Below are 288358 nucleotides of genomic sequence, written 5' to 3' on the forward strand. Positions count from 1 at the left end.
GGTAGAAGGACTCAGGGAAGGAGTGATTCCTCAAAAGATAGAGCTCTTGGGCACCCATCCTTCTCAGACAACAAACATACATCCTACCTAGGCTGTATCTGAGCAAATACACTTCATAGATTAATAAGACTCTTACAAAGCTCAGGCAGGAGTGATTTTTAGCACATGAAACCTGTCACAGCAAGTTCTATTAATATTCACCAAAGGAAACCTGTTTGTTGACCTAAAGTGTGACTGCTTCTTATTCTCTTCTTGTGAAATTATGTAGGTCCTGTGGGACAACTGTACTGAGCTTTTGACGTAAATATTAAAATTCTATTTAGATGTACAATGTTTTAATGCAAATTTTTACCATAAAACCAAATGCTCCATTCAGTTAAATTAATAGAATTACAAAAAGATGTAATGATAGCAATTAAGTCTTGAAAATGCAAATTTTATAGTCAAGGACAATTACTTCATTTATAGTATACTGGAATGATGCCAGATGAAGGTAATTTAGATCCCCCGAGCTCACAGTTATATCATGAAGGATATCTTAATTTCATTAGTACAACAAAGATGGGTGAGAAGTTAGAGAACACAGAAAAAAAAAAAAAGAGAAGAGAGAAAAATTTGACCTTTCTCATTTCATTGCAGGTAGAATACATAGATCTTACTAAAGTATTAGTAATATTTCTTTCTACTCCCATCTCTAAAAAAAAAAAAAAATGCCTTTTTTTTTTATTAGCAGCAATGGAACATTAGTATGTAAAAGGTCAGCTTCATTCAGATACTTAGAGCAAATGTGCCTATGTCACAACAGTTATGGACCTCCTATTATTTCAATTTTCAGGATGCATAGAGTGTTAGCTCATGGCTTACAAGGTCTCAAGCCATGGCCTCAGGGACACATGGTTTTCACTCCAGTAGGACTTAAAATGTTGTAAAATTCCACTCACTCTTACAAAAGTACTCCTGTCTCCCCCAAAGAGGCAAGTCAAATATCATTAGGTTTTCCTCAGCACAGCAAAAAGTGATTAACTAGAAGCAGAATAGAGAATGATGTACTACTGATTTCCTAGCCTGCTGTGATGGGGCAGGAGGAAGGAGTGTTTAAAAATAAAGAAATAATCTAAAAATATTGTTTCATACAGATTCTTTAGCGCATTGCCAAGTTCAAATAGGAATCTGAAAGCCTCCAGAGGTGTGTCTTTCTTCTTTTTTCTTTTCTTCCTTCCTTTCTTCCCTCACTGTACTTACAGCTACTCCTAACCCAAGCAAGTATCCAGGGAAGGGCACACTACATATGGTGTACTATGAAGCTTAAATAAAAAGTCTTTCCATCTACAAGTTTTTCTTCATGATCTGCTGTAGCCACTGCAGAGAAACCCAAGCCCAAAAGGGATGGACACTCTGAAGAGCTGTATCATCCTAAAAGATCCTCATTATACCAAATTTCCTTCTCAAAACCTAATGTGAGCTCTGAAGAGAGTTGAAAATCTCCAGAGCCAGAACAGTAAACTTTTCCACCTTCTTCCTCAGCCTGAGCACAGGTAGCAAGGGTAACACAAAACACGCTTACCAAGAGAAGAAAGAGCACCTCACCCACACAAGGAGTGCCTTGCTCTAAACATCGCACGCCGGAGCCGCCCCCAAGCCTCCCGCCGGGGAACCGCCCCGACTGCCCGTTGGACGGGTTATCCCCCTGCGCAGCACCGGGCTGTGACCAGGTTGCGGCACTGCGGGACTCCCGCTCGGATCAGCTTCGTAGGCCCGGCTCGCTGCGAAACGCCATGTATGGGAGGGGTTTAACGTTTTTATCCTTCATCCCACTGTCGCCATGCTGGCTGGTGTAATATTTTTAAGCGGCAAAATGCATACGGGCAGGTCTTACTGGGAGAACAAGCGAATCTGTTTTGTTGTTCTGACCTACAAATTCACTAAATTTGTTCTTCAGTGGCTTAGTTAAAGGCCCTGTTTATCATAGAAGTGGGCATCTTAAAAATAAAAGGACAACTATAACCTGAGTTTAGGTCATTATTGATTTTAGTAACAGGGCTGTTGGCTATCTCATTTTAAGAAAACAAGCCTATTCTGAATGAAAAGTTTCCCTAAGTAGGGTTTGTGCTTTTCCCTCCTTATTCCTGAATTAAAGCACAGCATAATGCATGTGGAGTCATGCTGGCTTTGCTGCCTTAGAGATGGTCTTGTGAAAATGGGAACAGGCCCAGTGCTTTTTTCCGCCCTCTACTTGTCAAAATGTGTGCTCAGGCACACCTGCGCTGCTGTCCATATTTTGCACAGGTCTCACAAGTGAAAGTCTAACCGCGCTGAAGTGAGCTGGAGAGATGCGATTGATTCAATGGCAGGATTTCACCCCGTATTTCTTCAAGTCAAGGACGCTATCAGTCCCCCCTGCTGCTTTAAGCCGGTGAATGAGATCCTGCCTCATAGAAAGTCCTTGGCTCCCTGTGAGGTTCAGATTTCCTTCAGTGAATTCTGTCTTCTGTCATCCAAGAGAAAAATTAGACTTTGTACCAATATTGACTTTATCCCATACTTCTGATTGTTATACGCCTATTATACCTGGTGAGTTAACTTGAGCTTGTTACTTCTATTTATTTATTTACTTGTTTGTTTATATGGACTGATACAACATCACAAACTCAGAAAGTCTTCATGGATGTTATTTGGAGATTTGGCTTTATAAGGAGTGCTTGAGTGAATTAAGATTGGGTATGTATGTTTGTATCATATTGTACACTACAGCTTAAACTTCCATGTCATTTTACTGAAAAGCGTAGATTTAACAAGCCAATAGTTTGTGAATCTGCTGCATCTCAGCCATTGCAGGGAGAAATGCTTTGTCCAGTCTATTCCCAATATGTCTTAGTTGTAAAAAAACAGGCTGTGATTGTAATAGGATATTGATTAGTCTGGATCCCATACAGAGCAGAACTTGATTCTTTGGTGGACCACTAAAGGTCATATTGCTTGATTGCTCCATAGCTTCTAAAATACAAGAAATATTGAACCAAAACTGCTTTCAATTATACTCATGTTATCTGAAGCCTGGGAATGTAACTAAGGGCAGCATTTGGCCTGTTCTGTTAAAGAAATGGGCTGATTCTCACCATTTCATTTTGTCACTTTGCCTGCTCTAATTGATGTCCTCAGATAAACTTCATCCCGTGGTAAGTACGTGCACACCTATTCAATTAGTGGACTTACTTTTGGATGGATATGGCATACAGTGATTTGTGCGTAGTATTATCTGAAAATCACATTGGGTTTAGGCCTAGTTTTGGTTTACATCTTCATATGCATTTCTGCAGAACAGTATTTACAACTGTTTAGGTACCTCAGATTTCCAAATTCCTCACTTGACCTGACTGTCAGAATGATCTTAGGTCAGCAATGAGCTAACAACTTGCTGTTAAATAAGATTTAATCAAAACATAATTCGCTGTGGTCAGTGAAATGAATTAGCTTTTTGTGCTAACAAAGATCCAGGCCAAAAATTATATAATGATGTCAAAATATATCGTGGAAAATAGTATAAGTCTAACTCTTCCTTTTATTAGACTGACACCACCGAGACTGTAAGCACAGAAATAGGCTTCTAGGAAATGTTATAATATAAGTGAAGGAAAAAATTGTCCTATTCTGTCTTCTCTCAAGAAATTAATTTTTCTAGTGAGAACTGCATTAGAGTAAATTCCATTTGTGGTCACCCAGACAATTCAAGACAACTGCGCAGAAAAATTCCAGCAATAAGTCAATTATTTTCTTGTTCTTATCAGAAATGTGAGTTAGATTTAGGTTGATACTAAATTCCACTAAACCCTAAAATGCAATAGAGAAATAGAGGAGTCATGCATTAAATTTAGTTGTTCTGTCACTTGATAAGTTAGAAAGCAACTTCTCTAGTGCATAGTTATTCCAAATTAATGGATAAATTCTGGGGAAAAAAAAAATCCTATTTCCAATCCATATTGCAATGTTTCTTGTGGAATGCAATCCCCTTTTTACTCTTGACCTGCATTGAAAGCTGTGTGCATGGGATAATTTCTTTTCTGTTTTCTAATGTTGTTCTTCTCACTTTATGAATGCTCAAAAATGTGACCAATTGTTCCTGATCATTTTCCATTTTCCTAACTTTCTGAATACTGAAGTGGGCTTCTTTTGAGACATTATTTAACGAGGATTTAAGGATTTGTGTTTAAAACTTCATATTCTCAGAAGTTGCCTGTAATTTTTGGAGACTTGGCAGTTTTGGGGTCCAGTTTAGACAACTGCTTGATTTTCAAATATTCAGAGTGCTCAGAAAGCCTGTTGAAGCACAAACAAGGCTTTCAGTGTCCTTTAGGTCCTTTAGGCTTATTCTCTTCATTAACCCCAAACTGAGGTATTTTGGAAAGCTCTGATTTTAAAAATCCCATTCCTTCAATGAATTCCACAGTCCTATGCAGAAGGTCAGTGGGAAGACTAGGTTGAGCCCAGGCTTTAAGTTTTCCTGATTCTTGCAAGATGTCTTACCTATTGGACAGTTCTCAGCAACTATAGCCATCTAAGAAATTCAACCAACAGAGGAAATTGTTAGCAATATTCTGTCCACATAACGAAAAACCATCTAGAAAAACTTTTTTGAAGATGAAGAATGGCTTGCTTAAATAATATGTACATATATTTGCATATTTGCCCTTTTTTACCTTGTGAAAAGGATGTATTATAAAGTTGCAAGACAGAAAAACCAGGTATCAAATTTTAGAAGAGTATAGAGCAATCTTAGCAAAAGCAGACTGCAGATCCACTGACACTATCTTGTTCACAGTAATACATCAAGTAATTTTGTAGAAGAGAGCTTTCAGCTTGTTCATTTAAAATGTTCTAATAAAACATTTAGCTTTTAACATTACAGTACCCTGTAAGGGTTTTCATATGCTTTCCAATATAGCTTCTGACTGAAAGTATTAGCTGATGCAGCAGGATAAATAAAGAAATGTCTAGATTGCTATGGTTCCCAAAGGTCATTTTTATGAAAAGATCAGGAAATACATTTCATTGAAATTAAAAATAAAACCATATCAAGTTTAATAATGTTGTTACTATAATGACATAAAATTCAGTGAGGTGGTGTACTGTTTAATATTTGACTGTCAAGTTTCCCACAGTGAAGCTGAGATGTGTGGAAGCATTTAAACTTTTTAAACTGAATTTGCTTTCAATGTTATTGCTGTTTCATTACCTGTTTCCCTTTTCCCTGTCTTGCTATAACACTGCTTGTTTCTTAGTTGAATCTGATGTTTTCAGGAAAGTACAATAAAAATTCACAGAGAGCCGCATCTCTGTTCCAGAAGATTTAGTGTGAATAGGTATCCCGAGATGGCCAAAAGCTTTCTACTCTGATTCTTTTTCTCCATCAAGAGAGGACCGCAGCAGTGGTTTAGGGCATGGCAAGGGGGCACTGCCAGGACACAGCTGCCTTCCATGTGGTCTCAGTGATGGCATCAGCTGAGATAGTTTAGTATCAGAAACTGTGTCAATCCTTGGCCATTCTGGGAAAAGGAGAGGGTCCAGCTGGCAAAATGTCACTGCTCCCAGGTCTGCATTTATGTAAACAAACGTAAAGACAACCAAAGCCAGTAACTGCAAAATCACAGTGGTCTCTGACTACATACAACCTTTGTTGGACATGGTGCTGAGTGCTAGGATCAGAGAACTGAAAAGTTTATAGTTTGGCACAGCTCCGCAAAATTTTGATTTTCAGATAAACAAACTTCTGTCTCCATCCCTGGCACAGAAATAAGCCAATACACATAAATAACATGTAACATTTTCGTATCAAATGCTTTCTTTTATATTCAGTCTTCGTTTAGCACATTTCCCCAGGGTGGGTTTTACCAGGTTAGTTTAAGAGTTGTTTGGATTCATCAGTGTAGGAAACAGATAGCTGTAAATTTTCTTGAAACATTTAACATTCCTGATCAAGCAAAAGTCTGGGTGTTCTAGCAAGAGTTACTCTAAATGTTTCAGTAAGTGTAAAATCCTGCAAAGTAGTTAGTGGTACATCTTTGGAGGCCTGTGTGTAAATGACTATATGAATTATATACTAACCACTGTTCCCCACCCTCCTGTTCCCACTGTTTTCCCACCCTCCCACTTAGCCACCTTTTGGCATTAATCATAAGAACACTTATAAACATGTGTGTGAAAAGGTAAGAAGTGGAGACAATGGTTACCAAATCTCCATTTATATGTCCCTGCTTGTTTACTTATGGTGCCATCTAAAAGGCAGGTGACAGCAGTCAGCAGAGGCTGTGCATTGAAGGTCCCTTCCAACCCATACTATTCAATGATTCTATGATTGTACCTTCCAAAGGCTATCCAGGTGGGTTTCAGTGCAACACAGAGGAATCGGGCATCCCTTTGACCACTCAGTGCTGGCATCTCTCCTTTCTCCTCACCCCCCTGCAGTGCTCCTTCAGGAGTCACTTCACGTGGGCCAGGCAGCCCTCCATACCTTGAAAGGATACGGAGATGCTGTTGTAATTACTGTAATGCTGAGCTTTCATGAAAAGGAAAGCTAAAGGACTCAAAGCTTTAGCTGAAGGCCTCAGCTAAAGGACTCAAAGAGTTTCTACAAAGCAGCTTTCAGAGATGAGGAAACAGAAGCAGAAAAGTTACTGTCTCAGGATAACTTTCCAGAGCCTTGGTCGTGGGTAGCATAGAGCTGCAAATTCTGGTGGTTTTGCCTCAGGCTTTCTCCATAAGCTTTAGTCACCAACAGATAATGCAGACTGAGGATTTAATCTAGCTTTATTTATTGTCTTTGTTCATCTTTTGGCCAGAATGGCTGGGATGAGTGGGTACTGAATGGGCACAGTTTGGTTAATTATACCTATTCTGTTACATAGTCTGATTAAAAAAAAAAAGGAGGATTTGGTGATTCCTGTTACAAATACAGATACCATGGAATCTATAACTACTAAAAATGTGCTACTGCCATCTTGGATGGTGGTCATGAAGCTGGTAATATGATGTGCTATAATTTGTGGGTAGAAAGCTCTGAATGTACAGGTCCAAGATCTACCAGTCTTCATGAACAAGTTTAACTTTCTGCCATTTGTGCCTGAGGATAGTATTTAAGCTGTGTGGATCATTCATTATGAAAGCTGGAACTCTGAGCTATTTAGCTGGACTGAGGTTTGTTCATGAATGTGAAACTAAAGAGATCTGACACAAAAAAACAAGGGAAGAAGGACTGTGATTCTCCTCGTAGCTGGTTTTGCACAGAGAGTATCTAAATTTGGATGTTTGTTAATTCGTTTCTCTAAAAGACCTCATAGAATGCAGAAAAAATGTGATGCATCTACATGAACTGGACTAGACTCTAAGCTGATCTGGGCTTTTGGCAATACCAAACCTGCCAAAACTGTCCTAAATCCCTAGCTGTGGGTCATAACGACACCCATGAATTTCTATACATCTGACTCAAGACACCTGTACCCTGAAATCTTCTCTCCATTGAAACAAATGACAAAGCTTGTGGTTGCCTGAATGGAATTTCAGATGTAGAACTTACTGAAGAATGATACCCTTTTAATAGGGTCACCTAGCAAATGTGCAAACTTCTCTAATAGAAATGGAAATAAGAGTTTACTTCTTCGTTTTAGGTTTTCTTTGGTTTTGGTTTTGTTTGTGGTTTTTTGTTTGTTTGTTTTTATTTGTTTTTGGGGTTTTTTTAAGTAAGTCAACATTATTCAAATGCAGTGTTTGAAAGGAACTGTGAAATCGTGAATTAAAGACTCCAGTATTATTGCATGGAAAAACCATTAACATAAAGGATCAACAATTATACTTTTCTTCTACAGTTTGTTTGGGTTTTTTTGAAGCATCCTGTAAGTTTTAATAGCAAATTACAAGCCTGGTAGGGAAGTGTATGGGAAGAGTTAAGAACCCTGTATAATGGATGGTATTCTTCTTTCAACACTGTAAACAGAAATACTGCCTGCATTATGTTTTGCCACAAATTTCAGCCAAGTCAGAAGTTCACTCTACCATGTGTTACAGGCAACTATCTATCACCCTGTTAAATCCTACTCTTTATTTCCCATAGATATATCTTATCCTATTAGTCAGGTAGTTGTCCACAACTGGTGTGAGGCCAAAATTAACTGATTTGTGGAAAGGCAGATGCCTAGGGGTAAGAGAAAGGCATAATTTTTTTGGTGAGGTCAGATGGAAGGGGTTATGCAAAGGGAGCATAACTTAATGAAAGTTTGGGGGTTGGTGTAGATACAGCGGTTCAAGCCAAATGCAGGGATTAGAGGGGCACATAATTAATTTGATCTTCAGGGAGAAAAATGGATATACTAAGTAGTTATACAAATGTGGTATTTAATTGTTACAAGATTTTGTTACAGAACAGGGAGGGGCTACACAGCAATGTAATGGTTTCCTTAGCCTTGTCTAGTATTCTCTGTTATAACATCCTGAAAGCTACTGTGTCATGGGAAAGGAGCATAGAAAGGTAAAGAGTGGACAAAAAACTAATAAGGTGTCCTGATTATCCCCCCCGCCCCCCTCTTCTGTAGACCATCAGACTGCAGTGGGCTGAGCCAGAAGGTTAAAAAAAGGCCAAATCTCATATTAGCAATGAGTCCTCTAGCTGTTAAAGGTACAAGTCATCCTGGGTGAGGTCAGTTTTTCACGGTGACTCAAAAGGATGATGTTGCTTGTGTCAGCAAAAGCTTAGCTATGGTCACAGCCATGCAGGTGTGGGCACTGCTTCTGTTAGTGAACCACCTGGAGACTAGGCAGGTTGCTGCATGTAGGGAAGGAGTTCGAGAAATCTGGGAAGGGAGATGCAGGTTGGGTGTCAGCATAAGCACTGTGATAGCTTCCAGCCCAAGGTTGCAAGTGAAGAGGAAGACACACTCTGCACTTGGCAGGGCCAGACATGTTGTGGAAAAGCCTGGGCAGCATCAGGTCTTTTTTTAACTAGTTCAAAGGCCTAACCAAAGCATTCTGGGCACCACGAGCATGAGCAGGGAGAGCCCAACAAGTTGCTGCCAGCGCTCTGCTGCTCTGAACCACAGCTGCTTTTCGCTTACAGGCACTCTGTTGTTTCATGTTTTTATGACACCGGGGTACCCAGTCTGTGGCAAGTGCTCCTGGGAACTATTATAAAGCAAATAAAAATGTTCCAGCTTTCAAAACATCCATGAGAACTCTTGGGGAAAACATACTGAAGTTTTGGGTTTCAGTGGGCTCTCATGCAAGGCCTGAAAATTCAAAATGCTGAAAGAACATTAGGTTTTTGGGTCCCTCAAAATGAGTAATTTTAGAGTGGTCCTAGTGATTAAACCACTGGCAGCTATTTTCTCACAGGAAGAGATGTGCCAGGTACCATGCCAAAGGCTCATTTATGGAGCTGCACCACCATGGGCAAAAGCTCAATGTTGCTGTGTTGCTGCAATGATCCTTAAGGTAAAACAATTCCCTCAAAAAAAAAAAAAAAAAAGAAAAGATTACTGAGAGTTATATCACATAAAATGCACCTGGTGTTTTCTGGGTCTGCTCTAATGAGGAAACAAATGTATAAGAAAGCGTAAAGCGATAGATGTTAAGACACTGCTGAATGGTGGCTCCCACGGATGAGGCATGAGGTAACGCGGACTCCCAATACTGAATGAACTTCATAGCTCTGTAGTGGCACTCGCCATGATTTGTTTCCATAATGAAATGGAGCTGTTTATCCCAAGAGGAAACTACAGTCAGGTGACAGCTTAGCTGCCCTTCTGTGCATACTGCTCATCAAATACTATGGTCAAAATGCTTGCCAAATCTGAGTTGCCAGGTGAAATTGTTGAATTCACTTGCTTCTGAGTGCTGCAAAATAAAAAGGCTGCAATAGCAACTTAAAGGCAGTATCAATAGCACTTCACAATATGCAACACAGTGATTTTGAAATAATTTGTGCTGCATTTTTATTACACAGGCAGGATCTAAAAGCAGGCAAGACTGCCAATGTGCCTGATTTACCTGTGTTTCTATTCAGCCAAGACCTGTAGATAATTTACCAGGAAAAACTGAGGGCTTGAACAAGATGTAAACAACACACTAAAATATGTGAACACTATTGTTACTTACCATGCCACACCCTCAGGGAGTGGTGTGTAGGAAATAGCGTTCTTTGCCACATGGTAAAGGAGCTGTATAACTTCAGGATGCAGGCTGGGAAGAGGAGTCCCATTCTGTGACCACTTGAGCTATTTCCCTTTTCAAGTGTTAACAATTGTTGGTGGCATCTGTTAGACTAAACCTGTACCAGTAATACACAGGTGGATGATGCCACAGCAGATTCTGGAGCTAAAATAAAAGCGAGCCTCACCTATCTATGAAGTGTGACTTGAGCTGCTGATGTCATTATAAGGTGAAAAATAATAGAAACTGTATCTGTCAGAGGGGCATTATAAAGTGTGTCAGGTCATGGTAATGTAAAACCAGAGTGCTCCCCTTTTCCTCTCACTTTAGTCCTTCCTTCTTTAATGGGCACTGAGTTACAGTCAATTAAAGGTGACTGATAGGAACTGCGGGGAATCAGTCATAAGCAAATATGAAAAATAGCCGTATACCTTGTGATCAGGGTATACAAATTACATCATAAACAGAAAGCAGTTATGGTTGATTGGAGCAATTAAATGTTTTCTTTAAGAAAAGAAAAAACCCTCCAGTGAGAATATTTTAGAAAATGACTTTTTAATCATCTGTAGAACTGCTAAAATTACTCTCTTTTAATAGTTTTAAAGTGTTCTTTAGTTAGAATTAGCTGTAATCCCTTTGCAGAGCAGCCGAATACTTCCCAGGAACCTGTTTACAGGAAGCTTTATTTTTAATCACAAGATCACATCCATATGCTTTTAAATAGTCCAAAGGAGACCACGGCAGCTTTCAGAATATTTCCCTGCTGTGCAAACAGCCACAAAATTGGGAACCATTGCATGGGAAAGAACAAGTTCTAGAACCAGTCAAGAGGACATGGGATAGAGCAAAATGCACCACTCAAGTAAGAAACATCAATACTGATTGAAAAATCAGGTGTTTCCAGTGCTATATGATGCATATAACCAGAATCCTGCTGCATTAATAAACCGGCTAATGCCTTCAGTCTTGTCTGTTCCCTCATTTACCGTATTATCCCTGCAGATACTACTAGTTCTGCATGGGTAAGGACAGATTTTGGGAGGGGAAGGACTGTAGCCACATTGCTGTGGAAGAGCAGTCTCTGCCCAGCAGCAAGATGAGAAAGACATACCCTATGGGTAAATGGCGGGAAACTGCTTGGAGCCAAACAGAGGAGCTCCTGGGCATGGCATGCCCCAGTGCTCCACTTCTGCCTGACTACCTTTGCTGCCTGTCTGCACATCATGGACACAGGCATGGGGCAGCAAGGGGCCAGCCCCTGCTAGCAGTGCCAGCACAGTATGAAAAAGCACATAAGATGGGAGCAAGGAGATCAGAATCGGACTCTTAGAAGTGGTAGACCTTAAAATGGTCCTATCTGAACAGAGAGAACACATGCTTAGTAGATATTCCCTACCAGTTGTCCAATTTAACTTCAAGAATGCTGCTCAGGGTGCCATGAGAGTTCAAACTTTGTTTCAAGGAGATTTGAGAGGCTGGGAAAAATAAAGGAAAGGGTAAAAATGCTGAACATAGCGTGCTTTGGTCAAACAAACCAAGAACTGTTTTCATATAATTGTGATTTTTTTTAATCTCAGTGGAAAATTCACAATATTCTTCCTTTTTCTGCCAACTTTAACCATACCTTCCCTCTGTGTCTGCAAAACAAAGATAATTATTTTTTACTCACCTGCATAAAATGCTTGAAGAACTCCAGATGATTGAAGATATAAAAATGGAAAGGAAATGTGTGTATGTGCATGTTTGTATATAATTGTTATTATTGTTACAGTCTGCCAAGGAAACAAAGATTATTTCTAGCAAAGCTTTGGGGTTTTTTTATAACTTCAGAAGCTGTTTAATAACTAGTGATCAGATGAAACCCAACTGCTTTTGAAATCAATGAGAACTGGATTATGTGCTGGAGAGCAGGAAGCTTTAGCAGAAAATGTTTATATTACTGGGTATTTGTTATCTTTGGTAATTGCTATTTCTGCTTATATCTTCCAAGAAACTCATTCTGTTGCTCTGAAAAATACATAATGATTTGAAGATAATTTCAGAGGCCAAACACCCTGAAAATCTAAGCCCATGATCAAAATACTTGCAACAGTATTTCAGATCAGTAAAAGCAGACTGAAGAGGGCAAGAGGAGAAGCCATTTAATCATCTGACCTCAGTGGCTGCAATGCATTCATTCTATTTTCTTCTCCCAATTTTAGTCTTCTTTAGGTTGTCAAATTACTTCTTTTTTTAATGTATATAAATCAGTCAATGTTAATAGAATGTCTTCTAAACATAGCTTAACTCTCTGTCTCTCAGCTTCCTCCACTATAAAAGATAATAGCAACTAAAGCAATTTCCTCCATGCACTAAATCCTGACTTCTATCTGCCATTTCCAGGAAAGTTGGAACAGTGTGTGCAATTTTGTGTAGAAACTGTAAAATGGACATACCATTAAAGTGGACATTGGTATATTTATGTAGTCATACAGTTTTGCTCTGAGCTTATTCATGAAGTGCACCTTATTGCTTCAGCTAAATTATTTTGTGATTCAGATTCAGTCCTTCTGTGATAGCTCTATGATGCCCATCAGTGCTACATTGAAGATGTTAACAGCTGAGCTGGTCCTTACCACTCCGTGGCTTCATGAACTGCCTTTACTTCACTACAGGTATATCTACAACAAGTAGAAAGGCAGATGTTACCTCACATTGCCATCTCTAACTAACCTATCTACCTTCTGAATCAAACGGAATCGCTGAGCATTTCTCAAGTGATAGTTGAAGTATTAGACTTTCCATCCACATAGCATAAACCCATCTGCAGTGTGGGTGGACTAGACTCATGGTTCAGGCTCTCAGCTGTTGTTCTTCATACCTTTTAGGTCTTGGTGATGTAAATGACATTTTTATGTAAGGCATGTTAGCCCACCAGTTTGAGTGCGAGGCCTTGACGGACTGTATGGACATAGTCACTACCACCATGGGAAAGATTTGCATTCAGAAGACTGCAGTAATGCCCTCAGAAGGAAAGCATTGAGCTAATACTGAGGAATAAGAGTCTGGAAGAGTGCCTGGGTTCACAAGAAAAAAATATAGTTTCCACTACAGCTTGTCAATGAATATTGAAAAAAGATGAGTGATAATTAAGAGTTTAAAATAATCTCCTTTCCACCCTTTCACCTGCCTCCAGTCAAACTATAAAGCCAACCATGCCCCTGGCTTACATTATAATGAAATTATTGTTCATGGAGGTTTGGCCAGTCAGCAGTCAATAGTGAAGAAATGACAAACGTGTGCACAAGAGAGAGCCTTTAGAAAGAAAAGAGAAAGGAAAGAAGAAAATTTATTATTGCCAGTCTACTGATGAATGCAGGCATTAGAATAGCAGATGTAGAGTGTATAAGGGGCTGGAGAGTGAAAAGCTAAGTGTTGCCTTAGAGCACCAGGAAATGGAGCCAGGGTTGTGAAAGCCATCAAGCTGCCTGCGCTCTGCATTCCTTAATGTACAATGAAATGCTTTGATAACCGAAACCAAAAACCCTAAAATGGCAAGAGCTTCCTGCAAGAACCCTTGAAATAAGATTTGCCGCTAATGTGGGGTAGTTGTCAGCGTAAGGGAGAAAGATGGGGAACTGGAAATCCGTGTGCTGGAATGGGGATGTTTGCTTCGGCACGTGGGACTGTTGCTTGGGATACACCAAACAGCAAGAAAAGGACTAGGAAGGATGCAGTCTTAGCTCCAAGGTAATGGATAATCCAGAAATAGCTGTTTCTCTTCCTCAACCTTTTTTAAACTGCCACAGGAGACCTCTTTCCACTCAGAGCTCAGTTATTCTTCAGCATCGACTTCTCAACACACCACTTTGGCTTTCACAAGTAATCTGTTGGACAGGCTAGGAAACCTGTGCTGAATTCCCTCGTCTCCAATGTTTGGCTTCGGTTAGGAGAAGATTTGCCCCAAGACTAAACATGTGTAATATTAAGCATAACCTTTTCTTAGCTTTATTGTACTTGCTCCTAAATCTAAATTATGTAAACCTTGTGTGTGTTTATGTGTATGCGAGTGAGGGAGAAAAACTCAAACAGGCATGGAAAATGTGGACTCCATTCACCCTGTAATATGAACAGACTCACGGAGGTGTGTGGGCATATATAGACTTAACCACATCTACTGTAAAGAGAAAAAAAGATGCTGAGAAGCATTTTGTCATGTTTTCCATTTGAAATGTGTGAGCTATGGAAATTCAAAGCTGTAACATTATGTTGCTTCTGGTAGGTTCTTTCCGGTGCTATTTATTTTTCCTGTGTTATTTATTTGCTATCATGTTTTTTGGGAACTCTGCAAGTTTGTGAGGTGTTTTTTTTTTTTCCCCTTTCCCCATATCTAGAAAATATGCACACATTTGAATTATGACTTTCCTACAGGAACTAACAGCTGTATGTGCAAATCATGCATATAAATCAATTACCAAGGCCTATGTACTATAAATGCACCCATTAATTAAGCAATGTCAGATGCTATGAACCATGAAGTTCATTACATCTTTAGCATTCAAACCAAGGATTATTTGAAGAAGCAATACTACGTTTACCTAATAGTTAATGAAATTAAGCCGGGTTGTTGCCAACATTCTTATTTTATGCCTAATTCAGTGTTTAAATGTTTATGAATAAAACACTAACTGCTGAAAGCAGAAATGTTGAAATGTAATTACTGGTAAGTTATAATGCACTTGAGGACTCATTATACCAGACTTGGGAGTTTTAAGATCACCAGTGTAACACACTCTCCAAAAACACAGATTTTTTATGGGCTAAAAGCTGGAAAGACATAAATGCTGTTGAATTTGTCCTGGCTGAGTGGAAATTTTGATGATCGTGGTAGTATGATTTATGGGTATAACATTTTCCAGTCATTACGTGGTTGCATTTCAGCATTGTGACATGATTTGCATATGTGAATATCCCTGCAAATTAACTTCTGATGAGAGCTACATCTGCCTGGATTAAGAAGCTTCTATCTTAAAACCAATCCAGCTGCTACCCTGAAGGACCTATTTGAAAAAACAGCAATCTGCAATGTCATCATATATAGTTTTTCCATATGTATGTCCTGATTTAGATTTAAACGTAAATATTGCATGGGAGTATTGGTTACTTTGTTAGGGTTTATTCTTCCAGCTAAGAGGCATTCAGTGATGTCAACATTAGGATTATCTCTGCTGTGTAGCACTCTACTTTCCTCTGTTTCATTAACCCATCTGCAGACACCTAAGTATCAAGAGCTAGAGCAGGATCTATCACTGCTGTTCAAAGCCATTCTCAGCCACATGAGTAAATGAAAACAATACAAAGGAAAGAAACAAAACCATAAGACTCTCCAGAAATGACAGAACAGCAAAGACCTTTAAACCAAACCAAATACCTTCTGCTGCTGACTCAGCATTTCCCAGGATCAGGCTTTTCTGCTGGAGGATATGTATTCACAGAAAAGTGGTACAACCTTACAGCCTCTGCCTCAGAAAACTTGCATGTGCACTCTGATTGTAACCAGTAGACACAAGAGATAAAGTCAGACAGTCAGACTGGGGAGAACAGATATATATATTTTTTTTTTTCTTTAGCAGAATAACAGTAAATTCATGTCAGACTCTTGCTGAGCACTTTGTAGACCCCAGCAGATTTTTTTTTCAGCACAGTAAAAAAGGAGCTGGAAGGAGGAATTGAAGGAGAGTCAGGAGGCAGAGCTGTGAAGGAATTGTGAGAAAAGCATCAGGGCTTTCAAGCAGTGCAAAAAAAGGAATTGTGGTATGTGGAAGCCAACACAACTGCTTGCTGCAGAAGACTGAGGGGAGTCAAAGCAACAGACAAACAGACTTCTCTTTGGGGTGGCCTTCCAGCAGTTTACCAAGGCGGTTGGGTCATTCTGGAGGGGCTCTGAGAAACTGGCTCACTCTCAAAGAGATGGAGAGTTGCAAAGGCAGGGATGTGACTTAGCTGCAAGGCTCAGGCGGGAGAGACACACTGCCCTGGAGGCCGGGCAGTGGTAGTGTGAGGCAGAGGAGGGAGAGGTTGCACGGGGAAAATGGGGAGAATGCAAGCTGTGTGGTCTTCAGAGCAGATCTGAGACACTTCAGAGACAGCAGAGAGTGAGAGGAACTGGTATTTTAGGGTAGGAGGAAACAGGTCTAAAGAGGCAAGGAAGTGATAGTCTAAAATCAATGCACGGAAGTCAGCAGCAGAGCAAAAGGAGCTGAGCTTGTGCTTGTGCCAGCAGTACTCAGAAATAAGCATAGAAGGGATCTAGGACAGGAGCCTGTATAAAGGCAGAGAAATACTGAGAGGGTAAAAAGAAAGTTAAGAGAAGAACCAGAGAAAGAAAGAAGCACTAATCTGAGAGAAAAAATACTTAGCATGGGATTTGCCTTGTTTTTTTAGGAATGGAAGAAATCAGATATTGTTATCTTATTAAAAGCATTTCAGTTTTTACTGATCTATAGTAGTTATTGCACTGAATGTATGAGCTTATCCTTTCTTGTCTCTCAGAAATTCATTGATATTGCTGCTGCTTGAATACACTGCTTTTGCTAAAAGCCATTGCAATTCAATAGAAATTTTAAAATTGTGACAGTATTGATAAATTTGTAATGAATTTCACTTTGCACGAGTTGAAAACTTGACATACAGAAGTCAATGGCCAAACCCCAAGGAGTGATTGGAAACTGTTTCAGCAGCTCATATGTACAGTCTTAACTGAGGCTTAAATATGTAGAAACCAAAGCCACACAGTAATATCCGTAGCACATTTTTAAGTGCTTTTCATCCCAGTGTTGCAAACTAAAATGTTAGTGGAAATACAGTTCAAAAACCCCCATCAATACAATAAGGGCAGGAAATACCTGTGTGCTAAACGGCACAAAGTCTAGAAGGTAGAATAACTTCACCAAAAGAAAAAAGTTAACAAAATATCTGTAGGCAAAGGCATAAATAAGCCATGTTCCTGGAGCTAAACCTGTGCAAGTATATGATCCCACCCATCCTTAGACTGAGCAGTGACTTAACTGCGAGATCAGTCTTCATGCAAATATAGTACTGAATGGAGAAAGAATGGCAGTGTCAACACCACGATGTATATGCCAAGCAGGACACCTCAGCATGGACCTAAGCACTGTGCTCTGCTGCTTCCAGACTGGAAATGTATTGCTCCTGCAGGCCGGTGTGGAGGCAAGAAAGTTTGCTCTGCCTGCATCCCCCTGTATAAATCTAACGTCTGTTGCTTGAAGTCAGAATCTGCAGCTGGTCATTGCCTAATATAACAAGTTACTTTATTGATGGGTTACATCTAATGATGTTCAGTGCTGCTGAATATAGTCACATTTGAAAAGGTTAATAAGTGAAAAACATACACAATCTTACCAGCATTTGTGAACAGCGAGATTCATTCCAATGCTGGTAATTCTTAAAGTAAGACCTCTATTGTCAAATATGAATGCAGACTTAAGGAAGGCAGGAAGGATTCTCTTGCTAAAGCACAGCCGATCCCACAAGTTAAGGAGGGGTAAAATGCAGCCTGCGGAAGAAGACCTTACAATCTTTATCTGCTGCAGGCTTTACTTCCTCACAAAGGAGCTGTTTTCAGATCCCATGTGTTAGAAATACAGTAAGTAGTGCTAAGTGAACTCATTGCCTAAATGTAAGTTCCTTCTTATCATAAAGTGTTGGTTTTATTACATTTTGAGATGACTAGAGGTAAAATCCCTTATATTGCATGTTCCCAAGGAATTTTCATTTCCTGGTTGTGTGCAATAAGAAGTATAAGAATTTCTTCCAGTAAATAAAGTTCACAGTGGCCATATTCATATATCCATCCTACTGTAATTCCCAATGGCTTTGTGAAGGTCTGAGGAAGCAAAGGAGTAAATAAACTCATTCTCTGTCAGATTTACAGTTGCTTTTTCAGGAAGGACTGCCTTGATTGCTGTCTGTCTCTGTCATTCCCAGGTGGGTTCACACAGAACTCCTAAAACAATGTCAAGAGCAGAGGGAGTTAGAGCAGTGACATATATTGGCTGTCAAGTTATTGGGGGATATCTTGATTTTATTTCTTCTGGCACCACTAGTCAGTCTTTGTCTTCTATTTAGCATGAAGAAACACAACATAATATGCCCTCACAAGGGAAGGGTGAAAAGAGGTCATGTTGTCTTAGAGCATCAGGTGCTCATTATAGCCAGCAATTAGCAAATCTCAGATGTTAGAATGCTTATTCAACCCTTCTGATTCTACACCGTTAGATAGGAAATCCTGTGAAAATGAAATGTGAGAATGCCAAGACTACTGTCTCACAACTGAGCTCAAATATAAAAAATGAAAAAAGAAAAAAGCCAAAAAGCCTCTTTTCCCCTATACTTGGCACTTCCAAGATTGTAAAGAACAAAGTACTGACTCAAGTATACATATTTGCTTTTAGAAAGGTTAATTCAGAGGATTTAATTCTAGGTATTCCTAAGTTTTTTTGCAGTCCTTAATCTAACTAGCTGGCAAGAAGTCATTCCACTATTTTGAATAGGCTTTGAACTAAGAATAATGAAAACAACAAGACCTAACTTTTCCACAGGGCTGGGCAGCTTTGATTCACTCCTAACTATGGCTATGTGGAAGTGTTTTCTAACAAGTCTTGCATTTTCAAAAGGTGTATATGAGTCTGATTATCTCAGATTTTCAGCACCTTTTAGCACTCTAAACAGAGCACCCCAGAAGCCACTTGCCGTGTTTGCAAATATGGACCACTATTTTGCATACTGTATATCTTAGATCGGCTTTGAACACAGCAAATACTATCACTGTAACATAAGGATTCAGTTATAGTTTTCTCACTCAAATATTTATGTAACAGTTGATTTTAGGTAGTTGCTTCAGTAGGTAGCTATTGCAGCACAGATACCTCTCTTGTGGTTTTCAGTTGATAAAATCTAGCCCAAGAGCACAAAGGACCCAGCTGAACCTAATTGAAATATTTCCTTTGTCTTCTATGGATACTGAGTCAGGTTCTAGGTGCTTTTACTGATGGATGATTACCCAGTGGACAATGCAAAATACTGGTATTTTTGTCTCATCCCTCAGAAATAGGACATACAGTTCTCCCCCCACTTAATATCATGGTCTAGAGTGCTCTACGGCAGAGAGAATTAATGATCATCTCACCTTTAGGGGAACATAGATTAATATGACATGACAGAAAAGCCTGTACTAGCAACACTTCAGCTGTACTTGCATGATGAATAAAGAGCCCTTTAATTTCTGGATATGTTCATGAAAGACCAGAAAGAACAATGAAATCATCAGCATTATAACGTAAATCCTTCAATGAGTGTTTTAGATATGTCCAGGTGGGATGTGGATTTACTTTGAAACTAGATACTCTGATTTTTTTCATAATTCCATTTAAGTTCAGAATAAATTTCTTTTTTTATTGTTGTTAAACAATTGAACGTTTTCATTTATCTCTTCACTGCACTGACTTCCTCTGAGACCATGATTGAATAAATGAAAATTTACTTCTTATTCCTCCAGTTCCTGCTCAGTAAGCTCAAGAAGTTTAAATAATACAAACAAGATCTCATTTTTCATCCAGGAACTCAGAAATCCAGAGAATCATTATTCTCTGTCTCTCTTTTTTGCATGGCAGCTATTAGTGCAAGTTGCTTTTCTCAGAGCATTACAACAGCAACCCTATCTTGTTTGTCTTAATTACATACGAAATTTAACTCTGCCTTCACTGCCTGAGTAATTGCTGATTATTTGCCTGAGTGAGGTGAAGAGGATCATGTCCTACAATATTGTCATACCCCTTTTGTTTGGTCGCTGTGTAGAGCTTTGAGTGCAGCATTAGTGCCAGCTCCCTGGCATAGGTGGACAATGTTCCAGCTGGCTTAGGAGGGAGCAGGGTTTCTCTGTAGATTAAAATAACTGTTTCTATATTTTGCACTCTGCAAACTTGAGCCAGACCAAAGTCAACTTTGGCCTTACGGCCTACTGCCCACCTGCTCGTGTTTCTCTAGGTCTCACCTAACTTTGCCTTATTCCTCTTCTAGTTACATTCCTGGTGCTGTAGTCTGGATTGAATAGCATCTTTTCTGTAAGGTCCAGCGTCTGGACAGAAAACTGACGCGGTACTGGTGAAGGAAGGATTTGACTCATCTTTCTGTGAAGCACTGGGGTACTCAGAGGCTTTTTTTTTGGTGGAAAATGGAATTTTGTTCAATGGCATTCTGGGGTAGCAGATAAAACACAATTTGTTCCACAGATACCTACGATATTGAATAAAAATGCAAAAAATTTGTATTTCATCAAAAATGTATAATACCATAACAGAAATACTTCTTGCACTATGTCATGAACAGCCTCATTAGTTTTTCTTTGATAATTATCTGTAACTGTGTGAAAATTACTAGCTGTTTTGAAACAAACGGACTTTTGAAAAAGAACCAGCATGAACACTTATTGTTAGTGAATTAATGCAGAAAAGCCTTGATTAAGCAATATACACCTAATTTCACATAAAAATGCTGATTTTTTTCCCTGAAGATTAACTGTGAATTCCATTAATATGAAGAAAGTTCTGTCTGCATATCAATTAGAGCTTTGAGAAAGTATGCTCGTACACTGTATTAGGGAGAGTTTGAGTCACATACACAGAGGACTTGAAAAGTGTGGAGTTAATGGCTTCAGCTTGTCCTGGTTTGTCTATGTGTGATGTGTAAAGGCTAAGGAGTGTCTATGATCCTTTCTTAGGTCTGGCTTTTCCTCTGGCCTTGGCATGTTACTTTGTCCTCAGCTGCTGAAGCACAGAAGGAGCAGCAACAGAAAATCTCCTGCCTAAGTCAGCCACACCAGTAGCTGGATTTTACTCAGGTCTTGCCAGTTGTGGTTACTTATACCCTAGATGCTACAGAATAAGAATGCTCCCTTTGTGGGACAAGCACACATTCCTTCAACACCTTGGTGAGCATGACAGTGTGAAAAGATGAGGTTTGGCTCACTCCAGAAGCAGCTGCTCTCCAGGCTCCTGGGCACCTCCCATATGGTGCCACCATTGCTGGCTGTCCCTCGCTCTCCTAGCACCCTGACATTGATTTGGCTGTCTCTCTGGGTGCCCTTTGCGAGACTGCCTCACAACCAGTATGTGCATGAGAAATGCAACTAAGTAAGGATGCTCAGCTCAGGGTTAGTTGCTTAGCTGTCTGTATTACACAGTGAAGGCTGGGTTTATTGTCTCTGGGTTTCTTACCCAGGTAAAATAACATGTACGCATTGCTTCCAATGCAATACTTGGCTGCCTAATGAGTGGGGGTATTCAAAAGGCAAACATAAGTTCATCTTTACTACCAAAAAAAAAAAGGTGGAAAAGGATACAATACAAAAGCATGTAAGACAGATTTGCACTTAATTCTTCTTTTTCTTCCCTGGAATTCAAACATACCTCTTAGAACTAATAGGCTGAGACTTGGGACAGTAATAAGTCTTTGATTTGAATATAATTTTGAAAGAATCACACATCTCTGAAAGATTAGGGAAATATAACTTTTATTTTAATGCAAGTAGTATTTTACTGGACCCTGGCAGGGTATTAGAGAAATTATCATTTTCTCATTAGTCTAACTGCCAACTAGGTCTTACTTTCCTTTTCTTCACAATGGAGGGTGTCTCAGACAAAACGCTACTTAATCAAATTAATTAAGGGGGAGTAGATTTCTAAAGCATGAGATTCAGAAGGAATCAGGCCAGAAACTTAGCATGTTCAAGACTTCAAATACTTGCTCAAGTTCCACAGGCTTCAGTGATATTTGATTGCTTTCTTGAGATAGATCCTAAGAGTATGGCTTTGGAATTAAAGCAGGGAAAATTTTTGTTAGACAAAAATGTGCCATCAAATGGATATATAAAATATGGAAGTGTTGCTGAACTTCTTGTCAATTTCCTTCAATAACATTCAGGTCTGTCAGTGCCTTAATTTTTTAATTAAACATTTTGACAAATCAGGTTGAAACAACCATTTGTTTCAAAATTCCTTTTTGCTGTGCAGTTGTGAAGTCTGAAATCAAAACTACATCTGACTTGATCTTTTTCTAATCAGTTGTTCAAAAACTGAGTTTTGTGCCAAACTGAAATAATTATTTTTTAAACTGTCAGAACTGTCGATGAATGCAAAAATGAAGCAACTGGAACAAAAGCAGTCCGTGTACAGGACTCAAAATTTGTGGCTACCAAAAGAAAATCATTCACGGATATTTTATTATAACTTAGCTTATTCAATTGTCATATGCAGTTATGCTAACTGCTCTGAACACAGAGTACTTATGCAGTTTATTTTAGCATATATATTGAAAACAATACCTATATCTTCAACTATGACATATTCATCTGCATCCTATTCTAGGAAGACGTATCTTGTCGCTAGTCGCTTGTGATTAGTACTTCATTATTATATAATGCTCGCTGTAAAAAATTATGGAGGAACCACCTGTTGTGTCAGGCTCTGTACAAATCAGGATTGTGAAATATCACAGCCTAGACCAGGTCTGCTGGCTGCTGGACCTCAGTTTGTTGTGATGGGATCCCATTGCGGCATCCAGCATGATGTCAAGGACTGGGCTAGAAACTAGGTCCGGGCCACTCAGGAACCCTCTCCAGAAATAGACCCTTCTTTCCCTCCTTTTCCTTAACAAAAATCTTTCTCAGCAGTAGGCTCCTGCTAATGATCTAACTAAAATCTTTCAGCCCAAAGCTTTTAGAGGCACAAAAGCATTTGTGTCTCATGACAGACAGTGACTGACCACAAGCTCTAGGGTAGAAGAGATGCCTTCTTATAAGGCACCTCAGATGTGAGGCTTTGCTTTGTGCCATGGTGTCAATCTCCAAAGATGGGTAACCATCCTGGTTTGGTGACAGCACACCATGGAAGAGATATCACAGAGCTGCTCAGAATTTATGCTGCTGCAGAAAAACTTCAGGCTGGACTCAGCTGCACAGCTCCCAGACTGCCTGTATCAGATCTGATGGATCTGCCATAGCAGAATCCTACCCGTCTCCCTGTTTGTTTGAACAACTGCCCCCATTTGTCTCCTGGATATGTTTTTCAGGGATGACGTGATAGTAAAGCACAGAGACAAAGCTATAGCATGCATCCTCCCATTTCCTTGAGGGTAGAACAACTGTGTAAAGCTCTGGTAAACATCATGCAGCTCAGTGCAGTTCCCCTTAGACTGGTGTCGCCTCCCATGTTCAACTCCTTCATGGAGACCCAAGTCCTCACCTCTCACATTCAAGTCCTTTAAGGAGAGCTGGTTTCGTTTGAACTTACTCAGAGTGACTTGATGCTGGCAATGAAGACAATTTTCTCACATGAACAAGCACATCTGTTTGAATTTCTAACCCTTTTTTGGCAAAAAGGTTGCCTGGGGAAAACCAGGTTGGCAGGGCAAAGCTCTTTGCCATGTGTGTTCTCAGGTACAACATCAAGGCAAGGGGACGGGAGATGAGGCATGAAGGAGAGAAGGAATAACCACAGCTGATAGTCCTTTCCTCAAGTGGAGTTCTTGAAGAGGAAGCCATCAAAACTAATGAGAATAGAGCTGTGATTTAAGGGTGTAATGTGAAAATGTGTTATTCTCTTCTGAAAGGATAGCTACAGTGTATGTGATATTCATAAAATCCACTGGAATCTGTGATTTGCAACAACCTCTGAAAGCTCATCTCTCTATCTCCATTTATGAATTCTCTGCCTTCTTCTCCCCTATAGCACCATCTTATTGCAAAGTCTCTAAGGGGAGTTGCCAAATAGGGTGAAATAACTTAAATATTTCCACAGAGCAAGATGAGGTACCTCATTCAGAAGTCATTTTTAAAGCCTTACAAGAGATTGCTTTTTTTGTTTGGGTTTTTTTTTTTTTTTTTTTTTTTTTTTTTTTGAGTAAAATGGAAGCAATAATGAAGATCAAGTGGAATTAGCTGAGATGGAAAAACAGCCCAGCTAAGATGTCATGTAAAGCAAGAAAAAAAGAAAAATTGGACAGAAGTGTTTCTGAAACTAGTTATATAGAAATGAAGAAAGTCATGTACCAAGTAAAGAGCAACATACTGCAGATTTTTGTTCTAATTGTTAAAAAATGTTCTCTCCCACTCTCAGAACTTCTAATCCAAGTTTGAGCCCGAAGCAAATTTTTACAGTAGAGTTATAAACCCATGAAAACAGAGGTTTATAATGGAAACACTGGCACGATCCTAACTAATGGTGTTGTGCCATGGAGTGTCTCTGTAATAAAAAAAAAGTCTCTGAGCCTGTGTGCCAGCCAGAATAGCTAGCAACACCCAAAAAACTAGACAGAAGTAGATGAAACATCAGCAGCACTAGCTTTCTGAGATAAAACAAGAACATGAACTCCTACACTGTAAAGGATTACAAACAAATAATTTGTCGCAGCTTTGAATAAATACAGAATAGGAACTGTGCTTTGAGAAAATGATGGGTTATTAAGGTATGGAATTTAATATCATTGTCAATCTATAAAACTTTTACAACCTAGACTTATTTGCACAGAGATTACATCCCCAAAGCTCAGTGCCAAAGACACATGTTAATAAGCTCACAACTTTTAATTAAGCAATATGTATAAGTAGATTCCCATTAAGCTGTGATTTGTGGGCTAGTTCATTACAGTGGGTTCCAGCCACCAGACACATATTCAATACAAATCAAGCAGCCTGCATATTATCCAGCTTAATGTGAGCCTACTTGGGATATTTTATCACCAGATCAGATTGGCGGTTCAGAGGACTATATTTTTTTCTAAGATTGGGGGCAGCGACCAGAACCTTATAATGACCCCATGTTGTTTTGTTAATGAAACTATCAATCTGAATTGTTTAGTTGCAAGTGGTAATTATTCATACTGTTAATCATAGTTCTATTATATACAATATATATATATGACATTCAGCCAGAACACATTTGCTCTTATTTGAATTAAATGTGTAAAATAAGGCATAAGAGAAGGAAATATGGATATTAAAGACGTGGAATGATAAAAATAATTCACACTTTCTCCTCTAAAGAGATTGATGGCAACATTTTCCAGATCTTGGAATAACTTTCCTTTGAGTTCCTGAATTAGGCCAAAATTCCTGTCCCCAGTTTGTGATAGAGGGTGTCAAGTAGAATTTTTTCAATCAGCTTTTACTCATGAGACAAGTGGGCATGCCAATTCACATCTTTCTTATTGAGGTGGATTTCCCATTGATTACATCAGCAGTGAGGATTCTGGGGCTATGTGACACAGCAGTCTTAAAAATAAGATGGATATTCTGCAATATTTATCACTTTTTTTTTTTTTTTCCCCAGGAGTTAGAAGTTCATAATCTAGGAGAAATTACTACAGTCAGATCTTTGGAAAATAATACTTCATGGTAGCATTTTCTTCTGATATTCCTTCCATAATAGTAAGTTAATGAATTAACTTTGCTACATATTTACAGTTATCAAAAGTGACAACTGTTGTTTTTAACAGCCCTTTCAGTAAGGATTCTATTGTACTTAACTGTAAGGAAATATGCATTTTATTTACTGACTGAATTTTTAGCTGACCTTAGCCCCCATAAAACTACAGAAAATACTTAAGTACATTTTTTTTTTTGTTATTTATATTTTCTATTTCACTGCTGAAATACTCTCTAAACATCCAATCTTATCTAACATAATGATTCCATCAAGAGCTGCCCAGTATAATTGGAAAACAGAATTTGCCATCCAGCCCCTGGTCTGTTTTTTTCAGTATCTTGCTAACAGCAGCAGCTTAAACGTGAGGTTTTATGAGACTCGGGTAGGAATAAATTCTGGTAGAGAAGACTCTGGGTTGAAAGAGAAAGGAGGGAGCTCCTGAGAAGATGTGAACTACAAATCAAGAAGACAAGGAGGGAAGAAAGATCATAATTAGCTATAGCTCTAAATGTAACAAGAAGAATTTTTCAATCAATATGGTAAGCTGCTTGTAGCCAATTAAAAGATTGTAAAGTAAGGACAATGCCATATGTAGATTAGGCTAGTCTCATAAAAAGAGCCTTTAAGCAGTGTTGCATAGTTCATGAATTGATTTTGCTTGAAGGCTGAAGAAAAAGGAGCTGCAATAAGCCAGTACTATAGTTACAAAAGTGGTACCTCAGAGAACTCCATCAGCAGCAAATGGTGCAGTCAGAGGAGCTTTACACATCCTTTTTCATCTAAGTTTTGCCCCACCTCACTGACTTTCATAGGACCACACTGGCACAAAGCTATAATGAAGATTTTTTTAAGATTACACTATTTCTGAACTAAATAGAGCAGTGCAGGCGTGGGAAAAACTCCACCTCTACCTTCATCTTTAATTCACCACTGAATCTCAGCACTTTGCCTTTGACAGCTCCATGGGATACAGCAGCATTTGGAGGAGTAAGGAAACTACCCCAGATGCCAGAAGCTAAAGAGTTAAAAACAGTCTACTGCAGCCTGCAGAGAAAGCCTAGAGTCAAGGAAAACACCCAGACATATAGCTGTTGAGACAGGAGCAACATTACAGCCATTAAAATCAAATGTCAAAGAACGAACAATGCCTATTAGCTTTTAGAATCCAAAAATGAACAGTTCAGTTTTATCAAACAAATGGGTTGCACTATCCAATTACTAACTTCTGATAAGCACCGTGTCAATTTTGAAATTGTACTGCTGACTCTGTGGAGAAGAAAAAATAAATCTGAGTTATCCATATAACAAAGATAAAAGGAAGCCAAACTATTACAATCCTGACCTAATTACCCAGGCAAATCACTACCCTTTTCAGGAACATTGTAAAGCCAGTAAAAACACTGTAGCCTTTGCTGACAAAGCTCTGACTTTGTATGAGACCCTTTTCCTCTCTCATTCAGGTCCCATCTGATCAGAAGCTTTGAGAAGTCCTCCGATTGGGTCCTTCTCTCAAAGCAGCATCATTCACAGCATCTTTTTGTTTTGTCTTACCGAGGAATACAACAGCTAGGACTGCTTATGCCCCATCTGAGCAGGCTGCAGAGGGTTGCATACTGCAGAGGGTTGCATACTGCAGAGTGAATGGGACTCCCCATCCACAGCACATAATTAGGCACAGCCACATAGAGCGGCTGGCAAGGGTACTAGAGAAAGCCAAGGACGTAAGCGATAGCCTATTTGCTTTTTTAGAGTAATATCCATTGTGTTCAAGGGGGATGCAAATGATTCCATTCTTTCTTCAGTGTTGTTAAGTCTGAAGTTAATTGGCAACTCCCATGTTAGTGCTATTCTCTATCCCAAAGTACATGAGCTGCAGATTAATCATGTATTGAATTTCTCCCTCAGAGCAGACAAAAGGAATTATGAAAATGGCAGCAGCAGAGTATATCATTGAAAGAATAACAATAAGAAAAATCATAAAATAGAGCTGATTATTTTTGAAAATATGTTTATGTGGTTAAAAATAACACATATTTTTCACACATTCTTACTGACATATGGTTGTCACATACCTGGATGGACGAAGTCTTGAACTAAATAGAGTTAATGCTCCATTTGTCTTCCCCGTATATCACTGAAAGAAGGCACATATCACCAGGGATATGACAATGTTAGAGAGAAATCCAATACCTGAATAGGATTATTTATGAATTTTAAAATATATAACTACTTAATGACTTTGCTGACAACCCTAGCAGTGCTGGGAGTATAAGCCACTATAGAGCTGAGAAGATAACCTTAGTGGACAGCCATCATCTTTGATCTACTAGACAGACATTTTGTGTCTTGCCTGCTTCCAACGCAGGTAGCATGGTAACTGGACGTTTCTCCATTAGTGTCTTAGATGACCTTTCCAGGCAAATCTTCCCAGTGCCCCCACTTACTGTGCTGCTCACTGTGGCAGTCTTGGGGCACATTTACTGTGTTCCTTAGTTGAAACTAGGCTGGAAGATTATTCCAATTTATTCCTGAAAGTTTCTTACAGAAATCAACCTATTTTACTCCAGCGCCTAATGGGCATTAAGTCTACAGGACCAGATTACAACTAGTCTGAAGTAGAACCCCACAACCATAGATGCCAGACCTTCAGCACCAGCTGTATTCCTGTACAGATGTATTCCTACTGTCCTGTACTAGTGCTGATGTGTATATAGTCTCCTAGTGTTGCTTTCTCATGTATTCTCACAGCATACTTGCCCACATTCTTGCAGGTTTTCTTTCCATCTCAGTCTAAAATGAGCATTAAAGTCCATGTTTCATCCGCAGCCACTTAGCTGTCTTTATGGACTCTCACCCCAAAGCTGTGCCTTACCACTCATAACATTTGTAGTCAAATAAGAAATACAGGACTTCCAATTAAACTTTTAAACCAGACAGACCCACACAGAGCAGAAATTCACTTCAGTTGCAGCTGTGCTGGAAGAAGGAATAACAGCATCACCCTCACCTGTCCTCGCCAGCTTTCTCTCAAAGATGACTGTGCTCAGAGCTGCTAGCAGAGTTGTTCATGCAAATGCTCTGTCACCTGGTTTGGGTAAAATGCCTGGAACAGAAGGCAGTTGCTGCTTATCCCAAAATGGGTGAGGGAGAGCTCCCATGAGAGCTCCTCTTGCACGAAAAGTCAGCTGCAGATGATGTTTTCAGGTGCACAGCTGTGCTCAAAGGAGAGCTTGAGTCCACACAATAACAAGGGTACAAGAAGAAAGCTAAAAATTAGAAACCTGAATGAAACAGCTCTCAATCTGGTCTCACTTTTTTCTTTTTGGACCTGCACCAGCTCTTTCAAAATTCCTTGTAAAATCCCTTTGGCTGTCAGAGAAGCACAGAGAAGACCTTGGCTTATAAGTACAGATCCAGCCTTGAATGAAACATTACGTTCCTGATAAGCTGGATTCATGTGCATATGGCCATTGCTTCATACGGAAAAGCCAGCACTTAAAGAGTTGTTAGTAGGTCAATGTAATGTGGTCAGCTTTCCAGTGCCAATGCAACTTTTGAAGCCAAAATGCAAGTGATTCTAAATGCTGGATGGGGGGAGCAGGAGAAGGGAAAAGAGGAGGCTGTAACTAATTTGTATTAGTTACTGTAACTAATTTCTATTCACCACTTGTTAAAGAAAATTATCATGTGATGAGACCATTAAAAATTTTAGACTTTTCCATCTCTAATTTGAAAGATTCTATGAAAAAGTAACATACATTCTCCAACAGTTTAGAGCTTCTCTAGTATATTCACAGATAATATTTGTGGGGAAAAAAAAAGTCCTTCAAACACTGATTTTTAATTCAAAAATAGGTAATAATTACTTAAACAGAATGGACAGCAGATAAACCTCTGAAGAGGTTTGCCTTGCCACTGAAATCTGTCCTTCTATCATTCTATACACTTGAGCACAAACATACATACACATTCATGCACTGGTTTTAGATGTATCATTAGTTCTCTGTTGCTACAAATTATGTTTTCCTTTGCATGGTAGAATTCTAAAATTTATCTGAAACAATGTTGTGTGGAGTTCTTTCTTCTTTATTTTTATTATTTTATTATGTAAGGACTCTGCACATTTGGAGTAGGAGGCTGTTGTAAATATGTGTTGTAGTGCAGATGAGGAACTTCTCCAATTTCATTAACAAGTAGCAAGATCTGTGCATATACCTCACATACAGAATGTTTTAGAAATATGCCCTATTATATCTAGTTAAGTCAACCTTGTGTCATTATTTCATATTAGTGTATATGACAGGATTGGCATACCCAGAAAAGATGCATCAAAACCATTATATGTCAGCTAAGAAATTGAAAAAAGGAATTCTGTATTTTGAAAACTAGGTTAAATATCATGTCCTTAAATTTTTTTAGAAGAAAAGATTCTATTGGTACCAAAAACAATGTGTGTTGTTTTAAGATTTAAGGAAGTACTTAGAATAAAGATCTTATAAAACAAGATTAAAAAAAAAAAGATCTTCTGAGTGCATATCTAAGTAGAAGATGATAGGGAAATGAGAATGAAAATCTGCTGTACCAAAAGAAGGAAGCATTGCTTAAACATTTGTTTTAGGACATATATTATAAAAGATTGACAATTTTTTTCACAAGAAAACATTTTGAAATAAGTCAGGATTTTACAAAATATTTATTTCAGGTCCAGCATCATTAGCGTACCCTATTAGTGGAAAGACTTCTCCTATATAGGGCTACATTGGTTTCACTGAATTATGAAGCACAAGTTAAACACAAGTGAAACATAACTTAAGCACAAATGGAAGACACTTGTTTTGGGCAGATCTCATAATTTTCACAGAACCCCAGAAATGTAGAGCCAGAAGAAAACTCAAAACATCTTCAGCCAACCTTTGCACTAAGAATAGAATAACTATATATAGCTTATCCCTTGGGTATGGTGGTTTGCCCTGTCTCCAAAAAACAGAAAGAAATAGTATTTTCAAGAAATTTAAGTTGACTGCCTTTATCCTTCCTCCCCTGACCACAGGAAACAACCGATTGTCATTTTTACAATGAATCTCAGAAGAGGTGGTATTTTATTCCATGTATATGAGCTCCTGCAATTATGTACTAGAAGATTCTTGGTTTTCATCTTTTCAGTTTGTCCCTCATTTCCTACCTTTTTCTCTTTATGTGGTAGGTTGACCCTGACTGGACACCAGGTGCCCACCAAGCTGCTCTATCACTCCCCTCCTCAGCAGGACAGGGGAAAGAAAATACGATGGAAGAAAACCTCATGGGTCAAGATAGAGACAATTTAATGAAGCAGAAGTACAAGTCACATGTAGAAAGAAGGGAAAACAAAATATTTTATTCTCTACTTTCCATCAGCAGGTGATGTCCAGCCACTTCCTGGGAAGTAGGGCTACACATAGCAATTGTTCCAGAAGACAAATGTTGTAAATAATGAATGTCCCCTCTTCCTCCTTCTTTCTCTTAGCTTTTATTGCGGGGCAGATACCATATGGTACGGAATAGCTCTTTGGTCAGCTTGGGTCAGCTGACCGGGCTGTGTTCCTTCCCAAGACCTTGCCCATCCCCAGTCTACTGGTATGCTATCAACGCTTTTCTAGCTACCAGTATGAAGCACAGCACTATGAGGGCTGCTATGGGGAAAATTAATTCCATCTCAGCCAGACCCAATACACTTTATAAAGAAAATAGCTTTCAAACCTAGTCACAAAAGAAAACTCAAAATAGGATTCCCCAAGGTATGACACTAGGGGAAAAATGAAGGACTCAAGATAGCTTCGTGCACAGTGTTCCTAATCTTGTAATTTTGATACCTGAACTGTAATTTTTTATCTTTCTAATGTTTTATCTTGCTGGTGAAGATGCACCTGTGGCTCATACTTTGGGCCATTTCCTCTGTGTGTCATTCCCAGTACTTCTGCTGTGTGGCTCCTGCCAGATGACTCCTGCTTAGGAGGAGGAGAAGGCTTAGAAATGGTCTGAGACTCAGAAAGGTTTATGACTTCTCACAGTTTCTGTGTGTCCAAACAGCAGATTTGAGTGTCTCCCAATGCCTATTGCTGTGGAGGAAATAATATTGCGACGTGATATAAAGGTAGCACACAATGTCAAAACCTCTTCTGGTGTGAATTCTCACATCTCCATCATCTTTCACTGAGCAGCTAAAAAGTATCTGTGCTAAGGATCAGGCTCCCCATCTCTAGATTAGTGCATAATAATATCCTATCAAGGAGATGTAAGAGGGAATCAGAAAAGCTCATCAAAATGTTCAATGACATGGCAGCAGATTTATGAGGAAAAAAGATGTCATTATAAAGAAGAAGAAGGAAAAAAAAAGGAAAGGTCATATTCATTAGTAAGAAAAGAAGACTTGAAGAAGGTATAGAAGTTACAAATATTACAGATCTACCAGCACTTTGGAGTTTTGTTGTTAAGAGAGAGGGAGGTTTTCTTAGAGCATTTAATTAAAATGAGGTACTGCTTCTCTTTATTTTTACATTTTCAATCTTTTTATTATCATAGCAATAAGTCTTCAACTGCTTCCTTAAGAATTAACAGCTGATTTATTTAATAAAACTGAAAACTGAGCATCACTGGAAATACTGTTTCCAATGGAATGCTCTCATGCTGTGATTGGTGAAGTGCTAAGTAATTTACTTTTAATGCTAGCACATACCACTTAGCACTATATTTAACTGAATGATGAAAATCACTCATTTTTCATCCCCTTGCTTAACTGGTGCTCAGTATAATCTATCTACTGTACTATGAGCCTAGCACCAGATATATTCTAATAGACCTTGCTCTCCAATCTACAACAAGCATTTTAATTTTTAATTCATACTTATGTCTTTATCCTTTAATAGAACAGAACTACAGATGGGGAGTATGTTTTAGATAATAAGAGCACAGTAGGTACCCAGGGAAACTACACCACTAAAAGGATTCTTTATTTACACTTTTCAGTAATGACTACATATATATAGCTACATGGGAGAAAATTGTTGCAAAGGAATACTGCATAGAGAGGCAATTACTATCCAACTATAACTGAGCATTATGGATGATGTTGCTGAGAAGAGAACTTCAGAAAACAATTTCAAAGCCAACACCACCCAGTGTATGTTGACCAACAACCAGGGGAACTCATAGGATGTAAGTAAACAAAATTAATAGGTAGGATGCTACATTTTCAGCAAAAACGTAAGGTAAATTTACTTAATATTTAAGCATACTTTAAATTCAGCTTTTTCAAGAATATGTGGTGGTGTAGAATTGTACATCCCAGGTCAGATGGAAGTCAGTGGAGATATGCCAACGTAACTGGGGGAGTAAAAGTGTTAAGTCCTTCATCCTGAACAAAGAATCAGGACCAGATTCACCTTTGTTAAAAAAATCAGCATAGTTCTATCAGAGCTGAAGGTGTGGTGGCTCTGCACTGTCGGACTAAATAACAGCATATTACCAACACCAGAGTTGAAATCTCACAGAACCAGACTGGGATATCTTAACTCAGTGGTGGCGAAATTTAGGGTATAATATTGCCCAAAGGGATTCTTACCATTACATTCAGTCATGTTCAAAGACAAAACTAAGGCCAAGAGGATGCTGCCTACAGCATCCTGTCTTCTTGGTACTGTCACCCAGAAACTGCAGCAGGTTACAGATCACCTTAACTCATAGCAGAGGATTGTCAGGTACACAATCAATCCTAGTGGACTCCATGGCATTGTTTGTGTCATTCACTCTTTGTGGGGTAATTGACATTACCCCAGCATCTGAGGTGATTCATGAGAAGCACAACTCTGCTCAGGTGGAAAAACTCCACAGAAAATACTGGGACTGGACAGTTTCTTTTCAGTTGGTTTGTTTTTCAAAATTATGTACAATAGTTTAAAGTGTCAACAGGCAAGGCAAAACATTAAAAAGGCAAATTTATTCCTGTTACGACAGAGAGAAGTCATCCAAGTAATATCTGAGGCAACAGAACCCACAAAAATCACATTTTGCAGATATTCAGAAGATTTTTAACACCATTTCTGTCTGGGTGTAACTCATGAAAACACACATATGTACATGCACATAAATCTATTGAAAAAAGAAAAAAAAGGCAGAAACAAAATTGTTATCTTTCAAACCCAAAGAAAGACTGTTTTCAGGAGCGACATTTAAACCTCCAGGTTATGTCATTTAGTGCTTATTCAGATGGATGAGAAACATAGATTTAAGTATCAAAATTTATCAACATTGTTCAAGACATTGGGAAAGATCTTGCAAAGGTAAATGCATTTAAAAAAGTTTTGCCACACCAGTGTGAACAAAGGTGACACTAGAAAGCATATGTCGTAGAAAAATGTCACTGATTACTATGTTAATTGATTACAGTGTTCTACTTGAATGATTCAAAATAGCAGGACAGTAAGACTCTTCCCTTTTCCATCTGTATTTTTAGGACAAAAAGGATCCTACTACAGGGAAGACCAAGAGTCAGGGCACTGGCAGTCTGCCCTTCATTTCTGCATTTGCTTCTGACTTCGGTGGCCTCCGACAAATGACTTCACCTTTCTTGCCTTTGTTCCCCTTCCCAATTTATCCTTCTGTTATCTCTTGTAGTCCTTGCTTTTGGGGCATGGATTTAATGTCTGATGTATTTGTATGAAGCCAAATAGAATAGGCACTACCTTGTTCAAACTAATGAACAATAATTTAACACTACTAAGAAAGCATGAGGATAACCTCCAGGATGCTTTAAGCTGCTGTAGCTCCTAGGGAAGCAGGTCTGATCAATGTTAAGACCCCAGCAAAATGATCTTTTCTGGGATCTTGTAAATTTTGCAGCCTGTTGGGACTTGGCTACAGAACTGGTGGCATGAAGCCATCATTGTTCCTCTGCTGGGCATCTTTGCAGCCTTGCAATTACAATAGTGTTGTGCTTTGAAAAATTACTGAAAACACTGTCAACATTTTAGTCATGAAATTTGAAAGACAAATCTGCAACATTTTCACCGCCACCACCACCATTAGTGGGTACAAGCAAGTCTGGAAAAGCAGGAACAAGCAAACCTGAGAAATCTAGGAATGTCCCACTATTTGGAAGGGAAAAAAAAAAATCATTAGAAATAATTATATTTGCATGATCCAATCTATGACCTGATCCAGCAAGCTCACCATACTGAAAAGCTTGTTGAAGCCACAGAAGAGTTATGAATGGAGCATTTGCAGGACAACACTGTACACACAGAGGTGTGGACTTCAGAACCATAAATCCTGTCAGACAGTAACCATACCATGGATGTGGATCAGGATGTAAACAACTCTGTGGACTATGCATTACTGCAGGAATTAGCTCTTCTTGGAGACAATGGGATTTCCTGAAGATTAGAAAAAACAATGTAGAGAAAGACATGATATAAATAAATACACAGGTGACAGTGTACCGATGACCTCCCTCCCCTAAAAAGAGCAATACAGAAGCAAGAGCCCATACAATAAATTTATCAGTTTTCCTTTGGAAAACTGTCTTGTGTGCTCATGTGAACTTTCCAGCGTTTCTCTGTCAGCAGACAAGATTCCTGTGGATTTAGAAGTAACACAAGGTGCTTTTAACTCAACTTTATTCCTCAGAGAGCATCAGAAAACTGAAAATTATAGGACTCAGCTAAGTGCAGGGGTTCAGTGGGGCCAGATTTGGCACTGAGTCCCTGGGTAAGGATCGAGAGGAAATGGGTATCTTGCAATAACAGTGATGTCTACGGACACTCAGTGTGTTCCATAATTCTCTGTCATTGAACACCCTGATACTACCTTTGATCAGCAGCAACTTCATTACCAACTTGATGCATATGGCACTCTGCATGCACTTCTCTAGGTGCTGGGGTGGGTCGAGTGGCTCTCAGTACATGGTGAAAAACACAGTGCAAGTCTGAGATTAGGACTTTCACACTCAGACCAATATGTGTGGACACATACCTATTTATATATAAAGTAGCTGAGGTAAGCCTGCCCTCAACATACTTTAAATGCTGGCCCTTTCTCCAAATAGATCACTCTGGATTGCATTACTGTACTGAATGTTTGAACAGAAAGTGTGACAGCATTTGGGTGAATGACAGCTCTTCAGTCTTCAGGACCCTTGCAACAGACCTGTGAAACTAACCAAGGATGGCAACCCACTGGAAAACACAACTGTGAAATTTCAGCCCTAACCAATCGCACCTTAGTCTTTCCAAAATAAACTATTTTCAAATTATCTCTTTTCTTCTATCCCCCCCACCCGCCATGTATCAGCATTGTTTTTTAGCTAGGTACAGAAGCTGAAAATAATACCTTTCCACCTTGTGGTACTTTTTTTCCTCTCCCTCAGCTTGATATATGAAGATGTATGCAGCATGCTGCCCATTTTGCTTACACCCTCCTGGGCCGTGCTCATTTCATTACACAGAAGACTTTCTCCAGTAATATCACCAAATGCCTGAAAAACAGAACAGACAAACCCCAGATATTATTATAGCAGCGTTCAGTGAAGTATCAGAGGGAACATAGATGACTTTGACTACACTTCCCCACCCCTCTCTTCTTGCTTTCAAAATATTGCCACTTAGAAGCTTTTGTGTGTGTGAAATTTTGTTCTGTCATACTAATAACCCAGCTTTACAGCAGCTTACAGTTTAGCTTTCATGGTTCAGTTCCACTTCTAGGCTTATAACAATTTTTCTAACAGTTCTGCCAAAATATTATAAAGTAAAAGTTACTGTAAATGTATTCACTAATACAGATAGAGCAGTGAGATTAACAATTTAAACACATGTGAAATGTGAATTCACCTAATTTTTCTCACTCTAAACGCTTTAGTAAAGCAGTGGAATGGGGATTTTTACGCCTGTTGCTTTTAATAATTTCTTCTTATGATGTTCTTGACACATGGAGAAGATTTGAGTGAATAAAGAATAGACCTTCAAAAAAGAAAATCATGGCCATGAGGAGGAAATGATATTACAGAACTGGAAACTAGTTACAAAGCCAAGACATTGCACCAGGTCCAGCTCAGTTCATTAGCAGTTACCACATCTCAAGTCAGATCCTCAGCTTGTGTCATGTGGGTGGCATTTTGCACAAGAGTGTCCTGGCTCTGACTGTTTTCACTTTCTGGAGTGCCCAATGTAAGAGAAATTTTGCTTAGATGACTGCAAGCAGAAATCAAATTTCAGATGCTGAGAAGTAACAGAGCCTCAGCTCTGTCTAGCTGCTGTTATGCAAATGCTAGCATGAAAAAAGCAGATTGCTCCAGTAATACCATAATGTTTTAATGAATTTCACTATTCTCAACCTGGTTTAGCTCAGCTATAATCAATTTTACGAACAGTTACTTATGTATGTGAATATTCTCTAATTTCTATTGTATTTTTGTGTACTTTTATAGTCTGTCTGATGAAATATCTTAAAATCTTTGTTGTACTTCTGGGTTTGATAACCCTGTGAAGCTGGGAAGTGTTGTTACCTCTGGAACAGGGGATACAGGCAATGAAGGGGGTATTCCCTACCTCATGTAAAAAACTGTGACTGAACACTGGACTAGTCTTGTGCATCCTACATCCTTGTCAAGGTTCTTCATATTGGGCTACTCTTTCTTCTTAGCTAGGTACCACTTACACAGAACACCTACTACTTTTCAGTTTTATTCTTTTACACTAAGAGATAGTTCAGTCTTAGATTGTCCTAAACTGTTTCTCTCATGGCATAAACGATCTTCAGGGCAGGTCAAAGAAAGATACATCATGGCAGGGCTTCATAGCAATGCTTTTGCAATATACAAAGTCAAGAAAACAGAAGACAAAAAGGGGGCCTATAGTGAGCTATCAGAAGCAGCATCATTTTTCTTGTTGCAATAATCTGGGAAAAAATGTGGAAATATTGTCAGACTATACCTGGATATTTAATCCTAAATCCCCAGATGTTGGAACACCAATTTCATAGAATCATATAATCATTTAGGTTGGAAAAGACCTTGAAGATCATTGAGTCCTACTCTTAACCTAGTACTGCCAAGTCCACCACTAAACCATGTCCTTAAGTGCCACATCTACACATCTTTTAAATACCTACAGGAATGGTGACTCCACCGCTTCCCTGGGCAGCCTGTTCCAATGCTTGACAATCCTTTTGGTGAAGACCTTTGTCCTAATATGCAATATAAACTTTCCCTGGCACAATTTGAGGCTATTTCCTCTTGTCATATCACTTGTTACCTGGGAGAAGAGACCGACACCCCCCTCACTACAACTTCCTTTCAAGTAGTTGTAAAGAGTGATAACGTCTTCCCTGGACCTCCTTTTCTCCAGGCTAAACAACCCCAATTCCCTCAGCTGCTCCTTATAAGACTTGCTTCTATGCGAAAAAAAGGATACGTGTTGAAGATCTTTTCCAACCTAGTTGATTCTATGAGTTTATGATATGGAAAAACCTTTCCATTGGTGTTGGATAACACATACCAAAAGCTCATTCAAATCCAGTAGTTCACACACCCAGCATACCTGACCAAAACAACAGAAACCCTTTGCTACACTTAAGGTGCTATTGTTTACTTGTATACTTTAAATTGAACCTTGTATAGATATGTCAGATTTTTAGACTTCATCAGATGTTACGCAGAGTTCTGTTCTTAACATAAAGTCCAAGTTGTTGTTTCTGGGAATGACTTCATAGCAGTAACCTTATGATTAATCAACCATGTAGTAAAGTTCATTGTTCAGTTACTGCAGTGTAATTATAAAGTGAGAAAAAATATAATTGATGCATTTTGTCAATCTGTGTAGCTGCAAGGTACTTTTTCAAAGGTTATTTTTTTATTCAGATAAAATAATTTAATGCTGTTTTGGCAATTATCCTTTGACTTCAGAGATTTTACTGCTGATTCAGGTAAAACTATGTGATAGATGAATAAAGATTGTAAGAGTACAAAATACCTTCTGCAGCAATCAGTGACTCTACCCTTGCAGCTTAAAGTCATTCAGAAATCACTGAAAATACAGCAAATCTGTGTGCTTAAAGTGGGTTTGAACTGAAAGGGAAGTGTTTCAATACAAAATAGCACTTTAACATACCCCTTAAATATCAGCACTGATGTTCATTATACAGCACAACTATGTGACAACACTTTTCCCATGAGCATTGGCTCAGACTGAAATGGGTATTTCCAAAGGAAACTGCCCTAACTCCATGGAACAATAAATGTAAATATCCATGTCCATAAAATATTTGTGTTATCTGTTGGCTAGGTATGTAACCCTTGCTCCTCACTGCATGCTCTCTGCCAGTAATAAAGAAGTCAGCATGATTTTAAATTGCATATTCATATACAGAACAGTGCTGCAGCGTAGGTGTTTCAGTCATTTTGTGGTTATCAGAAAGCCGATGTGTCCTGCTGAAAGCCATTGGTGGATCTGCCTCATCACTTTCCTGATCCTTCTATCAGACCACAGCCTCCACCACATATAAGCAGGACATAGCGTCTTGTTGGAAATACATTTTCTTCCCCATGGCTCTGTGAGCTTCTGGGGCAGAGAGTATCTCAAACCTGGGATTTGGAGAAAACTAGAGGGGAGAAATAGCTACATGCTGCAAGGCTGCCTTCTATATTTCCATTGTGTTTCATGCAGCAGCATAGCCTTGACTGTAGTTGATAGTCTTAATAGATTAATAATTAATAGACAGTTTGCATTTAAGACTATACTTCAACTTACTGAAAAAAGTAAGGACTTAATCTTATATTTGAAAGGGTCAACAACCAAAACCAGAAGGTAGAGAGACATAACTTCTCCTTGGCTGAGACACAGTGTGAATGTCCTCTTCATCTGCAGCAAATCGGTTGGCTTAGCCATCAGAAGGGCAAGGAGCAACAGACTGTGTCCATTTCAGGACAGGATTCACATGTCACATCTGAGATGAGCTGGATCAGTTTAGGAGAAAAGCATGCAAATGCAAGATTTCTCCAGGAAAACTCTTTTTCTTGTCATCTTTTCAGTGGGGTAGAAAGAGCCGCCTGGACAACTATTTTATTTCTTACACAGATTATCTTTAATTGAATTATAGCACTAAAGGAGAAATGTATACTGGTAAAGATAACTTAAAACAATCTGGTTTACTTCTTGTTTGCAGACCCTCACAAAAGGGCTTTAAGTTCACGGGCTTTACTGATTTGATTGCCTATGTCCATGCGATTATCTCTTAGCTGACTTATCGTTTATGATTCCCAACTGAATCTCAATGCATGTTGAGAAGGATGCAGTTGCAAAATATTACTTGTATTCAGTGGTACAAGCTTGGATCCCAGAATTAGGTGGGCAGGATGTGGCAAAGCCCATTCAGCCCAGAAGTATGTACACGCATGCATGCATTACTTGTGGGTGGAATCACTCTTGTGTGGGATAAACCTATGCAGTTAATCCCTACTTTTGGATCTCCAGTAAACAGCCATGTTTGTGGATGACCTGCCATAATGCTGCTGAAGCCAGCTAATGTGGGTTAATTTACACCAAATAATTACCTTTTCCCAGCCTCAGCCCAGCCAAGAAGTCCTCACCTACTCACCTCGGCTGATCCAGTTTATGGCTTGGAAAGGATAGAGCTTTTCTGCTCCCTCTGCACAGCCTGGTGAGATGATGAAGCCATACAATGATGAAGCCATTAGGTAGCGTACCAACCTCAGTTACTGAGTCAGAGCAATCTGACTTTTTTCTCTTCTCTATAAATCTTCAGTGACCACTGCAGTGAGACTCTTTATGAAAACAGCATGTAGGGCTTTTGCAGTAAACTTGGCCAATTTATTCCCTTAATGAAGTTAAAGCCAGGAAAAGCTTCACTCAGATACATGCATAAACTGCACTGGAGTCAACTGTTTATGCACATACAGGAAAAAAATAGGGCCCAAAATTCATACTAACATTGCTTATATAAAAAGAATTTGTGGAATTAAGAATAAAACATGAGGCAATTTGTTGATTTGCCCAGGGAATATAAGGAAACAACAAATGTGTAGATTATTCTAAGGTTGTTTTTTAGTGTCATTATCAGATCCAAGAACTGTATATAAAAGCACACAGTCCTTCACATGCTAAAAGTATAGTTTGCTCAAACAATTGTAAAATATTCAGTATTCTTGAGATTAAATATCTGAATATTGCTTCTGAAGGAACAGCTGTCAGCTTAAATCTAAAGTCTAGTTTGTTTACTGGCTGTATTTTATATCTGTTAGAAAATGACACCAAATGGCAATAAAATTGTTGTAAGTATTCTACTGGGGAATATAAATGCCCTTTGGTTACAGTGTACATATCTTTATACATAATTCCAGTATATTTTCCCTAGAATTATGTTAAATATGTAAAAAGCCTTTTCTCATAAAGGTAAAAATGCTAGATGTTTCCAAGCTGTAATTTAGCATTAGTGTCAAGATTGCTTCAGAAAATAAGCTACGGTTACTGTTTCATTCTTTTTAAGTGTCACTCAGCATACCATATCTGATTTTGTATTCAAAATAAACTTATGTGATTTTATTCACTTTTCCAGAAGTGCAAGAGAGTTTAGACATAATTTATAGCATATGGATTGATGTAAATACCTTAAACTAAGTAATTGGCTAGTCACCTACGCTGTCTTATCCTATTACTACTAGGTACTTTTCAAGTAATTAGGGAAAACAGATCTCTTTTATCCAGTAAGTTTAAATTGGATGAATCCTTGACATTTGTGTAGGTTTATTGGATAGATAAAATCATACTATATAAAAACTTTCTCTACAACACTGAGGTTTACTAGGCCTATAATAAGAAACTGATTTTTTGCTGAGTTAAAGTGACTTATCTTTGCCCTTTTAATAAGAAATCAACTCCAGTCAGCAAAAGTCAAGATAAAAATCGCTGAGTTAGTCTTATCACCACGTAGACAGCAAACACGTACCACTATCATTAACTTTTCTGTGCATGGATTTCAAATACATTTAAAATGCTAAAACTCAATAATTTCCTGTATATTACAATAACAAAAGATTAATGAGTAAGGAAAAGCATGAAAAATGATTTATTTTGGGAAGGTCATTCCTTGGTTAGCCAACACTTAAACTGAATACTATAAAGGAGAAATATATTATAGGCAAAAAGGGAAATGGGTTTTACTGCATGTGAATTCTTTGAGTTTTACAATGCTTATGATAAAAGGACTGCACTTACAAGTTTAACCTCCATAATTTTTATGCCGTACATTTAAAAAGAAATCTTTTTATTCAACATTTCTAGGGCAATTTATACATCACCTTTTACTTAATGTTCCTTTTAAAACAGTTACTTTTGCCTCATGCTTATGAAACCTATAAAACTACCTTTCATACCAGACATGAAATTTCTAGTTGGACCTTTAATAGCAAAAGCAAAGTTGGACCTTTAATAGGAATACCATACTTAAAGAAATAAGTATTTTAAAGAAGTTATTGCCTAGAGAGACACCTATTCCTTGCTAGTGTGCTTCTGCAGACTGTATTTACAAAGTGGCCTTACATACTGTTAAAAAAAAAAAAAAGAGAAAGTATTATTAAAGTAGGCATTTTGGTTCTTTGGCTTAAATGAAGTTCACACTGAAGTGCTTTGCTGAATTAGGGCTACAAGAAAATCTTGCTTTCACTGAAGTAAAAAAGAGCAGGAAGAGGTTGTGAATATAATGTAAATTCTTTATGAGCATCCAAGGACTTTAAATCAAGATTATGCAAAATTCTTATCTTCTTATCCTTGTCAAAGAACGTCTGCATCTACAGAAACATGTCTGAGGTTCAAGTCACTAGAAAGTGAACACGTGAATTTGAGGAAGAATTTGGCCTGGTGATTTAAATACTGTTTTCATATCAGCATGTTTGACAAGAGATACATTGCCACCCCAATAACTTGCTAGTCTGCACACACACCTCAGTTGAATGCTAAGACCCTACTGTTCATCTGGTGGTACTCTTTGAACAATGTCTATGTTTGCACATGCAAAGTTATTATTATTTCTGTGCTGTTTTCTATTAAATTGCTCCTTTACTCCTATTATACATATTGCTTCTGAAGAACATCTGCCAATACCAGCAACCATCATGCTATAATGGCACAAAACATTCCACATCCAATGGAGAGACCTTGGTCCCCAAATGCTTAACTTAATGAGGTCCCACTGCAGTAATTAGGAATAGGTGTTATGGCACTTTCAGGTAGGATTCCTGAAAGTCACAGAAATCAGAAAAATCAAAGCCTTTTCATTTTGCTGTCTTCAGAGTTATATGCCTTCAAAATTTCTTAATAAAAGTGAACAAAGAAACAAAAAGTTACACTGAAATAATTACATTTTCACCCTTCATAGGTTACTGTAATAAAAAGCATGAAAGTTTTGCAGGAAGAAGGTGCATGCAGCCCCCAGTTCCTAGATGCTGTTGAATTACTCCTTGTATTCTGCAGTTGTACAATAGCAATAACCCACCCAGAAGAGAAGAAAAATAAGTGAAGATTGGTTGTTTTCTTGCTCTGTGGACTCTGCAGACAAAGTAGATGTATATACAAAGGTAGGACACATCACAGTTGCCACAGACCTCCCCAGTTCCTGCAGGTGAAGTTCCTACCGTCCAAAGACAGCATTTCATACAGATATCTTATCTCTGGTGGGAAGAAAGAGAAAAGGCAGCTGAATATGTGACAATCTCTGCCCTCGCCACTGTGACTCTTTAAACCACTGCTGGTAGGGTGAGGATGGGAATGAAAACCGAAAGGGGAGCCCATTTTGATTCTTCTAGTGAAGTGTTGTACCCATTCTGCAGAAAATGTATGTTTATGAAATTAGATTATGTAGGTACACTCCTGAAGAGAGAAGTCTTATTTACACCAAAGGATGATCTAAACAAATACATTGAAACTGACAATGAATAAATTGAGGCTGGAGAATAAGAGGAGAGTTCTGACCAAACAGACTGTAAGAATCAAGAGGATCTTTCCACTGAATCACTGGGAATAAAATACCCAAACTAGACCAGGTTTAGGTAAACTAAATTACCTGAATCTTTAGGACTAGGCTTAAATATTCAGACTGAAAATGCTTATACACAGGGTTGTCCACAGGAATAGCAGACTGGACATTTTATCCCAAGAAGTCCTTGTAGTCTTCATTTCCTACACCCTTAAAAGCTGTACTAAAGGTTGCAATGCAACCTTTTAGCTCTGAAAAGGTTTTCTAACCCCACTCAAGTACCACTGCTTATCTAGCTGCAACAGAGGCAAAAAAATCTGTTCCTAAGGGGCAGCCAGAACACCAAGTGGTGAAGCTTAGATGCATTAGCTCCATGGCAGCAAAGTTATCACAAGTCAATGTATAGTTTTAAAATTCATTAACTTATACAATATTCCTTATTTGGAACTGAAGTAGAAAGCCTTGACCTACAAAATAGACAAATGTATAATTACATCTATTATCAGCTAAATAAAGATCTGTATATAAGTTTTGTTGCAGTTATTAGTTAAGCACATTTTTTATATGTAATTGTATTTAGATCTACAAGCACAAACTCTGTAAAGCATGCATTGATCCCCTACATTAGACATGCAGCTGTCAAGATGATGACAAAAGACTCAGCCATGTAGATTTTAGGGATAGACTATGTTGTGACCTGGTGCAGGAAACTGTACGGAAGTGGCTTGAGCCACATTTTGCAGTGCTCACCTTGTGGATGCTGATCAGCACCAGTTCAGAAGCTGGAAGCTTCTGAGAAGCTCATCTGGGAAGACAAAACTACACTGTATGGGAATGTGTTTCTCCTCTCTCAGAAAGACAGAAGGGATTAATGAACTGAACCAACACACTGGGTTAAGAGTGCCTCAGGTGTTTGAAGCCCCTCCTTCCACAGTCTTGTGAAAGCTGAACGAAACCTCATGACTAAAAAAGCTGAGAACTTTCTGCAAAGAACCATTCTGCAAAGATCTACTGTTTGTAACAGACAGAAAGTAGGAATGGGACTGCATTTTTTACCTCAAACAGGGAAGAAGTGTTCTAGCAAAAATCTAGCCAATGATTTGTATGAAGAGTTTCTTTAACAGACTTAGGCATGGACCTGGATTTGCCAGTTTCTTTGTTTCAATAATTAAGTTCTACTTCATGTAGGCCACATGCCTTCTCTTGTTTTCTTTGGCCAGCTCTAAAACTCTGGTGTCTTCACTCTGGTGAATCACAAGTTCCCGGGGCAGAAAATTATGTTTGGATTCCTTGAGGACAGTTTCCTTTAAATTAAATTTTCTTTAAAAAGCCAAGTAGGGCAAAGACATTAAGAATAAATTTTTTTGTTAATGAAGAAAACAGCCTTGAAACATTAACCAAAGGAGCAGAAGCAACATTTGCCTCATGCTGGAAAGATGTACTTAAACGTTAACCTTAGAAGTGAGCAGCTGAAAACTTTGTATTTCAGCATCATTTGTGACAGTTTTCTATGGCAAATAGACCTCCGTGATGATGCTCCCATTTTGTATCTGAGTAGGTAAAGTAATATTCTTTCGCTCTACCTCCTCTTAGATGTAATTTTTTTTTAAAGGTCTCTCAGTACAAGACCAAAGGCAACAAGGAAATGCACTTCTTCTAAGCACTTAGAACAAAAATGACAATGCAATGAACAAAATTCAGCCTATGAAACAAGTAATGGGTCATACTTCTTTTTAATACCATCCTGTATTGTATTTTAATGCACAAGCTGCTAAAAGTCTGACAACATTCAGGATTCAATCTAAAACTTGCAAGATGCCAGTAAGTAATCTAACTGTGCCTTAGCTCTGTGTATCTGATGAAAAACTAAGTGAATAACCATACCTGTAATACTAGCTGTATAATAAATGTGCACAATACTTACATTGTATATTTATATGTAATTCCTGTACAGAAAGACCTTATGTGGTTCTAAGCAATATATATTTATAAATTATCTCTATGTGTGTAGTTTCAATGTATATCTTAGACAATTGCCTTTAAATGGCTCTACAAACAATGCTAAATTGCTACTTTGCACTGCAAATGCATTAACTCATTGATTTTACACTACTATTTAGGAGTGAGGTCTTCCTATGGAAGATTTCAGTGTATGTACTGTGCAGGGTCAAGCAGGCCTATTTTTTTATTTGGACACTGACCTACTTCTGAAGTGCACCTCTTTGCCTTCAAAATCTGCATGTGAGGAGTCTGCTTGCACCTACCTCAACGATAGCCCCATCAGGTAGCCTGAGGAAGTGTCTGTAGAGCACTTGGAAGCCGCTGAGGTGAACAGTGTAGACAGAGATGTGAACAGTGGTGCTACCCTTTGAGGTAGCTGCAGAGTCAGGAATTTCATCCTTGTGCTGGGGGTCACAGCTGGAGACACCCGGCTTGCTGGCATGGTCCTTCCAGATGTAATCAGACACTGCCACCTAGTGAGACAGAAGCCCCCCCCATACACACACACATGGATGCACACACAGAGAGTCCCCCCACCCCCCACCAAAGGAACATATTTAATTAACTTCTGGCAAGAGCTTAACCGATTTAAAATGATTTTACAATAAATCTGCAAAGCCTGTACCATATGCAGTGCTTGCACACAGTTCTCTACTACATATTTTTTTATGACATAGCTCTAAATAGAGGAGATAGATAGACAAATCCCTAGTGTATATTCTATAAAGTTAATTCTGCACAGATGAAGCTGTAATTGACTCCTGTATTAACCAAAAGTAGGGAGATCAGGCAGGGTAGGTTAAACAATAAAATGGCAATGCTGATTAAAAAAAGAAAGCTTCCTGAGAATTTTGTGAACCAGTATTTGTATTTCTGTCTCTTTGAGAAGCTTTTGCTCCTGTACCCACAAGCACTATTTCATCTCTGATCTCTGTATTGTATTAAAATAACCTTGTGCTGCTTACTGAATTGTAGATGAGGCAGAGTAAATAGGGTGTATTTTAGTGTCTTGTATAAAGCTAGTTTGTTGACACAGTTACCTAGTTTCCTAGTTAGCTCTAAACCCATTTGCTTGGGCAGGTTTTGTACCTCTCAGTGTCAGCCAGAATTTCCATTCAACCTTTTTTTGTGTTGATTCTTTATGCAGGCTGAGCAGAATTCAAGACTTCAGATGGATCACAGCACACAGTTTAAGCACGCTTTATCCTTAACTAGAACTGATGATGAGATGCATTATTTTTATACTCCCACTGAAGTGCAGGCTTTTTAATCCCTTCACTTTTGCAAGACCTTTGTGTCACTCATTTTCTCCCATGAGAAACTGTAAACTCCTGTTTACAGTAGGAAGGGATTGGTGATACAGATAAATCCTTACAATACACCTGCATGCTCTTCCCAAACACTTCTACTTAATGCAGAGGAAATAACTCTTTTGCTGGTCTAGCACATGCCTTTTCTTTCAAGAAAATGTATTATACTGGCTGAAATGATTGGAACTCACCCATGAAGCTACCAAAGAAAGGCTCTAAGATAGGTACATCAAAATCTCCTTTTACATAGTTTTGCTTTTTCTATTTGCTGAAACAAAGAGCTCAGATTCTTACAAGAGATGCCAATATTGTCAGATACAGATTTTTCCCCCCACTTGGGAAAAGTTAGATTTAGCTCAGTTTGCTTGTGTTCCAGTTCAAGTTTCCTTAGCTGTTCTTACACATTACAAGGAATCCCGTAACTAGCACAGTGTGCCAATGCCAGGATCCTGACATGCATGCTGCTATTCTGAGCAACCGCCTTAGGAGAGGATTGGTTTTAGGTAAGTTAAGAAAGCAAGAACACGCACTGGAAATTATCTCCAACTCTTTTCCAGGAACAACAGAACTATAGGAAACTTCATTTTAGTGCCAGCTTTCATTTGCATTGGTCCTAAACATTTTTATACATTTCAAAACAAGGAAAGGTAGTCTGAAATTTAAGGTAAAATATGCACAGTCTGAGTTTCCCCCACCAAAGTCTCTGGGGTTAAAAGGCTTTCATTCAGAAGAACTTATCAGGAACGCATAGCAGTCACAAGGACAGGACAAGCCCCACATTTTCTTTTGCCTACAAATCAAATGTGTCTTACATGCCTGCCATACACAGTTGATGCCTAAGAACTGAGGTGGCCAATGCTCTCATGAAAGCAGAAAGGCAGCTTCTGTTGGGACAGTGTTGGCCAGAGCAGGGACAAGCAGCTGCAAGAGCTGCTACACCACACCTTGTGAAACAGGAACAAAGACCCTGTCATGGTTACCCTCCTCTCTCATCCCAGTGTCTCAAACTGAGAGCTCTAACCTGTTCAATCAAGATCACCAAGCCCTTCTTGGCCTTCTGTCTTCTCCCTGATCTCTTGAGTTCAGGGAAGAGAAACGGGTGGGAGAGCCAGCTCAGAAATTCAGTTTGCAGGGGATCCACAGCACAAAAGGGGTGATCTCTGTCATGATCCTACTATGCTAGATGCACTTTCCCCTCTACTGCTTGCTTCTTTTCTTCAGTTTTCCTCCCTCCTGAATCAATCCTGCACATTCCCCTGCTGCTTCTCTGACCTTCATCATAGCCCACTTTCACTAATTCTGCTTGTCCTTCTTTTGTTTTTGTCCCTACCAACAAGTAGAGGGGTTTATTTACCATGTGTTTTGCAAGCCATGGATCATTCACTGTGAACACCACACCCTTCTCTGCAGCTCTGTTTTGCCTATTCAAGCTGTGAGCTCTGGGGCAAAGACATGCATGCTGTGCTTCTCCAGCACAGAGAATAGAATGGACCTTAGATTACCTTCACACAAGTAAACTACCACACATATTTTCAGTTAGTGCCACAGCTGAGTGTTAATTTACCATGTTAGAAGCCAAAGCCACGTCATTTAAACCTTTGTGCTTGAGCAAACTTTTGCCTTGCCAGGGCAAAAACCTTCAGGAGTTCCTGGCTCTGAGTGCCATCCCTGTGGCACCATATCCATACAGGACCAGGTAGTGCATCAGGATCCTCTGCCTTGCCACCCACCCTGAGAGCACAGATCTGCAGGGTGGTGGAAGTAAACAAACCCACCTGACCTGTTTTCGCATTTCAAGATTTGATGAACTCCTTCTAAGGACATTTATATGACTAGCCAAGAGAACGTGACAGTACTGATTGGCACGTCCTTCCCTTCCTAAAAGCAAGTCTGATCATCAGACGACTGAGAGTGAAAAGGTACCATCTTGCATTGCCGTGGTCCAGTGTAGGCAAAAAGTATAAAGGAGGGAAACTGGACATTTGGCTGGAGTATCACTCATTGACCTTTCCTCAAAGTCCCCTGGTAGCACGAATTTGCCCAAAGGCAGAATCTGCAGTATGCAGTGGAATAAAATAGCTGGAAACCAACCACGGGAAAGGAAAGAGCAGTATTGGGGATGGCTGTGAATTTAGAGACCCTAGCTCTGGAGAACTGGTCAGTTCTGCCCTTACTAGCATCACCTTAAAGTATTTGGCAGACAGATGTCTACTACTTTGAAACTTTCAAAACGCATTTCAGTGACGTGATAGGTCACTAGAGAGCTGCTGTGGCCTACATAACCTGAAATAAGCTCCAAAAGTAAACTCTACTGTCATCTGAAATTTCTATCATTAAGTTAATCAAAAATGTCCATTCATTTCTACAGGAATACAATATGAGTTAATAAATCCACCGAGACAGGCTAGTCAAGAGACTGTGCATATAGGACATGTCAGAGGAACTGAAGTTGGCTGTGATCTAGATTCACAAGGGCTGACAAGAAACCACAAACTGCCAGAGCAGTGCACAGTAATCCTTAAATGAAATTCATCTTTCAGCAGAAAAACACATTAAGGATGGTAATTCAATGATAAAAGAGGCAGGCCAGAACAGGTTCAAATGCTGAATATTTCACAACATAACTTAATTAAAGCAGGAGTGTGAGGCTGTTAATCGCTTTATAATAGTTCAGTTTGAAATGAGGTCTGATGTGAATGCCCATATAGTTTATTTGTTTATGTTATTATAATCACAACATGTTACATCAACAACGTAAATATGCAGTTTTCACTCATCTTTATTGTGGCAGGTTTTCTTCTCCTTTCTATCCTCCTGTCTTTGTGCAAGTATGCATAGGAAAGAACTGAGAGGAAGGGTCATAAATTTAGGTCAGATCAGATGATTCAGTAAGTCTCATGTGGGTTTAAGTCTTATTAATAATTTTAATACATTCTTCCTTGACAACAATGATTTCAATCACTGCTCCTTTAACGTATAATGTGACGTAAAAATACACGGACTTTTAAAGGAATGGAACATGCTTCTTGTACAAAGAAGGTAAATTATGTCACCCTTTGGAAATTACAGTTCATAACCTCGAACAAAAGACACAAATACATTTCAAAGTACATATACAAATGTACTTTGTTGCATAACTGTATCATGCTATACTAAGTGTATAGAAATACATTACTGAAGTAGAACTCAGTCACATTTTTAATACAAATACATTAATAAATATGTATGTATAAATATATTATACTCATGATGCTATTAATATTTCCAAGGTCAGGGTACAGAAGATGTCATGCTAGTGCCTAAAGATACTATGAGGCTTTCTATTGTTTGACAGCTTTTATAAAGAAGAAAAGAAAAAATAATTCCTCAAATTTTCTGAGCAACAGTGGGAATGAAGACTGACTTTTAATGTCTTAAAAAAAAAACCCAGCAGCATTAAAAAATTCTTTTAAAAAAGTTGAAAAATATACATGTCCATGCTTATTATGAGTAGTACCGATTTTTAACTGCTTGAAGCATTATTATTAGCAATGTCATGTGAACCAATTCCAACTTCATGTATTGCACAATATAGAAATATGTTTGAAAGCAGCATTCAAATAAAGTGCATAAAATGAGCAATAGAGACCAAACACGCCATCTGAGAATGGGTGGAACTGTGAGCTGGTCATGACAAATAATTAGCAAAAGTTAGAAGTTGTTAACTTTAGGCAAAAGGGCAAAAGTGTTGAAATTACACAAAAAAAGATATCAAAAGTCGAGAGTGCTGTATTTACTTCAAGTAACTTTCATAAACATGGTGAGCGCATTTTCTGTGGTAAGAGTTGTAAATATGGGAATTACTGTCCTGGAGGCAATCTTTGTTAAACCAGTGTAGCTTCACAATTAAAAAAACCCAAAAGCTGGCTAGTATTAACCTCTGAGGGAAGCTCAGCACCCCTCAAGTATTGCAAACCCTATCTCTGACATGCTGTTGCTGAAAACCTTGCCAGGAACTCTGGGAAAAGAAGAATTTACATGCGCATGCCTAAAACCACCCTTGCTGGCTGTGTCAAAGGCACCTTGGTGACATCCATGTCCGGGTAAGGCTAGCACTGAGCCTCACACAGAACTAGCTGTGACAGTGGGGAAGATTTTCAGGGCAACATAGGAAGGATATGGTACTTTACAGGAAGTGAAAATGAACTCAGTTTGAATAAATCATTAAATTGGAGAAATGAAGAGCAAAAGCATGAACAAGAGAAGCTATTAAGACTGCCAAAAGTCATACCATCATGAGAATGTCATGGCTAGTTACACCAATGCCCCTCATATTTAATACTTAAATGTATAAATATAAGTACATACACATGCTTATACATACACATTGTAACGTGGTAGGGTGATAGCATGTGCTCTCGCTCCTGGGGCAATAATGAAGTGTGTAAATGTCTCAGGTTAGCAAAGGCCGTTGGTCTGCTGTTGGCAGAGGACTTCTGCCAGGCACACTAACGTAACAGTTGTACCCTGACCTACAAAGCCGGACCAGCAGCAAATTCCTTCAAACCAGTGCAATATCCCCACCAATGACTGCCTGCAGTAACTCTGCAGATAGATAACTTGTTTCTAAATTGTCCTATTTAGGAACATAATAGACCAACATAATGGACCAGTAGTATCTGAGAATTTTTTATTTCAGTCAAATTATGAATGCCTAAAGCATTGTTGTTACAGTCTTCCCTGATTTATTTAATAAACTGACATGGCCAGACTGAATGATGAAAATAACCATATACTGAGAATAACCTCTTTGTAAACGACTAAGGAGAAATCCCAGAATAGATTTATGGCAAGCTGCTCAGCATTGTAACACTAGGAAACAGTCTTTTTGTTTTTGCCTTCAGATATTACAAAGTGCAGTCACATATTTCTTAGCCACCATGCAACCGTTGCTACTGTAGTCTGCTGCTTACCATCCCATCATTTCAGATCTAACATGGTTTCAAGTCTCCAAATTTGAGTCGTCCATAACTAACACATGAATGTAGAAATAGACTTTTCCAAACAGTAACAAATTGGGAAAAAAAAGTCATCTCAAGTATTAAGTCAAGGAAAACTGATATTCAATTCAGCAAAAATCTTAGTGAGTGAAAATTAAAGGCCACAGCTTTCTTGCATTTCCTTGTGCATAGCAGTGCCTTTGTTCATTGACTTGCCCTAAGGAAAGGAGATAAAATACATTCCCTTCCTATTCCAGAGAATCCTGCTGTATTTCAAGCCCAGAACGGGTTTGGTTCATATGACTAAGAGAAGTCACTCTCTATGCCTCATTTCCCAAATTTTATAAGGGATGCTGGAATCAGTTACTTAAGAAAGCATCTTCAGTAACTTCATACAGACAGGATTTTATATACAAAAGTGTTTAGGAAAAGCTATTTTCCCCATGCAAGTCAGGATTTTAATGCATACAAACGCATATCTGTGTAAATAAGAATGTCTGCTATTCATTATCTGCTTATCAACATTTGCTATTCATTACTCATCTGTTTATAAATGTAATGCATTCAGAAAGCAAAAACACTACTATATGACTTTGGTGACCAAACATACACCAGGAAAAACAAATAGTAAATAGATTAACGGAGCAGTTCATCTTATGGGTTAAAATTTGCCCACAGATTTTGCAAAAGATTTGTGAAAATAGCCCCAACAGATCTGTAGAAAAACAATGTGGCCATAAAAACCTGTAAACAGAAAACAAAGGAGCTAAGTTTGTCAATTAACCTATTTGCAGTGAATATTTTATCTTAGCCATTTAGTGTTTGGAACAGACTAAATGTAAAGAAAACATAGTTAAAAGAAGTAAGTCTCTGCTCACAGATTTCATTCACTGTGTTCAGGACCACGTGCATACGAGATGCATGTCTTGGTATGAGACATGCTTTTACTTACCTGTGAATTATGTCAGATAGACAGATCTCTTCCTGGCAGGTAAAAATCTTTTTTGAATCTAGGTCACTACATGGGCAGTAAATCAGCTAAGAATTTAAATACGTTGAACTGGTGGCTTCTATTTGCATCTTCCCCAGCTTCAGGAATTGCCTCCTGTGAAGGTGGAGGAATTGGATATCTTTGTGCCAAATGGAGCAGAACGTAGTGTGAAGTATGCTCTTGTGGGTAGTGTCTTTTGTTGGATACCTGACCAAGTCTGGATTTTAAACTGTTGTTGTTGTTAAATAGTCTCCAAACAATAGCAAAATCGCTATAAGTTTTTTCTAAGAATCCAAATTTTCCTAATTTGCCTGCTTAAAGCCATCATTCTTTTCAAGTAGATGAAAGGGACTAGGAAAAATAAGGTGAAAGAGAAAAGCAATAGTTTTGGTAAAACATATATGAAAATCCATGAAGGGTGGTTGCTCCTCTTCAGAAATATTGTCCTTTTTCTCTTGTCTTTCAGTGGCCTTAATGAGTACACTGACTATTCCATCATGGATACTAATTATTAGCAAACAGACTTACCACAAAGGCATCTAGAAACATTCATGCACACTGCAGACCCATTGCTCCCGCTGATGTACACACAGGTAAAAATGGGCTGCCCACAGAACAAAGAGTTAGCAACTCATAGTGAGATAAAATAATAGCTGTATTAGCACATATGTGTGGCTATTTGCTTCAACTGTCCCTAAATTATAATATAATTTTTTCCAAATAATCACCATTACTTAGCTGCTTTCTCGCAGATATCACCGTAGAGGTAGGCCATCGAGGGAGAAATGAAGAAAAAAGGTTTCACAGCCATTTTCCTGGTGGCATCAACACAGAATGGTGTGGGTTGGAAGGGGCCTTAAGGATCATCTAGTTCCAAGCCCCCTGCCACAGGCAGGGACATCTTCCACTAGACCAGGTTGCTCCAAGTCCCGTCCAACCTGGTCTTGAACACTTCCAGGGATGGGGCAGCCACTGCTTCTCCAGGCAACCTCTTCCAGTGCCTTATCACCCTCACAGTGAAGAACTTCTTCCTAATTTCTGATCTAAATTTCCCCTCTGTCAGTTTAAAGACAATCTCCCTTGTCCTATCACTACATGCACTTGCAAAAAGTCCCTCTCCAGGTTTCTTGTAGGCCCCCTTTAGGTACTGGAAGGCTGCTATAAGGTCTCTCCTGAGCCGCCTTCTCTTCAGGCTGAACCACCCTAACTCTCTCAGCCTGTCTTCAAAGGAGAGGTAGTCCAGCTCTCTGATCATCTGCATGGCCCTCCTCAAAGTATGGACAGTAGTGAAAGAGCCTGGCATGTTTGTGTAAGAATTTGATGTTCCATGTCAGTAAAACAAATGCTGGTTTCATTGTAGCAAAGAAAGAAAGAATGAAATTGAAGACTATAAGAGGTTCAGGTCTTTGTGGTCAAGATTAGTGTTCCCCATTCCCATCCCATCCTGCCTGCTGTCTTCAGCCCAAGGATCTTTCTTCTGCCTCCACAGGGCCAGAACCCCAACTGCAAGCTCAACAGAACCTAATCCAAAAGTGCCTCAATTCCTAAGGTATTTCCTCGTTGTCGTTTTACTCCTTCCTTTTTCTGCACGAAGGTTGTTGGGTTGGTTGGTTTTTTTCTTTTTTTGCTTTTGCAAACGTTTTAACCATGCCTGGCATTGATGCTTCTCTAGAAATCTAGAGGTGGAAATCTACTGTAGCAAGTAGACAAAAGGTCAAATGGTCAGGGCAGTTTGCATAAGTTTTCAACAGTGCATGCAAACCAGTTGGGTCTGCAAAACTTTTCAAAAGAACTTGTAAGATTAAATTCTCTCAGAGAACCCTCCTGGGGGTTCTCTCAGAGAACTCTCCTGGGGGTTCATCTAAGCAATGCCTTCTTCCCTGCTTGAGTTAAGAAAACAGATAGCAAAAATTCTTCTGACAGTAATATTTCCCACTTGTAGCACAGTATTGCAAAAACAGCCCCCTTTGTGGTATTTCAGCAGTTCTGCCTTCAGTTCAAGCAGGAACCATTAAATACACCCAAAAAAAAAATTTACAAAGAAAGTAACACTGACTGCTAAGAACCTTAACAAATGGTTTATATTTCAGCTTCAAGTTTTGGTCAAAGGTGTGGTGTGATGTTATGCATGGAAGAAAGATTGTGTTCCTATTTGATTTCACCTTAACTAGTTTGCCCTTCCTGAATTAAAATTTACTAAGATATCCAGAAACAATTGCATTGTATTATTGAATTTGATGTGCTTCATTTGTAGGAAAATAGTTTAGTGTACTGTAACCAATCGTCTATTATAATGAAGCTTATTATTAATGAAGTGTACTTTTATATCCTTATTTTTTCCTTCTCGGAAGATAGCAGAGTTCAGCATCCAATAAACATGTAAATTGCATTTTCCTTTTCACACAGGACAGATTTCAACTTCTGAACTAGCAGTCAACAAAGATTCCCCCAGCTGCTGGGAAAAAAGAAGTAAGTATTTATGAAGAAAGGCATAATAAGATCAGAGGGAAGCCTGTCATAAAAATGCACATTGCATAATACATGATGGATCAGTTCTATTATTTAACTTTTGCATAGATATAACAATACAAAGATATGCTAACCATCATAGTCAGCATTAATTTACAGTGGGAAAAATAATTAGAATCTCACTTTTTCTGAAGAATGGAGTGAAAATGTAAACAATGCTTCCCTCCAGGCAAGTGCTTTATCAAGTTGACAGGTGCATTTGAATTTCCATGGGTGGGGGACATAATAGGTTATTTATGTGTCATTTTAATAGAAAGGCCCAACCATCAAGATGGACAGGAGACTTTATCAGTACTGCTGTTTGCAACTAATCCACCAATTTAATACCCCATGAAAATACCTGTAACAAAACCTGGACATTTTTCTTTTCCACTCCATTATAGGCAAATCAATATGGGTGCTATTCATCTCAAATCTTTGTCTCAGCAGGTGCCCACTACACAGAGCTCCTCTCAACATTTGTGCATCGGCACAGCTGAATAACCATAGAGACTTTGACTTGTGGTGCAACCAGTGTCTCCAAGACAGATCACAGAAGTGCTCTTGGATTACTAGTCCATCCTGTTTTTCTGAGAAGAAGGGGATGACAACCCATGAAGTTGTGACATGGGCCCTTGAAGGGTGTCTCTGCCACTCAAGACTTCTATGACGTCTGCTTTACTTTCCTCTCAGAGTATAAAGCTTCCTACAATAGTAGCTGCTGCATGGGCCAAAGCAGTGAGCCTCCTGCACTGAATACTGCGGAAGTGTTTCCATGTCATGTCATTATATCATGTGGGCTGGAATCTGTGTTGTGTGAAGTGCCATGAGAACTCACATAAGAACAAAAAGACAGCTCTGCCCCACAATTCAGGTACAAACAAGACCTGATCCTGCCAGACACTTCAATATTCCATCAATTTAGTGACAGATTTACCTTGGAAACTTTGACTTTTGATCAAGGTTACCAATTAACTCGTCTCTTTAGAATTTACTTTTTATGGTATGAGGGTAGTACTCACATCTACACGAACATGCACATACCTTATTGCTAATATAAAAAAAATCTAGCTTAATTATTTTACTACTAATTAAGTATACCAGAAAGCAGCAGGTTTTATTTTTAACACTGAAAAAATCCAGCACAACTTTTAAGAATTTTTGATTACCATAATTATATTTAAAGTAGATACTCTCTAATTTTCACAGAGTAGCATATCCTCAGATATGGAATAGTCATAAACCAGAAAAACATTATGGATCTCTTAGATGTAACAGGCTTATTTACATAGATCTGCCATGAAAAAGAAACATGCTAAGATGTGTATTCCAGTCACACCCTATTGACATTCGTTCTGCTAAATGCTGCCCTTTCTTGTCCTCTGTCAGACTGTGAGGTTAGTTGACACATAGCCTTGGGCTGACCCAGACTAAATTTCATAGGGAGGCTCCAATTTCTTCTTCTTCTTCTCTCCTTGATATTTTCATCTGCACTAGCACACAGCTTTGCCCTGTACTTGCCTACACAGGTATTCCTGCCACATTCCTAACATGGAGCATATGCTGACAGCTCCCCAGTAATTCGCTGGTGGGTGTGTGTATGTACACAGTCAAGGTCTGGCCTGATCCACACAAGGAAAAAGTATTTTCCATTAGGGAATATTAAAACCAAAAAAAACCCAGAAAAACAAAAAAACCTAAAAAAACACTCAACTTTTTCAAAAGCTGAAGGTTTTCATTATTACAAATCCATCACTGTCTGTGTGCAAAAGTTCAGTTTCCAGATTCATGACCCACCAGGGTGTACACGGACTGGAAAGATAGTCCCTGGTGAGCTTGAAAAGTCCTAGAACAGATCTAAGGAGAATAGAGGTAATGAGATCATCCGCCATTCCCATGTCTACTCAGAAGCATGCTCTAATTCTGTAGAAAAAATTATTTCCTAAGAAAAACAGGTACAGCTCCAGAAATGTTACAAGGGTGTAATTGGGTGTACCTTCATGCCCCCTAGGTAATTCCTAAGACTAGCTACCCCTGCAACTTTTTGCAAAAGCAAGCAATTCACAACAACATAAATTTGATTAAAAACAGACCTGGGACATTTCCTATGCTCAGCCTTTCAGTCTGCAAAGCTCATGCATCCCTGTGGTTAATTAGGAAATAATATTACTCATACTAAGATCCAGTTATAATAAAATGTATGTTCCCTGAACATAGCATCTTAATCAGCTTCAGAAACTATCACTGCCCCATTTTTCTCCCATTACTTCTAACTTGGTGGCCATGTTTTCTGGTAGGAGGACAATGCCACTTGTCTCACCTGAGGAGAAAGGCTATATACTGTCTTTCTTCCCAGGGCATGCAGTTGAACCTCTGACACAACAGAAAAGAGGAGGTCCAGCTCCAGGAAGCAGAGGGTTTGCTGCACACATCTGCCCTGCTAGCCTGAGAGCAAGCAACACAAGGTCTGCAACATGATGCATTGCACAGTTATTCCCCGCACCACCAGCTTGCATGAATAACTTTGAGCAACTCAGAACTGCAGTTAGAAAGAGGGCAGCTGAGACAAGGCTGCTGCCTAGATAATTTATCCATGACAGCCCTCTCTCATGGGAGTCATTCAGGAGCCTGCAGGAGTCAGGTTGTGGGCCATATGAAATTCCCTGGGAGCACTGCTGAGCAGTCACAAGTGGGCCAAGGGAAGAGAGCCCAGGAAAGGCACAGACTGGAAGAACACAACTTGAGCCCTCAGTCCGCGACAGGGGGAGGTAGTATCTCTTCCCTGTGTGAAAGCACCTCATATTTCACTCTTGTATTATAAGAAGTACATATACTCATGTATGTATAAGAAGTATGGATGGTAAGAAGCTATAAATGGTAAAGTGTGGGAAAGAAACCCAAATAAATTACATTGCTTCATCTTAATCATCTGTTAAAAGGCAGCTCAGTCTGCATAGAAGACTACAATAGCAGACACACAACTGCAGGATGTTGGGTTGGCAAAACAAACAAAACTGTAAGTCAAAATTTTAACAAAGTTTTATACAAGTGTCTATTTTTTGCTTTGCTTGGATAGCGACTCCTTCCACAATTCATGTAAGGAATGTAAGCAGCATGTCAGTCCACCATCCTTATTACATCAGACGGCGGATACTGGAAAGGAAGATGACTGTTTACTCCCTAATGATTTTGCTTCAGTTTTGATAGCTTAATAGATGACAGGTCTCTTCTCCACTCACAGAACTAATGACAGATGTTGCTATTTTATACTAGATTTTTGTTACGTAATGAAGATACAGAAAAAGTGAACACTGAAAACTATTTTGGCCTGAGTAAAAGCAAGTTGATTCAGCTTATGCTACATGGAGGAATACAAAAAAAGCACCTGTAACTGAGATGTTTCCTTCCAAAAGGGCAACCTTTGAGAAAATTATTAATAAAATCAACAAGAGAGCTTTAAAAAAATATTTTCGCTATTTGTTCTAAGTAAATTTTATGCCTCTTACAGTTGGATTTGTATCAAATTATATCAATCTTTAATTTCAGTTAAAAATGTACACCTTACATTTGGCAGTTTAAATAATAAACAAAAGTAATTTAATATCTCATTAAAAACTTTTTTTTTTTCTGCTTTACACATGTGCTCGATTCACTGCAACTTTGTCACTTTTATGCTGGTGTAGCTTCTCTGATCAAGTAAAATTACAGTAAGTGATAGTAGCACAGGAATGAATCATGTCTATACATTTATGTTATTTGACTGTAACCAGAACATTTTCCCCACTTAATAGAAAAACATATCAATCAAAAGAATGCTAAGCTTAGAAAAACATGAGAAAAAGTGTTTAGTATTTAAGGAAAAAAGGGGCAGCTATACCCAAGAACAGTGTAATGCCTTCTTAAGCCAGCAGTTACCAAACACTGAGCTGATACTTTTCAAGGATTGAAAGCATCAAGAAAAGAGCTATTTTCTTTATACTGATTGCCTAAAACTGATTCAACTGACTGTCACAGTTTTTTGGTACATGTAAAAGTGTGAGTTTCCAACCAGAACACTCTGTAACATTACTTGGCTCTTTGCTAGTTCCTTTTCTCATTATGTGTCTTACGAGATGGATAACTACCATTCAAAGATCAGAAAACACTCAGCACATCTCCAATTTCAAGCACATTTTTATGGCTTGGGTTTATGGAAATATTACCAAAAGTCTGTTGACTTTAAAAGTGTTAACACAGAGAAAATGGGGATGCTCCAGTTTTCTTCAAGTTAAAACATACTTTGGGAAAAAATATTGAGAAAAATTACTTTGGGATCCTTGCTGGGTGTTAAGATAGGGAAGTGATCTTTATGAATGATTCTGCTCAGACCATTTGCCTTCTTGAAGCAGGACCAGATAGGGGCATAAGCAAAGGAGGCAGGTGCCTGGGAGATGAATTCTGCTTCTCTGTCTACTTCACCTGCAGCAGTGCCCAAGCAAGCCAGACTGGTGTCTGCTACTGCAGCCAGGGAGGATCCCTGCACTGGGACTGGCATGCTGTGGATGTGGACTGATGACAACAAGGTTTGTTATTCTGGATGTAGTTTAAAGCAGTCCAGTGCTATAGTGTCCTGTCTGTCAGAAGCCTTTTCAACAGAACACTAATCTGACTCCCAGAGTTAGACTGTGTTTTGTCCCTTGGAACTGGAGCTATCTTAAAACCTAAAGCATGGTGTTTAATAATGATTTTCATGGTCCCATTTCCTGGGATAACACTAGGATTTGTGAAATGAATGGCCTCTCCAACTTCCAGCGCAAACGAATTTATATATACAAGGGTTCATTGAAATAGAATGCCTGGAAGTACTACTTTAATCTTCTGTGCTTTAAGATGTTGCAGTTCTCTTTTCGAAAAACAATCAACTTTTCTATACTTGTATTTTCCTCACAGCTTGTTCGTAACTCACAAATATATTCGACATGTAATACATGACTGTTTACTGATCCATTTATCTACCCATAACTTTCAGAGATAATTCTATTTACATTCAAAGCTTTCATCTGCACATCAAGATCTTCTGCTTCTAGGTCTCAGACAGGTGACATAAGAAAAATGGCCTGAACAGATAGTATCCTAGGGAGAAAGAACCTGATTAGGTTCAGGTGCACCATGCTGCTTCAGGTCCTCGCATTCTTGTTGGTGATTTGGGAATTTAGAGGGTGGCTGCTTCTAGAGTCAGTCACTATGTCAGAAAAAAAAAAGAAAATGAAAAAGGAACTCAGTATCCTTAGAGTGCAACACAGTCAGTCTCAGACAGGAGGGAAGACTTGCAATGGGCTGAAACCTCAAAGATGTCATACCAGAGACTACATCTAAACTAAGACCTACATTATGTAGGAGGATGGTATCAGCTGAACTGCAAAACTACAACTGTACAGCAGAAAAAAAAAAATACATAAACTCAAATGTTTTGAGATTATTATCTTAGATGTTTTAAGTCTATTATTGCCAATACCTGTTGGAAAAAAGATTGTTTCTTTCATCACTAACGTGCAAGCTGTTTTAAGTTCCACTTCTATACTGGTTACATATGAAAAAAGAAAAAGAGCATACCATAAATTTACTACAGATTTTATAGAGAGTTTGGGCAGCATTAGATGCTCAGCTACCTAACAAATTGTTTGATCTTTGTTTCTTGTTCAGATAAAGGATTTAGAAGTGGCAAAGAATAAGGTAAAAACAATTGAACTGGTATGAACATACTATGCTGATTTAGAAACCGAGTCAAATAAAAAACCATTATAGTAGAGTTTCCAAAAAGTTATGTTTGCAATTTAAAATACCCATAGGGCAGATCTGACTTACACGACCAACGCTTAATGTATAGTACGTGATAAGATGACACATGCAGTTTTGAAACTTGGCAGTAATTCAGAAAAAGAATATTTTGCTGGCCATTAGCAATTTCTGAGCAACGTATTCATATTTATTATGTATACCTCTAGTTAAGTTCCTAAGTGATTATAGTTATAACAATGTCTTTTCATGTAATCTTAGGACACCAAAAGCTGCATTGCAAAATGAAACTAAGGATTAATAAATGAGCTATCCTTTTGGTCATGCTAACAGTACACCAAATTCACATGTTGAGCTTACTCTCTGTTACCAAATGCAAATGAAGAGGAACTGCCACAGGTCTACAGGAGTGCAAATGATACAGGAATTGCACTTGCACTTTTGTAAAGGCCCTTGAGATTTCGGGGGGTGGGGTGGAGAGGTGGGAGCAGGGGGAAAAGCAGCATGAGCATTGTACTGAAATATCCTAGCATACTTTAATGCGCCTAAATAATCTCATACAGGGAACTCAAGCTAAAATAGCAGGCAACAATGAGCAATTATACTTTTAAGCTGGCAACGTTTAAATAATATATTAAGATTTGGGATTGTTGGGGTTTATGTTTTTGTTTAAGGAGGGTTTTTTAGAAATGTGTTCATATTCTCCAATGGAGTTGGTACTGTCTTGCAGCTGTTTGATATTAGATGCAAGACCTACCAACCCTCAAACCTCACATTAGAAACAGACCTTTGGCCGAGTTGTGTCTTCATTTAGACCTTGGCAACCCTGCTTACATCAGTGGGGGTAATTTGACCTCTCATTTGAATAACGCAGTACGGTGATATGGTTCTGGTTTGTATTTTCTATGATTGTTTCAGTCAAAATGCAACAACTCCCTGGATTGTGTGCGAGATGAAAATGCCTTCCAGAGGTAACAGCGCAGATATGGGAATTGTGCCTGATCTGACAAACCATGTGGCAGGGACACGTTACAGCACTGTGCCAGTCCAGCCACAAAAATATCTGCCTAAGTCCTCTCCTGGTAACCTTGTACTGAAAGGATCAGAAAAGGTACTTCGGGTGATGGCAAGACAGCAGGAACTCTTGGAGCTTCCTGACACTAGCAACTTACGTGTGTGTACATGATCTTTAGAAACAAGAATTGTCCCTTCTCTCTCTTCCCCAGCTACAGTGAAGTTTTAAAGTGAGAAAATTCAGCCTAGACTAGAGAAGAAAACTTCCAGTTGAAAGAACTGAATTAGAACAGGATTAATATGGTGGTAAGCATGCTTTAGCAATCCATTTAGAACATATCCTAGGTGACTGAATCATTATTACTCTGAATTTAGGGGGTTTATGAAAACGGTTTTTTGTGCACTGTCTGAAACAACTTTTACTTCCTCTTGAAAAAGAAACAAATGCAGTATTAGAGTCCTTCAGGAAATAAGCAAAAGCTTATGACCTATGGCAACTTTCAACTCCACATGCTTAATATAGATATGAAAAACAAAATGTCATGGGGTTGAAAATGTGAAAAAATACTGTGACATCTCTGTTTATTTTTGTTGGTTTGTTTGTTCCATAAAGCGTCTCCTTGCCCAATTGCAATGATAATGATTCTCAAAAAAGCCTGGGCTGGGAGTCTGAATCCTGAGCTTTTAAGTCAGAATCTTTTCCTGGCTACACATCAACCAGAAAAAGAAACAACAAACTTTAGTCATGATGATGCCACATCACCACGAAAACAGAATGAGTGTATTTGAACTGCAGCATCTTTGCCTCATTCAAGAATTTCCATTAGGTTTTGTTTAAACTGTACAACCTTCTTTGTGCAAGCAGAAAAGAGGCTTGTTCCATGAAAATAAAGAAAAACAAAACAACAACAACAAAAAAAACCTTTTAAAGCCAAAATATTTAGCTTAATCCATCTCTAAATCCTATTACACAATCAACAAGTTACAATAGTAACCCTTAGTGGCCAGAGATGAAGCAATACATGGCAGAACAAGCAGTTCCTCCATACTTAGCTTAAAAGCCACTGTCAGGTTTAAAATCATAAATTCCTTTCCCTTTGTACACTCAGGCCTTTTCACACAGCTCTGGCACATCATTATACCCATGTACAGCTTTTTCAATATGCCAGAAAAGCATAAATGAGAGTCAGACCCCAGACATTTAAAACAGACAGAATTACTTGCACCATCACCAGTGCAAAAGCAAAGGGATTTTTTTTTTTTGCTGGTAAATCTGACCTACTTATTTTCATGGTGTTTTGCATTCAGCTTGGACAATGAACTAAAAAGTAACAAGCATTTAAAGTAAATAATTGTGAAGGAAGTTTTGCCTCACTTCCGATTGCTTACCCTCTCCAGTGCCCCAGCATTTTGACTGTAAACACTGCAGAAGAATGTTATATTTACACATAGATGCCGTTATTGTGATTTGGTTTCAAGGTTTTTTGTTTCTTGTTTGCCACTGTTGCTGATTTTTCCCCTCCCTCTTCATTCCGTTTGCCTTTAGTTTTCATCACAAAACATGCATTTGGAAGCTACCCGAAGGGTTGATTTCAAGTATTTAACATCACATACAAATAAATTAGCACCAATGAGACACTGCAAGCAATGTAAAAACTGCTCCTGTAATATTTGAATGCTGATTATAGCTCCTCAGGCTGGATGTATACATGAGTGACAAGAATCCTGGTCCACATGCATGCATTTCAGAGTGTAAATGCGGCAAGAGGAAATTGAGGGTAAAGACTCCAAAACGGTCATAATCTACTGTCACATCATTCTTGCTCACACACACGTGTTTATACTTTTTCTTGTAAAAACTGAACAAGAAAATATTTTTAATATTTTGCTATTGCTGGGCCGCCTTTTCTTTTAGTCGCTCTGTGCAATATCCAACTGTGTGCCTCAAGCTGCTTTGCAGAGTCCTCCACAATATGGGGCTCCCTGAACACAAATCATGCCATACGGGGAGCCATGACACTTTGGTCTCTGACTCAGCACATTTAAGGACTGCTATGAGGAGAAGTGGCCATTTCAACCTGATAGGAAGCTTTGCAATAGATTTCTGCTCTCCCCATTAAGGCTAAAGCACACTCTCAGTTACTGGCAGGACATCTGATTAGTTTAAAGGCTTCACAGATACTAACAGTGCTTTTCTGTGGTATGCCTGTGCCACAGCGGGGGTTCATCCTCCTTCAGATATTTAATTGCACGTCTATTTTCTTTGAAGGATGTTTCTAAGATCCTAAAGTCACCCTCCTCCGCACATGCGCACTGAGCCAGCACTACCATGGGTATCAAGACACACGTGTTCAGGTACCAAACAAAAAGGTTACCCTGGTCCCTAGCTACTTGTCACATAGACAGAGGTCAAGAGACAGCAGAAACAGCCAAGCAAGCTCAAGGAAGCCATGGTACTGAGAAAGGAGACCCAAACCCAGAGAATATACAAATTCTTCAGGAACCTGTATGAAATTTGATTTGGAAGAAAACAAGAATATAAGAGGCTATGGCAGAAAGAGCAAGACACTTTAAGAAGACTCTTTTAAAAAGTCAGGTGCCCTGAACCGTTTCCCATCTCAAAAGATCTTTTTCTGTGACACTAGACCAAGAAACTGGGTGTTTCAAACACCACAGATTCAGATATTCAGAAACAGGGGACACTGCCAATATCGAGCAGCATCAGATTACCCCATAGAGGAAGTCATTGAGGCAGTGTGTGAATATGCTACTCCAATGATGGCACTGCTCTTCGAAAGAGAGATCCACAAGGTCTGCTGCATGCTTTGGGCTGCAGCTGGAGGAGCTGGGGGAGGTTCTGGCTCTCTCATCCTCTAGAAAGACCTGATGAACCATGTATGGCTCTCCATAAGTTATATCAGCGTCACAACTACATACAGAGCCAAAGGCACTCACTGCATACCTGTAGCCCTGAAGGTCAGCATACATACGATGGACGTAGACCAGACTTGAGTGTGAGGTGGGATAACATTAGTTGACAAAAGTTTTCCCATCTGTCTCAAATACTTACAATTACCTGAAACCCCCCTCCCAAAAGCTGCTTGAAAAGACACTAGTTCTCAAACAGCAAATTAACTAACATCCTCCAAGTTGTTATTCAAGCTGCACTACACACTGCTTCAAACAATGCCATTTATAAAGCGATAATGAAAGGAACTAGTCTATAAACCTTTCCTTAGCAGCAGGAGGGCTTAGGCTCCCAGGTTCACAAGCCTTCAGTTTATTTGAAGCCCATCAGACTTCAGCAAAGAGGAACTAATCAAGGGAAAGAGTAGAGTAATCCTAAAAATGCTTAACAAGACACTATTGAGTATGTCTTTTTCTCCACTTATATTGACTTTGAAAGAGACAGAAAACAGCTTTCTACCTTTACTACATGATTTCCCACTTGTTAAATAAAAATGCAGAGCCCAAATGTGTTCAATAAAGCTAAAATAAGCATCCTTCTTTGTGAACTAGTGAAGTAAGGATCCAGTTGGCAGGCTTGTTCTCTCAGGCAAGACCCAGTAATACAAAAGGGGGTTTATCTGAGAAAAGTCTAAACTATGAGTCCTAAATGGGTAATCTCAGCTGCAAAGGAAAACAAGGCTGGGGAGGTTTTACGCTGTGACTGAGCTTAAGCCTGCAAGCTAGGGCTTCGCAGAGTGTTTCTGATGGGATAATTTTCTATGCAAAAAGACTGATTTATTAAAGAATTACTCATGTCATGGCCAACATGTTGATTTTGATGGCCATCCATATGGCAGGCACAACAAACCCTTCTGTTTTAAATGACCAGGTACAATTTTCCTATTTTTAAATGACCAGGTACGATTTTCCTATTTTAAAATAACCCTTTATGTTTATTCTGGCCAGACAAATGCCCTGCAAAACCAGACAGGCTGCTTCTACTGCTGCAGCCTGGAGAGGGCTTGGGGGGAGCCCAGATCCCCAGGGCACTGCCTACCTTTGCCCTTTCCCTCTCTTATATTGAGAACACTGGAATTCAGCCCTAATACCTGACGGTAGCAGTAAAAGTTTTACATCAACATGCTGATGCTAGTGTCAAGGGATAAATGACACACATTTAGGGCCGTAATCTGGGAGACTGCACCCAGTCAGTGGAAGGAGATAAACACCTCAGAAGATCTGTCAAGGTCACCCCAATACCTTTGGTTAGGCACAATGAGCGGTGCTCAAAGCCAGCAGGAGAGGAACTGCAGGAGAGAGGTGCCAGCAGGAGAGGACCCTAGGATTTATGTGGAAAGGAGACTGTCTGAGCAGCACCCAGTAGGATCATGGTGTTGTGAGGCTCAAAGTTTGGCTCCATCTTCATCAGAGCATGCCAAAATTAGCAGCTTCCCACCTTTTCTCTTGATCATTTCTTTACACCCTCTCCAAAATTGCAGGATTTTATTTCAGAAATGTTAATTTTTAAAAGTCCATTCTGTTTTGGACATAATCGAGTAAATTTTGAAACAATAAATCCATATAACCTGTATTTACACGTCAACTGAATGGCATGATTACCTCTCTCTGACCACCTGTCAGATTTTCCGTTAATACTAATACACAAATCCCTGCAAATGCAACTCCCATTTAACTGTTTAGGGTGATATTTTAGAGGATGAAAAGAACAGCTTTCAAAATAGAGGAAAAATCCAGAGGACGTGACCACATTTCACAGGTCAGTAGCTGGGATAGCAGGAGCTGCTGAAGGAGAGCTGAAGGAACATAATCGCTCAGGGGCATTTTAGCACTCTTGCGATACGATACGCATATTCATCAGCATGCAACAGTCCCCCCTCCAGACGAAAACCACTACAGATCATGTTCCTAATAAAACAGCCAATTTGCCTCCTTCTCTTTTTTGTTGTTGGCAGGAATTCCTTACAACCTCACCTCCCTGGGGCATGGCTTCCTCTTCCCCTTTGTCGATCGGGAGAAAACAAGGTTCTGTGCAACAACAAAGTCTCACAGGCTGACCTCAGAGACACTATGCCAGGTTTCAGACAGACCCAGGAAATTACTGTTGGTTTAGATGCCCTGGATATCACCAAGATAAAAAAAATAGGAAGAATAGGAAGCATAGAGAGAGCATATCTGTCCTGGCAAACACGTCAGGGTGAAAATCATGACCCCTTCAGAAAACTTAGCTGGACAGAGCTGACAGGCTTCAGCAGAGGAAGTCTAACTTGGCCCCCGTGCAGCTTCAAAGGGTAACTACTTCAAATCTTGTGCCAGAGCTGGGGTTTGTAGACCACTTTCGAGACTACAGTCTTTGGCATATCTACACCAGGAAAGACGAGTGTCTTTGCTGAGTCCAATGAACTACATGCATTCTGCCCACGCTTGGCTTTAGCTTAGCCAAAGTTCACTTGTAGGCTCACGCACAAAGTTTGCTTCTTGTTTTGAGCTCAGGTTAAGACAGAAAAGAGGATGGACCTGTTTGGGCTTGAGAAGAAGTGTGCATCTTTGTTAGTATCACCACACAGATGGATGCAGAGTGGCAAGACCTCAGCCTCCCCATTGGGCCTCCTAGAGTAGTCTTCATATACAACCAGACCTTGTTCAAGGCTTGTTATGTCCTTTCAGCCCCATTCAGTGGGCAAGGAGATTTTGCTCTCCTTTGTGCAAGTGTCTTCAGTAGTCTCTGCTATCGGTGTGGGGAATTTTACATTTAAAGAAAAAAAATATCGATTGACCCTAGAATATTTAAAGGTCATTACTAGAAAGCAAACTATCTGAGGCTTCAGTTTTGTAACACTGCTCAAGTATTATCTAACACACTTTTATCTAAAACAATTCATTCTTTGTTAGCAGCCTTTTGTGAGACAATCACATAATGGTAGTAAAGCCATTTCCTCTAAACGAAGAAATTAAGAGCCTGATCTGCAAAAACATGCGTGCAATTACATACATAATTGGCACATGAACTTCATGCAATTGCATATGCAAGCTCATAACCACATGACGATTTAGATGTTACATGGGTAGAAGAATTTGAATCTCCCTTTACCTGGCTAGATCAATAGGCATCAACAGTACCCTGACCAAGCTCAGAGGATGACTGATGCCAAAGATGTAAGAAGATGAGATGAACTCAGTAATTAGAGAAGGCTGAGATTTTTAAAAATCATATAATTGGAAAAAAGAAATTTGTACAGCACCAAGGATGATAAATCACAAAGAATTAAGCAAATATTAGCTTTTAAAAAGCTACACCCACCCATAACGGACAACACCACAATAACTTTTCCATAATGTCAGTTTCTTCTTCAGCCCCATCTGTTAGCAATTACATTATGACTTTAAATCATTAGGGCTGATAGTTCATGTAACATTTTTACTCACTATTTTAACTTTGAGTGTTCTCATTATTCAGATAAATTGCAAATTATTTTCAGAATCCTACTAAGTTATTGGACTTAGAGATGTTGTATGTGCCAATAAGTTGCCTGTATTATACACTCCAACAGAACAAACAAGTGCAGGAAGCCAAAGGTGGTAATGTAACCATGTTTACAGCACTACCTGGCAACCATACGAGAGACCTATTGGTTAATTCTGTTTTGTGCAAAAATGAAGAGTCAGCTGATTTTTGTTACAAAGAATAGGAATCACCGTTGTTAAAAAAGTGACTGTCCTGGGGGTTTTCAGAACTGCTCACATCATACTTCAACCTACCAAGGCGAGGAGGCAGTCATTGTATGAATTACTTCTGTAATATTTCATGAGCTAGTAAATTTTCTATGGAAATTATCCAGCTTGATGAAAATGTCTGTATTTCAAACCTCACAAGAGTCTGATTTAGAAGAGAAATAGTGCTCGTTTACTGCAGCTTCACTAAGACAAAGATGGAGAGAACCTGAAGTGCTGAAATGTTAACATTCCAAGAAAACTAATTATCATATTTTCACTTGCAAACTTCAAACCTGCTGCTAATTAATCTCTGTGGAAAGGCTGTGTATGAATCAAATTATAATGTAAGTCAGATTATATGGGATGAGATGTATAACATGCCCTGCCACTGAGGAGAAATGAAATGGATTGCTTGCACAGAAATGACAAAAAACCCGAAGAGCTTGCTCTTCATTAGTGCACCGATCAGTACCAGCCGGCTGTTGACAGATTCACCCTAACGGAGCGTTGCAAACCACCTTGGATTTTCAAAAGTTTGCCTGTGGTCACAAATTATCTAGATGCAAGGAGAAGAAACTATTTGACTGAGCAAACCTTGATGCGGCACTTGCAGAGTTCTGTTGTGAAAACATCTTGAGGGCAATCAAGTGCCATTAGCACATGTCAATGAATCTTCCCATGAATTACTACAAAAATTACAGTTAAGTGTACTCCTCCTCCATCACTGTCCAAGCTCTCTGACAAAACAGTTTGGATCTCTGTTGAAGTATTACAGAAATTAACACCTTTCTGCCAGTATAGTAATCAGAAGGATGTCAGCAGACAATTAATTTGGTCCATCTGTACTAACGCCTTTATATAATTCATGTATTGATTATAGGATTAAAATGATTTCTTACCATTCACTCTGGAAATACTACATTGAACATATAATGGGGATAGCAAAGGAGACTTGAATAAGTTAGTTCTCATTGAAAAAGGAAACAAAATACATGTTTTCAAAAAACAAGATTGTGTTTACAATCTCCTTAAGTAAATTCCATGGAGTTTGACTAAATCATTTTCTTTTCAATTTGTAGTCTTATCATATAAGATATCACATGGCAACCAGTAAAGAAAAGCTATAACTCATAATACTTGCCTCTGCATAGTTTGCCTTTCTTTTTACCTTTTTTTATTAATTTATTGTCATGCCACTTTCAGATTCAGAGAAGCTTGCATAGCTGTTTGGGGGTTATATCCATTTTTCATCCCTTTTCTTTTTTTTTTTTTCCTCTAAGATGGGATACAACGTGGAATGAAGAAAGTCCTGTGCAGTGTTACTCTACTGGCTCAACTTCTACTGCTGTTTTCATTAGTTTACTTGTTGATTGTACCCATTTTACCATTGTTACAATTTATTACAATGCTTCTTTTTTTGTGCACATCTGTTTAAGCAGTTCCACTTGTTAGACCTATCCACACAGGCAAAAGAAGCTTTTCCTTTACCTAGGCTGCATTATTTTGTTTTCCACAGCCTGCACATGCACACTTGACAAGTTACTAATCAACTGTTGTGAGGTTCAACAGCATGCCTGAGTATGGTCAGCATATGCCTGGCTGTTCCAGATGCTTCTGACTATCCACATTTCCCCCCTTCCTTCTTTTCACCCACCAATCCCTGTGGACTAAATACTCCAAAAGAATAGTAAGCAAAGTGTTTCAGAACCATCTGGCCAATTTGATACTACACAGATCAAGGCCTCGTTTCATACAGAAATCATTTTATTTTAAATCTTTGAGGCGACAGAGTGCTACACTTTTTTCTGACCTTACATTTGCTCTGTTTTCTCTAACATCCCATTACTGGGCTGAGCCTTCCCTCTGCTCATCTCATGACTTTCAATCTCTATTTAATCTTCAAAAAAAAAAATACAGACTCTGCCTTCAGTAATTTATCCCAGATGAGAATCTGACCTTATATACACAGATCACGTAGAAGTTCAGTGAGACATGGCCCTATTTCCTCCTTTCTCCTTTACTTACACAGACAGATGGAAAACCTGGCCCTAATGAAGTCAGTGCAAGTTTTGCTGTAGACTGCAAAGGGGTCAAGGTTTCCCTCCTACAATTTCTGTAGCAGATAGGCGATTATTTCTTATTGCTTAGTCTTGTCATCTCAACATGCTGAGTTGAATTGTCCTGGATAGTGGGGTGGTTTACTTGTACTGGTTAAAACAATTGTGCATTACTCCAGATCAACAGTGATTTATTCATACTGGCACTTAAGGAATTAAATTCCATATAACTACCAATTTTTCTGGATATGCTCAAAGTTAGTTTTGCTACTGCTTTCTAATCTCCCATGCTACTCTTATAGAAAACTTCATTTTGATTCCTGGTAGGATCTAAATTGCTGGAGACACTGTACTGAGAGCTCCACTGAGCAGCTTCAAATTTTTTTACAACATGGGTTAAGGTTAGCAAAAAGAAACCTGATAGTGAACTCACAAAATGTTAGGCTTCTAAAAAATCACTGAAACAAGTTTAGGGAAAAGAAACCACATATCAAAATTATAAGACCGTATCTTCTACTGCTGCTTGAGTGATCTCATCCATTTGTTATTTTTTTACAGATATAATAGCTGAGGCAAAACTTACATATATAAGGTATAACTCATACTCAGAAACAGTTTGCGAACAGAAGACTGGACAAATAAAAAGAAATTTACACTTTCTATTTTTTTGCTTTCTCAACGCATTTTCATTTCTTCATTTGCAGACCTGTAATATCTAAATCAGCAATTTGAGAAGGCGAGTATTCTTTTAGGAGAACCAAAAGTAACATGATTTTATACCTATTTTTTCCCATCAACTTCTCTTACCTGGCATTTCATTCAATTTCTTTCTATTTTTCTTGGCATGGTTGTTTCTTCTGCACAAATTCCTGAACCACTTTCTATTCTTTTCTGCTAACTTTTCCTTCAGGATCCCACAATTTTGTACCATGATATTACCCCTTCCAGATAATTTGGTTTATTTTATTTTATTTTATTTTATTTTATTTTATTTTATTTTATGCCAAAATATGCTTGCAACTTTTCACACATCTTTTGGAAATTGAGCTTCCTGAAAGGCAACGGCAAAATGTCTGTTTGTGTTCATGTAAAAAATTCACTCTGCAACTTCAGAGGGAGATCAGATTTAAGATGATCAGATCTATTAGATTCAGAGACAGGCTGACGTTTGTGTTCAAAATTTGGCCTGGTCTTGCCATCCGTTTCTAGATGTCATCTTTCTTCAAAAATAGAAAAGAAATCACACTCAGAGTAGTGCTAAACCTTCAAACAAATAATACAGGAGTTATGTCATATTTTCTTCAGCCCTTTTTGATCTACTCTATGGTCTACTTATACAAGGGGAACCAAAGAGCCTGCATCTAGATTTTGGATTGGGGGAAGAGGAGGGGGGATAAGGGATCTTCCTTTTTCTGGTTCCAGCATCTTACTACAAGGAAGCGATGTGCATATTCCCATTTCTCACTACACGCTATGTGCCATGCTTTCCTAGATGTGGTGCTGGCACTTAGAGGACTTCAGTCTTTACCCTTGGTTTCTCCCTATCCATCATCAACCTGTCTTTCCAAGCAGGGTCCAAACTCCAGCATGGAGCAATCCCAGGACTGTAAGAAGAGACAAATTACAGTGATCTCAGGTGTGGCACTGCTTGCCTTTAGCAGCTTGTGGCCGAGCAGCTTTGCAGACTACCTGCAGGCTCATGAAGCTTCCCCTACAACAAGAAGAAAAGTTAACCTCCTCATGTTAAATGAGTTAAATGACTTGCTCTCTGCCAGCTTTCATAATGCCAACATGTTCGATGTCAGTTTTGTCGCTCACCACTGCTGATACCACTAGCAAGGGCAGGATTTTGCCCTCAACTATTCACAGGTAATTAATGCATTATTGAACAGGAATAAATAGATGGCAATTAAATAACAAGTATTAATGACTTATTTATTAACATATTAATAGTTGGCCTGAGAGTAATAAATGCAAATTAGTGTAAAGTGGTACCAAAAATTGTGTCGATAATAGGCCCTGAAGTAATCTTGGGTGTTCGAGATAATTACAAATATATTTTCCTTTCAAAAAACTACTGCTGGGTAATTTTTTATGGTTTGCTATAATATCATTTTAGAATTAGAAAATTAGCCCTAGTCTCATTAAAATAATTTTGCAGTGCATCAGGCTTTATTTTAACTGTAAGTTTCACATTATCTTCTTGCCTGTACAGCTTGCATTTTTTTCCAAAACCCTCTCTATGTGCAAACCTTTTGGGCCTATGCTTGGTATAGCAATGGTGGTGTTTCAGTTTACTGATTGTACAGCTTTTCTCATCATTAGCAGTATTATGTAAAAAAGTCCAACTGCAAGCAGCGGTGGTACCTTGAGGGCTAAATCCAGTAAAAATCACTGAGGGCTAGGTTTTTTTCCTTTTACCCCTGTTGATAGCAATTCACTTAATAAATAGTTCAGAGGCTTTAAACATGAGCAAAGTGATGCACTGTGCTCTGCACACCTCACAACCAATCCAGCCACAACAGAAGATCATCCCTAGTCAGAACCTGTTTAACTAGAAATACTTTCCTCCTGTTTTAAAAAGCAAACAAAACAAAAGACCTCTTATTTGGGAGGAGAAAACAGCACTTCATACCTTGGTTCTGAACTGTTGCTTAACTTTGGGAAACTGATTCCTTGGTGAGGACAGCAAGACATTGTCACTTTAGTCACATCTACCAAAACCAAAAAAGGCTTGGCTAAAACCGAGAGTCCTAACCTCATTATTGATCTGCTGTTATCAATGTCAAGTTGAGGTATTCCTGTCTGCCACTGGTCCTGGTACTCCTGATGCTAGAATTTGGCATACATTTAACATACGCTCACCTCCAGCAAAAGAGCAATAAATATTCATCTCTGCCTCCATATTTATAACAGGTTGAGGAATGGGGGTCCAGACTTCCTCCTAGCAGAGGGTGCCCAGAACAATGTTTCTGCAAATGTTTGTTTCTACAGATGTTTCTGTCTGCCTCTGTAGGCAGCATTTTTACTTTTTTGCAGCTTTTATCATTAAAGATATTGTAAATGACTTCTGAAATAATCAAGTGTGTCTCTGTATGGTACAGGGCTTTGATGGCTTTCTCCCCACAGTGCCTTCCAAACTGCTACGTAAATGTGATTGTGGCCGTGTCATCTGTGTACCTGGAAAAATAATTCATTTTGTTGTTAATGAAGGTCCTACGGCACAAATTTATTAAAGGTATACTTTTCCATGGGATATAATTGGGTCGATAATATTAAACTCATAGGCTCATTATTTAATTGCAAGGGCAGATTATGAATACAGCTTCTAAAATGTATTTTAATGAAAAACACTACATCCTGCCCTAATCATATCAACCTTATGCTATCTAATTAAGGATGCAAAAAATCATTAGAGTTGCAAAATATTAGTTCCAGCTCCATCAGGCTGCTAGCTGCCCCTTCATGAATATATATATTTTTTTACTCTATGATAAATAGTTAATGAGGTAAAAATGACAAAATTTGCATGTAGGCATATTAGTTTAACAGAGTGATGTCTTCCTGGTCTACCGAAAGTGACCTTTTTCCTATCAAAAGAATGACTAAAAATACTTTGAAATGATGGCATGGATGTCATTCCACAAATGACAAATCGCTTCTCTGAACAATATAGAAATTATAAAACGCAATAACCTTAAATTCTCATCATACTGTAAATGTGTCCTCTGCTGCTGCATTTATCAATTTAATAAAAGGAAATTAAGCATATTATAAAATACCCATTTATCGGGCAATTTTTAATCCAGGGAATAAAAATGAGAAGCACATGGTTAATAGCAAGAAAATATTGCAAAAACGTAGACCTATTTTTTCCAGAAGGTTTGACTGACTATTTACTTGAATGACCTCCATTTAAAATATATTTTTTATATGGAGTGATGTACGATATGACAGTCTTATGCTTGCCTTTATAAAAATTGCTCACAGTTAATTTGGTATCTTATTTAAAAATTAACACATTAATAATGCACGCAATAAGGCCTAGTGATGTGTCTTCCATACTGATTACTTTGTACAATTAGACATACAAAAAGAGAGGGACAAGATAAATACCTTATGCAAATTCATGGCAGGAAAAAAAGGTCTTTCAAGTATCTGCAATGCCTAGGAGCATAAAAGACCTGAAAATATAGTCTCGCAGGGAGATGTTCCATGTGGAGAACATATTTCTGGAATGGAGCAAGTTTTTATTATACAGCTAGATTTGCAAAATTGCTAATGAAACTTGATTTGATGGTTATCTTTTCCATCAAAGTAAGATAAACAAAAAATTGGAGCAGAAGGGGAAGATTTCAAATTTCTGAAGAACATCGATTCTTTTTTCACAGTATTTATGTTTCCTACAGATAGCTCGGGAGTTTTGGACAGTACCCTCCACTCAAAAATTTCCTTCATTGTGAAGTGGATCCTGTGCCCACTGAAGTGAATGACAGAGATCCCACTGATGCCAGTGATGCAAACTGTCACTCTTCCCGCATTGCTCCTATCTGCTTATATCGTATAGTCTGCACAGTGTCCCCCATAGAGAACAGGAATGTTTAACACTCACATCATTTGGTCAGGGCTGATATAAAGGCAAAGGCTTGAAATTATTGTGGATGTAGACAGAACAGGAATCAGAAACTTGAGGACTTAAAAACAAAATTGTGCATGACTCCACTTCCTCGAATGAGATGCATGCTGCTCCCTGTGCAGCACAGGGAGTCTTCCATCTATTATGACTGCACCCTCTGTGCTGCTGGATCTGGCTGAGGCTGGGTTCATTTTAAAGGATCTTGGACTAAGGTCGGGTACCCACATTTCAATGTAGCATTTCATACATGCCATTCTGCATACTGAGAGCAAAACTAGGCACTTACATATGTTGATAGCTACAGGTCATATTTTTCAGTGTTCTGTCCTCTGAAGTATGTCTCATTATATTGCCATATATCTTATTATATCTGGACAATCCCAATTTCATCCATTCAGAGACAGACTATTTGTGTACAGAGAAGTACTCACTTGGAGTACTGTGTACAGTTCTGGTGTCCTCAACATAAAAAGGACATGGAGCTGTTGGAGCAAGTCCAAAGGAGGGCCACGAGGATGATAAGAGGGCTGGAGCACCTCCCGTATGAAGGCAGGCTGAGAGAGTTGGGGCTGTTCAGCCTGGAGAAGAGAAGGCTGCGTGGAGACCTCATAGCAGCCTTCCAGTATCTGAAGGGGGTCTATAAGGATGCTGGGGAGGGACTCTTCATTAGGGACTGTAGTGGTAGGACAAAGGGTAATGGCTTCAAACTTAAACAGAGGAAGTTTGGATTGGATATAAGGAAGAAGTTCTTTATTGTGAGGGTGGTGAAGCACTGTAATGGGTTGCCCAGGGAGGTTGTGGATGCTCCATCCCTGGCGGTGTTCAAGGCCAGGTTGGACAGAGCCTTGGGCGACATGGTTTAGTGTGAGGTATCCCTGCCCATGGCAGGGGGGTTGGAACTAGATGATCTTAAGGTCCTTTCCAACCCTTACTATTCTATGATTCTATGATTCTATGATTCGAATTTTTATTTCCATTCTTTTCCATCTGACTATACCCCCATCCTCTCCTCCTCCCCCATTCAGGCCTTTCTGTACTGCTGTAAGAAATTATATGCTGGTAATATCATTAGAAATGTATTCAGCACTTGAAACAGAAAAGTAGTTGTTTGCAGTTGCCTTATCCACCACTTGTTGCATATGGTATTGGTAGTCCTGGCATGTAAAATGAGGTCCACTATATATATGTTCTTTGTTTGACCTTACTTGTAACAAAGGTAATAGAAACCAGTCAACAGTGGTTATGTTTTGACTTCCTGTAGAAAGTTCGTAAGTGAAAAAAAAAAAAAGGGTTATTTGCTTACTTGGGTAAAGCAAATAAGTGCTATCTGTATAAAAAGTGAGAATGTCTGAGGCAGGTGGCTGTGGTAGCGCATTCACTCCTTCAAACCTTTTCTGTCTGCTCTGTTGGAATGCAATGTGGTGCTCTGCGCTCTGCACTTTCCCACAAAAATTAAGCTTACTGAGTATCTGCTTTTTCATTCAATTGGCACATTCACCTTTTTATTTTTCCTTTCAGGGTCCAAACTGTCATCACGAAAAAAAGTGGAAAATAATTACAGCTGTGGCAGATGTTTATAACAGTGACAACTGAGGCTATATATTTATATAAACTGCTGATCTTTCAAAGGTAGCTATAGAGACTGGAAAACCTGCAGATCCTAATCTGAAATCTCTTGTTCCAGTGGGTTAGTAAAGAAAAGAAAACAAACAACTCCTACATACTTAAGAGGGCTAATTTGCTTCCTATCTGGAATCTGTTCATTTTCACATTCAAGCAGGAGAGTTACCAAAGCATTGTACACAGAGGCACTCATGGATGTATAAATTCAATTAATGAGCACTTTAACTATTGCCCAAGAGCTGTTTTATAAGATAGTCCTATGGGAATTAATAATGTTGATACAAAGCTAGAAAGCAAGGAAGAAAATGTCCCTCACAGACTTCTGACCATGTGTCCTGGGTTCGGCTGTAACAGTTGTTTTTCCCCTTCCCAGTAGCTGGTGCAGTGCTGTGTTTCAGCTTTAGTCTGAGAACAGTGCTGATAATACACTGATGGTTTAGTTGTTGCTAAGTAATGTTTACTCCAATCAAGAACTTTTAGTCTCATGCTCTGCCAGTGAGGAGGGGCATGGGAAGCCGGGAGGAAGCAGAGACAGGACACCTGACCCAAACTAGCCAAAGAGATATTCCATACCACAGCACATCATGCCCAGTACATAAACTGGGGGGAGTCACCCGGAAGGCCAAGATTGCTGCTCAGGTGAGGCTGGGTATCGGTCGGCAGGTGGTGAGCAATTGTATTGTGCACCACGTGTGGTTTCGGTTTGGGGTTTTTTTTTTCCTTTTCCCCTTTTAGTTTTATATTCTCTCCCCTTGTTATTATTATTAGTAGTAGTTTTATATTATACTTTAGTTATTCGACTGTTCTTATCTCAACCTGTGGGGTTTACATTCTTTTGATTTTCCTCCCCATGCAGCCTGGAACAGGGAGAAAGGAGAAATGAGTGAATGGCTCCGTGGTTCTGAGTTACTGGCTGGGCTTCCACCATGACACCATGTTACATCTGTTATTTTCAATTCTTTGAAAGCAATAATAACCAGAAGCCTCATTTGTGGATGGCATCCCTAGCACTGGACACTTTACAAACAGGTATATCTCCTGCACATCACAGCTTAAAGTCTGTATATGGGACTAGTGGCTTAATGGAAAAGAAAGAGGAATTATTTTGATAACCAAAGTAGAGCAGACCAATTTCAGACATCTACTACCTCCCCCTGCACATTTCCAGCTAAGCCCATTCCTCTGCGTGATTCTGGAAAGAAAGGGCCAGGAAGGAGAGCGTGACCGAAGTCACGTCCCCTCTTCCTTGCCCTTGCAGGGAGCACATTCTACTTGTCCATGTCCCCAGTTTGCTGAGCTGGCTGAGAAGTTATCTGGGGTGGTACTGACATTTAAACAAGAAGCAAGTCTCTATGACCAAGTCAAGAATCACCAGATGGCGTAGATAATTTTTTACATCAGTGATGCCGCTAAGCCTTTGGATACTAAGCAGATTGTAACCCCTCAGGATGTCCAGACAAAGCATATACAACCTCACAAAATTCTCCTGAACATTCTTAGCTTCTCCATGCAAAGAAGGACACTAAGAATAACCTCCTTGTATACATAAGTCCTTTTAAGTAATATTCAGAAATACATGGCATTAATTTGGACCAGTATATAACAGACTCCTTTTGGAGACTGTTCACCACTCACCATCCGTCTTTCACCATTGCTTCCTCTCCACTGCTCAGCCCTCTTCATAATGTAGCTCAGCTCCTGACTGGAAATCTCTAAGTCCAGAGGAACAAAGAATGTGCCTTCTTCACCATGAAGACGCCGAAATACATCCAAAAGCCAACCTTCACTGTGTAGCCTAAAGATAGAAATAACACATTTGGTTCATTTTTGAAAGGACTCTTCATGCAAAAAAATGAAAAAGGTGTCTTACCCTTTTGTTGACTTCTAAATCTTGGGTTTCCCTTCACAACTATGTTCTCTACCCATAAGTAAGAAGCTTCTTTCTTCTCTCCCACAGGAGAACCCTCCCCAACCCTGTAGAGAATTTACAATACCCTAATCAAATCACGTAAACTTAAGCAGCAATTTCTTTTAAATATTTCAAGACATTGACTTCCCCAAAAGATGCTGATTCCTTTCCTTCAGACATGTCCAATGTCTGGTAGCATTGAGCTCTCCTTAGCACTGGGCTGGGTAACTAGTTCCAGTGCTTATATGGAGTACCTCAGTTAGGCATAAATGGAAGTCCTGCTATGCCAGGGTTCAGTAATGGGTAAACCACATCATATAGAAAGGAACTACCCACCATTTTTTCCAACTCCAAGCCTGAAGTCTATACAGTCTAAACTTTTCTTGATATTAGAAAAGTTCATTTTGTTTATTGGCTTTGTTTTTCTATGACATTTCTGTGCTGTGGTAGGGAATTGAGTAAGTGCTACGCAGTAAAATTCTCTACCACAAGAAAGGCTTGCTGTGTGGTATTTCTTAATGTAGGTGAAACCAAGAAATATTGTGAGGCTTTTGGAAAAGCCTGGTGTCACATTTTTAGCCTTAGATGAACTCTAGAACTTCAAAACATTGCTGTTTAATTCAAATGAAACCTCTTCAAGTTCATCTCTTTCTCATTCTACTTTTATTCCAAAACCAGGGGTTCAGAAATTAAAGATCAGAAAATCTGGAATCTCAGTCTTGGATACTGAACTGAGGTCTTTCCTTTTGTACCCTCTTCCAAGCTAATACTTTATTACAATTCAGCCATTGCTTGGTGCCAATCTCAGTTTTTCTGTCCTTCCCAGGGTCTGGTTGGGTAGTCATAAGAAACTCAGGGATTGCTGTGTGGCACTGCAATCAACAAAAAGCCCAGGTTTCTCTGGGGCTGTACAGGTCTTTCATTTCTTGGCAGGTCTGAGAGAAAGCACAGGCAGAACTTCTTTGACCCTCTGACTTCCCGTCCTTCTTACGTATGGCAGCAATAGATGCAGATCTTGTGGCTGATCCGTATTCTTTAGTCTTGTATTGGCATGCATATGCTAACCAATATGTGTGTGGGTGGAGGGCAGTAAATCAGAATGAAGTTCACATTTACACTAGCTCTACCTCTCTCTTACAGTGCACACAGTAATTGCAGAGAAGCACACTCAATAAGCTGCTTAGTACTATTTTGCCCACAACTGAGATTTAGTGTGGAACAGAAATAAGAAGATACACCAACAGAAAGTATTTCAACTTGCTCTCAGGAGGAGCTTTAGCACTCTGTTCAAAGGGGAATATGTACTTAGGGTCAAGCTCTACATCCAAGAGTTTCTGTGATGGAGTAGTTATTCTGATACTGAAGTTTGGCAGCCTGGCTCAACATCAGATTAGGGACATATATCTCCTGCTTTGCTGCAAAGGAGCTCTCTGTACATTTTTTTCCCCACCCTCCTTTTTTTGAAACATTCTTTTTGAAGCTGTAGTCCTAAATTTGCTGTAGTTCCCAAGATGTCATTTTGGGATTTTCTTATCAAAAGAGGAGAGCAGCTGGAAGATAACCTAATCAAGATGTAGGAAATATAAACAAACCGGCTACCAAGAAATAATGGAAAAAGCTTTAAAGTGTGAAATGCAAATCATTGCTAAGGCAGAGTAGGATAGTAAAGTATCTTAAAGCACATTAGAGAAGAGAATATTTTTTATAAATAACTAATACCCTTTATAGAGTAATTTTCCAAATTCCACAGTATCTTCAAAGAAAAGTTTGTCTCTTAATCCCTGGATCTACATCAGATGTTTTTTTGACACAATAAATACATTTTTGCAAACATTGAATCAGAATTATCTTGTGCTCAGTTGAAAAACTAGCAATCCAGCTGGTAGGCTTTCTGGCCTTCTGCTCATCTTGAAACAGCAATATTCTATAGTGTTCATCTTTGAAATTCCAGGTCAGCAATTTAAATGACTGGCCACTTATCTCACTAAACAAGAGAAAGACCTTGCCATTTATTTAAGCTCACTTAATGTAACATTCTTATTTCAAATGAAGTAAAATTTAATGCAGTTAAATGACTGTCTATTTGCTGCCATAAACATTTTCTATATGAAGATTTTAAGCACATGATTCTAAACAATAGAATTAACTTTGAATTAATTAAGAATCATGAAGCCTGTCTTCCAGCTTTGTTCCTTTTGCCTAAAAGTACTCAGCCTGCTCCTGCTATCTACTTTAATTTCTTTTCGTTGACACAAAACGTAATAAAACGCTTCTTCTTGTACCTTAACATGGCTTCTTAGAAATATGACAGTAATAATTTCTATTGCTAATGCAATAAAGAGCAAAACAAAACTCAGGTGCTATTTTCTAGACATATGAGACCCAGTATAATAACTTACAAGTTCATTTATTTATCAGGAAGAAAACATTGAAGTGATTTGCTATCCGGAGTCAGATAAAAAAATGGGCTTCTCAAAAATTTACACAAACCAAAAACTGAAGGGTAGTTTCAATGGTTTAAAACAGTTTATTACATCTTCACTTGAGCCTTTCTCATCCTTTTTTGGAAAACAACTGTAAAAAATAAAAAATAGTTTTGCTGTTAACATTGAAAAATGTAGATTTTTGAAGATTTAAAAAAAAAAAAAAAAAAAAAAATTCAATACCAGGAAATTTAAACTCTTTCCAGCAGACACTTTTAGTTGAGATGGGTCTGCATTTTCTCACAGTGAAGAAAACATTTCGCCAGCAAATTCCTGACTGTTTCTGACATCTAGTAGAATTAAAAAGAAGGAATTGCAACCAATGCCTCTTTATTTTTCCAAAAAGTAATTAGAATATCTCTCCATGCCAGATGTACTACAGACTCCCAAGACTCCCAAGGGGAGCCAGATTTATTGAGGTATGTTGGTTTATAAAGGCACAAATAGATGCCTACTACTGCTTATGCCCTGCCTATGATTTCACTAGCTTGCTGGTTGTTCATCAGTGCTGCCATGAAGCTTTCTAGCTGTGGCAGAAACAGATACTTCCCCTACTTGCTTTGGTGGTCTGGTGGGTTCACTGCTCTTATCTCTTTTTTTATACACTGCTGAACACTTCTATTAAGTGGGAAATTGCTGAGTAATTCTAAGCAATGGCACTAACTCCACTATCTAAGAGCCAAAGTGTTCCCTGTGGACTGGTGTGTTAGGGCACAGAAGACATCCCTCAATATTTATATTGATTTACCTTACAAGATAAAGATGTAGTGGATGCCAGTGTAAACAAACAAAAAAAAAAACCCCAAACAAAAAAAACCCCATGTTTTCTGCATTTCTACATTTGAATATATTTGAGATACACCACCTGAGAAATATTCACACAAAGGGATAATACTGCCTTGATTATAATAATGTCTTATCTTGAAAACAAATTCTGATACATCAATATTCAGGAAACAATGTAATGACTTGCAGAGGTGCTTTCCTTAAAATATTTTAAAAGCTTTTAATGCTATCATTAGTGGATTGACAGTGTGCTGCTCAAGAGCCCTAGCCAGGTCCAAGATTCCCAATGTGCTGGTTTGTGGACATACAAGAAAGACAAAGTTGATCCAAATTCAGAAGCTCATAGTATAACTTCAGTCTGCACAGACTCCAGTATTCAAAATGGTTTTTGTTATCAAGCAAAGAACTTCAAAGACCTTATGCACTGTAACAGATTTTGTTATCTTCCATTTGCTTTTGTATTTTGCTATGAATCATTTTTAAAATGTGTCGAACTAAGACAACTTTTTTCCCCTAGTAACATTCTCCCCCAACCCCTTTATTGGAAAACATTATGGGAAAATTGATCCAGAAGGAAAGGAACCTTTGATGATCTTGCACCTGTTCCCCAGACAATGAAGATGTTGGTAATATTCTCATAAAAACCTTCCTTACAAATGTTTTAATTTAAATTAATTTTCCTGAGTAATAAACGACAGCAGCTAAAACTTATGAAGCTATTCAAAACTATTAAGTCAATGATTAAGAAGGCATTAACATCTCAAAAACTAATTAACTAGACTACCAGTACATTGGAGTTGTGTACAGCTTCCAGGAATGCAGAAGCTTTGAAATACTTTGCAGAAATTTAGATTGCCATTTATCTTTTTCTGCCTGCTGCAATGGAGTTTGTGGAAAGGAGGCTGGGGGATGATTCTGTCAGATGGAGGGCATATGCTGAGCTTTTGTTTTCTTACACCTGCCTGCATCTTGCTTTTCCGTACAGCTTATTATTGGTGCTTGCCACCACTCAGTGTTTACCACTGGGTGAACTGAGGGCCAGTACAAAACTCATACTGCATTATAGATGAATCACTCAGACAAAAGAAAATACACTTTTTTATTCAATATATTATGCAACTTATCTTGTTCATTTTCATTGTCCCACACCTGTCCTTAGTCACTAATGCAGCTAATGGTGCCTACTAGAAAGGTGGAGAGAAAGGTCATTGGTCAAATTTCCTGATGAACTGAATATTGATAATGGCTAAAGTCACGGAAAAATTATTTAGGTTAAGACATGTCATGCAGCGGGTTAAAACCTCAGTCACATCAAATCAAAAATCCTGTTTCATCAAAAGGCTGTAAGACTCTGTGGGCCACTGCAGACTCAGAGATTTTGCACTTCACATCATATGTTGCTTTCTGCATTTTATCTATTTCTCACAACCACCCTGCTTGGAAGACCAAAGTACCTAAGTAAAAGGTAGTACCTAAATAAAAGGTACATACACTTTAGAGCTTGAAGCCTTGACACGGACACCATTGTCTGAAGCCAAAGAAACAGAGGCTCCTAGAATCTGTGAAAAATCATTATATCAGCTGTGTTCTTGTTGAGGAAATAAATGGCTTTGTCTCTGACCCGCTGTGCCCAACGAATACCAGTACATTAAAGGTTAAGCAGGAGTTAACTCCTTCTTGATTGTCACCTTATTTTATCTAACAGGAGAAGGGATTTGAGCCTAAGGTCCTGAGGGAATGATGAAATAAGGAGACATACCTTAAAAAGTACAGATACAACACTGTTGATGAGATGATGAATAAGATTGTATAAAGCATCAGAGTGATTAAGGCTCCAGGAATCCATGACTCCTCTGCTCTTAGAAAGACCCAGGAGAGCTTGGCAGCATCAGCAATGGGTTTCTCTACACTGTTCCCAAGTCGCTGTCATGGGGGAAAAATCAACATAAGAAAATGCCAAACCTGGTTAGAATAATTACCTATAGGCACCATGAAAAAAACCATTATTTTCTTTATAAGAAGGTTTCAACTATAATATGTGGGGGACACAGCTTGAAATTTAGGATTCTGCTACACAGAATTTGAAATTAACCAGAAGATGTTTTCTGTTTTCTGGTTTACTTCAGTACAATTAAAACATAGACTATTTAAGTAAGTGGCTTATTGAACAAACCCCATGTCACAGTGAAAATACTCAATATGAGATTTGTTAACATATTTCAGGAAAAGTGGAATAAGAAAAAGGCTGAAATTCACCTTATTTCAATGACCAGAGGGGCATAATATTGAATAATTTATACTTCTGTTTTTAGGAGTGCTGAGTGAGCAGAAAACACTTGTGCAGTGCATAATTCCAAACTGACCAGTCTCAAAATGACTTGCCCTTGTCGCAAGAAAAATGCTGATTCCTTTCAGACTCAGCAAGTTACCCAAACATTTTGAACATGCACACTTTGGAAGGTGTATACACACCAATTCCCAGCTTCAGATTGGGTCAGTGTTTGGTGCTACTGCTGGAAAACAGAATTAACCATCATGTTATCTGAAATGCCAAATGGAAGTGTCAGGGCACCTACTGCTTGTTGCTAGCTGACACCTAGCATAGCTTTTCCACTAGCCTTGCAAACAACAGCATCAGTCAAAGAAGGTAGTGGATTCACAAAGCTTGACTGATACCCAATGAGGTGAGAAAAATGGAGAAAGCAACTACAAGTGAGAAAAATGGAGAAAGCAACTACAAGTAGATCAACGGGGCACCAGCAGGGTTTTGCCAAGTTTTGCTCAAAGGAGCTGACCATTCTTCAGTGCAAAAGAGACAAGTTCCCCCTTATGAAACAGTATTTTAATTTATGTACATGCATTATCAAGTCTGTCTGCAACGTTTTAAGTCAGAATATCAGATCTTCCCTTTATCCTCCATTCCTAGTATGCAGTCAGTCCAGTTTGGGAAGCCACAAAGAACAGCCTATAACACTGAAGAACCAACAAACATCAGCCCTCTTATTTAATTTTCTTCTTTCCTGAGAAGAAATAGAGTCTCAAAGAGACCAATACCTCTGAAGAGACCTGACTGTATCATACTCCCACTGCTGTAGCAGAATTAAAGATACTTCTTACCTGTGCAAAATAGCAGCCATAAATTGTACCATTAATAGCTTCTCCAAATGTACATGACTGTCATACTACCTACTTAGTTATGCTATTAATAGTTTATGTTCAAGTGCTCTGTAATAAAAAACCACATATAAATATTTTCATTCTACTGAAGATGAAATAAATCTTTAGCATACTAAATATTGGTAAGGAATTAATATTCATAAAATTAAAATATTAATTTAATAGGGAATAAGGTGGTTTGTTCATTTTTGCAAAGATTCCAAAAGAATCCTGAAGGTTCTGTAGCACTCTATGTTTCATTATACTTCCAGCAAAATGCAGAAAAAGGTTTTCCAAAAATTTATTATTGTCTTTTTTTTTCCTCCCCCATATCTAGTTCTTAAGAACTGGCTCCTGTATTGACATATTATTGCCCTCTGCTGGATCGATTTAGAAGAATTCAGCTACATATCATAGGTCTTCTACTGCTCAGAGCTAAAATAAATTTCTCTCTTCCCTTTTTGCTTTTTAAAATGACACAGTGACAGCTATATCCATATTAAATCACATTGACACATTTTTCAAGGATGTGAAACTCCAACACCAAAAAATCCAGTGTTCATTATTCAGAAAGGGAGCCTGTGACCTTTAGGCTTCAAGGAACCTGCACCTTCCTGACCAACTTGTCAGAATTAATCCTTAGGAAAAGTCAGATCTTTCTCCCTGTTTTTAGCTACCTTTGCAGTGACATGCGTAGTAACAGAAAGACAGTTACAAATCTAATGATGAGCTATTCAAGGACTGACATTCTTGAATATATTTCTGCTCTCTTTGCAACACTGGCAGGTTTCTGTAACAGAAATTACAGATCCCAGGAGACAGGTAATAGCATATACAGACTAGTCACTAATTCAGATCTGTCCATATTTGTTACAAAATATTAAAATACTCTGGTTCTGTTCTGTCTCTCTGTTCTATCTTCTCTTCTTGCAATAAAAGCTGGCTCACTTCACTGCTTTCTTACCAAAGAGATTCTCTACCAAGTCAAATCCTCTGCACAGCAGTCACGTCCTGACATTCCTCCAGAGAGGCAAATGTCTGAATGGCAAATAAGAATAAATTTCTCTCTTATCCAAGCAGTTCTTTCTGGCAAGGCAAAACCGGTGTGGGGGAAGTGTACCTTTCTATCAATTTTTTCAAACAAAGACATTGTGCCAATCCTTCTTGGTCCTCAAAGACATGATCTAAGAAAGGTATCTTCATTTTAAATTGTTTAATTAACATTTGTCGACATCTATCTCAGGCACTTATCACACCACAGAATGATGGTTACATGAGCGCCTTGCAGTTTGTAATGTTTTTTATGATGACACATACCCATGTGGCTAAAGAGGTGTTACTCTCTGCATTTTAGAATCTACAGAGAGCAAAGTGAGTGGTCCTGGGAAAACTGGCAAAACTAAAACTTGAACTGCATTCTCCAAAATCATAGGAATGTTTCTTAACCCTGGAACATCATTCTACAAGCTGACAGTAAAGCAAACCCGAAATCACACATTTGCCATAGTATCTGTCTTGAACACACACACACACCCCCCCCCCCACACACACCCCCACACACACACCCACCCACCAAATTTGCAACTGTTCTCTAGTCTTCCCTTAACAACAAAAAAACATTAGTTAGTAAACAGAGAAACCTCTGTTTCCAGGGCTATCTGTCATCTTTCATAAGTATTAAGGCCATTTAGGATAGTAAAATATATTCTAGCACTAAAATAACTCATATTACCACAACACAACATTTTTAAAATGCTTGATCTAAAATAGATTGGCAAGTAAATCTGAAATAGCTGCTGAAATAATGCCAGGAGAAAAAAAATTACAAATGGAATAACAAAAACACATGTAAGAGATACAGTTTCATTTTGGGAAAGATACACACAGTATATTGTGTAATATTTGAACAAATGAGTTTCTACCAAAGATAATCTTGGTGAGTAAAACTACCAAATTTTCAGTATGAAGTACAGAGGGAAGTGTGTTTTTTTAATGCTGTAATGAAAATCTTAGTTACTTTATTCGTATCTCATGTTTCCCTCTGACCAAGCCCTATTAAAATTGATAACGAATCCAGTCTGGTAAGAACTGAGCACAATTCCACTGAAGTCAATGACAATGACACAAGTGTGGGAAAGACAGGCTTTTCCTCTAGGTTTTATGAATACACCAGTATTAGAGGGGAGAAAAAAGCCTTTTAAATATTTAAACATATCTAGCCTGAATATTGGGTAAATACCCCTTTTTCTCTTAGGAAAAAAAATCTTCATCAGAATAATAACAATTAAAATTCAATTCTATGCATGTTTTACACCACGAAATTATAAAACAAAAAAAGCAGGCTGTCCAAGTGAAAACTTCAGTGTTTTGCCACACACAAAATATTCCAATTACCACTCAAGTGAGCTGCAATTAAATTTCTTGAACAGCTGAATTTTACTTTTCAAAACCACTGAAATGGGAAATGGCATGTAAACAGTGGAAAATTACATTTTAACAGGACTTCTTAAAAGCAGAGCACAGGTTAGATGAGGAACCAAGAGACCTGAGAAAACCTGATATACAACAAGGACTGTGGATTACTGCTTGATCTGAAGTGAGCAACAGAAACAAAGATGTCTTTGAAAGACAGCCAAGGGCAGAAAAACAGCAATACCACACCCCCAGAAAAGCTCTCAGTGCTCTGCACCCATCGAAATGACCCTCTGTCACCTACACAGTGAGAGCCAAATCTGAAACACATATTTCTGGGAGATTGAGCATTACCTCGGATATGACAGAAGTCCTCAGCCACCAAAGTACAGATGGGATACACAGTGCATACATAGGTAGATTTGGGAGCTTTGCTCTTACAATTTTACATATGATGAATCTCTTCCTTAAAGATGTCAGTCTTTCCATCTCAAGTCTTTTTAGGTGTGCCAGCAAATTATATTAACTACCCTACATGTCAGAGAAGTGCACAATAACCTCTATTTTTTTCATCTTGTCTGTTTCAGTGCTTAGAAAAATCTGAAGCGCTAATAACCAGGACTGCTCATTAACCCATCTCCATTAACATCCAAAATTGCAGTAATCCTTTTCAAAGCAGATGCAATCACTCCACACTGGTGGATTTACTTTCTTATCACCATATATGGCTAGTAGAGTGCTCTTAATTTTATGCAGAAACACAGTGACTCCATTAGATGGGAATTTTGTTAATAAAAAGGTAATGTATAACATTATTATTTAATTTCTTTTTAACTTTCATGTTCCATTGCCAGGGGTGGAATTTCATATCTTTCAGTGATTCACTGAATAAAACAAACTTCTACGTCAAGGTCTCATGTCCAAGTTATTTTAAGTGACTTACCCCCAGGAATGAATCCACTATGAACACTGCCAAGGGGTCTAGCACTGTCCAGAGTCCCATAGCTATGATAAACTTTGACAAGAAGGAAGGGAATGAGTCAAACAGCTGCTGACAGCCCCATCTGATCAGGACCATAAGAAGCAGCCCTGTGTTCAAGGTTAGGGGTCCCACCACAACCATGATCAACTCTTCACTGGTCCGCAGCAAGGAGTTCTGGTAGCATAGTTCAACAGTATGAGGGAAAATCTGGAATCTGTAAATAAGCAAAAGGAGAGAGTTTGTCTGTGCTCCTGGACAAACCATTAAAAATAACAGAATCATGCATACAGCATGTTGCATTGCAAAGTTGCATCCCTGTCTTGGGCACAACCCTCTGACCAAAAACTGTGAAGCTACTCAAAAAAATAAATATTTTTTTCCTCCTAACTCCATGTCCTTTGATCCCCTCTGACTTTCAGTTCAGTGGATGCACATCCAGGCCCTTGGGACTGTCCAGGCAAGGGCTATACTAAGACGTCAGCTCCCAGAAGCACCAATGTAAGCACAGGCCCCAGGAGCTCACCTCTCTCTGCATAAAGTGGAAAATGTGATATGGAAGACACAGCTTTTAACATCCCTAAAGTGGCTAGAAGTTTTCCTCTTGCCACCATAGAATGGTGGGATTTGCAAAGCTCACACAATGAGCAAATGCGCTGGCACTGTAGGAAGCAGGAACTGTGTGGTATTGTGCGCTACATATAGATGCTGAAACTTAAGGCAAACATTTCAAGCCAATTGAAGTGGCTTAAATTCTTCTCCTAACTAAAGGTTAGGAGATTCTCACTTTGGTTCTGACTCATGAACAGTCCCACTGTATTTGGTGGGACTAGAGAGCCCTCAACTTAGTCTCATGTTCTGCAGGCACACAGCTACTGACTGGGATGCTGATCCAGGGCATCTTGGCTTGAGAACATCATTCTTTATCTAGCTGACTGCTGAGGACAGCTGTGATTAGTGGCTTTGAACATGACCACATCTCTCTCGTGTTGCTTCCTTCTGTTATGTTTCTTTTGCTCTCACAAACTTTGGATCCTTGGCCTCCCAGAAGTTTTAATTCCAGCTGGCCGAGCCCGCCTGGGCTGTGCAAGGCCAGAAGTGAGAGATGGCTGCCTTTACATTAAGATCTAGAAGACCACCTTAACAATAGCCAGCACTGTCCAGTCTACTTAGACACCTTGTTCAAATTTTAGCCAGTAATCCCAGCATCGCAGCAGACATAGCTCACAGAATTGCATGTTACCAGCTCCTACTGGCTGGCTCAGGTTTGCATCACACTTGAAAGTAGGAAAAAAGTTTCTATTGGAGAGATCTTCCCTTCCCTAAGCATGACTGATCTTTTTTGCTCTGTAAACCCATTCTCTATCCCACAGCAACATATGGAGAACCAGGTATATATCACCTTGAGGACCTGTTCTTGATCTGTTTTTCTCATGTCAAGTAATGACAAGCAATGATTTTCCTGGAACTCTCTAGGGTTCTGATTCCTGAGCTAAAGTCAATGCATCATACAGTTAAAATATGTCAACCCATTGTAGCCCTCACAGTAACACTGATATATCAAAATTGAATTCTTCAAAGTATTTTACACATAGATCACTTTGGTAACATCAAATATCTTTTAAATGCTTCTTTAGTTTTGTGCACTTCTTAGTTATTTTGAAATACTTGATCCAAAATGATAAATGATTCCTGAGGAAGATACATAACCTGCTGAGTATCTCAGAAGGGACAGAGGTAGGTATGCCACAAGATGTACAAATGGACACATCCTGTTCTGGGTTGAAAATTCACATTATTAACAGCTTCACCTTTCTGTTAGGGTTACATTTAAATATCAGATCTTCTGAAGTCTGGATGTGGTCGTTGTTCTCCTACTCTCTGCAGCCTCCTATCAGGGCTTGCATGCAGAGCCCTCAGCCTAAGAACATGAGTTTGAGACATCATGACTCTAAACACTGCAGAGGAACTGCCTTGAATCAAGCTATTTGTAGAAACATTCTGTCAGAGAAAGAAGGCAGCGGGACTTACTTTGTGACAGGAACTGAGATGGACTGAAGGAAGAGCCATTGGCTCAAATAATGCAGGTAAAGTCTCACAAACCAAAGCAAAACCACCAGCAGCACGAGCAGCCAGAAGCTTGCAGAGCGCCAGTTTCCACCTCCCAGCTCTGAGAAAGCTGCGTACGCCATGAAATGGAAACGCTCAGCCACTTGTCTGGACAGTTTCACTCCAGCAGCAGAACGGCAGCTGGAAATGTATGGAAATAAAACAAGGAGTCATTTGGAAAACCATATAAGAAATAGCAACTGCTAAAATACTGTGAAGTCCTGTTATACAGATAAACATTGCACAGTTTCTGATTGACCAATGTATCTAACAGTAGAAAACACATCTTTTCTGTTGCAGTCTAGGCAATAAGTGGCTTCCTCCCAGAAATTATGCCTCTGCTTTTATAAAGAAAACAACAAATCACATTTGAAACGAGATTTTTAAAAGTCTTTTGCTTTCATTTTAATTTTAATTTTCTCACAGATTGCTCTTCAAGGAACACTTTATTGCTTCTTTTTCTTCTGAGAAAATGGTAAAAGAACTTGTCATATATGTACTGAAAAAGTATTCATTTTATTGAAAAATGTGAACAGCTTGTTGGCATTTGAGTAAGAGAACTTCAATCAAATATTTCAGCACACAATGTGGGCTAAAACTCCTCTTTAAACTAGTTTCAAGTGAAAGAGAAAATAGAAAGCAACTTGCACTGTACAGTATTCTGCTACTGAGTGTGGTGTGATTTGCCCTTTAAGCTAATTACTATAGTGCTTCAAAGGCAGAGGGAGAGAGGGGGGAAGGAGAGAAGAAATGAGATGCAGAGATGCATACTTGGCATTATGTTTCCAAGAAACTGGAGTCTCTCAGCTGATTCAAAGCTGAAAAGACAGTAGCTTCTTTGACCTTTTGAAACTTTTAACTGTTATGCTTATTTCCACTGATTTAAATGACTAAGCAGCTGAGATGCACTCTAGAACTAAATACGATGTCATCGTGCTCAAGCTGTTATTTGTATTGATTAAGGCTTCTGAAAGTTCAGAAATATAAAGATCTTTTGGTGGAAGAAAATATGCTGGCTTTTTAAAGTGTAGCATATGACTGGAGAAGAAGCAACAGCAATACTTGCTCTGTGTTTTATACTCTTTTAAATCTTTTATACTCTTTTAAATCTTTTATACTATTTTAAAACATTTTCCTGCCTACACATATGAATTTCTTAAGTTGTTGCATACGTTTCTTTCCCCAGCAGTCACAAAAATAACTGCAAACAGCAGTGGAGGGAATAAAAGGATTCTGCGTTTGGTCTAGGTTTGCATGAGCAGCAAAAAAATAAACTCAAACTTGCCAGCCATAAGTCTGGATTTTGAGACCAGCCTTGGCATTATGCTACTCCTGATCCTCAGTGTTGGGCAGGATGCATGTGCAGTAGGAAAAGGCATGCTGTCAGCCAGCCCTTTTTCTCATGAGAAGGCTCAAGCTTTAGTTACCTGTTTGCTTGAAGAACAGGAGGAGTCGTCAGGGACACACCACAAAAAGCATGTTTTATGTCACTAACCAGGCCCCAAGTACAAACCATAAAAACTTCTCACAGAAGCATCTGCTGGCCTGAGATATGTGATCCTTGCAGTGACTACAGGTTGATCTGTCAGGAGTTTTGAAGGGCTTTTTAAGACACTGCAGTCCACTTTGCTTATATCCTAATTAGTCACAATGTCCTACTTTACAGACTTCAGGTCACATTATGAGTCACTTTCCTCGTATCGTAATTATTTACCCAGAGCAGCCTACAGGAACATCACAAGACATTTCACAAATGTTATGAAATCATAGTCCAGGCTTGTGTGAGAAAGAGGCAAAGAAAAATGTAAAATAAGAAATATAATTGACTGTGGTACTATATTACAATAACCATGGATTTCTTAATGTTCTGAACTCTGAAGCTAGGTTGCTAGAAATTTTTGTCATCTTTAATAATTTCCATCAAAATCTACTTTCAAGGTATTCAGACTCTGAGGAGCATTAATAGGGCAGGATTAGCCAACAGTTATTTTAGTTAGACCAAATAGTTTGTTGTTTGTGAAAAAGAAAAGGGGGGAGAAAAAGAAAAGCTATCTTAGCTCATAATACACTTCTGACCCTTCATCAAACAAGCAGAATTACATAGATGTCCCACCCAGCCTCGCCCATGTCAGAAATCCACGCCCCACAGGGATCCCTGCCAATCTCCATCTCTGTGCCAAGAGCACAAGCAACCATGTATTTTCCACAAAAGTCTGGATTTAGATCACCACCTCATTTCATGCAAGAGTCATTTGCTAGTAGATTACTTCGGGTCAATTTACTAAATTAAGCTACTTCTGAACAAGCAACACCAGAGTGAACTGTTCAATATACCACCTGTAAATGTTTCAAGACATAAATCCTTCCTCCAACCCAACACACAGATTGAGAAGGAGGACATGCAGCTCAGAGTGCTGAAAACACGGAGTCTTATTTCATTCACAACAGTCCTGAAGCGCCAGAAACACTGAGAAACAACAGTGACCAAAACACCGGCTTGGGAAGGTAAGATAACTTCTTCCTCACAGAGGCAGGATCTAGCGATGCAATCAGTACTTCCACAGCAGTTTCATGAATACCCTTACTCCAGGTCTGTTACTCATTGTGTGGAAGTTGCTTGTGTAAGAACCATGATCACACCATAAAAAGTGTGGCTATCAAACTTACCTAAGACTCAGGCAGCAGTGAAAATACTCAGCCTGTGCCTTCATCGCTCTATTTCTCCCCAGCCTACTTCCACTTTCAAGCAGTCAAAAGGGACCTAATGTCTCCATCTGTGAGATGATGGCTCTCTCAGCCAGGGGAATCCACCTACTCAACAAACTTTCAAAGGAAAGTAGAGAAATTCAGGACGCATTTGCTGTTATCAAACCCTAGAAGCCTTCTACTGGCAATGACCCTGCTTAAACAAGCAGGGAATATCTATGATGTCTTTACTATGGTGCATCTTTCCTCTGAAAAAAGCAGTAGCAGCCCAGAAACTTCACAGAAAGCCAAGCTTGCTGGAAGTCAAAGAAATAAAGAAAAATAAATCCATTAGGTAGAACCAAACAACACTAATTTTTACTTTTTGAAGAGCAATTATTTTTTAAAGACTTCATGATTTTCATCATACACCTTGATCATCATTCCAGCTTTTAAACCGAAATTAAAGTCCTTATTGTTCAACTTTTCAGAAATCCACATTCTGAGTGTCACTTCTGTGCTGGCTTGTACTTCCCTGTGACTGTGTAACACCTTGACATGAACATCATCAGCCAGCAGTAGAAATTGGAGGAAAATACAGCATATCCAGTGACTCAGGGAAGGCCCCAACCCATAACTGGAATCTCTTTACTAACTTTAAAACAAATTCAGTGGGCCCCAACTTACTTGTAAGTTACAGCAAACTATTCCTCAGTACTCATTAATCATGCTATAAGGCTGTTTACTGCTTGTCACTTCAAAACGCTGGGATAAATTATATCCTTTATTGACTGTTTTGAAGAATGAAGAAAGGAAGAGGCCAAAACATGAAATGAAATGCACTAAACAAGTGGAAACAGCCCCTTTAAATATTTTTAGCTGGTGCTACTAATGAAAGCTCGTGGGTGGAGTGACAGTGCTGGCAGATACAGTTTTCAGAAGAGATTTATATAAAGTTGCTGTAGGGCAGAGAGCATGAGTATTACCTTTCAAAAACAAAACAACCCCCTCACCCCACAAAACCAACAAATCTCAACCCTTGGGTGAAAACTATATAAATCTCCAAATGAGAAGCCACTTGAGCAATGGATTTATCCATGATTCCTTGGATTACTGGTAAGTAATTTGGCTGAATGTTTCTGTTCTAGGGCATTAGTTTTGCATTTTTCTTTGCAAAATGTTGCAGTAACAAATAGCAGAGACCAGATTACCATAAAAGCAGGTCAATTATTTCAATGATGGAAATTGTTCAGAAGGAAAGAAACAATGCACAGATTCTCTTAAGCTACACTTGATGATGATGACAGAAAAGTAATGGCTGATAGAAGGCAGTGTGTACTGTTGGGTGACAGCTTTGCTGCTGACAAACTACGGTGAACATTTTTATAATGCCCTGCAAGAGTGACACTCACAACTGATGGTGGGGTAGATTCTCAGCCGATGCTGCTCCAGAGCTACAATGGTGTATACCAGCCGAGGTATTCAGGATCTAGTCCTGAACATATCTTTTATTTACATTGCATAAAATAAGGCAAAATAAATGTTTTATGTTACCCATACAGCCAGAGAAGATCTAAAGAGCAAATGCAGACATGAATTACTTTATGCAAATTACTTTCAGAGAATCACAGTCCTAGCAGCCTAAGAATCTGTTCCACATATTCACTCAGTTCGCAAATAAAAAAGAGACCCCTCCCCATCATCACCATAAATGGTAGGTATTTAAATTTGGCTGTGAAGTCCTTTATGGCTTATCAGAGTAATGAAGAAGCAGGGAGTGCTGCCCATTGTTACTGCAATAAAATGCTATCGCTTTCAGTGGAGAAGCACACCTGTATCTGAAGGTACATCTGAAAATAATACACTAATACATGTAGCCCTTAAAATGGAAACCAGTTAAAAGCACCGCTGATGAAGAATGAAGCAGAATAGAATCTGGTTCATTCCATTTTGCACAACATAAACATATACATAAAATATACAATTTTATTATTATTATTATGAAGATTTTATTATTATTCCTTCTGCATAGTATTTTTTTCAATTGTGGATCTCATACTGCATTACAAAGAAATTGTCTTTATCCCAGGCTATACGTTGATGGTACAAATGGCTTTGCCCAATAAGCAAACAGCAGAGCTGTGAACTGAGCTCTGCTGAGTTACAGTCCATTATTCTATCCACTGGATTCCTGATAAAATATTTGTATGCAGAGTGAATATTACCAGGGAGAACATTTGCCTAGGATAAATACGCTGTTTTTTCTCATCTTTTTCCAAGACACACCTATGCTTCATGGTCTTCCGCTTGCAAGTGCCAAGAAAGCAGGTACCACAAACAGTTACAAGGGCTATCTAGGGGCTATCTGCAGTAAGACAGGTGGCAAATGACCTGAGGGGACATTGGGTAATTCCTTAACATACAAATGCTCCTAGGAGAATTTGTTCTACAGTTTGCTGAAAAATCCAAAATCATGGTACAGAAGAAATGCTGGAAATCATGACAGGTTTATTTTTCAGGTGCACCTGTGGTGGAAAAAAGAAACTGCCAGAAGCATGCAAAATCCAAAAACACTGAAGAAAGGCTTTAGGAATTAAGCATCCTTTCAAAGCAGGAAAAATAGTCATCCAATAGCTGCAATAATTGTTTTGGTTTGCTGCAAAGAACATGACACAGGTATGTGAATGCACCTGGCAACACCCACACTGCCTCACCAAGCTGGGAAGGAGGAGGGTGATGGTAGCCGAGTTCCTTCCAAGGTCCAGGCTGTGCCAGCTCACGAGGAGATGGCCAGCAGGCAGCAAGCTCTGGATCAGCAACAGCCCAGGTGTTTCTGCATCACGTGCATAGCCAGAAGCCAGAACAAACACATCAGCTGAACTTTTCCCACAACTTACTCATGCCAACAAGCTCATGGGGATATATGCTGGCACAGCTGTTGCCTTGGAGGGACCACTGTGTTCTTCCATACTGGGGGATAGACACTATGGGTCAATGGGCCAAGACGTATTCATTAAGGAGGAAGGGAAGAAAGTGCTGTCAATTTTGTGTTCCTCTGGATACATCTGTGCTAGACTCAAAATGGTGGACACTCAGCTTTCGCTATGAAAGAGTTTATGACAACAGCAAATTGGCAAACAACAGCAGGTTTGTATCCTCAGCAGTCTCTTTACCCAATGGTGTAAGGCTGGCAGAGGACCGCATCTCCTGCCTTTAGCTAAGAATTTCCTGAGGGAATTAACTGAGACATTCATAAGAAGAGATTTCATACCAAGCTGGGAAAGGAAGCATAGGAGGAAGGAAGAATCACAAAATGTAAGCAGAGTGGCAATAGTGCTGGAGGACAGTGTGGTTCCTTGTAGAGAGCTGGCAGAGCTTTGCACATTTCAGCTTTGAGCAGCATCTGACAATGACAAAGCAATAATGACAAAAACCAAATTATTATCGTCACGCCTGCAGTTTAGGTAGGCAACTAAAACTTTGCCTATTTCATGCTTAACTGCATTTTCATGAGCCTATTGGCTTGGCAAAACAGTCTGGAAATCTTACAAGAACAGACTTTGTTGAAATATTCCAGCCTGTCTGCTTCCAGCTCTGGATGGGAACAAACATGAAACAAGGAAACTCGAGTGCAGCTTTCAGAACTTTTAAGAAGCTCTGGTTTATATTTCATTCTAGAAAGGAACAAAAGGCAGCGGACAGTCTCTGTTATTCATCCTCACGACACGACTAGGCCGGTCAAGAAGCAAAAGAAAGCATTTAACTCCTCCCCTACTTCTTGCCCTCTGACTGCTTTAAGTAAATAAGAAGACAGTTAATGAATGAGTAAAAGACATAATCCACATAGGGGAGGATGTGAGATGTCAGCAGAGGTATAGATCTCACGAACACAGCACTATCTGTAAAGCTGTTCTACCAGTAAGCAAGCGTGAATGCTCAACCTTGTGCATGAGCAATAAAACAGAGTTTAGGACCTGGAGAAGTACTTTACAGGGACATCAGAGTAATAAATACACCTTCAAGGTCATCTCAGTTAAAAAGAAAAGAAAAACTAAAGGAGAAGAGACGTTAGGCTTAAAACATCTATAGAAGTTCAGGAGAGTCTAGATAAAAAAGCCTTTTATTTATGTTAATAGCAGCAGTGTACTCTACCCAGGAGAAAAAGAAATACATACGTATATAGGTAGGACTCCTGCTTAAGCTGAGAGTCCCCTGTACCTGATGTATAGAACAGTTTCTACCTTGACACAGAAAACCTCCCCAAGGACATTTGCTCTGTCTGGAGGAAAAATGCAATCTTCCTCCTGACCAAATACATATCTAGTTCTGAGAGCCACTAAACACTCAAACACCATCTGTGAGCTGTGCATTCATCTGTAACACACCAATTTAGCTGGCAGGCCATTGGGAAACAAGAGTCTGAAGTTGCCAAGTTAAAATGGCAACCCAGTACCAGTTGAAACTCCAACAAACAGGTGAGAGCTCCAGTGAGTGTTGTAGCAGAAAACGATGAAGCTTCAAAATAAGAAACAGTCTTGTGGTTGGGGGGGGGGGGGGGGGGGAGAAAGAAAGGAGGGAAGGAAGGAAAGAAAGGAGGGAAGAAAGGGAGGAAGGAAGGAAGGAAGGAAGGAAGGAAGGAAGGAAGGAAGGAAGGAAGGAAGGAAGGAAGGAAGGAAGGAAGGAAGGAAGGAAGGAAGGAAGGAAGGAAGGAAGGAAGGAAGGAAGGAAGGAAGGAAGGGAGGAAGGAGGGAGGGAGGGAGGGAAGGAAGGAAGGAAGGAAGGAAGGAAGGAAGGAAGGAAGGAAGGAAGGAAGGGAGGAAGGAGGGAGGGAGGGAGGGAAGGAAGGAAGGAGGGAAGGAAGGAAGGAAGGAAGGGAGGAAGGAGGGAGGGAGGGAGGGAAGGAAGGAAGGAAGGAAGGAAGGAAGGAAGGAAGGAAGGAAGGAAGGAAGGAAGGAAGGAAGGAAGGAAGGAAGGAAGGGAGGGAGGGAGGGAGGGAGGGAGGGAGGGAGGAGGGAGGAAGGAAGGAAGGAAGGAAGGAAGGAAGGAAGGAAGGAAGGAAGGAAGGAAGGAAGGAAGGAAGGAAGGAAGGAAGGAAGGAAGGAAGGGAGGGAGGGAGGGAGGGAGGGAGGGAGGGAGGGAGGGAGGGAGGGAGGAAGGAAGGAAGGAAGGAAGGAAGGAAGGAAGGAAGGAAGGAAGGAAGGAAGGAAGGAAGGAAGGAAGGAAGGAAGGAAGGAAGGAAGGAAGGAAGGAAGGAAGGAAGGAAGGAAGGAAGGAAGGAAGGAAGGAAGGAAGGAAGGAAGGAAGGAAGGAAGGAAGGAAGGGAGGGAGGGAGGAAGAAAGGAAGGAAGGGAGGAAGGAAGGGAGGGAGGGAGGGAGGGAGGAGGGAAGGAGGGAGGGAGGGAGGGAAGGAGAGAGGAGGGAAGGAGGGAAGGAAGGAGGAGAGAGAGAAAGAGAGAAAGAGAGAAAGAAAGAGAAAGAAAGAGAAAGAAAGAAAGAGAGAAAGAAAGAAGGAAAGAAACGGAAAAAAAGGTGGAGGAGGGGGTGCCAGGGAAAACGCACAGCTTTGATCTTTTCCATCCTGGTCTTAATTAACAACAACATCTCACTAGGAGCATGGGTCTGTACAGCTACCTTCCTTCAGTGAGAACTAACAGACTCATGCCTGCCTTGTACAGAGCAGGCAGGAGACACATTGCACATCACAGTCCTACATTTCAGAAGGACATTTTTCTGTCTGGCTGCACAGTGATGAAACTTTATCTTATGCAAACACAGACAAGCCACGAGTCAAATCCCTTTCACTTTGTCAGTTGTACCTGGTTTTCACAGCAACAGGCTGAAACAGAAATTGAATTCCTGCATGCTTGTATTGTTTCCCTTGCCACAGTTAAATCGTGTTTGTGAAGGTGCTGGAGTTGGGATGCCAATTGTGAAACAAATCTGCACCATTTGCTTCATGTGCAGATTTGTAATACTCATGCACCATAAGAATAGGTGAGTATAAAGATGAGAGGAAACAGTGAATCTATGGCTGTAAGCTTGTACATTAGTGTTATTCCAGTCAGATCTCTAGAATCTTCTGTACTGATCTGACAAAAAATGACCTTTCCTTTTTCATGGCAAATTTTACAAGCAAGAACTGAGCAGGAAAAACAGATAGAGTCTGGGGGAATGATGGGACATATATTTAGGGCAATTTTGACATTGGGAAATAATTTTTTACTTTATATCAATTACCTTTTTTTAGTTTATATTATTTTGTGCACCAACGTGTCCATGCACAGAAGAGTTTGACACGGGAATAGCAATCCTTGAAGGACCCAGGTAACACCAATTAGAATACAGTTAAAAATAAATTCTTGTGAATTTAAACATTGTCAGATAAGATAATTTGTGAAACTACAATGAAAATGTAATTAAAATGTAATTAAAAAAGAAACCTCAAAACCAGAAATTTGTATGAAATATTTAGAGTATTTACAAGGCATACTTTGTCCAAATGTATCTATAAATAACAAACCATTTTGGAAGAACTCTTCTTCAAGATTTTGATGGAGGAGAACTATTTCAGGTTTGAGCAGATGACTGATATTATAACACTGCATTTGAAAAAAAGCATTTATGCCTTAATACAACCTGTTTTCTGAAAGAAGCAAATCTGTGTCAGGCCAGCTTAATTAAATCTTAAAGAGCCTTAGAAAAGAAGGTAAGGGAGTTATGTACATATGCAGAATACTCTAGGACACTATTATATTTAAAACATCATTAAGCAGTTATCAAGATGAGAAAACTTAGATACTGTACAGATAAATTCAATTACATTGTGAAAAAACAGAGCTATAGGAAATGTTAAACTGAAATCTTTTTAAAAGATCTTTATAAACACCACTGAAATTATGGTGGAAATTATCCATACAATTTAGTCAAACAAAATGCATCATGTAACAACAGTATTAACTTTTTCTTTTCAGTTTAATGCTGTGTTATTATATTTAGCTGCCTATTTTAGAAAGTAATTTGTGTTGATGGCTTTGGAGAAAAACCAAGCATTAAAGAACTAATTTAATTCCTTCTGAGCTATGTTCAATACAAAAATATTTCTTTCAGAATGTCCCAGTACTGCAGAATCTGACTGCAAATCCACCTTGAACTATGTGCACTTTGACTAACTCTCTCCCCAAGGCAAAATGATCCTGCGTTCAGCAGGGTTTTATCCCGGTCTTCTAAAGGACTTACACAGAATGTACCTGATATAACTGGACCAGAATGTCAACCATGATAGAAATTATGATCAAGACATGGAGGATACATAATGAGAACCTTATCTATTTTACAGTGGACTGCTATTGGTAAGGGAGTACCTTTAGGGGGTTGTTTACAGAAATCAGGTCTCTCGCCTTTAAAAAAATAAAGAGAGAAAAAAAAAAGAAAGAAAACTGTATAATTTCTTGTGCAGTGTTTTCCTTCCTGTTTGTTATACTATATGACATAATGGATACTAGTTGTGTTCAAGGTGTTCAAGTAGTGTTACAATAGGCTGCCGGCTGCCTTTGGAAAGAAATTTCACAAATTTTCTTTCAATGTGAAGACATGGTTTTGTTTCTCTGGTTCCACAGTATAAAACAGAAATTCAAAAATTGCCACAGCTTGTTTCTCAAAAATCGATGTGTGATTGCTAGCTGTACTGGGAGTTTGAGGGATATCACTTTATCAGAGACAATCTCTAGATAACATACTTTCCTCTGTTGCCCATAGCTGCATGTAAGACATGGCAAGACAAACGCAGGCTTCCTTTTCTGTTGGTGTCATCTATTGATCCAGTGAAATGCTCTTCATCTGAAATTTCCTTCCCAAAGGGGACATTTGCTATCAGAAGCAAACCTTTCCGCCTGATGCTAAGAAATCCTGAAACTTCCTGCTAATTACTGCACATCTGTAATGGTAATATATAGCGTTAACAGTGTAAAAAAATAAGCTCAAATGAGACAGGGGCCATGTTTTTCCTCATAGAAATGTTTTGCAATACTGAAAAAATATATGTTATATATTATTATAACATAATAAACTCACTATGTGTTTGTGTGCTTTAGCTAAAAATGTACTCTGAGTCCATGTTTTTCTTTGGGGGCATTTCCTCTCAGACACATTCAAAGCTTCTAACCCAGGTGTGACCAAATAACTCCAGTATGAGCCAAAACACATCACCATGAGAAACACCAAGTATTGGCAAATAACGAGAAGAAGAGGGGTAGGTGAAGAATGTTTGGGTACCAAAAGGAGATTACACCTACAAACAAGTCCCTGCAAAAAATACATTCATTTGTGTAACTACACAGATAGGAGAGAGAGAAAGCGTAGTGTGCTGGCCTAAGACATCAGCACCCTCAGAGAAAGCTTTATCTACTGAGAGAACAGAAAGTGAGGATGTAGAAAAAGACACATTCCTTTAAAAATAAAACTTGACCGGTAAGATACATAGCTAATAGGCATCCATATGAATTTTTGCAGTTTCAAAGAGCTTTTAGTATGGCTCATTGGTAATTACAATTTCATCAGACTGAACAACAAAGAGAGCATTTACATATTTAAAAAAAAAAATCAAATATTTCACTGACAGTAGAATATTTTAGACTTGGCACCCATAACCAAAAGAAAGTTTTGCTTAAGAGTCAAGAAGGAGCATGTACTTTTTGAAGATGGTAATAAACATGTTTCTTCAGTTCCAATATAAAGAAGCATTACACTATTTACCCAGCAAACTCACAATTTCTAAAAAGTGACTGTCTAAAAGAGAATCAATTGGGAGACTTGACCCGTACAATAAGGATTTCCAGGAACAGGGGAATTGACTTTCTAGTAGGTCGCACCTCAGTGTTTCTCTCTGCAACGGCAATAACTGAGGTACTTCACCTCTACTCTGCCCCTTTTACTAAAATTGGCCAGCAGGTTCAGAATTTACTAGAGGTAGACTGATAGGCAGCCTTACTGCATACACCTTGCCTTCCTAAAAAACCTGGCTGAGAAATAAACCCCAATATTCAGAAGACATTAGACCAAAGCCTCCAAAGCAGAATAATAATGCATTTGGGCAGAACAAAAACCTTGTTATTTTGCTGTCTCTGATAAACAATAGATGGCAGGTATTGAACTTACCATGCAAATAACTCCTGTTTGTTGGGGTTTTTTTCGGTAGACATTTGTCTGTAAGTGTATTCGTAAATAATACAGTTCATTGAAAAAAAAAATTAAACTCACAGAAAATATTTTTAATTGTCTTTTTATAAAGATATGATTCTGCTTTTTCTTGGACCTTTTAGATTTTTCAAAGAACTCCAAATACCTGAAAGACACAACTGCAGTTTTTCAGAGTCAGGTTCACCCAGACGGTAAAAGTAAGAAACACTTAAGTAACCTTCAAGAGGCACCGCAGAGGTGAATCTGAATTTAAGCTTTAGGATTCCTTTATTCTGCTGAAAGGCTGGATTATTGGGGGAATGTGTCAGTCAGTTTGCCAATCAGCCTTAACGCTTATTAATTTGCTACCTTTCTATCTACAGTAAAGACACCCACACAATCCTACAGGACAAAATCCCATTATCTTAGACCCAGAAGGTTTTTCACTACTGGTCTGAATTCAGACAAGATTTCACAGACTTGCAATAGACCGTGCTCCTTTGAATTGATGCGATTGATAAGTCGTTCAAATAAAAGCACCTACAAAATAGTTGTATCTTCCTCACCTGAGCAAACCACCCCTTGTAAAAATGCACTGTGATGGTCTAACAACACTCCCATATCTGATACTCCTTCCCTTTTCAACAGCTGCTGGTGTAGCAGAACCCTTACCAATCCTTCCTTCCTACCTAGAACTTTTTGTTTAATTGCAAAGCCTAATAATCAAAGACATTTATACAATGTTAATTTTGTTAACTAAGTATCCTGCTCACCTTCCGATGAGTTTCCATTAGTAGCAGCATATAGATGCAAAAGCCTCAAGAAGTCAGGCAGGGCAGTCAGGATGAGGTTTCCAAAGATATCGAAGGAATTCAGCTGCTGAAATGCAACTAGAAAGAGTGCTGTGGCAGCAGGATACAGACTACTTTGAAAACCTCTGCCTCAGTTCAGTAAGTAATGTTCTCTCAGGCTCCTAGTATTTTATAGGCTCTTTTTCTTGCTTAATAGGTAACTTTAATAATCTTTATTTCCTTAAGGATCTAAAAGGACCTAAAACTTACTTGATCCACAATGCATCAGAACTTACACTTATGTTAAAACTTCAGTTTTCACATATCCTAGTTTCTTGTTGATATTTTAGTTGTGTAACCTTAAAATTATGTTTACACACTGTATCATTTTTTGTTTTGCTTCTCTTTTAACCTGAAGGCAAATTAGTTCACAGATCGTATTTGATGGTATTCTTTCAGCTTAAAGACTTCAAATCATTACAAAAAGGAAAGAAAGAAGATTTTGGAGGTTTAGGGGGTTTTTTGGGGGGGGAGGGGTGGGTTTGTCTGCATCTTAAATAGTTTTTGTTTGCTGGTCTCAAGGTTTGAAGGTAAAATTTACATAGACAATGCCCTTTGTTAGTGAACCTTCTGCTACATTTTTAGAGGCACTCAGCAAATTCCAGTAGCAGGATTCTAGACACAAAAAACAAATACAGGTACTCCATGATTTAGATTTGCCTTCTGTTTGTGGGTCATGAGTCTCACATGCTGAGCATGTCAGAAGTTGGCTGGGGCATTTAATGAAGGTCATCAGCAACTTCGTAGTTCCCATAGCAAAAGAAAGAGTGTGCTCTGGCTTTGTTTTTGGGGTGTGGGTTGTTTTGTTGTTTGGGGTTTTTTTCCCTTCTAGGGCTTTGATTAGAATCTGGGACTGGAGTTAGTGGATAGACTCAGTTACTGCAAGAGAATCAAATTAAAAGTATGGAACAAGCTGGTGCTTTGAAAAATGTTGAATTGCATAGGTTTATTTTTTACAGAGCCATCATTTAACATTCAAAATAAGTATTAAATTTCCCTTCAGTTTGAAAGTTAAGAGTCATTCATGAAATTAGGAACAATAATCATACTATATTATACCCTGTCTCATGTATGTCTCAGGAGGACTGTAACTTGTCGTAGCATGAAGGAACCTGGAAAAATGATTGCTTGCTGCTTCAAACAGAAGATGCATAGCTAAGATGCTCATTAATGAGGCAAAAGAAAATTAATTGACATGTCTAATAGCTCTTTTAGTATAGCCTCTAAGCCTTGATGTGTCAGTTGTCAAATTACCCCTGGTGTTCTTTCTTTCCGTGATCTTGTGTCGTATTGCTAGGGCAGAGAAGTAACATTATTTGCCTTGGCCTCTCTCAGTGTAGTTTCTGGGCAAGGGAGTTAGACCTCCAGAAAAATGAGATGCATTAGTCCAGTTGCCTTAGCCTCCCTCCAGATGAGGTCTAACCTCCTGGACTGCAGTACTCCAGCTTTGTGACTGCTCTCTGCTAATGATGCATCTTTCCTGAGGCATATGGTGGTGGAAAAAAAAAAAAAAGGCAAGCAGCAGCTTTACGAAGCCTAAATGTATCAGCCTTTTTGCATGTCTTCACTGCTCTCGAGCATTCCTCTGGCAGAGGTCAGAGTTTCTTTCAGCAAGCCAGGATCTTCTCTATCCCTCCTTTCCCAGCAATGGTCTCCCCTCTAAAAGAGACTGCCTCTTCCACCCTGTGAGGGTCTTCCATGCTTTCTCCAACACAGCCAGTGAAAACGCATTCCTCAGAGGTTCCGTTCTTTCCACATTATTATCACCCAATACAGGCTGGAAAAAAGCTGTTTCCAATCATTTGCCTGTTAGTCAGCTCTTTGCCTGACAGCAAATCCTTTGATCAAGATGGTTATACTGTGTGTATAGGCTCATCTAAGTTTATTTAATTGATCTTTATAATTGCCCTTACTATTTCATCATTTGGTATTTCTGTCCTACATACAGATAGGAAGAAAAGGAAACACAGAGAAGGCAGATGGATCATATATTGCATCTGCAGTTTGTAGTGTGGCACAAAAGTCCACGAGATTCCCAACATTAAACAGCATTTGAGAACTTCACATTGGCAGATTCTTTAAGCCATAATTCCAGAAGCTGAAGAAATCCTGTTTACAATGTGATTTGCTTGGGACTGGTTTTTCATATGTAGATTAAGTGATGTGATTTGGAAGTTAGCCCCCTAACAGATCATAGTAAAAAATCTCCTAATACAGAGCTATACTGGAAAATACAGCTCTTCGTGCAGAATGAAAATCACTGCATAACAGTATGTCAGATGTCTATGATTTTGTTAAAAAAAAAAAAATCATTAAGATATTTTTCATTTTACATTCAAGTAACATCAGCCATTCTGCTTGGAGTATTCATACCTATGGGCTTTCCTATAAGAAACAGATCTTCATGTGCTGCAGAGCATAAGCACACTCAACCCAATAGTCAAGAAAGTACTATGGAAGTTCTGTCCAGAGAGCTGCATGTGTGCAGTGAGTCCAAGGCACCTAGAGAGCCCCAGATTTCTTGTACATTTGAAGGCTATTAGTCCACATACAGTAGATCTGACAAGTCTCAGGCACAGAGGAGTCCCTTCTGATGTGCTGTAGAGCAAGTCTGTATAGACAAGTGGATGTATCTGCAATTGCCGCATGGGCTGTTAAAAGTCCAGACATCTTGAACAGATGTTGAAAGTCTTCAGCTTCAACCCAGGCCCAAAGGGGAGAATCTGGAAAAAGCCAGGTTCTATGAAGCTGGGTGAGAAACTGAACACAAAATTCAGTACAATTCTCTCAATGTCTTTCTATGATAATTGTTGAATACCCCAACCACTCAGTATGAAAAATTCAGGGAATACCATAGCTCTCATTGGCCTGAACTCTATTAATTTTTACAGAAACTGAAACAAGAGAGCATGGAAAATATAAGAGAACAAGCAGAAATGACAGAGAGGGATTTTACAAGCAAGAATGAAGACATGTAAAAACCATCTCCATGAAGCAGAATGAACATGAAGATCTGTATCTATAACATTTTTCCATGATACACATCATAACTAGAAAACAATAAGGATGCTGAGGCAGAGACAGCAAGAATATTCTCCTAGATAAAGCAAGCCAGTAGCAGGTTGGGAAACTGTCCTTAGATTCCATTTGGTCTTATTTCATGCTGAATCTAATTCTTTATTGCTGAGATATATGAGTTACACAAGGTGATTACCAACACAGGCAAAGAGAATTTGCGTTACTTATTTCATGCTGCGTGGGACCTCACTTTAACTAATACATGAAGGTCTCTTAGAAGTTTTTAATTGCAGAAAAAAGATGGATGAGAAGTAGCTTTCCCTTCACGTGAAGACAATACTGATCTCGAGTTGGGATGAAAATGTTAAAATCAAAAACGTTCTTATACTGATATTTTGGTTAATGAAAGGACCTGTTTTAATAATTTCAAGTGCTTTGAAATTATTTTGACCTTTTCAATAGAAAATGAACCCATCTGTATACATTAAAACATGTGAAACAGAAGTAGTTTCAAAACAAATGTTCTTTTCAAAATATCAAGATGGAATATTTCAAGAGTCTCCAAAATTTGTTCCAATTATCCTTTCATGAACTGAAAGAAAAGTTAACACCAGCTCTTTCCCACAGTTTCATTTTTTTGAGAGTCTTTGTTTTCTAGTGAAAAGTGCTTTGTCAAAAAAACCTCAATCACAGCAGTAATACCACACATCCTTGATTCTGATGGGGTCATATGGTTCCTTCATTTCAGTGGGTAGCTTAAGATGGTTTGCAAAATACTGGTGTGTCACCCATTCTGGCACTGCTCTGGCAAGTGTTGTAGCAGACCATGCAGGGCATGAAATTGCACTCATAGTGAGGAGGAGGAGGAGGAGTGCAAATTGAAAATATATCTTCCATTGTGTGACCCAAGCAATCTGTGGACTGTCCTTATTCTGAGAGGCCAGACTTGGCCAGAGGTTGTGTGCGAGGACTAGGGAATGCTTGGCAAGGCTCTGGGAAAGACAGAGAAGGGTAGAGCTCCGCACTGAGCAAAGCACTCCCAGGGATGCCACTGAAAGGGAAAACTAAGTTTTCACCATGCAAGTAAACCACCTAAAAGGTAATCGTGGATCTGCTTAACCAGTTGATGTTAAAGTACTGAAAATTCTGCACAGTTGTCTGCACTGGGCTTTAAAAATGCTTTTCCACAAATCTTTTCCTCCTTAGTAACACATAAGCTGGGACTCAGCTGTAGACAAGGGCTTGGTGCAGAGGCTTGAGCAATGAATTGGTCAGATTTATTATCACCAGAGTTGGATGACACAATGCTGGAAATATATGCAGCCAGCCTATGAGACCAGGCTTGGTTACAAAAGCATCCACCACTAGTCTATTTAAATTCAGAATGCCAAAGATAAGGAATGTTTGCTGTGAGCTACAGCTACTTGGGCTCTCTCGCTGTAAATATGAACAAATCAGCACACAATCACACATACATTGTTTTTCACACTTCCTTTCTGCAAACAGCACATACTTCCTCTTGTAGAAAGTTCAGCTAAACTTAGTTTTTCAACTGACTTAACTGCCCTGCTGAAGCCACCAGACTTCCAACCTAATTCACACTTGTGAAGTATCTGATCTGTTTTCATTTTGCTTATTTTCTTAATATGCACTTGATGTTTTCTGTTCTACTACTGTATGTGAAGATTTTAAAATTAATAGTTAGCTATCTTTCAAGTGCTGTGTAAGTACTAAAGCGATGCATTGCTGTCATTTATCAGAATTCTCAGAGTTCAATTCTGATAAGTTACTAGTAGGGCAACCAACAAAAGGGCTCTTCCAAGTACAAACCTATTCATTTTCCACTTTACTTGTGTGCAAACTTATACCTGAATAAAAATCATCTCTACTTGGTGAAAAAACACTCTCTGCAGTCTTTGCTTGGAGATTTCTAATGAACACAAGAGGCGCAGGCATGCTTTGAGTCCAATACTCTTACACTATCCAGACCAGCAGACACAGACCCAGCAGGAAAGACGGCAACACTCAGTAAACCTGGTTCATGTGGAGGCTGCAACTTTATTAAATGTAAACCACATTATGGGCTTATTTAAATTAATGGGCACAGTGGGTGCTCAACACCTCTGAAAGAGTCTGCACTAGGGCTAGCCATAAAATTTTCCGTTGAGACTGTTGTGTGAAGGTGAACTGAGACTTCTGACTAGCAGCGCTTGCCAGAAAACTGCCTTTCCATGGGAATTTTTTTCTTGATAAAGTGTTCAGATTTTGGTGCTGAAAAAATAAACCTGCTTTTTTTCAGCAGTCATTCCCATCAGAATTGGTAACCAGTTCTTCATTTGCACAGCCCACATGCTGTGTGAGGGGCTTTTACCAAATCACCTCGCTTGGATATACCAAACATCTCAATGTGCAACACTAAGGCTGAGAGACCATGTTGCATGGGGTTCATGCATGCAGCCCACCTGGGAAGCCTTGGCTTTAGAGGAAAACTGTGAGATGAGACCTGAGTGCCACCGCTCCATATTCACCCCATGTACCCAGGTTTTTGTCAAAGAAACCCAGCAAGACAGACAGAGTAGGAGACCACCCCCCAACCTACCTCTGTTAAGAGGACCAGAAGACAGAAGGTTACCATGGTGCCTGTCTATGCCATGATGGGCATGCAACCAAGTGGCAGCTTTTCTGAACTGAGACACTTAATTCTTCTAGACTGGATATTTAAACTTTATTAAAAAGTTGTTGTTTTCTGGAGGCTGGGGGGAGTGGAGGGAAGGGGGTGGCGGGGAATCCTTTCCCTAAATTTCATTAACAAATTAGAGATATTAAGAATAGCTGAGGGAACGTAGCGCGTGCTGCTTGAACAGCAACTCACCATGCTTATGAGCAGTTAAAGTCTCTGCAAAATACTTAGCTGAAAACTGAAAGAGATGCTTTTTAAAAGTTAGGAGCATTGTATTGCAATTGCTTCTTGCAAGAAATAGAAATATCTTAACTGAGTGAATAACAATTACTTGCATTATTGTCATACCTAAAATGTCAGTGTCCAATGATCGCTTTTGGCTCTTAAACATCAAAATCAATAAAGCTATATGGAGAGAATATAACTGAAATAAAAAATATCCCAAATAGAGACCCAAAGCATCATTTTTTCAAAATAACAGAAATACTGCTGAAGTTATTTTAATAGAAAATAACTAAAACTGGGAAGATCACAAAACTGTGGCAATTCAGAAATTAAAATTAAGAATTACAGAAATTGGAACACTGAACTGTACCAAATGCAAAAATATTTATACACAAATACTTGTAAATAGTTCTACATTTATACTTTCACATTTATATAATCCCTAATTTTGTGGGTGTAAAAGAAAAAATTATGTTGAGAATGGCCTGCAATAATATAAAAACATAGTCTTTTGAGTTAATATATTTTATATTCCTATTTCCAGTCATTTATAGTGACAAGATAATGATTCACAGAATCACTGATAAACAGCAACCGTGTCCTTTCTATTTGCTTCCTAACACTCCTGGAAAGCTTTATAGTAAACACTTTAGAAGATAATGAAAGGTAAAACTTCCATCTGAAAAGGTTTGATTCAACAAAATTATTGGGACAATCACTTAGGTTAAGTGTTTAGCCCAGAGGGCAGTATAAAATTTCATCAAAATTCAAACCATGCATAAATGATCTCAAACTGCAGTGTCTATTTATACCACACAAGATGTTAGTCACATTTTTCACTGCAGATTGAAAGTAATGATGAAATAACAGATAAGAATGAAAGACTGAATATGTGCTATGCCACCCATGTATAATTCAGTTAGTGGCAGACATGGATTAGAAAGTATCCTGCAACATCACGTGTTCTTCAGCTCCCTGAGAAAACCTGCAAACTACTAAAAAGGAAAAGGGGACAGCAATGAAACCAGAAATATTTCATGTACACAAATCAACTAGGTAAAGAAGAGAGAGTTACTGTGTCAGTGGGTCAAGAATTCACAGACAAAGAGAAATTCAAATATGGATCAATTTTAGCTTTGGTATTTCTTTATATATATACATTTCACTGGCATTTTTAAAACCAAAGAACAAAGCAGTGTCAGCTCAAAAGGTGTCATTTTTCTAAAGCTAAAATCTCCAAATTTTGGTGAATACCATACAAATAAAACTTCAATGCAGACTCTCCGTTTAAAGTGTAAAATGCAGTCCTCCACCTCTAGGAAGATATAAGCAGAATAGAAAAAAGTTTATACTCCTCCTTTTTCTAATTGAAATTTTTGCTTTAGTTATTTTGGAAATAAGCTTTGAGCTATTAATTAAGAAAGAAGACATGTGATTTTGCATTTTAATCCTAGACAAAGATGAAACCTTTAGTTGGTGCCTGCTGCTGAAACAAAATAACAACTACAGTACATAGCGTTGTTTATCAGCTGACTATGGATCACTGTTGAGTGTATCAGCTATTCTCATATGCCTACTACTTTTTTTGCCTAAACTATTAGAATCAGTTTTGTGCAGTGACACTGATCTTTAGCTGAAGTTTTGTTGTTGCTAAATGATGAACACAAATTATTAATTGGCATTCTTTGGTTTGTTATTCCAGAAGCATCCAAGGTGCTGGATGAACCAATAACATTGTTAATTCATGCTTCAGAGATATCATAATGCAGCACTGAAACTGCACAGTGAAGAACTAAACACAAATGTAAGATGAAAGCCATTTATGGGGACGTGGTTTTGTTCGATGTCTTGTTAGTCTCAGCAGTCTCAGCTGATCATCATTCTAAGCAGAGCTAGATGTTAATGATTTATAGCTGCCTTTTTAGGGAGGATGGGATTAGAGGAAAGACGTCATAGATATCATGGGGGATTATCTCTGGGTAAAAGGCATGGGCTAAAGCCTGCACGTGGAAGCATTGGGAAGGGGAGATGAGAGCTGATATCTTCAGGTGTAGAGTAACATCACCAGAAGAGACGCTACTGCAAAGTAGAGGGAGGCTAAGTGATAGAGGACTTTACAAATGACTGGGAAAGATTATAGCATGACAGATGCCTCCAGTGATAGCTAATTTAAATGCCATTAGGTGCATTATATTTCACATGTAGACAGTCTACAGTGTGATGGAAAGCGTTGCAGTAGGTTAGCATGAAAGTTTACGCTTCAGTCAGAGTAAATTGTCATCACTTCACTGGAAACGGCACTTTAACAACTCACCTCAGCTGAGGATCTGCCCTTTTGCACTAATGCGGCATTCACTGTCTTTAGGGAAATACTCGGAGCAGATGCTAAAGCTGGTGGAACTTAAGCAAGTTTCTGCTGACTCATTGCCCCAGTAGAGAAATTAGAACAACGAAAATGAATGTTCAAGCATTAAACATCATTTTTGGCTTATTTTGCTGTTCTGAGCTTCCCACACACACACCTTTTTTTTAATTTTAATTTTTCAAAAAAGGCGATATTAAATAAAAGATTTTTCCAGATTAGCATTTTTACATCTTTACATTTAGCATAATGCTGCAATTCTTCCAATGAAGTCTAGCAAAATGGCAGAATGAAGCCTGGAGTACATTATTTTGAGCTGATTTCCCTGTAACATTAGTAAACAGTTTGATGCACAATGTCACTAGTAGCACTATTCTCTCTTGTCTTTCCCATTTAATGAAAATCTGTGAAATAAATGCTACAAGGCAGTACTGCTGGCATGACAAATTCCAAGCCAATAAGTCTTGCTGTTGCCAAGATGTAAGCTCTGAAACTTGGCATTTGGCATTCAGATCTAGGTAACCTTACTATAGTAACTACATTCACTGTATCTACAAGAGGGATGAATAAATCAACAATAATTGAACTACTAAAAGTGTCTAATTTCCAACATAGTGCTTCAAGCAACAACTGAAATTAAAAAACTGTTAAAACACAGCTACATACCCATACAATCTTGTCATGAATGCACTGAAGCAAAGGTTAACAAAAAAAAATGAATATGCATTCTTTGCTCAAAGTAGCATTCCTTGATCTACGGTAGTGATGAACTGTATAAATGTCAGGCCCCATCTAAGTCCCACAGATCTTGGCGTTCCAGTAGCAAGAATTTTTTATTGCTCCTGTAACACCACTCAAAGTAAGGAAAAGGCTACTCCTGGTATAGTGGGAAGGCAGTCCTTATTCTGAAGCCTGGCAGTGTTTCCAAAGTTAGCAATGATCATAAACCCTTGAAATACGGCTGGTATCTCCAGGTATCCTGATCCAAAGCCCAGTGAAGGCAAATGGGAAGATTCCACATGGCTGCAGTTTTGTGCAGGCCAGGCTTAAAATATTACTCCTTTTACCACTTGACTTCATAATTGAGAATTTCACTTTGTCCAAGACAGATTTCACCGAATTTCCCATCCACCCATTTTTCTCCCACTGTTAATCTTTATTAAAAAAGTACAGGTCTGGAAATCCTCAGGAAAATAACTAGCACAGTAGGTTAAATAGGCTGAATGCTTTAGAGAAACAGGGTAGTCTAATAAACAGAGCTTTTAATGTAATACATTTTCACACTATACACTGGAGAGAACCTACCATTGGGACACCAGCCTGCTGTATGCTGCTTTGAAAACTCTCTCCCAGAATTAATTCAGACTGATTATTAGGATAGCATGGATGTGTTCACCTGGGGAACTAACTAAAAATAATGGCCAATTTACCCATGAACTAAAGTAGGCTTTTTAATCTCCCAAGACTCCACAGATCAGTGGCAGTAGACTACAGTCACACCTCTGTGACTGCAACACAGCTGGCACTGAGCTTTTGGGTATATGCAATCAAAAGGAATTGCTGGAAGCCACTGAGATGCTGGATGGAGCCATTCTTTGGGCCACATTTGGACAATGCTGCTATGATCTTAATATCTTATTTATTAGGGACTGAATAAAAATATCAAGGAAGTGTATTTCCATCTAAAGCCACCAAAAAATCATTGGTTTCCAGGACCAGCTATTAACCTTATTTTGGGACTTCAAATCTGGAAATTCGGTATTTATTCAGTGTTGGCCTTGATGAAAAAAATATAGGCATTATGGATTCTTAAACCTTTTATTTATCATATTTTTCCTGAAAACTGAGGAGTAAAAGAGGTACTACTACGGTAGATATTCTTGTTCTTATAGCTATCTTCAGGAAATCTAGGGGGCTATCTTCATGTACTTACGTATATAACAAATGTACAGACGGGGAAGTATTTCTCCAGATGCACTGTACGGGATAGTGAAATGTGGGATGAACTGGACTGAATATGCACCTTTCACCCTCTCATATTTTGTAGGTCAAAATCTATATCTGATACATGTATGTTAAAGCCGGAGAGGGAAAGGCAGATACACAGAGATGAAAGAATCTTTTATGTTCTCAAAATTCCAGCCATGTCTAAGGCTAAACTGAATACTTGTGGCATGAACATACATCCTGATGTCTTTTAGAAGATGAAGATCATTATACAATGTTTTTAAATGGAAATTATTCCAACTTTGAAATACTATAACTTACCAAGCAACCGAAGACACTAGAAGGCCCCTGTACTACATTTAACTGAAATGCAAGGCAAATACAAACAGTTACCCTGCATAAAATGATACATATGATGGTTAAGAGTGGCATTGTTTCCTGTATATAAAGCAAGCTTCAAAGGGAACAGTAATTTTTGGATTAATGGGCAAACAATGCAGAACAAATTACATCAGTAGTTAGTTAAAAGCTCTGTAAAATGGCTTGTCCTCGATTTCTGAGTAATGGAACTGATGAAGGAATGGGATTTTTTTCTTCTCCATCCCCAGCTCTCTTCCCCACAATTGTTTAGACTGGAGGATTAACAGTCAGGGAGGGCATCTCTGCACTTTGTGAGAAAGACACAGTATTCAGTAGAGCTGCAAGAAAGAACAGCTGAACAAGGAGTTTCATTACTATGAATCCCATAAAACAAACTGCCTGGCATGTTTTCAGTCATTATCACTCAGCAGAGATCTAAAACAAAAACTGGGATAGATCCAGGTACCAGCCCAAAAAGCTTATGAGGACAAAACATCAGAGAGCTACCTAGTCTATTTAAAACTAAGCTCAAGACAGTGATTCACACCTTCATAACAATTAAGCATGACAACTGCAAATTCCCCATTTGCTGGATTTCCTCTTGAACCAAAAGGTAAACAGACTGCATTTCATTCAGAATATTGTAAACGGACTCCCAAACCTGGCAGGTTGGGTTGGATTTTAGGATACAAGGCCAGGCAAGTGGCAGATCCTCTCTGTTCTTTCACATTCACCTTTCTCATGTCTTCCCTGCCCCAGTTCAATATTACCACAGAGGGAGATACTGTATTCTACCTAAAGCAAAGACAAAATACATAGAATGAAATACTGGTCCCACTAGGTGATTGAGAAGGATGATTTTTTGAGTCACCCATGCTTTTATCATCACCTCTGAGATAATAAAAAAGAGTCACCGATTACAATTAGGCCCATATTTGCCTAAACTTTCCTGGCTCATTCTCTTTTCAGCTTAACCACCACATCTTCTTGTTCCCACCCTTTGTGTCTCAGTTTGTACTGGAAACCTGTAAGGGCAGAGACTCTCCTGACTTATCTGGCTGTTTTGTCACACATCATTGTATATTTAAAAATAATTATGCCTCTGCAGAGGTATTTTATTCTGATAGATTCAGAACTATCCCACCAGGATCTTCAGCTACTTATTCATTTTGCTACAGGCTACAACGGAAAGAGTTAGAAAATTTACTGAAATAACAAAGTCATTTTACATACATATGGTCTATGCTTCTGTGCCACAGCAGTGACAGATAAAAAGCAGCAATCTATCATATTTTTCTCTCCACACTGTACTCAATAGGATCCAAAGTGTGGTACCCATTTTGCTACTAATGCACATGTATAACTCCCACTTATTTACTGTAGTGCCCTGAAGATGTGACAGTTAGCTATGTAATGCACGTATTATTTTTATTCATTCTATTCATTAGAGATGACCGTGTATGGCGCACTTATAGCTTTGCTTTTCTCCACTAGACATCAGTAATGTCATCGTTTCTAGCTCATGAAAACAAAATGCATATTAAATGACAAACACAACCACATCTCTCTCTACCCAATGCTTCACAGCCAGCTTGCCAACTCTTCTACCTTCCTATGTGTCTGAATAAACCAAAAAAGCAATTCAGCTGTGTCAAAAAGTGCATTTGTGCTGAGCAGGAATCAGGATGAATGGTGTGAAGTGCCTGTGAGAGAGAAATGCTAGCAACACTCTCTTGGAGGCACTTCGACTGCCCTCATGGCAGAGACTCCAACAACTGTGAGAGCCCAGGCTGCTCAGTAACCAGAGAGTCCACATTCCCAGTATTTAAAGAAGAGAAACTACTGATTTCTGTCAAAAAGCTGCATGATAGCCATATTCTGTCAACATACCCACTTTTCCCCTGACTATTGACAAATTTGAACCATCTTCTTGCACTTTTATCAAACAGCAATTCTCTTACAGGGAGGAGGAGGGTGGAAAAAGCATTTTGGCAGGGAGTTATAAACATACTCTCCTGGAGAGGGCTAGGTCAGACTGCGAATTCTTCCAGCATCAGAAAGTATTTGCCTGCTCTTTCAGTTCCATTATGTATAATCAGATGTCAATCACACAAGTCCCTTGTCAGGATCTCTAGGAAAACTTGTTTTTTGTACTAACGGTTGCTCAACAGCTGAGCTCACTGCTCCTATCTGCTCAAGAACATTAAAGCCAGTAGAAATGGGGGGCGAGGGGGAAGAGAAAACAGACAAACATCGCTCACTGATAACTTCCAATTCACGCTCTCAACTGAATAATTTGTATCACCAATTTCTCCCCTCTATTGTTCAAGGCCAGCTCTCAGTTGGTGGAGTTCTGCAGGTCTGGAACCTGCAGGAGAAAGAGCAGCAGCTTCCAACTCTTTTCATCATCCTGAACACATAAATAAAATTATCATCGAGCATAATTGCACTGAAGTCCATAAGTACCATAGGCAATAGTAGATGTTCCCTGTCACCATAACAACATCAAATTCCAGTAAGATCAAGTGTGTGCATAGAAATTGGAAGGCTTTGCAAGAAGACCCCTGTAAAAAACAGTTCTGAATAAAGACTCATATTTACTTAGCATGTATTTTCAATACTTAAAATTTTGTTTCCTATTTTCCCAGCAGTTTGTATAAATTTTTACATAATCCTTTTCATTGATTTCAAATTTGTTTCCAAACAGTTTGATCTTGTCAGTCTTCACCTCTACATCTGAATCATCAGCAGGAGATACACTTTATTTCTCATTCACCTTTCACTTCCACCATTTTACCACAATGCACTGGTACAGGGATATAACTCTTCAACTGCACAAGACAGCAAAAAAATGCAGTCTCTATAAATGTATGCAGTTCACGGGAATTTGCCCACTTGTGAATTATACTATATAAGAAAAGAAGCAACAGACAGCTTCAGCTTTCATAATAGGAAAGATGCTATAGATATATTTACTGATTTGTCCACAGGATGATTTTCCAAAAAAATAAACTTTTACTGCAACAGAAAAACCCCTGACAAAACTAAGACTAAAACAAATACCCCACAGAAATATGTGCCACTCTGCTATAAAAATTTGAACTTCAAAGACGTGAGGATACACACCAATCTAAACACTGATCTGGCATCTGGATACATGAGAAATAAAATCCATGACCTGTGTTCTGCTGTGACTTGCCTACAAAACAAAACTCCCACAAACTATCCAGATTCAGGACTAATACTGGTGACTCTGTGCTCACACAACCAAAACTTAAGCATTTTTAGAAATTACGTGAAAGATTTGAAGGCATTCAAAGAAAATAGTGGGACTTCTGATTTCTTCTAAGTGATAAAGCTTGGCCTACCTTTAAATCACCATCTTGAAAAATACTAACTACATTACACTTCAAAATTAAATTGGAAACAATGAAATAGAGTTTAGGTGGACTATCAGAAGTTACTGACAAACTTATCCTTGAACCTTTACATGATTAGCACTTTTTAAAGCAAGTGATAAAGAACTAGTCTCCTTTTCACAAAGAAAGTTGAATGCCCACTCTTAATGGCAATATTTTACATATAGTGCATGAAACAAATCCTACTAGAACAGCTATAAAAAACTGTTAAAATTTGACCTTTGATTTTAGGTAAATGTTACATGTTTGAATAAAAGGTTGCATTTATAGGCAGCCACAGAATTCTTTTTTTTATTTTAATGAAATCTGTAGTAGAGCTCAAGGAAGAATCCAGGGAAAAATTTCAAACAGGCAACACTGATTTTGAACAAATTTTAAGTACTCGGACAAAGATTTTCGTCCAACACCCTCCTTACTCAGTGTAAATTTAACCCGTTCTCTTTGTATGACACAAACAACAAAAAGTTTCACAGGAGTGAGGCAAACCATATGTGAAGGTGTTTTAGAAAGCACAACAGGGAATACACCAAGTAAAGAAGCATCTGCATTTATTTCAATGCCAAACCACATGTGTATTATAAAAGGAAAGTTTATTGTTTTTATTAAAAAATGAGGTTACTAAATTGTGCTGTTTACAGTTAACTATTCCTGCCTCTCAGTGTCCTCATCAATCTGGGGGGATGGGCGTGAAAATCAGCAGGTAAAACTATAAAGTCTACAGGTGCAGAGGCAGGGTTGCAAATGGGTCTGCAACCCCATCCACCTTACCCAGGTTGGCATATGCTGCCAAGAGCATTTTTCTTCCCCACCCTCCCTTTGCTATCTATCTTGGACAGGGGTTTCATCTGCTCCTGACTTCCGCAAGTGTGAAGCAAAGCCTGGTCCTCCCCCACACCGATTCCAGAGGTGCAAACCTATAAATCGAGATAGGACTTGTTTCTTACTGATGCCTGTGTGAAGTGGAACACTGGCTCACCTCTTGTCTTAAGCTGCTGCACTGACCATCCTGAAGCCAAGCTACCATGTGCAACGTGCAGCATTGCTGCGTGAGGCACTGGGTATTCCCCTGCAAAAGGCAGCACCCTACAACAAATTATTTTTATAGAAGCTGGCCAGAGTCAGCTTAACACTTTTGGAGTTCAGGAGAAAACATTTCAAAGCAGCATTTAGCCTGGGTATGAGCTACAGGCACGTTGTTAAAAAGCTAATTACATGGAGACAAAGGATGATCGTTACTTTTATATTAGTGTGTAATATTAACCCTTAAGAGCTGTGTTTGATGATAAGTTGCTGGTGATTGAAACTGCTAGTTCATTATTTATATTTAAACTGAAGCCTGAAGATTCCTAGAGACACAGAACGTGTTTATGCCTTTTTTTTTTTTTTTTTTTTTTTTTTTAGTAAGACAGATTTTGAAATCTGGGATCTTTTTCCTATCTCTTCTAAAACTATGCATAAAAAGCAGTGTTACAGGCTGAAGTGCTGAAATTATGTCCCAGATCTGTATTTATTATGCACTTTCAGAAAATATGGCTTTATAGTGACAAAAAGCTATTATAAACGTTTTTTCCTCAAATTTTGCTTGTTTCAGGGAACACAAGAACAGGGCTAGAAAGTTTCTGACAGCAGGTTTTGGGCTGAAAGGGTCAAGATTCCTCCAAACATTTTCTTTCTCAAGTCTGTAGAGTTCACCTGTCTTATTTAGACAATAACCACTAAAAATATTAATGTTCTGCTGCAGGATACCTGGGCTTTTATTTCCAGAAACACAAATTTCTGAGAGAAAGAGGCACCATGGTGTGAGACAAGGTCCTGGGGCCAGCTCTCCAGGAAGGTCTAGAAAGCACTTAGTGACCATTTAGCAGCTACGGAGCCATGAACATGACCAACTGCTTCGGTGGCATGCACCGCCCTGTAATATGTGACCAGGTTTGTCTGCTGGCTTAACCTCTTCTCTTAGTCTTATGTTTTAGACTCATCCCTTTCACCACCAATTCACTGGACCTAAGCAGAAGCTGCTGCTTTCAGCAAGGCTGTATGCAAGCACAGTGGAAAAGTCACTCGTGCAAGCTGCAAGATCGAAGCTGAAGGCTGCGGGCTTCTGCAGCCAGAATGATCTTTGTATTACATATGGGTATAATGCCCACTGTAAGGAGGTTTGACTATGGCCTACGGACGTGAGACACCACTGTCAAATTAATATGAATGGAAAAGGACAAGCATGCTAAAGCAATGGAAACAAAAAAAAAAAATATATACAATTATCAGAAAAATATTTGTGATCACAAAAGAATATTTCGCTCGTACTCGCTGATCTCCCCTTTGGCAAGCCCTACAAGAAAAGAGAAGATGAGAGAGAGGAAAGAAGAGAGTCAAAAAAAAAATACACTGAGAGGCAGGGAGAGGGGGAGGAAGAGAAAGACTGAGACAGAGTGGATACTTTTAACTTGTTACAGTACAACACTAGCTTTTAATTAATACAGGGTATGTACAACTTTGAAGACTGTTGGTCGTGCAGTATTTTATGATAAATACATTTTATGGGATTTTGTTTTTAAAGAGGATTTTGTAAAATAACCTAGCCCAATAAATGATTTACCAGTTGCAATAAAAGATCAAGGAAATTGCTCAGACTGCATCTTGGAGCATCTAAAACTCTGAAGTTTATGGAGATCTAAGCTGCCCCCAGATCTACAGTCCTATTAAAAATTTTTGTAGTAGCTAATTATCTTGCATTGCATTTTTTAAAAGGTAGCAATCCTAGCAGAGAGGAAGGTCTGGAAACAGACAAAGAGGAGTTGATGCCCTTTGATTGAGAAAGTAGGAGAGAAGGAAAGAAGAAGAGACAGACAGAAGTGAGTAACAACTGAAACATCATGCTGGTATAGTAACAGATGGAACTAACAGCTTGTAAGATATCGGATACTCCTTCAATCACACAGGGAAACTGAATTAACTCTAAAGTTAAAAAAATATATATATTATTAAGGACACATTCTTTATATGGCATGCTAACTGTAATATCTGTATTACTTGACCAAGAGTGGAATAATAAGTTTTCCTTTTTTTTTTGTCTTTCTGATAAATATGACAATATACAAGAAACAAAGCAGAAAGCAAAGAAATGCTCTCTAAATCCTGTTACGTTCTAACGTCATGGGATTTTCACATACTAAGTAAGTAAATAAAGCAAGAGCTGGTCCTTATTTCAGACAGGATGACAGAGACAGTAAATAGACCAGCATATTAAAATAATAAAATACTAGCCTCAGCTGTCTTCACAAAAGGACGGGCAGCACAGTCACCATGAAGTGTGCCTTATAGCCTTTGTTTCATACCAGGGATATATGGTTCATGCCCTGTAACTTACTGTGCTCAAACATACCTCTGCCTCCACAGGAAACCCCAGCAAAGCTAGTTTCCCCACAGGCAAGGGGCTCCAAAGTCAACTGGGCTTCCTAAGAAAGGACAAAGAAAGGTAAAGGAAAAACAGACACAAGAAAAAACCATAATTTTTTCTTGGTCACCAAACCAGACAGTGAGGTGCATGCCAACTTAGACAAATGCCTGTTCCCTCTGCTCCTCTGGGAACCAGAGGCCACCAGCTTCAACACCTGGAGCCAGGCTGCTGCAGGGACAGCAACCACAAACCAGTACGTGCTCCAGAAGTGCTTTAGTGTGAAGGAAGGATGGGCTCGGGCCTCTTTCACAGCACTTTAAATCTGAACAACGTTGAAAATAACAAAGGATCAGTGCTGCTGACTTTAAACATTTATTCTATCACTGTAACTCTGCAAGACAGGAAAAAGAGACTGAAGTTCACTGCCACAGAAAGCAAGCACCTTGAGATAAAAAAGGTTGATGATAATTTGGTTAATTTAATTTGAAAATTGAAGTAGGTAAAAAAAACAGTGGGAGCAAGCAAGGATATTTGGATGCACACTGCTACTCTAAAATCTATTCTTAAGTTATGGCCAGGATGGGGGAGTCCTTAATTGTCAAAAATAACCATGATGAATTTGGTAGAATTACAGCATTCTAGTTATATGATTGTGTGCTATTTCTCCACTTGCAACACTCAGGGCTGACCACCTCTAGGGTTGAGTTCATATTTCTATATTGAAAATGCACTTTGTGTTTGTACGATCTTTACATAACTTTCTGCCAAACTTTAAAGGCACCAAGCGAATGTGGCAAGTGAGAGCAGGGAATGACAGGACTAGTGATGCTGAAGGCTGCTTGGCTTGCCTGATTAGATAATCCCCCTTTCAAATGTTTTGACAGGGAAGTAATTCAAAACTACATTTTCCCAGACATCCACCCTATTCTAATGCTCATTTTCTGGATGCTTTATTTGAAACTCTAGGTGCTGATTTGCAGGAGCCCATAGGTGCCAGAGATGTACATTACAGCTGGGTTTTAAACATACAAAACAAAACACAGAGCTGTGTGAAAGACTCAGATCATTTTATTAGATGAAGGATTGGGTCTTCATTGTTTTCTACTAATTACAAATAACTGCCCAACTTTTGCAATTACCTAAAAGTTGAAATCCAGAAAAATAATTATTTACATGTATGTTAAAAGATTTGATTTTGATACAGTCTTTTTAATTTCACTTTATCAAGGCATTCCTTGTATGTGTATTTTATAACAGAGAAAAGTTATAATATTTAAAGCAACATCCAAGAAAGGTAGTATATTGCTCTTAAAATGCTGAAAATATTTTGCTAGAAATTCTCTTTGATTTCACCCCCGATACAGCTTCTCAAAGAAATGCAGGCATGTCAAAATTGCATTGTCAGATAAAAAATGCTTCCAAATTTTTTCTAATCAACTTCAACCATAAATAACACTAAGGAGTCAAAGAAAACCCAAATTTTTGGTTACTTATAAGTGCTAGAAATATCTTACCTCACATCCTTATCTGTGAAGGTGAAATAACACCCCTTTCTTACTTCACAATGATTTTACAAAGAAAAAGTAACTCTTGTTTGTAAAATTCTATTGTGAAGGAAAATACAAGAGTATCGGTAATTCTGAACTCTGGGCAGGGTCAGCATGTTGTAAATAAGGCCAAGGGCAACAATGACAAAAAAGCAGAAAGCAAAATCCTTAATATTTACTCAAATAAATAGCACACACCCAGAGAAATGAGCTCTGTGGAGAAATAGCATATGATGTCATAATCATAATATGCACACACAAAGGGGACACACTGACATTGCAGAGGTAATTGTATCTATGTTGGATTTTGCAGCCTAATAACATTCACCTGAATGTGGATACCTCTATAACACAGGAATAACAAGGCATACTTTTTGGTTGTGAAACTATTCGATGCTGAGATTACTTACCACACAGAATAAGTGTATTTCCCTAACTCCTCCAAGTAAAAATTGGTCTCTGCAGATGCTTTCCCTTCTTCTGTGCTTCCACTGTTCCCAGGATCTGACTTTTCTTGATAATATTGGTCAGGTGAGTTATTCCAGTTAATCTTTAAATTAAAAAAAAAAAAAAAAAAACCAGGCTAGAATAGTCAGGTAATTAGTTGGGCACAGCTAGCAAAGTAAGAGCTGCCAGTTTCACCCTAGTTATAACTTCTAGCTCTGTCTTACTCCTCGCTCTGTAACAAACCTGGAAAACATCAATGACAAAGCTGGCTCAAAATGCTTAAGAACAGAACAAACTACTTCAGCTGGAAGAGACCCACAAAGATCATCTAGGTCAACTGCCTGACCAATTCAGGGATGACCAAAAGTTAAAGCATGTTGTTAAGGGTCCAAAATGCCTCTTAAACACTGACAGGCTTCAGGCATCAATCGCCTGTCCAGGAAGCTTGTTCCAGTGTTTGGCCCCCCTCTCAGCAAAGAAATGCTCCCTAATGTCCAGTCTAAACCTCCCCTGACACAGCTTCCATTCCCATTACAGAACCATTCCCATGCATCCTGTCACTGGATCCCAGGGAGAAGAGCTCAGCATTTCCCTTTCTTTTTCCCCTCCTCAAGAAGCTGTAGAGAGCAGCGAGGTCACCCCTAAGCCTCTTTCTCTTCAAAGCAGACAAGCCCAAAGTCCTCAGCCGCTCCTCACAGGACATCCCTTCCAGCCCTGTCACCAGCTTTGTTGCCCTCCTCTGGATGCACTTGAAGACCTTCACATCCTTTTTAAATTGTGGGGCCCAGAACCACACACAGTATAGTTCAGTTAATTATGTTCTAAAAGACTGTGGTTTGACAAACCCTCTCAAGGAGGTGTAAACTTGTGCTGACACCAGAAATCATCCAGTCTTCTTCTACCTGCTCGCTCTTTCTCATGTTGCACACCACACTCTATCAGTATAAAAATTTGGACACCCACATAGTGAAACATATGAAGAGAACTGATCTGTGGAAGGAATTAATGCTGTTTGGCCTGTTTCTTTTCATTCCTTTTATTAATTGGGTTAGGTCTCAGCTGGACCCATTCTGATCCAGGCCACCCTGCACTGGTGCCAGCACAAGGAAGGAGAGGGACAGTACTGAATCTGTGCTGGTGCCAGTTTATTCTGATTTAAAATACTGCTTGAGCTACAAAGTACAGAATCCTAATCTGTGCTCATCTCTGGAATAACATATTTGCATGCACAGGGCCTAATTCAGCATTGGCATTGCCTCTCTCTGGAATAACCTTCAGGTTCCTTGCATGCTCGATGTTATCACCCCTGGACAGAGAACCAAACATCACTTCCACCAAGAGACACAATGAGGTCATAACTTACTAAACAGACATCTGAAGGTGACTTCATGAATCTATCTATTAATACATTCCTAGGCACAAAACCAAATTCTGTAAGGGTTTGTTAACATTTAATGAACAAGCCCAGTGAGAACAAAGGGATGAAAGTTAAAACCTGTTGTGTTCAAACTAGAAATAGGACTTCCTTTTTGTTCTTTCTTTTAGACAGAGATAGAAAATGGAAATGGAGATGGAAAGTATATCATTTAGAGGTAACCACAAAGGGAAATTTTGGTTCTCCATCCCTTGATGTCAATTTCATGGAGCAAGTAGTTGAAATTTTCCAGCCTACACAATTTCAGGTCCTTTTTGACTTCTGCATTTATGAAACCTGTAACAAACAAAACATCTAGGTTTACTCTACCATTCTCAAAAAATCTTAGAGTTTCCAGGGAATGCAGTGTTGGCATTAGATGTAGTCACATTGCTGTATATTTTGCTAATTATGAAAACTACAAAGTTTGGGGGTTTTTTTTTTGTTTTTTTTTTTTTTTTTAACTCAGTAAACCATTTTGCTCTAAAGAGCAAATTTGTATTATGAAGCTTGGATTACATAGACCACATCTACAATTTGAATTTTAACTTAAGGATCCTGGACATAACAGACAGAGGTTCATATCCATACTACATAATGCTAAATATGGTTATCAATAAACACGATACAATCATCTTCTTTTCAATGGTCAGTGGAAAAGCTGCCACAAGCAGTGGAATATATTGCCAAAAAGCAATTTTATGTAAACATGAATAGTTACACAGAGCAGAATTGGGTTGCATGCTCAAAGCTGTTTTCAAGCACAAAGACCAGGCAGCTACAGATAACATTGCAGCCACATGACTGCTCAACTTAATTGCCGAGGAAAAGTCAAGGTTTCAGAGTAGGTAGTGTGTCCAAAGTACGTTGCTGGCACTGACATTGTCTCCATGAAACTATCCCTGTGCAAAGTAGATGCAAAAACATTATTTAAGACATAAATCCCAAAGGTGTAGAGAGTATTATGAGTGAATTTCTCTGAGACTGTGTTTGATCTTGTCTGAAGTACAAAAGCAGAAGCTCAGTCATCTGCATGACAATGGAATTGTGGCCGCAGAATATATTTTATGTGTCTCAGAAGTCAGTGACCGGGAGCACTGTGTCCTTTACGGCTACCACTCGATACCTTTAATGCATGCAATGGTGTGCACACTCACCCCAACAAAAACTGAGTTGTCACTAATGCACATCACTCAGAAGATACTCACTGGGAAACTACTGGCAACTCCCTAGCATGTATGAATTTGGGGCAGGGGGTAAAAGCAATAACACCTTCGGTTTTGGTGATATGCTCTATATTACCCCAAAAGGTAAGGTCAGACCCAAAAGTCTTTCTGTTGCTTTTGTAAGAAAATGATAAAAAAAAAAAAAAATCTATTTACAAAAAAAGACAAAAAAAAGGGACAGCTAACGAGAATAATCCACTATGTGAACTTCTGCCTTAAGTCTGTTTTTTACATTAGTCTTTAATTGTTTCCAATATAGGATTGGTGGGTATAACATTATTTTAGAAGATGGTTTCAGTTCCAGAGATACAATTAGGCCCAAATGACATAATTCATAACAAATGCCTAAATCTTGAACATGCTAAAACAAGGATCTCTCTGAAGATGAGGGTTTGCTCATCCTATTAAAAAAGAGGGGCTCTTACAACCTTTGAAAGGAGATTTCACATGCTCACTTTTCTTTTGTGCAGAAGTATTCTCATAAGAGGCTCAGTTCAGAAATCTATTTAAACATGTCAATAACTGTAAGCTTGTGAGTCATTTCACTGAGTCCAAAGGGACTAGACAGTGCTGAATTACCCGTGGGCTTACGCACCTTACTGAAACCAGGTCACTTTAATGTGGCTTTGAGAGCCACCCACAACTGAGGTTCCTATAAGAGCGTGGCATTTTGATCAAAGGCAAAGTGCTATTATGGGATTGTAGGAAATGAATTTCACTCTGCCACTCCCATGGGTTGGGTTGCTTTGCCCATTACACCCACTCCATCAGTCCTTAAATTGGTTTTCCTATAGATATAAGGCTACACACACACACACGCAGGCACACATCAGTGTGCTGTTATAGTTATACATAACTCTGGTTTCTCCAAGTTATCCTTACCACCTTAAAGAAATAAATCACTTGAAAACTCAGTAATTTAAAATGGAGGAAATTTCCAGATGGCCAATCTAATTTTGCTTATAGATATTTATATGTAGATCATCACACTAATGAAGTAAAAGTTGCGATTACAATTCCTAGCTATTGAGTATTTGTGCCATAGTATGTGTACAGGTATGAACACATAGTACACAAGTTTGTGAGTACTCTGAATACCCTGATGACTTTTTTCCATGGGCAATTAAAACTATAAAATGTTTCAGCGTACATGTAGGACAGGCTGAGACAAATTGCCAGAATGATTAATTCGAATATTCTTTTTTGCAGCCAAGCTGATCTAAGGAGAGAAGTAGAGCAACACAGAAAAATTGCATCCCTCATTGGAAAATACCTAATTTAGAACAGATGATGCAGGTATAAACAATTCTCAGGCACAGTCTTTGTGTCTTAGTTCTCAGGATTTACATTAAATTGAAAAGCTTCAGTAGTATCTCACCCAGACAGTGTTGAGGTGATGCAGATGTGATTTCATGGTAACTTGTACTGATGACACCATATTTGTTCACAAACTAATTATGGCCTTGACCAAGACACTACAGATAAGGATATTGAAGGTATTTGAATGTAGGGGTCTTCTGCACAAGAACATGAAAGCTTGGTTATAGATGCGTAGGAAATCTATCTTGTGTTTGACCATTACTGAAATAATATCAGCACAAGGTCCTGCAGCACGACCTTGATCTAGCTTCTGTTGTCTGATTGCTGGGTAGTCTTTCCTATTATTCCTTTGAAATTCCATTGCTGGAAAGATTAGCTCTCTATAGATCTATGCAGGAGACAGCAATACTCCTTGGCCATTTGACGCTTATGATAGCCATAACAAAATTCACAGTGATAGATTAAAGAAACACAACAACAAGCAGCAAACCCCCAAATCATTCCTGAATAGCCCAGGCAGAAGCTCCAAAGGCTTCAACGTGTGCTTTAGAAAGGGAGATGGTGATGTTCAGACCAAGTCCAGTACCTTGTGATGCCCTCCTTGGCCTTCCCTCAGCCAAAACTCGTCTGCACAGCCATGGCAATCCTGGTAAAAACCATTCTCTGTAAGAAAAGATAAAACAAAACATATTTTTATATCGCTGTATAAGACAAAGCTCTGGAAAGGAAGGAGCTAGATTTTGTTCCCTCTTCCACCAAAACCCTGTGTGACTCCAGAAAGGTCATTTTTCACCCTCCATCCTAGTTCTAAATAGATGGTTAGTTCTCTCCTACCTTCCAGAAACGCATAAATGCAGAGAAGACTTCAGACACTGTGGTGCTGGAAATCACAACTGTATAGATGGGGGGTGTGGGGGGGGGGGTTAGGGGGAAAGTAGAAATAAAGAAATAACAGAAATGAGAAGAATGACAGTGAAGGTGATTTGCACCACCTAAGGATCTGTTCTCTGGAAAAGAGGAGAAAGTCTGTTTTCTTGTAGGGGCATGGTTGTGGATTGAGAATGAGGCACAGGGTTCTAAAATATTCAGTTCTCTGAGCAATGTTTACTTAAGTAGTGTGCCCCTCAAAGTTCTGAAAAGTAGTGACCTGCAGAGTGAACAAAAATGTAGTCCTACATCATAGGAAGCAGTCGTGATAAAAATGAGGGTCTGTATTACAGTTCTTAATGCACAGCATGTGGAGGATAAGTCAACAATATACTTAATGATTATGTCACTTTTTTTTTTTTCCAGTTACTTCCACTTCCGCTCAGTAGAAGACAGTAAACTATACTCAAAATCACACTACAGGCAGGACCTGCCCTTACGTGTTATACTTGTAGACATACAATATAAACAAACACAATGTCGCAGTTTTGGGCCTGTCTGTGTATATACATATGAATATCTATGTCTTACTTTCTATATATACACACATGTATAGGTGTATATATGCTGAGCATTCACAGTGGATGAGGTATTTGCAAGTATTTCTAGCTGGGGTGAAAGAAGAGGTCTACTGAAAGCATTTAAACTGCTAAAATACAGCTGCTGGGTATGTCACGTGTATGCACACGTAGTATAAACACTTAAAATTGTCTCCACATATTCCATATATGTGATACATGTATGAACCCATAAATACATTATTAAATATAAACGTACTTTTGTAAAGATGGTTACTGTGGTTTTCTTGGGTTTTTTTGGGGTTTTTTTATTTTGGCTCACTGAAATGGGTTTCCAAATAGCTTTGCTGAAGTACAAAGACTGACAATGTTTTTGGAGACAAATGAATAAGGCAGTAATTACCTTGGCCAAAAAAATAACACGATAGAATAAAGAAAACAATGATATTCTACATCTAAGAAATGGGTGGGAGAAGAAGCTCAAGTTCGTTATTTAATCATGACATGCTCCTTTTATATTTTATTTGTAAGGCTCTGAATGCTCTTTTCTTTCTATACCAGTGAGCTCATTACTTTAATTCCTCATAGATTTCTCTGAACAATTTTTACTAAGTAAAAACAATGTAATTCTTTAATGGCTGTAACAGTAAGAAGCTGCTCGAATTAAAGATCAATAAAAAGTACAGAAAAAAATCTGTATGAAAATAAATAAATAAAGGAGAAGATGGGAAATGCTTGCAATTAGACAGGATGAAAAATCTAAAAAGAAATTAAATTTAGTTGTAATACATTTCCCATTCTTTTCTTCATGAAAATTACTACTGAAGTGGGGTTTTTTTCTGTAATTTAAATGTTAAGCTGCCAGATGTGTGTCTCATGCTTGAAGAGTTGAAGCTTTGCATTATTTAGCATATTAAGATTCACAGAATTTAAAAAAGGGCTCCTTTATTGCCTGGAGGTTCTAATTAAGTAAACCTTAGCCTGGTACATTTAAAACTTGCAATACAAGAGATTTTGCTTTTGGTTTTTTTCTTTGTAGCCAAGTCTCATCAATATAATAAATATGGAAAATACTTAAGATGATAAAATTTTTCTTTGGCTTAAGGAATTAAACCTATCTATTATTTTAAGAAGTTTTTAATAGAGGCCAGCAATCAGAAAGACATTTAAAGACTCCAGCCTACTTTTTAATCATAGGAATTTCTCTTAGTTAGTGGGGGAAAACGTGTCTTGTAAAACTGAGCTATGTAGAAATTGTTTCTTCCACATGCACAAAACAAAGCAGTTCTGAGAAAGAAACAAGACTCACACAGCTCTTTATTATTAAATTCCATTTTACTTTTTTATAACCTGTTATAATTGACCACAGAAAACTAATAAAGCATTAATTAGCTGAACTATCAGGAATTTGTTTGTTGAAGGAGTTAGGATGGCTGCATCAGAAACTGTAATAACACAGAAATTCCTTTGACATACAGTACCCATAAATCATACCTTAAATACAGTTAGTTTTGCCATTTTAGAAAATGTCAAAGATGTCAACTTTGTCCAGATATAGCACTTAGCAGTGACTATTTTAGTAAATTGACTGAAAATACATTTTGTTCTCTGACAGGGGAACATAATACCATTCATGATAAAAATGAACAACTTGAGGAGGAGAAAATAATACCAAGTAAGAATGAACAAAGACAGGTATCATAGCTACAATAAAGGTACAATGGCAGGTGTAAACTCTCTGTTAAGAGGTTTATTTGAAGTCAACAAACATACGCAGAAGAGCAGGAAAATGCAGTTACACCAGGGCCTGGAACAGACAATACTATTCTTAGTCCAATGTTATAAATCTGTGATGAGGTATTAACAAGAAGTCCAGCAGAACAGTTTTAATGTTGTACATTTGTATAAGAAAAAAATAGGTGGCACTTTTTCCCACCTTTGTGGAATGGGCATAAACACAGTAATGCCTGGATTTGGGAAAGTATGGTGAAACAAAGTTTGCGTCCAGACTTTGATAATACTGAGAGCAGTCTTATTTCTTGGTGATAGTAAGTACCAACAAAACACTTCATATGCTACACACAGCTCACACCTAACATGGAATACAGAGAAAATGTCACCTGTACCAAGACCCTGAGTTCAGCTGGGACTTACATTTTTAAAACAGGGTGGAAAGAGGTTGGAAACTAAAGTGTTCGTGGTACTCACATTTTTAAAACAGGGTGGAAAGAGGTTGGAAACTAAAATGTTAGTGCTACTCCACTACTTTTCTCAGCTTCAGCCTTCCTGGGGCAATAGCTGAGAGTAGCATGACCTTTAAAAACTGAAGGGTGTCTTACTGCTTCTTAAACCTTATAGATAATAATGCAGCCTTTTTTATCCTCTACGTTCAGTCTGGAAGTTATCCTTTTTGGTTGTGTCTTCTGTAACAAATACTGTGGTGCAACAGAAGTGGATTTGTGGAAGTAAACCAGTGATTCAGAGGACACCATGAAACAGTGAGGACCCCACTGTGTGTTGAAGAGTTTATGTCAGACTTCAGCCTTCCAGTATATGAAGGGGGCCTATAAGGATGCTGGGGAGGGACTCTTCATTAGGGACTGTAGTGGTAGGACAAGAGGTAATGGCTTCAAACTTAAACGGGAAGTTTAGATTGGATATAAGGAAGAAGTTCTTTATTGTGAGGGTGGTGAAGCACTGGAATGGGTTGCCCAAGGAAGTTGTGAATGCTCCATCCCTGGTGGTGTTCAAAGCCAGGTTGGACAGAGCCTTGGGCCACATGGTTTAGTGCGAGGTGTCTCTGCCCATGGCAGGGGGGTTGGAACTAGATGATCTTAAGGTGCTTTCCAACCCTAACGATTCTATGATTCTGTGACTAGATCTGGGAATTGGTGGCCCACTAATACTGATACACACGCCTAAAGCACATCCCGTTTCTTAGCTTCATCCTAAAGTCCAGTGCTTGTCCTCTGAGATCACTCTTCAATGAGAACCAGAGGCAGGGCATTCTGGGGCAGGGCATTCACTTCAAAAGTGCCCTAAAGGCCTAAATGCTAATGTAGATACGCCCTTCGCGAACTGGGATTAGAGAGGGGTAGGAAACAGATTCTCCACGATGTGAAACTTTCAGAGGCTGTGTATAGAACTAACATTGTGAAATTGTGAGATTTTGATGTGGGAAATCAAACAGCATTGTAAGAGTCGAAAAAGAGAAGAGTTTGGATTACACAAATGTAAGCAGGAGCTGAATTTAATCCTATCTGCAAGAATCAGCCCCGTCCTTTACACAGTCCTGCACAGAGGAGGAAAAGACCAGCGAAGAAAGAGGAGGTCCAGCCATCTGAGGTTCTGCCTTTGAGGCTCTAACCTGCAGAAAAAGCGAAGGGCAAGCAATCTTCATTTTAAAACATTACTTTCTTCCCTTTAAAGTGGCACCCATGAGGAACCACCAGTGAGAATAGCTTTGGGGTTTTTTTTTGTTTAGGTAATTATTTTTGCATCTGCATAGAACTGTTATGTAGAAGCAAATACAATGTCAGAAGGAGAACCACCTCATTGTACTATAATGAGAAATATTGCAAGGAAAGCTCACCAGTTTTCCTGAAATTGCTTCAGAAGTGGCTGTGAGCATAAATGTAATCCTATCAACAAAACTGTTTCTCACTTCCACAAGCATGTTTTAACAAATGAAATAACATCTCTTCAAAGGTAATAATAAAATTAGAATGCTGTCTCTTGTGTCTGGTATTTTGATATGGACGGGGCATCTTAATATGTTCTGAATAAATTTCTGAGTGTTATCTAATAGTGTACTAACTCCTCAGCCTGATGCCATCTTTGCTTAGGTGTTATTTTGGAGCATTGTTCAGACAGAAATGGGTTTTTTATGCTATGAAAGGACACAATTCACTTCCCAATGTTTTTCCACAGATGTGGAGAGGTTTTTAATTGAAGATCTTAAATATGATAAATATTTAATATCTAAATTTCAATATGCAGTTTATTTTAGAAGACAGACACTGAACAAAAGTATCTTTCTGAGCTGTAAAGTTTGAAAATTGGGGCTAAAAGTTTTTCCCGGATGTTCCATAGAAAGATGATAGAGAAAAGGGTTGAAGGAACAACAGAAGTGGTGTCAAACACCGAAAATGAGCAGAATGCAAGCTGCTTGTAACAGGATGACTAGCAAAATTTATGAGAAATATTTTACATGTTTCCAGGGTTTTTACTGTAGTACATGCGTAACTGGGGGCTTTGAAGAAAGAAACCAGGCTTCATATGAAAGGAAGGCTGGGGAGCAGCTGCCTGCTGGGATGAGCATTGGTGGGAATGAAAATGCATGCACTGTTGAAGCTCCAAATTAAACATCAAATACAGTATAAATTGTAGTTTATACATGGTTTTCAGAAGTTATCTGGGGATTTTAAGGTGAACCTTTTTTCCCTCCTTAGTTCTGAGTGCAGACCTTGCATTTAGTGGTTACATTACTGACAGTGTTCCATCACAGAAAATCTGTGCTTTAGTAACGTGCCTTTTGAAACCAAAGTTCTGCATTAAATTATCATGTAATAGATTTAGCAAGTACCAGAAATTGAGCTCATTAAAAAAAAAGTCTGTTATCTCATGAATAAAGATAAGCAAAAACATTTTTCACCTAATTGAAATCCACCAGTGCTTTTGGAGCACTGCTTGTAGTTCAGGTAGACTCCCTATTATACAAGATCTGTTTTTAAAATTCACAGTAGATTACAATATTATCTCTTAGAATATATTGAGTCAGATCCTCTGACAATGCAAAGCAATGCCTTTTGAATCTCACCTTGCTTTGATAGGGTAGTAATTCAGTAACTTTCACAATCAGGCCACTTTTGTAACTGCATTGTTTCAAGGTATTTGTAAGAGACCCTCTTGAATTGAAAATGTGGGCTCTAAAATGTTTTGTTTGGCATTGGATCTCTGCCAAATCCCACATAACTAATTTGAATAAAAGTTCAAATGGTAGTTTTAGACCTAGATAAGCATTAGTAATGGGTATAAGGGGAAAAAGGGGCGAAGGAATAGCTGTCTATCTGTACAACTAATAATTAGGTTTTGAGTCCTACATTCTAAAAGTGGAAGCATCCGAATGTTGACGAGGAAAAGAAATCAGCAAAAATTTTTAAAAGCAGACAAAAGCAAATGGCAAATATGGTTAAATGTTATTTAAAACAACTTTGTTCATGCAGGTTACTCACGTTTTAAATACTGTGAGTATTCTAAGATGCTTTGCACAACTAATGTTGGGCAAATGAATTAAATGAACTTCAAAGTAGATTCTGCTAAGGTCAAAGTTGGAAAAAAAATTTCTAAGCTCTGCCTGTGATTACATTCTTGGGAGGACCAGCATCTAGAAAAGACATGTTAATGAAGTGTTGGTCTTATTTGGAGGTATATTGAGAACCCTTGGAAGATGGCAAATCTTCATTACTTTTTTCTGTAACATGCTTAAACTTGTTAGAGTTTAAGCACCAACATGCCACCAACACCATCTAACAAAAATTGATGCCAGCTCTGTATTCTACTTCTTACACATCTATGATATTCAGCAACAATATTCAGTGTTTATTAATCCTGAGTAAGGAATGATATACTAGCTCCTACCTGTATTTGTGCCTGCTTAACATGAGACAACCAATAAATTTACATATAAGAGCAGATGCATAGTCCTAGCCTTCTTGGTAGTCAACAGAGGAGGACAGATCCAAATGTTTTTTGAACTACATTTCATGGGTTGCCGTAAAAGGAAAGCTGGCATGTCAGTTTCTAATCAACATCCAAAGTTCTACCGCAGGATTTCGGGAAGTCCACAGACTCAAAGACAACTGAAAACTACTGTTGACAGAGATAAGAGGTAGATATCAGACCTCAGGTAGCCATTTCTTACCTAATATATTTCAGTTCAATGTCTAAACATGAGCTGCTATAGTCTCCTCGTACAGAAGAGTCACTCTCTCCCTTCGAAAGGAGGGATTATTTACACTTGCACTTTTAGGTCTCTACACACTGGCCAAGGAAGTGACAATTGTCCTTTCCCTAAAATGAAAGCTAACCCTCACCTTGTTTGTGGTGGGTGGCAGAGTCACAAGCAATGGCTACAACTGTAGATCTCAGGTCAGCTCCCAGTGCCGTCCCTACTGCCTCGGCTACATGCCCCAACACTAAGGGGAGCACAGGCAGCAGTAGTTACTGTGCCTGCATAGCCATTTTCCTATCGTGAGACAGAAAACATGATTCCACCCAGGTTACTAGGTGGGGGTGGCTGTCTATAACCTTGGTACCTTCAGATCCCTGTCCCATGGTAAATCTGCCGCTGGACATCAATGGTGGTATCTGAGTTTAGGGCAGGTTGTAAGTGTTGTGTTACTCAATTCTCAGACACGTGCATTTTACCTGGTACTTCAAGCAAGCAAACAAAAATCAACACAGTGCAACTTGCAAGGCTTTGCCTTCAAAAGAAACCCCACATCTCAGAAGTAAATGCTATCTGATGTTAATACAGACGGGTGCTCTTATGCAATTTATCTCAGCATAATTAATAAAGGATGTTGTTATTAACATGTTGCAGTAAGAAAAATATACTTCCCAAGCACCTAACAGCAACATGTTGTGATTCATGGATATAAATGACAAAATAAAATGAAAGGATGTAAAAATGTCACGGAAACACCAGCCATAATCTAATGTTGTCAGTGCACTCCACACACACCTTGTAATTACTAACACATTTGGCCTACAAATACTTTTTAGACATGAGAGCCCACCACTTCTGTACCTTTTCGTCTAAGCTGCTTTTGATCCCTCACAATTGAGTTAAACTCTTCCATTGCTTCCTTTGCTTAGAGAAATAATGATTAGATGATACCACAGGGCAAGGGGGAAAGGAGATGTGGGTGTTTACACACATGCCAAGCAGATCTATTTGCAAGCTTTGAGTAAATTAAATAACACAATAAAAGTCCTAACCTGCTGGAAGCTTTTTAAGCTCTTCTCTTTTCCTCCCTGCTTCTTCTAACACACACGTTTCTCCTCCTTTCACAGCATTAAACTGCTTTTCCACTTCCTTTACAACAGTGGGAATACTTCCCTTATGGGTGTCAGGATCTTTCGGGGAGGTCAGAGGTTGCCCTGTGAAGGAAATGACAAGCTGTGAAATGTAAAAGAACAATTCCTTCCACATGTTTCCTTGCTCCAGGAGCAGTAAGGGCTTGTCAGCTAGCATCACGATGGGATGGGCCAGGCCTTGCCTAGCAGTCCTGTCAAAACTAATTTACAATTAAAGACCTGCACAACTGTTTAAAGCTTTACAACTTCAGCAAGTTTCAAGGACTGCCAAAGACACGTGGTACAAACCAACCTTATTTTGACAGCCAGGCAGGCAGATAGAAAGAAAACAGACCGAAAAGTGCTCTAAATTGTACCGTAACCAGATAAACTGTATACCTGAAAATTATTCTTCTGTATAATATTTATTTCTATTATAAACTCATCATTTGGGAATTGAAAACATTTCAGCTCTTCTAACTTTTCTTCTGGTTGATGCACGGGGCACATAAGTCACGTGCTGTTGTTAGACAGCAAATCTTGAAGGGGAAGGAAAAAAAAAGTTAAGAAAAAAATAAGCTATTTGCTCATTGTAAGAAAATAAGTGTCCTTAAAACCATTCTCAAACAGCTGAGTTGCCTATTTCTTTACACTTCCAAAAGTACAGTAGAACAGGGAGAATGAGGGGACAAGCAGACTTTCTGGAAAGAAAATGTTACAGCGCAGAAAATCTGTATGCAGGTGTTTAGTCCTAAGACAGTTGAGGCTCTGGGAGTCTTTCCATGTGACAAATCTACCCAGCAAAGCGGTAGGAACAAACATCTCTGCTAGCCCAGACACTGAAAGCAGTGTAGTCATGCTAACACAACACCGTACCCAGGATAATACAGCATGCGTCACAGCTCTACTATAGAAAGATCATCCTGCTGCTGGGGCCAAACTAGCCTGGCTACCTTTGAACACTTTCCTTGAAAACCTTGGCTGATAACACCTCTCCTCCAACAGAACTAGGCTGAGAAAAACTCCCATCTTTATTTCACTCTGTAGTGCTTGGGATAACTTCTGCTTAAAAAGATGTACTATTTAAGTATAGGTATCGATTTCTGCTGTAATTCAACCAAAACCTGCACACAGTTTGGCACTAAAAAAATTTATTGTTTCAGTATCTTAATCACTCTCAGCAACTCTTCTACCTTCTCCCTTGTAATGGAGAAGGAGACCTTTTTAGGTCTTGAGCGCATATCATTATATACTAGTATAGTGATCATCATAACTTCAGGACTTCAAACTGGCCAGTATAAAGAGGTGTAAATCACTAGAATGTGAAAGGTTTTCCTCTGGTTCCACAAGCTACAGAGGATAGTGTCAAAATACAATATATGTAAGTATATATAATATGGTTTTGTACTTCCGTATTTTATTTGATCACCATTTCTGATGGGTACAAATAGGTGTTTGTCAGAGTAACAGCCCAGACAGAAAAGAGAGTATTTGGAAGAATGTTCCCAACGAGTGCATAGCAACATTTCTCAAATGAGCCTGAATCTGACCTAAAAGTGTTTGAACTGGATAACAAATAGAGGAGTGATGTCCAGCTACTTTTCTGAGGATGAAAGAGCTGCCACTTTCAAAAAAGAGAGAGTTACACTGACATTTTGCACAAGTGAATTCCCTCTGCTATGGACACTGAAGTCAAAAGGGACCTTGCTTTGGATGTCACAGTGATAAAGAGTGCTCTCTTGAAGAATTTGTGTATTTAATTGTTTATATGGAGAGCTACATTTTTCTGAAGTTTTCATGCATTTAGAAGACTGGGTTGCTTTAGATCCAAGCCTATTAAGGCAACGTTTCTGTTTTTTTTATCAAATCTTCTTACATATACTTATTCTGTTAGAGTCGTTACCTTCCACACAATGGTTAATGAATTCCACAGAAAAAAAATGTCATTTATTCATTGACAGGGACTGTTGATCCCTTAATGGGGCAACGGATCAGCCGCAGAGGCTTTTCTCAAAAAAAGCAGAGGATAGTGGTTGTGAAAGCAGAAGCTGTCTTCTTCCATGAATCTCTCATGGAATACCACTTCAAAAGAACCGAGAGAAGATACCATTTGAACTAAAAGATACTCTAGATCTGATACTTTGCATCTGTGATCTACGAAGGAGGTAGAATGGGAGGTATTGGATTGTATTCCCTGCATTGTACTCTGGAAGAAAGATCCTGTGCAGCAGGGAAGAGCCATACCTAGCCCAACACAGAGCTGTGGTTTAAAAGAATAATGTAGCCTGGAGTTAATGGAAATAATATGAAGGTTCTGTCTTAAACTTCTAAAACAAAGACAAATTTGCAGTGAAGGTTAAAACACCAGTTCCTAACCTGCTCTATTTTGCTTATATGTTGCAGTACCATATACAGTATTGATATGTAAGATCACTCAGTATTTAGACTACTACAATAGAGTGAGTTACAGAGCACCAGTCTTTATTTAGGCTGTTTTTGCTTTCTCTGGTTTGTGTCTCAACCTTAATGTCACTTTAACAGAGCTTTTCCCCACACACACTTTTGGTGGTTTAACAGATATAATATAGTATTTATAGAGCATATCAATGTGTGACAGCTTGCCACAGATCATAAACACATTTTTCTGCTGGAAATGTTGGAAGTTGTGATTTTCAGCATGTGATCTCCAGTTCTCTAAGGTTTGCTCCTTTAATTGTAAATAGCCAGAAACTCATCAAGCTAGCATTTAATAAACTTTTAATTTGAAATGGATTACCACATGTTGTGTTTGTTTACTCATTATTAAATCTCTTAGCAACATATCACCAGCAGAAACAGCATACTGTAAGACTGCATAGACACATTAAAAAACAAACCCATGGAGGATATTAGCAGCTAATAATATCTTTAATGAAGGCTTCAAGAAAAATAAATAAATATAAACAATATCAAAAATGACTCCTAGAAATTTTGTTAGTGCAAATCTGTTTGGCATGGAAGTTGCAGATCTTCCATGATCAGCTTATTAGCATATTTCAGAGGTCTGCACACAAAATACAATATACACTAATGCTCTCAGTTCTTAGAAATACACCTTCTGGACTTCTCAAATTGCCTATCATGAGTTTTTTCCATGTGTTTCCAGAATTGTGACCTATTTAGTTGCATCCTCTACGTATACATGTGCATCTGCATGCATGTGAAGACTGATGGTAGGACCAAACTGTGGTAAGGCCAAGTCTGATTTATTAAGAACTTGTCCATAACTCTCCTGTTATGAAGAAGAAAAATTTTGTTGAATGTTGAGCAAAATTGTCTGCAACTCCACCTTTGGGATCTGCTATTCATGGTTCTGTGCTGCATCTCAAAGCACTGTAGAAGATATGTAGAAGATATACGGCAACAAAAAGGACCTTGCTCCTCAGTACAATGTATGTTTACACCTCCATGCTGCTGGTATCAGGGTGGTTATATAAAAGCCTGTAGATCACAGTGCGGTTGCAGCTAAGCCTAAAAGCATCATAAGGTGAATCTCATTTTCTTTATATCCTAAACCATTACTTACTCTCTGAAAAATACTTTTACTGGCCTCTTTTCATGTTATGCTTCCAACCTGAGCTGCCCATTCTCTATGCTAAATGATTATTGCTTATCTGCTCTCTTTCTTTCCTTCCAATATCCTAGTCTTTCTTCTCCTATGCCTTCTACAGTGCATCACTGCTGCTGTTCTCAAATGCCTGAAGAACTAAATCTCCATTTCAGATCTGCAAATAAGTTTCACACAGACACCACAACCTGTGTATTGGCTGCATCCTTCAGTTCATTAAACAAGAGGGAATATAGGAATGTCTGTATATGAAAAAGAATCATTTTTATCCATGGAAGTCAGATCCCACATAATGAAAAAGAAAAACAAATAGCGATGTCCTGCCACTCTCATTCCTGGATTTCTAACAGAAGAGGAGTAATTTGTGAGTCCATTGCAATATGGTCAATTATGTCTTCAGTGTAGCTACATCATGGGACTCACAGAGGCCAGTCTACAAGTAACATTCAGTGATTTTTTTAAGAAAGCTTCTGGGAGGTCTGCTGCAGATAAGCAGATAATAATTTGTCTTTCCCAAGGGTTACTACTTGATTGAATCATAATGGGATTTCATAGGAGTAACATAAGGCATACCGCTGATGCCAGAACTACCTCCCTGCCAAATTTGAAGTCCCTATTGTAGCCCAGGGAGGTGCTAGAGTTCTTCAAGAAATAATTAGACAAAAAAGTATCTTTCCCTTTTTTCCTTCATGTAAGTTTGGTGTCATAAGCAGCTGAATTGTTATTGCTATGACTTTCCAAGCATTATTTAGCCTCAAGCAGAGGCCAGCATGGAAAGTTTCATCCTCAGCAATGAGGCTGGTTTAAATTGCTCACAACTGAAAACGAAGTTAAGCAATCTTAATTTAAAAAAAAAAAAAAAACCCCAAACACAGTATTCCTGCTGTAACACGTGTTGGACGAATATCTGAATGAGGAAAGTCTAGCTTAACAAGACACTAATGACAAGCCAACGCTGAAATGAAACTATGGGTTGCTCCGATGAAAGCCTGAATATAAACATGGAAGTTTGAATCCATCACCTTGCAGTCCAGGCTGTTCAACATTCTCTGAGACACCATTCTTTTCAGCAGTGCTTGAATACATAAGATGTTCAGGTGAGAGATGAAGATGCATATCACACTTACTTTGCTTATCTGAATCCTGTGGTAGTTTAATTATCTATTAAAAAACCAAACAAACAGACAAACAAACAAACACATAAGCATAAGCAGGTCAGTATTCCACAAAGCCAGAACACACTCGTTTGTACACTACTTGTGAACCCTAGAAGTCCAAGATGCTGCTACAAGCATTTTAGGAAGTTTTTGTTTCTCTCTAGTCTATTTACTAACTTACTACAGTTTTGTCTTTTATCAGTTTTCCAACTATATCTTCGCCATGCTTACAGACTAAAGGCAGACATCCCAGTAAATGAGTGTGACCCACAATCCAAATTCAGAATCATCCGGAGAAATATAGATAGCCTGGATCATTAAATCATCCCAGCTTATACATTTTGTTTGAAGACTAATTTTGAAGCTTTGGGGCCTACCCCCATGACCCCCGAATTTTATTTTTGTCATTTTTATACCATAGCTTTACTAACGTTATTTCTGACATTCTCTTTTCTAGCATATCTTTGGTATTTTTTTTTATATATAAATTCTTATTTCTCTACATGATTCTGAAACTATTTTCATATTTTTATTCTTGGTAGACCCAAAAATTAAGATTGCCTGAAAATCATCACTACAAGAAAACTAATAACTACACATTCTATTAAGTAAACCCACGTTATAATTAAGATGTTTTCAAAACTCATCCATTTTGGCTTTAGCGTTTTTTCCTGAGCCAGACATAACTATAAAAAAGGTATAAGTTTGAGGTCTTGTTAAGATTCTGAATGAGGGAATGTACCCCACTTACAATAAAGTCCTAATTTTCCAGTCCCGAAACAAAGAAAATTTCCGCTGAAAAGAAGTTCTTATTTCAGGCCCATTTTCACCAGACATCTAAAAAATGTCACATCTTGAATAGGTTTTGGACATAATTCTAAGTAAGTTTCCTACCACAACAGAGCCTTGCTCATTAGCTGGGGATCTTAAGCAAACAATATCAAATGCAACAATATAATAAACAATGTTATTTTTATTTTGTAGCCATGTGAAAGTACCTCTGAGATTTACTAAAACTGTGGAGAAAATTAACATGTACTGGTGGCAGGCTCAAACTGATTCCAACTTTTGATCCAATTTTTTGATCCAATTACTCAGCACCCCAAACAATATTTTGATATTTGAAATCAAAAATCTGGCGGCAAAAAACCCCACTAATTTCATGTAAAAGTTGGAAATGCATTTAATTTTCTATATATATCTACTGGGTAGGTTGATAAACTGCTTCTTGGAAAGACAGTACTGATTTTAAGGCTGACAGAAGGAAAGTGGAATCTGTTCTGAGCAACAGTGACTAAAAAAACAGGCCTAATTTTTCTAAATACAAACCTGAAAGTAGAGATTGCATAACCAATGATCCAAGTCTTGAGAAATAAAATTTTCAATTTTCTTGAATCGGTCAACTTTGGAGTCGTAATGGCCTCTGAGGAAGGGACATTTAAATTTTCCCTCCAAAGTATTAAAATTGTTGTCACACACAGGAAAAGCTCCCCATCCCACTTCTCGATCAATCCAAGTATGTGTCCCACGAAGAAGGAAGAGTTCAAAGAGGAGGACCATGCCTGGCTTCACAGATTTTGTAGGTGGTAGAACCTAGTAAAGGAGGAAAAGAGAGATATATTAGTCATAAAAACACAGCAAGAGAACCAGCTTTCTTGTATCATTTAAAGCTCTACAAACTTCATACCTTTGAACCAATTTTGCACGCTAAAACAATTAACAACTCTTCTCTTTCCACCAAATCATGTATTTGAACAATTTTCTACTCTGACAGAAAACATTGTGCTTTTCGTCATGCTAATTTTATGATTTCTTTTTTGCCCTTGGCTTTATGAAAGTGTTCATTTTCTGTCTTTATTTACCACTGGTGGAAAAACATTGCCAGTAGAAAACTTTAAGACAGAGTAACAATCCAACTTGGAAACCTGAGGTGTCCCTGTGAGGGCTTACTGAAATTCATCACCAGGTTCTTCTTGCATCAGCTTTGAAGAGCTCATCAAATACCCAATGAGAACACTTGCAGTCTTGCTGCTCATTGAGTCATCAACTCTTCTCCACTCAGTTCTGGGAATAATACTGGTACACAATAATCCTCCTCCTTCAAATTAAAGCAGGGAAACTCTTCTTGCAAAGTATGTGATTCTCAAGGTAGGGTGGAAAAGGATTTTGAGGTAATAAACTCAACAAATTCTGTTTACACTTTTCATAAGATAGCTAAAGATATTCTTCTGAGCATCTTGGAGTTGTGGAAGAGGGCTACCAATGCTTTAGGGGCCTAGAGCAATTGTGTTCCTATGGCAAAGACTATTCAAAAGGTCAAATAAAACAAAAACCATATAAAAGCTAGAACGAGGAAGGTGATTACCATCATACCCTGTCTAACAGCTCTGAAGGGCAGCCACTTGGGGACAGGGGGAAAAAGTACGTCAGCTACATCTCTCAAACACCAAAACATCTCCTTTGCCACTGCTCCTACATATTCTCCTGGATTATAGAGAGCTAGAACTGCTTCAGCTCTTAAATAAATTATCTTGGATGCTTCCCTAATAGAGATATTGTTCTGTTATTCAAATGTTTTCCACATTTTTTTGTTCCCATTTCAGTCCTCAAAGTTCATAGCAGCAAAACCCTTGCCTTGCAGAGACTCCTGCTCAATCTTTCCTTGCCTTTCAAGGCAAGAGAAGGCCTTGCTTGGGAGAGAAAGAGGAGCATTTTTGTCTTCTCTCCTCCCTGTGAATTGGCACATACTTGCAGAAGACCACAACTTTGAAGGATATCCTCTAAGTGTTGTGTAGGATATACCCTTAGTACTTTTTGAAACTCAGAATAAGACCTCCAAATAGAAGACATCCATCCAAACTGATCACCCACTATTAAAAACGTAAAATGCCAAAGTTTTCTTAAATTAGCAGAGATTTCCTAAATCAGACAACATTCTGCAGCTGATAACCAGCCACAAACCTTTACTGCTTCAAATATTTCTGCACATAAGCACATACCTTAATGCAGGTCTTTCTAGACTGATATATTTAAATACAAGTATCATTTTTATACTCCTGATTGAACAGTAGGCAAGATAATAAGTACAACTCAGGTACAGCCAAACTTTTTCTTCTTTTTCAGAAGCAGCTAAGGAATTTATCCATAATAATATTTGCTATGTTAGGAAATGCTACATGTTCTCAGTTGTGCTGCATTCTATAAATTTTTTAAGAGATAAATATAAATTAATATTTCTATTAATACACCTTCCTGTTTCACGTTATATATTGGTTTTAGATAACAGCAAGAGAGAGGAAGTAACTTAAGGAAATCTTTTAAAACTATAAATATTGTCATTATTATGTAGGTGTACTTTATATTAATTATGTAAATATATTCTAAGACTCAGTGTAGGCTTAAAATGAAACAGAAGCATCTGTTGAAAAATGCCATAACCCTGTGGCAGCTGTTATTAAACCATTAACAGTATCAGGTTTCATTTAAACCAGATTTACCATTTTCTGTAACAGCCCGTGGGAAAGCTAAAAACATTAGGCACAAATTAGTGACAAGAGAGATCCTTAATCAAGCCATACATTTCATTTGGCTAGCTGGGTGCTAGATAGTAACCTCTGTGCTACAAATTAAAGATGGTGGTTACAAGGCTATGATCAAAGACAGTTACCTGCATTATTGAACAATCCCAAAGCATACAGCTTTGGGCAGCTAAAATCACTGCCATCTCACAACATCGCTTTTGTTTTCTCCCTTGTTTCCCAGACTTACTCTTTTCTTAAGAATAACTCTACAGTATATGCTCTTCTGCAAGCCTGCCTATAAAGAGACAGTGGTCAAGCAGTTGGTGTAAGGGTAATCATTGTGAATATTAAAAGTTTATTTCTTTGTTTTCTGCTCACAGTTATTCTTCCTTTGCCATAAGCTCTCATCCTGGACATAGATTGCAAACTCACTCTTTGGGACAGGAAATATCCCTTTGCTTACAGTTGCAGGAGCTGGGTATTTAAGCTGTGCCATGATCCAAACACATAATAACAAAACAAAACTAAGGATTTTTGTCACATGCCTGTGTGCTACAAAGACTGAGGTTGTAAGGATTATCATTGTGGGAGTCCTTATGCATGAACGCTGGGTGTCTGATCCAGGTAGAACAGTATCACACACCTCAGTTTGCACAGTCAAATAAAACATACCTATCAAGTAAGAAAATTCTGTTGAACGCATACAAAAATCCAGGCTAAGTCTCTACCTGTTACCCTCTGCCAGCATGCCAAGCACTCACACAGGTTCCTATGGGATTTCATTTCCATCCTGACGACCACCAGGAGTGTGATTTATATGAAGGAACTGCTGTTTAGGAAGGGACAGCCAGGCTGAAGCAGAAAACTTCAAAAAGAAAGCAGGTCACCTCAACAACCTCATGTTAAACTTATTCCCATCACCATGGAGAACATGCATCTCCATCACAGTTCACTGTCCCTCAGCCACAGGGTCAGACAGCCTTGGAAGGAGTTCAGTGTTGTTCCACCAGCCCTTCATTAGCCTCCTACCAGGCAGTAAGCCTGGGAGCAGGGATTTGTGGTACTGCCAACACAGACCCATCGTTGTGCAGAGATGCGCAAAGACATTTAGGCACATAGCTCTAATTGAAATCCATGGTCCTTGAGTGCCTGCATGCCTCTGTGTGTTTGGGCTGTCATGCTCAGGTAGAGGGCAGGGAACAGCTCAGATGGTTAGAGGAGGAGGAAGGGAATCAGTAATTGCTCTCTCTCAAGAGGCTCAGAGCAGTGTCTGGGACGGGCAAGGCACAGGCAGCTCAAAGTGGCCAGTTTGTTTTCAGGGACTGAAGAGAGGATAAAAAAAATTAAAAAAATAAAATAAAAAAAAAATTAAAAAATCAACAGTTATATTTTCTCTGCTGGGGGGAACATCTTTTCAGGCACTATTTGGTAAGTCAGTCCACAAGTCTGCACCAACACTGTTGATGTTCAAAGAGAGCATACGGTGTAAATACAGCTTCATGGGTTTTAATAGGTCTACTTTTTAACACCCTATCTCTCTGTTTCTCTTTGCTCAGGTAAAATTTCCATTGAGGTCTGTGAGGTATATAGCCTTTTCAGTGCGATGAAAGCATCCAGTGCCCACTTTCTACTGCTGTAATTTCTTCTTCAGAGAGATGCAGCAGAGAATAAATAATGCTGTGTATGCCGGCACAAGCACAAGTAATTCTTCTTAGTCTGCAGTTAACAGTGTTGCATTTAATTGAATTAAAGCATAGTGAACTAAAATTATCTCTTGCCACTATTTCTGAATTCAACTGTTTTATATCAGTTTTATTGTAATATATCTTACTTCCCCATATGCCACCATAATTTCAACAAAGAAATCGTTTACTCTAGAGAGAGAATGAATCCTATTTGAATATTGCAATAAACAGATCCAGTGTGAGGATTTGAGGTTTTTTTGTCTGACTGACTTTTGGGCTTTAACCTTGTCAGAGAAGAAATAAACCTTTGCTTCTCTCCTCTACACCTTCAAATGCTTTCCACTTTGAAGAAAAAGGACATTGCTTAATTCACGTAACACAAAAAATTGACCACTAAACATGTACAACTCAAATAGATTAAAGTGAATTTGAATATCGAAAGGTAATTCAATGTTTACTTTTTATACAGAAGAATCTTGCAAAACACCATAGAAATAAACAGCTCATCGCTTCCGATTATGAAAACTGCAGCAAATAAATCTTACTGGTGTATAACACAGGTAGAAAACCTTTTAAATAGGAAGCAGTTCCAATCAAGCTATTTCATTAACAAATAAAAAATTATTTCACTATGTAAAATGAGTAGTGCTGGAGACAAGACTTTTATTGCCAAAATAAGGTGGGGTTTTCACAACCGAATTTCAAGCCCTCCCTGTTTATGTGAAAGCCAGCATACAGGCAGAGGGAAGGGCATTCTTGGGAAGTGTTTGTGTAACTTTAAAATTTATAAAAGGCCAGAGGAGAGGGAATAAAAACATAGACTGAGGTAAAAATAAAATATCATGTTATTAAGGTTTCCAAAAGTCCTATCTATCATCAGAATGTCCTGGAGTAACTGGAAGCTTGCTTTCTCAGTTTTCCATCACTGCCTGTCTTTGAACAGGTATCTGAATACAAAATAACACACAAATCAAAGGAAGACCATGCAGCACACTATCACTCATTTCCCCATTTTTATTTTTTTTTTTTAATTTTCTGAAAAAGAGAACAAAACTTTCAAGCCTGGCATAGGTCAAATGACTTCTTGACTCTTTCCTCTCCCTGCAGCTTGCACATCTCCTTAAACCTTTATGCAGTACCACCATCTTTCCCGTGACCCAGTATCCCAACCTCCCTGATTGTGGGGAATTACAGACCAGAAGTGGTTGTGGCAGAGCACACGAGCTCAGGATCACAGATGAGCTGCATGGAGTACAGGGCAGCAGTACCTGTAAGCAGGAAACTTATTCACTGCTTTCAGTCCTGGAGCAGTGGCAGCAAGCAGGATTTCTCCTGACACACTGTGCCAAAGCAGCCTGGCTCCTTCCCAGAGCCACACCAAGTGCCCTGATGGAAACACCTCCTGCCTTCTCCCATGCTATCAGAGCAACAACAATTCCCCACTGCCTTTTCCTCTAGAAGAGGTAACTCAGGCCATAGCTAACTCTAGCAGCATCACATGCAGCACGACTACTTTACACCAGAGGACCAGAATCTGGCCTTTTATCTTCCCAAATACAGGAGAATAATGTTTGCATTCTGTGAGCTTTAGCCTCCGCATCTGTTGCTAATTGTCGTGGCACATCTGCTGCTAATTCTTTTCTGTTCTTTGACCAGCAGGGAGTAGTAATGTATGGTACAGCCAGCTCCAGCCTCCCCAAGTGTTTCTGGTAATATACCGCTGGCCTGGGCAGATTCTGACCTCATCTTGTGAGGGGAGAAATTGTCTTTGTAAGAGGAAAGCAGGAACCCCAGCTTCTTCTCCTGCCACTCCCATCTCATGTATTCCCGAGATTGATTCCAGCATGATCAGAGCATGAGTTTCCTTGGGATAACTTAGGCCACTGGCACACGACAGCAGGGTTTTTTTGTTTTGCGTCAAGAGGACATATACTTTGCTCAGTAAACCGTTCAGAGCCAAGGAGCCTCATGGAGACATGGCTCAGTTAGCATGCAGGACTGAGTCACAGCAGTGCCGCTCTGCCTGCCCAGGGCTCCAGGGCAGCAGCAGGCAACTTTCCTCTCCTTTTTGCTCCACCCGTTACTTCACCTCAGGTCTCTTTCCTGACATTGTTCCAGATTCCACAACACACCTCACATAGCATAGCATCTCCTTCCTCCATAAGCTTCAGTCCAGCCTAGGACACAACAACTTTCCCGTCACCAGGGAATCTGTGACAATAGGGAATTCACACTCCTGCAGTATTCTCTGGATGGTCAAGACCTGGCCATACTCTGCTCTCTTTTTGGAGGCTCAGCTATCACCCATCCAGGAAAGAAACAGGAAGATTGACTCCTGATAACAAACCCTCTTTTCCTTGTGTGCTCTGCTTAAAAGTTGCATGTTCAAACAGGATCACTTTTTGTTCTTTTGTGGCATAAATTACTTCTCCCATTTATGTAGTATAGCTTTGCAACTAACTTCCTCATCCTGAGCTCATAGACAACTATTTGAAATGTAAAATTCTCCAAAACCAGATCTTGTAAGTATAAAAAAGAAACTGCCTTCCAAGGGCATTTTGCTGGTTCCTACAACTCGGAGATATGGACTAAAACACAGCTTAAACCCCTTTTCACAGTTCCAGACTGTCAGCTTTGGTGAGTCATAGAATTGTTCCATTTTTCCACTCACAGCATTTTTTTGTTGTGGCGGGTATTTATTTTGCTCTTGGTGTCCTCTGTTTTTTGGAGTTCACTTAGAGCTAAAGGACACAGGCAGAGCCTGCTGCATTCTACATTCCTGCTGATCTGCGCCAGATAATATACGACTTTTGTACAACTATCGTAACCCATGGTTTACACCAAGCTCTCTTAGAGACATTATTTTCCTTTAGGTAGAGAATAGGCCATGGAATGGTCCCAAATAAAAGCCTGTCCCTAGATACTCATGATTTTTAACATATGTCTACTAGATTTTCCAACACAGACCACATACCTTAACCTAGCTAGATATGATGCATTACAATGTAGGCCACATTTCTGAGGTCTTTGGGCAGCATGCATTGGTCTAAGCTGAAAGAGCACGCACGGTACTGTCCAGCAGGTGTTTCCAAGAGCTCCTCCACCAGAACACGATAACTAGACAACATGTGGAAAGTAACCCCAGTTAATTACCAAAACCTGGGATAAGTAGTAATATTTTGTTTATGGAAATTAATTGCATATTGCTAAATAAAGTAGATACAATAGATTCTAATATGCAATGGCTTTCTAATGTCAGTACACCAGACTTAATGAATCATAGAATGGTTAAGGTTGGAAGTGACCTTAAAGATCATCTATTTCCAACCCACTTCCAGTGGAAAGGACACCTTCCACTAGACCAGGTTGCTCAAAGCCCCATCCAACCTGGCCTTGAACACTGCCAGTGATGGGGCAACCACAAATTCTTCAGGCAACCTGTTCCAGTGCCTCACCACTCTCATCACGAAGAACTTCTTTCTATAGCTAATCTAAATCTAGTCTCTTTCAGTTTAAAGCCATTTCCCCTTGTCCTGTCACTACCCGCTCTTGTAAAAGGCTCTTCTCCAGATTTCTAGTAGGCCCCCTTTAGGTGCAGAAAGGCTGCTCTAAGATCTCTCCTGAGCCTTCTCTTCTCCAGGCTGAACAACCCCAACTCTCTCATCCTGTGTTCAAAGGAGGGGTGCTCCAGCCCTCTGATCATCTTCATGGCCCTCCTCTGGACTCACTTGAGCAGGTCCACATCCCTCTTGTGTTGAGAGCCCCAGAGCTGGCTGCACTTCTCCAGTAATCCCTTCAAGTCTTCACACAGTGTTGGAAATGGAGTTTTCTACATTGGGAAAGTCCATCTAGGAGCAGCAAAGGTCTCCAGAGAAACCACCTGGCTACAGCTCATGGATGGAACAGGATCTGTGCACAGCACAGCACTGGATCAAAGGAGGTCCCTGTGACACTTTCTAGTGGGCACACAGCAAGGACAATGACTCATCGCCATTTGGGTAGGAGAGCAGCCAGCCCGAGCAGCATGGTGCCCTTGGCCCTGTGGTGTAAGCAACACCCAGTCTGAGGGCAGCTCGTGGCATGATGTGGAGGTCTGTCCCCAGGATGGCACAGCGGAACAGAATTGCTTTGAAAACAAGCATTTTGAGGAGCTGTTGCAAAAAGACATTTAGCAAATAACAATTGAAAACCAAACCCCCACCAAAAAACTTCAGATAAACAAAATAGAAGCAGTAACAAGTATGTGTTCCTGCTGCATGAAAAAAAAAGAAAACCCCAAACAAAAACAAACTAAACCTGCAGTCTTCAAATAAATACAAGCATCTGTCTAAGATTAGTTCTTGCATTAACCAAAAGGTTCACGTAGCACCTTATCATCCCAACTACAAATAATTGCATCCAGGCAAAATTTAAGTGTCTTTCATTTTGAAAGTCCTCTGGCATTGCCAACCATTATTACTTCCTATCTTTTTTCATAGTGTATCAAATTCTTACGTTATGTCCTATAAAGTGTCCTAGAGCTAAATGTTCATCTGTGCCAGCATTTCACTCAAGAATAAAATAAGGGGAGTTGGAGAAAAAAAGTTTGTGCTCTACTTTTCCTAATGATACCTTGTTTTGTAATTATTAAAAGCATCACAGTCCTTAGACAGCTGCTGACATACAGAAAATAAGGTCCTTGAAACTGTTTGTTTCATGATATTTTAAGAATTAATACTGTAGGTCATGTTAATCAGTTTCTGTAGTTTTCAAAATGCACTTCAGGGAAGAAAATCCTGGGAATGACTAATAACAGCAAAGATATGAACTTTATTCGTTATATATCTAACTCTGAATGTGAACATTACCAAAGTACTTTGCCATCTTAAGTATTTAGGAAGCCTTAAATAAAAAATAAATCCACCTTATTCAGTGAAATAGAACATCCTCTTTTTCAAGCAAAAGAATTCAAATTTATTAATTTTGTAGCTATATTTTAAAATGAGTGTCAGCCCCTGCTAGATGACTGCATGATAAGTGTCCTGAAACTTCAGGAAAAGGCACTAAATTTTTCACAGCATTTGTGTTTCATTTTCAGAGTAATAAAAATATGGTGCCCTTTTAATAATGAATAATAGATCTCCTGGTATGATTTACATGCGTGGATTAAATGTCATGTTTGAAAAGTTGCTGTTTTATTCATATTGAATTTCCCTCAAGTAAAACAAAATGGTACTCAGCTACTGTTCTAATATTGCTAGTACCTTGCCACACTGGTACATAAATATTAACCAGTTGATATACTCTTTAAAAATCTACAGATCTGTGAACTGTTCTGTCAGCAACAGTGGTTTTATATGCATATGAATTGATTTAGTGCTATGCTGAGTTCCAGGTACATTGTGGAATAAGCGTAGCACCAGTGCTCACATGCTTCTGGAGCTCACTTTGTTGTTTTGCTGAAGTGCCAATTCTGGAAGGCTGGCACAGAATAAGGACTGATGCCGAATAGGTGCAGCAGGACCCAGGGTTAAAAAGCAGCTTGGGAAGCCCCACACTGACACAATTGTCCCTGCTTCTCCTCATCAGGCTGGACTGACATCCCAGGTGACTTGACAGCTCAATGAAAGTTTTTTAAATGTCACTTGCAAGCAGTCTCATTGGCTTATAGTGCTCCTCACAATAGCTGAAAATTTCCTATCTGAACTTCCCTTTCTGAACAAAAACTTGTTTCCTAACAGGCAATATTTTTTCTGGAAAAGTGTTCCAGAAATGTTTATAATTTATTGCAAATACTTGAAATAGGAACATTCTCCTTAAAAATTCCTTCTCTTAGTAGGTGAAACTAGTGATGTACAACAAAATAGTCTGGTCCTGATAACCAAAATTTTTTAAAAGAGAAATATTTTTGCCACATTCCATTTTCATGTCATTGAAGCCCATGAATATCTTGATTTTGAAAAGTTAAGATTTGTTCTTACTTTTATAATTGCTTCATACAACTATTTTAATGTTTACTGAACTAACTTAAGAAAAGCTGACAAAAAAACCCCACCACTTTTCCTGAACAAAATTAAATTTTCGCATACCACAACTCATTTGTGCTCTTCAAGTCATCATTAAGCTGAAAAATGTAATCTGTACCTGCTAACACTGGGACACGATCTTATGGAGTAAGAAGACACTGCTTTAAATACACATTTTAAATAAATAAATGAAAAATGTTTACTGACTACTTGGGTCTTATCTATAGTAGCATCTTAGCCACCATGAGAAGCAATAAGAAAATTATACTAGCAAAATCCTTGGTCTAGTGTAAAGATGATGCTGACTTGTCTGTGCAGGTGCTGCAAAGGACAATCTAGTCGCATAACTGCCTTACTAGATGCACAGTAAACATACCTCCTTTCCTATCCTCTCCTTACTCAACTTTCATTCCAGACCTGAGAAAAATGAGTGTATGGAAAGTTTAAGAACAAAGCTTCTTTACTGCCAGAGTCAACCTACTGCATTTTTTGAATCTCAGCTTGAGTTCACATTCACTTTGTGTTATAATGTAGGTGAAGCTTCAAAATAGCTCTTGCTTCATCTAAACCAGACAGCATTAACCCATCCAAATCTAAAGTTCCCTTGAATAAACTAAATATACGACAAAGTCCTTGAAATGCAGGGTCTAAAACAAGTCCCTTTCAGCTCATGCTTCTGAACATTGCTATTCCTAAAAAATTGCATCATTTGAAACAGCAATTGCATTTTATCGCAATCCTAAGCATTCATAGGTGCTTTGTCAAGCATAATTTAAGTAAAAAAATGACTCGTGTGACTGTCTGGTCTTACTGAAAGCCAAATAAAATTCAACTGGAGCTACAAGGAGCCACTGCCTAAAAAGCAGTCAGAGGTTACCAGGGGAGGTAGGTTGACAAACTAAAGAGGAGGACAGTGAAGGAGGGGAAAGAAGGGAAGCTGGCAAGCTGAAGCAAAGAACATTGATTAATGAACAAAAAACATTTTTGAAAGGTCACGTGCGCAAGTCAGACTACCCCTGAGGCAGATCTAACTTACATGACCAGCACTTTCTGTACACAGCAGGTAACCCATGCTGACACCAACTCTGCCGACATGACAGGGTTATTATTTTTGGAAGGATGTAGTGTTCTGGAACAATTTCTCTAATATATTAGTTAAAACTAAGCTTTCCTTCAATATCAAGTGTTCATGTCCTCATTTTTACCATGTTTACACTGAACTCCTACCATTATTCTGGCCAATGAAAACAAAAGCTTATTCTTCATTTGTGAGCACTCGTATTTTCCCCCCTGTAATACATCCCAAGGCAGCAGTGCTGGGTATAAGATTGTGTTCAAACCCAGCTGTTCATCTGGAGCTTCACAGTGAGACCTCACTGTTTTGCAGTAGATGCTACCCATCTGAAGCTAAAATTTTCCTCATCTCTTCACAGATTGTTACTTTTGAAATGTTAAGGTTATGAGCCAATACCAAGGTGAAAGAACAGAAAAGTTGAATCATCAAGGGTATAACACCTATGTCTTCAAAATGAGCTAGTGGAGGAGGTTCTCTAAAATGCTGACGTTAAGATTAAGGTGTCCATTATACCATAGTGAAGACAGGGAATCATCAGAAGGTCATTTAATCTAATTTAGCCACATGGTACCACATTTTTAGTGGACTTGCCCAAGACCTGTACCCTGGTTCACTTGACTAAAAATGAAGTTTTGAATTTAAATGTCCTCTGTGAGACTCATAGAGGACTTTAAAGCAAACTCTGGAAAAGTGGTAAAAGTACAAAGCATTTCTCTCACCTTTGGACGAAGCATAATAGCCACCTCTAAACAGTTACTGAGGTGTCCACACAACCCAGTGGAGACCAATAGAAAGACAATTATGTGGACTTTGCACTTACTCTTCATAAATCCATGACAGGAGTTCCTTTGCATTGAAGAGCAGCTAGACAACAAATGGGTCAATCTGAACTAGCTCTTGCTTAGTACCAAGAACAGAGGTACGCAGTTTTGAACAAGCAATGTTCTTGAGGCAGGAGCAAAAGCAGCAGGCAAGAACCAGGAGAAGCATGATTCTGAAAGCAAGAGGCAGGGCATGCCAGAGTTGTTCAGTTGTACTGCCTGTAGTCTTCTCCTTTCAATGAAGCCTAAGATGACAGTACTTTGTCTTCAAGGCAGTAAGCAGGATGCATGTGTCCTGCTTATGGAGGAATCCCAGCTCAGTGATTTCTCCAGTTCTCCAACAGATACATGTGTTTGGTTTAACATCATGTGACAGTCACATTCACAGTTTCCCTCCCTCTATAAGTGATTCTTTTCATACCAACAGCTGTATTTACATACACAGTTCATTATCCATTACAGATGATAAACAATTCAAAAGCAGAAAATGTGACTTAGCAGCACTTTATATAATCACAAACCCAATAGCTGAAATGACCTACCTGCAAATAACTGAAAGCATCAGTACCATACATAAAAGTTGTTTTATTTGAAAGCTCTTTTGGATAGGGACTGCCTGTGTGTTCTGTATCTACACAACACCTCTCACAATAGAAGGGGTGGAGGAAGAAATCTACTGTTCAGGTCATACTACAAAATAAATAATTGAAAATGAAAGAGACTCTCCTCCTCATTCTACCAATGCCTCATAACACACACAAAAAATAAAAACCCACACAGAGAGATGGGGGTTGTTTCTCAAACTGTAAAGAAGCTTTCATGTGCCAGAGAGTTTATCTTAGACCAGTGTTTCAACCAGCACTAGGCATTAGCTACAACAGTGAACAACTGACACACAACAATCCTGCCATGCACAGCATGCTTAGGCAGGAAAATATGTGTGCCTCAGTTGCAAAAGACAGAACAGAGCCTCAAGTGTTTGGGCTCCTTCCAAAATAATCCAAATGCTGCTTTTTTGGCAAATGGGGGTCAATGGAGCTAAAAACTCACAGAAGGATTTGGGCATTCATGTGTTTATATACACCCACTCGTTCATTTATTATTCTAAAGCTACTTTACAGAAATCAAATTACATAGCTGACAAGTTGCATAGATAAGAGAGAATAAAAGTAAAATTTAAAATTAGCTGACAACAGTATATGATGTAGTGTATATTTGGCACTTTTAGAGTGAGTGATGAGGGTTAACCTAGGGGAAAAAAAATTGCACCTTCCTAAATTGCACCTTAAATTATTAAATAAATTATTAACATGATGGAATGCATTAAATATATAAGCCTGAAGGAGAAAGAGCAGATGTGTTTTAACTTTCAAAGCAAAGACAGCATATTTAAGAAGTGTTGCTTACTGTCTGGATACTTTGTCCAAAGTAGATTTCAGCGTTGTAGAAGTTTCCATCATGACTAACAGGCAGCGTTGTCCCGGCCTGAGGCTGCTGCCTCATTTTGGACCACTCCAGCAAGCCACCACCTAAGTGGCTGAGAACAGAAACTTTGAGGGTGTAGTGGCCTTTAGGGACCTTATCTTTGACTCCCCTCAGGCATTTGATGTGAATTTCTATCGGTTGTGGTGTCTTGGAGCAGCCAACCTAGGGAGAGGGGTCTGAGTTACTGATCTGGGTAGAGCTGTCTTCAACCATACAATTAGCAAGGACAAATTTCTTCAAGAAAATAACTACTGAAAAGCAGACAACATACTTCTTGTTCAACCTGCAATTACCTATTGCTAACCAAGGATCTGCAATTAGGGAGGTCAAAAGTCACAGAGATGACAGATAAAAAAAAAAAATACAAATACTACTAATAAAATGTTCGGCATCTTTGGAGGGAAGGCGGAGCTGTTGAAGTGTGACATCAGAAGCCATTAGCCTGCAACAATAAGGCAGAATTAACTGGAAAACAATACCATCAAGAATATAGCATGCTTTGCAAGACAGGCACAATACATGATGTGATGAGCAGGCTGCAGGCACAGAGTGAAAGAAAGGGCAGGCCATGTTTTTATACTAATTATTAGTCTTGCCAAAGCTATTAGTGCTGTGTAATATGCATACTATACTTTCACCTTCCGATTATCATATAATCAGATTCTCTTAAAAATAGTAATCAACGTTCAACATGTGTAGAGTTTAATAACAGCTCCCTACAGACGCCTTTATTCCAAGTCCAGACAAAAGGAAACATCTGCTGCTTGCTGTTGACAAGATGTTGTCTGAGTTACAGAATGTTTAGTACGGAATAAATGCTGTGCTGTGTATCAGAATTGCCTTTCTGGTGCTTTCCTTGAATGCACAGCTTATAGCGCAGTGGTTGGCAGAGGAGAACAGACACAGTGGTATGATCCTTACAAGTCCTGCCGGAGTAAAGGTGTAGGGTCTGTCACTACACCAGCGGATACTTCAGTGCTGTCCAAATGCAGTCTGTAGGGTCAGGCACTTAACAGGGAGTCTCAGCTTGGCTCCAGTATTGAATTCAATGGATACAATTCCTTTGCAATAACTAACTATTTAGTTATCAATAATTTCTTCTTTTTTTTTTCCTAAGGATCTATTTCTTCCATTATTTTGAGAAAACACAGTGCTAGGTGGTCTTTTAATGCCATGTGATACAAGAATCCATGCCACATTTCAGAATCAAATGGCTACCTTGACTACTAGGTTTAGTAGTCTCACAGTTTAAGCCTACAGTAGCTAATAATCTCTTCTTTAATCCTGTCTTCGATTTATTTTGGGAGAGATAGCATATTTCCATATAGATAGAAAGCTTCTGGAATTAAATTAAGCAGTTATATAAACAGTTGAATTTGTTAAACTTCTTTTGTTTCTCAACACAAACCATACTTAACAACTAATCTGAATGACAATTATTTTCAGCTTAATTAGAAAATCTTAATTAACAATGAAGATTTAACCTTAATATTTTTGGTTTCTGAATCATATATAAAAAAAATTAACATTATGTGAATAAATAAGACAATCTTTTTAAACCTCAAGGCAGGATTACTGATGCAGGCAGACTTCGTTATTAAACACATTCTAAATTAAACGCCTCTATGAATTTTATACTGAAATATATTGTGATAGTTTTGCATGCCAAATGTGACATTTTGTATTTTAGATTCATCTTCTGTAGTAATTTTGGAAATGTCATACAAACAAAGATTTTGTCATTTACCAATGGAATTACTATGCATGGCCGGTTAGCCATCTCTTTTCTGGCTCTTCTGGTTGTTTCAAGTCAGCAAGCCATAAAAAATCTTTATCTCTCTGAAACACAGCAATTTGGAAGATAATCGAATAGTGACTGGGGGGCAGAAACGCCAGTCTGAGGAATTATACCACAATCTCTCTTGCATTTACAACCTTCCTCAAAGCGAGTGTCAGTCGAGTAGGAAAAGGAGATAGAAGATTCATCATATTTCAAGCCTGTCTCATTTGCATGGTTGCATAGCTGTCTCATCTCCTGCTGAAAGACTTTGCTTGGCCAGCGCTGACAAACTGTTTTGAAGAACTCTTGCCATGCCCAAATGATTCATCATTAATAGGTTTAGACATTCTCTTTAAGCATATGGTTACTTCTGCTGGGAAGCACATTTTGAAACCTGCTAAATTCTATCCTCTTAAACTATGAAAAGAAAAAAAAAAAACAAACCAACACAATGCAATTGATCTAGTCATTTAGAAGCCTGCATCAGGAAAAAGAGCACTCAGGGAGAACACCTCACCTTCTCACAAGGTCCTGTTGCTACATTTAATCCAGTATTCAGAACTGCAAGGTTACCAAAGCTGGCTACCATTTCTTCTTCACTTTCACTCCCCTCTGTTTTCAATGGCTGACTTCCCACTCTGCAGCAGTTAGAAAGGGAAGAGGGAAAAACTACTCAAAAGAAAGGAACTACAATGCAGACTCAGAAAGCACTTGGTGTTGCAAATATATCGTAGTTTGATGTTTTCCTTGAACATATCATAAGCCTTGCAAGGCACCCAGGAGAAACAACAGTGTGCTAAAGCAGAGAAATAGCTAGGCTTCAAAAAGCAGCATACAAAAAGTGCAGTCACAGCCCCAGTATTACGAACAGCATTTGTCAGTCTGTGCCACAGGTCGATATAAGGAACCTAAAGTTTCCCAGCTCTGTCTGGCACTGGCACTCAGATTCTAAGTTAAGAAGACTAAAATAGGAAGCCGTTGTTTCTGTTGACCCTTTGAGGACTAACTGACATCTTCAATTAATTGGAACAAGTTTTTAGAAACCATTGGTTCCTTGGGGACTGGGTTGCTTTAAACCACTAAAAAAATATATATTTATATATATACACATATATACAAATCTTCCCTTTTACAAAAAATCTTCTGAATTTATGTATAAGTCTTTTATCATTTATAAATCTTCTAAAAATCTTAATTTACAGATATAAAAAAATCTATGTAGGTGATATAAGTCGATATGTACGCATATATGCACACACATTTTCTGCTTTATGTGAACCATTAAACATTCCTTGGCATTCATATGTCAACTTCTTGTTTAGTTAATTTTAGGGGGTAATTAGATCAACTCAAAGATTTTTTTTTTTTTTTTTTTTTTTCTAAGTGAGGTCCCTGTGGCAATATAGAACACCAGCAAATAGTATAAGAACAGCCCTCCACTGGATAACCCGAAGCTGCCCTGCCTAGGGCACAGGTTACACAGAAGGCACAGTACTCTATGGAGAAAGCCTTGTCCTAGATCACAGAAGGAGCAAATGCAAAACTAAGTCATTTGTAATAAGCAGTATAAAGCTATATGCTTTGGCAATCCCATGCCATCTTCAATGGACGCAGAACTGTGCGTAATTTCCCTGTCCCTGCTCGGCACCAGTATCTAAATAGAAATGGCCCTAAGTAAAAACATCTGCAGATGCTCTGCTGACCTCAAAACACTTCAGCTCTTGCCTCCACTACCTGCTTTAAAAGGTTAGTGAGGGTCAGTTGGTCACAACAACGCTGGCAATGCTCCAGCCACTCTTGCAGGTGGAGACACAGGACAGGTAGCAGAGCACAGACACAACAGATCTCAAGAGCTGGAGGCTGAGCGAGCTGTTTGTGGCTGAGGGACAGCCATGGGCCACCCTGGATGTCAAGGAATCTGCCTGCAGCATACTGAGAGGAACCATACACAGCCAAGGAGAAATCACTGCATCAGGTACACTTACCATTCAGGATTAGCTTGAGCATCTACAACAGAGGCAATCAGAAGACAGGCTTTCTTAGGTTGCCAAGCCACATATTCAGTTACTATTTTAACCACAAAAGAAAATGCTAAAATCTAGTATTCATTCAAAAAAAAAAAAACCAAAAAACAAAAACCAAAAAAAAACCAACAACATTTTCCTGGATTGCACTTCTGAAGCATTCCTTTAGTATTTTCTTTTTCCCTTCAGTATTCATTTTTGGAAAATTCCACTTCAGTGTCTTCATTCCTGTTTCCTCCTTTGCATGCTAGGTGATAATATGAGAAGCCTCCACATTTGTAAAATTAACATGGTTCTTAATAAAGAAAATTACAAAAAGTGCAATCATGCTAAACATCCCAGGCTCATGCATGTGTGTTAGCTAGGTAACATGTAGTTCAAATTCCCCTCTTCTGAAACAGATTCTCCAGTCTCCAAGTTCCTGGTACATTGCTACAAACCAGTTTCTACTCAGACCTTGCCTATGATTTTTTTTTTTAGGGGGTTTTGGTTGTTTGTTTTGACTTTTAGAAACGTATTATGCACAGTAAAACCACCACTGGTGCACAGCTAAACAGTTTTCCAGATTCCTCTACCATTAGAATTGTATCGTGTTATACGCCCAGGCAATAGGTAAACCAGCCAGGTCACTGTAAATGCTAGACCCTATGACGTCCATGGGAATTTTGCCCAAGGCAGGATCAATGAGAAATAAGGACAAGATTCCGGTGCTTAGGACTGAATACAAGAAGCACAGGGTCAGCCACCTTTGAAGTTTTATCCTTGAGCTGCAGTCAAGCAATTTGGTTCCAGCTGTCCTAAATGGAAGTAACAGAAGATAGTTGTTGAATGACGCTATCTAATTCATAGACCTGAAACATCTGAGAGGTTAACTTCTCTCCTTAAGAAGAATGGTCTGTTTGGAAAGTTTGTACTTATTTAGTTTCTCATGAGGGAAATTATTTCACTTAATTTGGTTAGAGCTGCACTGACACAGGGGTTCATTAGGACACCCATTTGCTTGCAATTCAATTTAAAATTAAATACACTTTGTTGTTGATTTTATTACTTTTAAACTACTGTATCTATTGCCTTTATTAGCTACTAATACACAATTATGAAGGTAAACAATTTTCATTACTGAACATCAAACATTTAAATAACTGCATTTGATCTCTTTGCGGGTTGCACCATTTTTCTCCTTTCCCTTCTTTTGCTGGGTATTAGATTGAACAAGATAATTTATTCAGTGAAGTTAGGCCTCTTCTGTGCTCACCAGCATGCTCATCAGCTGTCATAGCAGAACATAGCTTCCTTTGCTGTATCCACAAGGGTTATTTCCTCCATTCATTTCTTTATAGGTAATTTGATGCATGTATTTATCTGAAGGTCACATACAGCTTGATCACAAAAACACTGCTCCAATTCATATTTCCTTCACTCTCTAAGGGTAATTCAGAAGCAGGGATGAACAGTGCTGGGAGAAGCCATTTGGTTACCTTTTGAAGTGTGCTATGTGTAGCACTTAAATATTACAGCCCAAGCCTGAAAACTGAGGTATCCAAAACAGAGGTTTCTTTCAAAAGCAGAAGCTTAATTTTCTAGGCCTGAGGTTCTTTGTTTAGGAGAAATTCCATTCATTAATATCTGTAAAGCACTAAAAGATCTTTGGAAGGAAAGCACATTAGATAGAAGTACAAAGTAGCCCTTATCTGACATACCTTTGAAAGAGTTCATGAATCCTGCTTCTCAACTTTTGTTTCTCATGGTAAGGGACCTCCTTGTGGTGCTTTGAGTCCAATATGCCAAAAAGGAAAAAAAAAAGGGGGGAGGGGAGAAGAAAAAAAATTATGGTTTGCTTCCAAATGTACAGAAAGAAAGAACATGGAAATAAACGCCATAAATGTGCAATTTTCCAAATGTTTGCCTTAGGTCTTCCAGTTGAAGATTTTTCAGAACCAATTAGGAATTTTCAGCCACTGTTATTTATTCCATTATTTTTTCATGTTTACTCCATTATTTCCACTGGAAATTGAGCTCTAATCTTGTTCTAAAAGCTTGATCAGTAAAACACATATTTGTGCGTGGTATTGCCCTACAGTCCTTATTTTTACCACACCGAATACAGTCATATGTATGCAAACCTACGTATATGCACCAGCATGTTCATACACACACACCAAAACATAACACACAAAACAGTTAGGGGTGGATCACCAGAGAGACCACAACTTGCCCCACTTTAAATCTTCTCCAAATCTTGATGCCTTATCTCACCACAACTGTTTTTAGATGATTGGTAAAAGATGATTGCATTTTTGGAGGCTGCAACGTGTGGGAGACTAGCTCACATGAACAGCCCTCTCTCCCCGCAGTTCTGCAGCTCTCCAGCATGAAGCTAGAGGGCCTGAAGTTATTTTATTCTTGCTGAATAAGAAGCAAGCTGAAAAAGTCATTCCATTGAGAAGCCAGCCATCTTTTAGACTGTGTTCTCTGTGCGAAACCTGAAAATGACAATCATTCTGAAGATTGCAGACTCAGGAAAACAAAATTCTCTCTGACCTGCACCATTAAGAGATCTCATTGAATATTCAGGGGCATTTCTTGTGCCAGGATCTTCTACTGGTGTCCCTGAGATGGACAAAATGTGCATACAACACTACCCAGACACAAGAAGCTGTCCTCCTGTATACGCTATACTGTCATCTGAATAGTGTAAATTTATGTTCCACTTGCATTCTCATCAAGCCTCAAAGCCGAAAAAAACATTGTGGTAGGGAGACAATGTAATAGTCAATGGAGAAAAATTCCCCATTGGAGGTTCCATATCTAGCTGTTGAAGTCTCTCCTTTCTTCTAAATCCTAAATTTTTTGGACAAATGTCTGGCTGTTTTCAAGCAAGCTTAGGAATCACTGTTGAAGATTAAGGCAAAGCATCCTGCTTATTTCCAAAATGAAAATCATCAAGAGTACAAAAAAAGACTGCGGAAACATATTACAAAAGCCTGTGCAAATAACTTTCAACATAACTTTTTTAACCCTGTAAAATGAAAGCAGATACATCATGGTCTCCTTAAAATACACTATGAATTGTTGGTAGTCCCAGCAGAGAGCCTCAGATGGATGCGATAAATCCTCCAAGCCTCAAGCATCACATGTACACAACTACGAAGGTGACATGACCAACCTTCCAGCTCTCCACATGGCTGTTGTGTCACAGGCAACGCTCCCTTCACCACCTCTCCTCTGTTAGAGGGAACCAAGCCCTCCTGCTCCTGGACAGCTTTTGGCTGACGTTCACTAGGAGTCCCTGGAGCAGGACCAGGACCCATTTCTCTCCCACCTCCACAAATGCTGGCACTGATTTTCTTTCCCCAACCCAGTGAATCACCACCGACACCGCTTTCCCGGGAAGGGCTGGGAGCTGGCTCCAGTCCTGGCTCTGCTCCAGCAGAGCTGGTAGACATTTGGTTAGGGGAATCAGATCCACCCTTCCTGCCACTTTCCACAGCCCAGTGAGGACTGCTGCCACTGGGGAATATGCCAAGAGCAAGGGCAGGTTGTTCCTCTCCAGCTGCCCCACTGGGATGTGCGCTCTCACGCATAAGGGGCCCATCCCAGTAGCAGCAAGGACCATCACCAACCCTGAAAAGCACAGGCACCAGGCTGCCATTGCTGGGGCAATTGGAAGGGTGCCCAGCAGCAGAGTTCAGTCTCTGGAAGGTTTAATGATCAGAAAGACATCAGGTGTTTCCAGAGCTTGATGACAGATGGGACAGAGTTTAAAGTTTTGGGCTAGGCAGTTAAGGCTAAAGTTTAGAAAGTGGAAAGAGGGCTTGGTTCATAATTTGTCTCCTGGATCTTGGCGATACCTGGGATAGTGATTTTTGAGGTGGGTGCTTAGATTAGGAAATAAGATTAAATAGAAAACTCACTTCATGTAAAATATCAAGTAGCCACAATATTACAACATTCAGACATTACCAGTCCAGGCTTACACTGAGCCAGAAGTAGAGAACTAGGATTTTATTTTTTTTTTTTTTAATGATTATATTACCAGACTCCCATAGCTGCCCAATCCCCTTGTTTATCTTCCTAATCTTAATTAAATAATGAATATTCAAAAGAAAATATGAATCAGGGTTCTCTGTATGAACTGCACTGTTTTCAATCTCTCTGCCTCCAAAGTGGCAATGGGAATATGATTTAAAACTATTTCTTCTGGATCCTAGTAAAATATTTGTCACAGTGTGTCATGAAAATTTTCAAAAAGCTCTATCATCTACCTAATAAATTTGTTAAGTTTATTCAAATCTTATTGAACAGGAAAAGTGCAATGAGTCATGGTTAATATTTCTTTACCTACACCAAGAAATAAAATATATCAAAAATTCAATGCTTAGGGTCCTATTCAGAAAACCTCTATGAGTCTGTAATACATCTCCTACATGACTTAAAAAAAAAAAAAAAAAAAAAAACCCACACCAGGAAACTTGCTTTAAAATGAATTATTCACCACCTTGAATAAATTTCCATCTTTCCTATTTGCAAAACCCCAAAGTCAGTTATGTAAATTTTAACCTACACTAATTACCGCAGGGGTGTGCAAGCTAAAGGAGAGTAGAAGCAGTAGAAAAAAATCCCAGACATTTCCATCACCGGGAAGCAATTTAACAGAGGAAAAAATGTGTAAGTTTTCAAAAACAGAGCAGCCCATATAATTTTTATTTTTTTTAATGTGGAATAATCATTGCTGCAATATCCCTCGAATCAGAGATTTACTGGAATAAACCCAAGTGCTTTTTCTTAATGGCATATACCATCACACACATAGCTAAGCCCTTGTTTCTCATCATGACACCAACATTGTCTAGACTGTAAAAACAACCCATTGTTGACAATGGGCGTTCCCAACAAGAAGGCATGAAATGTGGTTTAGCTTCAAGTCGATATAGGCATTCATTCCTTTTCAGGAAACAAAAAAAAAAAGTTACTAAAATGTGTGAACCACTAGATATCTTTCAAAGCCTGGGATGTACTGGAGAAAGCAGGGTATTGTTTGAAGGCAGAATGGCTCAATCACAGCACCACCTGGTCCTGATACCAGGCGCTGCTTTAGCTGTGAGCCAGCTCCTTCACACATCTTTCTCAGTTTTTTCATCCACTGTCTTGAGGTCTAATTACTCAAATGGCCCATCTACTGATTTCAGAAAGCGTGATCAATGAAAAAGGTCTTTCAGTCTGGGCTCAGCCTAGAGACACACAATGGTAAGTATTGTTTCTACTTCAGACAAAACCAAAAACCTGACTCAATACTATTAATCAGTGCTGACTAGCTATTTTCACTGTGAAACTACTTCACAAATGGTAGGACTTGATTCCTATAGTAATTTTTAATTTGCAAAGAAAATTAAACAAAACCCCGCCCAAACACTCCTTCCTCTTAGGAGAAAGCCCACAAAATCCAGCAAAGCTTTGAAGTAAAACCATTGCCATTTTGCAGAAAATGGAGTATTTAGGGACAATATTCACCCTCCCCTTTCTGGTCAGTCCTAGCACTGATATTACAACCTTCTGGTGAGGTACTCAACCCCACTGCTATTTGAAACAGCCAGCTGAGCCCCTGCCCTATGAAATCCTGCTCCTCTACAGTGAGGAGTGCTGTGGGGATCCACCTTCCACAAGCCCTCCGCACCAGGGTGGAGAGCAGCAGAGGAAGCATGGAGACACCACCAGTGTGGTCTCCAGCAGCCTCCCACTGCCCATAGGGATGCCACATGCAGAGGATCCCAGTGCTTCCCCTTTGTTCCACCCCACATTGGTACACCATAGCGCAGCTAGTGCTGTCCTTCCAGCTGTAAAGGAATACAAGGATAAAAGCTTTTACCTAGGATTTCCATCTCTGTATCCCAAAACGTTTTGCAGTGATGGAAATCCTGCCTGCTCCATTTTGACAGGTGGGAGAAGTGAGATGCCAGTGAGGAGTGACTTGCTTGAGCCCACCAAGCAAAGTGTCAGCAGAACTAGAAACAAAACCAATGTCCTAGTCCCACTGGTGCCAACTAATCCTCCTCCATAGTCTGGCTACTGCATGGAGATTCACTCATAGACACTTTCAACATGTAGTGCCCTGTGTATCACAAAACAAGGAAAAAAACAAAGAACCATATGAGATGAAAAAGAAAAAAAAAAAATGAAATTACAAAAAATGTTAACATTCCTCTCAGGCAAAGTGAGATTTTGAGAGGCTTATCCTCTCCATGCTGAATAGAGTGATCACAGGTAAGTGGGGTATTGAGAAGCAAGTGGGTAAGTGCCCTTCGTTGAAAGCAAAGACTCTAGTAGCTAGATAAGGCCTGCTCTGGGAATTGCACTGCCTGGTGGAATTTGGGCCACCTTGTCTCAGAGATTGCCACAGGAGGTAAAGTTGTGTCAAAATCCTGGACACACGTCAGTATTGTTCACGGTGCACTCTGCCAAAAATGTGCCACAAATTCTCAGACATGTTTTTAAAAGGGAAAAAAGAAAAAGCAACAAAGCAACCTTTCCTTCCAAATAGAAAATTAAACCAATTTACTGTTCATGAGCACAAAATTAAAAACTTAGACAAGTGAGCCATTTGTAACAGCTAGGAAGAAAAAAGAAAAAACAAACACCTCATACTCTCTTTTAAAACTGATACTGCAGAACACAAAGTGAGATTTACTTTAGTCATGATACAGTCTTATTACACTAATACAGACACATTTAGTGACAATTATAGGCTGATCATTCTGATACATGTGGAAAGCATCGCACTATCTCTAACAATGCAGTGAAGACTGAGCTACCAGTCAACACAAGAAGACGGTTTCTTGCTACTGAGGTGGACACTTTTACAAGGCATGTATATTAAAGACACTAATTTTGAACCATTATGGAAACTAGAGCTGGCTATAAAATAGGTGTGAAAGACAAGAACCTGAACTTCCCCAAAAATCAGGTGTTTTCGTTCAGGATCTTGTTCCAAGATGATAGTACTAACAAATTAAAAGTACTTGGATCACTTTGCTTAAGATGCACTGAGGAAACTCTGGAGGGATGTCTGTTGCAGAGCTACCCAGCTTCTGCAAAATCAAGATTTTGGCTCTCCAGCTTCAAAACAGGGGACTTGCTTTCTCATTTCTGTCTTGCTGTTCACAGAGGGATCACCTGTATTTTCTTCAGAACCACCAGGTACTACTTCAGGTGCCTTGCATTTCACAGTTGAGAAGATGTAGCTTCAAGGTCACAAAGCTTTGATGTCCTCATCAAAATCTACAGAGTCTAGTAAATGTATGCAAGGCCATTTATCAGAGTGCCTGACAACCATATCTGAGCAGTGAAAATATACAACACTGAAATGGCATTTGCCATTGATAAAGAGACTTTAAGCAGAAACGTGCTAGCCTGTCAAAGCTCTGCAAGTTCAGATGTCTCCAGATTAGCCTAGACATCACCAGCTACTAAGAAGCTCTAGGTAATTTTAGCCTAAATGAGAAGATATAATGGATATGTTAACGAGATATAATGGAAGATGCTAACCACATTTTATTAGCGAACACATTCCCTCCAGTATAAACTCATGTAGCACGAGCAATGCTAGTGGAAACCAAGTGAACTATACCAACTTAGAGATCTATAATTAATAGTTTACATTAAAAACAGAAAAGAAAAAGTGTTCGTAAGCTATGTGATGAACTTCAGGGTTTTATAATCTTTCCTATTTTCTGGATAGCAACAGCAAATCATGGCACGAACAACTGAAGAAAAACTGAAAGGAAATACCGATCGGAAATACTGAGACTTTTTTTTTGTGGTTTTTCTCCATTCTTCCTCAATTTAAAAATGTTTGTTAATTTCAGCACAGAATGTTTTTATTATTTCTATAGCCTTTTCAAAGTCCCTCATGAAACTTTACTCCTTTAATCCTCTTACTATTCCCTAAAGCAGGTGTCTAATTTTAGGTCCGTTTTGCAGATAGGGAAAAGTGAACCATAATCACTAATTTGCTTGTTAAAGCCCCCAAAACCTGATGTTTAAGTCAGAGGTTATAGTCTACCCCATCTTTCTGAGTCCCCATTCTTTTTTCTGACTGTCAATAAAGCATTGCCTCACAAATTTGTCTCCTTAATTGTAATATAAAAGCATAAGCTTTAACCTTACCCAATAACTTCCATTTGTACCGGCTTTCACATTATCCTCTGTTTCAAGTGTGCAGACATGCACTTGAGCACTTCATAATTAGAAGAGACATTCACTCACAATTAGTATATGAAAATTACAGAGTGGGAAGCAATGCTTTAAGTACAGTTTACTACATGATTGTCTTAAATACAACAGTGGAAATGACAAGTTGCCATGCCTAATGATTTTTCGCTGTAGAGAACAGATCTCCTCCTGCAAGCCCATATCCTGCTCCATCTCTTTGCTGGAAGTTATAGGTGAAATTGTTTGCTGAAATTTAAGCCTGCCTTCTCTGATTTGAATGCTGACATGATCAATTGTATCATAACATATACTATGCTGACACATCTTCAAGCGAACATATGCACTTTAATATATGTTCTCATGGTAACCACCCAGTCCTGAAAGCTGCATCTTGTGTAAGGGTCTAACTAGTACTGTAGAGAGAGACACCAACTCTGCTAACAGATTGCCAGCCTGTTGAGCAACAGTGATCATTTTCTACCTTTGTACTAAGTAAATGCACGTGTAATGCAACTGGACTGTCTTTCCCAGTAGTTCTACACCTTTCAACTTACAGATCACCTGGTTGTGTTCCACACTAACAAACTGGTGTGAACAACTCCAAAGCCCTCGAAAACTCACATAGCACATGGAAAGCCTAATATACCTCAGTTAGCCCTGCTTTAAGCAGGAGGTTGGACCAGACAGTTTCCAGAGGTCCAGTCCTTCCCATCTGTATTAATCTGTTCTATGAAGTAGAGGTCAAAAGTATCATCCAGCATAGGTTCTGCTCAACAAATTCAGCTCTACTAAAAGACTGCAGAAGCAAAAAAAGTTACAATATTTACAGCAATTCATTTATCTGTAGCTCATAGAATCTTTGCAGTCTATTAGTACTGCTAAGGAGTCTCTTGTTATAAAAGCTAACCAACAGTAGACTTTGCTATACGTGTGACTACAGTTTGGCTCCAAATATATTAAAAGTGGAAATTAAAAAAAAAAAAAGAAAAAAAAAAAGAAAAAAGTCATTCCAGAGAATACCTGAGCAACTAAAAATCAATCTGTTCTCATTGTATTTATTTATGCAGGTTCATGCCTCTACACTTCAGTAATGTGCACTTGTAGCTTACAGTCCTCATCCAAGTTCTGCTTCTTTTTCTTTTAACAGGCAGTCAGTATTTGATGAAGTCATTTAAACTTCAACAGGACTTGGCAATCACTGATTCTCTTTGAAGAATCTTTCCAATTGCCTCTGTTTATTGAACCATAGAAACATATTTCCTTACTGGAGTTTATATTAGGATAATGAGCTAGAAAGCTGACCAGTCAGATTACCTTAAGCAGCAGCAAATGCAGTTATCATCATTTACAGTAGCTGTAGGATTCATTGTTCCAGCTCAATAGAATATCAAGAATTAGTTTAGTTGTTTAATAACCCCTCTGGTCTTAAAGAGTAAAAGAACACAGTAAAAACTAAGTGAACTCCTCAGAAGGTTTTCATTACTTGCATCTAAATATTTACTTAACGAAAACTCCACCCAACTCCTGAACAAAGCAAAAGAGAGTTACAATTTAAAAGAGCAGCTATAGCAATATTATGAGTATTGTGACAGGACAGTGACAGGCCCTTTACAAACATATAGAACATCTTTTCTACAGTTCTCCTCATGTTGACATTCATTTATATGCTTCCTTGTCCAACCCCCCACTTGTTAAATAACGAATAAGCAAAAAAATTTTAAAATTATAAAAATAAAACTCAAAGTGTATATCTGAATGTCCAGAAGCAACAGGGGAGGAACCTTAGAAATTTGGAGGGTTCCCAGGCTTTCCACTGAGGAAGCAGAAGCAAACCTGAGAGAATAAAGATATTTAGAAATCTCAAGTTGCCAGCCTATGGGGTAGACAAGTCCCCTAGCTATACATACTGACACCTTGGTCAGGCTTTGGGTCTGTTGGGTGGGTGCTGACACATGAGAGGGCCATGGACTCACTGGGCAGGACATCAGAAGTCTAAGGGCCAGAAGCTTTGTCAAGTTTACCTTGTGTTATTTTCCCTCAAATACAGGTTCCAGTGAAGCGCTTTTTACCAGTCCAAGAGCAGTCTACCTGGCAAAACTATAATGAATTCACAGATTTCAATCACAGATTTCAAAAAGAGATTAGGTGCTAAACATTTCTGATGGTATAGATTTCAGTCTATCTCTGCCCTCAGTCTTCCTCTGTAAAATGTAGATACCTGTACTTCCTACTATATTCACATAAATTAAACGGAAACCATTATGCTAACAGACTGTAAAGATCCTTTGACACTCAAATAATGAGTGTAGCGTATAGGTAGCTTACCTAAAATGAAGTCACCCACTTTTAAGACACAGTGTAAATGAAAAATGGCTAGCTTTTGTGTTCTTGACCTGCAATTCTCAGTAAAACAAAAAAATGACTCATTTGCACATGACAGTTTTTTAAAATCTTGGCTAATGTCAAAAAGTAGCAGCCAGGTTTTGGCTGATGAAAAATCACCTTGAATTCTGCATTGCTTTCAGGTGTACATAGTCACACGAATATTATAATTAATGAAGAACGATCACAAAGGATTGTACAATGCTTAGTAGGCTACAGCTTTCATGAGGGGTGGTCTGCAGGTACCATCAGAATATATGTAACAGTATTATCCAACAGATTAGAACATGTAAGTAAATGTGCATTGGTGTTTTATATCACTGAGGCCTAATTTCCCTGATTAAATTCCTGATTGGAGGGTAGATTTGTGATCGTCTTACATAGTACCAAATTTTACCTACGTGTCACCAAAAGAAAACTGATCACTCCAACATCATATATATTGATCTCACTGTGACTTGGCAAAGAGTCAGAGTGTGATGATATTGACCGTGTAAGAATATTAAGTATACTGCCCAGAGGCATTAACCTTTGTTTAACTGAAAGGGAAATCTCTTGACAAAGGCAACATTTTATTACTAGCCACCTGCAACAAATAGCTCATTTCTTACTACTATAGCTCAACTGCTGGTACTGAAGAGCAAAACTTGCACTTTACTTCCAGAGGCCCAATAATTCATATTGAGGTCATGGATCAAAACTGATTATATAGTTGTAATGATCAAGTCCTGCAAGGTGTTATGTCCAGCACAAAGGACTAAATGTAGCAGCTGAATCCTGTAGAGAAGGAGCTTGTGAACAAATTACCTTTAGCTAAGAATACTGCCCAAGTTGCAGGAAGAGGATGGCCAAGCAGGAAAGATGTTCTTGACTTCTGGGGCAGTATTGATTCATCCAATTGTCCCATTAATAATTTTTTTCTGAGAGAACCTACATAAAGCTGAAAGTCACCTTTATCATCTCACTTCAGAAACAGATGGAAATCACGGACCTAGTATTTTTCAATGGCATTTGAATTAACGATGAGAGAGATTATGCTGCCAAAGGCCTATCAAGTGCAATCTCACCCAAAACATCAGTGTTTGCTTCATCCTCAGCAACCTCCCATGTTTTGAGACCATCTTGCGTTTAATCAAACACTTTAAGCCAGCATTACATCAGGTCTTTCTTTGCATATTTCTCTTCTCTGTAAGATCAAGTTCTGCCCATAAGCGTGTGTCCATTTGTCTCATGACAGATGGTTTTCTGTGGCATTCTGCATACCCAGCCTTGGATGTACCTGCTCAGCTTCTACCACACCACCATCCTAAACTTATGATTTTCTCCCAATAGAGTTTATTTTAATTTATTAAAAACAAATGCCATTGGGGCTTTTGAAATCTGTAGGCCTAGGCCACGGGAAAGAGTACTGCTTTCCAAATTTAATACCCTTTAATGTGTGTGTTAACAGAACATAGACATCTGCTTAATGCTTTCTTTAGAAGAATCTATCAGATCCCCTGTTATGTATCTTGCCAATCTCAACTATCAGCTTTCACATTTACAAAACAAAACATGAAATAAGTAACAATGCATCTTAAAGTCCCAGAGCCAAAATCTTGCACAAACCTTTTTTTTTAATTATTATTTTGGAAAGTGCATCTGCTCTTTCAAAAACTTTTAATCACGCTGATCTCACACGCTGAGCTGCTGTTTAAACAAAAGCCACTCATTTACTGTAAAGCTGCAAAGCAGAGAAGAAAAGCAATGAACTAAGGGGATAGATGGTTAATACATAGCTGTCCTCTTTGTGCCAACATTGCCAGAAAAGCTGTAGTGCAAATCAGATGCCTCGTTGAAGAGAATGTTTGGCAGCCCCAAAAGAAACTGCAGCAACCCAAGGGTGTTTCTGAACCTCGCTTATAAAACTAGTCTTATGTACTGTAAACTCTCACTTATTTTTAACCTGTGGGTTCCCCCGTTTCGTTTTCATTTTATCAAAGCAAAGGAATGTGAGAGAGGTATCTATTAGACTTCTTCACTCAGCCCCAGGGTTTATTACTCAGTTTGGTAGACATTCGAAAATATTATGTTACCTCTAACAGCAAAAATGATAGAAGCTTGTTTCAGGCTCACTTTATGCCATTATGGGAGATTAAATTAACTAATCATAAATTATACTTCGCTAAAGTACGTCTGCCACATACTAAACCTGCAGAAGGAAGAGAAAGATTTTTATTTTTTTTTCTGGTAAGAAGTAAATGCCACCTGGCAAATTTAAGACTTTTTTAAACCAATAAACATACAGTAAGTTACAAAAGCTGGAGGCATCCCAAAGATAGCAGCAACAGATTCTGAAGACCATGGCAGCAGTCTTAGCACTGAACCTGTAGCTGCTGTGGAAAGGCATCAACACTGCAATGCTGCAGGGGTATATTTGCAGATCAAAGAGTAAAAATGGCACATTAAAGAATAAAGAAAGTCCATTACAGAAGAATAAACATGTTTACATTATTCTTAGATGTCCTTGAATACCAATATGACACAAGAGGTTCATGTTTGCAGCCTCTACTTCCAATGTCACCTTTCATTTTCTGTTCAAAGGGGTGAATACACCATTTCTGTGTGCTTCCAAGGAAAGGATGGACATATACATCACTGATCTAGAAGACAATATAGTTTTTACAGTGACCTTCTCGTTACCCTCCGCAGGATGCAGACACCATGCCAGCATTCAATCATGCTGATACGACATCAGCATGATTGAATTCCTAAACAGGGCACGGACAACCGAAGTTAGAGATTTGCGGGAGGAACGGACAGAAAACACAGGTACTAAAGACATCTCCTGTGCAGTATAAAGTATTGAGTCCCTAACTATAAGCTCATGGTGGACCAGCTCAATCACATTAACTGAGGATTCTCTTTCTCTGAAAGAAAATAAGGAAGAAAAGTAGCATTATATTGTATCACATGTGGATTCACACCTACGGTTGTCAGATAAAAATCTGAACATTGTTTTGGAATGACCAGATAGCTTGCTCCTGTATAGGAAACTTTGCTGAGCACCTCCAAAAAGAGTCCAAATAAGACAATCAGCCTCCCAGTGACCATGTTTAGAGGAAGGGTAAAAAAAGGATTGACAAGTCTATTGTATTCCTTCAGGTGTCATAGTGCCTCATGAAGCTTTGGGGCTGTCTGAATAGCCCGAACTTAGTTAGCCCACACTTAGCCCAAGTGTTAGCTCTCAGCATATTATAAACTTCAGGAAAGCTGCAGCACTTTCTCTTCATCTGTTCGCAGGTTCCTACTCCACCAGTCCCTTGAGGCAGATAACACTCTTTGTACCATCCAAGTCCTTTTCCCTCATGTTTCCCTCCCATTTCATGTTCTCTGAAAAATATTCCCCAAGCCACCTTCTGTGCATGATGCATACAGCTACAAAAAAAGTCAGAAGGAATGACATACATCTACACAAGGATTTAGAGGAAAGCAGCAAGGAAGGGAATTGTGTCCCTTACCAATATGCAGAAAACAAAGATGAGATTTAGTCCTACAGTGAAAAAAATTCTAAAAACTCCCTCTGAAAATGAAAGCAAGCTTAGATCACCATCCAGTCATTGGATAACCTATTTTAAGCCCATCAGAGCCAGTTCGCTGTTCTCATGTTGCTAATTAAAAATGATAGATTCATCAATTAATCTCTTTTTCTGTCCCCTAGTCATGGTATGAGATTTTTCAAAGAGACAAATGGTAGTTAGGTGCCCACAAGTATCATTTCAGACTCGAAAATTTGTGCCTGTGTCGATATGAACCTGGCCTTGTCCCTTTACACTATGGAATGACAAAAAGAAAACCAAAGGAAGCTTTGCCACCCCAAAAAACACAACAGATTTATAATTTGGTAATAATCTTAACCTCCATACAATAAATATTGCTACGTAAATCCTTCCTGGGCTCCAATCTGAACTTTCTCACTGATAGATGAATAAGCTTCTGTTAAATTTGTCAGAGAGAGATGTCGTAAGTTTAGGTTCTTGATTGAAACTCAATTGCAATACTTACTACGGAGCAGTCAGAGACACTCCACTATGTAGGAAAGAAGCAATGAAGGCAATCTATTTTTATTCACATTGAAATGGAGACAAAGATAAAGGTCCTGTCGTTAGCTTAGCAAAGTGCCAGTCACATAAAGCAAGCCAGTGAAATGGGTTATCTTTTCCCCTTTCAATATATGTATCGCTAGGCAGCGAAATAGAATTGGAGTGTGCAAGCTTAACAAGCCAGCATCATGTTATGAAGCAAGCGATAAAATTTTCTTATAGTTCTTAACTCTGACCTGTTCCAGTGAAAAGCTGCCAAGCAGAATTATGTCATCCTGAACATCTCTCTCAAACTGTTCGATATATGAAGGAATCTCTTCATCTTCAAGCTCCCTGTGAAGGTCGTGTGCTTTACTGGAGCTGACAGGCATCACGGAGTCTGGAAAACCTTCATTGGCAACACTGGCTGTTTGAAACAAAAGTGGCAGATTATCTCTTAGCAAATGGGAGTTCATTCACTGGCTGGTACCTTCTCAGTTAACATGTTTGTCCCATCAACGTTTTAAGACAACCATTCATGCCATATAATGAACAGTAATAAATAACAGTAGTAGAACAACTGGTGGGTTTCAAGTGCCATTACCAGAAAAACTCTCCTCAAGGGGAACACTTGCATACAGGTACAAATTTAGCACATGCAGCTTGTTCTTTAAATAGTTTTTAAAAAGGGTGCTCTGCATTTCCATGGTCACATTGCTCCCCTGTAAGTCTTAAAGGAATTGGAATTTAGAACAACTTCTGACTTTCGCTCCTGAGGAATAACTCCTGAGGAAGAGGAGGAATAACTGCAATTGAAAGGGAGTTTCAGGTGGAGCCACAGTGAACATTTCATCTTCCTCCCACTCACCCCAGAGGATCAGATTCCTCCCCTAGGTGTGTGCACTCAGCTCCTGCCTAATTAATTAGGTCCAGTTCTGCTCTCACCCACATCATTCCCCTGATTTCACTGCAGTGACTTATGCAGAACCAAAGGGTACGTGCTGTACATAAATAAAAAGAAATCCCATTCATAAAGTTAAAGAGAAGCTATATCCTTTTTTCAGTTTAATTCATTGTGCTACCTTAAAAAAAAAAAAAAAAAAATTACCTCCTTGATATCTGCTACAAAACTACTACTAGTTTGGGCCATAAATAATAGACATCTATTTTTCGTTCATTTCTCCACATTAGGGTCACTAAGAAATGACAGATATCAGATTGTCCACATCTGACTTTATATTTCTTGCCTCATATTTCTGTGCTAGTTTTTATAGCTCTCTGTGCCTTTCTCTGAAAGAAACTGCCATATCAAGTTATTTGCTTTTCTCTTTGTCCATCCTAAGACATGAAAGCAGTTAAAAGATTTTTTTTTTTCCTCACTCCCCTTTGAAGTCACTTATTCTCTAATGAAGACCAGAAAAGGAAAGATAAAACTACGGCTATTAACATTTTCAGTTTTGCTCACTACTCATTGTTTAATGACTTTAATTGTTGAGCCCCCTGAGTACTTAAATCACCTCAGTGCCACCAACACACAGGAAGTAGGGTGGGTTTTTTTATTTAATTACAAGAGGATACAATTCAAAATCATGCCGGGGGAAGTGTACAGTAGATATAAACAACCCAAACCATTACCTGAGGGTACACAATCTCTTCATGTAGCATTTTACAAGCCTAATGAAAAGTGATTTGACCTACAACTATTAGCTGCAAAAACAAAACAATATTTACATTTAAATTTACTGTAAGATTAAGGGTTTGGCTAGTAGAAAATCCAGGAAGCGCTGGAAAAGGAAACATTGCCAACAGCAGAAGATGCAGCACCACTTGTTCCCCTCAGTGCTGTGTTGCACACAACGGGCCATATGCTCAGCTGGTATAAATCAGCTGCTTACTGATTTCACAGGAGCAGTGCAAGTTTACATCCTGGGAAGACTGCACATTCCTATCTCAGGAACCTCTGGGTGTAGAGAGATAGTCCTTATATATAAAAAAAAGAGTTAAAACATTTGGTTCACAAAGGCAACCATGCAGTGATTCATCAAAATACCCTTTTTTTTTTTTTTTGAGTGTTTCTTGCTTTTGTGAGGAGTTATATCAAGTGAACTCAGTTTTGGTGGAAGACACTGGGATCATTAGCACATGTTCTGTGGAAAAAGAGCAAAAGAAGAGAAAGAACATTTTCAAAAAGCTTTTAGAGGGAAAGAACTGCTAAAAATACAGAGAAATTATGATTCAGATTTTTAAAATATTTGATGAAAAGATACCTATGCTCATTTAAGCACAATTGGAAAAACTGTTCGTTTTTGAATGAGCTGAATACAGGGAGGGAAGAGAATTGTTCAGCTGGTTTATTCCTTCTATGCTGGCTTTGCAAAGAAACCTCTGAAACTCGGTCACCGCCAGGTTGCTCCTTGTCTGAACTGACCCACGGATTAGAGGCTTGAGCTGCCACCCCAGAGCAATACTTGACCAAAACACAGCCTCCACCTCCTTGCTGTACAAAAGTAGCCATTGTGTTCAAAATGTTACTACTTTCTACACATGGGACAAATGGCTGAAGATTTACGAGGAAATTCATTGGTAGATTGATAAACTAATTAAAAACTGGCTGCTTTGAGTTGTTGGCATCTGTGTCAAACTTTTCATTGCCTCGGCTGTACTTAACACTGTGAGTCATACTTTCTGTGTAGTTTAAATCACTTCTTAGCACAAGCTGTATTTGCAGATGTTGTGCTGTAATTAAAAGAATCTCTCAGGTATTAACTTGGCTGCTTGTAACTTCATTTACTCCTGCATTTGTCCATCAGACAGCAAAGGTTTAATATGCTGAGATGAGAATTTAAAGGGTAGGTTCACCAGCAGACTAGACCTCAGCATGGGTTTGAATGTATAAAGTAGCTACAAACTCCACAAGAAAAATGCACTTTGGCTGCCTCGTTCTAGAATACTCTGTATAAATTGTAGCCAAAAAACTACATCACCAAAGGCTCATGCGTCAGTTTCAGACAACTAAAATGCTGCAAAGCATTGCACTTCAATTTTTCAGTTGTTGCCAAAGAGTAATATAATAGAAAATATTTTTAATAGTGTTCACCTAGCATCGTTTTAGATGCACATGGGTCACAGTCTTACATTGTTTGAGAAATGTTTGGTCTACATCTTCTCTAAAAAAACACTGTTGCCTTTTAAGTTGCTGTATAAGATGAACTAACACATAGCACAAGAGTGACCAACAGGTTACTCAGTGACAAAATGCTTTAAATATGCAATTATATTAATTCTGAGCCATGTTCTTTTCTTTCCTTTGGGGATGATCTATTAATTAGGACTGTATGACTACGTGATTTTTCAGCTCAGTGGTCAAATGAAGAAAAGAAGCAGTTCTGTAAGAGTGGAACCAAATGAATCCTAGTTTTCTATGGATTTTCTGATGTCTAATAAGGGTCAAACTCCCATATTAGCTTTCCCTCAGTGGAGACATTAATAACGCTTGTCTGCTCTGCTCAGTTGCCCACTTTCATAGAACTGGTAGAGAAGTCAGACCTGTGAGACTTGCTCTCTGTTAAAAAAAACAAGGGCGTTGGAAGTGAACAACAGGTTCAAAAATTGGGAGGGAGAAACACAGACAGGCAGAAATAAATACAGCCTGATATACACACACAGAGGTAGAGACTGCACAAGCCTCACTTTCCCAGGAAAAATCTTGCTTTTTTCCGTGTTTTATTCACCCAAGCCAAGCCAAGCCAAGTAAAAAATTCAGGTAGGATGGGGTGTAATATTCGCCCGCAGGACCAGCTCTGATACGCATTGTGGCACTTTTAAGAAATAAAAGCAGTGAGGCCCAAGACACAAGACAGCAGCGGGCTGTGGTGTCTCTCCCACTTCCTGCCTTCATGCCTACATGGGGGGCTCTGACATGTACCTAGAGTGCAAGACATAGTTGCTGATACATTTGCTTGCCCTTGAATCAGTGAGCTGGCAGCTCAGCAACCTTGGCAGCTTCAGCACAAGACCACCGTCCACAGAATGCACCACGTATGTTCAAATGGCTTTGGATGCCTCACACCCACATAGCCAAACAGCAATAAGAGCATTTTGCCTTTCATGGTGGTTTGATAAAACTAGTAGGAGAAAAAGATATTTTTAGTTCAAACACACGTGGTGAGCTTAAATTATAAACATTTGAGGAGATCGCTGAAACTGTATTTCTCTCTAAATATGTTATTTTCTATTATCCTCTGTAAAGTATCTGGTCATTCATCTTAACAATGTTCATTAATGTTATTTGTAATGTAAGATTAAGTGTTAGGGCACCTACCTGAAGGAGAGAGTAACCACTGATGGATGGGGAAGGCTTCCCCTTTTTTCCCTGGTTCCCTTGCTTACAAGTAGACAAGTACACATGGTACAATTTGGCTCACTTTGTTTTAGCCATGCAAAAAGCACGGACAAGTCCAAATGAGTTGTCCAAGAGCCTTCAAGAGCCAAAGGAAAGAGAGGAACTGCTTCCAGCGTGCAATTTGCCTAATCACCTAAGAGGTGTCTGCATGAGGTGGACTGAACCACTGCCCAGAGGTGCTTCTCTCTCCCACCACTTTGGGGGAGCCCCAGAAGCTAACTTTCAGAAAGCTAATGGAAAAGGTACTAGACCCCACCCTGGGGCAGCCTGTAAAATGACATCAGGACATTTTCCTTGATCATACAGGTTATTAAGGAATATGAAATGCTATAAATATTGGTAAACAGGGACTACAAAAGTACCACAGATAGACACCCCATGTCAATTTTTCCTATAGCAATAATGCTGACTTCACAGCCAAACACGTTTTTATTTTAATCTATGTTGTTGCAGGATAAAAGCAGCATTGATATAATCTCTCTCAGCAACAAAGAGCTCTACGTTACCATACAAAAATAGAGAGCTTGCTAATAATTATTTAAAGGGTTTCGCTTAAGGTATCTGCATGAATTTAGCTGTGATGGTTATACTTTTTTTCCCCTTGCATTTAAAATGAGGCAAAACAGGTTTCAAAGATGTTATTGATGTGACCAGTGACAGTTCAAGATTTTGCAACCCTATGAAAATGAAAATGTTTGCCTCTTCTAGAATAAAGTTGCTCACAAACTAAATAGTCATAAAACATGTTGCAGCTCCTAGAGCTCCAGTGCTGTAGGCAACTGTCTGCTCTGTCTCTCTGACAGAGTAGTCCTGTATATAACTGAAATATAACAAGAAACCTCATACAAATACAAAAAAACCCAGAAAATACTTTTGCACTGAAGACCTGCTGAAAAAGGGGGGAGGGGGGTGTGTGTATGTGTGTGCAAGGGCAGCACTGAGCCAGGGCTTGTTCATATGTTACTTCTCCTAGGATGAGCCAGAGGAGAGCAGCAGACATGCATCTTTTCTAAAGGCTGTAGTGGGGACAGTCTCGTGAATCAGCTGGGTGTTAAATAATGCCTGTAAAAATAAGTGAATCCAAAGTAAGGCTGTTGGCTTGAGGTGAAGAAATCTCTTCTCTCACACTTGTTGTTTTTAATGTAGATGCAACATCAATTAGCATTTTATAACAAAGTCACAGAAAACATTTTCTTACCTGTTAGTATAAATCCTCACGTAGATAACCTCAAACACTATGTGATGTGACCCCTGCATCTGACAAATGACCCACCCATTTATGAACTTAAATAATGATTTAGATTTCTAGCTTTGAGCACATTAGCAATGATATTTCCAGTCTTCTTTCATAAGAGTGGAATTAAACATGCAATGAAGTAGCCTAGAGAAAACATGCACTTAAGTGACACTTAAAACCACATAAACATGACTCAAAACAAAAACATTTGGGTAAAAAAGATCTTACAGGCTCGCATTAAAATCAATGTCCCTTTTGGTTCTGAGTTCAATGGGATGGATTACCCACTCTCCTCCCCACATCGAGACTCAGAAGAGTTTAGTTTTCTTTATGCAAATGTTTGTTATTTACCTTGTAAGTCCAGCATTATGTTTTCATCATCTAGAAGCTTCATCAGTTTACCATACAGGATTTGCTCATCAAATTTCACAGGATCTTAAAATAAAATCCAAAACAACAGAAAAATATCAATTGTTTCTTCCAGTGGTATTTCAAGAAACATTATTTTAAACTATAAAGGTATAAAAGCACAAAACCTAGTAAACCATTTGACACTCTAAAATAGTTTTCAGAGTAATAGCTTCATCAGAGGTCACTGTCGTTTTCTTCTGAGTCATGAAAGACAGTTTAAAATAAAAAAAAATATAATCGCATATTTTTAAATGGTGAGCAATATTATACCTGAATCTGAACTGAAACTGGTTTACTAAACCTGCTAATAGACTAGTTGAAATTATCATTTATATTCAAATTGCCAGATGAATTCTATTTGACTCTTAATAAAAATCAAATGACCAAATTTCTTTTTTAATGTGATTCTGGATCTTTATTAGAAATTTTACCTTGCTGTCCATAATACTAACACATTTCCTAGTATGAGTAGTCATTACGGTACACTATGAATTTGAGATTTGTGGCTGGTCAGTCATTCAAATTCCCAGTGACATCTGCAGATTTTAAAAAGGAGCAAGGGACACACAGACACATACCTTCTTCCATGACACCTAAAAGATCACTTCAAATGTGTATATTCAAGGGAGAAATGATCAATTGAGACTGTCTTCTCTCCAGGTCTCCCAGACCCTGGCTTCTCTAAATTGTCAGTGAAGACAGGCAGGTAGAAGGACAAAGAAATGCATACAAGGTAGGTGAATTGAAATACAGCTACAAGCAACCCTGGGTGGCTCTTTTTAAGTGCCTGATACAATCCCAAAGAATAAGTTTTCTTTACTCTGAAATTTCAAAGCCAAGTGTTCCAGTTATACTGAACATTCGGAGAGGGAGGCTTCTGCAAACCTCTTCTGCAAGTACAGAATCTTTTACGTTTCTTTTAGCATGTAGCATAGAAATGTTCCCTTGGTGAGGTGGGAAGCAAATCCGTAGTGAGGTGTTGTTTGTTCCCAGGGCATTATCAACTCAGACAAATTTCCAGAATAAATTTATCAAATATAAAAAAGATAATTGCCAATATCTTTATTTCTACATAATAACCCACTATAGAATCCCATATGATGAACACATTAAAATTATATTTAACTTTGTATAATGGAGTTAGTGGCTGAAGATTTGTTTTTCACCTCCTATTATCTTTGGGCTTTGGGCCTGGCTTGCTTAAGTTGTAAGAAGAGTGTAACTTTGAAGTGTGCCTTGATTTTTTCATCTTATTCTGGTTTTGTCTCTTGTTAGTGACAAGCTGCTAGCTGGAAAAAGGAGGTAAACAAATGTAGTTTCCAATCAGATGATGACCACACAGGACCAGACTTCAGTTCTGACTACCCTTTTAACTCCGTCCACAACATACAAATGTAGTTCTTATTTAATGCTTCTGCAAAGAAATGGAAACCAAACAATGAGCCTGGTTTGTGAGTATCACCAAATCAGACTGGTTGAGGTGGGAAGGGACTTCTGAAAGTCAGCTGGTCCAGCCCCCACGATCAAAAAGAAACAGCTAGAGCCAAGTTGCCCAGGACCATGTCCAGACAGCTTTCGAATATCTCCAGGGTCGAAGACTTGGTTTTGGCAGATAAATATAGCTCTTGTTGGAAAATATAGCATTATAACTGCTCTGCAGATGTCAACACAACCAACCTGAGGCCAGTACCATTGCTAACAGACCTTTAATAAACAAGTGCTACCCCAACCTTTGGGTGACAATTTTGCTGGGGAGAAAAAGGAGAAACACCAAAGGACAGCTTTTCACATCTGGATCTCAGGTCTAGCCTTTAGGCAAGGGCCTAAAAACACCTCTCCACACCCACTCTTAGAACGGATGGACTTACAGACTTTCTCAGAGCTTTCATCTGTTCTAAATTAAAAAAAAAATATATATATATAAAAAATAATAAAAAGTAAGGTTAACTATGTATCACACCCCTTCAACACAGTCAAAAGAATTTTCTCCCAAAGAAAACTGTACTTCCCTGTATTCCCTATGTCACCACTCTATCTGTACATGTTTTTAAGCACATATGTACAGTTACAGAAATCTAATCTGCTTTTCATTCTCTGCTTATGAAGCAGATCATGACTCATGAAGATGAATCAAGACAGTAAAAAGATCTTTCACTTAAAAACTCTGAGCCAGAAGTTGGCTTCCTTGCTGTCCTATACAACAAATGGGGAAAATATACGGGTTAGGAGTTAGATGTAATTCACCCTCGATAAACCTTGATTTTTTTCACCAGAACACAGAAATTAAAGTTACTGACATGCATCAGAGCTTGTTTTTCTCAGTCACTCTGGTTTTTACCTCAAAAGTTTAAACCTCCATACCTACTCAAAGTTTCTTGTGATTTTCAGACACTCTTTACACTAGACAAGTTTCTTTAGATTTTACTTAGAACTGTGTGTCTAAAGAGTTTCTGCAGTATAAATAGCACAAGGTTTAAAAAAGTGAAGCCCTACAAAAGTAACAGAGGAAGTCTGGGTCTTGCGTGCTATTAGATTGTTAGCGCTTAACAACAGGAGCTGGGCCAAAGCACTCAGTGCATAGCTAAGCACTTCATTACCACGATGATGTTCTTACTTAAGTCCATGCAAATTCAGGCAGGCCCGTTCCCACCCTTTTTTATCTGAAAGCCATGACAGCGAAAGGAGAATTTCCTCTTCTAGACAATACCTCCTGATTAATCTTTCTCATACCTATGCATAACTTCTCCCAGCTCTGCAAAGTCACACCCTCCACTCCTCGCTATTGCCCACAGACAGCAAAGCTAAACATCTCTGCTAAACTGGCAAAAAGAAAACCAAAAAAAGCCTCCTCATGTGCTGGGAACTGTTACAGGCTCTGGGGTTTCCTTCTGTTCAAACGCACGTTCAGCTGAGTACGAAAATTGCTCTTTAAGGAGGACTTTTGGAGCTAGGTTGCAAAAAAACTACAGCTTAGCACTCAGTTCTGGCCTAACTTCGTTAATTAAAGAGAACATGGTGCAGACAATGTTCTCTGAGTGTGCTTCACTTTGCTATAGTAATGGAGTGAACACAGCACAGCCTCACTTTTACCCATCTATTAACTCACTGTCCTTGATCAAAGACTATGTATACTGCCTATCCTGTTCAGAGTGGTTAAGGCTTATAATTTAAATTGTAAACCTCAATATTTAAATAGAACTGCATATGTGATCTTTGTCACCTCATTTTCATGAATGGAAAAGAATATTCTGACACCAAAATTACATACTTAATTCCGCCTCACCTTCTTCACTGACCTCCATCCCACACTGCCTTGGGTTTATTTCCTCATCCATCAACAGGTCAAAGTAATTTCTGCTGTATTCATTTCCTGTGGAAAGCACATGAAGTAAGGGTCAGCGATTATTAGAAGCACATGAACCAAAATGTTAATTTTGAAATCGACACCAGCAAGTAAAGGGGCATTTTTTGCTACTTTATAAGCTTAATTTTTTTAAACAAGTCCTCTAAGCCTACTAGTACTGCAATTATCATCTTGTGAAAGGTCAGAAAAGGTAATTCTGGAAACAAGTGCACTTTATGTTACTTTTGCTCAGGAACTAATGAGAAAAATTCTTAAATTTAGATGATGGAATGATAAGAAAATTTAAAGAAATGCAGCATCTCCAACTTAAGCAGAATTATTCTTGAAACGCATTGTACAAGTGAATTACCATGCTGCAGAGGAATTTGTGTTTCACAGCTGACCCCCCCAATTTCAACAGTTTTAAATTTCACCACTGAGGTTTCAACGTCTGGTGCATCTTTAATACTGTATTCAACCAAAGAAGTGTTTAATTACAGAGGAGATACCAGAATACTGCCTCATTAATCTGAACAGCAATTATGTTCAGTTGAGCTAGGTAACTACTCGAAGATTTTGATGGGATAAAGCCACTCATTTTAGCACTTTCCATTTCAACAGCTAGTTTTATCTGCTTTTTAGATACTAATCAAGTTTACAAAAAAAGTCATTTGTTAGGCTTATCAAGGAATAATGCAGCATTTTAGCTGCCTAGAGGAACACTCTGTAAAAGCTGAAATAATTTTCTTTACACAAGAGGGAGGGCTTTTTCCTCAAAATATGTCCTTCCTTCAGCAAAAGTGCTACAATTTATTAAAGCCATCCTCATGTTCATTGGGTTTGCAAACACAGTAAATTATCACTGAAGAGATTAAAAGTGAAATAAGTAAGTCCATAACAAATTTTAAAATTGCTTGGATAGACATAGATCTATACCCTGGAAAATACATAAGAACTAAAAGTACAAGGGGGTTAATTCATCCAAGATACCCTATAGTAGTCTACAGTGTATTTGTTTTAGGATCAAAAATAATCCAAGCAGCAGCTCCTTTTCAGAGACTAAATGAAACTTTGATATGAAACTAGGTTTAATTTATATTTCTGGACTGGCACATTTTGACTGTCAGTCTCTGTTCCTTCAATGTAGTAAGTACAAGAACTGAAAATTTGCTTTACCTTGAGGTCTCAATAAAGAAAAAATAAATGAGTTTCATTTTTGTTACTTTATCTGTCAACAACTACTAGGTTGGTATGAATCTTGGCAGTATGTAATCAAAGTCTTATGTACTGCAATAACAGACCCATTCTACCTTATTCACTGTAATTGTTTTTCTCTAGCACAAAGCACCATGATGTTATATGAACACCCCTTCACATGTTGGTAAAATAATTCACCCATGTGCTAAAAAAGAAAATAATGATGCATTTCTTTATTCAATTACTTCATAGCTGTAAATGTAAATTGCTGGAAAGTATGTTGCAACCATACAAGCAATATTCAGCTAGTGCATAGGCTTTTTACATAGTTTTAATAGCACAACAGCTTTTATTGAATTTTAATGCCCCATATTCTTTATTCTGGGGATCTGGTGTGAAACTCTGAGGAGTAGACTTTTGGGCAACTCTTCTGGACAGAATAATTGGCATTTAGGAGGAAGTGTCATGTTATATTTGAGTCTGTGAGGCATGGAAACCATTATTCAAAAAAGAGATACATTGACAATACCATTAAACAGCTTGCTCTTTGGTCTTTAAGAAAACAAAAAGGAAAAAAAAAAGGAAAGAACCACCTCAACCCATCTTTGAGGACTATGAGATATTTTGTCCAGGACTTTGACTCTGTCAGAACTGCACATAGCTAAAGACAGAAAATTACGTGGAAGTAAAAAGAACCAGGTTTGATTTGTCCAGAGTAACATACTCACTTTAAAACCTACATAGGCAGAATGAATGGTAAATGCCAGAATCACCTCCTTATGATGATTTTATAGATAATGTCAGTTTAAACTGCAGGACTCCACAGAATGCTTTCAGTTAGGCTTTCTGAAGATTCAAAATCACCGCAAACCTTAGATTGCTGCTCTTATTGCGGGAGGTGGTGGTCTTGGCCTTTTACCCCTTCAGTTCGACATACACCTTGAGAACTCTTGTGACCAGGAAGTGTGGGCTCTGGGTAGGTCCCAAGATTTGTTTGGGGCAAGGGGAGTTACTTTAGTTTTAAAATACAAAATTATCAATTTTAGTCAACGTAACATACTGCCCAAGGCATTTTGCTAATAACATTTTGTGAGCACGTGAACGGATTACTAATCATTTCACGTTTGCTTTTGGAAATATTTGAAAGTGTGTAACATGTAAATTAACAGTCCACTAAGGAATTCACATTGCTCTTCTTTGTGGTATAAACACAGTAAATGTTAATGCAGAGATTTCTTGCAGGTATTTTGAACAGCAGTGTTTAGCTTGGTGCTTTCAGACGGCAAGTTGCTTTGAATACCTGCTTCTACAAAGAATTGGCCAACTTTAGAAACATAGGTCTTTGCTTTGACACAGAGGTTCACTCAAATCAATTAACTCAATTTGAAACCCTATTCACCCCTAAAAATTGTCTTATTTCATGTGGAAAACACAATGGACAATTCAGGAAATCAGAATCGAAGTGCAAAACCACAGATTATCTATGCATTAAAATAAAAATTGAAGGAAAGGTGTTGGCACAACAGTGACCAGGTGGGAATTTATACAGTTTAATTAAAGCAAGAGGAGTTGCTAATAAAATTAGCATGATCCTTAGATGCAGCCCATGGGACTGTACACGTATTACTAGGACTGGATGAAACTCTAAGATGGCTTTTAAGCTAAGATGTCTGTAGTCAATTATATAGTCTATGTCCTGAGAGTACCACAGAAATTACATGACTAAGCTGCATTTCTACATCTACTACTCCACAAAGTGATCAGGTAGCCCATGTCAATATCACATTAAGAGTACAGCGTGGAATTTGGATAACAAGCAATTATTCAATTCATATTGTACTACTGATCTAGGTTTTTAGTTTAAGAATAGGCAAAAGTCTACCAGACTTTAGTGCCTCTTGACCAATGAAAAAAATGAAGAAATTATTAATAGCCAGGTGACTGATTACTGAAACCTCAAATAAGCATTTACTGGTGCTTGTTTTCAGAGTGATGCTTATATCTTAGGGATATAAACAAAAATGCATGAGCCAGCTTCCATTAGAAGACAGAATGCAGATTATGGCCTGAGCAAACTTGCCTTATTAAATAACAGCTCTCCTTTTTCAGGCAGCAGTGTGGTCAACACATGTCTGCCAATGACTTGGTAGAACATTACCGGGCATTACTAAGGCAACTCATAAAAGCCTATTGCGTAAGGTAGAGTGAGATAGAGACATTTTGAAAAGATGAAATTCTGGTTTGAGGCAGCATTTTGACACATACTGATGCAGCCAAGAACAGAAAAGAGTTGTCCTCCTTTCCACACAGCTGTCTTAAAGAATTGATTTCAGCAGCAATTCCTGTTAGTGAACATCATGGTAAATACTCACTGTATCCATTCAATAGAATTGAACTCATTTGCTAGGGATACTTTTCATTTTGCTTTGCAGATAGGGCCCTTTGGGCAGCCCAAACATAAGGTTCTGTGTTAACATATTTCCTGGTTTCTTTACAAGAGTATGCAACCACATGAGCCAAAGCAGCATCCTGGAGTCAGACATGAATCCGCTTCTAGGAGAGGTGCCCACCTCAACTTGGCCAGCAAGAACTAAGGCTTGGGATGAGGAGGAAGGGGAGAGAAGGGTCCCACCTCCTGCATTTCCAGCTCACCCTTCCTCAAGACATGGAGGGTCTGTGACTAGCACTCCTGCTCATCTGTTTTCATGATTCAGTACCTACATATTGACAAAATTTGATATGTTCAAGTTGCTTCTTTGTTTCTGTAGATAGAGGCCTCTGTTTCTAATCTGCACTTTGGAAAAAAAAAAATAATCTATAAAGAACTGCAAAACAATTAAAGCATAAGAAAGAAGAAAGAAGCCTGCCCCCTTAAAACAACGACAAAACTCTCACAGAATGCAGAAGTGAAGAAAACCAAATATCATCAACCCAAACTACATAAACAGTGAGAAGAGTTCCTGGACAGTGAAAAACTGACTGTATTTCTAGAGAATTTATATGCTTTGAGTTGATTAAACAATGATTTAAAAGTGGAAAATAATGTAAGAAAGTTTGCAACTTTCACAAGATAAAATTTTTAGGGTTTATTTCATTCTATATAATTCTTATGAAGATGTTAAAAATTTAGTTTTGAAAAACATAATGAATTGATATCTAATCCACAAAATATCAAAAAAAAGTTAATTCTCCATTCTCATTTTTTCAATAAAAAGAAATAGAGAATTATAAAGAGTTAATCAGAAGTTATAGTTTTTATTTTTAATTATCATTGCTGAACCATGATATTTGTTACATTTACCTCAGCTTGTGGCTATTACAAATGCCTTTAATTAGGTTTATATAGGCTGATCTAGGTTACATATAGAAGCTGAATGCCTTAAGACATATCATTACGTTATATTTACATCTTACATTATCATCTATATATTAAGCATAGATACTATCTATATTATTTTAGATGTAGATATAAATTAAGATTGCTGGGAAGCACAATGTTATTCCAGATTGTCACCAAGTACGCGTTGGGAGGGGGTAGAGTGTTTTACACAGAGCTTTAAATTTTCATGAGAACCAAGCAGAATTCAATGAAAAATTGCTCATTAATGGCATCCTCAAACTGAAGAGCATTAGGCAACTGACTGGACAGTAAATTATATCTTGAAAACAACAGCTTCTTAAAAACTACAATCACCAGGCGACGTTTCAATTTTAGAAAAGTTTTAAGGGCATCGTATGTCATTTTCCTTAACCTCAGCAGAGACCATAGGTAACGAGTAAACCACATAACTGTGTCTTATGTTTATATTGCAAGCCTTGAATAAACTCACTTGTCAGCTTTGACAGGACCCTGGCAAGGGGCTGTTCATGAGCCTGAGCAGCGCAGACCGTGCTGCACCCTTCCCTGACACTTGAAAAACCCTGCACCACACTCACGGCACCCGCTTCCCCACCATCACCACCACCCACCAACGCCACCCCTGGATGACTCACTACATTTGCTGCTGTTTAAGCAAAGGTACAGCATGGGAATTAGTTTTTTTTCCTTTTTTTAATTTTTTTTTTTCCCCTGCAGGCAACAGAGGGCACTGTGCCAAGCGACACCAGTGTGAGACCTGCTGCTTTTCCTGGGGAAACACTGTTGGTTGAAGGCGTGAGAAAAAGATTTGCTGATGATGACGGAGTTAATTTAGGAACGCTGTTAGATAATGTAACACATGTCAATGGGGGAAATGGATACTGAGTGCTCCCAGGCTGGCAGGCTCTGCTGGTCCCACAATAGAGAGTGAACTTGCCGAATTTCAAGGGCCCAACAGCACTATTACGAAGCAAACAATCTCTAAGTGTAATAAATTAGCCTTACAAACATATATTCAGTCACCTTCTGAAAGAGTATTTCCCTGATTATAAAATGCATCCATTCTTCACAATTCTTCTCCCCCTGCCTTTCACAAATTCAATTTTAGCACATTACTTAGATGAGTGGTACAGTATCCCTGTTGAAATTGCATGCAATGGATCACATTTTGCACACTACATTACACCTTGTGCCGTTCTGCTGATTTCAATTGGATTACACATTGTGTAATTCAACGCAAAATTACTTCCAATGACAACCCTTTTATTCCTATGCATACATGGTGATCCATCATGCCCTGCATACTGGGTTTGGCATTTCCATTTCAAGTCCCTGTTGGAATCACAAAGCATGGAACCACATACACAGAACTTGAATTATTAGATATAAACTTTGCCACTGTTTAAGAAAAAAAGGGCATGGTTCTGGTTTGTATTTCTGGTCCTATCCCTTATGCAAATCATTTTGTTCAACTCAAATAGCCAGTGTTACCAGTTCCCATTTCCTTCACGAGCAGCACAAAAGTAAGTTTCCAGCAGATACCTGTTTTTTCATCTGCGTTCACTGTCTCTCCAATGAGTACTTATCATTTCTTTGGAATTAAATTAAAATTAAAAAAAGTATGTTCAAAAATCTTCAGCCTCTACTTCGTTGCCCAGAGAGGTGGTGGATGTGCCAATCCTGGAGACATTCAAGGACAAGCTGGATCTGGTTCTGGGGAACCTGATCTAGTTTATGTCCCCGCTCATTGCAGGGCGGGTTGGACTAGATTACATTTGAAGGTCCCTTCCAACCCAAAATATTCTATGATTCTATTCTCCATAAACAGACTGAATTTGATGCACTTGCTGATATTTTTTATCAAGTTGATATTCCACATAGTTCCTTCACAAAGATGTTTTCTTGTCCCCATATTTCCAGGTCAAAGTCCTCACCCAGTTACATTCTTGAGTAAGAAAGGGCTTATATTTCCAGGCCACAGTCAAACTACCTTTTGCACTAGCCATTCCTTAGCAAAGGCTTCTCACTACTTAGGCTTTTGATAGGATCAGAAGGAAAATCTCACTATTTTACAGTGAGATTTTCCCCATAGGATGCACATGACACCGTGCTAGATACTTCCAACTTAGCTCTGCAGCTAAGAGATGGGGCAGCAGAGCACCACTTAGAGACACTAACTGGCTCCCAGAAACAGCAGGGCCATGTTAATGCCATGCTTTACCTGGGCTAATTAGAAGAATAGTTTCTGGTCTTCAGTAGAAAGAGCTTACTTCCCGCCTTCCCCCCCACCGCCAAAGAGGTTGTTAATCTCTGTGGGCAAACTTATTGGAGCATGATATGAGATGTTAACAGTGCCTGTTGCAGATAAAATGGTATAATTAATTAGAGGTTTTGATTTTAGGAGATAATCTAGTTTGGAAAAAAAGATTTGTGTATTGGGGGATGATAGGAAAAAGAATGAGCACTTGTCATCTAGAGACAATTTTAACTTGAATCATAAACATTTAGGGTCAGACTATCTCTAGCCTTTTTACAAGTGCACAGGCTACGGGAGAATGCAATCAGCCTTTCTTTCATCATCAATGCAAAAGCCACAATGCAAGAGCATCACAGTCTCCAAAGGTGTCTATGCAACCACCAGGTGTAAGACAGGCCATGTAGTGGGAGAATGCTCAAAAAGCCTCATGCGTGGATTCTGCAGCTTGCATGTGTGATCAGCACCACAGAAAGATCAGTCTGATTTGCTCTGACATATATTCCCTCTGTATGGTCGGGCTGGTAATTTTACCTATCTTGTAGAAACGTGAACAGTGCCATTCCACAGGGCTCTTCTCAGGATTAGCTGGACCAAACCCATACAGCTCTGTGGCTGTGGTGAACACTAAATAGTACAAACTGATATAAGCCTCTTGCACATTTTCTAATCACAGCAGCTGAGGACAAAATGTATTGGATGCTAAAATAGATTAACATTTGCTTTACAAGTGTATGATAAAATTCTAAGTACAGTAGTCCTATGTTAAGGGATTGCTTGTGACATACATAATCCATCTGAAGTTGAGCAACTGCCTTCATATTCTGCCATCAGCAAAGATAGTGTATTCCTGGAGGTTTGGTGCTTCCTCCATACCAGTTTGCTGGAAGTCTTTTGCTGGGCTTTACGAAGCCAGCCTGAACACTAGGGCACTCTCTAAAAAGTGCATTGCGTTTAAACACTTCTGGAGAAAAGAGGAAAAACTGATACTGGCTCACTGGAGAGCAGGCACCTGTCAATTAAGAAACAGGTGGAGACAACTTTCTGTCACTCCAGGTTTGGATGTTCTAACCTCAAATATTTTTCCCAGGGAAACTGGTCTATTAGACCTCCCACTGGGACAGCCAACATGAAAATTTCTGGCAAATTCAACATTTACTGAGGGGAAGAAGGGCAAAAATGTTGATCAGATTTAGTCACAAGGAAACTCTGAGTACTTTCAGAGACAAGTAAATTGCACAGTTTGGCAAAGACAAAGCTGCTGCTGGACAACCTTAATTTCACAAACAGTATGTGAAAGAAATGAAGGTGATAGGAGCAATCGACAAAGAGTCAGCGTAGAATCAAGAAAAGAAAATAGGGTAGAAGCCACTGCAACCAATTAGCTGGCTGAAAATCAGGAGATTAATCTGAGTAAATAGTCAGCCAGTTCCCCTGGGTCACTATAACATTTAACAGCAGTACCAGGTCTTCACCACATAAAAACAATGATGGAAATCATACAGCAGAAACAGTTACTCAGTGGCTTGTTCCTGAACAACAGCCTACTGATGCTGATGATAAAATGTGGAATTTTGTCCATCATGGGAAATAGCACAATGTGAGACACAGAATGGCCTAACAGAGCAATGGATTAGGGATCAGAACTTTTATTCCTATTTCCATCGAGGAACTGCAGGGTGACTGCAGATAAGGCCTCATGTTCTGCCTCAGTTTCCCCACAAGCAAAGGTTGCAGGAGCCTTGCACTTTGAGTTACAAGAATAGTCTGCACCAATCTGGTTTGAAAAGTCACAAAGCCTCCAGAAAAAAAAAAAAAAACAACACCAAACAAAAAAACCAAAAATTACAAGAAAGGTTTAATCACTTTCTTGAAAATAAGAATCAGTTCACAAACTCCTTTCCAGGACATTGTTTTTTACTGGAGGAAAGGGAATGGAAAAGTCAATAGAGCACAAACATACCTGTGAATTAAGCTGTTTGGGGGCAGATACAGGCAATTTACAGTATCATGGACCTCTGCACTGGCTATTTAATCTCCAAGTGATGTATATTCTGCAGAGCCACCTCCTGTGCCCATGTAGCCAAATACCAGGAACAGGTTTTCAGAATGTCTGGAATACACAGCTGAGTATTCACACTCCTTCCTGGCATCCTTAGCATGCAGGTGTGTGAAAAGACGTCTCAAAAGTAGGTGGAGGTTTTTCTAGCGAACATTTCCCTCCAGCAATTGCTGACGGAGGAACAGGCTGTGACACTGTTGCAAGGTGGAGGAAATGATAGCAACCCCTGTAGCTATTTATTCACTGCCATTAATGACACGGGCGATGGGTGGAGAGATAATGGAAAGGCAATGCCATCTCCATGTCCTGCCTTCAAGTGCATAGCCTGAAAATCTGGCCTGATGTTTATATAGCGTTTTCAACCTGTAATCTGCTAAACGCTGCGATTAAATAATTATGCTTAAGGTTATAACTGGTTTTAAATTGTACAGTTTAACACTAAGCATTAGAATTGACAAATGCCATTCCCCACTGAGTAAGTAACTGAACTTAAGCCTGGGGGCTGAGAGCTGGAAAAGCACCCAATAGTTTTGGAGGAAAGGAAACACCAAAAGGAAGAGTATTTTATTACCATCTGGGGAAGGAAAGGGGAAAAAGAGGAAGGGAGTCATGGAGGGGCCTAAAATATATTTATTTTACACAGGCTGTGCTGTTGTGCTTGGCAGGCATTTCCCTGGAGGTAAGGAAGCCTGGCATGAAGTGGTAAAAGGACTGTCATTTGACTGGCATAGCAAAGTTTGGGACAACAAGCCACACCTGTGTCATGTGGGCACCCCTTCCTAGAGAAATAGGTTCCAGTACAGTATGCAAGTCTTGACTCCAGGGGGGAAACAAAAGAAGGAGATGTCTGTACTAAAAGCTGTCTTGTGAACTACACAGTGGCTCCTGAGTGCTGAGGGGCAGGAGAGTTTCCCCTGTGCTAAAGGATGGTGGAAGTTTTCAGCATCATATGTGTTTTTGCTATGGGCTGAAATGACAGCAACTGTAACAAAACAGCTATGAACATGGAGCAAAGCAACAGAAGGAAAGTTCAAGGAACTGAGCCCTTGGGCTCTGGCATTCCCAGACAACAAGAGATTGCCATCTGAATGGTTAAGATACCTGTAGTCCTAGTTTCACTGAGGACTGCGAAATACAACCATTTGTATATTACTACATTCATGTGATACTGCATTTACCTGTGCAGCTGGCTTTTCTCTTTCCCTCTTTAATGAAATATTATTACACTTGGGAATAGGGAAAAATTAGCTCACAAGGTACCAAAAGGTTTAGTTTCATTATTTTTCCCCCAGATTTCAGGACAGGCTTAAAGCTGTTGTTTTGTTAGCAGCTCTTGATAAATTTGAACTGGCCCCTGTGACTGCCAAACAAGTCCTGACATAAGTTAGACTAAGAATAATTTAATGCAAGGTTGAACCAGCTAATCTCTAGAGGTGTCTTCCAACCTAGACTCTTTTTATTATGGTATAAATGGATGATCATCTCTTTTTTTTTTTTTTTTTTTTTTAAATAGCTGCATGACTTAGAGGCAGAGCTATGTGAATAACTGATCTTTTGGTTAACTGGATAAACAGAAGGTCGAGGAGGGAGATATGGTGTTGGGAAACAAAATTTTCCAACTCTCAGCAAGCTTCCCTTTCCTACTACAGAAACACTTAGCAGTGTATCAAGGCATTGCATTCCAGGCAAAATGTAACAATTTCTACTCCTTTCACAAAGATTATATTCAGTTAAGGTTTTTTGAACAAAATGCTACTTTGGATGAAAAATCAAAATGTTTAAAAACACATTTCAGGCTTTTAAAAAAATGTGTTGTTTTCTTGAGGGAACTATTCATGAATTTCTGAAGAGGCGACTGAAAGCATGGATAGTCTCCAGCGAGCCCGACTTCATTTTTTGCCAGATAGACTATTTCATTAAAAAACAATCAATCCCTTTGTCTGCTTAATCACTGTTCTGACAGGCTGCAAAGGAAAGACGAAGAATTCCTGCTCCATGCGGCACTGCACAGAGTCACATGAAGGCTAAATGGAAAACCAAACCTAATTTTGCAAGGGGCCATTAGGAGCCGTGGGCTCTCTAGTCTCACAAGGATAAAATCTTAACGCAACAAGGTCCAGAGTTTTAAAAGTGAATACTTGAAGTTCTGCTCACCAGCCTGCACTTACCCATTTAAATACCTGGGCTGGCATGCAAGGTTACTTAGCGAGCAGCATTGCTGCTTGCGAGTTTAATGGGAAGTGCTGGGTGACCAATTTTCAAGGCCATACTAGTTACTTTGGTACCTTGGGAGATCTCAGGCCTTGGATGCACGTTTGGATACTCATGGTGTACACAGTCCACTTGCAGTTCATGTGACCACACAGTCCAATACGGTGCGGTTTGGCGGGGTTTTATGGATACTTAGGGGAGATTTTAAGTCTGACTTCAGGCATTTTTGCTTTTAGGTTAAATCTTGGCCCAGGATTTTCCTCCTATAGTTCACAAGATGTCTTTAAATTCTTTTCCTCACTGAATTGCTAAGCAAAAATAACCATTCATAGTAACATTCAGCAGTAACAGCAATTCAAAATGGAGTAATTAAATAATAGGTTAAAAGATACAAAAATATTTCCTTTCCTCTGGAAAGGAAAACTGACATCAGTGAAGCTCCTTATAGTTTGTTTGAATAAACCTAAATAATAAACAGAAATTGTTTCCTGAGGCAGTGACTCTTTTTGGTGCTGCATCAAAGCTGAGTTTACAAGCCAGGACCACTCCCCTGGACAAACAGAGCAAACAGGACTCTGCTCCAAGCATCTGAGCAACACTGGCTGAAAAAATATGCTGACTGACTGAGGGCATATGGGACACCTAAGGACAACAATCAATCATGGATCTGTAAGCTGTTTAAAACTTCTCAATGCAAGGGAGCAGCATCTGTGTGCTCGGACTGGCTGTGGTGCCTCCGAAACCCAACCCAACCTGAATTATGGGTAAGTGCTGCCATGACAGCCTGCTCTCTCTGCTCCCCTCAACTAGCAGGAAGCCCTGTGCAACCTGCACTGCGTTACAGGGTGTCACCTGAGCATGGAGATGGAGCCCGTGTCTCTAAATATTTAGACAGCCAATGTTTTCAGTTTTTAGCAGTATTTTGGGTTTCCCATCCAGGGTTTGCAGGGGCTCTTGTCTGAACACATCAGAATGGGAACGCCCAGCACAGGCCATGGAGCATGCAGATTGAATGGGGAACACAATGGCTGCCTCTGCATTTGAGGCTAATCAGGTTTGATGTCTCACCTCTTGGTTCAGCATGGGCTTGCAGCCCGAGTTTTTGTTGGTGAGCTGTAAGGGTGCTATCTGGCTTGTCATGTGTAGTAACTTTCTCCTCTAAAGGCTGATATGCTGAAAGATCTGTGCTGCTGATGTTAAAAGCTGGATTTTCAATGCCTTCTATTGCTGCTGTCTCTTCTTTTACTATAAGAAAACAAGGAGGTCAGAAGAGCACATTATAGCAAAGTGTATTTCAATGACAAGCAGAAAATTCCTTCTAGTAATTCTTTTGCTGAAAGACTCAAGTGTATCGTCCTCAAATGTCGCCAAAACAGAATTAGGTTAAAATTAACTCTTAAAAAAAAAAAAAAAGGGGGGGGGAAAGAATAAATGATTAAAATAATTACAAATTGCACCCTGACAAGCAAGAGCAAAATTTCGCCCACAGCCATTTGTCTGTAATTAGTTAATTAATCCTTACACAAATTATGAGCAATAACTCATCAAGCAAGGCTCACCCATCAGAAATTCAGCCGACTTGGATTTCTTCTGCTTAGTTTGCTTCAGAGCCTTCTGCTGGAACTTCTGGAGGGAAATTGTTAAATGAATAAATTAGCTAAAGAACGAAGATCATCCTTTATGATCCACAACTAACACAGTATTTTAAATATGGGATGGCATTGAAATGTCATTTAATTTAAATCTCTGCTAAAGGGGTCAAACACTAATTGAACAACAGAAGTGGAAGAATTAAATAAAATAGAAGAAAAGTTAAAACAAATGCCAAATGAAGGTCACATTAAAATACTTTGTTTTTTCCCAATTTTAATTAATGCAAAGAAACCTCAACAAATGAAGAACATTATATGACTAGTCTTTCAGTATGTATTCAACAGCAACTGCTTTATTTCACTTGCAGAACTGCAGTACTTCATTTAGAAAAGTTTGGTTATGCAGCATATTTATAGACAGACTTCCCTGGCATCCCTTGCTGTCTTATTTTCTAGGTCTACTTACACAACCAGTGTAGTTGTTCATCACAGAGCAGCTAAAAATGAATGAGCTCTACCCTTTCATGCAAAGCAATGAAATAAAAATAACCCCAAAACAATTTAGAATAAGATGTCACAAAACAGAGGTCTAGGGTAGAGGGGAAGCAGGACTCATTATAACAGTGAAAAATTCACTTAATATTAGAAAGATGCCAACAACTTACAAAGAAAACAAATAGCAGGAGATCTTGGAGGACTTAAACTCTGGCAAGTTCCACATTAATTCCTGTGGGTAATCAAGGCTCAAAAAATATGTGGTCATGTTACTACCATTAAGAAGGCCTAAGTGCTAAACACCATCTTTGTATAATACCTCAAGCAGCGCTAGCAAGAGAGTCACACATGGGCTTGAGCGTCGCTACAGACCCCTATATAACAGATGCTAACAGTCAAAGTAGGCAAAGATTACCAAAACCAAAGCATGTCTGGGAGTATTAATCAAAGCCAAAACCAAACTAAGAAAACAGTTCAGACCCATTTATTTTCAAACATCACGTGGCAGTTTCCGAAAACAGCATTATTTTTTTCAAGCCAGTTGCTTAATTGTCCAATGATAAAGACCACTCCTGGCAACATAGCTCCTGGAAACTGTCAATACAAAAGGATTAATTATAAGAATGATTGAAAAATTGCAATTTTTACAGCATCCATCTTTCCCATTTGATTGTGGGTGTCAATTTCCAGTTAAAAAAAAAAAAAAAAGCACTTGCAGCAGACACAATCAATAAATCTGTCAAAAATAACTGAACCATACCACTGACAGATTAATATGTGTATTAATATCCACATGTATATATGCACACACACATATATGTTATTCTGAAAACAGTAGAATTCCTCTAAATTAAGACTATTACCCTACTAAAAAACAAGCATGTGTGAAAATGACCAGACACTTTCTGAAGGCTACAATAAATAAATAGAGTAACAGAAATAATTCCTACAAGCCACATGCAGCATGACTGAAGTTGATGATAATTTTGACAGGAGTTCAATAGGTTCAGATATTTACCCTACTACTTCTGATTTTTCCTCAACTGAAAAATCTTTCCAAAATATACATTTGCTCAGCTAGTATCTTTAGAATTGCATCTCTTTTCCAATATTAAAGCCTTGCTGCACTCCTGCATACCATAAAATTTTAATTGAGTCACTTTTAAAGGTTCCAGCAGTATTTGTAAGACTGCTGTGTGATAATTATTCTTATTATGCTGCATATAACCGCCACCCAAAACCTTGAACTCTATGCTAACAGCTAAAGAAAACATCTACAAAAATTCTGGGTCATATTTTCAACTGGTGCAAATCAGTATACATCCATAACTTTGACGGAATTCAGATCATCTGCATTACATTCTATGTATTCCTTCTGCATGTCAGATTTCCCTAGGAAAACCAATTGCAACCTATATTATATATATAGTCAACTTTCAATTGTTATGGTCTGTAAAACGCATAATCTCCTTTCACAGCAAGAAGAAAAAAGTATTCCTTCTCCTCCCATACCTAATGAAGATGCCTAGTGGGTTTTGATGTTTTGGAGTGGGGTTTTGTGTGTGTGTCTTTGTTTGTTTGTATACTGAGGTTTAAGTATTTAGTATAATTATCAAACAAATTTTGTTTTACTCAGGGACACAATAGGCTACATTCTTTGGCACTTCATTCAGTCAAACACAAATCAGAATTTTTGTGTAGCTGATGTAACAGGCTTGTGACTCCTACTTACAAAGAAATTATGCCCTTGTCCCTTAATGTAATCAGGTTTTCAAAAGGTGCTGTTCATGAGTTCATATTTTTAGAATTACAGCAATACCTGATTTTCAACAGCAGAGAGGAATTCTTCCAGGGTTACTTCTCAATATAACTGAATAACGGAGTATTTTGGTGGTGCCCTTTGTGTAATCAACACAGGTTCTTGTCACTGTGCTTCAGAGGAAATTAAAGACATTGTCTTTTCCTACCTATCTCCAGCCAATTTCCTCATCCTTCCCTTTTTTACACATGAGTACTTTTAAGTAGTGTAAATTACACTCTTTCCACCCCCTCTTCATTTTAGGTTTCCTTCCCCATTCCCCCTACCCCTATGATATTTTGCCTTCTCATCAGAGAATAGGCAGGAAATTATCCAGTGGCATTTTATATTCATTTTATCATTAGTCACTACTAGTTAATTTATGTATTTATGCAAACTTATGTCTAAAGCAATTGTGCTTTACAGTTCATATGTACCTGCAAAACATAGGTTTCCAAGCAAATTAAACAAAACTCTTTCAATGACCACTTGCCGTATTTACAGGCAAAGTCCAGTTGTGTGAGCATACCTAGGTAAATGTACATGAACACACATTCATACAGAAAGCCACCACTCTAATTATAAAACATTATCCAAAAATAAACATTAAAAAAAAGCATTCCTACAAAAAAAGCAAAATTCTACAACTTGAGGACAGAGCCTCAAGTGATACAAAGGCTGTGCTGGTTTACACTTGCAGTGCAGGTGGTTCAACTTGCAACCACAAACAATATACATCAGACCTGTCCATCCACAACCGGCACATAGAAGGGGGATGTCCTTTGCTTGCATAGTCAAGTTTAAAAGGTGATGTTGCTGCTAATCCTATCTCAAAGCTCCACCACAGCTGCTGAAAAACAAAAAGTCTTGCCTTTACACTTTTTTTTTTTTTTAATACCTTTTTACCTTGAGTGTGCTCCATTACAGCAAAGACAAGGGGAGTTAGAAGTGTCTGAGCACAGAACAGACTAATCACCATGTCATTCAAAAAGTGACCTAAACCTTTAAATACCTTTTTGCATGCCATCGTCATTAAAACACACCACCTGCTTTCCAATACCAATTAACACAAAGGAAAACCGGGAGTACCAGAACCTGCCGCACTTGGGTTTTTGGGAGAGCAGTGAGCACTGCTGCAGCAGCAGCAGCAGCAGCAACAGTGAGGGAAAAAACCCTCGTTTATAACCAGTGACAACTAAAACCTATGAAGTTTTTAAAAGAATGTGATTGTTGTCAAAAGGAATTGAGTACAACAATGCTGCGTTCAGCTCTGGTTCCACTCAAAGCTGTGGCTGAGGGGCTCTGGGAAAGCTGCTGGAAGGCTGGTGGGCACAGACCAGCAAGAAAGTGAATTTTGCATACTGTACGGATCATCGCTCAGTTCAGGGCAGTCATATTGAATCTGTGATCAACCAATTGTGCTTCATGAAACCGTCAACCCTCATTTATGTCTAGCTGTTTTCTTCTGTCCTGCTGTAAACAAGCTCTGCTCTGAGCTGTCTCCCTACCCTTATCTGCTTACGAAGATCACACAGACAGACCTCATCAGCAGCCTTAGAGTTAAAGTTAAAGTTACGGCTTCCAGACAGCAGTCCCCACGCAAGCTGGAAGTCAAAAAGAAGAGCAACTTTGGAATGACAGAGTTTTAGTTCCTTTTAGGAAATGCATACCTTAGATTCATACACATACTGGCATGTTATGTCTCTTTCATGAAATTAAATTAGGTGTTCCTAATATGAACAACTGTTTCTAACATCAGAAAACTAGCTCAGCAGATTCATCTATGGTTTTGTTTGTGGGTTGGTTGTTTTGGTGGTAGGTTGTTTTGTTGGGTTTTTTGTTTTGTTTTGGGGTTTTTTTTTTCCCTTTGGGGCTTTGTTTGAATACAGCCAAAAGAGAAGTAGCTGGAAATATTGTCAATCTGGTACGGCTCCAAGAACCTAATAATGCCTGAAATGCTCTGAGGAGTGTAATGATAGTAAACAGGAACAGGTATGTTGGCTTCTGCTCTCATTCACTTCAGCAAGAGCATTAGCCTTTCAACATAAAGCAAAGCACAGTTTTCAAACAATGATCCTGTAGCACAGGAAGGCATGAAGCCTTACTAAAAACATATTCCTCTGTGAACATACACACACAAATGTGCTAGTTGGTATTTACAGCATTTAATACTTGAAACCAGCTGCTAAGTCCTTGTTAAGGCTTTCCTTTATCCAGCTGGAGCTGGAACCTTTTCCCTTCTCCTAGCCTATTAATTTTTCTATTTAAGGGATGGCAGCCAAAGAGAAACAGCTTGTAATTTGCACCTGTCTGCTTTAAGCACTCCATGTTAGATGTTGCAGTGAACAAACTCTTCACTGATAATGAGAATGACATTTAGTAGGGTCAAACATATTTTTTAGCTGACTCTGCAGCAATAAATAAATAAATAAATGCCCTCTTCGTTGAAGCCTGCTATATCTAGAGAATGAGGCTAAAGAAAAATCCTTGTCAAAAAAGAGCTCAATGTGTAGGTAGAAGATGCGGCCCCCTGTGTCTAGTCTAATGTAATAGGGGGCACAGCTTGGCACAATTGAACCCATACACTGTCCATGCAGGAGCATGCTGAAGAGCTTTTACCTTTTCACCTACAAAATTTGGAATTACTTCAGAAAACAACCATGTGCAGAGAATCCTTCCAAATTTCTACCTACTGGGCTGCCTTTTGAGGACTCCTGATACGCTACGGGGTCAGGCCTATGAGAAAATTCTTCTCTGAGGATTAAAAAGAAATGCATGCTTCACTCCTGATCCAGAGGTGTGTGAGAATTGCTATGCAGAGATGCGCTAGCTGGAGTGTAAAGCAGTGAAGGTGTACATCAAGCAAATAACCCACGTGTGATCTTTCAGCCTTACATAAACTACCTTAGCATGTTTGCTTCTTGCTAGAAAACAAGCATGGCACCTTCAGTCAACTGTGGTATCATTTGCAATTGCATTGAAAGGAAAAAATTTCACTAGCATATTAGTTTAGTTACTAAGAAGTAGTCTTTTTCTTGCTTGCTCTTAAAATAAAAAAGCCCTCAAGCTACAGAGCTGATGACAGGAACAAAAATGCTGAGGGTTAAAAAAAAAAAAAAAAGAAAAGAACTAAAACAAAGTAAAACATACAATTTATTAAAGAAAACATTGGTGCTGCATTTTGATTTCATAAATCGTCCCCATTTGTACTTCCTGTTGAAACAATAACTAACATGATGATGGGTTAAATGAAGTTGAGATTGTCACAAACATGGCCTCTCTAGTAATTAATGTAGTTTAATATGGTTGTTGGCACACATCTCACATGACAGATAATGTTCCAACATGTCACTGATAGGACCTTTCAGCACAGCTTTAGGAGATCTACCAGGCATTGCCGAGGTTGGTTAGGTCAAAGGGTTGAACCATGTGTAATTCAGAACAGAGGAGGTCCCACGGTCACTCCACAAAAACAATTACACTACTTATTTCACTCCATCCCTTGCCCGAAATTCACAAGCCTCACAGTTTCAGTGCAGTCAATCTCACTCTGCCCTGGGGCTATGAGCCACATGAAAATATGTGGTGCTGTGTTTATAAATCTAATCAAAAATAGAAACAGTAGACAAGCACAATGAGGTTCTACTATGGATCATGGGAATTCTCTAAATTCTGAAGGCACTTTTGTTTAACTTCTGTGGGCCTTCTCCTACCATTACATTGTCTGGTACTCTCGTTAATCATCCCCTTGACTTGTCAATGATATAAAGGAGCCTACATGTCTGCTGACTTCCCTCCCATCACACTACAAATAATATTATGAAATAGCAATGCTAGGAATAACCCCTTTAATTTTTCTTTTAAAGCATGGTTTTTCTTCACGTACCTCTTTCTCCATGCCAGCCTGCCCTTTCTCAGACCTGCAGCAGAAAACGCTTCCTCCTGCAACAAAGGAGAGGGAGCACATCTGAATTTTCATTCTGCACACAGTCATTAATACCCTTAAGGTTTAACACACAGACTTGCAGAGCACCAGCCTAGAAACCTGCCGGGATGGGGTGTCTTTTCCTGCTGCAGTCCCTGCTCCTGCCTTGCCAAATAGCAAAGGGAGGAGATACAGTGCTGTTCCTTCACTTCACATGTTTTGAAAACAACTTTGCATCAGATCACATTAAAAACAGAATTAACAAAAGTAAACAAGAAAAACATAGTTTAAGCTCAGATGAAGTAACACCAAAGACGTGGGTTTGCGTGGAAGTAGCCCAGAAGTAGATAATTCCTGCCCCCAGACAGTAACTGCTAAAACACCACAAAGATTGCTGTGGAATACACCTAACCTGAAGATTACAATACCAAATCTGCCAGACTTGGGAATACTTCTGTTTTCCAGCATTTAGGTGGGTCCCACTTGTGCCTCACTCCCTGTTCTGGGATTTCCATTAGAAGGATGGAAATTATCCTCTGCTCTAAGGTTATAACCATTAAGCAAACATACAATAACTTTACAAGTTATTTATCACATCAGCAAAAATGCTTCGAATTTATACCAGCTACTTCTATCTCCATATGGGAAAAAATTTTATTAATTCTGAACAGCTAGACAGGTTGCCCCTGCACTCACTGAAATCAATAGCAGAACTCAATCTGACTCCACAGTCACACGACCTGAAACACAACTAATAGCAAGCTTTCTCCTTTGCCAGCTTCTCCCTTATGCATTTATACAAACACACATTCAGATTATTTTGCAGTGCCTGAAAACCAAACCAAGGTTTGGAAAAATTAAAAATATCCCTTCAGAGTCCCTCAGAAGCTTTAATTGACCTTTTGGCTCAGAAGATGCCCTGTAGAAAGTACATGTTTGGCCTCAGTTGAGGAAACTCTCTCCTGAGGGCACCAGGCAAAGAAGTGCTTAATTCTAAGTATGCGTTTAAGTTTCATTGAAATCAATACAATGGACAGTCGACAGGGCCACAAATTCTCCACAGAAAAAGGCTGCATTGTCACTCTGGTTGTTCTGTAATGAATGAAGGGCTGAGCTTTTGCCCAGGCTTTGCTGATTCTGAGAGTCTACTGAGAGTCTGCTGACCTTTGCCATCACTCCTCAAATTCTTTACCCTCCTTGGGGTGCCAAGGCCACTGCAGCAATGCCGGAGGCTGTGATTCTGGCAACTTCCACTCCTCCTGTGGCCATCTCTGCCCAAATAGCCCTTGTACTGTAGCCTACAGCTCTTGCAGAAACAGTGCCTAAACTCCTCTGCTCCATAGCACTTCATGATACTGAAAATAAAGCCCCACAAAGATCACACAGGTAGGTTCAGGTCATGTATGTATCTCAGAAAACAACACCAGAGTCCCAATTCCAGAATGTGGGATGGGTTTCCACGCCAAGGTAGTATCTGCTCTAATCTGATCGCACATCCACTGAATGCAACAGATAACTAGTTTTGATCCTGATGGCATGGCACATTCCTTGTTATGACTCAAAGGGGAGCAGCAAAAAAGAACCTGTATGAACCAAAACCAATAAAAGCTTGAAATGGCTCCTTTCGCTTTCAAAGTAGAATCACAAAAAGCTGCCAGCAGAAAGAAATTGTAAAGATGGAAAAGGTAAGCTTAAGGCATACATCCATGGTCAACATCTGCTCATTGAAAAGAAGCCAAAGATGCAATAATAAGGACTTTTAAAGCCATAGTGGTCCCAGGAATCCAAACATTAACAGAAAGACTTGGAGACTCATCTTCAAGAATGTGATTGACCAAATTAGGGAAGCAAAGGCAAAGATATATAAACAATGAGTTCAGAGGAGACATTAACAACATTAGTGCCTTAACAGTGATTTTCTTAGAGTTCAGGAACTTCCTTTTATTTGGGTTTTCTGGACAAATTTTTTGTTCGTTTGGGTGTGGAACACTTTGGTGTTTTTTATTAAACGAAGGTGCTAGACATTGCTTTTCCTTTTTTCTTTGTAATACTAACCAGGCAACACATTCAACACTGCATTAACTGACATCGACTGTGGCCTTACTTAACCTCATCAGCCTATTTTCTTTAGCTGGATAACAGCTGAATCATTAGCATTAAACTGGCTTGCAGTCCTGAAAGAGTACAGCAGAAAGAAAGTTCGTGATTTTTCCATCAATCAAAACACAACATAAAAATCTGTTTCAGATCCCAACAGATATTTTATTTTATATCCATCTGAGGTAATGTTTTGCATGATTTAGGGATGGACTTTAGTTATTTTTAAGTACATTTGCAGTATAATGACAAAACAAAACCACCATGTAGAATTTCTTAAACTGGATACTTTCTCCTTTTCTTTTTCTATTTTATTCCTCTTGTGGGGAAAAAAAACTAAGGAAGTCACATAAATATGCAAGAATAGCTGAACAGCTGAATAGCTTTCTGTAACAAAAATAATCCATTTTTAGTCAAAAAAAAAAAAAAAAGGAAATTGAGAGATGCAACAAAAATAACTCTTATAGCACCACAACTGTATGGACAGGCTCCTGTCATCAGTCATATCTGGAAGAGATCAAAACAGCACACCTTTCCACTGGAGCAGGCTGCGGTACCTCTTTCTCACGCCAGTTGATATTTTATGCTATATCAGCTACTGGAAATCACTTGGGCTGCATGCAGAGCCAGTATAAAATAAAGGTCTTTCAAATGTAGCCATAAAATGTACTGTTCTTGCCATGGTGGCATGCAGAAGGAAAAAATTGTTCCATTTGTAGCCATGTACTCAGCATTTCCTTAAAGGACTCCCAAATGTGCAGGCATCTTATCGCAGACCAAGGAGAGGAATGCTGGGCACACCTAAGGTGCTGGTGATTGCTGGCAGAGAAATAGCAGGTTCATGGCAGGAGTAGCAAAGCAACAGTCTGTCATCACAGTGGCTGCCCTCACTCCTTTCTCACCTTCACCTGGTACACAATTTATCACATGCTAAGAAGTAGTGCTGTGGGATCTCTGTGATACAATATTGGCAGAAACCACTGAGTAAATGATAACCCTAACAACCTACTTGTAATTCCCTTTGGACTCTCTCATAAATACCAGCTGGCCAGCATTGGTCTTTAAGAAATATTTCTTCAGGGGAAAATTGCACCTCTAGTGAAAAGAATCCATCAGTCACATAAATTCAGCAGGACTGACCTTTGAAGCCACAAGCGCTGTGCTTATCCTTCTTTAATCACCAATTTTGGGACCAGGTCCTTCAAAGTAATCTCACACCATTTCTATCTTTTTTTTTTCTTTAAATTTAAAAAGTAAGGAGTTCACTGCAAATATGCTTTCATAAAGATCATTAACACACAAAATTAACCTCACATTCAATTACTTTGCTTGATATGTTATAGTGTTCCTAACTGTTTTCTGTGTACTTGAAAAAGTAGATAGATCAACGATTTTTCTGTTGATAAACCTAGTAGGCAGCCAAGCATCACTCCAGTGTTTACTCACCAACCTCCCCTCCAGTGGAATGGGGGAGAGAAATAAAAGGGTAAAAGGGCAAAAATTCATAGATTGAGATAAAGACAGTTTACTTTTTTTTTTAAAGGAGGAAAAGAAACAATGGAGCTGGCCATGGATGACAAGTGGTGGAAAGTCAAACAATTGCTCACCACCAACCGGTGCCCAGACTGTCCCCAGAGGCAGCCCTGGCTAACTGTCACTCATGCTGCTCAACCCCAGTTTTGTCGCTCAGCACGACATTGTATGGTGTGAGATGCCCCTTGGACCAGTGGGCGTCAGCTGTCCCAACTTTGTCTCCTCCCAACTTCTTGTGTACCCCCAGCCTACTCACTGGTGGGTGGGGTGAGAAACAGGAAAGGCCTCGACTCTGTGCAAGCACTGCTCAGCAGTAATGAAAACATCCCTGTGTTATCAATACTTCTATCACAAATCCAAAACATAGCCCCATACAAGTTACTATGAAGAAATTTAACTATCTCAGCCCAAACCAGTAATTAAGCAAGGATACACTGGAGAAAACAAGTAAATGCATCTTGTAAAAGTCACACTTTTTACACATATACCACTTCAGATATCAATAGCGTTGCTAATAGATCAGTAGAGTTTTCTTTCCGCAAAAGAGACAGAAATCATACTATATGAGCAATCCCAGAAGGAATACTTCTAGTGGTTCAAAACATATTTCACTTGCCTCTGGCATGAGTTTCTGGATTAGTGTCATATATGTGTCAACATGAAACAACATAGGCTATTTGTTCATACATTCACATTACTCCTCCTTATGTTGTTCTGTCTGCCAGCTGACATTGACTATACATATATATCAATATAGTCAACCCAGTGAGTGCGTTCCTCTGTCAAGTGCTTGTTAACAAGACATAACCATAGTACAAATGAAGGGAAACTGAGGTAGTGATGTCTATAATTGAGAAAGTAACACAAAATAGGGACTTAACAGTGCTGTTTTCATCCTGCTGATTAGAAATGGCATTGTGTAAAGGCATATTTTGACTAATCAGCAAACAGAGCCGCAACTTGGTTTTTAAGATCTGGTTAGCTGATAAGACCCAGACACACACAACCTGAAGACTGTAGTGGTTTCCATTAGTTTTCAACCAATAATAGCTGGAAAATCATTCCTACCATGTTTTAAAATGTGTATCCTTGGCCAGTGTGGCTAGGTGCAAAGTTTCTTTTTTCCAGCTAGAAAGTCAGCAGTGGGTATTCTGACTCTTGGATTCAAATTCACAGAATGGATTGGAAGGACCTTCTAAAGATCATCTGGTTCCTACCACCCACCATGAGCAGGGATACCTTCCACTAGACCAGGTTGTTCACAGCCCTGTCCAGCCTGGCCTTGAACACATCCAGGGAGGGGGCATCCACAATTTCTTGTAGCAACCTGCAATCTCCCTTTGAAATAAGCACTAGCAAGGTTTCATTTGTTACATGTGAAAACCAGCCACCTTAAGACCTTCAACAGGCAAAAGATAGTCAAACGTGACTTTAGCCAAATTCCTGCATTTTAGGATACTCTAATAGGCCAAAAGCTGGTTTCTAACCAATGAACTAGCTGTAAAAATGAGATGCCCTCTGCATGATATTCATATAATCCAATAGAGTAGAAGTGTCAGCAGCAATCTCATGACATGTTTTCCTCGGTGACAAAGCAGCTTAATAAGTTTCTACTAGCTGTCCCCTTCTCTCCAGTCATTCATGGCTGTCCCTGGGCTGAAGCTCACTGCAGTCTCACTGGGTTGATATTACTGCAGGTCTAAGCTGGATTAAAAATACCTGTCCCTAAAACACTTTCCTTATTATTTACCTTGAATCACTTCATTGGTCCTGCACATGGCTGTACCAACACATCCAGGGCACAAGGAACTCCAGCAAGCAAAAAGAAGATCCCTAAGAGAGCTTTCCCATCAGAGAAAACATATCCTGAAACCAGACCCTATAATGACATTAGAGTTTACTGCTGACCCCATAAACTTAGGATCTGAAATATTTGTGTTCCTCCATCGCCAGAACAAAGCGGAAAACTGCACTGATTGATGTCAGGAGAGCTGAAACAGATTCTACTAGAACTTCCCTATTGCAGTAGGTATTGCTAATTAAAGAAAAAAAAAAAAGAAAAAGAAAATAAAAAAGAAAAAGGGGAGGGGGAAAATACTTCACCAAGGTAGCATGCAGCAATAACTTGAGGATTTAGAACCACAGAGTAGACACGCTACTGCAGCCCAGCCCTCCTGTCCCCAGGGAGGATGCATACACATAACACATCTTCTCACTTGCCTGCTGCCTGGGGAAGAGCAAGGAAGCCCTGCTCCCTTCTCACCCACTTAGGTGCCACTAGCTGCACACAGCCGGTTGTTCTGATTGAGATTGGTGTAGTCTGGAATTAAGATGACAGGAAATTTGCCTTTCTATAAAGGGCAAACAAAAGGCTTACAGATCAGTGAAGTTTGAGGTTTTAATGGTGTACTGACATTTTGATAGCCTCTGTCAAAAGAGGCAGCTTCACTTGAGAAACAGGTAAGCTGAGCCAGAAGATGCCGTTTCCCCAGCATCTCTTGCTTTGTTGAGTTTTGACTTTTTTGATTTTTCCTAGCTTGTGTCACACCCATAGTTCAATCTAAAAATAGTTTTTAATACTGTATTTTTCACTACTACAGTAAAAGGGGTTTGAAGAGCAACTCTATAAAGCATGTAATTTAGTCATTTAAGATATAAGTTGACTGTCTATTTAGGATTTGTTTTGGACATTTATTACAATTGAAAAACATTGCATAATAAATGGAAGAGTAACTGAAAAGGAAGTCTAATTCATAGGTCTCAATTCTGAAAACCACTTATGCACACACTTCTCTGTTTGCATTACTTCATTGAATAGAGCAGACTAATGTATAAACCCACTCCCAACTGAGAACATTTGTAGTAAGGGAACATGTGAAAATTTCTACAGAACTAAAAAGGCATGATTGCACTTCATTGTTTTCTAATCCCTCATCCTTCCTTCCTCCCTCCCTCCCACCCAGACACCAAATTAAGGACTTAAGGAGCATATTCTGACATTGTTTTCAGCAGTTTCAGGTCGGTATAATTTCACTGGCTTGAGAGAATTATTTCTCATTTAGTGAAGGTGAAAGCAGTTTCAGATACTTACTGCACACTCTAAAAACTGAAAGCATTAAAGTGGATATAAGATAGCTCAAATACTGAGCATTTTTTCATTAGAAATTTCAACATGATTCTTTCCTACCCTAGAAAGCAAACATTAACAGCAGACTTAACACAGAGTTAAATAGGGTGCTGCTATAACACAAGATCATATACGCTTTCTTATTACCATAATTCATTCATGTTCATTTACTGACAAGGGGCTTAGCTATTTAATTGAATAAAAAAATTATAATTTACACTAAAAATTCTTAATAGCGGCCATTTGCTGCTCTTCTTGCTTATCAAGTGAAACCTATGCTGGCCTGATTTACCAAATACAGGAGTGGCAGACGGGTCCCTGTTGGTTACAACAACTCAGCAGAGCAGTAATAACTTCCAGCTATTGATGAGCCGTAACTTTTTAAATCAGACTGATTTTGCACTTTTAACACTTCACACTTCCCTGAAGGTGATCTTTAAAGTGAAAAAGAAATGGGTCTGCCCTGTTCTTCTTTCTTAAGATCCATAAAAGAAACCTAAAAATTTCAGAGGTTTTGGAGATGCTTCCAGAGCAGTGGAGAGCTGGATTAGGAAACATTTTCATCTGTTGAGTGAGTGAAGCTGATTGATCTTTCACATATGTTCTTGCAACTGGTTGTTGGGCATTTCAATTAATTAAGATCAAATAAAGCAAAACAAAACAGGACCCATCACAAGAGTTTATGCTGCAGTGAGCTGTGTGTGGGCAAGCCACTCCTCAAGCAAAATCCAGCATGACTCCATAAGATCCCAAAGGTTCTCCACAATGGCATGGCTACGGGACTATGGGCTGAGACTAACATGCAAACCATCCTCTAACTACCTTGGTCAAACACAGTTCCTTCAGCTACTTGCAACAAATGAACGTATTTTGGATGTTCTGCTTAAATAAATAAGAACAAAGAATGGGCATTATAAAGCTTGCTTCTAACTTTGACAGCTTTTTATTTTCCCTTGTACTAGATCCAATGTATCAGAGACAGCAACAAATATGTGATTACTGGTCTTTGGTAGCACACTATAAACTTCCTAGTACTTTATTCCTGTCCTAAATACATTGTTTAATGCCAGTAAACCAGACCTGTCTATGGTGTTTGGCTAGAGATTCCTTCCTTGGATGGAAAGAAAATATGCAGAGTCTTTAAGGTGGTGGTTTTATGATGCTAACAGTGATGCTTCACTGTACTGACTCCTTTTTTCCATCGCCATTTACAACAACAGTCCAAAAAACCAACAGGACAGATCAGAACCACCAATCCTCTTGATCATCCATCTGCAAAAACAACAGGCATAATATTTCTCAAGAGTCCTCTAACAAGAAATATAATAGGTTTGTAGTCTTTAATGTTGAGTTCAAAGATGGGTTCACCTTAACAAAAAGATGGATCCAGATTCACTACACCACATATTCCACAATAAAGCATATGCAGACATTCAGCATGTTAAAAGCACTAACTTTTCTTTTTAACTCCCCTAACTCTCTCTCCCTCCCACCCCAAGGAGAAAAGTCACAGAAAGGAAGTAGGTTTCAGGAATCAAAACATTCTACTTGGACACAAAAAACTTAGATTCAGTTTTTGGCTTTGCTTCAGGTTTATTGGTAATACTGGACAAGTCTCCAAGCTAAATTACAAAGACTGGTGGACAGCATGGGCATACAAGCTAGGAAAGGCTGGGTCAAGCTTGCCAGACCCAGGGACCTTTTTCAAGCCGTTAGAGTTCACCCTGTCTGAACTGGACTTTGGAATAGCCACCAGGAAAGCATCCTTGCACCAAAGCCATCCCTGCAGGGGAAACAGCTTTGGCAGTTCAAGAAAGGATGCAACACTCTGCCCCAGGAGATGAGCTGTCCCATGCACTGCACCTGAGCACATCTACTGTGGTCATAGGTTCCCTGTGCTGGAAAAAAAGGGCATTTTTGGAAATTAAATTTGAGGTGAGGACAGAAATAACCTAATGAGTTTCTGTAAGATACAACCCTTGTTTCAGTTTCAACCAAGAGCAAGCCTGTATGTCATTCTTCAAAAAGAAATCTCAACCTATATGCTGACATCTGGTTCAAGCTGACCAGGAACACTCAATCCCCTTCTCCTGAAAACATTCCAGGTAACTGCATGAGTTTCAATGTGAAGTTTACACTTCACACCCCATTCATCAACTAAGAAACAGCTTCCTTTGTCACACAGACAACAGGAACAGGCTGGTTTCATATCAGGGTGTCAAAGAATTTGCTTCAGCTTAGACCATGAAAGTTCAGCCTTGACACTGACAAGATACCTTGAGAGCAGCTTCCTTCATATCATCTGCAAATGGTGCTACTGAATACTTTCCAGCACTAAGCCCAGAGGCACAGTTTGTATCTTAACATGCCCAAGTGAGGAAAATCAACTGCAGTGTCCGAAACCAATAGCACTACAGGTGCAGAAAGTTACTAAACACTAGCAGCTGCTTTATATAGCACAAGGATACTTGAAAGGGGCAGCAGAGGAAATTGAGAAATCAGATGTGGGTGTGAAATAGGTTGCTGTGATCATGGATACAGACAAAGGAGGCCACGTGAAACCCAATCAGATAGGGCTATGTATCAGCAGTAAGTTTACCTGTTCTTACATGAAGGAGTCGTAGGCGATAGGAAAACAACAGTCGATATTAACAGGGATATTGTGCCAGGTCTTCAGCTTTCATAAGCTGTTATCCACACTTTTTAGTAGAGCTACATCAACCTTCAAACCCTAAACATTGCAGGCTTTCACTAGTGATAGTCCCAGGATGTTTGGAGTTATGGTATTTGTCTTCCCGAGCCACCATCATGCATTAAAAAGGCCTGGTTTCCTGGAGATGGCTCGAACACCTGCTTGTTGCTGGGCAGTGATGATTTGTTCTTGTTTTGCTTTGCTTGTGTACATGGCTTTTGCTGCCTATTAGTTGTCTTTATCTCAACCCACAATTTCTCTCACTTTTACCCTTCCAATTCTCTTCCCCATCCCACTAGGGAAAAGTGAGTGGCTGTGTGGTGCTTACTTGCCAGCTGGGGTTAAACCACAACAGGGCCCCAGAGCTGAATGCAGTACTCCAGGTGCGGTCTCAGGAGAGCAAAGTAGAGGGGGAGAATCACCTCCGTCAACCTGCTGGTCACGCTCCTTTAGATGCAGCCCAGCATAGAGTTGGTTTCTAGGCTGCAAGCACACAATGCTGGGTCATAATCATTTCTCATCAACCGGCTTCCCCAAGTCCTTCCCCTCAGGGCTGCTCTCAATCCATTCTTCCGCAGAGCCTGTATTTGTGTTTGGGATTGCCCCAATCCATGTGCGGGACCTTGCACTTGGCTTTGTTGAACTTCATGAAGTTTGCACTGTCCCACCTCTCAAGCCTGTCAAGGTCCATCTGTATGGCATCCTTTCCCTCCAGCATGTCAAGCTCACCATACAGCTTGGCATCACTGACAAGTTGCCTAAGGATGCACTCAATCCCATTGCGTATGCCATCGATTAAGACGTTAAACAACACCAGTCCCAACACCAACCCCTGAGGAACGCTACTCATCACTTGTAGATGTTCTTCTTTTTCCTGTTCCCATGTAACAGCATCTTAACTCTGACACTAACAACACTGTGATGTGTGCTTACACAGTTATATTCAAATAGTTTTTTATATAACGATTAAACAAAACCAAAGTAAAGATGACTGATAAAGATCTTCCTCTTTTCCTTTGTATTACTGCCATTAATACTGTAAGTTGCTTCTGAAATACTAGCCAAAAAATTCAGACTCATTTGGGAACTAGTCAAACTTGTGCTCCTGGCTTTCCAGTAAAAATTGTCACAAGCTACAAGACTCAAATCTTCTCAGCTCCTACCGCCACCTCTTGTCCATCATTATCCCAGATTAATGCCTGTGCCTCCTTTGTTCTGCACCAGTCTTTGCTGACAGTTCTGCAGAAAAATATTTTGCTGTACCACATGTTGAGAAATGCATGCCAGCAACCATTCTTCTCATTTAAATTACCGTAGAGGAGTCACATCACGCTGTTTTCACCGGATCATTTGTGCAATGTCAGGTAAGGCAGGATGTGACTCAGCCATGACTCGGTTCATAAGGAAGACTCTCAAATATTCAAGTTTCAGTTCACATTGGGAATTACTGGGGCTGGCAGTCAAAGGAAAGTGAACCAAGAGAAATTTCATGATAGCTGCTCTAAACCTTGGTTTTATACCATGCCAACACATGTATGTCTTCATGTCTTCAAAACACATGAATCCCCCAGTCACCTGAGAGGGAAAGGAAGATAGGAACAATTATTTTTCCTCTATTTGATTCTTTCCTCATTTTCACAGGAGAAATCTCTTTCTGCCAACTACAGGCTGTTTAGCATTAGGAAGGAATTGGTCTGTAAGCAGCACCTAGAGCAACTCTTCCCAGCCAGATCATCATGTTTCCTTTTTCCCTTTTGGTGGAGGTGGCTTAGAAACCATCTTCTCAAGGACCATGCTTTAGCTTCCACTTTTGCTTTGAGAGAAATTCTGGCCCTTTGCCAGAACTCTGTTCTGTTACAGACTGCCTGATCAAGAGGACTCTGTGGATGAAGCACTCTACAGACAGATAGGAGCAGCCTCACGCTCGCAGGCCCTTGTCCTCATGGGGGACTTCAACCATCCTGATAGCTGTTGGAGGGATGGTACGACCTGGCACAAGCAATCCAGGAGGTTCCTTGATTGTGTGGAAGACAACTTCCTCTTTCAAGCAATAGAGGAGCCGACAAGGAGAGGGGCCATGCTTGACCTCATGCTCACTGACAGGGAGAGGCTGGTTGGAAATGTGACGCTCCAGGGCAGCCTTGGCTGTAGTGATCACGAGATGGTTGAGTTTGAGGTCCTCACGACAGTGAGAAGAGCATGCAGCAAGCTCACTGCCCTGGACTTCAAGAAAGCAGACTTTGGCCTCTTCAGGAACCTCCTTAGTAAGGTTCAATGGGATATAGTCCTAGAGGGCAGGGGGGCCCAAGACTGCTGGTCAATATTCAAGGACCACCTGCTACATGCTCAGGAGCGTTGCATCCCGACTAGAAGAAAGTGCAGCAGGAGGGCCAGGAGACCTCCATGGATGGACAAGGAGCTGCTGAGGAAACTTAGAAGGGGAAAAAAGAAGCTTATAGAAGGTGGAAGCGAGGACAGGCGGCCTGGGAAGAATATAGGAGCGTTGCCCGGGAAGCTAGGAACCAGGTTAGGAAAGCTAAGGCCCAGCTAGAATTAAGCTTGGCAAGGGATGTAAAAGATAACAGGAAAGGATTCTATAGATACGTAGCAAGTTAAAGATAGACTAGAGACAACGTGGGCCCTCTCCGGAAGCTATCAGGAGAACTGGCTACCATGGATTTGGAGAAGGCTGAGGTTCTTAATGACTTCTTTGCCTCAGTCTTCACTAGCAAATGCTCTGACCACACCACCCAAGTCTTGGAAAGCAAATGCAGGGACTGTGAAAATGAAGACCTTAGGCCCACTGTAGGAGAGGATCAGGTTCGAGACCATCTTAAGAAGCTGAACGTGCACAAGTCCATGGGACCTGATGAAATCCATCCACGGGTCCTGAAGGAGCTGGCGAATGAAGTTGCTAAGCCACTGTCCATCATATTTGAAAAATCATGGCAGTCAGGTGAAGTTCCCGATGACTGGAAGAAGGCTAATATAATCCCCATTTTCAAGAAGGGAAAGGTAGAAGACCCGGGGAACTACAGACCAGTCAGCCTCACCTCTGTGCCTGGCAAAATCTTGGAACAGTTTCTCCTGGAAAACGTGCTAAGGCACATGAAAAACAACGAGGTGGTTGGTGACAGCCAACATGGCTTCACTAAGGGGAAATTCTGCCTGATCAATTTGGTGGCCTTCTATGATGGAGCCACGGAACTGACGGACAGGGGCAGAGCAGTTGACGTCGTCTACCTGGACTTGTGCAAAGCGTTCGACACTGTCCCACATGACATCCTTGTCTCTAAATTGGAGAGACAACAATTTGATAGGTGGACCACTTGGTGGATAAAGAACTGGCTCGATGGCCTCATGCAAAGAGTTGTGGTAAATGGCTCGATGTCCAGTTGGAAACCTGTAACGAGTGGTGTCCCTCAGGGATCGGTGTTGGGACTGGTCCTGTTCAACATCTTTGTCGGCGACATGGACAGTGGGATTGAGTGCGCCCTCAGCAAGTTTGCTGACGACACCAAGCTGTGTGGTTCGGTTGATACGCTGGAGGGAAGGGATGCCATCCAGAGGGACCTTGACACGCTTGTGAGGTGGGCCAATGCCAACCTTATGAAGTTTACCCAAGCCAAGTGTAAGGTCCTACACCTGGGTCGGGGCAATCCCAGGCACTGCTACAGGTTGGGCGGAGCAGAGATTCAGAGCAGCTCTGCAGAGAAGGACTTGGGGGTGTTGGTTGACGAGAAGCTTAACATGAGCCGGTAGTGTGCACTTGCAGCCCAGAAAGTCAACTGTATCCTGAGCTGCATCAAAAGAAGCGTGACCAGCAGGTCAAAGGAGGTGATCCTGCACCTCTACTCTGCTCTTCTGAGACCTCACTTGAAGTACTGCGTACAGTTCTGGTGTCCTCAACATAAGAAGGACATGGAGCTGTTGGTGCAAGTCCAGAGGAGGGCCACAAGGATGATAAGAGGGCTGGAGCACCTCCCATATGAAGACAGGCTGAGAGAGTTGGGGCTGTTCAGCCTGGAGAAGAGAAGGCTGCGTGGAGACCTCATAGCAGCCTTCCAGTATCTGAAGGGGTTCTATAAGGATGCTGGGGAGGGACTCTTCCTTAGGGACTGTAGTGGTAGGACAAGGGGTAATGGGTTCAAACTTAAACAGGGGAAGTTTAGATTAAATATAAGGAAGAAGTTCCTTACAGTGAGAGTGGTGAAGCACTGGAATGGGTTGCCCAGGGAGGTTGTGGATGCTCCATCCCTGGCGGTAATCAAGGCCAGGTTGGACAGAGCCTTGGACCACATGGTTTAGTGCAAGGTGTCCCTGCCCATGGCAGGGGGGTTGGAACTAGATGATCTTAAGGTCCTTTCCAACCCTTACTATTCTATAATTCTATGATTCTAACCCAGGATCTCCTGTGCTCTGAAAGATGGCTCGAGGCCTTAGACTTTCAAAAACACCCCAGACCTATGAAACCACAGAGAACCTTGCTTAGAGTTCCTAATCTCAGAGATATGCACACACTCAAGTCCTGACCAGCTGCCTGGAAGGTTACATCTCTACTACATCTGAAGATTTAAAATAAAACCTTAAGATATATGTGTTCACATATATTTACATTAGAAAGTAACTTTTTCCTAGTAGTTGAATGAATTCACAGCCTCTTTTACAGTGTGGTGAAGGTGAATTAATCTAATAGCGCTAAGTTTCATAGAATTAAACTGATTCTAGCATGACTTGCATATGGATGGCATGCCATACATGGCCACATTTTAATCCTTTGCCATTCATGGAAATAAAGAGCATACGCCTTTATCAATTCCACTAACCCAAGCTAATCGTTGAATTGAATACTTGTCATTAAGAGACAATATTTTTATCCAAAATAAGCAAGGGGATCCATTTCTATTCCATATATTGTTTTAGCTCAGTGTGTCCCTCCCATTAGTTTTCCTTAGATCAACATGACTCACAAATGGCTCTGCAAATGCAGTTCTCCCATGCAGACCTATGTGCACAAGTAGACACCTTAGAAGATATAACAGGTCCAAAGAGAGGACAGAATGATCAGAGGGGAGAGAAATACTTGAAAAGTCAGAAGAAGATAATAGCCTTTTATGACAGTTCCCACAATTTTGGCAGGTAAACATGTCTGATATGAGCACTTCAGTCATGCACAGATAGATGACACATTTGTGTGTGGGCAGAGAATGAAATTGGGTGTGGACTGCGTGCCTCTGCAATGGGTACAGTGATAGGTCTAACTCAGCACCAACAGCACTGAGTCATTTGTTCAGAGTTCCTCACCATTCCCTTTATGACAGGAAAAATCCTGGCTGGATTGCCTGCAAATTTATCCTCACTGACCGGGGCCCGTTCTGAGAGAAAGGTCAATGGCATAGCAGGGTTTTCACATACTCAGAAACCCTCCCCAGAGTCCACTGGTTCATGCAAAAAGGGATTATATACCCTTACTACAACACTGAGCACTCAGAACAGTTATTTTGTCTCATTCATCCTCTTACAGAATGAGTGTATGTGAAAATATACAGGCTTTGTAAGTATCTTAAGGGTCACTTACAAAATTGAGCTTAGAGGCAATTGGAAAACCAAGGCATCTGAAAGTATGGAAGCGTGCAGAAAGAAAGCAGTATCTAACTTTGTGCAATAGTCGCTACGATCAGTGAAGATGCTTTGCTTACAGTGAGTAAACAGCTCTAGATTCTGAAATCATGCTGAGCATCAGTTTCACTTTCTCTTTTGTGTATCTTTTCTACATAACTTGGTAAATCATCTACATGCCAGTGAACATGATGGCATGATTTCAGACAGGTACTCTCTTATCCCCAAAATAAAAATATAACTGTGGCCAATTTTAACAGCCTGAGCCAAAGAAAACCTTGGAAAATCTTATGAAGTGACAATGTCACAGAATAACACTATAAGGAAGATAGCTGAAGTTGCTTTACTTCTCAAACCATCTGGCAGACTATGGTATATACCTGGTCCAAATAAATACTCCTGATGTAGCTAGGAAGGAAAAAAATGCTGTTACTGCATAATTTCCAGATGTAGGTCTTGACCACTTCACACAGGCAGTCAAGTGTGAAACAGCATAGGAGAGGAATTATAAACAGCAGAAGAATTATATTACCCACACCACTAACAAACAACAGAGAGGGAAAAAGGTGGTGCTTGTTAGAATAGGTGTTGTTTCCTACTCTCCCCTCAGCAGATAAAAGTATGTATGTTCCATGGCAAGAGCAGATTGTAGGGAGTGAGCAACAGGAGCAGTGGCTAAAAGGAGACTAGAGGCTAGTCCCCTCTAGTCAAGGAGCAACTGACCAAATGTGCCAAGATCAGGGCTCTAGGCTGGACATTAAACACAGCTTTCTGTCCACTTCTCCTGCTGTCCCTCAGAAGCACCTTCTGCATCAGTAAAATATTTCATATCTGTTACCCTAGACAATATTTGTATCCAACTCCTTTTGATATCTGGCTTTGTAGTAATCTCAATTGGTAATCAAGTTCTCAGAGAATTGTTTGGCTGTTGAAGAAAACATCAAGCACGTGTGCAAAACACTGGATAACCCAGATCTACACATCAACAAGATCTGCATTTACTTGACTTGTACTTCAAGAGGCAGATGGCATTCAACATACCGGAGGGGGACAAGTCAAAAGTTAAAACAAAATACTTTCCGGGAGAAGGCAAAGTTGAAAACCACTTGCCAAAGTATGCCATGAAAATAAACAATTTAACATATCCAAAAAGAATATGAGAACTATATGGCTAGGAATGTTCTCATGTGTTACATTAGAATATTTCTAAAAATTATTAAAGAAATACTGAAATAAATTTTCTATTACAGCTTAGTGAGAATGACAGATTATCTCCTTCCTGCTTAATGCAAGCTTTCTTTTTCTTTTCTCCGAAACAACTGGAGACCACCACCATGGGAGACAGGGAACTGAACTGGATGAACTCTGAATCTAATGTAATCACAGTTTCTATTCTCTCTAAAAAGCATGATCAAATGACTAATGAAGAGAGTGTGCCATAACTGAGACATAGGCTAATCCCAGAAAGTGAGTCAAACCTGAAAGTTCACCAGCACAGATTTTCATATCAATAGCAAAGATCAATTTGGTCAGGAGGTTCCTGAAACAGAAGGTGAATGACTAAAATCTGGGTAGACAAGATCCTGCAGCAGTCATCAGATAAAATCAGTTAAAAATGCAGTTTGTTACAGAAGTCAGCCAGCTGGCTGCATGTCCCAGCAATGGCACCCCCAAAAATGCAAACCCCAGCTGCATGTAACTAGAGAATTCAGTTCTTCCCATACACCCTGGTTGCCTCTTATTAGCATTAAGCATACGCATATTACCATGGTTTGTAGAGGTCTGACAACAGCAGCCCAAGCAATGTTACCTCAGGGTTTCCTTGTGCCCCCCAGGCTCCCTGTGTCCTCCACTGTCTTTACACAGCAGTTGGAACATAAACTTACTGCAAAGGGAACTGCCTTTTGTTCTGTTTGCAGAAAATATGTGAGTGACAACAGCAATAGGAATAATAAATACAAATGGTATTACACACATATGCAAACATACCCACGGAAAACTCAGCCATAGGGTAAATACCAAAATTTTACTTGGCACCTAGATATTTGTAAAATCAAAGAGACCTAGAAATAGAAAAAAAAAATAAAAATAAACACTTATCCTTGCCAAAACCTTCTCCCAGAGTGGACAGCCCCAGGGGCTGAGATCTGAGCTCTGCTCCAAGCTGCAGCAGTACCTTCCCAGTGGGGAATTTCCAAAACAGAAAAGATACCCCACAGCCACAAAGCCAATAGATTTGGCTCCCATGCCATACTTCCTCCAGTAGTCAAGGCAAGAAGTGTGTCATGGTTAAAAAACCTGCTGTGCTCTGTCTACTCCCCACTGGAGCTGCGGTGGGCTGAGACAAGAGGAACTCGAAGGCTCTGCTGAGCATCCCTGGCCTGAGACCAGAAACATGTATCCAGCCTCATCTTGTCCACTCCAGTGGCATCCGGCACTGCATGACATTGCAGACAAGGTCTTTTATCAATCTCTATAAGCTTTCTACCACCTTTTAGGCAGTAATGCTTTTATGGCATTACTCATTAATAGACACCTGTTGCTTTGCTGGATGAACTCCACCTTGCCAGCATTCTCCTTCCCTCAGAGCCATACCCATGAAGATATCATTTGCTTTCAAAGTGCAAGAAAAATCCTTTTAAGGTCAGCACCTTGCTGGAGGTTGTAAATGTGCAAACTGAAGCTTTAAACAAGCCCCTGTATCAGTGATGGTATATCTGCAAGTGATGGGGTCAACCATCAGGAGGGGAGGTTCTACCTGTTGATGTAAGAGTGAGCAGAGATGTTATTTGCCAGCTACTTTTGACCAGTATAAACCCAGGCTTTAAAAAGTCCCGTATGGTTAAACAATGACTCTTGCCTGATCGCTATCTTGCCTGTCAACATTCACCATTGCTTTATATCCGTATCATTGTTAAAGCACAGCAGAAGACCATGCAAAGGGGCAGAAGTGAAAAGCAGTAATTTACAACACATCACAGGTCACTCAGTTTCTGTGCAAAACAGAAAATATTGAGGTAGTGAATATTTTATGACTTCTTAAAATAAAATGCAAAGAGAACTCAAGTCTTGGTTTACACCACCTGTAAAAGAAGAATTAATTAGAGGAGCACAAGCAGAACACTAGCAAGGTCTTTTAAACCCTCCATTGGGTTCTTTCTCCTCCAAGTCTATTCAAAGCAGTTCATGTATACTTATATGCACATGCCTACATATGTGTATAAAAATACAGTACAGCATCCCTCTATTGTGGCATCCTTTCAAATATAGCATAATTTTGAAATCATTCAAGAGAGTTGAGAGACAGACCCAGCCTTACCTTCCTAATTGCCAGCTTCTCTTCACCTTTTGAAACCGAATCCTCATTTCTGTCTCTATGGTGACAGTGACGTACAAGTCCCCTTGATGAGAAGGCTGCTGGCACATGTCAGGTGCCAGAGCACATCAGCACCACAAACCTCTCCAGCTCCTCTGTGGGACACTATGCTCTTCTCCAAAACTGGGTCTAACAAATGATCAGGTAAAGAAGACAGTGTTAAACCACCATTCCATGCCCAAAGAGAGGGAAACTGGGTCTAAATATAGGGTCAAAAAGCTTTTTTTATTTTTCTCTTCAATAATAATTGCTGCTACTTCAGAAATCAATGTGATGGCACTGCTATCAAAAAGCGTATCTGGATAACCTACACAGAATGAATTAATTACAGTTAATTTCTCCCAGAGGGTTTGACAATGAGAAGATATTTGTGTCATGAAGTAGCTGATAAGCAACATGATGAAAACCTCCTGCAATGTCCATCCACCTGGCACATGGAACCAGCAGTGACAGAAGGATGTTTTTTGGCTCCTTGTTAGTGGAGAGAGGAGCAAGAGGGAAGATTTTTATCAAGTGCTAAGTAAGGAGCAGCAGGTGGGACCTGCAAAGGTGTGCCTTTCCCTCCTTAGGAAAGACACAGTGAGTCACTGGGGTTACAAAATGCCAGCTATTATATATAGTCCTGGTTATTTTTTATGATGTATATACCTAGCTGTTGTATAATGCCAAAACACACCTCCATTGTAACATGCATTCTTGTAGCAGCTTATAGGCACAGCAAAAGATGTTCAGTCCCCGCTAGTGCTTTCCTTCTGGTTTCCTGAATCAGGGGAGATGTGCTAGGGTAACAGCTTTGACTTTCTGTCACAGTCCATTGCCAGCACAAGTTGATACTGCACACCCTGCAAATGCTCTAGATTGTCTGTATTTTACCGACCTTTTGCAAGTTTGCAGCTGAAGGTGTCTGGTACAGATCTGCATCACTGCAAGGAAAAGAGATGAAGTTCAGTAGTGCCTGTAGCAGCAGGTCTTGCCCAGAGAAATTAACTGTGTGTAATACACCCCTGCAATCAGCTCCCTTGTGATTCCTCTCCAATAAAGTTGTGTGCTCAAATTTTAAGGGTCCTATTTGATACAGATAAATGTTTGGAAAATTAAATAAAGACACAGATTAGTCCTGTATTTCCCTTACATTTCCACATCCTTTTTCACCAGTCAGCCAAAACATATATAGCCCATCATTTTAAAGATGAAGGTTTTAATATCCAAGTAGACATTAAGTACAATTCAGAAAAGACATAATAGCAACAGTATATTACTAAAACTTGCATTGCTTTAAATGAGTGTTAAAAATCTAGTCCCAGACTGGCTTACTGGTGTGCCACACCTACTGCATGGAGATTTTTTTTCCCTGAGTTCTTTTCTTGCTCCTTATTCACCTCTTTTCTAACACTTGGGCTGTAAATGCTTGTTGCTCTGTGTCCTGCTCTTCTCATGCTGGGTTGCTGGCCTCTACCTGAGGCCTTAGACACTACAATAATATAAAAACAAAGCAGTTTGAGATGAAACACAAGAAAGTCTAAAAGAAGACAGTAGTACAGGACTTAGCCATGTGTATAACCCCTGAGAAGTGAGGACTGCACCTAAATGATGTAATGCCTCAGTCTACATAGTTGGTAAGACAGAGATCATCTTTTCATCCGGTGATGGAGTTTTCTCTATGTTTTCCTCCTCACAGGAGCACCAGCTATAGGTGTGCAGCAGAAGTGAATAGATTTGCCTTTAAACAACCACAACAGAACCACAGATGAAGAACTGTCTCCTAGTTCATACAGAATTAATTTCTATTTCATGGCAAAGTGATACAGAAAATATCCCTCAGTCAAACCATAGGATGCAGAAGTCGCCAGATTAAGAAGGTGTCATGGTTTAAACCACGGATAGAGTTATTTTTCTTCCTAGTAGCTGGTACAATGCTCTGGTTTGGTTTTAGTCTGAAAATAATACTGATAACACACCAATGTTTTACGTCTTAATCTCAGCAGAGTTGCACAGGTATGCAAGTCCCTTTCCATCAGGAACCTATAGCCAGCCCCAACAAAGTAATCGGGAGAAACAGACCAGCAAAGATGATGCTCACAAGCCCAGAAGCCAACGAGCATTGGGAAGACCCAGGAAACAAAGATACAATTTAAAGCATTCTTTCTCCAGTCTCCACAGATGCTTAACAGTAAAAGCTGACTACAGGGTGCAGCAGCATCAGGGTGACAGCACACAGATTAACTCCATGGAAAAAACAGGTTATAGTCAAGGTCGGAGTATCACAGAGATCAGTCTCCAAGGTTTAGCCTGTAGCTCGCATGAAAGATTAAGAAGAAAAGCACAACCAGAAGAGGAACAGGCTTTAAAGTAACTAACATAAAAGATAAATAGAAGCTTCCCTCAGAGCACAGAATCGTTGAATGGTTTGCATGGGAAGGAACCTTAAACATCATCCAGTTCGAACACCACTGCTACCCAGGTTGCTCAAATTCCCATCCAACCTGGCCTTGAACACTTCTAGGATTGGTCATCACAACTTCTCTGGGCAACCCTGTTCCAGTGCCTTACCACCCTCACAGTAAAGAACTTCTTCATTACATCTAATCTAAATCCACCTTCTTCCAGTTTAAAGTCATTAGCCCTTGTCCTATCCCTACCTACCCTCCTAAAAAGCCCCTTTCCAGATTTCCCAAACAATATCTTTGATTGCAATAATTTTGGATCTGATAACAACCACTGACGTGTGCATGAACACTGTAAAAGGAAAAGGAAATTTCAAGGGGTCTTCTATCTAAGCTTATTGAGGCTACAAAGTGATCTTTCAAAGAGACTTTTTTCTTCCTACCCCATACCATGCAAAATCCCATCAACTCCATAAGTACAGCACATACTCCCTGCTCAATCTATATCCATCTGTTTTATTTCACAATCATTTAACATTATGCTAGCTACACTTCATCTATCCAAGGAATACACATCTCATAACAATAATACATGTGGCAGGAGTTTCACATCTCATACTACAACCAATTATAGCTTCAAGAGTTAAGTTTTCATTCTGTGGCCATATCTGTTGGAACAAAGCGTGTGACTTTAAGGATTTTCTCATCTAGGGTTAAAAAAATGAAAGCCACCAACCTCCCTTTCCCTCAAAACCTGCTTTCCTCCCTGCCCCTCAATTAAAGAGGTAGGGGGAAGAGAAGGAAATCCCTGTTGCTACTGGGCCAGATCAGGATGAGTTTTTTACAGAACAAGTTCTCTGGCATTTTACTGGTTTCATGCTTTTAAACTTCTAACGGCAACTGTTTAACACATTTCTAATTGGAAATGCACAATAATAATTAAAATAGGGGGGTTTCATACAAAAAGGCTATAATTATGTCTTTTGCTTTGTTTGACAAAGCTATGATTTCTACCAAAACACATGACCAGCCCTCGGGTGGTCTATTCATAGCAAACAATGTGTTGTCCTGGGCACACAAGAAGAAAGAAAAGATGTTTTTTAATTGAGCCTCAGACTTCATTTACTTAACTTTTATGGAAACTACCAGTAATAACTCGGAGAGGGCACACCATTATTTCTTTTTTCATCAACTTTACATGATCAAATGCTACCATTATCGGCAGCTTCTTTCTCATGTACTCAGTTATATTCACCACTGGGACACTACCATTCTCTTTGTATAAGGGTTAAAAAGCCAGAGGGCGGAGGTGGTTTCTTCACTACATCTGACAAAGAAATACCCAAAATCCATTGCCAAGTTTACCAAGAGATTTCTTTTTTGAAGTTTACTTTTAGTTTTTAAGCCACAGACAGAGTGGTTGCTCTGCTCCGTAGCCCACGAACCCAGATAAGGCACCAAAAGACGGCCAACTCCCTTCCTAAGATTGGGTAAAAAAAACCATCTCTGCAATCAGAAAACAGTACTTCTTTTCCGGATAGCTTTGACATTAGACATAATATTGTGAAGCTAGTGAGTGATTTTCACCTTTCTCAGAGTCAGAAGTGCTCATCCAAAGCTGCTCAGACCAGCCTGGCACAAAGTCACTTCAAAGCTGTTAACTCTGAAAATGGAATTTCCATAACAGAAGCATCTGAAGACATCTGCTGTTGAGGTTACCAGTTTGAGGAAGTCCTGTTTATTTATGCTGGATTAGTTACACCTATTGCACAGAAAACTGGTCAAGACAGACAAACAGGAGGTCTCTGGCCATGGGACTTTTTAGTGAATAGTCCATTTCTACAGAACGTAGGAGCAAAGAGAGATGGAGCGAGTGCTGAGTGGGCATGCCAAAGGGAGCAGCTTTCCAAGCAGGCCACCATAACCTGTTTGCAGGGTCACTCTTAAACCATTCCCATGTCCTCCAGCTGCCTCCATCTTTACACTAACAAACCATCTCTTTCAACTGTTGCATCACCCACCTGAACAGAACAGTTGCAGGTCATGCCTCCCTTGAGCAGAAAACAAGTTGGCTCTGTCCATCTCATCCAAAAGCCATGCTCTGCTCAGTTCTTGACCTTAGTCTGCAGAACCAGGACACCCATGACAGCCTGTTTATCCTACCTGCAGCAGCATAAATCCACTGTGAAGCACTCTCTCCAGCAACGCCTGTGTATTTCTGCCTGGAAAGTAAGTTTGCTCACTCTGTACAGCAGCCAGCACACCATGTAACCAGCATGTAACCAATATGGATATTCAGAGACTCTGGGACTCAAGCCTTAGCTCAAATTCAGAGTCAGTCTGACAGAATTGATAGTCCACAGCTTCCAGCATCATGATCACTGTAGTTGTTCACCAATGGTTTGATACCTGCCAAGTGTGCCTGCATTTCACAGAATAAACTGAGAACAAGCACATGTAGTCACACAATTGTGCCTTCCCCTTAAGGATTCTCAGATGCAACACATTTTCCCATTTACATTTTCCCATTCCACTAACGTTATTGAAGAAACATTTCATTTTCAGTTGTATTTTCAGAAGGCTAACAAGGGGCTCATGAATACATCAAAGCAAAGTCACATTATTCATTTACACAAATGTTTCTGATTATTTTTTCTCCGACCACTCAGACAACACTTTATTAAAAAGCTAGAAGAAAAATCTAGTGTTTTTCAGAATCACCTCTCATAACCCTAGTCCTGATCTATTTCCACATTTGCAGAACATCCACAGAATGTGAAGGCACAGGTACCAGCTCTCCACAAACCTGGGATCTCCCAGAAAACCATCTTCCAGCTGAGAGGGAACCATCTCCAGCAAATACAATCAGCTATGAAAACAGTGGGAAGTATACTATTCTACATGCATTGAAAATATGCTCCCTTAAGGGTCTTGCACAAACTACACCTTTGGTTGACTTCTGAATGGAGTCTCCAGGTGATTAAAGTGCTGATATTGCATTATTTATGGTGATTGAAATGCCATAGTAGTGCTTAGCAACAGAATTTACACAAAGTCACTTGATGGAAAAAGTACAGGGTGGGGGGAGGAGGTTGTTTACAAAACAAGTTACAGTAATAAAGCTGCTAGGCTGAGCCAAGAGACCTCTTAGTAAATCATTTATTCCACAGTTTGACAATATTTACAAAGGTTTTTACATGAATTATTTACTCAAGCTTTTATAACTTGTAACGTACTGTACACAAAACAGCAAAAACACATTAGAGCTACAAACCTGGGAACATACAGTTATGCAATGACAGATGGTGGAAAGGCCTCTGACAAAGGGAAGTTTACAACTAACACAAGCAACAGCCTTTTCTATCTGTCATCAATAAAGGGATGAGGACTAGCAGGAAAATGTGGTTCAAGGAAACGACAATTTTTCAAAAGCTAAATTCTTTGTGATTGCTGGATTTGGTTATTTAAAAATAAGTCTTTTGTTTTGAGTGTCTAATTCTAAGAATTGCCATTTCAATGTGTTACCACCCACCCATGAAAGGCTGTATGGCACAAAAGCCACAGCTTACATGAAGGAAACCCCAAAATTCTGCTGCTTACTCTATTAGCTTTAGGTCAACTCAAGTATTATTGTATATGTATCTAGCAAGCCTGCCCAGAGATGCCAAGAGTGCTAGTGACTATGCCAGGAAATGAACTAGAATGGGGTGGAGGGAAGGAGGGAGGGATATAGAACAGAGACGAGCAGAATACCTGTGCTGCAGCAAAGGCCTTTCAGCACCGGTTCGTGGAGCTCTATAGAACTGGCTTTTGCATTCCCATCTCTTACTGTCCAGCATTGGTGAACAGAACAATGGCTGTCAACATCAGTCACTTCATACTGTGAAAAGGTATCCCAGATGATTTCAACCTGCTTTCCTTCTGCCAAAAATAATAAAGCACAGGAATCCCCCCTACTAAGTGAAGCACAAGATTTGCTAAATTTACACTTTCAGTCTTTCTTCCACAACCTTCAAACCCATGCAACACACCACCACCTTCACACTACTCCCTGATGGAAAGCAAAAGGTATCCCCACACTTGGTCTTATAGCACAGGAGGATGTAGAGCTATAATGAAGAACTGTCCCTAAAGGAGACTGAAGCCTGTAGTGACAAAGCATCATCATGCATCCTCTTCTCATCTGTCATTCAAGTTGAGATGCGGCATACAAGGGATCTTTTCCTTCTTATGGACTTGAGAGCTAGCAGGTGTTTCAGACAACAGGCAGACTGTAAGCATGAGCTCTGTGCAGCTGGGATTGCTAAGACCCTGGCATGAAACCTAAAAGCTGGAACTTGAACAAGACCTAAAGGAAGCCTTCACCCATGCAGACAGGATAGCTGAAGCTACAACTGTTAACAGTAATAAACCAGGGAGATGTCTGTGTCCAGAATACTGGAAATGCCTAGAAGTGACATTCAGAAGGAGGGAGGAGGAGTACTACACTAATGTCTCACACAGAACTCACAGAAAGGTACTTCTGCCTGGTTCCGCGCAGGGCAAAGGCCTAGGCACATCACCCATCAGTTGCCACATATCAGCTCTAAGCCCTCTTACAGAAACTCCAAGGCATCTATTTTTAAATAAGACATAAAGAAAGAATAGAGTCATCTACATTCAACTGGTGAGGAAACCTCTCCATATTTTTCTTGAAGCTACTTGATTTTTCATTTCAGAACAACTTTAAGATCTTTTTTGCTCCCTGTAGAGAAAGAAGAGGACAAAAAATGACTGATGTTAGCTCACTTTTCCCAAAAAACCAGCAATTTAGGACTACCCTTTTTTTTTTTTTAAACCAGATTACCACCCTCAAGATTTTGATCTGAAAAAATGAGCTAAGGTTTCAAAGAACAAAGCAGAATTCACTAGCACCATCCAACCTCAAGCAAAACGAACAGATTCAGTTGGAAATTTAAATTATAGAAAACATCGAAACAAAGTTACAACTGCAATAGAAGTGCAAAGGACTCTGTCTAGCTGAATTACAAAACCAGGATGGACATAACATAGGTGAGTCACTAAGCCATAGTCACTTTAGTCATTAGCTAAAGTTCATGAGCTTTACTTAAGTTTTCCTTCAGGTCTCAGCATGCTATAGGCCTAATAGCACTGGATTTTTTTAACTGTTTTTTTTCTCCTTTTTTTATGCTTCCAATTCGATTTTCCTCCTGCTGGTTTGAGGATCATTCCCTGGAGGCAGGCATGTACCCTTGCCCTTGTTAATCACTTTTGAAATATTGCTGATATTGTCAGGAGCTATTGTATCGACTGAACCTGTCTGGAGTCCATTCATGACATCTGGTGGACATGTGCCCTTTAGAGAAGTTACTATTCCTGGGCACTGCTCATCTCTGTGATGGAGAGAGATATTACTCTGATTTGTATTTAGTCAAAACATCCATATCACGAGACAGCAGAAGGACCTGAAACTTTAGTTACTTCAGTGGAAGCTGCAGATGTTCTCCACTGACTTCTAAGTGAGGTAGGGCAGGTAGTGACATGCATTCACACATCACATGACAATGAGTTATACAATATGACAGAGCTCTCCAAATGCTCCTTTGTCCTGAAGGTGTCAAGACAAATCTCAGATCACTGCTTTTGAGTTCATAAGTGCCTCAGAAGATTGAGGATATCTGTGGAAAGAGGGTATTGTTAAGTTCTAAAACAGTGAGTGTGCAAAAAACATGATAAAAATTTAGCTAATATCATACTAACTGGTGTCAAAAAATCTCCCTGTCTGAAACTGAATTTGCACCAAATGAAATTCTTACCCAGGGACTGTGCCACAGGCTGTAAACGTAGCTAGAGACCCAATGAGAAATTAATTTGGTTTTTTCCTATAAATTAACATCTACTCACATGTGCATTTCAGATAATGCCCCTACTGCTCCTGGTAGTAGAATCTAACATTCTCACAAGTTTGGTTACAAGAACATCCTTCATGAGAAGGGCTACCTTTTACTATTATAAAAGCGCAGAGGCCAACATCCCTCTTTTGGCATGAGTACCCAGGTACTTCTATATTCAAGTAATTAGTTGTTACAACAACAGGATCTAAACCAATGTACAATCAAATAGTAACAGTTCACAGTACCCAGCTGTTCTAAAGTGACCTAGGGTAGGAGTTGGTAAACTGCATTTTTGATTGTTGACACGTTAGAGATAATTTGTTTAAAGAAACCAGATTTAAGTGTTACACTTCACATAAAGCCCTTTATCCTCCCAAGTTGGACTGCAAGTGTGTGTTAATCTCAGTGCAGTGGGAAGAAAAGGAATTTACCAAGAGATTTTAATCCTGTAAATAATGGTTTCATTAAGGACCATACACGACTCCACAGGGAACTCTAAATATTAAGATTGGTAATAAAATCATTCGTTGTTCCAAGTTATTCAGCATATCTTGGAGCCCTAAAAAGTTAATGACAGTTAGTTAAGAGCCAGCTACAGATGGACCAAATGCTAGCCAGTTCATTTAAAATTGGGTTGGAAATAGTACTTCACACTGTGTGGGAACAATCCTTAACAACAGGGCAATGAACTCAAATACTTAAAAGAGCCTTTTTGATCACTAATTTCGAGTCACAGTCATAAAATTTTTTTGTGAGGTCAAGAGTTAAGGTTTTTTGAATGCCTAACAATGACTCATAAAAACCTTACAAGAGCACTGCAATCATTAAAAATAAAACAAATGGTTTGGCCTCCAGATTTCAAACCTTCCAAATTTCCTAGAACATGGTCCAGATAACTTGAAAGTTTAAAACAATCACTTTTTTTCTCCTAGTGAGTCCAAGACAAAATTACGTATATACATATATATGTGTTGTGTACACATATATATATGCGCATACATATATGTAGGTAAATCAAAATTGTCTGGACCCCAGAACTTCCAGATACCTTGACTACTGTCTGAAGTGTCATTTTGGCACATGTTCAGATGTGTGTGGCATCTAAATCGCCCACTAAACTCATCCCGTAACAGCAGAATCACCCTGGTTCTGGTGCCCGCCACAGAGGTCCACGCACACTGCAGCTCTGACATCAGGGTACCAGGCAGGGGAGGGATCCTCTTCCCAGCTCGACCCCACTTCAGGGGTATCAGGCACTGCGCCAGCAGACTAGGGTTGCAGCAGCAGCCGCTCCCCATGGAGCCTCGTGTGTCACAGGGGTAGGTGGGCAGTGAGCCAGCACAGCTGCTGCCCTGCATCCTGCTGCCACTGCGCACTGCCGGTCCCCCTCACACCTGCCACTCACTGCTGCCAGCAAGGGAACCGGGAGGTTGCCCTAGGTTGTCACAGTCCCATGGGGTTTGGTGTGTGATGGCAAGGAGGGCTGGCAGGATCCTGCAAACAGCAGAGCAACTAGAGCTAGCTGGAATATGGCTGTTATGTTGCAGAAAGGAGCAAGAGATGTTGTGGCTGAGTGATGAAAGAAAGAAAGGTAACCTGGCAGGCTTCCCTCACCTGGTTTCCTCACCCAAGCCACCGCAGACCAGAAAGCTGAATTGCAGCTCATGGACAAGAGTATTCCCTTTAACAAGACTGTGAAAAGGGCTTTTTCCCATTGCTATGCAGAAAAAAAAACATGTCATGTAATCATAGAATGGTTTGGGTTGGAACGGACCTTCAAATTTCATCAGTCCAACCCCCCTGCAACAAGCAGGGACATCTTCAACTAGACCAGGTTGCCCAGAACCCCATCCAGCCTGGCCTTGAATGTCTCCAGGAATGGTGCATCCACCATTTCTCTGGGCAACCTGTTCCAGTATTTTACCACCCTCATTGTAAAAACAAAATGGCCAGACCCTGATGGCTGTAGCAGCTCCTCTGCCACTCTAACAAACTCTCTGCCAAAGTATTTACACTGCCAGTAGAAGCTGCTACCACAGTTGCTCTGTTCCGGTATTCTTTCAAATACCATAAACCATAGCAAAAACACTCTATCAGTGTTTTATGCCCCTGGAGTTTTCTGTACTGAAGTTTTGAATACTTTTGACAGTTTAATAAGACAAGAAAATAGCACATTTTGTCTGCACACATTTTTCACATTTTTACGAAGAACTTCTTTCATAGGAGCAGACTGCATCTCTCAAAGCACAGAAGGGAAAACAGGACTCCTTTACTTCCACACCTGCTTTCTTCATCAACCTCTCTGAATTCTCCTCATCAAAAATCACAATTTTTTAATCTGGTCTTCACAAAGCAAAATACTGATATCACTTCTACTTAAATGGAAAAAAATCCTAGTGACAAAATTTATATTTTGGACAGTAGTATTAGACACTAAAACTTTATCATATTTAACAAAACCTGCCCATTAAAACTCCAGTCCCAACATTACACATAAGGTACACATCACTTTTGCCAAAATGCATTTATCCAAGAATCCTGTTCTAAACAAACAGATAATGTTTCCATTTCTACTTTTATATGCATCCGTGTATTAATGTATCCATTCTAACAATTAGGCTATTAAAAAAAAATCTTCCACACTATTGTGATCACAAGCTTCATAAGTGCAGTGACAGTGCTGCTAAATTAAGTATACTTTGGGCTAATTTTATGTTTTTATCACAATAGTGGAGAATTATTAGGAAGCTATTATTTTGTCAGCTTTCTCATTTAGCAAAGCAGCTTCAATTTATTAACAGTGTGGAGTGTGAATGAATCAATATGTTTCATTGGGCAATGTGTCATTTGTTAATCGGATATTGATGAGATTATTGACGCGCAGCTAATTAATCTCAAACCCTGTGCTAGCCTTCATATGTTTCCTTAATTATGTTCTTCATCTTAGTCTACCAACTTTGGCATGCAGACGCCAGCTTGTAGACAGTGAGTGAAGTAAGCTGTCAGAGGGTTTTTTCCACACATTTACAATCCCTTGGCAGCAAAATTATTTTCCTACTTGTAAATGGGTATCAAACAAATATTTAATAATATTTGCCAGAAGATTTATATTGATTTGGCAGGGAGTCACTCCAAATTAGCTTAGCAAGAGATCTTGCATCAGAAGAAGCATACTTAAATAGATATATCTAATGAGTATTAAATAATTATGGAACTATAAACTTGTAATCACTGGGAAGTACTAAAATTGCTTCTCTGCAGCCGTTATCATTGGACTCCTGGCTAAAGAGACCTACTGTAACAGGGCTTGTTTCTCCCTCTTGCTGCAAAAAGACAAATATTTTTGCGCTGTTGTTTTCTTTTACCAGCTATCCAAGTTTAGCAAAAGGAAAACTGCCTTTTTAATGAGATATAAAAGACAGGAATATTTTCACAGGGTGTGACAGGGGTCACACACCCTAATTTCATAGGGTGCCAACAGAGGTCTAGCTGAGGAGGGGGCAGGGTGGGTTAGCTCATTTTTGAGCATCCCCTTCTGGCTGAGGGCACAGCCCTGCAGTAGGACGTGAAGACCTGCCAAGAGCTGTTTTGTCCATTTCAGCTGGAGTCAGCTGAGGACACCGGCATCCCAGGCACCACGGACAAAGGGAGCTGCAACAACACAGCTCAGTGGGGTGGCACCCAGCTGGAAACCCTTTGTGCTACCTACTCAGGCACAATAGCTTCAATGAATATACAATTTGCATTCTGTTTATTATTCTCATATTTTTTAACCCACAGAAACATTTAATGGGAACTGAAAAGTAAAGTAAATCCTGGTAAGACCTCTGCTAAGTAAAACACAACAAATCTTCTCTACTCAGGCAAGGGTCCTCTGTGAAGGGCAGGGAAGGTGGATGCCAAATACATTTTGAGTTATGAAAAACATCATTTAAAGCATCTACTTCACCTCTAAAATAACTGCCATAAGCTCTACAACAATCAATTTTTTTTTTTTTTTTTCTTAATAAGGTATCTGGAGCACTCTAGAGTTACAGGATCAGTTGTCAGCTGCAAACAAATGAGAGACCACAGGCAGTTTTTATTCCTCCTCCCCTCTTTCACGCCTAGCTTGATTTCTGAGGAGGAAGAAGATACTTCACAGCTGGAGACAAGGTCAACTGGTGCTCCCAATGCCATTAAAAATCCCCAGGATGACTGCCTGGTATGCCCTGCTCACATAGGACTAACCTTATAATGAAATTTAAAGTCAGGTAAGTAATTGCCTCAGGTCTATTTGATGATGACTGCTGGGGTATTTTTTGTTCCTACCTACAACCACCACAGTAACCTACCTTAGAAAATCCCCTGCTATTGCAGGGACCTAGGACACTGATGAGAAGCCTCTGTAACAGTGCATCTTACCAGTTTTCATAGTTTTAAAGATGGATACGGCAGAGCATCTCAGGACTCCATACTTAAAGGCACTTGGAAAAGACATTTTTTTTCCCCTCTGGATTAGCTACGTGCTTCTGTGATTACCAAGGTTTCATTTGATAATTCAAATGGCCCTTTCTGGGTAACCCTGAGCTTTAAGCTTCCTACTGGCTATTTGCATGACAGCAGCAAGGAGGTTCAAAAAAGAAAAAAAGCAGCACATGTGGTACCCTGGGCAACAAGTTCCACTAAATATATGAAACAGGATTTGGGATAGAAAGGGAAGGTCAAGTCAACTAGCATACTATGGAGAGAGGGTAAGTTGTTTCCAAAGCCAGTTCAGAAACAGGCCTTTCCAAATAGGAAAGGTAGTTGGAAATAAATTGCAAGGTGAAAACGGTCTGTTAAGAACCACGGAGGCATTTTGATCTGTCTCCAAAAAGTCAAGCAATGGAACTATAAATGGCCATTAGCTTTCAAAACCAAATCATCCCAGTAGCAAGTCATGCCACTGGGGGAATCCATGTTACCTGTGCGTGCGTCATGTGAGAACAAGACTTACCATGTTTCAGCCAGCAATGTTTCACCTTATTTTAGAAAAGCAGTCTTCAAAAACCTTATCAGACAGCTCCTATTTTGTATACATTGAAAGAAAGCCAAGAATATACATACAACTGTGCAGCACACTACCTCTTGCAAGCTAAATCAAATACATCTGAATATATCTCTTGAAGTACAAGGGTTCCCCCCAAAAAAGGAGATCAGTGACAATTTTATTCCATATTTATAGGGATACTCCTAAAAGGGAATCAATGGACTTACAAGTCTTAGATAACCAGCGCTGACTTTGTCTGTAACCTTCAGCATTATACCAGTATTCACAGCTGTTCAGTTCATTTTTTTCAAAATGTTGACCAACAGGTTTATGTTGTGATTTATTCCAGAGAAAACAAGAATGATAAGAACTTCATTTGATATGACACTATAGCAATAATCGTCCTAATTGGCTTTTGTTTCTGTTTGTCATCTATAATTACTCTCTGCACAAATTATCACATTTGACTACAGCATTTATGATCAGTGAGTTTCTTAATATGCCATTATCAAAATCTTTACAGCAATGCATTCACTCAGGAAGTTGAAAATCCAGCCTGGAAGTAACACAAAAGTATATTTTCTTAAAAGCCTCCAGAACTGATGAAACGAATAAAAAACTATGTTAATCCCAAACATCATATCTTGACCAATTATGATCTATACAAAATTTTATTCACAAGAGAATTCACAGCATCTCAAAACAAAGCAATTAACCATTCCCTGCCAAATTAACCAGCCCATGCCAAATCTGGTCAGCCCCTACCCCCTCACCTCGAAGGAAGACAAAAGTATCAGAATCACAACATGAAAATTTTGCCAATACATTTTTTAAATAGTTGGGGGGGGTTGGTTTGTTTGTTGGGGTTTTTTTTGTTTGTTTGTTTTTTCAAAACACAGGTTCTATTATAGATATTTACTTCTCATCCAAACCAAAACCATAGCATTATTTTCATCTCTACATGGGAAAACACTTTTCTCTAAACAGAGGCGAGGTTATTGATGGTGGTGGTGGTGGCATTTCCTGTGGACATACCAGCCCTGGGAGAGAGACATCCCACCCAACTGCCCTTCCCAGCTAATTGAGCTGTGTCAAAACCAGCATGACCTTTTCTTCTCCGCTCCATCAGAAGTCTGACACAGGGTTTTATCAAGCCTTACAACATTTCTGCCATCTCTGAATGTTGTTACACTTCCAAAAAGCTGTTTGTATTTACACAAATCTCCCTCACTGTTGCTACTTCAGGGCTCTAGTCTCAGTTTTCCACATATTTCCCCTCAAATACTAGCGCTTGCCTGAATCTGCCTGTGTATTTGCAGAGTGCCTTAAGAGAGTTGAGAGCAATTGCTTACTTTATTCCTAAAGCGCTACATATACACGCAAATTCCGCATCATGTCCAAGTCGTCATTCCCTTCCTAATTCCCCATTAATGGCAAACTTATTTCAGGTTTACATCAGAGATAAAATAGTGGCTCTAAATGTGGATGGTGTGATTTAACACTGAAATAGGGAGCCAAGCATACACGTTGCCTTCTAAATAAATATAATTTTACATTTGATCAAAGGATTTAAAAATCAGAACTAAAGACCAGGCTGTGTTTTCTGTTTTTACACCCACATCAGTGCGTTGTTTATTTTGCAACAGAGCTGCTCCAAAGACAGGGGCAAGCGACAGAAGCATCATGCCCATCGGCATGGTTTTTCTACAAACAAAGCTCTTTAATACCCATTCTCTGAATTTCCCTACATGCTGCAGATTCTACCCAGTAAACTCTACATTTTCCAAGTCTATTCTACATTTTCTTAATTCTAATTAAACAAATCTTAATCTTGACTTTAATGGCTGCAATTATGATACTTCATTATGTTAAATGTTAGTTGCAACATAAGAATAAATTGTATAAACAGTTTAGCTGCAATTGCATGGAGTCTAACTGTACATTACTCATTAACAAGATGTGGGTAGCAGCAATTATAACATTTCCTCCTAATGTCCCTATTTATTGAGTCTCAGCAGCAAGCCCCCTTTTCACAACACACACTGATTGACGATAGCAGCTTTTGTACTTGTGAAGAACAGGCACAATAACCTGCTGTGTGCCTGTAACTCAGATCGATGGAAGTACACATTAGCTCTTAGCCTCACAGGCCGGAGTTCCTGAAGGTCAAAATAGCCATCAGCATCACTGTAGGGTACAGAAATCATTTCACAAATTGTGAACAAAAACAACACAACTTGCTTTGCAGTTTGATTATTGTTTATAGATACAGCAAGCCAAAAATTAAAGCATAGCCTTGAGGCAGCATAATTATTTACAGCTGAAGACTCATATCATTATTAGCGTGCTCCTAATTGCTTGAAGTTATATCAATGTTAGCTGATTTAACACATTTTTGATAAGAGGCATGGAAATTGTTTTCTCTGCATATGGAATGTTGGATTGTTTATTTTTTTTTAGGGTCTTCCCTCCTATCCTTTCTTTCAAACTGTCCCTTGTTTGCCATTGGAAAAAGCCCCACACCCATAAATTCTCCTTTATTCTGGATGTCTGTAACTATCACTGCAGTGCTTTGTTGTGTTTCTGTGGAACCATATATTTGAATTCAGCATGGACTACCATGCCAGATTTTGGCTTTCACTAACAACAGACTTGATAATTTCACATCAATATCAACTAACTAGAGAATAAATCACACTTTGCTTTGGATGGCACATCCTAATCTTTCACTTTTCCCCTACAGCACTTGAGCCAAAAGCCAGCTGAAGAAAAGCAGTGCTAGTCTCCTCATGAAAAGCAATAGGGAAAATCTCATGGACTGAAGAGGCATTTGCATTGCACCTCACATAAACCTTTTTGAATACAAGACTTATCTATTGTAACATTACTGTATCCAGTTCTCCTGACCTACAGAAAAGGTAAATTACGTTTGCTGTTAATAAACCAGAGCAACAAATGATTTAGGAATTTTTCATCTCACCCAACCTATAATTTGACGCTCAATTTGTTCCTTTCATTCAAGCCAGGAGAGCTGCCAAACAATGGCACAGGCAAAGCCTTGACCCTCTGCTGGCCAAACCTCAGCAGAGGTGAGTTAATGTTGGTGAGAACAGGAAGCAGAGACTCTCTGGAAGGCAGGCTGGAGATACTGCTGATGAAAATCACAGGGCATGGGTAAAGCTCTCCTCATCAGCACTGAGCAAAGGGTGCATGGGTAACTAAAAGTGCGCCTGACTTCAGAAATGTTAAATTTGGCTTTGCAATCTTAAAAATCTTATTTCGACAGTGTACATAATGCAGTACAGACTTTTCAAGGCAAAACAAGTACAAACAAGATCTAACTTTTCTTCTGTAATTTCCTTCCCATCCTATAATTGAAACACTTGAGCTTTAATCTCCACATCAGGTATTCCTACTCAAGTCACACTGGTTGGCAGCAGAAAGAGGCTGTTATTTTATGATGGCATCCAGGGAAAAGCAGTGGGTATTACCCATGGACCTACAGTGGTCTTCATATCACTCTGCACAGCAGCATGGAGACCTTGCCTGAAAGACCACCCTCCCCAGCAGGGTGAGCTCAACCCAGAACGGAGAAGCAGCAACAAACAGCAAGAGGACTTTTAGTTCTGTTTTCCTTAGCAAAGTGAAGGCTGACAGGGACAGGACTGGCATCAGGGGTGAGCAGAAATATAGGAAATAGGGTCACTTTATTTATACCCATGTTATGTTCAGACTTTAGTCAGCTCAAAACAGTGGTCCTGTTACATGACTGGCAGTGGTGCTGAGGATCCCAAGCATTTCTCCACTTCTCACCTAAGCACAGGCTTAATTTTATGTCCAGAACTCAACGTAGTTAATCACATACTTTGCTGAATTTTGGCTCAGCTACCTAAAGATTCATTTAATTGGGCTAATTCTTTTACAGAAGTGTAACAAAGAACAGGTCAAATAATTACAGACCAGGCTATTTTAAAATAACGGTCCAACTGCTGGAAGTTACAGCATCTGGATACTGAGAGGGGTGATGCTAGCTGAATTATATATTACAGTTTCCAGCAAAGAAAATATTCCATTTTTGACTGTGAATGGGGAAATAAAAGACTGCAATAGCATGTGAAACTGTCATAACAGCTTTTCACAGCTGAGACACATTAAATTACCAGCAATCAATATCTCCAGAAAAACTTAAAAGAAATAGATTTGCTAGGAAGGAATAAAGAAGTGCACTCAGTTTTAACTTGGAATTTTAGTTCGCCCAGCACTAAAGAAGTCATAACAGCTCCATAGACTGATTCTGAGAGAAACAGGAGAAAAACCCAAACCTACTGACTTCACAAGGGACTTTGCCTGGGAACAAAAGGACGCAGCTTTTAGGAATTAACTTTCCTACGCATGGCATTCAGAGAAAAAATAAAAGACAAGCAAGAAGCTTATGCAGGCCAAGTAAGAGCATGTCTTGAGGCTGTAAAAGACCAATTCTTTGCTATTCCTCTCACCTGTGATTAAAAACTAAATGGCTGCCTGTTGATCCTCACTAGGTGCCTGGTACTCTTGGCATGTTATAAATGTGTCTTCTGCAACCTGGCCTGATTTCCTGAGCTGACGAATCATGGATCCTGCGATGACACACGGGTTTTCTGCTGCGTGACTCATGTGCCTAGTACTTCTTAACAGTTTTTGTTTTCTGAGTCTAGCTGGAATCTCATGGAACTAACAGTCGAAGAGAGCTAATACAGTAAATGGAAACTGCTGTCAGTACAAACCAGATTAGTCAATCCCTATAGCACAAGTGAATTTCAGATAGCAGCTCAAGCATGACCACTATGATCACAGCCCAGTGTTTATGTATACACAGAAACAATGAAGTGGCCTGGCAATTACTGGAAATACATTCCTCAAGCTTTCAGGCTATGCCAAGCTTAAAATTGTGGTCAGCTCATGTGGGAGAAACTAGATCAACTTGGATTGCACTGCAGCAGTTGTAATTGAATTGTATATTTTGCCTTTCTATAAAACTTTCAGTGCTAAGTGCACAGCAGCTTAAATGACCGTGACATATAGCACTTTCTGTGCCTTCAGAGCTCACAGGTATACAGCTGTGCCACCTTTTCCCACCTCACACACGCCCCACTGTCACAATCAAACACCACTCACGACCCTTCCTCTTCAAAACCACGAGGGAGCCAGATGCAAGCTCACAGCACTCAGTGGTGAAGTCCTTGGGATTTGCTGTGACTAGTGATGGAAAATACACAGGTTTGGAGCAGAGTCTGGTCCTTCCCCAGTCAACAGGAGCTCTGCCATTTACTTCAGGTGGGCTAGGGTCATAGCCTGCAAGTTCACATAAGCAGAAAGTTTACTGCTTATAACAACATCTACCTACCACAGTGAAGGTAAGAAATGCCAGCTTCTTCCCTTTTTCTTCTTCACCCACCCGTCCATCCCCACCACTAACTAGCCTGACTACCCTTTAATTTTTTTATTGGAAGTTCTAGATATTATAGCTCCCTTTTTATTTTAGTATTTCAAATAATTCAGCTAAATTTCAAATACATATGTATTTTTATATATTATTTATATACATATATAAAAATTTCCTTGTCTCATGTATTGCACTGGCTCATGGTCACTTTGGATACTGGTAAAGCTTCGCCACCCCCATCCTGTCTTCAGTGCCTGGCTGGGGCCCCAAAACACTGCACTCTGCTCCCTGTGCCTCTCACCCCAGACTTCCTCAAGATGCTCCACTATAGGCTGGCAGTCAACGATCTCATGTCCACCTTCATAATATTTTAAAGTTATTGACTTCTGGTGAAAATACTGACTTTTCCTCAGTTTTCCTCCTTATCTGATATGTCAAAAGACTTCTGCAGAAAGTAATTTGCCTAAGGTTCAGTTCAAAAGCAAGCTTTCTACATAAAGCAGCATTGAACTGAATTTTTAACTCAGTGCCAGTTTAGTTGGTTAACACACATCTCTGCAGCTTCCCTGTCAGCTATACCAAAGAAAATTAAAATCAGAACCAAACACTTTCTCACCCCAACAGAGCCAAGGCAAAATGCATGCACCAATGATCTGGGGGTTCTTGCAATACAGGAATGAGCAGATTATATGGGCTTTTTTAAACAGAATTACAAAACTCTGGATTTAATTTTCTGTGACAGATGAAAAGAACTCCTACCTCTTCCATTCCTGCTTCCCAAAATTTCTAAGCTGTTATCTTTAAACTATTATGTTTAGTAGTTTACCCAGTTTTGCCTATCAAAGCAGTCTACCTTGTTTTTCTTTTTATATAATTCAGTTTTGCTTCACAGTATTCAAGCAGCAGCATCAGACAGCAATAGCTGTGCTGGAAAAACTGAAGGAGAAGCTGTAATTTAAAAGACTGACTCAATTTAAATCTTCTACTGTATAAAACTAGTGTTCCAGTGTTGAAACTAGTATGAAACTAGTGTTTCAGTAGTGTTCTACTGAAATTTATGTTGGAAAGGAGAGAAACAATATACAAATCTTACGTGCTCAAGAAAACAAGGCAATATTTACCCATTTTAGGACATTCCACTATGCTTCAGCTAGAGTAAAGCTTTCAGTTGAATAGTTCTCTAAAAAAGACATCAATGTTTCTAATTACAAAGTTATTCAGGGAAGAAAGTTTATGTTATATACCAAAGTTAAGGTGACTTTTACTGGGTGAAATGATACTTCAGAAGTTAGTGACTTTTCTTGTTACTCTGTCATTTGGCCTCCAGATCAGAACAAATAAAACATTTTTGCTGAAGCTGCTTCCTCCGGCCACTTTTTCTTGCAGAAATTTGTTCTGAGGCATTTCCTGTCAGTGCTTCCCATCGTTCTCCAAAGTTTGCATTCTTTTAATATATATAAATTTTACTGTCCGTGGCAATAAACATCATTTCTGTCATCCGCAGCTATCAATATGTCTCAGAGACTGCTTTTCCATCTTGTGGTTGTGATGAGCTTTCAAATTTGGCTCCCAGCATTCATCCCTTTTTGGCTCAAGAGCAAAGTAAATATGGAATAGCCATTAATTATTACTTTAACCACATCTAAGGCTCTGAATACCCTACTGTAGCCCCTGAGTCCACTGTTGCTCAATGAACTGCAAATGCCAAAACCAATGATAACCCCAAACAAAAGAAAAAATCTATTTCCAAAAATGTCCAGGTGTAATGTCAAAATCCTTTTCATGCCTCTGGATGTTAATCTCACAGGTATAAGAATGATGCTGAAGTTACAGAAACTAAGCCAGAAACGGAACAATATATAAAATACTATGGTGTGCGTCCAATGGACCTACATGCATTTCCCAGCCCCCTGCTGTAGGGAGATTCCCAGCTGCAGCTGGAACCCACAGCAGGATGGGACTTGGGGTAACCGGAAAACAGGCATACACCCAAGGTAGAAACCCACATGGATAGAGCAGAAGTGCAGGCAGAGCATAGCACGTACCTTGATATGGACATTGGGGTGGAGAGGCACATGAGTTTTTTGAAAGTCTTATCTCTAAATAGTAACAGAAAGATTGCTATGCAGACATTAATATATCTACTCATGTAAGAGTAACCTTGGGTTTATACGATCAAGCAAGACAGAGGAAAAATACTCTACAGTTTAAACTCTCTCCTCTTGCACGTATCCAGTAAGGTTTTATATATCTATACGATATAGAACTCTTAAATTATTCAGCCAATAGTCTGTAATTAAAGATCAAGAAGCATTCCCACAGCTCAAGATACACACAGGCACTGCACTCTGTGTGTTGCTATGACCGAAAAGATCAGTTTCTTAATCATACTGCAGCAGAACAACAGCGCATATTTGCTAGAAATATACTATAACCAGCCCAAATTTTCTAGCTAGAAAACTAGCTATTATTTACCCTGTCTAAATCCAAATTAACTTTCATATCTTTGATACACTTTATCTCTAGTTTCAGCCCCAGTTCTGGTAAAGAAGCCAGCTAGTCAAAAGCATGTGCCCTTCTGGTGACATCTGTGGTTTAGGACAGCTGGTTTGAAACAGAACCGAAAATCTCCTTTCTTCTTCCTGATCTTAATTTCCCCTGTATTTTCCTTTGCTTCACTTTGAAAAAGCACACAGTGACGTAATATTTATCACAGGACACAACTTTCTTGTTTTTAGAATACGATTTTTAGGAGGACACCTAGGCAGAGCCAAGCCTGCCCACTTGCACTGCCCAGCCTGCCGCAGCAGCTGCTCTGCTTAACAGCTGAAAACTGCATTTTCAGCCACTAGTCCTTGCAACTTTTCAGAGCTCTTGCGTCAGCTACTACAGCCCTTGGAAACTGTTTCCTGGGAAATCTGCGTAACAGCTGAGAAATGGAAAGGGAAAAGTCTAAGTGACCATGTAAAACATGCATCTGGGGACACAGCTTGTCATTATGGACATGGATGTGTCTCAAAATAGGTTCAGCATTTGTCTCCATCAGCTCGAGGACTGTAGGTAACATCTGCCCCACAGAGCTTATTCCAACCAGATGCCTGAATAGAAAGCAGGTAGAGACAAATGTCAGCGTCACTTAAGCAGTGCCCAAACATGTGTTTATTCACACTGCAGACATCTCACCACTGTAGTGCTGTGTCTGTCCCCGACACTTCAAAGAGGCCCTCAGAAGCTAGCGCTTTGTGTGGTGTGGTAGAGGCAGCATTGTTCTCATTACCACTCACAGAACTCGTATCCAACCATTAAATTATATAGCTTTCATCTGTTTCTTAAGGAGACAAGGCTAATGCGATCATGCTGAGTGCATGCATGCGTGTGTCCATCCATACATCTCCCAGCAACTTCTGAGCATCTGCCTGACTTTGATCACAGCTGGCAGAAGGTCAGAGACCTTGGCAACACCAAGTTTCTGCAAGTTGTCAGGAAAATGACACCTGGTCTGAGGGGAGGGAGACCTAATTATGGTTCCCAAGCAGAAAAAAAGCTTCCCAGCTCACCCTTGGACTCCAAAGGATCCAGTATGAGGCACACCAGCAAAAGAAACATGGATCTGCCAGCCCTGCAGTTCGTTGAAGCAGCATGGCACAGCAGTGAGAGCCACCATGAGCTGTGGCCTCACACAAAGTACCCTGCTCCCCTAGGAAGCACAGCTCTGCCTTTAGGAAAGAGCTTAAACAGCCCTGGGTCGATGCAGTTGCCTTGCATAGCTTCATAAGAGAGTAATTATTCCAGAAAGCAACACCACAATGTTTCTCACCTGGGTCATCTCTGGAAAGTAGGACTGCCAACCTCACCTGTAAGAGGATACTTTCTAGCAGACATCAAGAAAGGAAGGAAGAGGAATAACGTTTTTTAAATTGGCTACAAAGATAATACTAAAAAACCAAACAAACAAATAAAAAAGAAAACACCAACATTGCAGCTCCTCAGGATTCAAACTTCTGATTTCACACTGTAAATAGATTTTAAATTAGGGCTCTTATCCTCTTCCCCGATTGGATGTATGGTGAGCTGGGAGGTCATCCCATATATACACCATGATCTCACAAATACTGCAGAATCTCTTCAAGTCCTCTTTCTGGTCTAAGAGTTACATCCTGCTTCTGTATGAATCAAGAGCATTACAAACAGCAGAAGACTGACAGGTGTGGAACTTGTGTTGCATCAGAATTAACCTTACTGAATAAACCATCACTCTGGAAATGCTTTGGTTGTAAACATACATGTATGTACATCTATACACATGTGTATACATACAGACAATAGAGTGTCCCGACACAATAAAAATGGCCAGTTGTTACACCTTTGTATATCATGAATAGTGACATTCTCACTGTTGTCAGAAAAGTACCCTTTTGATCTACAAATTACAGAGGTAAACTTCAGCTATTTTTGATAAAATACAATGAATGCTGCTTCTGGCAACTGCACTACAAAAGCTAATATTTAAACAACAGTAGCAATAAAAGCTATTAGTTCTATCCTGTGGAAGAGATTTACATTAAGATAAAGACAGCTCTCTTTTATTTCTTCAGGAAAAGCTGTGGTTTAAGACAGCCGCTCACAGTAGTAGTGGCTGTGTTTTGTTTGGTGGTCTGCATAGCTGCTGCTTGGGCACATAAGTCCTAGCACAGACCAGAAGATTTTAATCTCCCCAGGCTGCCCTAGCTCTTGCCCTCTTTTTGTTTTTGTTGGTGGTGGTTTGTTTTTTTGTCTATTTGTTTGGGGTTTTTTAGTCATCTGATTAAAGCACCATAAAACCATGTGAAGTATCATGGCACCCTGACCCTCCATCACTTCAGCTGTAAGCCCCGTTTTATTCAGGCATTAAAACTGAAAATTTTCATGATTAGTTTAAAAGCTAATTAAAAAAAAAAAAAAGTTTTAAATTTTTATGTACAAAGTACTTTAATTTGTTCAAAAAATACTAAAAGTTAAAAAAATATTTTTGCTTGCTCTGAAAGTCCTCATAAAACTGTTTCAAAGAAAATTGCACAGAAGAATGTTTAAGCACCAGCAAAATCCACCCATATCTTAGGTTCTTCATAAGCCAGAGCATCCTAGAAATAGTTTCCACCTAGTCCCCAAATGCGAATGCCAGCCATGCTCACTGCCATTTTACTGCTGGGGTGCTGGCATTTCCATGTATAACTGGTACATCTTTCTATATAGTTTTAGCGTCTCAAGGCCTAATCCAATATGTTTCAAACCAATGGTGTCCATTTCATCAGTTTCAAAAAGAGTTGGTCAAATCTTTAGTGCAAGCCAAGGCATATCTCAAATATTACACATACACTAAAGAACATCACTTTTGAAACTACCTCCATAGTGTATCTCAGATATATCAAGCAAGGCTAAGCCCTTTAGCATAAACATTTTTTGTGAATAACATTTTAAACTACATTGCAAAGGGCCAGACTTGACTTCTAATTTAAATTATTGACTTCTAATTTAAATTAAACATTATTTTTTATAATTACCCATTCTTTAAAGTACTTATCAGCAATCTCTTTAGGTTGCCTCTACACAATTTACATAGGAAATTATTAATGCTCCTGAAATACCATGCTGCAACTGACAACTGAAAGGTCTTTTCCAAGCATAGGTATAACAACAGGGCAGCTGTGAGAGTGAAATGAATCGACATCCATTCCTTGCACTGCACCTAACAACAGCATATGCAGGACACAGATCTCATAGCCCCCCTGGCACAATGCTTCCCTCAACATGCATCATGTGCACCTATGCAATATTTAGCATGGGCTTGTGCGTTGTCCAGACTCTGCCCTGTTTTTGCTTGTTTAGTTTCCCCTATGTGATTGTTGTGGTTTAAGCCCAGCCAGTAACTCGGAACCATGCAGCCACTCGCTCACTCCCCCACCTTCTTCCTCCCCCACTCCTGGAGGGATGGGGAGGAGAATTGGAAGAATGTAACTCCCATGGGTTGAGATAAGAACAGTCCAGTAACTAAGGTATAATACAAAACCACTACTGCTACCACCAACAATAAAAATGATAAAGGAAATAACAAGGGGAGAGAATACAATTGCTCACCAACCGCTGACCGATACCGAGCCCGACCCGAGCAGTGACCTGGGCCTTCCGGGTAACTCCCCTCAGTTTATATACCGGGCATGACGTGCTGTGGTATGGAATACCGCTTTGGCCAGTTTGGGTCAGGTGTCCTGTCTCTGCTTCCTCCCGGCTTCCCCTCCTCCCTGGCAGAGCATGAGACTGAGGAAGTCCTTGGTCGGAATAAACATTACTTAGCAACAACTAAAAACATCGGTGTTATCAGCATTGTTCCCAGGTTGAAAGTCAAAAACACAGCACTGCACCAGCTACTAAGAAGGAGAAAAATGACTGCTGTAGCTGAACCTAAGACAGTATCCACCCCTTATTCCATACCATTCACGTCATGCTCAGATCCCACATTTTTCAATATACCATCACTTTTGTCTCATATATATATATATATATATATATATATACACACACACCCCCACCCCCAAAGAGAGAGTTATCATTCCCTAGTCCATGGACCAATCCCTATAAAATTGCTGAATTCATCCAGTCCATGATGTCAGGCTTCATCTCTTGTAACAGTCTTTCAGGGCAGGAGGGACGGTGTGTAGTGTGGGGTTGTTGCCTCCCGATGACACCGCCGAACTCGTCTGGTCATTGCTGAGCTCGTCTGGTTTCGTCAAAATTCATTCTTTGTTGGGGTGAACCCAGGACAGTGATCATCAGGTTACCTTTATAAAGGTCTTGTTCAGTTTAAGTATGTGCTACCATTAAAACGAAGAGAATAGTAATTTTAAAAAAAGTTTACTACTTCGGAACAAATCACAAGAGAGAGTAAATGGAGGGAAATGATCTATTTGGCGTAAAACTGAGAAAGAAAGAGTGAAGAGTATCAGATAAGTTCCAATAAGTAATTTATGTCAGAAATCTACTTGATATTATACCAGCAAAAGCAACGCTTTTCCGGAGTTTTCCCTCCCCTGCTTTTATTTGTAAATTGCTAAGTTAGTAGGAAGTACCTATATGTGTAGTTCATCAGTGTGATGTGCCATAAAATGAGGAAAATCAAATCTTCCCTTCTGTTTTAGTGAAACCACAGTATATGTTGTAGCCAACATACCTGACTGCCCAGGTAAAATTACATTGACTGAAGAACAGACTGAAATTCCCTTGTTACACTCTTATCTCTCTGTAAGTTCATATGAAGCCCTGTATTTAAAAATAGCTTTTAAATTCTAGTGAAAAGCAAAAGGTTTTAGATTGTCTGATAAAGTAAAATAACAAACAAACAAAAATAAAGTAATTCTTGGAAGATGCAAGGATTAAAGTGCTCTTGAAAAAAAAGTGGCAGGTTTTGCCAAGACAAACCAGACTGGCTGGTGCTAAGATCAGAAGGCTTCCAATGGCATGGGCTACAAAGACAACTTGAAGACAACTTGACAGCTTGGAGAGATACCAGAATATTTTCACTTTGTGGAACAGTCTCTTTTAAGAGTTACCTTTTAACTTAGCTGACTTTTGTGGGAAAGCATGTAGAAGGGGAAAGCTGCCCAGGCTGCTGTATTTGAGTGAGTGGTGGGCACGCTTATTCTGCTTACACCAGAACTGGACCCATGCAACTTGGGACGGCAAGGTGTCCTCACTTCACTTGTAGCTGAAAATACAAGCCTTTCACATCACAAAATCACCCTTCATCCCAAAAGCTTAATTCACACCAAGCACGGGTGAACAGCAAGGGTGAATTCAACTTCTGGATTCTATTTTATTGTCTTATTCCTCTGTGTCCAAGCAGAGCCAAAGCAGCTACACCAACACATGACTTTTATTATGTTCAGGGGATTGCTGCCACAGCTACATTAGCTGTGGGATAAGATAAAACAGCATATTCCACTTGTGGTGCATATTTCCAACTTAATTTTAACAGAAGCTCCAGTCAAAAATAAGAGAGGCATCCTTGCAACTACAGGGACTATTGGATTTTGTCCTCCACGTTTACTTGGTGGTTTTGAATTAAATTGAATCAGAGGGCTGAGAACAAGCGTTCTCCCAAAATAGCGCAGTTCAGTCTTATTGCAGGGAAATCGTGGGTCTCCAATTTCTGCTGTGGACAGGGCCTCTAACTCAGGGGTGCCAGGCTGAAGTCTCCCGGCACAATTTCGTCAAAACCTCTTCAAGTCAAGACAAAAGTAAAGCCATGAATACTCCTTATTGCATGTGTCTCTGCTGAATAGCTTGGTATTGCCATATTCCCTATGACAATGGAGTTAAGGGAATGAAACATGTTGTTTGGAAACAGTAAAAAGCTGTCAGCAGTAACCACTGTCAATACTCATGCTGGGCTAAGCTTGGTACTCCTGCATGTCATTTATTTATTTACTTATAAAAACCCATGCTTGATATAAAGCACTTCTGTATGCAAGCAACAATGCCAAACTAATAAACCAGTGATTAATTTTGTTCTTGTTCTAGGTTTGGTTTCTTCTTAGTAATCTACATAAATACATTAGAGAACACATTCATTTGCCTAGACTTTATGTGGTATTAAGCAAACCCAGAAGCATTTTGCAAAGGCAGCTAGTTGTCACAGAAGAACCGGGCGGGTGAGCAAAAAAGAAAGACATGAAAACATATTTAGAGAGCTGCATGCAAACTGTAGAAAGGCATAGGACACAAAAAAAGAAAAGAAAAAAAACACACAAAGAAGTTGCTCAGCACTTTTAAAGATGCTGCCAACCTAAGAAATGATCTTGCAGACTTCAGTCACAATTACTCAAGATGGCAAGAAATAGAAAGGGAAGACTAAAAAGGAAACCCAGAATAATTTTTGAGAGAATAAATAAGAAGCTTTTAATGGAGGTCTTTGCTGGTCATTTTGTGTAGACAGTGGTATTTAAGTTTCTAAATACATTATTAACTATATGTTTTTCCTTTAACAGCCGACAAAATGCCTAACTTTTATAGAGAAATCTGATACTTGTCACAGAGACTTTGTTTTTGTTTCTGTGCTTGGCCTGTAGCAGAACCGTGCTGATAGCAAGTTTTCTCAGATTGTTTCTGGTGCCACAAACCTGCCTTGTTTTGAAAGAGTAAAGGGCATACTCCTTCCCAACAGCATGGAGGAAAGCCATTCCTAGGGTACAAGAGAGTTGTTAATGTTGTAAAACTAGTCAGATCACTCCAGATCTCAGAATATTCTGCATATTTCTCATGGTAACTGTTTTACAAACAAAGGAGAGGAGAACTCACTTTACCAAATTAAATCTCCCCTCATAAAAATTCTTCAAACTACAGCAAAGCTTGAGAAACAGAGAACAACATCACGTTCTTTCTCCCTTTGGGGCAGTAGCAGCAGAGGACCCACTACCGCTTTCATTGCATGCCCTCAGTTATTGCCAACTCCAGTTTGGGTCATGCAAAGAATACAGAAATAGAAAGACAAAATGGTCATGTTCCCCATGCTGGATGGTGGGAGATAAACCGTCCTCTGGCAAGAGCTGGAAGCAATAGCATGGCTTGCAGGAGGTGCAACCCCAATGCATTAGGAGGTCATTTAAAAAAAAAAAAAAAAAAAAAAAAAAAAAAAGGAAAAAAGAAAAAGCAGCCTAGAAAACATTTATATTCTATTATACTTGTGTGTATTCTACTGTACAATAGAAAAAATGTTGTGTATTTCATTTCTTGCCACATAGTATTGGAAAACTATTTTAAAAATGCTTTGAAGAACACTCCAAAATGTTACTGGTATTGTTTTCATAATTCCAACTTAGCAGGCTACAGAGAAGAAAATGTTAATGAATAAATTAGAGAAGCTTCTAATAAAAATGTCATACAAGTAATTTTTTGAAAATTATATAAACAATGTCAGCCTGTCTACCCAGATATTTTTGTATGGCCACCAAGACCACTCTATGGGAAAACCTTCCCATTGAAGAAAATAGATCCATGAAAGTCTTTAATCTCTTAAGCCTTTAAGAAAAATACCAAGGTTTGTGACAAGCAAAATTATTTATTGTATTTTATGCTGTGCATATGAATTAGCATATGAGGTGCTGGCAAGAAATAGAGAAACTCAAAGCTAAGATCTTTGCATTTGGTTCTAGATAAGGCATGAGGATATCCTATCCTTCAGGAAAGATGGTTTAAAACCCAACACCATCTCCCGCCCTGGGAGTCTCTCTTTACTGCTTCAGTTTCCAATTCCAGCGAAGCATAACCAGCACTGGTAGAAAGCTGTTGCCAAGGTTATCTCTGGTAACTAAATCCAGCCTTTACGTGGTTTTAACAGACAATTTGAGATGGAGACAGAATTTCTTCAATGGAGAGACAAATAGCTGACTTCCAGGGTGATGTAAGCCTGGAAGTTCATTGCAAAATAAATGTGTAACTGCCACAGTCTCTATTGTTGAGGTTGTTTTTTTCCCTCCCTCTATAATATGGGAAATAGGAGTTGAAGTCTTCAAGCATACTGAGACCAAAGCCAAGCCTGATACTTCCAGGTATACTGATACCAAAAGCAAACAACAGGAGAGACCCAAGAATCTTCCCTTTCAAATAATATGACATTTCCAGTTCTCACTCATTGCTGACACAGGGATGAGTCCTACTATCACAGTCCTTATTCATCGCCTTAAAGACCACGTAATTTGCACGAGGGAATTCCAGATATGGAAGAAAGGACCTGCTATCTCTTATTTGCAGTTTGTTTTAAGATCCTCCTTTAAAAGCCCTAGAAACTGATTGATAAGCATAATTTGAGTTAGCCCAATATAGATTACAAATGCAAACTATTACTGGGATAAGTACACTGTGTGCCTGCCTATCCTTGGGATGACTAATATTATTCACCTCCACTTTGAGCAAATATGTTGTTGGGAGCTAAAGGGCTAAAGCTTCTCAGGAAATGCTCAAAGTGGCAGGACTCCTCATGAAATTTAAATATAAGAGGGATCCCTGGCAGCCACACTCGCTCTCTTTAACCTGAGTGAAGGGTCCTTTAACTGCCTAGAAACAGCAGCCTGCAAAAACACAGGGTCAGTTTGCCTAGCAGCTGCAGCCTCCAGTTTGTGGCACCGGTGGCAAGTATAGTAGAAAAATCATGAGAAGGGTCTCGACTAAGGCCACCAGTGGCCATCCTGGTTTCCCAGAATAAGTCAGTTGCATGAATAGCCCACCTTGGCGTTCACTGTCAAGGCAACCAGAGGAAGCCCTTGAGCCTGGGTTGTATGGGGACCACCAGCAGCCACATTTGCTCTCATCCCACTCCCAGCATGGGACAGCAGTCAGAAAGAAGGTGATGGGAAGTTGCCCTGAAAGGGCACTAGTCCAAGTGCTTTGAGATGCCCCAACTCACCCACAATTAACATGAAGTGCATTGTAGAAATAAAGATGAAGTGAGGTTTTCATGCCAGAATGATAAACCAGGTTCCAATGCCCACTCTTTCCATGAGTTTTTAATCGAAACCTGTTCTGCCATAATTCGGGTAAACAAACAAATCCAGTGTACACCTTAGCAATGAAAGGAGTTCTATGAATTAACGTTATTTGAATTTTCATCAGCTCCCCTGAAACCTTCAAGAATCTATAAAAAATTTTAAGCCTTTCCTTGGCTTTCTTTTTTTCCTATTTTAAACTTATGATCTTTACAGTCTCTACTAAATAATCAATATTAGTTAAAATCTTCAATTCTCTCTAGACAACAGTGCCCTCCAGGTTTTATAATAAAATACCATGATGTTCAACCAGTCTTGTATATCATATATATTGTAAAATAAACATCTCAGGGCAGCCATGATTGAATCTCAACTCCGTAGAGCCAAGAATTTTCCACTGCCTTTTAGAGAGCAGATGATATTTATTCCTTCCTAAAGTTTGTGCCTTGTGAATAACATTCCTTTCACACTTCCTTCCCAGGATTACACTCCATTCTTTTCTAGCCCTCCATGCTTCCTTATCTTAGTTTGCATGAAATGCAATCATTTAAAATAGTAAACTTAACTTAATTGCCATAGACAAGTGTTAATAGATTTTAATAATGCTTTATTAGAACTTATGCAAATTGGACTGCACTGAAAATCTGAATAAAATGCCAGCTTTAGCAGCCATTTTCCCCCCTATCTTGTCTCTAAACACAGAGCGGGAAGAAGCAGCTTTAATTAGTAAATTCTGATGGAATCTATTGATGAAAAAACCTTCTTCTTATGAATAATATAGGTGTCAAAGATTATCTTTAAAACTGAGTTTCATGATTCATTAATTATCACTGAGGGCTTTTCCCAGGGGGTGATTTAATACTAATAGCAGCCAACAGAATTTTTTACGTTAGGATTTTTATCTCAATAAATGTGTAGATGATGTCACAGAACAGTATTATGTTGATTCCACTTTAGAGTATTCAGTTGAACCACATTTTAGTACATAAATAGCTAAAATCACACAATTAGAATCAAAAAAGTAATGTACGAGTGGAGATTTTTTTTAACAACTAATATAGAAATAACCCAAAATAATATAGTCTAGTAAGTAAATCAGAGTTAAAATTATAATATAAAAAATATTCAAGACTAATTAACTTTTGCTTTATCCTTTGTTTCCTTTTACTGTTACTTTTCCTTCAGGACAAAAATCTTACCTCTATGGAAGTTTTCTGTCTGCAGGATAACTTGTTGATGTCAGTGGGAGAGGCACACAAAATCAAACACCACAAATGACCTACATATATTATTTTTTTAAACTCATGAAAGAATATGTACTATACTACATAACAGAAAGGAGCACAATCATAGAATCATAAGGGTTGGAAAGGACCTTAAGATCATCTAGTTCCAACCCCCCTGCCATGGGCAGGGACACCTTGCCCTAAACCACGTGGTCCAAGGCTCTGTCCAACCTGGCCTTGAACACCGCCAGGGATGGAGCATCCACAACCTCCCTGGGCAACCCGTTCCAGTGCTTCACCACCCTCACTGTAAAGAACTTCTTCCTTATATCTAATCTAAACTTCCCCTGTTTAAGTTTGAACCCATTACCCCTTGTCCTACCACTACAGTCCCTAAGGAAGATGATGGAACTATTTTCAGTTTCACATTATTAACATCAGTGGGTAGAATATTTCAAATCAATTCTTCCTTTTACACCCACCCATCTTTGTAGCTGCTGGAACTTGCACACCAAGCAGTGTATAAATGCAACATAGTTAGGGAACCCTGACAGGGTAGAGTTCCTTTGGAAACATTGCTTCTTCACGTTACTGACAAAGCTCTCCTATTTATTTCTTCCTGAATCTGTAAAGAAACAAGGAAACCCGAATACCATAATGAGCCAAAGTGATATAGTATTACTTCTGGTCTTCGAAACTGCCAACCAAAATATTTTCTGTTGACAAGCTCCACTGAACAGTGCAGGAGCCAAGCATTGCGTCACATACACCAGATAACACTTCCTCTTGTACTGTACTGGGTTAGGAAGATCTGCCAGCAGAGTAGTAATAGCTGCCCCACTTAAAAATAAGGAGATCACATTTCAAAAATCTCACAGTGATTTACTCATAAGGAGTGAGAGCCTGCCTATATTTAAATTGGTGGAAAAACTTCAACAGAAGTAGGATTCTACCTGCATATTTACTAAACGAGCTCAAACCCCTCCTCTTGAGTTCTTATTGCTTGCCATAAAGCAATCACTGGGCATAAAACCAGCCTTTCCCTACAAACACAGCACAAATCAATAGAAATTTAAAATTCACATACAAGATAAACAGAGATCATTTGTAGCAGATATACAGTGTTGTGACATGCAGCAGCTGTAACTCAAAATATGAGAATATTTAAAAAAAACAAACAGAAACCCATCCTACCACAAGCAAAGCTGAAACACAAACCTCGAGTTTGATTTTAGATTAAAACAGAGTGACCTTGTTCTTGAGATAACACTGATTTTAATAGTTTAAAAGAAAGTATGAAAGAGCTCAAAAGGAGTATGAGTTTTACCATTGAAACTGTGCAGATACCTAGCATTTCTCTCTGCTTTTGAAAGTCTCCACCCACATACCTCACCTAAGATTTACAGGCTCTTTCTGGGCCATCTGAAGCAGTCCTGCCATTGCAGCCAGACCATCTGTAGGGTGTGAGTGAGGTGCACACCTCAGAAGAAGAGCTGACCTCTTTTATTAGTGCAAACTGATAAGCTATCACTGAAGTAAAAATCCTATAGAGCCAGGGACACTGGGGGTCTGGGATAAGGGAAGACTGCGGTCTTGGAGTCAGAAAGTTGTACCAGTGACACATGTGATTCAGTTGCTTTGAGGGTTCTCTAATTGCGTGTAAGCTGACAACACATAAAGCTAAAAATAAAAAATATAGGTTTTTCAAATGGAAATGATGACTAACCCTTAATGATAATTAATACCAGACATTCTCAAAGACCTTTTTTCACCTACAAATGAAACTAATTACTAGGATTTCTACCTCATACTTTGCTGTGTTGCAGAACAGCAGCTGGGCTGTCCTTTTTTATTTACTCTTGAAGGGCTTTCAATAAATCAGTTTCAGATTTTGTTAACCCTACTCAACCTCCACACCTTCCCTCTTTCTACTCCCTCCTCCACCCCCAAAATTCATTCATGAGTTACAGCTGAGTACAGTGATTTATATGAGTGCAATGAAGTGCAAAACATGCTCTGGCAAAGGAGCAAATTCCTCCGCCTTTCCTCAGACACCATCAGGTGTAACTGCAAATTTTGCCATACCCTTAGTGCTGAGAGAGGAGATAAGCAAGACAGTGACTTTTCCTCCACAAACTTGCCTGCTGGAGTAGGACGCGATTGAATTACAGCCTCCTCCTCCAGTACTAGCCCTGTCATGCCCAGCTGTAATGCACAAAGGGAGGAGGTCAGCTAATCCCTGGGCTTCTTTGAAATCCTCTTGGATACAGGCAAAGGCATAGGGAGAAAGCCTCTTACTCCAAGTTGCATTTTGCGAGTAAGAAATGCTGTGTAGGAAGTGGTCCAAATCTAAGTTTGCATACAAAATAGGAGCAATGAGCTATGGTAGCCTCAAACTACCTAACAGATGGCCTCTGGTTTATTGTCTAAAGCTTTTGTTTCCTCCCTCAGCAATATTATCATGCAATAACTATCTGGACTGAAATAAAGTCATCACACAGAACTACAAACACAGGTCTGCAGGCTGTGTGATTTTACTGCACATCTGATATTTTATTTTATTTTGCCTTGACTCCTGAAGATAGGTCAAATTCCCAGATTTTCTCAAATGGAAATAAATACTGAGTTCGACTAGTTTTGAAGAATATTTTGTAAGTCAGAACCACGAATATAAAAAGATAGACAACTAATTGCTGTTAACCTCTGTCACAGAAGTACTGAAATATACAGCTGTTCCCACAGTGGACAGCACAGTTTGACTATTTTGGCCACACAAACTCTTCAAGGAAATGTTAGCTTGTAAAGGAAATCGGTCAGCCTTTCTAGTTGGGAATAAGTAAGTCGAAGATGATGTTGGTATAGTCAGTGTTATGTTACACAAGAGCAGGCTTTTAAGATATATGGGTTCACTATTGGAAATAATTTGTTCTTCTTTTTGTTTGCCTTTTTTACAGGGCTACAAGTCTCATTTTCTGTTAGGTCTCTGTGGGACAATGAGGGGCAGTTTTGAAGATACATTTTGAAGAGCAGTTTGAAGGCAAGCATCAGCAGTGATTTGGAAATTCTCCTGAAGAAGGATCCAGAGCATAGGCAGGTTGTACCAGATCTGAAGATGTCAATCCTAGCTTTTATCAAAATAAAAAAAAAAAAAAAAAAAAAAAATGCAGTTGGCCTACTGTTGGCAGTAAGGGAGGAGGCAGAAACTGCTTCCATCAGCACATTTGAACACACATTGTCACGTTCACTTGAAATGAAGCTGAACGCATTCTTCTTTTAACTGGGTGGTCAGTCATTTGTGTATTTTATTTTATTTATCATTAACTTGTTAAATAAAAGGGAATTGAGAAAACCTTGCCTTGGTTCTTGATGAGGCATTTCATCAACTCTTGGCAAAATAGAGGAAAGTTTTCCAGAAATGTTCGGTATATTCAGTTGACTGGAAAATGGGGAAAATCTAACTGACCAAAAAAAAAAAAAAAAAGGGGGGGGGGGGATGGGGAGGAGGAGATATGGACTTTTTTTAATCTTGCAGACTTTAAAACTCTTTTTTATTACCTCTTCTAAAGATAACTGTTATTCAAAAAAAAAGAAATCACTTTTCAGTCATCAGAGTCTTCTTTATGCTAACTTCAATCAAAGCCAAGAAAAACAATGTATAATCAGGACACCCTGGTAGGGCTGCCCAACCATTTTCATGAGTTTTCACTTCTATTTTTGTAGTACCTGCTGTCATGGCATATTTGCAGTAGAGCTCAGCAGCGGCCCTTTGAGGATGACAGAGTCCCTCTGAAAACTCCAGCATTACTGCATGCACCCATTCCTGCAGAGCAAGCTCTAGCATATTTAATGTCTTACAGCTTGATCAGTTCAGTAAAACATACCATGAGAAAATGTTATTGTAAAGCAGATCTTTCAACATGTTCCTCACTATTAGGATGGGATTTTTACAGCATGGTTGTCTGCCAAGATGATGCTAGAACCCTTCATAAACTCAAGCCCTGACCTAACAAATGGCTCTCAAGGACCTAGGCTCTGCTTAGAGACAGAAGCACTTGGAGCTCCACACATGCCAAGGAGTCTGTGCCCGCATGCAGCAGTCTCCTATCAAATCTCCTCCAAATCAAGAGACTTGCACCTAGAATAGCATAAAGAGTTCACCTCTGCATCACCCAAACACACAGCAACACAGTTCAGCAGCATCTCAGTAAAACCCAGGTAGCATATTTGCATTGAGATTAAAAGCAGGTTTTTTTCTCTAGGAAGTAACTCTATTTAAAATAAAATTTAAATTAAAAAAAGCTACTGCATAGGTCTGGTTTGTGGCTTGGGCATTACAGCTTTTCCTTCACCTCTGCAGAGCCAGCACAAAAGAGGGGACAAACTGGAGTGCAACCCAGTGTGCACTGCCATCACAAGGTCTTCCTGTCTCAGCTCCTTGCCCCATACAAGCATCCTTAAAGGCAGAGAAACAGCAGCACCACCAGGAAAAAGCAAGGCCTTATGAAAAGCAAAGCCATGAAAGGTGGTGTGAAACTTGCCTGACACTTAAGCACAGATGTGTTTCCACAGTAGGAAACAGCAGCTTGGCCTCTCTGCTCACTCACAATAGGTGCAAAGCAGTTGTTCTATTAACATGAGTGATGTTTCTCATGATTTTCACTGGCTTAGGTGAGAGGCACTCAGATCAAAGGCCTCTTCATTAAAAAAAAAAAAAAAAAACCCCAACCAAAAACAAACAAACAAACAAAAAAACCACCAAACCAAAAAAAAAAACCAACCATGAGCTGCGAAAGAGGCATGCTTAGTAACCAGGAGTATTTATCATGCTTACCCTAAGGCTTACAGAAATCTAGGTGAAAAATTACTAGAAGCTATCAGTCACTCAGCATGAATGGCCAGTAACAAATAGGCTTTTCTAGTTTTATTCCTTCTCATCTGAGCAAAGCGCTAATGTACTGACACAGGGCCAACATATGTACCCCTTTAAGACAAACTAAAATGCTCTGTGATCACTAAGGAGTACTGAGGATCTTGCCCCTTCTCCCTCCCTGCAAAATTTACCCACACAAACTAAAACAATAGGACCCCCTGGAGACAAATTAAGTTTCTCAGTTTTGTAAAGGAGAAAAAGAAGTTTGCTGCCACATTCAAAGAGCCAGTTCCAACCACCAGCCTGAATTGTTTCCCCACGTGCTTATCAAGTGATGTTTTAATCAGGTGAGATGCAGAATTCCTTCCGAAAACTAATTTAAATACTACACCCTGAAATGCAGTTTGAGTGTTTTATCTTGTCGTTATCCATGAGCAAAGGAGAAACTGCAAGGAAACACTTATTTCTTTTCCAACCACCACGTCTACCTTGTTGTCAAACAGCCCCCAACCGACAACCTCAGGACCAAATATGTTTCCTGTACCAACACTTTGATCTCCAATTGCAACTAACCTAGAAGGGTAATAGTTACATTCGAGGTCACTACGAGGTCTCGACCTTGGTTATATCACTATTCTCCAAAGAAACTTCCACTTTAATCATCAACTTCCGGGTAATCTATTAGTAACTGGCATAAATCATACATTAAAGTGGATTGAAGCACTGTCACAAGAGCTAGAAAATGATTCATTAAGCTCTTCCTTCCCTCCCAAGACAAACACTAAACTAACTTTTAAAAAATAAAAGACACATCCTTAAGTCTTTTGATTGCTTATATATTTAATTCCTGTTATGTATTTATTCTTCTTGAAAATAGGCAGAGACATGAAGGAGGGAAAGAATAACCAAAGATGACACTGTCCTGCGATGTTGCAAATGCTGTTCAGTGTGATAAGTCAAAAAGTACATTTGCACCCTATTTCCCCCACGCTTTCTCTTGCCCACCATTCAAAAGATGCACAAAACTGAAGACTGAAATGGTTCAGAAAGAAGAAAACAAAAATGGTGAGACTTGGCACATGTAAATTTTGCTGCCTGACTTCACCATCGTTGATTACAGCTGACAGGGAGTTAATAAAAGAGCAAAGCTGGCTGTCAGAGCAGATTACTGTGTGCAAAGGACAAGACAAAAGAATAATGCCATCATTATTATTTATGGTCATTAACTGGGTTGAGTTCACGTCTACAATACCCTACCTGAGCAGTAAAAATTATCATCTAAACATGAAATACTACATTTAGAGTTAAACCACTACAATTTTGACTGCATGTTGGCTTGATCTCTTTCATAAGAGGTATTTGATCCTGGAATTAGCCAGAGTGGATAACAGATTTAGCTAATGTGAGTAAGAAACCCATCAGATTTTTGACCTTACAAAGAACAGTGCTTTTCTAATGAGAGAGCAGATAAAAGCTCACTGCCTCCTTGTTGAGAACTACTGAAAGAGAGGCACTGTGGGAGGGACAGGGGAAATGGTGGAGGAGTGCTATGGAGGTAGAAAAATCTAACACAGTAGAGGAAAGGGCACCCAAGAGACAGTTAAAATGGGAGTGTGTGGGGAGCAGGATATTCTTGGTAGAAGAATCCAGGGGCAGGGACCTGAGCAAGGGTGAGATGATGGAGATAACTCAAGCAACTGCTTTGAGCAACAGATGAACTCTGAGTGCAGAACAGACATGGTGGAGGTGGCAGTCTAGCTGGAAGAGGGGACAGGAGGATGATCAGAGGAACAGAAGCATAAAGCCTGGGGGAGAGCACAGCAGCACATCTCACAGAAAGCATTGTTGAGATGCATCACGAGAAAACACACTTCTGGAGCCTGTGTCCAGAGGAAAGCAAGACAGTGTTGAAAGCAACTAGCTTAGCAGCTATTCTGGGTATACACGGTCAGAGTAACTGGGGGAAGTTCTAACTTCAGGTCAGAAAGCACAGCTTTCCTGACCTGGTACTTCAGGAGGCACTCAAAATCCCTAAGACGGCTGAAAACTGCATTAGCCCTTGTTGTCTCTCCTATTGCCTCTCCTCATCTCATTTGTTCCTCTCTATTTTTTTGTTTCCAAGTAAGGTGGCAGAGCTTTTCTTCTACAAGACTTAAGCTGAACACACTAATAAACTCTTTTTTGTCCTTGTCTGGCAGGGTGATTCATTTGGCCATGGCTTACTACCAGCAAGAATGTCCATGAGGTATGTGCAGACTATGGGCCATGGGACAGGACATCCTCTCATGCACACCTTGAAACCCCTTCTCATCACAGGGCAGACTGGCATCCACCATATGACTGCAGTCACTGTTACCTGATTTAGTCATGTGAGATATACTTCATGGGACAGAGATCAGTCAGGGAACCACTCAGGCACTGGTGAGCTGTAAATTTTAGTCTACATTCAAGTACAGTAATTTTAAAAAAATCCAGAACAATGGTTCTGAGGAAGAAGAGTTCTTTAAGGGATCCTAATGTGCAGTCCATCATTATACACACCATTGTACCCTAATTCAGAGACTGGCTACTTTGTTATCCCTGAAGAAAATTATTTTTGTCTGGGTTTTAGAAAGAGAAAACATGGGGTTTGACACTCATTGCAATTTGTTATAACTGAGCTAGTTTTAAACAGAGAAACTGAAGCTACTGATAAATGCAGTAGCACCTCCAGTGCTCACTAAGGAGTTCTCAATGCCAGACCCCTGTGTTGGTCTGCTCATTTATTAATTTCCAACAGAATGAACTGTTTGTTTAGAGTTAGAAACACTATGTGGCTCTGCCTGTGGGGAACTGTCTTTACCTTGTGCTGCTACCATTGCTGCAGGAGAGCTGTCTGATTCACACTACACACTCCTCAATGCCAGAGAAGATGCAGTCTCATCCTCACCAATAGGTTCTAGATTTGGAGAATGCAGCCTTCTAAGTGGACTCCGAGTCAAAGAATGAAGAACTAACTTAATTTTTCATATAAGCAGGTTATAATCATAATATAATTCATATTCTTAGCTATTTTCTTTCTGCATACTTGTAAATGATAGTGACACCACGAATTGACATCCCTCATACTACAGCCTGAAACATGATGCAGTTACAGAAGTTTAGCCAGTGCAAGAGAAAGCTCAGCAGTGGCATTCATTGCCATTCCAAGAGCAGCACAGGGAGACACCAAGACACTGTAAAATACCAATACCTACAAATACTCATTCCAACAGACTGCCTCCTCACTGAATAGCTAAGATAAGAAGACGGCTCTGGAGCACTATATACGTTTCAAAGGATGGAGCACGTTCATTCTTTGGGGCAAAAGCACCTCAGAAGAATAGAATAGGTGGCTGTGAGTAATGCAGACATTCTTATACCAGATGCTCAAATCAAAACCTGGATTCATATAATCTCTTCAACCTGTTTTCATAAGATTAGGACAAATGTAAGCATCTTTATCTACTTTGGCAGTTTTGATTTACAACATCAAAAATCTGAAGAGCAATCTGTCATACTTAAAATTCAGGAGTTATACATCAGAAGTGCCATAAAAGTAAACCTTAGTACACTGCCGATATCAGGTATCAATCTTAACTGTGGTCCAGTCCTGTACTCCCATACAGCATTGGCCATACTTCCTATGCTGAGCCCCAGAGGCCACTACTAGGTTTTCACAGGTCACCCAAGGATGATGCCAGTGAAGGAAATATTCAAATATGTCACCAGATACATTGGACAATCTACCTAAACAATTTGTTCCTGCCTCTGGAATCATGTAGCTTCATGTATCTAAATAGCTTTGCAAATATGACAATAGGTGATGATGGTGCACACAAACCTGTGAGCAGGAATTTCACATTTTCTTGACCTCCTACGTTTGTGTTTTAGCAAGCCAAAAAAAAGATAGAACACATTAAGAATTAGTTTTTCATAACCTTGCTGCAACTTTTGCTGAGGTTTTTGGTGAAAGTTGCCAATTTCCAATGCATATCTACTGCCATAGAAAAAAACTGGAAGGGTCAAGAGACAATGCCTTTTACAGATAACAGAGTGTGACTGTACCTCATAAAAAAAAAGCTAGGCAACACATTATTCAAAGGCAGGTAAAGGCCACTGAACACGATTTGGGCAGACCAGTGATGGAATTCTAAGATCTTTCTGGAAGAAAGTATATGCCCAGAGGACTTAAACATAGAATCATAGAAACATACATATAGCCAAGACACATAAGACACCTTTGCAGAAATGGTATGCTACAAAGTGTGAATTTAGTGCTAGTACTGTATAGGAGTAGTTCATTACACAGGCATTAAACTTTCAAGATCCTATGAGTAAAAGCAAATCCAGCTTTCTTTCGTCCTATGGAAATATCAACTTGTTCTCTCGTCAAAGTAAAACTTTCATAACCCAATCAGACTGAATGGACATCAGCTGAGTCAATGTGGCATTCCTCTCTCGGTCATTTACATTCTTCAGCTATATTTTGCTAAATAGTTCAACTGCTTTCTTTTCAAAAACGTATGTCAGAGGGAAATGTAATCAACTCATAGTTTTACGAAGAGATCTCTGGGCTTTTCAGTAAAATTTGGCTTCTGTGCAAGCTTGCAGAACAATGACTAGATGGATTTCTTCTTTTGAAGTTTTTTTTTTTAAGAAAATTCTCCCAGGCTAAGACCCAGTAAGTTACAGTTTAGCCTGGAGCAAATTTTTACAACCAAGTTATAAACCCCTGAAATAGGAGTTCATAATGGAAACAGCTGCTCAACCCTAACTATAACGGGTGCAAGTATAATAAAAACTGCAGGAGTTCATATTAACAATGGTGTCCCCTCACACTCTTTCCTGTTACCCATCCATTAAAGGAGTAACACTACTTAATAGAAGCAAAGGCAACAGGGCTTTTCTCTTTTCCCTCAATAACAAGCTAAGCAATTCATAGGTGGTAAAGAGCATACTCCAACATCCACATCTCTTTCAGCAGGGCACACTCAGGGTAGGTTCTCCAACACTGGTGTTACACACAAGTGAGACACCACTGCACTTCTTTTCAGGCAAGTATTTCATATCATATGATACACAAATGTTGCACATAATGCACATCTGACAGCCTGATACTTGTGCTAGGGAATTCCCACCGAATCTCACCAACAGCACAGCTCTTCCCCCTCCCCCCAGGGGATACTTGCAGCATTTTCACACACAGTTTTGCATGTTGTTAAGGGGAATTAAAAATGCCAAAAGAAATGCAGTGCAGACTGTCTATAGGTATGTAATGTGAGCCATGCACTATCACCAGGTTGCTTCCTTTTCCTAAAATGACCCTTGATTTTCCATATGCTGCTTTCTCTATTCTGGTAATCCCATGTTTTATTTTCAGCAGATTATGAAAGGACTTATTCTCAAGCTCCTGCACTCTTTAAGCACACTGTTTACCAAGCTGCAGGTTCTGGGTGTGAAATACGGTAATAGTTGGGGGCCAGCCCGTGCCACCCCTACCCCCAGCAAAGGTAGCCTGAGGCTACATGGCTACACAACCACATACCAAAAAAAAGAAAAAACCCAAACCATCAGGAGTTCACAATGACAGCAGTGTCCCTTCAGACATCTTTTTTCCCTTTCTTTTAATTAACAGGATGTTGTGACATAATAGTTACCAGTGAGGAGTTTATTAAACATACTATGGCTCCCAATGACACCATGGGACCACCCCCTGCCCATCCAAGCAGTTTACACCACGGTCAGAGCATCTGCTCAGCCAGGTATGGAAATCTGTGCAGAGGACATAAAAACCAAAGCTTTCTATAGAAGCTTACTTTTTAAAGCAACTAGGCTCAGGAGAGAGCTATCAATAATATTGATTTGCAACAGAAAGGTTCTTAGAAAGTGAACAACTTGAAAGAAAGGTAAGCATTCCCTCCACAAGAAAGTAAAAGGAAAGAATCAAAGCTTGGGATGCAAGGCAGGACTTGGGAAAAACATGTTTACTATTATTTCCTTTATCTCTATAGGTTTATGTTAGAACCGTTACAGAAAAGGATGCAAATATCTCTGTAGTCACAGTCCACCTGCAAATTAGCACCTTATGCAGCCTAGCTATAGGCAAGAACCAAGTGGCTACAAATTTGTTAAAATATTTCTTCCCATCAAAAAGAAACCTCATCTTCTGTGACAAGCTAATAGACTTACACACTCATGTTTGTTATCTGCAGGAGTTACATGTAGGATCTGCTGGAACAATATTTTTCCTATAAATAAGAAAACTAAGTTCTCAATCTTGACATTAGTAATAGTGTCTTGCTTGCATAATACATCACCATAGCTAAAGAATTGTCTTCTCTGTACATGAACAAGCAAGAAATTAAGTCTAGTTCTTAAAAATATTGGCTACTTAAGAAACAAGTTCGGCTTCAGAGTCAAGTGAATGTAAGACATTACGGAGAGTGGTTTTGGTATGATGTACCCTTGCAATAGGGACCTGTAACACTGACTTAAACACAACCAGGAGAAGATCATTCAGGAAGAAATTCTCAGATTTATAAAGCTAAATGATTCACCTCCCTAAACAGCAGCAAGCCACAGTGTTTATGATGATCTAAATTACAGTGGAGACAGGAGTCTCCAGCAGTGACCAGAGCATCTCTTGCCCCGAAGAATTAACAACCCCAGCCAGCAACCCTCCTTCCCACTGCATAACACAACAATTTTGTTTCTTGTACTAGACTTCATCAGTCCTGTCAACATATTATACAATCAAATAATACATTAGATGCCAACAGATAATACTGTTATTATATGCTAAGTACTAACACTGCTGGTTTTGGTAACAAGTGTTGGTAGTGCAGCTCACTGCAACACACCTGCTCGTTTCCTCTTAATGACCCCAAGCACCCATATCAGAGTACTACCTTCAAAATTGAGGTAAAACAAAGATCATATTGTCCATAGGGGAGAACCAGGCCTGCACTTTCCAACAGAAACCTGAAGGCAGGAGCCTCTCTGACTCCTTCCAGGGCAGGTGAGGTCAGGTCGCAGTCCTGATGCTGTGCCCTGGGCTTCCAGGTCCCTCTGGGCTTAGGGCAGGGAGGACTCACCTGCACTACTGAGAGCATAGACCACCTTCCCTAGCTTTTTGTGAGTGTCACTTTGATCAGCCTGGCTTTCTTCTCCATATAAGTGGTGGTGCATACTAGTAGAAAAACACAAGACTTCTCACAGCTCAAGTCAATCTCACAACAATGCTGTCTCTTCCAAGCTAGCATAGAAAATAGTGGCTTTTTATAGATGGTTAATGTGCCTTTGCATAATTACTGTCTGACTGTCATCATTAATGGTAAAGTATCCATCAGCAAAAAGCATTAATCTAAGGTGATAAAGTCATGAGTCAATATTTTTAAATGTAGTATATTTCATACTTATCTGTGATCATTTTCCCTAGATGGACATCTATGATGGAAGTGCTTGGATCCTTCTACAGCTAAAATGAAGCCCTATTATAAAGCTTGATAAAAGTCCTATTTTTTGAGCCTGCATCTATTCAGGAAATCTCACAGGAACCTCTTTTTGATAAGGATGATGGTTTCTAGGGAAAATCCCATTTATCCCAGAAAGAAAATCTAAAATTCTCTCAAGCTGTGATTTTATAGGATGTAGAAGCAAGCTGGTTACATCAGCTCCCTGCAAGTTTGCCAGTAGAAGTCCCTGACTTAAAAGACAGTTTTCCCAACAGTTAACTACTTCCCTACCAATTTAAGTAGTAACAAACATAAAATACAAGACATGCTCACCCTTTGAATTAAACACATCATTCATAAAAAACAAAGGCTCTTGCATTTCCAACCAATGAAAGAATCAAACACATGCCCTTCTCCCCCCATCCCATCTCCCCCCCCCCAGAAAAAAATAAATCCACGGAAGTGGATGAAATCTGCCAGCAAGGTGGCAAATTAGGTTCAAAATGCCCTCAAACCTTCCCAAACAAGTGACTTCTGCAACTACTCAAAAAGAGCATAAGGCTCCTGTCTATCTCCATCTCCCGTCCACGCCCCCCAAACCCTGATGATCCTGTCAGCCATTTCACTGGTTAATAACAGTTGCTTTCTGCCCATCAGGAGAAACACTGTGAAATTTGTCTGATCAGACCCCATGCAGCCACACAACTTAACTGTCTAAGACTGAGCGCTTACAGTAAACCACTGGTAATTAACTCAGAGTAAAGGAGAAATTAAACAGTTGTAAATTCCAACAATACAAATGTAGAAGAAAAATCATAACCTCACTGCAGATGCTGTATTAACTAGTAAAGACCCTACATTTGCCCAAGTGTGTTATTCAATCAATCAGCCTACTGCTTTAAATAATAATGAGCTATTTTCTATTATAATGAATAAATCTCAAGAGGACTTGATCTGGAGTGGTGCTGAGGACTTGGTTCCCAGCTACTCTCAACAGAAGCTGAATGAACACAGTATCTCTGGATTTGGCCAGTGGTATGGACTTTCTAAGACATATATGAGACAATATGAGACAAGCAATTGATTTCTAAAGCATGTCAAGTGGAAAAAAAAAATGAGAGAGATAATTTTTTGGTAATTCAATAGCTAACAGGGATCCAGTTGGACTGACTCTTTAAATGCTGTCATAGGTGTTTTAATGCACCATTCAATGTACAATAGCACTCTATAACCATCTTGTTCGTAGTGTTATTAAAAGCTCAAGCAAATATGGACATACACTTAACATTTTCTCTAGACAAATACTTATTGCAGAGTCTATTTACAAAACCAAATGCAAAGGCTCATTCCAGGAGTTCAAAGTTTATCTAAGTTTTACTACTTAATCTGAAATGCTTGCAGCCTAATGTTTAAAAACACGGTAAAATTCTTCTGAAAGTCTGAATGAGACATCACAAGATTACAAACATACAACTCCAGTCTTTTCTTTTATATAATACAGGAATTTCCTATACAGTCTCAGGTATAGAACTGATTTCCAGGGTTTGTTTGCTTAAGGAAAGCCTTCAGAGGAAAATTTTTATTTGTTTGACAGTGTGGCAAACCACAACCACGCTTTTTGCAAATTATTTTGAAAACCTGAATTAGTAGGTTGCATATTACCAAATCCAGATAATTAAAACCAACATCTAGTAGTTTAGATAATCCCCCTGCCAGTTTAAAATAAAATGGCTCACTTGATATGATTTGCTGTTTGATTTTTGCTCTCAAATGCAAGATGTTCCACAGAAAACTGAGAAGGCATAAAGCCCCCTAGGAAGACTGTCAGATGGCAATTCAAAGTCAGAATATCTATAGTTTGCTTAAACCTGTGAAATCATAACACTCCTCTGTAGCACATGAAATACAAACAATACACATACAAGCTTAAAGATACCATCTTTCCAAAGAGTTATTTCAAAAACCTGCTGTCCACAAGTCATTGCTGGTGGTGTTTTGGCAGCTTGTGTTGGGCTAACAAACAACAGCATTTAAGTCCTGCACATACCTTACTTTTAAGTGTTTGTTTACATTTCAGTCATGCAAAAACTTCCCTTTTTTTTTTCTATTCCATATCCTTTCCTGCCACATCCTGTTTGTTTCTTAGGGTCTGTCTTATGTCAGGTACAGGTAAAGCAAGCAGGTGTGACCCTTAGCAGCGGTTTTGTTGGTGTGCAAGAACTCTGAATAAGTGCAAATGCATGTTGTGGGTGCTCAACTTAAAGCATTACCTGAATCTGTAATGCTATTTCTTTTTAGCAGCCACCTTTTTCAATCAAAACTCCCTGAATTTCTCCTTGCCAATCACATCATTATCATAATGAGTTCATCTCCTATAGACATTGCATTAAAGTAGCAGCTCACACTGAATTCACAGATTTTACACAATACTAATCCACTCATAAGTCTCAGCCTTATGTTCAGAATATTAACTTTAAATGAAGCCGCAGGGAGAGGTGTAATTCCTGGACTCAAACCACTACTTCTCTCATTTCTTCCCTTTCCTCAGGACATCTCCTGAAATATCCTGCACTTCACGCTTGCCTGTTCAGTTTTGCTTTACTGAAGGTTGCAAGTCATCTCAGGTACACTTCCATTCTCTGCAATCTAACTCTTTAGCCCTTCTCAGGCACAGTTTGGTGTAGATAACCGCTAAAATGGTACATAAGCAACACCTTATGGTGCAAGTATCATGAATTCCTACAAGAGGAGGACAAACGCACAGGACCACACATTAAAGTGGATACATCCACATCACAGGCTGAACCTATAGTACAAAACCATGTATTTGTATATCTAAATCTCTTCACTTACTAAATATTCTTCATGGTCTGAAATGATGTCTGAAATATGTCTGTAATGTGCTTGAAAAAGGCTGACAAAGCTGGGGGTGTTTCAGAAAGCGGGTCACCATACTTTACATTCTGCTGCCTGAGCAACACCAGCATCACTCACCACCCAGGTCACAAGGATTTATGCTGGCTGAGTGAAAATACTGCCTAGAACAACCTGCTCACTGTAAAATTTACACAATAATGAGTACAAAAACCTATAGTAAGAATTTCCCCCCTTCTCTATGTGAGATCAAATGTTCTTTCAAATCTTTTGCTGGGCAACTGCACATCCTTGAATTTTCCTAATGGGTTCACTTCCACTCACCTCTCCGGTTTGTCAGCTGCTGCAGGGCATCTATGAAGCAGTACACACTGCGCTGCCATCAAGCGCACTGATGACACCCAGCTCAATCTCCTTCCTTCCTGACTCAGACACAGCTGCTGGCAACCTCAAGCAATGTCTGGCAGACATTGGTTTCTGGAAGAAGGCCAGCTGGCTGATGCTCAACCTGGACAAGAGAGAAATGATGCCAATCAGTGGGGAGAAATGCTTTGAGAATCTGGTGAAATTTGTAACTGTTCCATCAGCTGAAGGCATGCCTGGCCAGCATCATAAGAGGTGTGCAGTGTAAGCACTATGTCAGGATTCAACTTCCTCCCACACTTGAAGCTCCAAAACTAACCAAACACACCTCACTTTGTATTAGATGCCTTCTTCATTTTGAACAACCTCATCAACTTTCCTTTGAGTTTTACTGTGAAAACTGCACCAGGAGCCTAGAAAAGTGGCTGAAAACGGCACTTATGACCTTCTTCTGAATGGCAAACCAAAACGATTGTGAGCCTGTGCCCAGGTGCCTGTAACATCCACCATTATGTGGTATATGATCGTTTGGAAAAATTGTAGCTACTTCTAGAAGGGACAGTCACTGATGCTTTAGATAAAACTTTACAGAAAAACAATTTACATCCTATCTGTGAAAAGTAGTTACTTGGCTACCTTAAAGATCAAGCAACTGATAAGATCTACCTTCCTGGGTCAAGTACAAGGATTTTTAGGTAAATGGTGAGATGCACACACTTGGACAGATGATGTTTTTACCTATTGAGACACTTAATGATTCTCAGTTCTATGCTTATAAGAAATAAATAAGTCGGCATTCAGCTTTGCAGTGCTTTGCAAGAAGTAGTAACTCAGTGACTTAATCTACTCATTTAGGAGCAAAACATGAAAATTCTAGAACCCAAGGAACAAAAGAAGATGCAACAGCTGGAACCAAAAGTAAAGACTAGAACTGACAGTATTATGTTTTATCTTCGAATTGTACTTGCAAAGCAGGCTTTCGGGGTGTCTTCCAAAGCCATGCTGATCAGCCAACTGTTATTAGGAACTGTTCTCTCTCTTTATCCTTTTATAGCTGCAAAAGCCAGCCTGCATGCTCGTTTGCCACCTGATACCGGACTTGAATTCCACAGCATCATGTGCTATTCATGACCTGGGCACCGTTTAAAAGTATGATACGTCTTTACGCTGTGCCTTGATTTTCTACCAGTAAAATAGGAATCACAATAATAATTTTGTTTCTTAAGAACTTACCAATGTGAAGTACTGAGAAAACACAGAAGACAAGAACAGCTGTAGCAGCCTCTCCACATCTATCTAACATCAACAGGTCAAGCTTTATGGCCAGTTTGACACCTTGAGCTCAGCTGATCTCAAAACAGCCAGAAACATCAGCGGCATAAAGGGGGCACACCCCTATGCAGATGATGTTCACAAACTGGTTTTGTTTGCGATGATACAAGCTAAACGTGGGGTTTACAGCAGCAGGTAATGCAAATGAAGTATGCTGCATTCAAGCAGAAAGCAGATTTCTATAGCTTGCAGAAACTAATTTAAAACATTCAAAAATAGTTTAGAAATGTCCAAGACAACTGGTACTTTGGATGAAATTTTACCATGCATCAGCTGAAATGTTTTGTGAAAAGGGGCATTTGCATACCTTTTGTATGGATTACCCAGTGTTCTGGAGTTAAACAACATTTCCAGACTGCAGTAAAGGCAGTAAAACTGCAACTGGAGGATCTTTCCTAATGAGCAATATCAATAGGTGATAAAGCTGCTTAGGACAATGTATTTTGGTCAGTGTGAGGGAAGACAGCATAGTTTTGTAAGCATGTTTTGTTTCCTTTCTATAGGTATTTTCTGTTAAACAGTCAGGCTAATCAGTTGTGTTTATCATCTTCAAATAGATATTCGATAGTGCAGTAGGCCAATGTTAAAGGAGGAATTTCTACTTGTTGCCTTTGTTTGTTTAAAATAACTATTTGAAATTACATACATTGTTTTTACCAAATCATACTTAAAAAATAAAAATAAAAATAAATAAAACAAAACCAAACAACAAAAAAAAAACCCAAAAAACAAAACCAAAAAACACCCACAAACAAAAAACCCACACCACCAAAATCCACAACTCCTATGTCTCACAGGAACTTGGAGGCTGGTTTTTGGCCAAATTCGATATGGTGATATCCCTTTAACAATAAGTAGAGGCAACGACATTAGTAAAAGCAGGCAGATTATGCAAGGCTGAGTAGATATCTTCAGCACAGTGTGTATGGGACAGCAGTTTTCCAGGGGAACAGACAATAGCTTCATTTTTTAAAACAACATACAAAGGAGAAAAGCTGTGGAAACAAATTAATTTGGAATACGTAAAGAGGATTATGAAAGAAAGCACAAACTTTCCTCCTCTGCCAAAGAAGCGATTTACTATGCGTACATCTTTGCCTTGTTACAGTTTATTACAGAGTTGGGTAGCTAAAAGAGAAAGAATTCAAATAAGGAGAGGCTAAAAAAAGCCTGGCTCCTACTGTGAGCACAGGGGTGAGGAGAACATGGAATAATACATGAAAAAAAAAAAAAAAATGGCAGCTCATTGCAACAAAGTGACTTCTTAAGCCTTCAAAGTCTGTCGCCAGTGCTCCTCCAAGCAGTGTAACTGATTGCATAGCACATGGTAGGGGTTCAATGGTGTGTATTTCTGACTTCCCTTTCCTAAAAAGAAACAATATACTGCCAAAATACAACAACCTTCCACATGCACCTACATGCCGTGAACACCAAAAAGCAAATCAAGTTGCTGAGTGTGGTACATGGCAGTATAACAAGGGGTCATGGGATGAAAGCAAGAAAGAACATTTTAGGCTGAGCATCAGGGAGAAAAGAAGAAATACTTTTGTTCAACTGTGAAAACACTACATGCCCATGTTAAAAATTAGCTAGACAAAGCACTAGAAATTACTTTGTATACTACAACTCTGCACTGGCAGAGAGAGATGGAGCAGAACTAATTGGCCTCTGCAAACCCTAACTTCTTGTGATCCTTCGTAAAAAGTCTACAGCAGTTCCTAGATTTCACAAAGGCTTGCACTTAGAAGAGAAAATGAAACTGGGAAAGCAGAACATCTCCTGCAAGCCTATTTCCACTCAGAGCGGCACAGTGTAGGAGGTGCAGTCGTTCAAGCACATTATGTTCTGACTTAAGCCAGGAGAATCATTTGCAGTGAATAAACAGGAGTGATAACTTTTTAGCATTATCATCACTACTTTCTTAGCACCCCGAGCTTTGGGGGGGGGGGGGGGAAATCCATTCATTTTCTTTAAGAAAAAAAATGGGTCGCTTTCTCTACTAAACCTTTTCTCATTCCCCCATCTATATATTAAGCCAGATACCAGTTCCACCAAACCCAGAAGAGGAGCTGATGTCTCAGGTATCATTACATTCCTACATGTTTCATAAAACGTAGCGGTTGGGCATGAGAGAAAGACTTGGATTAATGTTTCCATTGAGCCCAAATTCAGCCATAACCCTCTCTTTCCAACAACCATCAAACCAGTAAGCTGGTGTGTCCTGGCCAGTAGGTCAGTGGTTATGTAGTTCCGGGCTAGCGCCCAGATGTCTTACCCAGTGGGACTGATCTGGGGTGGTGCAAGGGGGACTTTGGAGAGAAAGAGACCTGCTCACACCCACAACTCCCAGAACACATTCCTGAATTCTGTTGATTGCAATTTGTCAAAAATATGGCAAGTGAATGTTATTGGTATGCAATTGAAGCTTACATATTAGATTAGGCAAAAGGGTCTGAATATCTCTAACAGAGGTCATAAATAAAATTAACTAGAACATGCAAGATGAAATACTATTCCCTACTTTTGGTATAGGCATATGATTTCCACTAGTAAAAGGACTACTATAAAATTTACTGCAAAGAAGCTGATTTTCCCTTGGTAGCCTTCTTCCCTACAGATCTTCACTATTTGTTTGCATCTTGTTTTATGTTTTTGTGGGGGGGGGGAAGCATTTAAGTGGCTTCAACTATGCAGAATTGGTTCCTTTAGCTCCTTATATGCAACAACTAGGAAGATGTGCTCCATCTTACAAAAACATTGAAGTATGTCAGCTTGAAATTCAATTTTGCAGAATTATCCAGGACAATGAAACTCAGTCTGCCTAATTCTCACGCACACAGATACCAGCACCTGCAAGGAAGTTTTACTCTTAATCCGATCAGATATTCTGCTCATCTCTGTTCTTGTCAGTCGTACAAACCATATAATTATCCTACCAAATAAAGCTTCTAGCTGGTGCACTTTGCAAGTGTTTAAATAACACAAGAGATGAAAGCAGTATGAATTATGCCTTAATAACTGCTGTTTGTAAATTATAAAAAACAAACCAACCCACCTAAGCATGCTGCTGCCACCATTCCCCTGAAATCTTAAACACAATCCCAGGAAAGCACTAGAGGAAAAGTTGTGCTTCAAGTATCTATGTGCCTGTGTTAAATTCAAGAATTGGTTTAAGTACCTTCCCTAGACCAAAGACCTGAGCAAGTGAAATATGATTTCCTATTTAAAATATTAAAAAGATACAGGCTGCCCAAGTGTTTTACATTTCTTTTTCCTTCTTGACTTCTAATTCATTTCTGACATACTGTTTCCTTTCAGTCTCTTGTCTGTGTCATAAATCTATCTGTAACAATTTGGCACAAGTCACACACTTTAGATGGAAAAGGATCTTGCACCCTCCCAGTCACAGTCATTGTCCTTATTAAGGACAATGTCCATAATAAGTCACGTACAAAGCACAGTTTCAGTAACCAAAATCTGTCATTCAGGCATTTGTGACTTCATACCTCATTGTGTATCCCAACGTATCACATAGACAGCTGGAATTAATTCTGCTACCGTTTACTCCAGAGTAAATCAGCAACCTCCACAGAATTTAAGGAGCCTAACATCAGAAGTAAATGAGATCAAAGTTAGGCCATGTTATATGAACCTTGCCTTGTAGAAATATTCATTGTATTTACTGTCTTGGGGTCCCCATTAACAAGGCTGGGACACCATAAACTGTAGTCACATATATGCATCCTACAAACAGGAAGAAAGTATCTGAAATTTCTTTTCAGAAAAAGTACCTTCCAATTTACCTCCTACCCCCCCCAAGTTTGCACAGAAGTATCCTGTCTCTGTGCAAACATGATCTAAAATTGGCTCAGGAAAGCAGGAAGATGCTAACTAGGCACTGGATTGGGCAATAACCCAGCAGTTGACATGAAGTTTCACAGCACTATCTCGGCTCTGCCTGATTGCACATTATGTCTCTCATTAGGCACCCTGACACACAAGAGTAAACATCTCCATTAATCCATTAAATTATTCAGGAGTCACAGCTCAAGAAGATGGGACAGAAGAAGATGGGACAGACATCTTTCAAGACTCTTCAGGTGCAGAAAATATTTATAGAGTTACACCTGGGATGGAGTTATTCCTGTATTTTCTGTAGTGGAGACAAAAAGAAACAACAACTGGAACAGCAGTTCACCACACCTCTTCTCCAGTTGTTGATCTTAAGACCCCTGGGATACACATGGTGTGTTCACTGCAGGCTACTCTATGGGGCCCTTCGTATTTTGTGAAGTGGGATATCAAGCTTTGACAATTCAGAAGGCACTGATAAGCAGATATCTTGACCTGTCAACAATCAGTTTTACATATCTGAGATCACGATCCTTTCTTCACATCATCAGGAATTTCTGGTGAACATTAAAACCTGAATTTCTGACAATACCTTTTTCTTTGTAACTGATTTATTATACTTTTAATAACACCTCTTTTTTGTTTTAGCTCTGCTTGTCAAATTTGAACAATGGTGAAAATATGAAAAAAAGCCAGAGAAGCAAACCCTGACCAATTGATAGCATGAGCATATTTCACATAAACGTCCATTATACAGTGTTACTGCTGAAGCTACTGTACTGGCCACAGACCCTACAGTTTAGTACCACTGACCTTAATAGCAGGCAGATGAATAGCAAAACTGACATGTCAAGCATAAAGCTAGAGTAATTTGCACTCTTATGACCAGATCCTGAGCTGGCATACAATGACCATAGCTTCCTCGAAAATCAACAGCATGAGGTCAATTTTCTTTCCAGCTCAGTCAACATCTTTTAATCTGAGTACTGCCAGGAAATCAGAGAGAACATTCAGCATTTGTTAAACCACCAAACTAAAAGTTCCAAGCCATAGTTTCTTTCATCTTGATACCCATGTTTAAGTATACATTGCATATTACTAGAGCTGTGAGAAATTAAATTATTTTGGATCACAGTTATTTGGAGAAGTTTTACCCCTGCCCATAACTGACTTAGAAAGACTTGAACATCTCCTGGAACTTCCCTGTGGAGTAGTAGTATGCATGCAGAATTCTAATACATCCTTTGCTGAACAAAGAGATGCTGAAAAAGAATTCCTTTTCCTTGTGGAATTTCTGGAAAGGAAATTAGGATACCTCATGTCCCATGGTACCACCCTTACCTTCCCTACAGAAGAGAGGCTGTGCTGCGAAAAACACGAAAGTCTAGTTGACACAGAAGCCAGCTAAATCAGTAAAAGTGCATCAACAAGATGGGTGTGTTTGCCCCACCTTAAAAGTACACACTGCCTTGTCTTCACCTTGAAGTAGGCACCATGTCAGTGAACGCTCAATTAAGAACACACAACGGATAAGAGGACTTCTCCTCCATTTACCTAAAAATTCCCTTCATCATTGTGAGCTGCTCCATACTTCCCTGTTTTCTGTGTTCTGGTTTGTCTTTCAGCACCTCATTGTAGTTGTGTGCCAGACCGCTGGATTGACATCCCACAACAGTTCTCCAACATGCTGCCCCGCTCATCTTCTCTTTTACAGTGCTACACGGGATCTCACCCATTCAAAGGGATTCAGTTATCACGGAGCCAATGGCTCTCAAAGTCATCTCTCCATAAGCAACTTGTCACTCAGCTTCCATTTATCAGCACTTGCTAACTATACTAATGACATATATACATAACAGATATAAACAAGAAGCAACAAAATAATATACATAGGACAGTGAAACCTCTCTTCTTCTGCATGAAATCATATTAAAAGGCTGCAAGTTTAATTAGATTTACAAAGACTGCAAGAGTCAGGAATCTAGTAAGGACGGAGACAGTTGAGATGCGGAGAGACTGAACCTATAAGCAGGAAAATTGCAATCTGAAATTCAACTTAGAAAAAAATCTAATACAGTTTTCTTTTTTAATGAAAATAAAAACCTCCAAAGCACACAAATCTAGAAAGCAGCAATAGGTAGGAGAGAGTGAGGGTCAGTAGCAGATAGTAAATTAGACATGAGTCCACAATGCAGTCTGACAGCAAAAAAGGTCACCGCAATTTTAGGCTGCATATGCAGAGACAGCAAGTAACAGGGAAGTAATGGTTTTTATCTATATTGATCGGGTGCAGTCTACTATGGAAAAAAACATGCTCAGTTCTGGGTTTTGTGTAAACAAAATCTAATGGCAGTTTGGAGGGAGTTCATACAAAACAGCCACATAATAGCTTGGAGGGCTAGCAGAACTAACCATCGAAGATGAAAAGCTGACAAAATGCAAAAAAAGCAGACATTCTCTTGCAAAGCAGTTAGCACAATTTAAGAAGCAGAAACAAAATAATTGATTGTTGAGGGTAGTCTAAGCAAACCTGCTCACTTTTGCACTGAAAGTAGTGGGGATTGACTTTGAGAATTACCAAATCTGGCTTGGAGGGTGTTAATATCCATGGGGCAATTATTTCCAGAACTGCTGTCGCATATGAATGTCCAGCTGCACCCTCAGAATTGTTTCTGGCTAAAACAATAGCTAAGAAAAGCACAACAATGTGAAAGTCTCTGAAGAGCAGATGCATCAAAGGGGAAGAAAACTTATTTAGCATGGCAAAAAGAGACTTTAGTAGAACTTCATTTTTCTTCAAGAGGTAGACCTGGGCTGAACTGTTAGGCAACATTTCTAAAGGCTGAGATCAGTCAGGATGAGATTGTATCATCCTACTGCCAAATGCAACCTGACACAGCAGAGTTTAAAGGCTTGAAGCTCCAAAAGAAGGCATATTATTGAGTCAAGGTGGACAACCAAGGCCCACATATTTTTAATAAGTGCCTCAAGATCACCGCTGTAAGCTCCTCCTCATAACATCCTTAGAGGTAGGATAGTCCTAACATTAAAACCCACAGAAAAGAGAAGATCCCTAGTGGTATTATGGGGCTCACGGTACTGTTTCTGTCTCCCAGGTTTCTGAAGACAGCTTGTTCGGTTCACACTCTCTGCTGACCAGAGAGTCATTAGAGCACCAAGACCAAGCTAATAAGCTCCTGCAGGAATCAAAGCCTATAAGGTTGGGATCTGCACTACACTGTCCTCATAGATCCTGGCTGGGCTCAGGGTATAGGCTGAGCTTGCTCCTGTCTGCAAAACTAGCTCCTGATGAAGCCATAAAGTCAGTGAGGGTCCATGCAAGAAACAATCTGTGTAAAGAGGGAGGACGATACAGAAAAAGAAAAAAAAAAAAATAACCCTCACAAGAAAGCACTGGCATCTCAATATGTCATTCACAAGCAAACCCATTGTGATGTAGTGCAAGATATCTATGGAAGTAAAAGGACTGCTCTTTCTCAATATCCTATGCCATTTACAATTCATTTATGCACTCAGTATATTTCAACACTCTTTTTAAATCCAAGCTGAAAGTGCTTAGTGTTAAATTGGCACGAGTTTAAAAAAGCAAAAACGCAGCACAATAACAGAAGAAACCCCAATCCATCTTTTCACTGAGGTGCATTGCCTTGCTAATTTTGCTGTAGAAAAAAAGCAGTTCTGGACAGCTGGTTAAAAGAAGCTGTTAATTTAAAATAACCTGTTCGTTAATTGCATTCAACCTTGGTCAGTTGGTTTCTGCACTCTGAACCCTACAGTTAGCTTGAAATGAATGCATCTAGGGAGCAAGGAGTAATTAATGCAAGCACACAGTCATGGCTGGAAGACATGAGGTTATGGTGGAGGGAGGAAACATCTGAATTGGTGCATGCGCTCCTAGGAATTAGCCCTGACACTCTGTCCTCCCCCCTTCCCTTGCTTTTCCCTTCTGCTGCAGAGCTGCAGCTGAAGCCTTATGCCAAAGCAGGGGTCCCGCTACCCCTCCAGCAAAGAGTACAAACTTTGCAGGCAGTGGCTGCAGCAATGGCAGAAGCAGCAAAGCGAGTGAGCTCCCCACATGCAGCAACACTGACTGCCCTCCCTCCCACCCCTGCCCTTCTCCTCCCTGGGAGCGATTGTGGCCACCTCACCCAGCACTTGCAGCACCAACCCCTCCTTCCAGAAAACTTCCCTGACCAAAAGATGCACAAGGGAATATCCCCCCGCCCCCCCCAAACACAACCCATGCAGAAATACAGCCTCCACCAGGCCTGCACAGGCACAAACAATGGTTTTCTGCTCCTGTTTCCTCAGCTTGCTAATCCCCAGTCACCAGGGTAAGGCTTCCCCATGACCACCTTCAGGGAGAGCAGCAGTAGGAGGAGTGGAAAGAAAAAACCTAGAAATTAGTCACCCATTTTACAGGCTGCCTCAGCCTGGTTTGCTGGACGCTCAAAATAGAAAAACAACTGACCTGTGAGTTATTTAAACATGAGTGTAACATTTAGAGGCAAAGGCAGGATGCACAGATTTGATCCGATTGATGCCTGCCTGACCCCAGTGAGTCCTCGGGTGACCCAGGCACACATAGCCACTGTGGCCAGCAGTTCCTCTTCACTCTCCCCACCACCTCCCTGAGTGCCAAGTGAGGGTTTGGCACCGGTTCACACCGTCTGAGGGGAAAAATCTCACCCAGAAGAGCAAGCAAGGCTAACAGGAGCCAGGCTTGTTTCCTTATAACAAACATGGCATCATCCTCAGTAGATTTTTGTTCTGGCAGCACTCTGGTGTATTTTCCTGCAACAGAGAAGCAGTTGCACAACGTTTATAGGCAGCTGGAAACCACATCTCTGAAACAACCCTACCAAGTTGTATATGCTGGGACTGGCCATGCTTGCAACTTGAAAGGGACAGTAAAGAAAGCTGTTTCCAGGGAGGAGGTTGGCAACACAGTCCCTCCCTTTCTCAACTGCATCCTTTTAATGGTTACCAACTGATTCCAGCTGTTGTGTTCTGACTTTTAATCCTCATTAAAATAGGGGATATATACCCAGCATGCCTTGATTTCATGATTTGTATCTCAAGAACCTATGCAAAAAAAACCAAAAAAAAAAAAACCAACCTACTTTTGGAAAAAAAGAAAAAAAGAAAAGCTGATCTCAAGCTTCTATCTTAACTTTGGTATAAAATCATCCCAATAGATGGAGATGGGATGCTTAATGTGCTTAAGGAAATCTATGTGCTTCTACTGCTTGCAAAAGACTAAGTATGATTTAATCTGGGGCTTAAGTTGCGCAAATGACTGTACAACACTGAGCTTTACAGCACATAGGTATCTTATTCTCTTGAACATTCCCACAAGTTTAGCAGCTGCCTAGGTCCTCACTTGCACCTGGGACCACCAAGTCAGACACAATCTTGACAGCAGATTGCATGATACTGCCCAACCAGTTCCTACTTACACACTTCATTAAAAACTTATTATATGACAGCTATGGTTTTAAATACAGTAATGATTCCCAACCACATTCCTAGACAGAATAACGTGAAGGCTGAAGAGCCAAGCATCCAAAGTACAGGAGAGATCATGAAGATCATGCAGCTCTGTCCCAGTAGGCCACTACTCTGACCTATGATGTCTTCATGAGATTATAGCTCATCAGCTGTAGCAACACAGCACACAACACCAACACAGAGATACTGTAATGTACACATACGCACACATATCTATTCTTCAGTCAGCATCATACCCAGTTCGTCAGCAGCAGGAGTACAAGCTTTTTGCCTTTTATTCTTTTCCTTAACACAGCATAGCTCCAGGTTATCATTCCTCCAGGGACAAGTACGTTCCCGTTCACCCTGCACTGCTAAATCCAGCAGTGCCTTAAGAGGCTTTGTCTGAATAATTTTCATCACCATTATTGATAGGTGTATTGATACAAGAGGTGGCCTGGTCAGGTTGTAATGACTCTTTGAACTCATGAGTTATTTATGAGCAACTGCTAATATGCATCACGTGGGTATTCTTGTTTAGGTGACACACACCATGTAACCTCCATGTAACTCATGAAGAGTACAGCCTGCCCCCATTCAAAATGAGCCTGAGTGCCTCACAGTGCCTACAGTGAAATCCCAACTGTACCATTACAACAGAGCCTGATCATAAACCAGCACTTCAGGTTTGTCCCTTCACTGCAAACACCCAAGAGCACCCTTTGCAAGGTGTTCTTCAAGCATTTTTTGGTCACAAAACCACCACATGGAAAGACTGGGCCAGGTGCAGGGGAAGTGTATTTTTCCCAATGCTAAGGGTATTTTCCTGGAGAAAAATGTTTCTGAAAAACGTATGTATAAACACAAAAGGAGCTTCTCCTTCAAAGCAACATTGTGAGAGAGGGACCATCTCACTTACCCCTTTTTGTCAGCTTCCAAGCTGAAGGGAGCAAATGTGACTTCCATTTACAGGGGAGGTAAGCACCAGCAATCTCCCCTGATTTCCATGACAACTGCAAACTCTCAACACATCTTCAGATTTGGTTGCTGGCATTTGTGCCTCTTGAGCTAATGCCAAGCTAACTCTAGCAGCAAAATTATCATGCGAAGGCATGTGGTCCATTAAAAATACGAGTCATATAGAGTTGCAGGGTGATGTCACATCAGCTGCCCCCGATGATAACTATCAAAAGTTAGCACAAGCCTCCAAATCACAAACGCCTTGGCTCTGATCCCATTTTAATGAATCTGCTTTTACGATTAAACCATCACTGTAATTGGCACTGGAAGAGTGTTGGCAGTCTGCTGTGGTCTCCTTCCCTGCAAAGCATGTTTGTGATGCTCATCTCAGAATGATGCATAGTGTCTGCCTGTCTCCTATTTAAAAAAAAAGTGGTACGAACAGTGGCTGGCAGGCAGACTGGTCAGCAGTGATTCATTCCCTGGCAGCCATGATGAGCAGCATGGGCTAAATTCAGCCTTGGTGGAGGTGGGTATTTCTCCATTTCTTTTCACGGCACCACATCAATGTTACGTCAGGTATGAAGTTTGGCCTTGTATATTTAATTAAGTATAGTAACTGCCTTTTACTTACTGCCAGCTTTTTACAAACATTACACTCTAGTCTGGGGAACAGCTTGTTAGTACAGCAGGGAATTGCTCTGTACTCCATAGGAAGATAGTAGGAAGCAGGCAGGAAAGGAGAAGAGATGGAGGGAGCGGTGCATCTTGTGTACTTAAATAGCAGCGTAGACAGAAGAAAAAAGGCAAACAAAAAACACACCAAACGGGCAGCAACAAAAGCACACCAATGCCTAGGAGCTGGGGAGAGGAATTTACACACTTCACATTTTCTAATTTCCCTCTGGATAAGAATCGTATCGTTTCTCTAGCCTTTTAGGCTGCGGAAAAGGGGGGATATGAGTTTTTGAAGGCACTACCATGCATGTGCCTACATTGCAAAACCTGTCTTTCCTACCCCCCAAGCACAAATGGCAGATAAAATTAAAAATAAAATAAGCTAGCACTGAATACTGTGGCACACAAGGTGCTAAGCATTTGGGAATTTGGTGGATTTCGCAGATTACAAGTTAGCACCAGGCAAACAAAAATTACATCCCTTCTCCCCTTGCCACTAGATAGAAAGCAGAAGGGGGGGGTGGTAATCCTAGAGTTTTCTCCTCCCCTTTTGCTGTCCCCCTCCCCTTTCCCGATATTGATATTGCTCTGCTTTTTGATCTCTGTACTTCTTTGTTTTGGCTTCACAGGTATCAAGGGAAAATGGCTAGCAGTGAGTTCTGTAGCTTTTCCTGCTCTGCAGCCCCTCTGGCTTAGCCAGCTGGATCACACTGAATTAGTCAAGTACTTCATTATCTCCCTGCTCTGCACATTTTGCTCCAGGTAATAAAATGCCCAAACAAGAGAGCCAATGCCTTCTGCTGCACTGTCTGTGAAGTTTCGTTGTTTTGGCCAATTCTGCATATCAGCATTGTGCTATGGGAGGGCATCACTTTTCATCCCTTGCCTGCAGTGCTTCCCAATCTCCATTTAGTCACAGCAGTTAGCTAACCATGTAGCTGTTGATAACATAGCACAGTTTTGGAGCCCCTCAGCCCTCAGGAGGTCTGGGATTTCTCTTCGCAGTGTGGGCCTACAGGAGGAGTGGCTGCTAGCTGGGAGAGCCAGACCAATTACATTGTGGGGATGGATGTAGTGCTACGTGAGAATTGCTCTTATTAGCAGCCAGTGGGATAGGAGTTTTGCAGTAGGGCATTTTCTGCAGTGGTGAGCTGCTAGCCAGATATCTAGGTCAGGTAGAGAAAGCTGTAGCCTGAAAGCCAGGCAATTGCTTTGCACACCTTTCTTTTGTGAGGCATTGTGCTGTGTGGAGGAAGGAGGAGAGTTTATTATTAGTGGTGGTTCTTTTATTTCTCTCCTCTGACTCATTCCAATATAATGTCAGCTTCTCTCTTTCATTTGTATTCTTCAGAACGAATGCTTAATAGCTACTTTTTAATGTATTTTTTTTAAAATGCATTTGTCTCCTCCCCCTGCTCCGTGGGATTTTTCCCCCCCTAAGATGACCTTTAGTTAAAGCCATAAACTAGCTTGAGGCAATCTCTGGCAGCTCTGTCATGTGATGGGCAAAATGGGCCATATTTAAATCACATGGAAAAGAACAGGAGGAAAGAATCTAGTTCACCTCTTCGGTAGTTAACCTTATTCACAATGGCCGGTGCTGAAAATCTTTAAAATATTATCTATTTGGGGGTAGGCACGTGAAAAATACATGCTGAGAAAAAGTCAGCTTTGCATTGAGACCTAAGTTGCAAGAAATCAGTTTTCCCTGTTTGAACAGAAACAAAGAGTATCTGAAAAATAAGACTAGATAGAGAATTCTTTTGGCAGCCACCTTTCCCTCATCTTTGTTCCATCAAGTTCTCCAAATTTCTTGCCTGGGACATGCAGCCCACAGGGAGGTGGGGAGGGAGGAAGTATCTGAACCAAATTCCATTCCATATACTTCACACAGTGCTAAAGAAATTCAAATTCATAACATTGTGAAAGCAGGAAAAAAAGCTATATATGCATATTATAAATTTGAATCACAGCCTGCTGAAGTAAACAGCTGACTCCTATTGATTTTAGTGATCTGTGGATCAGTCCTTAGTGACAAAAAAAAAAAAAAGGATCTCTCAATGACAAAGGCCCAGACTGCAGCATTTAGATAAAAATATTAACTGCAAAATACAACTAAATTAATCCAACTTCTTTTGATTATTGATGTCCTACTGTTTTCTGCCTGAAACAACATACACGATGCATCAGTCATTTATAAATTATTCATTCACAGTTATTTTGGCAGCAGCTTCTTTCCATTTATCAACTGATAAACGTACAGGAGATAAGAAGGGTAATTTTATAGCCCCTTGACATTTACCTTTGACATGATTTCCATATTTAATAAGGTAAAATACAAATGGCATTTTGGGGATTCCAAACTCCATATAATAAAGCTTCACAATAACTTCTGTATTCACATCACACAAGATGAGTGAGCCAAGTATGCACAGAACTCACATGCACACAAGTCCCTCCAAGCTCACTTCCCAAAGTGTGATTTCAACAGCCCTGAAATGTGCCCGTTGTGCCACCAAATTGCAGAGGCTTTTCACAGCTGCAGTGGGAAAGATGATGGCTGACTTCAGAGGCTTGGATAACATCCAAAGAGCCACAGCTCTGGGGACTGCTGAAACCATGAGACATAGCCAGGTCAAGAATTTACTGTTGCCTGGCCTTGTTTCTAGACAACTTATCCATATTCCCACCCACACAGCTCTTCGGCATTTCAGATCTTTGTCCAGTATGACCACAATGGTAATTCCATAAACTCAGTGAAATAACATCTTATGCACCCTTAAAGGTTAAAGGTCAGGAAAATCAGGTACTAGATATTCAAAGACCACATCTGTCCCTCTCCACAAAGTCATCTGCACCCTTGTTAGGTCTGCAACCCACTGGGCTATGATACCATAGCACACTATGTGTGGTTGCCACATGCCACCAGAAGTGTAAGCCACTCCAAGCAAACAAAAAACAAGTGGAATGACTTCCATGCTAGCAAAGAATGACAAAGCCTTTGAATAGCATCTGTCCTACTTTTTCCTCCAGCCTATGAGACAATTAAAGACAGACTTCACTTCAAAAAAAAAAAAAAAAAAAAAAGGCAGGGGGGAAGACAAAAAGCTACACACTATTTTAAAATAGCAGAGCAGGAACAAATTATAATAGTGCCATTAATCTCAAGATCTACAGAGACTACCAAAATCCTCCACACATGATAAAATACCAGGAGACCACTATGAAATTTGTATGCCACTTCTACAAGTCCTATAAGTATTGCACATTATGCATCTAGAAGTAATTACAGCACAGCCAATTAACTGTTGACTTGCTCTTGCCCTGTAATTCTAGACAGTATTCTTTGTGGAGTTGTACTTTCAGGAGTAATATTATACAAGAGACATTAGCCACTGGTTCATACCTGCACGTACTTCAATAAATCCCTCTACTGTTCATTTGCAAGACATGAAGCACTGCATAATACCTATAAGGACACAAGCACTCTGTGCTGGCAAGTCTACCACTACATTAAGGTTTGTTTTTCCGAACTCTTTCTGCTACCCTTCCAGGAAGCGGAAAAAAGAAATCTCAGTTCCTTCTATTTTTCTGAGATGGGGAAGCTTAAACCGAGAGATTAAATTGGCTGAGACAGACTTCAGGAATAAAAAGAAATTTGGGGTATCTGGGATCACAGCACAGCCCGCCCACTCTACCTGTGCTGATTTTAAGCATTTTCAAGGAGACAAACATAGTTTGATCACCAACAGCATCTGAGAGTGTCATCAAGAGGTAGTTATTATGTGGTCACGTACATCCCAGCCCACTTTCCCCCCCACCAGGTGGTTTTCTGTCCTTGAAAAAACAAACTAAACAATCTCATGTTATTTGATGGATGTTAGAGCATGAAAGGTCAATGAGAAGCTGAGTTATGGTATAATATTTTTTTTTTTTATAAGTGCCAACAGATTAGTGTATTCTGCACTTAAAAAAACAGTTCAACAAAAATCACTCCACTCCCAGAGACACTTACAGCTTTCACAGTCACGTATAGGATGGAGGAAACAAGGGAGTAAAGGTGGCGAGATGTATTTTCTGTCATCAAGACATTACATGTATAATTAATTCAGGTGTTATTACTATTATTTATTCTAAAGAAAAACTCACACAAAGCAAAACTCTAGAGATTTGGGTTAAGTGTTAAGGGCTATCCAAATTCAAATTCTTACCCCAGACTTACATTTGGGGAGATCTCTTATCACAATTATTGTGCTGCTGAAAGCTGCTGGACTGACAGCTCCAGAGGCAAAGGCCCCTTTTCGTTACAGAAACAAAAGATGTACAGGGAAGAGTCACACACATCTGCTGCAGAGCAGTGAGAAACTTAGATCTATACATGCAGATGCCTTTGCAGGGCTGGAAGCAGTAACCTAGGGTTGGAAGATATCATCTGAGTCATTGGGCCTAGAGATGTAAGGGTTAGAAGGATCCCATACAATAGCAGCAATTTCCCATGCACACCATACACCAAATGACACCTGCAACACACCTTTCCTGCCTGCCTCCCATAATAAACTTTGGAGATCAACTACAAAAGACCAGGTGCCTCAATACAGAGCTATGTTTTGCTAAAGTCCTTTACAGGACTTCAACTTTTAGGCAGGACTTTGCCTGGAGAGAGGTGATTTTCAATCCTAGTACACCATGGCTGCTCCTTTTGGATATGGTTCATGCTTCCATATTTGTTGGTTTCTTAAGTAAGACTTAAGTTTTATTCCAATTATATGGCAAGCCCCAGGGCTCAATTCAGATAAGCATGCTTCTGTTCCAGTGCCAAAAAAACATCCTTTTTTTTTTTTTTCTTGCAGCCATCATGAACCAGTCACCCTAGAAAAACCAGCTCTTTGTTCTTGGGGAAACAACTATTGTCAGAATATTTTACATGTAAATGAAACATGGGAGCTCATCTTCCTCTTTTATTTGTCATTGCAAGCTTTCTCCATTTACCATTCTGCTCCGATTTTCCCATTTAGCAGTGTATGGAATCTGCAGTAGTGCATATTGTAATATGCAAATTGTATATAGCATTTTGGTGTCAGACACACTGAAATTAAATCAAATGGAAGGAAAAAAAAAAAGAAAAAGAGAGTGTAATAAAGGTACCTTTATGGCCTCAAGCTGTAGATAAATTGTGGTCTGTGGTAGTTAAACAACAGCTGTTCAGATTTAAAACAAAATTATGATAAGGATCCCCAGAAGATAACACCTCTCGAGGTAACAGCATTTACCTAAATGCATCTGTTAGCAGCAAACGCCGTGACTTAAGACTGTTTATGTGATATTTTATTCCCATTTGTTTTCCTTCTCCTCCCCCCATCCACGTTTGTTAGTAAGAATGAACCCTTCCATGGCAATCTGAGCCTTGGGGATCCCCACACCACCTCTCCACCTGCATTGGAAGGACAGACAACCTCTCTCAGCCGCCCACAGGTGGAAGCAGGCTATGAGCCCTCAGTGCTGGTAAAGTGCAAGGATTATAGAACTGCAAGAAAGCAAATTGCTACAGTTAAAGAAAGAAAACAGCAGGACTAACACGTTTCAGTAGGGGTACATACACTGAGACTCAGCAATCTTTATACTCTTTGTGAACAGCAGTCCTTTAAGAGCTTTACACCCAATAAAATTTAAACTTTTATATATTTTTCTTTCTTCGTTTATTGCACCAGGGTTTTTTATTGCAGACATGCAGCAAGCCACCCATATGGAATTTCACAAAATGGCAATCATGCTTGGCCTGAGTGCATCAGACCTGCCCAAACCAAGCCTCAGGTCAGCAGCTTCAGGAAAGGATTTTTTGCTCTGGTTCATTTCACTCCTTCCACCCCTTCCCACTCTCTCGTGGCTATATTGCATTTGCTATCATTTTGAAAAATAAACAAATAAGTAAGAAGGGGGAATCCCAACAAGGAAACAGCATTAGGATTTAAGCTTCAGTCCCATGTTTAGAAAATACCTGCTGGAGAGGATGGGGAGATACAAATATCCAACTTTCCGCCTTCTCCCGCCTCTTTCTCCAAAGGATGCGGGTGGCAGCCCTCCATCCCAGCCACTGCCCATGGGAACACCTACACACCCCTCCGTCTCCTCAGCAAGCACGAGTTTAGCAACAGCGATTCATCACTGGGAGAAACATTAATATTTTACCTTAGTTACCAAGTGCACCCGTTCAAACTTTTATCTAAAACATTCTTTATCATCTTTTCATTAAGTTCTCAAGAGCTAATGGTTTCTGAGTTCCCGGGGTAAGGATGATGTTCTGAATAATGAAAGCTCATTATTTCTCCACAGAATGCTTGTTAATTCAAATGATGATATTAAAACTATAGTAGCCTTTAGCGCTGGGGTGATTTCTAGCATACTTTATCATGTATCAATATATACTCTGTTTGTCAAAACTGCCCAGGGCTGGGGCTGACATTCTCTCTGGAGGAGTCTAGTGCTTCAAGAGGCACTGAATACACCAAGGTGACAACTTGCAGAGTTTGCGCCTCTAGGAAATAGAAAGATGAAACTTGAAGTGCCATTGTCCCCCTTGATTTCCTTATTAGTATTCATAAAGAGACAGTATCCTTCTCTTTTTCTAGTCCTCACAGGGCTTCCTTTTAAATGAAATAAAAGGCTCACGCACACACAAAAAAAATACATGCACAAATTTTACGTATAAACCAGACCCTTTTGTTGTAATTTAAGTAATCCAAAGTGTGTTTCTGTAGCCACGGGTAGGCATGTCTACTGCTTAGGCACAATAAATACTTATAAAAAAACCAAACCCCAAAACATAACACCACCACGTTTAAAGACAAGGCAAAAAAATTTTTGCACCCTATTGTTTTTTATGACTTTTCTGCACGTCCCCTTTTCCCTCTCACCCATCTCCATATAGCCAGGCAATATTCCCCAGCAGCTTAGCTAGGAGCTCCCTGACATTACTGCCTTCCTTTCAGCTTTGATCACCAGAGTACTGCAAATGTTGCCAAGGCTTCACACTCCTCTGCTTTCCCACCATCCTGCCCTCCCAAGGAATCAAGAAAAATCTCCATCTATATGGCATCCCTTGGTGAATGCTAAAAATAGATCCACAATGAAAAGTCCAATTAAAGTGGCCAAAAAGCATGTTCCTTCAAATAACATTACATTTCCCGCACAAAGGCTCTTTCTCCCACCTCCCACAGCCTGCATAAATATGCACATCCTTATCTGACTGCAAATTATATCATCGCCTCCCATCAGGTGTTTTGCAATAGCAAGCTCTGGCATGGAGGGAGAGAGAAGATGCTGAGAGACTCCAGACTGGTCTCTGATCTCTCACTGGCATCAGCTATTTCCCTCAGTGCTCAACAAGGTGAAAACTGAGGGTTTGTAATTGAGGAACCCCTCCTGCCTTCACCCCAATCCCTCAGCCCTTCCTCCTCCAGTCTCCCAGAAGGAAATGTAATTCTGAACATCACACCAGCCCCACCGGGTGCTGGGAGCAGCCAGGTCAGCATTCATGTGTGCTACAACACACATTTCCGTACCATCCTCACGTAATTATCTCTCTCATGAAAGATTTGCTGGACTTTTGCCCACAGGCAAAAATAATAATAATATGGTAAACTTTTTCCATCTTCCCCTACTGGCCTATCCTTAGAGTAGCAATTAAATATTTATGTGCTTTAAAACACTTAACTGGCTGATATTTCTTCAGTTTTGCACAGATTTAAGACTGAATGGCAGATTTCTGTATGCTGCCTCCCATTCTTGAGCAGAAAATAAGTTTTTTAAAATGCTTTTTCAGCCTTGTTATGCAGGCCTATGAGGAGGGAAGGACAATCATGTGATTTCTGCATTCCTGTTGACCCAGGGGCATGCTGGCATCTCAGACACCCTGGCAGAGCCCTGAAGTTGGCACAGCCTTCAGCCTGGGGACACTGCTCCTGGTTTTAGAAGGCAGCTCTCCAGGAATCCCACACCAAGCAAAGGGGCTGGCTGGTAATACGGGGTTTTCACCATGCTTAAGGCCCTGTTTATGCCAGAGTTCAAATGCTGTCAGTGAGAGCAGGAGGCAGAAGTGGCTCTTGCCACTGCTAACGCAGGTCACTCGGCCACAACAGGGAGGTTTGCCCACGATGCCAGGATATTGATCCCAGCGGAATCATGCTGTTGAAGGAACTGCAGCAGGGGCACGGGCAGCAGCACATGGGCCGCCAGGTAGGGACAGGACAGCAGAGCCATGTAACAACAGTGGGACGCTACACATCAGCAGTGCTGGCATTATCTCCTGCCACAGCCCAACAGAGCTACACCGCCCCAGAGAAACAGGAAAGTGCCCCTCAAACAAGAAACATTCGTGACCTAAAACAAGCAGCTAGGCTTTTCTGCAGGGCCAGTGCTGAAGTGTTGTCAAACACGGTGCTCATACAACAGCATTATCCCATCCCACAGCCTATGCATGCACTTGTGGCTAAAACCAGGAGCACAGCCCAGCGGAGGCTCTGGGGGCAGACTGCTGTTGTGAAATGTACTTATCTGGAGAAAACTAATTGTGATAGAAAAAAAAATAACCATTTCATGCATTCTGATAGTTTAAAACAACCCATCAGTACAGGGCAAGATCTGTTTCATAATTTTAGCACGGACACCAACAGATTTTCAGTGCAATGTTTGCGTGGCAAAAAAAAAAAAAACATTTGCATGGCAAAAAAAGCTTGGTTCTTCCATTGATTTTACTCTATGCT

General features: G+C 39.5%; 1 protein-coding gene across 1 annotated transcript; it reads right to left on the reverse strand.

The window, feature by feature from the left end:
• Positions 1-34671: 34671 nt before the first annotated feature.
• OFCC1 (orofacial cleft 1 candidate 1) lies at positions 34672-201769 on the reverse strand. Its single transcript, XM_030479996.1, has 23 exons — positions 201752-201769; positions 195540-195606; positions 195049-195225; positions 182839-182925; positions 179496-179579; positions 173763-173932; positions 160555-160622; positions 157348-157468; positions 154973-155212; positions 141788-142051; positions 140324-140462; positions 135617-135778; positions 134710-134811; positions 127756-127832; positions 124055-124144; positions 123173-123312; positions 91017-91235; positions 88950-89202; positions 84198-84361; positions 78896-79055; positions 45950-46159; positions 36033-36177; positions 34672-34745 (listed from the first exon to the last, which is right to left on the reverse strand). The coding sequence occupies exons 1-23, from the start codon at positions 201761-201763 to the stop codon at positions 34672-34674; spliced, it is 3225 nt and encodes a 1074-aa protein (XP_030335856.1). The 5' UTR covers positions 201764-201769.
• Positions 201770-288358: the final 86589 nt, after the last annotated feature.

Source organism: Strigops habroptila, chromosome 1 (assembly GCF_004027225.2).
Source record: "Strigops habroptila isolate Jane chromosome 1, bStrHab1.2.pri, whole genome shotgun sequence".
Lineage (NCBI taxonomy): Eukaryota > Metazoa > Chordata > Aves > Psittaciformes > Psittacidae > Strigops > Strigops habroptila.

Coding starts and splice junctions, on each gene's coding strand:
- OFCC1 (XM_030479996.1), bottom strand. Junction 160,623..173,762: donor GCAGCTTTTCACTGGAACAG/GTCAGAGTTAAG, acceptor TTGGACTCAAAG/CACCACAAGGAGGTCCCTTA. Junction 140,463..141,787: donor TATGCAATCTCTACTTTCAG/GTTTGTATTTAG, acceptor GTTTTTTAATAG/ATAATTAAACTACCACAGGA.